At 36.2% G+C, this 288,358-nt stretch overlaps 2 protein-coding genes across 2 annotated transcripts; both read left to right on the forward strand.

Moving 5' to 3' along the window:
* The first annotated feature begins 22,713 nt into the window (after positions 1-22,713).
* On the forward strand, positions 22,714-228,600 carry LOC149562510 (xanthine dehydrogenase 1-like). The gene is made up of 15 exons (XM_089825993.1): positions 22,714-22,834; positions 22,935-23,149; positions 42,201-42,300; positions 42,555-42,663; positions 55,061-56,560; positions 86,922-87,164; positions 87,705-88,019; positions 134,904-135,143; positions 135,375-135,659; positions 136,223-136,444; positions 143,285-143,446; positions 143,706-143,840; positions 152,405-152,641; positions 190,350-190,523; positions 228,130-228,600. Exons 2-15 carry the CDS (start codon positions 23,014-23,016, stop codon positions 228,370-228,372), a joined length of 4,101 nt encoding a protein of 1,366 aa, XP_089682119.1. The 5' UTR covers positions 22,714-22,834; positions 22,935-23,013; the 3' UTR covers positions 228,373-228,600.
* On the forward strand, positions 39,917-40,881 carry LOC149562511 (uncharacterized). The gene is made up of 2 exons (XM_089825994.1): positions 39,917-39,988; positions 40,093-40,881. Exon 2 carries the CDS (start codon positions 40,134-40,136, stop codon positions 40,764-40,766), a length of 633 nt encoding a protein of 210 aa, XP_089682120.1. The 5' UTR covers positions 39,917-39,988; positions 40,093-40,133; the 3' UTR covers positions 40,767-40,881.
* Positions 228,601-288,358: the final 59,758 nt, after the last annotated feature.

The following is a 288,358-nucleotide window of genomic DNA, read 5'->3' on the forward strand; positions in this document are numbered from 1 at the left end:
AATTAATCCGAGGGATAAAATATACATCAAAGAATTTTATAAGTGTTATCAAAGAGGGGGGAAATAGATAGAGATAAAATTTTATAGAGAGATTAGACATAAGTTGGTCATATAGATAGAGGGAGACAATTCTTTTTGGCATTGTTGTTGGCATTGGTTTTCCATCAATTAGAAAGAGAGAGATTGTTAAGAGAGATTATTGAGAAAAGACACTAATAATGAGGGATATTGTTGAGATCAAAATGATGGAACCTATCATGGAACAATAATTATTTTTTCATTGATGTCAAACCTACTATTGGTTGGTGAGAGAATCGCTAATTTGGTCTAAATGCAATAATTTGAGTTGATTTGATGAAAAGGATTTGAAAAGAAAGGATAACAAGAGAACTTAGAGAAAGGTTGAGTTATTTTGTGTATAAAAGGAGTACTAAGACCAAGTAAGACAATGATGATATAGTGTATAGTTTATCTACTTAAGTCTATAATAAAACCTACTCAAGAAAAGATGAGAAGAAGATAAAGTGAAGAAAACTATTTGCCCAACCTAGCCAAGTAAATATAGTAAGCCGAGAAAATTCAATGCAAGCCAAACAAAAAATAGTAGAAGTCGAGTGAAATTAAATAGGTGTTGAGCAAAGAATAAAATCAGTGGTGATCGACTAAAAGTTAGTATGTGTTGAGTAAAGTTTAGTGGATGTCAAGCATCAGTAAACTTTAGTATGTGTTGAGAAATCTAGTATTGGCTGAGTAATAGAAGATAGTGATTCTTGAGCAACATCATGTAATTGTTGAGTGATAGTAAAATGAGTTTGATCAAAGATTCAATGAATCTGAGCTAACACAATTATTTTTTGAATTGTGTGAAGCGTGTGGAAGATAATCTTGATGAGCTGATGGCACAAAATTCAAGGCAAACCATTTTGAGGCAAATTCGAATAGAATTGGAAGAGAAGTTTCTAGAGGGATGAAATAGAAAGATGGTGAGATCCACTGAATCCTACCTAACCCTAAGATGGATGGTTGTGATGAAGTGGAAAAAGATCTAAATTATCTATTTAAGGAGATAACAAGCCAGAAGCAAGTGTGGAGTAGAGGAAAAGAGTCTGAATTTGAGAATGACAGAAAGTCTAGGATATTGCTTTATATGGTGGCTAAGTAATGGATCTGGAATTGGAAAACTAAGAAAGGAGGATTAAGTAATTGTGAGCTTGAAGGATGAACAAGATAAGGAGACAAATAAGATGAATGCCAAGTATAATGGAGGACTGAATATGAGATTCATAATCTACAAGTGAGTTGTTTTATTATCAGATCAAGGTTTTGTTGTTACTTTCTAGCAATTGTATCAGTTAGGATAAATCCTTTAGATTAAGGTTGATCTAATAGTCATTTTTAAATCCTTTAACCAAGTGACATTCTAATAAAATGTTATAAGGCCTTCTAATAAGGCTCACTCCTAACAAGGTGACTTAAATCCTCTAACCATGTCACATTTAACAATGTGCATTGTAATCGTTAATAGGTCTCACTTCAAAAGAGTGAAAATTGGTAGCATGTTATTGGTGGTTTTTCTGAAATTGGGTTTCCATAATAAATTCTTGCATCAAATGTGTATTTGAATCAGTTATGTTTCATGTTTACATTTCTGCAAAGTTATTTTGGCCTAGGATAGTAACCTACAAAGTTTTAAAGTATTGGATGATCTAATGGATGCATGCAAGTGTTGAAACTTTGATTTGTATATTTGGACCTTGGATGACGGAGTTACCCCCACTCCCCCGCCCTCCCAATTATTCTAAACGTTTCAACACTCCATTTTTGGGGCATTTCATGGGCCAAAAATATGTTTTAGGAGTAGTTTAACTAATAAAGACACATAACAGAGCCCTAATTTGCATCTAAAGAAGTACCAAAGACTCCTAGACTGTCTATAGTCTTCTTTCTTCTTAATTTATCCTTCTTTATGAGTGTTTAATTCATGTAAAGGTCAATGTACCATATAATTTTTTTTAAAAAATAGTACATGCCTACTTAGCATCTAGTTAGGAGCCTCTTTGCACATAATTTTCTGAAAATTAGTATTATTTTATCATACTTTTACAAGGAAAAATCCCTAGATCCAAAAATTACATTAAGGATGGGGTTTCCTATAGATACAAAGATGTAATATGTATTCAAGACTAATATTTTGATGTAGTTAAGTATGCTATTGGTGCTCTCATTGTACATGTAGTGCTTCTTGCTGGAATGTGCATTTACTTTGTGAATTTATGTTCATGAATTGTGATGGAGCTAATGGTTTCAATGTTTTTTAATGCTTGTACAATCTTTTAGTTTTGGTGTTTGTCGTTCGCTAACAAATTTCTCCATTTTGACAAATTGGAGAAAGGATCCCCCTCAAGTTCTTTCATAGTGATTTGTCTCATGTAAGTGCACTTTCCATGGCTATGGGATTTGATGAGAGCTAAAATATTCTATGGTTTCCATTGTTCCTACTAATGATTGCATCAGTGGAGTTGAAGATGGGTCGCTCCCAATTTTATTGGTTTCCTACTTGAATCTTTTAAATATTTAATTCGTAGAAGCATTGTTGCTTTGACTTATGTTTATTAGGAATTTGACTTATCTTTCAAATCTCTTGTTATCCTAACTCTATTATTTTCTTTATACATGTGGTTAGGGTAGGAATTCATATAGTTGCATTGATAAAATTTGCATTCATCATTAAAAAATTAGAAATAGAAAAATACAATGGTTTGTGGTTTCTTTTCTCTAGAGTTTTTGCAGATTGAAATACTAGCAAAGGCCTCCTTTTGGACATTCGCATTTATCTTCAACGAGCTACCCAATAGATTGGAAAACAACCATCTAGAATCTTGGAATTGGTTAGATTGATTAGCTTTTCAAGGGAGAAATCTGTAAGATTTTCTATCGTTGGCATCATGCAAAACAACTGCTCAATTGAAGTGGCACTAGAAGAAGTGTCGTCTACAAATTTTCTAAGTCTGGAATTTTGAAGGCTGGAATTTTGTAGGTCTGAAATTTCACAAATTGCGAATTTCCTATTTGAAATTTTACAATTCAGTAAGGTGCACAGGTGCACTAGTGCAAAGGTGTGTTGAGAAACAAGGTGTTCTAAACTCAAAAGTAATCCAACCCAAAGGTGCACAAACTAGAAAATTTTGATCCACTATCTCCTTTTAAGAGAGCACTAAGGCCTTCACCTAGCAAACATGAGTGCTTGGAACTCAACCATTTCCAAAAGCCTCACAACGAAAAAGGTATATTGAAGCTCCGCCCTTCCAAAATTTCATCATCATCACTTCCCTCACATTCCATTCCTTTCATTCACACTATTTCATAAAACCTCTCACAAAATCAAGGTCATCCACCACCGCTTCCATCCATGGCCTTCTTTGCAAATGTGTAAGATTCACCAATAAAGTTACAAGGTCTACTTCATGACCTTCCAAAGAATCCTAAAAACTTCTTTCCCAAGTTCATCTATGGTTAAATATGAATAACAAATGATCATATCAAAGTCTTTAATGAAATATGTAACAAAAAGAAAATTCAACATGAAGACATAGTTCTCTATCTTTTCCCATACACTTTGGGGGAAGTTACATTCAAATGGTACGTGAATTTGCTGCCGACATCCATTTAAAAGTGGGAATCTTTTGAGAGGTTGTTCCTAGATCAATTCAAGATATTTATTAGTCTAGCTATCCTACATCATTGATTCCTCTCAATAGAAAGGGACCCAACAGAAATTATCTCTTGATTTAATCATCAATTTTACATGACATATCGAAGATTGGAGACTCCCTACACTATACCACTAGATGTTGCAATTCAAATCTATTTAAATTATATGGACCATATCACCTCTATCTTCCTAAGAATACTTCTTGTTGCAAATATTCATACTTTGGAAAAGGTCTTCAAAGAAGCAGTCACCTTCACCAAACAAGCCAATCCTAATGGTGAAGGTATGATGGTCCTAGATAATGCAGCCATAATGGTGCCACTATATACAGTGGAGGGAGTGATGATGCCCAACTAATAACCCCTATTAAATCCTATACTAGTACATTAGGATATTGCAACCTTAGCCCCTTCCATAGCCTATCTAGGATATGAGCCTCTAAAAGCTACATTTTTTGAACAGAAGGTTACACCAGTTGTTGAAATTGAAAGTAGCGCAACGTCCGAATTCGAACAATGAAGAAAACCATATCCCAAATCACAAATGAGCTCACTCATCTCTGACTACCCTAGGAAAAAAACAACATTTCCTAGCAATCTAGTAGAAACCCAAACAATAATAGTTATGGGAAAAATCAGTCAAAAAACTTCAACTCTTATGGGAATAATATCATTGGAAATAGCTTCAACCTATCAGATCACAACAACGGATTTCCTAGACATAACTGATAATGGAATAGTCACTTTAATAATGAAAGCATATTGACTAACAATAATAATAACATTTAGTTTGTTGAAGTTAATCAAGTGGATGTAAACCAAAGTGCATCCAATGACAATATGTTCTACAACGGAAATCAAGAGATGGGCCAAAATTCACATGATACTAGCGCTATGCCCCCTCTCCAGTTCAAAGAAATTTTGTTGAAATCCTATGATATATCACTACATATAGAGATAAAATATTTTTCCAATGAAGAATTTGTGTTCCCTTTCATCCAAGAAGCAGAACCTAAACCTATTGAATTTTTTTCCTTTTGCAACAACAAAAATTATATGTATAATTTGCAAAACTACAAGGAACCACTAATTGCTATAATTTCTCCTAGATTATAGCCTACTCCTCCTAATCCGCAGTAGAGTAATAATCTTGTGCCTGTACATGCGCCTATCTAGGCACAACAATCTCTGGCACAAGGAGTTGTGCCCACCTTATCAAAGAATCATGCTTGGTCTACAAAGAAGTACAACACCATCAAAGAATTGAAACAAACCAAGGCCAACATCTCCATCTATGACATGCTACAAAGTTGTCCCACCCAAAGGGAAGCACTTTTAAAGATACTAGATCACACTAAGGCATCCATTGGTGTCAACAATCAAAAGGTGAACTCTCCCCAAGTCAATACCATCAAAGCTATGCCAACTATGTTCAAGAACAAGGTAGAGGTGTCTTTTTTTCTTATAAGTATCCAAATATTTGGGAAGAATCTCCACAAATTCCTTTTTTCTTTAGGTTCCTTGTGCAACATCATGCCAATCAATATCTCAAATACGATGACTCACTCTGTAGCCCACTAACTAAGGGGTCCTAAGGATGTACGGATTCAGCTAACTACAAATCTCTAAATCTAGGATGTCATCACCATTCATGTAGTACACATTCCCAAGACATATGGTATTCTCCTGAGCAAGGAATGGACTAGGTGCCTTAGAAGATGGTTTTGCATAGATTTTCCCCAACTATGGCTACCATAGAAGGGATTGAATAACCAAACTAAGATTGATGTTGAGCCTAGGCTAAAGAAGATGATCGCAAAGTACAATGCATCTAGCAAAGTACTATTTCTCCAATATGACTTAGGGTCTTACAAAGTGATCTCATTTAATACCCTCCAAACTAGGAAATCTAATGATAATTGTACCACAAGTTGGCAAAAGCTTCCTCCATGTGAATTTATCACTCAGTTCATTAAAAACGTGGTTACCAACTTGCAATACCTTAGAGAAGACACTGACCCAAACATATTGCTTCTCCCTAGGTTGCGTAGGTTGCATTGCATGAGTCATTTTGAGTTTGGATATTCAAGTTGTTAGAATGTTGTTTCCCAAGTGTTGATCCAACTATCTCTACCCACAAACAAAAAGGTAGCCAACCTATCATGAACATGAAGTTAGGATATAGACAAAATTTAGGAGGATGCCTTAAATTCTCCTTCAAAAGGAGCATCCCAAAAGGATAGCTACCCATTTCCTTCAATCAAAAAAGTATTGTAGATAGTGAATGGATCCAAAATAATGTCATTCTTAGATGAATACTCTGAATATAACCAAGTGATGGTAGATGAAGAGGATAGGTTGAAGATAGAATTCGCTACCAATTGGAGAACATTCATGTACATGTGAATGCCTTTCGGCCTTATCAACATGGGATCCACAATTCAACAAGCCATAGATGAAGAATTCAAGGGCTTTGTAAACAAATGCATCATGATCTACATGGACAATCTCACAGTTTTCTCAAAAGATAGAAGTAATCATACTACCAAATTAAATCAAGTACTCAAACAATGTTGTAAATATGACATTTCTCTCAATCCCAAGAAGCGTTTATTTGGGGTCACTAAGGGGAAAATCTTGGTGAACATCATCTTAGAAACTAGTAACTCCATCAATCCCAAGTGAGTTGTGATACTTAAATTGGTACCACCCAAAAGTTGTAAGGAATTGAAGTCTTTCATTAGGAAAATCAAGTCCATGTGGAAATTAATTAGTGGTTTTGTAGAAACAGTACACCCTCTAAATGATTTATTGAAAAAATGAGTAAAGATTGAGTGGACATCCGAAGTTAAATTTTTTAGCACATCAAGGTGGCTATTTCTACCACCCTAATTCTCACCAGCCCTGACTATCAACTACCATTCAAAGTCTACTATTTTTCCTCAAAATACTCATGTGTTGGCATTCTCACATGGAAGACAAATGGTGAAAATGAGAGGTCAATTGCATTTGTGATTTTTCCTCTAAAGAAGGTGGAGCTAAATTTATTGAACCTTGAGAAACATCCATTTTCCTTAGTGAAAGAAATCAAGAGGTGTTGACATTATATACTATGGAGTAAGCTATATGCTATTGTGCCCGACCTAGTGGTCAAGTCATTACCAATGTAGAATGAGCTAGGAGAAAGGAGAGGGAAACATATTGTTATTTAACATGAATTTCACTTGGAAATCCAACACATGAAATTAGTGAGAGGGAAAGGGTTAACTAAGATGAAGGCCAACAATGAGGAACAATGCATAGTATCTCGTGTGTATGCAAATGAGGGGGTCATAATGGATGTTTGGTACCAAGACATTATGTATTATATCCTACAAAATCAATCCCCTCAAGGCATGAACAACTCCCAATGCCAAGGTTTAAAGATGAAATGTGAATCATATATGCTTCAAGATATAAAACTCTACAATAGGAGCTATGAAGGAATATACTTGAGATTTTTGAATCAAGAAGAAGATATAGAGGTATTGGAATGATATCATGACAAGTACAATACATGTCATGGGTCGGATGAGGCTAGAGATCACCAGATTTTGAGGTTTGGATATTATTGGCCTACTCTTTTTAGGGACACCTATGAACACATGCACTCTTTTCACATCTACCAAACAAGTTCCAATAGAGAAATAAATTAGACCATGTCTTTACAACCAGTTTTTTAAGGTTCACCCTTTCACCAAGTAGGGGTTGGACTTCATTAGGCAAGTGAACCCACAATCTTCAACAAAGCATATATTTATATCATCAACCACTGAATATCGCACAAGGTGGACTAAGGCTAAAACATTTTGAAACTTCAATGTAGAAGTGGTAACCAACTTCCTTGAAGAGCATATCATGACCAAGTTTGGGATGCCTTTCTTTCTAGTATGCAATAGTGGATCCTCCTTTGCATTAATTTTCCTTACTCAATGGGCCTTGGAGAATCAAGTGATAACCAAGTTTTTATCCAACTACTACTCATAGGGAAACAAAGTTGTTGAATCCACCAACACGAATCTGATAATAGTCATAAGATACTTGCTCATAGAGTATCCAAGGGATTGGCATACACAATTGAAGTACACTTTTCAAACTAGTAGGGTCAAGGTAAAAAATTCTTTGGGTACATCTCCTTATTTGTTGTTTTATGGTCAAGAGACTATCTTTCCCCTCAATCTCAAGATTACACTACTAAAATTCATGAGGGGATACTTTTAAAATGTGGATAGAGTCCAAGTCAAAATGATGAATCTTTTAGAGTTGGATGAGAAGGGGATGACGACATTAGAACATGTATCAAAACATTGTCAAGTGTTGGTTTGACAAAAGAACCATAATAAAAGCTTTCTGAATCTTTGACCTAGTCCTCATGTGGGATAAGGCTAAAGAGAAGCTAGGGATCGATACCAAGTTTTAGCACCTGTGGGTTGGCCCCTACTAAATTGTATAAATTATAGGGGATAACACTTTCAGGATGTGCACATTGGAAGGGGAATGGATTTTGGCTCTAGCCAATGGCTAATTCCTCAAACACTATTTTGAGGACTAAATAATTCCAAAAAAAAATTGTTTATTCTTTTGAGTCATTGTTAGTTTTCCTTTGTGTTGTGTTTATTTTAGTAAGGGATCAATAAGTATAGAAGCATGTGAATCACCCAAGAAAATCTCAATATTTGGAAGAGGTATTTCTTCGTCAAAGTAGTCAGATGATGTTGTTTCTTGTAAAGACTAAATATTGGTATCATGTGCAAGAAATGAGGGATTCACAACTTATGACTCAAACCCTAAACTAATTGCTCTCAACTCTAATAATTCACATAAGAAAATTACTTACAATGTTATTCATAACATGGGAAGACAACATTTAAGCTCATCCTAGAACTCTCCGGCCTAAGTAGAAAAGGGTTTCTCTCAAGACCATACCAAGATCACTTGTTGGCATGCAAGTTTTCCAAAGTTCATTAAGAGAGGAATGCAAAAGATATCCAAAAAATGAGAGATCAAGAGATCAAACACCACCTCTCAATCGCATAGTTTAAGTGCGGTTGGGAGGATACAAAAGAAAGAACAAAAGATGTGTCATAAAGTTTTCTCCTAAAAAGTAGTAGGTCAAACAAGGTTGGAGTACTTAATCTCTACCTTGTTGAAATATAATTAAGCTTCAAAGGTGAATCAAGTGGAAACACATGTATCTTGCACAATTGACCAAAGACCTATGACTCTCAAATAATGCAAAAAAAAGACGTCTCATTAAGAGCCCTCTGAATAAATTCTTGCATTTGGTCAATAGTGGTCAAAGGTATGCTTACAAGAGAACTCTAAAAGCTCTTTTCAATTAGTGAAGGGTTGTTTTGAAGTTGTTCAATGCTCACAATGATAAGCACTTATGAAAAATGGTAGAATTGACACACTAAACCACACATTGAGCATAAAGGTCCAAGGTATGAGTTTCGAGTCAGGTTTCCTAAGTAACTTGGTGTAACACTAGGAATCACATTTGAGCTGGATATATGTCTAAAAATTGCTTACTAATAAAGAAATTCCTTTATCATTTCTTCCCTTTTGTTGGGGTTCTTTGTTGTGGCTTCATAACATGCCCCATTTTTTACTCAAAATGGGGACCCCTTCTTTACTTTTAGGGAAAGGGAGTCGACTCTCCAGAATGATCCATCTAGTCAAGTTCCTTAGGGGGGAGGGTCCCCTTATGGTTCTAGCAGAGTCTAGTAGGTTCATTTAGTCACCATCGTTTGAAGTGGGAGAGCTAGAAAGACAATTTTTATCAAAGGCAAAGAAAAGGTGTTCACATGTGCACCATAACAAAGTGCACTATGTGTACTTTCATCAGTCTCATTAGATGTCATAGGCAGGAACATGTGCACCCCTCAAAGGTATGCAATTTATGCATACCCAAGTGCCTATAAATATGAGACCCCCCTAGAGTACTCACTTGTTATTCTGATCCCCTCCAATGTTGCATCATCACATGTCTATAGCTTTGTAGTTGATTTTAGTTTCCTATCTATGCTAGTCATCAAGGTGATGCTCCTGCACACTAGTGCACTAGCACACCCTCCAAGGTAATCTAGGTGGGCTAGGTACACCTTTATGCTTTAGGATCAACCAACCCAAGTGCAAGAAAATCTAGACCTCTGCAGTTGTGCACCATTCCAAGGTGTGTACTTGCAAAGGTGCACTTCTCCACATTCAGAAAAATAATGACCTTGGTCCTCGCACTAGCACACCTAGCACTCCTTCACACATGTGTATGTGTACCTTAGTTTGTTTTCTCTTTCTTTTGATCATTTTTGCCAATTCCTGGCCAGTTTGACTGGGCATTTTTGTGTTATTTTGATCTAATAACAATAATGCTAATGTCAACTTTTTTTGTAGTTTAAAATGACATCATTTTCATCATGGCAGAAAAGATTTCACTGAAACCAGTGACTTTCAAATTTTAGGGTGCACCAAAGAAGTCATGATTTGTGGATAAACACTCCAAAGTCCATAATATTGAATTGGGCCACATAGATTGGAAAACATTCTTGATCCTGTGCAACAAGCCAAGGGAGAGGTCAAAGATTATCTCATCATTGATTCTGAGTAGGTTGGTGAATGCAACATCACATCTTGTGTCCATACAATCCTTAGAATTGATCATAGCACTGGCCCATCATTATGTTCCTGAGGAGAAAGTAGTTAAAAGTGTCACTAGGAAGATGGTCTTAGACATATGCCTTGAAAACATTGAGAAGGTTGTACACCTACCTCTTATAGACCAATTATACAAAATAATATATGATATAGCAAAGAGGTGGTACTAGAAGCATGAACAAGAAGTGAAAGGCTTAGTGCAAGAGAAATACCTTCTTGCTAGGCCCCCTATTAACAGAAGAGCTAGAAAGGTAGACATGACTTGGGGGTATATGATAAATTAAATTAACTACAATATAGTCCTTCTAAGCATAGTCATGGAACTCTTGACAAAAAGTCATATGGAAACTTGGATGGTTCACTTTATAGAAACCATCAAGAAGAGACGCTTACTGATTGACTGCACTACAATCATTAGCAACAACCTAGATGAGAAACTCATCTCAGTGAAGTCTGACCCTCAATTCTACATGACTTCATAAATTGCATATCTTCTGGCGATGACACCAGCATACTATCAAGAGTTGGTGAAGAGAGGGAGTATGCAAGATGTTATCACTTGGCCATACATAGTGTACCCCTAGTTGGTGCTAGAAGACACTCTAATTCAAGATCTAAATATATAGATTGGTGAATGATGGTTTTGTCTTTGCTATAATCCAATTCCTTGAAAGAGATTATGCAAAGAGGTTTCTAAGGAAATTGCCACCAAAGTAGCCCAAGTGGGTGCTTACTTCATTCAATTTAACACATTCACCTACATCCGAGTGGCTAGAACTCTCTTGTGCCCCAAGAAGCTTCCATACTATCCCTTGGATAGACTTATACTCTTAAAGATTTCTAGGAAGTTGGAATTAGCTTATGACAGAGTAAGGAAGTAGCATAAGGAAACATGGGTGTGGTTGATTACTATTGGAGCTTTTGAGGTTTAAAAGAGAAAGATATAACCACTTATGAGATAGAATAGGACCAATATCCCTTGGATGACTATCTAGTGCCTTGCCTCTATTCCAACAACATTGGGAGGGTTTAACACTTTGTGGGGAGAGAGTTCATACTTGATGTTACTAGTGAAGATCATTAGATGAAATATGTAGATGACTATGATGTTTGAGTTAGAAACTATTGTAGGATGATTCTACAACTTGCAGAAAGAAACCTTATCTGGAATATACCTTTGAAGGTATGGAACAAGGATAACCTAGATGTGTTGGATCCTCTCTATAACAGGGACATATTCTTTAAGAGCCTTATAATGAATGTCAAAATTGGTCAGGAAAAAAATAATGATATACAACATTGGGTAAGGTATGTCATTCAATTAACTAAAGATTGTGTGAAGAAGACTTTCCACTTGGGGCCAATTCCCAATGCCCCAACATTACAAGCAACTACAATGCCAAAGAAGTGTAAAGGAACCAAGGTTATGGTTTTGACATACTAGGAAAAGTCCCCTGTATGACTATAGATGATGTATAAGCACAAGCAGGACATAACATACTTCCAAAATGATAAGCTCATGGAAAAGAAGAGGAATATGGTTGTGTAAGGGGAGGATACCATATTAGAAGAGGTCTATCCCAAGGAAGCCCAATCTCAACAAGAAGAAATCCTAACTCAAGCAGAAGCTTCTCATTGGTGTTGAAGAAGGCTAGAACTAAAATGGTGGTGGTAGGAGTGAAAAGGAAGAAGTTGAAGAAGAAAACCACTTTGTCTCCTCAAATACTAGTAACCATACTCAAAGGGAAGGAAGAGAAAGGAAAAGAGATTGAATATCTACCACTTAATAAGAGGACTCAATCAATAAGGACTGTAGGAGAGGAGAGATGAAATGCATCTTAGACACCCCCATTAATTTACAAGCAATCCATTAAGCTCAAAGGTTCTATGAACCAAGAACATGAAGGACAAATTGAGTTAGTGGAGGGAGATGGCTCTGATGTCTTTCAATCTTTTAGAGTTGGATTTCATGCCCATAGGGACCAATCTAGAAGGAGTGATAAGGGATACTCTACACAAAGAATAAGTGGGAGAGGATTAGAACCAATTAACCCTACTCCCTTAAGAAAGTGGGAATACCACCTTTGCCACCCAAAGATCCACCATTGCCTCCTCTTCCTCCACCATCAAAATAGGAAGCTACCCTATTTCCACTACCAATCACAAAATCTAAAATTCAAATAGTGGGAGGGGATGAATTCGTGCGACTATACACAAAGGAAGTTTTAGTGGAGGGCCAAATTGCTGGAGAGAGAGAATAGATACCACCTATGTAGGAGTTGGGAACCTCTCCTCTAATGACCATAATAGCTACTCTAGTAGCAGAGTCTCCATGATTAGAGAAAACCCCATAGAGGGGTGATAAAGGAAAGAGGCCAGCTTCATAAATGACATCATCATCATGTCAATACATGTCTCCCATGGGTATTGCTCCAATATGGTTTGAACAAGAGGTGTTTTTTAGAAAGTACAGTCCACCAAGATAACTAAGAGGGGGTGGGGGGTTGAATTAGCTATCAGATTAATATAACTTTTATCAATGTTATTAAAATTCAAAAAAGTGATCAATATAAACAACCATAAGAAGATACACATACACAATAACACCAGATTTTTTAACTAGGGAAACCCTTAATTAGAGGGAAAACCCTAGTGGGGATGGTACCCACAAAATGATGTACTAATATATAAGTTCCTTGGAAGAGGATGGATCTTGTTAGGAGCCAATGATATACATTAAGTACATATCATACCCTATTAGAAGACTTTGAATCCCTATTAGGAGATTTCAACCCTGTCAAGAGTTGTAGAAGGAAGAAGGATCCACTGTCAAAACAACTTCAGGGGCAAGACCACCGAATGCATTGTCCAACTGGTCTCTATAATATTCCTTTAAAAATAATAGAAATACAACCAATCTTAGCTACTCAATACTTGCTCTATCCTCTTACTATGCCTTTACCACATCAAAGCACTTCTCGGATCTTAATACTAAATCTTCAAATTCGCATCACAATGATCCCTTTGATTGCTTACTCACATTTACCAAATTCACAGATTACTTACTACTTGCACACTTCTCATCTCACATCACAAGGAAAATAACTTTCCTTTATATGAAGTCCTCAAAATAATTTGTTGAGTCAACCTTAATTCTTTCCTAGTTAATTACAATAGAACCTCATTAAGATAACACACTACAATACATCTTTTTTCATAATTACAAAATATTATTGGCTCACAGTCTTCACAAGTTCTCACACATGTGAACTCTAACTTTATGTACTTGTTGACATAATCATCAAGCCCTCTTCTTCCTCTATCTAACTTTTCTTATCCATATTCTATCCTTGTTAGGAAACATAATCCAAACACCAAAAACCACTCCTCGGGTACTTTGTCTGCAAACTGTCTTTTGTAAATCATAAATTTAACTAGTACCAATCTTCAACTTTCTACATAAGAACTTGAACACTAAATCAAGAAACATTGTAGAACATATCCCCAACTATGCTTGACCTCATGTTTAGTACTTGATCCATACGACCTCATTCTCTGTCTTCTACTTTGTCAATCTTCTCAGTATGTTGACATCAATGACAAACATAGTAATGAATGAAACATACAATCATGATAACTGTCTCTCCACTAATATCTTTAGAATTCATGCTAAATAGTATTAGCTCGCTAGATGAGGAATGTGGAGTACACATAGGCAAAAGGATTGGAGGCATTAACAAAGATAGCGAGAACACCGACACCCATTTAGGGTGATCCTAAGCAACTAGCCTTTACCATGAGGAACCAAAGTAATGATCTGATAACACATATAGTTATTCCTCCCCCTCATATAGATATCAAGGACATATCTCCTAAAGACTATTAGGTAAAAGAGGTAATGCTGGAAAAGGTCACTTGAGATGCGACCAAATTTTTGACCACTACGTGCCTTAACAAACTATTCTTACACTTGGATGAAGATGAGGCAAAAATTTTGGAATTAAGAAAATAGAACAATTTGTTATGGGATTATTTGAAGGAGTTAGTTGGTCCAGTAGACATTGACCATCCTAAGATCACCTTATTGTTTTCCCTCGATAAGTGAGCTCCAACCAATGAACATAGCAACTCATTTTTGGATGCATGGAAAAGGAGGCATCATAGTTTTGAAGATAGAGGAGTACAAATAATTGAGTCAAATATGAACTCATTACTCAGTATACAGATTAATGTTGATAGATTGGTTATTGTAGTTGACTAGGATTTTGGGTTAATGGATGAAATGACCATCTGGACGAACAAGCTAGAAGCATTACATATGATCAAGGGTCAGAGATACCAAATGTTGCTAGATATATATTTGGTAGAGGAGTTAGATAAAGCTAATGATTATATAAAGAAGATATTGATTGGTAACATGGTAATGGTCGAGCTATATGAAGATATTCAGGATGCAAAGAAGAGGGCCCTCGATCAAATTTTGGAAGCCAATAGATATTATAGCGTGACCAATTTGGTGATTTTTGAAGATGACTTTAGAACTCAACTGTGCTTAAGTTAAGAATTTTTGCAACAAATTTGAGCATTGTTTGAAACTACATCCTCAGAAGATGATTTTAGACACATTTTTTGAACTGAGGAAGCACTCAAAGAGTTAGAGTACAAACTGGAGGATTTTGGAAGGATCAAACAAGAAGTTATTAAATATTGTTAAGAGGTGAGAATAAAATATGAGTCCTTTGAGTTTCCTAACACTAAAGAAGTCACTGCCATAATCCAAAAGTTCAAGACCGTGCATCCAAACATCATGTTGGTAGAAGTGTCACAAAACCCAAGTGTTGGAAATTGAAAATTTGACACTTAAACTTTTTTTCTTCCAATTTTGTTCCTATCACCTTTGAAGGTGCATAGGTGCACATGTGCATAAGCTTGACGGTGCACCATTTTACAAGGTGTGCAAGTGTATTAATAGTTTTGGACCTATTGTGATGACACTGACAATTAATTGCTAGTTCCATTTTTTGGGCATTTCTTGCATCAAAAATGCATTTTGGTAGTAGTTTAACTAATAGAGACACGCAATGGAGCCCCAATTTGTATCTAAAGAAGTACTAGAGACTCCTAAACTGTCTATGATCTCCTCTCTTCTTATCTTCTCCTTTTTTATGAGTTTTTGAGTCATGTAAAGGTTCAAGCACTATATAATTAATAAAATAAAGAGTGTAGGCCTACTTAGTACCTAGTTAGGAGTCTCTTTGTACATAAGTTTCTTCAAATTAGTGTTTTTAGTAGACTTTTTGCAAGGAAAAAAACCTAGATCCAAAAATTGCATTAAGGAAGGGGTTTCCTATTAATATATATATATTTAATATGTACTCAAGTCCAATACTTTGATGCAATAAAGTATGCTATTGGTACTCTCATTCTACGTGTAGTGCTTCTTGCTAGAATATGTGTTTACTTTGTAAATTTATATTTATGAATAACGATGGAGCCAATAGTTTTATTGTGTTTTAAAGCTTGTGTGATCTTTTGTTTTTGGTGTTTGTAATTCGCTAAAGAATTCCTCTATTGTGACGAATTGGAGAAAGGATCCCCTTCAAGTTCTTGCATTGCAATTTGTCTCATGTAAGGACACTTTCCATGGCTATGTGATCTGATGAGTTGTAAAATATTCTACGGCTTTCATTATTCCCTTTGATGATTGCATCAATGGAGTTGAGGATGTGCTGCTCCCAATTTCATTGGTTTCCTATTCGATCATTTTAAAGATTTAATTCATAGATTCATTGTTGTTTTGGCTTATGTCTATTAGAAATTTCATTTTTGGAAATTCCATTCAAATCTCTTATTACCCTAACTTTGTTATTTTCTTTGAACACGTGGTAAGGATAAGAATTCGTATAGTTGCATTGATAAAACTTGCATTCTTTATTAAAAAAAATTTAAAAAGAGAAAATACATTGGTTTGTGGTTCTGTTTCTCTAGAGTTTTTGTAGATTAAAGTACTAGCAAAGGCTTCCTTGTGAACATTCACATTTATCTTCAATTTAGCTACTTAGTAGGTTGAAAAACAACCATCAAAAACCTTGGATTTGGTTAGATTGATCAACTTTGCAAGAGAGAAATTCGTAAAAGTTTCTATCATTGACATTGTGCAAAATGATCACTCAATAATATTTTGAGAGGGCTTTTGAGGGGTTTGAGTAAGGTTTGAACTTCTTCAACTGTAATGTTCCTGAGCAAGATGTTACCCACTTTGATTACTCTACATATAGTGATTCAAGAATCTTTTTAGTTATTCCTATATCATGCAACCAATGCTTCTCTTATACACAATTATAAACTTTAAAAAGTATTGAAGTTGCTTGAGATTTAACATTAAACAATATATTTTTCTATTATATCAATCTTTTCATTCTCTTCTATTTTTCAATTATCTCTTTAGTTTCCAATTTAAGTCTAATTTTCACTCAACTTTTTAGGATCTTCTTTCTTCTAACTTCATTTCTACTAGTTTTTCTAGAACATCTTTTGTAATATCATCATGAGTACAAGAAATCTCTTATTTTTGTTGTTGTCCATAATTATATCTTTCCTTGATGAGTTATATTTCTCTTTTTTCTAATTAGATTAAGAAACCCTTATTTTCTTCTACCATTTTTTAATTTCTTTTTTGGATTTTTTCTTTTTCCAAATTCAGGCTTACAATATTTTGCAAATATTTTTCTTTTAAAAAAAATTAGGTACAAAAATTTCAACATTTGTATAAGATTTTCTACTTTTCTCTTTATTCAATTCCCATTCAATTCTTCAAGATATCCCTTTAATACCTTTATGCAATCTTCTATATTTTTATTATAATTTTGGGAATCTTTACTTCTTTTCTTTTCTTTATAGAAATTATTTAAACCATTAATTGACATTGTTCTACTTTCTATTCCTCATTTAATGGTAATCTGTCTAGCATCTTTATGCACAAAAGCTTTATGTTCATCTTGAGATAAGACAAATTATATTTTGGAATATGAAAATATCCATTTTCACCAATAAGCAATTCCTTGTCATTAACAATATTATGATCTAGCTTCAATCTTGAACTAAAATCATTCTTATTTCTATATGTTACCATGTGATCAAATTTTATTGAGAAAAGTTTTAGATCCTACTTGAAAATTTGACTCCAGGTGTACTATTGTAATTTCTTGTCTTACAAATGCCCTTAACAATACATCCTTGACTTCAACAAGCAAGTATTACTTTCGTGGGATCCATAACAACTAAAGCTTGCACTCAATCTTTTCTAGACTGTACACCTCTTAGAAAATTCAGACAAAATAATACACAACACATAACACAATTTAACTTGAGGCTTTGATACTAATTTATATTGAATCATGCAATACAAAGTCTTCCCACAATTTACAATAAAAACACAAAACAAGAAGACAAAAGATTCATATTTCATTGATGAATATGGATGATTAAACAACTTCAACTTATAGGACAAGATAATCTATAATATAACAATGAATGGGTGGGGACAAAAAATGAAGGGTATTTAGGCGCACTATATAGACTAGGGACATAGTGAAAATGAGTAGAAATATTAGATAAAACATATACTAACTTTATTGGAAGAAAGGTTGGTCCCTAAAATGTCTAGATGTGAATTCAAGCCAATGAAAATTGACATTATGCAAGTACATTTTTTTGTCCCCCCCTCACGATGTTTTGAAAAGATTGATTGTGTATGCTACGTGTGTTATGAAAGCTATAGGTCAAAAAGAGTCTACATATGCGATTGTAGTGTATTTTTCTTCAAATTAGCAATCTAACTAGTAAATATGTAGTTTATTAGGCTTTAGTGATACTAGGAATAATAAATGTACAATAAAATGAAAGATAAAACATAAAACATAATGATAAAGGAAAAAGAAAAAAATGAAACTTAAACTTTATAATATTTTACTACCAATAATATAATTTTCAATGAAAACATTACCTCAAAAAATTCAAAGTAATCATTGTATAAAAATTGATTAGTACCATAAAGTCATCTAATCATGTGAAATCTTTCTCTGTTATATTAGATAACTTTGCTTTGTAACTCTAATGATTGATTAATTATAAAAATCTAAATAGATGTTATATCTAGAAGTTACATGCAGTCAAAGCAAATATTGGAATAACCATTAAGATATTAGAAAGGACAAAAATAATATTGATTAACATGAATTTAAAAGTTGTCATCATTCCATCTCATTCTTCTTCTTCATCATCTTCTTCTTATTAGTATTTGTTGAAAGGCACATGCTATTGCAATCATTTTGGTTTAACTAGTTATTAACCAAACTCAATTTAACCAATCAGAATGAACTATTTTTATTTTTTAATATTCTTAAAATAATTTCTAAAGTAATGTGTACAATATATAAATAACAAAAAGAAAATAATATTTTTCTTCATTCTCATTTGTTAATAATTTGACATCTTATGGACAGATTTTACAAAAAGTTAATGATTTTTAAGTCAATCCATTACTCATTCAAATTTACATAATGTTATGAACAAATATTGAAATTATTTTATTTTCCACTATTATATTAATATATATTTTATAAATATTATTTTGATGTATTATTATAAAATTACTTCTAAATTCATAATATTAATATTAAGTAAATGTTATTTTTTATATTTACATTATATTTTGACATTGTCATTGTTTTCATTTATGCACATAATCAATTCTATTTGTAGACTATATTTTTATAATTAAAATTTTAATATTAAATATTATAACTATAATCAGTAAATACTAGCGACTATGTGTCACTTGTTGTTGTTCACTTTAAATTTCTCACCTTTACAAATTATATTCATGATTTTGATCTCGGGGAGAGGACCTAATACTTGAGCACCCTAACTTTGCACTTATCAAAATTCTACGTGGAAATTTCAAATCACCCATAATTTTTACTTGGAAAATTATCTTTTTATAACTAAGGTTTCAAGTCCACATCATCAATTATGATGCTACATCAACATGTTTTTATCCAAGTTGTCCAAACCAATCCAAATAAAAAGTGAGACCAATGATAGTGCATTAAACTTACCCATACTTGTTGAAGTTGATGAAAGATCAACCCCACAACTCCCAAGAATCACTTGCATGCAAACACCTATCACAAAAAGAGAGAAGCAAAAGCTATGGAAGTTGAAATTCCCAGATCCATATATGAGACCTTCTTGATGAGGAAAAAGAAAGATTGCTATTATCAAAAGTGAATTGGTTTATTACAAATAGAGATCGTCATTATAAAAGAGATTGAAACCCAAAAAAGTTCTAACCTAGGTTGCATCATAATAATTAATAAAAGAATTAATTATTAGATGCCTAAAGTTTAGCTTAAGTAGACTAGAGTTAATTACGAAACATCTAATTACTCTAACAGCCCCCTTAAGATAAACTTAGGGAGTAGCTAAAAACCTAGAAACTACTACTAAAAATAGATTTGGGTCCTGGCAAATAAGGATTGATGAGGTACCCAAGAACAACCAAATCTTTGAAAGTAGGAGAAATAGAGAAAACCACATGGGAAAACCCCTACTCCAAAAAGAGATGGAAAGAATGTTCTAGAGGATAGAAACAAAAGGATGATCATGAAGAATACCATTGAAGCATGAAGTTGCAAACACTATCAAATTGTTGATTTAAAGAACCTCCACTATATAGAATAAGATCAGGTAGAGAAGGCCAAATCTAAAGAGTTGATCAATCAAAAATGGAAGGTATCTTCATGGTCTCCAAAAATAAGACTGAAAGAATGTTTATATGGTAAATGACCAATCTCATTGAAATGCATAAGTATCAAGCCACTATAATCACCTAGTACATAGGATCAAATACTAAACAAATAGCTCACTCCATCGAACCAAGAAAGCAATATAACCAACATAACCTCCCATAATGCTGAGAGGTAAGGCATGAATAGTGAAACTGAATGCAATATCTCTTGCAAAAAAAAGAATTAGGAACATTGAGAGTGCAAAAGAAATACAGACACCTATAATGACATGTGTCATCGACACATCATGAGGTTATTGTCGTGGAAGGAACACTCACTTGACAAAGGAAGATGGCGAATATGGCTGCCATGAAACCCCCCAAGGCACTTTATAATGTAGTGCGAGTACAACAAAATACAAAGATGTGTAAGATCCCGAACTTCAATAGAGTGACACTTTATCTCAGCGCATTTGCAAAAATACTACAAAAAGGATGTCAGCAAAGATTACAAGAGACATAAGGCTAATATAATAGATAGCACAACCCATGAAAAATTATCTAAAACAACAAAATTGATCTCTAGACCTGAAACAACCAAGATATCCATCAAAATGCAGAAAAACAAAAAACTAAATGGGATGTGCCTGGTGCAGAATCTAGAAAATAAAATATCTCAAAATATGTCTCTCAGAGTGCAAAATAGAACTTCTGACTTTGACATCCAAAGTAGGCCACCAAATAACATCAAAAATTCAAATAAAATGGACATCACAATGAGCTCAGAATAAGCTTTCCAATGCTTCTTTTGGATTGAAAAATGGAGTTCAGATGAATAGGTTAAAAAACCACATGTAGGTAAAAAAAAAAAAGCATTGGAAAAGAAACACAAAAAATTACCGCTTCAAGATCGATGTCAAAATGTCCTAGAAAGCGTGCTTACAAGTATGAAAAATTGTGTCAAGAAGCGTGCCAGTTCTGTGCCAAATCTATCTCAATTTGTGTGCCAAAAAATCTTGATTTACGTGAAAAAACTCATTTTTTGTTACAAAAATCGCAAAATCACCACTTGGGGAAATGTACCAAAACCTTGACTACCGAACCAAAAATCTTGATTTGTGTGCCAAAAAGCACAAAATCGCCACTTTGAGAAATGTGCAAAATTTATCGATTTTCAAAAAATTGTGATGTGCACGCCAAAATCCAGAAAATCATCACTTTGGGAAACATGCCAAAATCACAATTTTTGAAACAAAAAATATCAATTTGTGTGCAGAAAATATAAAAATATTGCCTCAAGAAGTGTGCCTATGAATTAGAAAATCGTTGCTTGGGGAAATGTGCCCAATATGGGAGCAATTTTTTTGCCTCAGGTTCCAAATGTCCGAATTTGACAAATCTTATATGAAAATATGAGTTTTTGGACACTCTAAGCTCAATGGTGATGTTCGTTTGGGCTCAAAGTGCACTAAAAATTAGTGAGCCCATAAATTCAATACAAAAAATCTTTGAAAAATGAAACCCTTTGAACAAAAAACACAGATTTGAAAGCCAAGCCAAACCTCTCATAAACAGAATAGGGGCATGAAGATCTGAAGCTCTAATACCATGTTGAAGTTGATGAAAGATCAACCCACAACTCCCAAGAATCATTTGCATGCAAACACCTGTCACAGAGAAAGAGAGAAGCAAAAAACTATGAAGGTTGGAATTGCCATAACCATAGATGAGACATTCTTGATGAGCAAAAAAAGAATTTGCTATTATCAAAAGTGAATAAATCTCAATTAATGTTTACAAAGAGAGATGGTCATTATAAAGAGATCGAAACTCGAAAAAAGTCTTTACCTAGATTGCTCATAATAATTAATAAAAAAATTAATTATTAGATGCCTAAAGTTTAGCTTAAGTAGACTAGAGCTAATTACGAAATATCTAATTACTCTAACAATACTTGCACAACCAATGTGGCATCACATAACTAGTTTCTTTCAATTTTAGGTAGTCATCATTATACTAACAACTTCATACAATGTTGTAAGAAAAATTGGGCATTATAAGTGTAGACATAAAGTCAACCACTCTTTATCACAACAATTAAAATGTGTTCAATCCCACTCATATCATTGCATCAAATTTAAAAATCCATTAATTTAAAAGACGTTAAAAACAACACCAAAATCCAAATGGGCCCTCAATATTTTATTTTGAAAAGTCCACCCAACCATGTCAAAGCCCTCACGGAAAGGAAGAAGATGACAGAGCGAGACTCTTCGTTTATGACCATAACTTTTATTCTTCATTGTTGTGTTATTCTTCATTCTTATTTTCTACTTGCAACCTATTCCCCGATTTGGATAAACGAAATCCAACTTTTTCTTCTACACATTGTGACAGGACAAGAGATCCGCTCATGTTAATTCGCTTTCGAGTGAAATAGGAATATGGGAAAAAGATAAAAGCGTGTAGGGGGGAAAGTTGTCTATTTTTCCACGGTTGAGGTAGTGGAAACATAAATTCATTTTTTTAACTTGCAGTAATATCCGAGTCAAATTTAAAAATGACTCAACAGCTGCATGGTTGAGAATATAATAGAATTCATTATCAAAATCTGGAGATTGCCACTCCAAAACTAATAAGGCACGTTATCTAGAGATTATATTTAACCTCTGAAAATTTGAAGAATCTTATATTCTCCTTGTTTCTATGTCTTCATTTTACCTGTAACCAATTCGTGCAGAGGAGAAGTAAATTGAAAAATTCTCAGGAGCGGAAATCCTACAATATCGGAGGCTGGAGAACATTCATGCTGTTCGAGCATGGGATCTTTGAAAGGCGATTCTAATTTCTTAGAGACACAGATGAAAACAGAAGAGCCTATTTTGTACGTTAATGGGAAGCGCCGAATGCTCAGCGATGGATTGGCTCATCTTACTCTCCTCGAATATTTAAGAGGTGCTTTACTTTTATGTTGTTCAATTTAATTCTGGCGCTAAATAAAACAATTTTTTCACTTCTATACCAGTAGTATGAAAATAGAGGCGGAGTTTATGCATTTGTCGGGAAAAGCTTGCGATTAAAATTTCATAGTTTGTAGTTGGCCATGCTTTTAGTTTATATTTTTCCTTCCTGTTAATATTGGAATCAAATAAAGCTTTCATATAATAAACAGCATAGAAACTATTGAAGCTTTGGTCTTATGTTTCGGGAATTTTAGGAAATGTACGGAATGGTATTTTAGGAAATGTTTTGGGTATTTTCATGCGTTATTCGAGTCATGGTAATTGCGGATTAGGCGTCTTTAATTTAGCAAGAGACTTGTAGAATTGAGATCATTAATATCGTCGAAGCTTTTTGGAAGAAACTACAAGGAAACTATGGAAGCTTTTGTCTGGTGTTTTGATTATTTTCATAAGAGAAGTTGAATTTTAGGGATTAGTCGCTTTCACCATTCGGAGAGTTATAGAATCGATGGTCACGTGCGTAAACATTGTCGAAGCTTTTCCGAATTACTTGCATTCAAACTGTGGGCTTTTGTTTGGTTTTTGATATATTAACTGTTTTGCACGAGATTCGTAGAATCTATGGGAAAAATTGCATTTTTAATTGATTCACAGTGTTTGCAAATTAGTTGCATTCAATTTAGATCTGTAGTTGGATGGACTGACATTTATGATTATTGTTGAAGTTTTTATTAAAACTGCATAGAATCTATTGAAGTTTTCGTATGATTTTTCAAGTACTTTCAGCGGAGACATCTGGAATTTAATGCATCAAAGTAATTACAGGTTACCTATGTTCAATTTCTCAATAGACTCGTAGAATCTATGAATGAAGTGCTTTGAATAAACTGCACAGAAGCAAGTGAAGCGTTTTTATGGCGTTTTTGAGTGCTTTTGTAATGCACATGTAGATTTTTATGAAATGAAAGATGTGTTATGGATTAGGTAAATAATAAAATACTTAAACCTAAATATTATGTGCAGCCAAATTCCTAAATCATTGCTCAAATTAAATAAAATAACAATATAAGATGGACAATGCAAATATACATGGAAAACCCCAACTTGGGAAAAACGACCGAAAATGATCACAGAAAATGTATATCAAAAACCCACTTTACAATTTTCAAAGAAGCTTATTATATAGCTGTGGAAACTGACAGAGAAACTATCTAGCTAACAACTTTTGACAACTGAAACAGTTCCAAACCTAATCTCCTCATAAAAATTGATTTATTTTATTTGATCTCACTACTAGCAATCTCCCACTTGAGATCAAATAGAGGACATTATTTTATATTTCCTTGCCGCTGATCCAATTCCAGGCTATTTCATCACGTTTGTATTAAACCAACTGAGGTTCTACAAAGATACTGCTTATCCCTCAGTAAAATGTTTTGTTAACGTATCAGCCTGATTATCTTCTGTGCATTTTCTCCAATTGTAGAAGACCATCATTGAGCACTTGTCAAATCTAGTGATATCTACCATTAATGTGTTTTGTTTGAGCAGGAAAAGCCGGATTTCTGGCAAGATGAATTGCACTTTGGTTATCACAGTTCAATAGATACTTTTCTTGTTGCAAACCTAGTTCTTCCAAAAACCTTCTCATCTATAGCATTTCTTTTCTTGCTTCTGTTTCTGCAACATATTCAGCCTCTATGGTAGATAAAGCCACTACATTTTGTAACCAAGATACCCATGAGTCTCTAGTTCCTGCAATTGTATAAATATATCATGTTGTAGATCTGAAAGAATCTATCTCACCTGCCATATCAGCATTTGTAAATCCTTCCAACAAGATATCAATATCTTGAAAACACAAGCAAATGCTTAATTGATCCTTTTATGTATCTAAGCATCCATTTAACAGTAGCTCAATGTTCGTTGCTAAGATTTGCCAGAAGCCTACTTACAACTCCCACTAAATGTGCAATGTCAGAATGTGTGCATACCAAAGCATACATAAGACTTCCTATTGCAGAGGCATATGGAATTTTGGACATTTCTTCCTTTTCTTCAATACTAGTGGGACATTGGTTAGATGGTAATTTAAAATGAGAAGCAAGTGGTGTACCTACAGGCTTTGTACCAGACATATTAAATTTTTTCCAATACTTTTTCAAGATATTGTTGTTGTAAGTTGTAACAGCCATAATTTTTTATTCTCTCCATCACAGGTAATTTGCATCCCCAAAATCTCTGTTGCTTGTCCCAAATCTTTCATTAGAAAGGCCCGATTGAATTCTTCTTTTAACTTTTTAATTATCAATTTGTCTTTTCCAGCAATCAACATGTCATCAATATACAATAATAAGACAATACAATTTCCATTTTCTTCTCTTTTAATGTAAACTCAGCATTTAATCTTTTGAAACTATTATTAACCATTAAAGAGTCAAATTTCTTATACCATTGACGCAGGGCTTGTTTCAACCCATAAAAAGACTCCTTTTAATTTGCAGACCAGATTTTATCTACCTTTTTTCAATAAATCCCTCTGGCTGCTCCATAAGAATCTCTTCATCTAGATTTCCATGTAAGAAAGCTGTCTTGACATCTAATTGTTCTAATTCTAAATTTAGAGCAGCAACAAGACCAAGTAGTACTTGTATTGATGTCATTTTAATAGGGGAAAAAATTTCTGTAAAATCAATACCTGGTTCTTGTTCAAATGCTTTCACCACAAGTTGTGCTTTAAATCTTTTCTGATTTTCTTTTCCTTCATTTTTTATGCAATACACACACTTGTTCTTTTGAACTTTCCTTTCTTTTGGTCTTTCAACTAAATCCCATGTCTCATTATTATGTAGAGATTTGATCTCTCTCTTTTTTTTTTAATACATGAAGCTGTCCCCGTGACCCATGCCCAGCGATGACCAGCGGCCGATGCGAGCTTAGGGCGAGACTAGTCCCCCATGGGTGAAGAGCAATAGCGCGCAAGCCACTCTCACCAGTTAAACCCGGAGGCGGAATTGAACTCGAGACCATGGGGGTGACCCACAACTTCACGCCTATCCGTCAACCATTCGCGCTAGGGGTTGCCCCCTTGATTTTATCTCTTCTTGCGTAGCCTCTTTCCAATTTACACAATATTCACCTTCATTAGTAAATAGCACATATTCTGATTCTGGATATCTTTGTGAAGGCCTATGTGTCCTGCTTGATTTGCGAGGCTGTTCCTATACTTCTTGTTGGTGTCCTTGATTTTCATTTTGTTGCAATAACTGTTCATTATCTTCTTGTACCATGGCGGTTTGTTTTACTGTTGTTTTTGTCATGTCCCCTTTTCAAATAATTAAAAAATAATAACTTTTGCTAAGGTTGGCAGGCTCAAAAAGTGAAGCCTGGGGAAAGGGGGTTAATCTTTGGAAAAACTAGTGGATTAATAAATGAAAATTACTATTAAAATATGTATTATTGACCCCTCTTGGTCGTGATTTAGGGATATGCCCTCTTTTAAAGAGGTTTGGAGGCATTTCGGGCTCATTCTAGAACTTGATTTTTGCTCATTGCTTTGTTGTTCTTCAAAGGCTGCCAAACTTGTGGAGAGGGAGACCCAAGGACGGGAGTTTGTAGGTTTTCAGGAAGGGTAAGGATGGGAATTTGAGGGCATTCCATGTGCAAGCTCATGCAGAGTTTGCCTTTGGGCTAAATAGTGCAAATTTGTGAGTTGTCGGGTGTGTTTCTTATAAGAGCTTGGTGTTTTCGGTTGAGTATTTTGTATCAGTTTGGTTTGCTGCTGTATTGCAGACATTTAGATGTTGAAATAGAGCTAGATACATGTATTGGGTCGTGGTTATACTTCTGTGATAGATTATTAGTGTATTGTGGTGTTTCCGGGCTATTTTGTGTTGTTTTCAGGAGTCCGATGGGCATGTTTTTTTGTCCTCCGTTTGGGAGCTGTTGTGTGAACTCTATAAAGATCTGGAAATGTCATTTTTTGGGCCATTATGTTGGAAATTTTTTTGTAAAAAAGTCTACTTTCAGATTTATTAGTAATATGTGAAGCTATGAAGTTTTTGGCACTATTACGGGCATTACCCGATTTGGGTTTTATTGAGAAATTAGTTGATCTTTAAAATATTGGTTGTTTGATTTTAAAATTTGATTAGAGGCTTTAAATATCATATAAAATTAGAAAGGGGACATTTCAGTGGTATTAGAGCTATGATCTTGCTAGCCTGAGGGTTTGTAGAAGTTTGTATGCAACCAAGTGAAAGAGAAAAGAGATATTTGCAGCAAGGAAAGAATAAAGAAATTCTGATCAAACCTCCAGTTAAAAATAAAAGTACAAAATTCAAGGAACAGGTATGACTGACTCAGATGAGATGGCAAAGAAATTCTTCTAGGACATCCAGAATACTCAGAAGCAAACAGTGGATAGTTTGGTAGAAACTAGAGAGGCTTTACGGATATTGACAGAAAAACTGCAAGGAGTTGTATCTACTAATGAGAAAGGAAGCACTTCAGAGGAGCCAAGAAATGTGAAACCCACACCCTCTAAATCAACAAAAACTATTTTCCTGCCTGCAGATGAGCCACCAATACCAAATCCAGCCCTTAGTCCTGTGGAAGAGGTTACAAGTAACTTGATTGCATTAAGGGCTACTTACAATGGCTTTGATGACGACTTTCGCAATTCGGTTCCTTTTAGAGAATATGTGGATATGATGAACACTTTGATGCCCAAGCAAGAGTACAGGAGGGAGCATAACATGAGTGGAAGAGAGCTCAAAAATAAAATAAGCAAGTTTACAGCACCTACTTTTGATGGAACAAATAAAATTTCAGCTAGAGCATGGCTACAAAAATTACAGACTTTCTTCGCACTTAACCCCATGAAGGAGAGTGATGCCGTTCAATTTGCAAGTCTACACTTGGAAGATGCAGCCTATGATTGGTGGTATCATGGAATGACTACTCAAGGTCATGATCAGGTAACTACATTTGATGATTTCAGTCAAAGAGTGATAGATAGATTTGACTTGAAGGATGAGGAAGAGTATTTTAAAGAATTGTCAAAGTTGAAGCAAACCAAATCAGTTAATGAGTATATAGAAGAGTTTCAAAAAGTGGTTGCTATGGTACCCGATATGAGTGAAAAGAGGATTGTTTATCTTTTCCTTGATGGGTTGGAAGATTCTATTAAGGGTTTGGTTAAGGCTTTCTCACCCTCAACCTTACAGGAAGCTATCAAAAGAAGCTTGCAACTTGAAACTTGTGTGCCTATGAAACCAGCCACAAATCAAAAACTCCCAAATCTTTGGCAACATAAGGAGAATTTTCAGAAAAAGACTTTTCCAGCACTACCACCAAAGAATGTGATAAATGTAGCAAAAAGGAAGGTAGATGAAGAGACTAGGAGTGAATTACGAAGTAAAAAGATTTGTTTCACTTGTAGAGAACCATGGGTTCCAGGACACAGATGTTTGGGGAAAGGTCAAGTGCACTATATTGAAGTTGCTTCAAAATCTGATTTAGATGAGTATGAGGAATTTCATGACACTAAGGAGGAGGAAGAAGAAGAGAAAGAAAAAGAAATCAGCAAGGATGACACTTTAGCAGTATTATTAGGAGTCCTAAGATACCATCCCTTCCGAATTCGAGGGGTACTAGCAGGGCAAAGGTTGACAGTTCTTCTTGATAGTGGGGCAACTCACAATTTTATTGATGAGGGATTTGTCATGAAAAGAGGGCTTAAAGCAGAAGATTTTGAAGGATTCAACGTTACTGTAGCTGATGGATTCACTATGCCTTGCACATGGGTGGTGAAACAACTCAAGATGACCTTAGGAGATTATGAGTTATGTGATGACTTCTATGTTGTTGGCATTGGGGAGACAGATCTTGTATTGGGTGTTCAATGATTGCACTCTATTGGAGGCTATTACATGAACCATCAAACTATGGAGTTCAAATTTCATTCCAATGGGAAAGAAGTCTTATTGAGAGGCTTATCAAATGGAGTACCTAAGGTAGTCTCTGCAAAGAGGATGGAGAGGACTTTTCGAAGAGGACAGGTAGCATGGACAGCAGAGTCATGATCCATCCAACAAGCTCTCCAAAGAATCAAAGTAATTTCCATTTTGAAATTAATATTTTTGATAAGCATAGTATAGTTTTCAATGATTTGCCTTCGGGATTACCACCAGATAGAGGTTTTGAGCATGTTATAGATTTAGAACATAGTGCCAAACCAGTTATAACAACTCCATACTGCCATCGAAGAGGTTATAAGGAAGAAATAGAAAAAACTATTAAGGAACTCCTGGACATGGGATTCATAAGGCCTAGCTCTAGTCCATTTGCATCATCTGTGGTACTTGTCAAGAAAAATGATGGTACAATGAGAATGTGTATAGACTACAGGGCTCTAAACAAGAAGACCATAAAAAATAGGTATCCCATACCACGCATAGATGAACTCATTGATGAGTTACATGGTGCTGTATACTTCTCAAAAATTGACTTAAGATCAGGGTACCATCAAATCCACACGAGGAGGGAAGATATGGAAAATACCGCTTTTAGATGTCACTATGGGTACTTTGAATTTCTTGTTATGCCATTTAGCCATACTAATGCACTAACAACATTCCAATCTTGTATGAATAAGGTATTCAATCAGTATCTTTGAAAATTTGTTTTGGTATTTTTTGATGATATCTTGATTTACAGTAAAACATGGGAAGAGCATCTAAAGCACATAGACACTATTTTGGGAATCTTGGAGCAGCAATCCTTCTATGCTAAGCTATCTAACTGTGAGTTTGGTTTGACAAAGATCCTATATTTGGGACATATTATAAGTTCTAAAGGAGTACAGGTTGATCAACAAAAAAATCCAGACAATTTTGGATTGGCCTCCACCCACTAATCTTACACAGTTGAGAGGTTTCTTGGGGTTTTGTAGCTACTATAGGAGATTTGCAAAGGGATTTTCTCAGCTTGCTGCCCCTTTGACTGATTTGACAAAGAAAGGAGCTTTTATTTGGACAGAAGAGGCACAAAAAACATTTGATAAGCTTAAGGAGGTAATGAGTTCATGCCCTGTGCTTGCAATTCCAGATTTCTCTTTATCTTTTGTTGTTGAATGTGATGCTTCTGGAGAAGGTATAGGGGCTGTCCTAACTCAAAGGGGGCATCCAATAGCATTTGAGAGTAGAAAATTAAATCAATCAAAGAAAGGTTACTCCATCTATGATAAGGAAATGTTGGCAATCATGCATGCACTTCATAAGTTTAGACAATATTTGGTATGTGGGAGATTTATTGTAAAGACAGACCATAATAGCCTTAGGTTCTTCTTGAACCAAAGGGATTTGAATGATCGTCAACAAAAATGGCTAAGCAAATTGCAAGCTTATGATTTTGATATTGAATACATGAAAGGAAAGAATAATGTGGTTGCTGATGCTCTCTCAAGAAAGCCCACTTTGTGTTCCTTAACATCTATTTCTGCTGATTGGAAAGTCTCCATAATTTTAGAGTATGCTAAGGGTTCTTTTGCCACCAAGATTTTGGATAAGTTAGTGGATGATAACAAGTACAAGGTTGTTGATGAATTGATTTATTACAATAATAGGATCTTCTTAGTGCCAGGATCAAAAACTAAGGAGAGGATATTGAGGGCTTTTCATGACACACCTTTGGCTGGTCATCAAGGATACTTCAAGACATACAGACGACTTCAAGAGCGGTTTGCATGGAAGGGTATGAAGGTTGATGTCCTTAAACACATTAAGGAATGTATGATATGCCAACAAAGCAAGAGTGAGCAAACTTTTCCTGTAGGGTTGTTGCAACCACTTCTTATTCTTGAACAAAAATGGGAAAGTATTTCCATGGACTTCATCACCGGGTTGCCCAAGGTTCAAGGTAAGGATTGTATATATGTGGTGGTAGATAGACTCACTAAGTATGCACATTTCTTTCCCATCACATCTAATTTCAAGGCATCACAAGTGACCGAATTGTTCTTCGAGGAAATTTTTAAGTTACATGGCTTGCCTAGGAACATCATCAGTGACCGGGACAGTAGATTCCTCAGCTCTTTCTGGAAGGAGCTCTTTCATTTGGCAGGAGCTGAACTCACTCCCAGTACTAGCTATCACCCTCAAACAGATGGAAAAACAGAGATAGTTACTAAATGGATAGAGGGATATTTGAGGAACTATGTTTCAAATCAACAACATGCTTGGGTGAAATGGTTGCACCTAGGGGAGTATTGTTACAATACATCTCATCACATGTCTATTCGTATGCCTCCTTTCCGTGCTCTTTATGCTCATGATGCCCTTTTCTTTGTTGATCTAGTACTTTCAGATAGCAGAGTACCTGCAGCAAGTGATTTTGTCAAGCAAAGCCAAGACATAATAAGGTCCCTCAAGGGTAATCTACAACATGCATAGAACCAACAAAAGTTGTATGCTGATAGGAAAAGGACTGAAAGATCTTTTGAGGTGGGAGATTTGTTCTTTGTTAGGTTGCAACCATATAAGCAAAACACCTTGAAGAGGAGTGGGGCAGAGAAGCTCAAGCCAAGGTTCTGTGGGCTTTATAAGGTCATCAGGAAGGTAGGAGAGGTAGCTTATGAATTGGAGCTCCCACCAAACAACAAAATACATAATGTTTTCCATGTCTCTTGCTTGAAGAAGGTTCTAGACTAGAAAACTATAGCATTTGCAAAATTACCACCTCTTGATGATGAAGGAAAATTAGTGTTGATACCAGAAGAGGTTTTGGATACAAGAGAGAAAAGGTTGAGAAATAGGAGCATCATAGAGCATTTGGTCAAATGGAAAGAATTACCATTGGACGATGCAACCTGGGAAGGAGCACATATTTTTGAGCATCCCAACCTTCATTGCTTGAGAACAAACAATATTTGGGAGGGAGGACTTGTCATGTCCCCTTTTCAAATAATTAAAAAAAGTAACTTTTGCTAAGGTTGGTAGGCTCAAAAAGTGAAGCCTCGGGAAAGGGGGTTAATCTTTGGAAAAACCAATGGATTAATAAATGAAAATTACTATTAAAATATGTATTATTGACCCCTCTTGGTTGTGAGTTAGGGTTATGCCCTCTTTTAAAAAGGTTTGGAGGCATTTCGGGCTCATTCTAGAACTTGATTTTTGCTCATTGCTTTGTTGTTCTTTAGAGGCTGCCAAACCTGTGGAGAAGGAGACCCAAGGACGGGAGTTTGTAGGTTTCCAGGAAGGCTAATGACGGGAGTTTGAGGCCATTCCATGTGCAAGCTCATGCAGAGTTTGCTTTTGGGCTAAACAATGCAAATTTGTGAGTTGTCGGGTGTGTTTCTTATAAGAGCTTGGTGTTTTCGGTTGAGTATTTTGTATTAGTTTGGTTTGCTGCTGTATTGCAGACATTTAGATGTTAAAATAGAGCTAGATACATGTATTGGGTCGTGGTTATACTTCTGTGATAGATTATTAGTGTATTGTGGTGTTTTCGGGCTATTTTGTGTTGTTTTCGGGTGTCTGATGAGCATGTCTTTTTGTCCTCCGTTTGGGAGCTGTTGTGTGAACTCTATTCAGATTTGGAAATTTTTTTGTAAAAAAGTGTCTACTTTTAGATTTATTAGTAATATGTGAAGCTATGAAGTTTTTGACACTATTACGGGCATACCCGATTTGGGTTTTATTGAGAAATTAGTTGATCTTTGAAATATTGATTGTTTGATTTTAAAATCTGATCAGAGGCTTTAAATATCATATAAAATTAGAAAGGGGACATTTAATTTTTTCAATTGGAATTTCAATACATTGATTCTCCACACCATTTTCAAGTCTTAAACATTTTTTCTTCATTAAAAATAACATCCCTACCTCTAATAATCCTCCTTGTTAAAGGATCCCGCAACTGGTAACCTTACTCATTAGCAGCATATCCTAAGAAAATATGCTTAAGGGACTTTTCTTCCAACTTGGACCTTTGTTCATTAGGAATATGCACATATGCCTTAGTCAAATGCTTCCGAATGAGTATAGCGTAGATCTTCACCAGTCCATACCTATTCGGGAATACCACCATTTAGTGAAGTTGTGGGAGAACAATTTATGAAGTAGCAAGCTGTAATAAGAGCCTTTGCCCAAAAATATTTTGGCAAACTAGAATTTGAAAGTACACTCCTTACTTTTTCCATTATGGTTCAATTCATTTTTTTAGCTGTTCCATTTTGTTGTGGTTTGCATGGAACTGTTTTAATGTGCTTTATCCCATGTTTGTTGCAATACTCTTCAAACAATTTAGAACCTTATTCCCCAACATTATCTATTTTAATGCATCTCAACAATTTGTTAGTTTCTCGTTCAACGACCACATGAAATTTTTGAAAAATATCTAAAACCTGATCTTTGCTTTTCATAGGATAAGCCCACACTTTCTTTGATGCGTCGTCAATAAAATTTAGAAAATAAATTGCTCCTCTAAGAGATTTTACATTAATTGGGCCACATACATCAGAATGTATCAAATTTCTATATCTCTTATAAATGATACCCTTTTTTGACTACCCATAAAATAATGTTCTCAAAATTTAAATTTTGTACCTTTTATTCCAGGGAAAAGCTTTTGTTCAGCAAGAATTTTCAAACCTCTATTAGTCATGTTACCAGGTCTTTTGTGCATCCACTACAAACTCTTCCTTTGCAATAGCAATAGTGTTTGATCTTTGAAACCTTGATTTCAATCTGTAGAGAGAGCCTATTTTCTTCCCTTTAGCAACAACTAGTGAACCTTTTATAATTTTCCATCCTCCTTTTCCAAAAGTTGTATGGTAGCCTTCATCATCTAACTTTCCAGATGAAATCAAATTCATTCCAAGTTCTGGTATATGCCTACCCTGTGTAAGCAATAGACTACAACCATCTTTTGTTTTTATTAGAATGTCTCCTATCCCTTCAATATTACGAAGACTTTTATCACCCAAGCGAACTTTACCCATATAAGCATATCTATAAGAAATAATTTTTTCTTTGCTTGGTGTAACTTGATAGGAGGCTCTAGAATCTAAAATCCAATCCCTATCATAAGTTGAAGTAGAAAGACTTACATCCTCATAAGGTACAATAATTAATACCTCTCCTCTTGATAGAAAAGCAGTAGTTTCCTCATTATTGTTGGCTACCTTTTGCTCCTCCTTTAATTTCCAACAATGCTTTTTGATATGACCAGGCTTTCCATAATGGAAGTAGGTAATTCTTACATGCCTAGACTTTGACCTTCCTCTTGAAATTGATTTCTTGGACTTATTTCTATATGGCCTTCTTCCACAATCAGATAGAGTTAATGCCTCCTTATTTGGCATTTCTTCTTCCATAGATATCCTGCGCATTTCTTCATTCAACAAACTGTGAGAAACATCTTCAAAAGATAGTTTACATTTTGGTGCTGCGTTACTTATGGTGACACTAAGTTTTGCCAACTATTAGACACAAAACTTAAGAGTAGAAGAGCTCTAATTTCATCATCAAAAGAATTTTAAATGATGTCAATTGATTCAACACTATCTGCAACTCATTTAAATGTTCAAACTTCAACCACTGAACTCTCTTCCCTCATTTTGAGACTAAATAATATTTTCATCAAAAATAATTTTTTGACTGACATATCTTGTTCATATAAGTCATGAAGTTTCTTCCACAATGATGTAGTTGTCTTTTCTTGTGAAAAATGAAAGTATATTGTCTGCCAAAGATTGTTGGATAGTAGCAATTGTCTTTTGATTTAACTTGTCCCAATCTTCATCACTCATATTTTATGGCTTCTTTGATTTTCACTCAGTCGACAACTGTAGATCTTTTAGGGTGAATATATCTTCCATTTTTGATCTCCATATGTTAAAGTTTGCCCCTATAACTTTTTCAATACTTATCATTGATTCTGTTGAACCACATGCAAATAAAACTTAGACACCCCAAATCTACAACAAAGGCTAAGCAAGGCTTGATACCAATTGTTATGGATTAGGTAAATAATAAAAACCTAAGCCTAAATATTATATGTAGCCAGATACCTAAATCATTACTCAAATAAAATAAAATAACAATATAAGATGGACAGCACAAATATACATGGAAAAACTCAATTGGGGAAAGACCACGGGAAAAGGATCAACAACCTTTTATTAATCACATAAAATGTATATGAAAAACCCACTTTACAATTTTCAAAGAAGCTTATTATATAGTTGTGGGAAAGTGATAAAGAAACTAACTACTGAACAACTTTTGACAACTGAAATGGTTCCAAACCTAATCTCCATATAAAAAATGATTTTTTTTATTTGATCTCACAACGCATATTTAATGTGAGCTAGATGAGTTGCATTATCTTAGAATTATAGTGTTGGAATTTAATATATGCTTGAGTCTATTAGTGAACAACTTGTTACACAACAACTCTAGATGGTTGCAGATATTTAGTTGTATACAAGAACTCTAAATGGCTACGGTAAATCAGCCTTACACAGGAGCTCCAAATAGTTGTAGAAAATGAATCATGAAGAACTTAGTTGCAGGGTATGTGTAAAGCACTGGTTTACCTGAACTGGGTTCACTCAGGTGTGTTCAGGGTAAGCCCTGGATGCACTGATGTGTCCGACGCAAACCCGAGATACACCCGATTTAAAATGCCTCCAGCCATCAAGTAAACAAAAAACTCATGAATAGGTGTTTTATTATTGTTTTTTTGCCTAAAACTCTAATATGACCATAAAGGCATCAATTCACCCTAGACAAAGCTCATTTTTTTCTATTCACTCTCTCTTTTTCTCATTTTAGCATTTTGAAGAGCGGGCAATATTTTTAGAAGGCAATTGATTGAGAAGTGCTAAAGGAGGGAAGATTGCTTGCACAAAGGAGATTTAAGCATTTAAGGTAAGCATTAAGACCCTTTCTCTAGTCTTTTAACAATTATTTTTCAATTAAATTACTTTTTTTTCTTTTTCGTTTTGATGGTTTTTTAAATTTTAATCTTTGTGAAAAAGAAACAAGTTTCATTGTTTGTTATAATGGTTTTTGATTTTTGTTTTGAACTTTTGTGCTTGTGTTTGTTTTCTAATCTAAAATTGTGTAATTTCTTATAATAGCATAATCAGATTGCAAGAATAACTAGTTCAAGTTCAGTTAGCATGGTTGCAAACCAAAAATATAAAATTGATAATGGATATCTTTATACTACAATGCTTGAACAACTTCTAGGAGGTAGGCGTATATTTGAAACTTTAATGAGTATAAAACCAATTCTAGGAGCTTGTACCATTAAGTGAAACTTCACCTTTTTGGCCCTCTTGGGGAAGATATTAGAATGTGTGAAGGGCTAGAAAAGAAGGGGTTGTCTACCAAGCAAATAGTATGATTCCTTAGAGAACAAGAAGAAGCTGATAGTATGGTTGGAAGACTAAGATTAAGAGTTCATCCTTCTGCAAAGAAAAAATAATGACTTGCAAATTGTCAACCAGTAATGGTCTCCCAATGTCCTTTCTTGTTGATACTGTCTATGCAAGAAGTAGAGATTGTCCAATCTTTTTGGCGAAAGGTCTCTTGGACAAGGCATTTAAAATGGAAGCAAGAGATATTGCGAAGTGAAAAGTCACCAGTTGCATCTATGCCAATGGTTTTCCTTTCAACTTGGTGAGTTCACCATATGGGTACATCTTCTGATTTTATAAGTCATGGGTATGAAAAGGTGCATACGACCTTATTGGAAAGAGAGAAGGTTTTTTAGGGATGTCATTGAAAACAATTAAAGACAGTTTGGTTGAATCGAGAGTTTGATGGACAAATGACAATTTTTTTTCATTAATAAATGTTATTGCAGTGTCCCCAAAAGGGGCAATATTTGTGAGGTTAGTTGATTGTGAGGGGCAAATCAAAGATGCGGAGTTCTCTTATAAAATCTGCATTGAGTCCATTGATATGATGGGTCATGAAAATGTGTTCCAAGTCATTATGGATAATGCAAAAAATTGCAAGGCTATATGTATTTGGTTGAGCGAAGATACCACCACATATTTTGGACACCATGCATAGTTCACTACCTTGGTGATGCAAACAATTGACACTCAAACAATGTAGGCAGAAAAAATATACTAAAAAGGTGGGGAGATCCAGTTGTTTGTGGCAAACCATCACATGTAGAAGGCATTTTCCAGACTTTCTTGAGGTTGTAATTGTTGAAAGCAAATTTAATTAATTAATATTATTTCATTTATGATATGTTCAATATGTATAAATTAATTTTAAAATATTATTTAGATACTTTTATTGTGTTATTTTACAGGATACTAGGTTGTTGAAACCTGATTTGTATCACATTTAATTGTTTTGAGACGATTTTTGAGGTGAAGATGCATTGGGTGCAATGGTTATTAGCATCCAAGGGGTATTTAAAAGTAGTCAAGAGGGCCCAAAAGGTTAGAACATTGATTATGGATAATAATTGATGCTCTCTTGTGGATTTTATTGTGAATTTCGCCAAACCTATCATGGGTATGCTTAGGGTTTGCTGTTTTAGAGGCACATGTTTGGGGAAGTATGGTGACATAGACACAATGGTAGAGAAAATGAAAGTCAGTAGAAAAAGAGAACCACCCAAGAAAACTCTTATTAATAGGGTGTGATCAATGATTCTTCATTGTTGGAACAAAATGACTATGGCATTGCACCTCCTTGCATATGCACTTTCTCCTAGGTACTATTGCACTTTAGTACTTTTAGTGTTGGGAGGAACTCCTCATAGAGATTTTGCAATTGCTTCAGGGTACAAGTGGGCATGTCCTAGACTTTGTTCAATCTAGAAATGGTGGAATATATTAGGAAAGAATTTGGAATTTTCATGTCGAGAATAGATTATAGTTTTTGTGATGTTAACGACCAATCCAAAATGGTGGTACTGGTACCTCCATTGTCAAGATTAATTGTTTCTCCAACCTCTCACATTCCAACTTCTATCATAAGTTTTTTTGTTTCTCATTTTGACTTTTGATTGTAGAATTTAGTAAATTTCTTTTTTTTTTGCATGTCTTATTTTATTATTATTATTATTTTTTTTCCAATTTCAACATGTTGTAAGTTAACAAGTAGGAGATCTAACTATTTAGTTTTTTGAGTCAAACTCATTGACTCATGTTTCATGAGTAGGGATTCACACGAATCCATCTCTCATGATAATAAATGGAACACTTAGCACTCATTGGATCTAGGTGATGCTGGCAAAGGTGATAGCAATATCACAATGTTGTAAGTTCTTCCATCAAATGTGATGCAAGAGCATCCTTGGGCTGTTGGCAATCTTGCATCCCCAAAAGATATTTGCTTGTTTTCTGTTTTCCAGTTATCTGTTCAACAGTATGATTCAGCAACACTTGTTTGTTCTTTCTAGATTCTGTGAGCTTGGCTCCATATTGTGGACATATCATGGATCATTATCCTAAGTGCACATAATTTAATATTACAATTGCTGGAAGTTATGCTTCGTCTTCTCGTGTGTTGATTTCATATATTGTTCTTCATATGATGCCTGGTATTTAATTGGCGAGGTGCTGTACTTAAGAGTTAGCTTACACGCTATTGGATCTAGACAGGTTGTTAACACGTGGACCTATACCTGAAGCTGCATAAGATTTTATGATGTATTATGTATTTGGTCATTAATTCATTGAGGGTCAGTTCTATATATTGTCTAACATGTTTCCTATTATTGGAGATTGTAATTCAAAGCCGACCTATGTTCTTGATGGCTAGATATGTTTGAAGAATTCAAGGCTGAGATGAGGAATGAGATCCGAAATGTCGTGAGTGGCTTGAGAAGGAATCCTGAAACAAAAGATGAATATGCTGGAGCAGCTGAAGATCTTGAAGTAGAGATCCCTGCAGAAGAATTAAGATTGTTGCAAGGTATGACACAAGTTGGTACCAGTCATAATATGATATTTTCTTAATTGATTGACTGGCTAAGGGTTTGTGAAATTCTGAGAACCAATTCTGAGTATTGTTGCAAATTGCTGCTGTTGTATAGCAATTTGTCGAATTCCTCCTACTGTCTGATCTGTGTCTAAGGAGGTTCATGTGAAGGAAGAATTGTATGAATTCTGAAGAGTGATAGGAGAGGTGAATCTGCTATCGATTTGTTATCGCATTGAAGGGAGCCGTTTTTTATGAAGTTGAGGGCTGCCATTTGGTATCAGGAAGCAGCATTTCTTGTTTGGAGTTTAAGTCTGTGTGAATTCTGAGCTGCAACCCTTTCCCTTGGTCTGGACGGCTCCATATATCAGGTCTGCAGCTCTTAGCAAATTGTGTGAGGATTGTCCAAACAGCTGCACGCAAATTCTACCATCCTAGACATCCCACATTCATCAATAATTTGCCTAAATTGGATAGCGTTCAGTCAATGTCATTAATGTCCAACCTCATTGAAGCACTTAAGTTTGGAGAGCATTGCCAATTAAATCAAAGTTGACTGCGCAAATCAGGTTCCAATTGTTCTTTGATTAATTCAGAATTACTTGTAATTAGATGAATATAATAAACTGAAATTTCCAGTTGCAGTTGTGATTAAAGTTATCATTTATTTGAGACTCTATCTATGTTGAAAAAAATACAAAAAAAACATATATTCAAAAAATACAAAAAATCAGAAAGAGAAACACAAAATCCAAAATATTTCTCATTTTCATTCAGCTAACAAGTATAGGGCCAGAAGGGTTTTTTACAGCAGTCAACCTTGTTAGCTTTTTGGAGGAGGGAACATAGATATTGCAAAGGCCTTTTAGGTATATGCTCTCATCTGCAACCTTCGAGCTTGTGGAAGAATTAATCAAGGATAAAATTAACATGTTTCAGGATCTCATGATTGATAGTGAACTTATCTCCATAGGGTTACAGGGTAAAGGGATTCTTAAAAAGAGTGAAAAACAAATGAGGAAGGAACCAATCTGCTCTACAAGTGAGGACACTTGGACACCCAATCAGGTTTGTGAAAATTCTAATATTGAAGAGGAAGCTAAAGAGATGCAGGCCAGCGATAGGAAAGATATAGATGAGGTGGTTTTAGTCACTGATAAGGGACATACAAGTTTTTACGTTGGTGATTTGGAGGTTAGCCTTGACAAACATATTGATGAGGCAAGTCCTATGCGAGGTAAGAGCATGTTGGAATCTTCACTTGATGGGTTCTTGCATGAGAAGGATGACATAGCAGCTGTTTTGCCTCTGCATTCAAATCAAATGAACAAGGAAATTGAGGACTTTGATGATGATATTGCTTTCAGCCTGCATAATGTTGATTGGATGAAGCATAGTAATTCACTTTTTGAGATGGATGCTGATTGGATAATGGAGAATCCGCTATTTAAGTTTGATGATGGCCAGAAGTCTCAGATTGATACTTGTTGCAGCCAAGAGGTTGCTGCCCTGACGGAAGGGCCTAATGCTGATTACAAATCAGCCTTTGATAGAGATGTGGCAGACAGTATAGCCAGAGTACATAAAACAACATTATGGCAGTTGAGCAGCTTGGATATTCCACCCATAATGGGCACAAGGCAGTAGGATATTATAGATAGTTGGGAAGGTGGATGGCCTTTTTGTTTGTGGGATCCAGGAGGAACATTCCCATGGTTCGTAATGTTTTTAGTAGTCCGTTGGCACACAATTGAGTTCCCATAGTCATTTGACCACAATGGTGCATGTGATCTCAGTTGGTATGAACTTCTTAGTTGGATTGAGGATCGATCTTTTTGTATATAATATGATGGTAGCACATGGCAGGTTGTTTTGACTGAGCATGCATATGAGATGATTTGGGATCTTGGTATTAGCATGCTTGAAGCATTGTTCTTATGGGAAGCCGGTGAATGACTTTGCAGTTCTGAGTCCTTCATTCAAATCAGAGTAGCGTAATGGATTTTCAGAGCAGTTTTAATGAGGCTGATTGGGACTAGGCATCAGGATCACATGCATGCGGTTGTTTGAGGGCAAACAATCTTGAGGCGGGAGGACTGTAATGTCCCCTTTTTTTAGGACTTTTGAAAATTAATTGCTCTACCCCATTTGTATTAATACTGACTGTTGAGGGCTTAATACACAGTTATTAAAGTTAATTTATTATTAAAATGCGTAGCCAATAAGAGATGAATTGGCAAAAGGACAAGGACAAGATTGGAAAATGAAAAGTCAAGAAGAGGGACATGAAATGTAACCAGGTTTTGTTAAAAAAGGGGGAGGAGGAGCTCATTTGATCATGCTTGGATATTTGCTCTGATTTGATTTGGATATTGAGCTCTCTTGGAGAGTCAACTGGAAGTGTTAGCTTTAGCCTGTTTGGAGGATGAAAACCAACAAGTCGGAAGACAATGGACGAAAACCCATCGTAGTGGAGACGTCATTTCAGGTGTCTCACTTGTACTTATTTGTATCTCTGATTTTTAGTTCTTCGAATCTGATTGTATTTCTGTTTCTAAGATTGGATTTGGGTGATAATAATAGTTATTGTATTGCTGATGTATAATGCAGTAACAAACCTGAGATTATTGGAATCTGTTATATTGGATTAATTACTAGTTTTGGGGTGAATATTTGGTAAAATATGTTACATACATTTTCTGTTCATTATTCTGTGATTTTCATTTAAGAGTTTGAAGACAATACTCAAGCGGGGTATTATAAAACTGGTCATTGTAATTGCAATTCATTTATACAGCAATTGAAATTCAAGGTTTCAGCATTATAAGTTCATTGAAAATAGTTTGGGATTGAAACAAGGAGTTGTAAGGTTGCATAATAACTGTTTAATGAAATACATGAAGTTACTGAAGTTGTTTTAATTCTCGTAAGCTAGAAATTCTTGAGTATCAGCTTAGTTATGTTATTCTTTAATGGAAGAGCATAGTCCAAAACAGTACGTACATGACTCAAACTACATAGCTTCTTCATATTTTAGACTTATTAAGTGGGATAATTTTTGACATTTCTCTATGAGTGCAGGGTTGGGGTTGACAGGAACAAAACTTGGGTGCGGAGAAGGTGGTTGTGGGGCATGTACTGTTATGGTGTCTCACTACGATCCCCTTAAGAGAAAATCCATGTAAGTTCTTTCTCCAAAAGATATTTTAGAGAATAGTCAAAAGTTAGGATACATCGTAATTGAGGACTAAAGCTTAATAATGAATACAATTTTGAGTAAGAATGCAAATAAACATCCATGGGCTAATTATTTTCGACTTATTATAACAAAGAAATTTCATTTGTATTAATAAATTTCAGATTAAAGGTATTATGAATTATATTGCTATTTATGAAGATACTAACATCTTGAGGATGCTTATAAATTTGAGGCAGCCATCGGGCAGTTAATGCATGCTTAGCTCCCTTGTACTCTGTGGAGGGTATGCATGTTATCACAGTGGAGGGCATTGGAAATAGACAACTTGGTCTGCATCCAGTACAGGTACCAAGGAAACTTGTTCATCATGCATTTTTTACCATTAACATGTGGAACATAGTCTTTGCATAATTTTGATGTGGATTGCATGCTTTTTTGAAATATGAATAGAAATATATATTGAGTAGATAATGTGTTGCCTAGTAATCATCTCATTGTAATTTTTCTCGTGGAATCTAGGACATGTTTCAAACTATAAATGATTTAAGTAAATTTACATACAATGAAAATGATTTTGATTGATTGTAACTATCTTTTCTCTGTTATTCCATTTTATATGATTTTCACTCCAATAGAGAGTATTTCTGCATGTTGTATTGTATCCTTTAAAAAACTGACTGTAATTGTTAGGACCTAGTATCATCAAGGCCTAAACACAATTCTGATTAACATTGGCTCCCATTGACTAAATGCTTATGTCCTAAGCGAGAAAATATTGATGAAAACTTGCACCATCAATATATTTAGCTACCGTATTGGAGATTATCATAGAATTAGAACAGACATTTAAATAGTTTTAACTTTTTTCTTCGATCTAGAGTTCACAAAGCTTTTGTACAATTTTTTGTAATATGCTGCTCTCTTCTGGTCTGATTTTTTCTTTTGTGTTTTGTGTTGTAAATTGTTACTGGCAATATAAACAATGACAATATTAGTGCAAACTGAAAACAATATTGCACCACTTATACAATCTCAGAAAATGAACAATGCTCAGGAATAACATTGCTGAAAAACTCCAGAAATAATTTCTGATCTGATTTTACAAAATTTATCAAACGTAAGAGCAACCCAGATCATAAAATGTTGTTACATTTTCAAATCCAACGTACCCATATGCTGATTTGGTGAAATAAAGGTCTACTACAGTAGTGACTAGCAAATATAATATCTAGAAACCATAGGTACTTTCACCAAATGTCTCTAAAGTGGTGTGGATGAACTGATTTTGCAGCAAGTAGTAAACAACAAGTACTAAGAATGCAGATTTAAACCCTCAAGGACCAATCTTCCTCCATAAAACTCTCATTTTAAAGCTCTTGAAACAGTGCAGCTAGCATGAGGAAGCACAACAAGCATTAAGGAGATCTGACTAACAATAAACAACAGCAAAAATCTCCAGTCACCTTCCAAATTGACCTCTCCCGATCAGATATTAGATAAACTCTGCAAAATTGAAATGTAGACTTTCTTAAATGAGCACAACTGTGTTTTTATGAGAGAAATCAACAAGAAATTCGCCAGATAGTGTCTTTCAACTACGTAGAGAATATTGTTTGTGAGGGTTTTCCTGCTCACAAGCAAAAAAGATGAAGCAATTTCCTTTAAGAATATTCAACATGCTCAAATGAAATCCTGATCCTTCTTTTATTGCTTTAAAGTCACATTATTGAGAAAACACCATTTTTTTTGGTTTGCATTTTTTCCATTATCTTTTTTGAGAATGTTCTTTTGCTATTTTGTTGGGAATACCTTTTTCATGCCAAGGAAGGACCCACAAAGCCCAAGGAAGGACCCTTGCTCCTTGCTTTGGTGGTTCTGCCTCTCTTGCTTTCTTGTTTACTTTTCCTTGGACACCGTTTGGTGCTCCGTTGTTGGCTGTAGCCTTGTTTGTAATCTTTCAGTCCCTTAGACCCTTTTGTTGGTCTCTTGTTGGACATTGATAAATTTATCTTATCTTTCTATCGTATCTTTTCAATTTTTTTTTTGAGGATGTTTTTTGGCTATTTTTTTGAGAATGTTTTTTGCTATTTTTTTGGGAAGGAGTGTTTTTTTGCTTTAATTTATAACAACCACTCCCTTATTTAATATCCCAATACAACAATTGATTATAAAGGTTCATCCATAAAAATAAATCTTCTTGTATAGTCCCTTCATTAAATAAATAGAGTAACAATAAAGTTAAATCTCTAATTTAACTTTTCTAAATGATAACTTTATGTAATAATTCCAGACTATATGAAATCTCATAGTATAGGCCAAACCTAACTCAACTGACATTACTGAAAATAGAAATTGACTTTGTTGGTGTTCATCATTGATATACTAAAAATAGTAGGTATAGGAGAAAGTGTTCTAAAAGGCTCCAGAAGAAGGCGTCATTACACTCCTTTTATCTGTCTAAACAATAAACTGCTTCTGTCAACACCTCCAAGATTCTTTAAACCCACTCATTAGCCTATGAGAATCTTATAAATAGGTTAATGGCCTCTCCATGCTTAGGAAGGGGGAATTACATTTATGGGCCTAGCTTAGTGCTTGCTTTACCAAAAAATCATGTTCTATGTGGGAGCACGGGAGCACAATTAAGATGACTTGTATTTATTACTCAACCTAGCTAGATTTTTCTCATTTCTAGATTTCACCTCACCAAGCAATAACCTATTCTATGTGAAGTACAATTCAAAACTTTGCCAACTTTTAATGGCGATTTTTGACACAAGCATATGTATTTTTTTCAAGTTTTCATATGTATAAGATTAACTATTTAAAACAAAATTGAAATATAGAATATAACTAAGCTTTTATTGTTTATGGATACATATGTTAAGATATTTGGCTGGTTTCTAGTATATTGGACAACAATAATTTTCTAGAAGCGTAGCCTCCAAACCACAAACATGGGTTAGACATTCTTGTTTCATAGTACTCTTGAAAGTACACATCCTTAGGTTTCTTTTGTAGCTTCTGAACAGCAGATATCATTAGGATTATGTGTCTAATTTGGAAATTTGTTTATAAATTGGTTGTCTATACTCCTTAGAAGAATTCTTACTCCACATTGTACATTACTAAGTTGTTTTTGTGCATGTTTGGATATGTTTTTTCTTTGTTATGGCAATAATCTCTAACTGGGATTCCATGATTATGGGATTTTGGATATCTAGGTGTACACAAAAAAAATAACTTTGTGGATGAACATCTCATTTAAATTCCCAAACACTCGTACCCTCGGGAGAATTAACGACGCTATGTAAAATGCAGCACTGTGAGCATGTAACTCTATGCAAAGCATAATAACCGATCCATTGTACCCAGATTTAGATCTATTTTTTTGTTTATAGTTCTCATGCTTAGTTGTTTAATGTTCATTTATCTCTATAATCAAGCATTTGTCCATATGGGATAGGCATCCATTGTAACATACCAAATTACTAGACAGAAATTAGATACTTAATTCAGAAATTTGTAACTTGAAGAGATTATCAAATGAATGTAAAATAATACACTATAATCATATTACCAATGTAAACATCTTTTACATGTTACAATCCATTTCATGTGAAGGTAACTGATGTAACTTTCAAAATTGAAATAACTGAAAATATTTGAAGTTGTTGTTCAAGCCTCGACATTCTGGTAAGAGGAGAAGCATTGGCATAGGCTTAACCTCCTAACCATGGACCTTACAAATCCCCACACAATCTTTTAACAAGAAAGACCCTCCCTACCCCGGGGTTAGGCTTGAGGCACTATAGTCCAGCCATCTGAGCATACCGGTGTTTAGAATGTCCACTCAGTTTTAGACATGCATGCTTGATTAACTGGCACCAACGACATCTTGTGATCAAAATAGGCAAACATGCCTCTAAATGACCTTGGCCAAGGATTTAGATGAGTTTCTAATACTCGATCACCATCGCTCGACTTGACAACAAGGTACATACTGGACAAACATGAGCTTACTTGGATGTTCTTTTGGAAATCATTATAAAATTAATCATGTTTATATATAGAAGTTCTAATTTTTGTTACCATTCCCTTGTAGGGATTCCTTCCTCTTCACCCCCTTTTATTGGCTATTCTAGCCAAGGTGAGTCCTTGAAGAAAGTAATTTTCACTCTGATATAAATCATCTTGATAATCATGGATTCCTATCCATTGGTGGGTATACCGTGAGTACCAATCTTGTGCGATGTTCTATTTAGTTCTTGCAACATGCTACACTTATATTTCAGTATCACACTTATAATAGAACTCGTGACAAAAGGAAAGGTAATTAATGTAGATGTAAGACAGAGAGGGAAACAAACCACAGTAAAATTTATACACCCTTCATGTCGGCCTTCCCTTGAAATTAACAAATTCTAGAGATTCGAAACAGGTAGGCCATAGAGCATAGAATTGGATGCATGGACATAGAACATCAAATTGGATACGTAGACATAGAACTTAACTTGATTGGAAGTCGACTTGATAGAATGGTCGATGCTTCGACCGCATGGCTTAGAGCTAACTCATGCTGAGAATGAAGAAGAGATTATAAGGACTAGCGGTCTGAATTAAGAAGTATTTCGTTTTGAGAGAATGAAAGAGAGAATCATTGTCTGAAGCTAGATGTGCTATAATATATCCTTCCATTGGCTAAAGCGAGCCGTGGCCTTGATCGACCACTTTCTCAAGAAGATAGTTTTCCAAGAACATCGGTTTCAAAGTTATCGAGTTTTAAAAAAACAAGTGGCGCCAAGTGTACATGGTTGCCTTTCATGGAGAGATAAGTTTGAATTTTATAAAATGTTCCTTTCGTAAAACATTTATATATCTATATATATATTATTTTTAAACGATTCCATGATGCTATTATTATATCAAAGGTTGCACCCATTAAAATACGTATATCTATATACATGCATAGTTCGAAGAAATATGGTTTATTTCTAAGTCACAGGGTTCACCGAATTTTTTGCTAGAAATTCAAAATTCGTCGAACACTAAAAAAGTGAAAAAAAGGCAAAAAATCGCCTCAATTTCGTAAAGCACACAAAAATCTTGTCGTTTTGCAAAAATATTAATTTATTGATGGTCATTTTAGGGTTTTAGGGCCAAAAAATAATAAATAAATGGGTTCCCTTCACTTTGAATACATCAACGAACGAAGCCTAGATTTTTTGGCGTTTCTGGACGACAAAATCTTTTCAATGTTTGAAGATTGCAAACTATTTTTCCGTTGAGCATTTTGAGGATTTGAGTGCTTGACTGCAAAGGGTTTTTGGTGTGAGCGTTTTGAGCATTTGAGCTGGAACGATTGGCTGCAACTAGTGTTTCATTGTTGTGAAGGCGACACATTGGCATTTTATTGTTGTGAAGGCTATAGGCTAGGCGAACGTTTTGCAAATTGAGCAGGCGGAGGCGGCGACAACAACAACTAGCAACTTTGCTTCAAGCCTTCAATCTCCCGACTCTGCCGTTAATAGATACCAGGTAGGTGTCTCAATTTTATTTTGTTACGGTTTCAATTTTAGGTTTGTTAATTGTAGAAAATGTTAAATGTTTTACGTTTAACTTTTATAATATGTTTTTTTATGTATTTAATATTTAATATATTATATATTTTTATTATTATGTATAGATTTTATATTTTGTAATTTGAAAACGAATAAATTATTAAATCAGTAATAAATAATAATTATATTAAAGAATTTTAAACACTAAAATAAAAATAGTAATAGATTTATATTTTAATATAAATATTTATGATAAAACATAGTAATTTATAAATATTAAGATTTTATTTTATATTAAGTCATAATGTAAATATTTATATTAAAATATAATATTTATTTTTGTAAATTTTTTATATTTTACTTTTGTAATTATTTAATTTTGTATGTGTTATTTTTTTTTCCAGTAAACTACAAAACAATGAGACTTTATTTATTTATTATTAATATTAGTAATTAATTTAGCATATATATATTTTTAAAACATGCAATTTCTTCCCAAAGTTGTGATTTGCCTTGAAATGTCTGCATGTCTTTGCTCTTGCTCATTAAGACCACATTTTTGGTGATTTTGGCCAGATTCCTTCATGAAATCACTTTCTCTGGGGGTGTCTTTGCATCCTCATGTGTTCTCATGCACTTGACGTTTCAATCTATGCAATTTTTTTTTTGTTTCATGTTCATTTGAAGCCACGTTTTGCCCAAAAATGTCTAGCTTTGGTGTTTGGAGATCACGTTTTGGCTCAAGCATAGGTCATTTTTGCCTTTGGGTGCAAGATTTAATCATTGAAGGTCACATTTTTGCAAGGGTAGAATGAATCCATGTTTTTGCCAAAAACAGGTTTTCCTTGAAAATTTTGCCAATACCGATTCATGCATTGATGATTGAAGACCACGTCTTTGGGCATATCCATTAGAAATGTCTTTTCTTTTCTCATTTCGAATTCATCATTGCAAGGTTGAAGAGACCAAAGTTTGTTTTGTGAATTCTTCAAAGTGGGAGCTTCTTTCATCTTCATTTTTGGTTCATTAATCTACAAGTGGACATTTTCCATACTAATCTTGTTATTTTGATACATGTTTTAACTTGATGATGCACACTTGTTGATATAGATGCCATGGAAAGTGTATTTTTTCTTTAAAAATGATGAAAATTCTAATTCTTATTTTCATACTTTTAGTTTTTAACTTTTTTTGCAAATTGGAATATGCATTTTGAGGTAACTTGCTTGTTGACATGTTTGAGTCTAAGACCAAAGGTACATGTTTCTTTTGTGCTTGTTTTGTTGTTTGTTTGCTTGCTTTCTTGTTTTTCTTCATTTGGAAGAAATTGCAAGTTCTTTCCCAAGAACTTGAGCACGTTTCACTCTATTCCACCTTCCATCATCTTGTGCAAGTGCATCATTTCATTCCATATTTGCCATTACATGCCAAGGCACATTGCATCCATTCCTTTCATATGCAATTACACTTCTAGAGAAATTACATGTAGTTCTACTTTCCATGTCATGACACATTGCAGCTCATTCTCTACATGTAGTTACATGTAATCTCACCCTCCATCCGCATTTACACGCAATCTCATCCTTTGTTCCCAATTGCATGTCACATTTACGTGTAATTCACTTTTCATGCGATGACATTTTGAGAACCCATTTTTGACTAAAAGTCACTCTTTAAAGGTCAAGATTTTTCATTTGCATGCATTCCCATGCATTCAACTTTAATGCCTTAAGGCATATCTATATAAACTCACTTCTACCTCATGTTCCATCTTCTCAACTCACATTTCAGCCTTTACATATGCATGCTATCTGCTTTTAAGATCATTACACTAGATCTTTGAAGTATCTAATTCATACTCCAAACCTTTGTTGCTGATCAAGAGTCAACGTTTTTATGGAAGTGACATCCTTTGATGATGTGTTCACATTTTGGAATTTTCATGTTGCAACACAAGCACAAGAAATGCCCTCATCCACAAATATCAATATGATAAAGAGTTGACTTATACAACTCCATCTCAGGTCACGTCTATTCTTGATAGCGTGTCAGATACAAAGATTAGGAATGTGGATATGATAGATTTCTTGCGAAAGATTCCATGAGAGATGAAATGCATCAAAAGGAGTAATATTCATCTGCTGTCTACGTTTCCTATGGCTGCCCTGGAACCGTAATTTGTTCTAGGATGTGCAAAGTGTTTCAGTCCAAAGTCTAAAATGATCAAGGATGCAGATGGTAATGTCATTATTAGCCTTGACCCTGCAGTTATTGAACAAATTTTCAAAGTACCATAGAGTGCAAAATGTGTGGATATGACAAAGGAAGTATCTTGGGAAATATGGAATGAAAACAAGGGTAATTATGAGAAATATGTTAATTTATATTCGTTGGGTCCCAAGAGAAGCAATTTCTCAAGATGGCTTAAAACCATTCACAGATCGAGTTTTAAGCCAGATTACAAAGACTTGATTGTTCTTCTCAGTAGAATATGTGGTCTCAAGGATTCCAATGATTTTGAACCATCGATGTACAAGTTCATTTTTCAAATCATTAATAATATAGAACATATCTTTTGGGGAAAGCTTAGCAATACTGTGCTTTGTGTGAAGCTGCTCAACAAAGGGACTTTAGTACCATTTTATATGAATTCCTACCTTGTTTATATTGCTGCTGCTATGGGTCTTTTTCAGGACTTTCAACCAAAGGAGATCGTCTTCAAGTTCTAGTTTGGGAGTATTATGATCAAATTACTTTGACAAATAGTCAATATCACTATTATCACTATAGGAGAGTTTAAGACGCATTCTTTGGACATTTCCAGTGCTTGTTTGATAAGCAGTTGTCTGTCAAAAGAAGTATCAAAGTGGGAGACTTGGTCTGTCTCAGACTCCAGCCATACAGGCAATCCTCATTGAAGGCAAAAGGGAAAGAAAAATTGAAGCCACGTTTTTATGGTCCTTATCGTGTAGCTTCCGGTATCAGTGATGTTGCCTACGAACTAGAATTTCCAAAAGGAAGCCGCATCCATAACGTCTGTCATGTCTCTTCCCTGAAGAAAGCCGTGGGACAAAACATCGCAATAACCATTGATCTTTTACTGCTTAATGAAGAAGGGAAGCTCGTATTGGAACCAACCGAGATCATTGATGTACACAAGAAGACTCTATCGAACCGTACCCTGAGGGAATACTTGGTACGCTGGGAACACTTGCTGTTGGATGATGCAACTTGGGAAGGTGAATACATTCTGTAGCATTCGACATTGCATTTGCTTGAGGGCAAGCAAATTTTGGGATGGGAGGATTGTAATGTTCCCGTTATAAAATAAATAATTAATCAAACCTTGTGTATGGGTTGATTGATTTAGTCTATCGTTGACCCATTTTTTATTTAATTGTTTCCGTAGGTGCGGTCGTTGGCTATCTTTGTAAACCCTCGGAAAGTTCCTCTCAAAGGTATTTAAGAACAGCATGTAGGTAGTAGTTGGTATGCAATTTTGATTATATTTTCTTATATTGCAATTCCAGTTGGGATTCTCCGTTGTTCGCCATTTTGGAAGTGAAAGATCTTCCTTACTTGGCTAGTGCAGTTTCGGTGTGATTCAACCCTCACCCTATTCCATCCGTATGGTTTGGCTCGGATTTGGCAAATCAGAGCGTTATCATTATTTGTAACTATAATATAGTTTTTGATTCCAAATCGATGTCTTGTGTGTATTCAATCTTTATTGTGTATCTTGTTTGGTTGACTGAAGGCTATTAACATCTTTGCACCTATTTGTACGTGCTGCTTGCTGTCCTTGCCTCCTTTGTACAACCCCCCTTAGTTGCACACTGTACGGTCACCTCCTACACCGTACGACCATCCTACCCCAACCGCATGGCCTTGCAATCCAGTCGTATGACCCTACCCCATTACACCATACGGTCTTTCCTCATTAACCATACAACTTCACATCTAGCACTCGTACTAACATATAGAGTACTGTACGAATATTCAGGCTGCCATACATCTTGACCTCTTTGCATCATACGACCTTTGCAGACAATCACCCACCCATCGTACATCTACCTACTGTGTTGACGGAGAAATTAATATACACGGAAGTACACTAGGATAGGAACATTATAGTGATACGGGGGAGGGGGTGTGGGTTTGGGAGCAGGGGGAAGGAGGGATTAGCCATAGTAGGGTAATGGAAGTGGGTTGAGAGACGTAAAAGTTCTCTTTGAAAATTTAAATAAAATATAGAAAGGCGAGGTGGATGGAAAATGATGAAAAATATTAATTGTTGTCATAAAATATGGAGTCCGAAAGAAATAAACTTTGACACAACCTAGAGCTACCTGTCAACTGGAGGATTTATCAAAGAATGTAGGGAGTGTATCCTTTTTTATAAGCCAAAGAAGCCAGTCTTAGATTTACCTAACTTGCAATAAGAAGGTCAAGGGGAATAGGTCATTTTGGTGAAAGATGAAGGTTGTAAATCTGAAAATATCCAGATTAGAATTAAGACCAGTGTTTTGCTATTCCTAAAATTATAATGAAAGAAGTATAGGTTCTCCATGACCGTTGTAGTTGTTATCTTCGAGTTCTAGACATTTTTGTTGAGGTGATGGAACGATCTATCACATGAAAGCCTTTATTTATCTAGAAAATTGTGAAGCTTCCTTGAACTATATGGTGTTCAAGTGTGGTTGCCATTGCACCAAAAGATTGACTTGTCAATGCTTAATACAACCACTAGACTTATAGAATCCACAAGAGGCCGTTAGTCCCTTTTCATTAATCCCAAGGGGAGCGCTGAGCATTTTTCTAACAATCTCCCCCTCAATGTTACCCAAGGGGATTCAAACTTGTGACCAAGCTTTGATACCACTTATTACAAGTGTGGTTACCGTTGCACCAAAAGATCGACCTGTCAATGCCCAATACAATCACCAAGAGGTGGTTCCTCTCTTGTCACGAATCCCGAGGGGAGCATGGACCATTTTGTCAACATATGGCTCCCAAGTTCTAACCAGAGGAAAATCTGAAGACAATTAAAAATTATTATCAACTTCCATGCAAACGTGGAATTTATTCTGATTGGGATGCTACTGTCTCCCTATTGATAGAAAACTAATATTGATTTGAATAATGGAAGATGACAACCAATGGATCTGAGCATAAAACAAAAGTCATGCTTTCGTATCTACAGAAAAATATTTTTCACACAATCAGATACCACTCTCTAAATGAACATGATTAAGTACCTTTGTTTTTTAATTGGGGAAAAGAGAACTAGCATCAAAGCATGGCTACTTTTTTATACAACAGTATGATTGATACCAATTCTCAGAGCTCTTGTTCCAATAGTCTATATCAGCCTAGAAATAGAACATTTTGGCCTCTGCAATTTCGTGAAAGTTTCTTTTTATATTAATAACTTTTTTGATGATATGCATTTTAAGAAATTCTCTAAATACTAGGCTATGTGACTCATTCCAGCTGACAAGACTAAACCTCTTCCCTTCCTTTCATTTTATTTCTATGGAAATATTTTCATATTCTTCCTCCATTCTTCTTAATACTTTGGGAGCTAAGTATCAACAAATTTGATCTTTATAAGATTTGATTGCTTATTTAGATGCAGTTGATTATTTAAGAAAACTTCTCGACAAGAATTCACAAGCTAAAACAAATTTGGGTGCAGAGTAGTAGGAGAAATGGTTAGTGTGAGTGAACAGCCATAATGTTGAGCCTGCCCCAAAACATATACAAGTACCTTAAAAAATTAGATTTGCATTTTATGCACTGTTCTATTTCCAGAAGAACATTTTGGTCTCTGCAATTTTGCAAAAGCTTCTTCTTCTATGAACAGAATTTTTAATTGTAGGCATTTTAAGAAAGTCTCTAATACTATGCTATTGCTGAGTGTGCCCTTAAGTAATGGCTGTTTGACTTATTCCAGATGACAAGGCAAACACTCTTCCCTTCCTTTCATTTTATCTCTATGGAAATATTTTCATATTCTTCTTTCATTCTTTTTAATACTATGGGAGCTAAATATCGACAAATTTTGTCTTTATAAGAAAATGATTACTTATTTAGATCCTGTTGACTATTTAAGCAAACTTCTCAACTAGAATTTGCAAGCTAAAACAAATTCAGGTGCAGAGCAGGAGGAATGGTTAGTGTGAGTGAACATCTGTAATTTTGAGCCTGACCCAAAATATATACATACCTTGGAAAACTAACTTTGCATTTTATGCGCTGTTATCTTTCCAGAGAAATGGGTGATAGGAATTAATGCTTTTGAGTTATCTTAGAACTGTCTTCGATGTTAGCTAGCAAGATGCTTGGTACTGAAGTATGGCTGTTAGTGTTAAGTTTCAATATAGAGTAATTTTCCCGTCTCTATTTCTGGCGATATGGAAGGGGATAATATATGTTATTTAGTTCAGCTGCTTGTTTCTGGAGGCTTGTTGCATTATTCCTAGCTGTCAATTGCTTTCATATGGTGATTATTCTTACATATTTCTGTGAAATTTTAGTATATGAATATTTGATTGTGATTAATTAGAGGGAGGGATGTAACTATAGTGGCAGCAATTGATGCATAGTAAGCATGAGTGTGTTCTTAAATAGCCCTCAACTAAAATTTGACAGCTATTAACACAACCGATTAATATTTAGTAATTAAATCTAACATATATAAAAAATTTAAATAAGTTAATTTAGATCTTTTTATATTGTATTCTATTTTAATATTATTAATCAAAATAAACCATGATGTAGAAGATATAAATTAAATACCATACTTATATATATATATATATATTTATAAATAATAATGTAATAATTAATTAGTAATTAATTCATAGTTAAGTTATGTATGCACTGTATCATGTTGATATCTTGTAGCATCTTTTAAATAAATGTATTTTAAGATATCTTTGCTGGTTATTGTTATTTTCCTCCAGTGTCTTGGAATCATCTGCTGTTAGGATAGATATTGACATTGGAATGAATAGATATTTTTCTTCAATGCGAACAATTTTGAAAAAATGTGCAGTGGAAATGACATATGTCCAGAGTCACCATTTGGAGTTTAATTTGTTAGGTCTCAGATTTACACGTGGAGTTTTACTATCAGAAACCTTCTATGTTGTTTACCTCGAAGTTTGATGATGCAGGAAACTCTGTGCAACACTCATGGATCACAATGTGGATTCTGTACACCAGGCTTTGTCATGTCCATGTATGCATTGTTGAGGTCTAGTAAGGAACCTCCCACTCAAGAGCAAATTGAAGAAAGTCTTGCGGGCAATTTGTGCCGCTGCACAGGTTACAGGCCAATTCTCGACGCCTTCCGTGTCTTTGCCAAGACTGATAATTCTTTGTACATCAACTGTGGTTCTCTGAGCAAATTCAAAGATGCAAAGGGTATATGCCCTTCAACTGGAAAACCTTGTGAGTGTGGAGCAGGGGATAGAAATGATAGCAGTGCTTCTGGAACTAGGCATCCTTCCTCTAAGTCACTTTCATACAGTGAAATTGATGGGAGTTATTACAGTGAACGTGAACTCATTTTCCCTTCAGAGCTTGTATCCAGAAAACCTTACTCTTTGTATCTGAAAGGTTCACGTGACACGATATGGTTTCGTCCATTGAAGCTCCAAGATGTTTTAGACTTGAAATCAAGGTTTCCTGAAGCAAAGCTATTAGTTGGCAATACTGAAATTGGTATAGAAACTAAGTTCAAAAGCATGATTTATCAAGTTATCATTGCTGCTACACATGTGCCTGAGCTAAATATTTTGAGAGTCAAGGACTCTGGCCTGGAGATAGGTGCATCAGTAACTTTAACTGAACTTTTTGACACTTTAAAACGATGTGTTGCAGAACGTGATGAACAAGAGACTTCAGCATGCTCAGCCTTTTTGGAGCAACTTAGATGGTTTGCTGGGTGCCAAATACGAAATGTTGCTTCTGTTGGTGGAAATATCTGCACTGCCAGCCCAATATCTGATTTAAATCCTCTTTGGATGGCAGCCAGTGCACAATTTAATATAATTGACATCAAAGGAAATGTAAGGACTGTCTTTGCTAGGGATTTTTTCAAAGGCTATCGTAAGGTGGATTTGAGGAGTGGAGAAATATTGCTGTCAGTTTTTTTACCATTTACAAAACCAGGTGAATATGTCAAGGAGTTTAAGCAGGCACACCGCAGAGATGATGATATTGCACTTGTAAATGCAGCAATGAGGGTTGCCCTTGAGCAGAAAGGTCATGCTTGGTCTGTCATTGATGCATCTATTGTCTATGGTGGTGTTGCTCCAGTTCCATTATCTGCAGCAAAGACAGAGACTTTTCTCAAGGGGAAACTGTGGACATCTGAGACGTTGCAGTGTGCTTTGCAAGTATTGAAAGATGATATTATTATTGCAGAGAATGCCCCTGGAGGCATGGTTGAGTTCCGACGATCATTAACAGCAAGTTTCTTTTTCAAATTTTTCCTTTTGATATCTTATAACATTCAGCAGAAAAAACAAGTTTTGCAGGGTTTCCCAGATTCTTACAAGTCTGCTGTGGAACCATACAAAAGGCCATCCTCTTATGGAGTTCAGAGTTATGAAAGTTCTGAAAAGGGATCAGTTGGCCTTCCTGTCATGCACCTTGCATCAAAGCTTCAGGTTTGTTTTATATCTGTCATCTATCATTGGTACTTATTACGCTTTTGTTAATTAGAACCACACAATGTGCATGCTTAGATGGAAATATATGCTCACCATCTTGATATGAAATACATGTATCCCAATGTGTAGAGCTAAGAATGCATGCTTTAATCAGTTAATGGGGTTAAAAATGAAAAAAAAAAAAGAGAAAGAAACTAGCTGATACTAGTAGATTAAAAAAGTACATATAGACAGATTTAAAAATGATTTCAATTTCTTGATCCTCATTACAATTAAAACTTTGTGAGCGTACCTTGGTTTATTCAGTCTTAGGAATAATTGAGAATATTGACTCATGAGGTGCTGAGTAGTGGCAGAGAGATTACTTTATTACAGTTAAAATTTTGTGAGTGTACCTTGGGTCATTCAGTGCTAGGAATAATAGAGAATATTGACCCATGAGGCACTGAGTAGTGGCACACTTAGGATTACTTTATCAGACCTTACTGATACAAGTTTGAGGTGCCTAGGAATCGCATTTAATTTGGGTCTGCAAAAGTGTTGTGGAATCATAATGATCTGCTTTGTGTATAATAGAGATTGTCATTTTTTACCACCCCAAGTGTAGATAAGCTCATGTATATAACAAGATGAGGTTTATACTTCATTTAGAGCATCTTGATCTATTGTGATATAAGGATATTTTGATACACTGTGAGTACAGTTCATGTCTTCTGCTCTGTGCTATATTAATCTCTCACTGTTGCATGCATCTTAACTACATTGATTTGTATGGCTAATCTTACTTGTGGAATAAGGACCTTTTTATTCATGGTATTAGAGCCTGGGGTTAACTCCATAAGGTTGATCAGAGCTCCTATAGAAGCTGTAGATAGATATATTGGAGTCACTAAAATTTGTGGAATGTTGTTTTTTCATTGTGCAATTGTTTGTGTTTGGATCTAGGCTTGGGAGGGAACTGATTCCTCTTAATAATTCACGAGGCTTCTATCATATGTATATGTGGTGGTGTGAATTCTAGGTGCCAATCCTTGGGGTTTACAAATTGAAGATTTGAAGTCTGGTTAGAAAATCATTAGATCCATTTGTGTTTTTCAAATTCCCTGTGAAAATTTGAAAGTGGTGCATTTTTATGCTTTTATATGGGAGTCTCATTTTGTCCCTTCTAATTTAAGGGTACATTTTCTAGTTCATTGAATATATATGTATCCTTAATAGGAGGTCATCATGGCGGGTCAAAAAGTTTGTCACAAACAGAAGTAAGCTCCAAGAGGAGTAGGTGAATGGCACACAACTAGTTAGACTGGTGCAAGATTGATATGTGTGTAAGTGGAGGATTAGTATACTTTTTTTGCAAACATCTGCAGGTGAGTATAAATGAGTCCCATGATTGGCTGAGTTATTTATGTTTCAGGGCCAGAGGGTAGATTATTGAAGTAACACCACCCTGGAGAAGAACATGTTGAAATAATAGATCATGGATACATTTAAGTTTCTCCCTTTATGGTAAGGTTGAGTAGCGTGCTTGTCTAGGCGATGACATTAGTAAAGGGAGCTTTTGGGTTGAACCGTAGCCTCTTTGACATTCTACTATTGAAGTAGATTTGGCAGAATCATTTATTAGACTTAGATAACCAACATAGCATTCACAGGACTGACACACATTACATGATGTTTGGTCAAAACATAACAAGATATATTTAAGGTCTTGTTGGCATGTGCCAATCAGGATTTTAGAAGTAGTAGTGGCAGCAGCTATTAGTTGGAAGCAAGTGGTGGAACCAGATGTGCTCATTCTTTTGAATTTTTTGATAAAAAATCAAAAAGGAGTTTTCAAAGAATGGAGTTGTAGTGTGTAGGTACTCATTGTGGACTTGCAAATCTGAGTTTAACTTTTTGGTGAGTCTGCAACCTCAACTGGCAGATTCCTCAAACCATGAGAAGAAAGATATTGAATATAGGTGGGTTGCACAATGGTCTGAACGATAAATTACTAGAAATGCTTATCATAGAAATCTGGTTTTGTCTGAATGATCTAGGGAGCTAAAACCAACTTCTACGCACCAATGGTAAATTTCCTCTTCATTTGATCTAATGACCACCTCTTGCCTAGGAAAAAGGTGATGAAAGATACATATGGTGTACCGAAAAGGAGGCAATTAATTTTTTGTCCCTACACAAAACTAGATTATACTACTTGAGGTTAATTTTTTTGGGACCGATTTGTTATTGTTTGTGTGTCAAGCTATGTAATGGTGTTGTTTGGTGAAGTGACAAGATTTTTGTTGGTAGTCCAAGGAAATAACTTTATGCAGATTGCTTGTGATTACCTTTATTTTGAGATTACTTTTGCATGAGGTCCTATGTGATGGTGAGAATTAATTAGAGCTGAAAAAGAATTTGTTGGTGAGTAAAGAGATAGTGCTGAATATACAAAAACACAATTTTTGGCATAAAAAAATGAAGTAAATAAATGACACTCATTTTAGATAACCTAGTCAGCAAAGGAAAAGACAAGATTTTACCACTCTTGCTAGGAGACACTACATCCTTTGCTAGGAGACACCACATCCTCTGAAATCGCATCATAAAAACAGACTTGACTGGTAGATGACAACTTAGGAAAAGACAAAGGAAGTAGTTAGTTTTGTCACTACCTAGTTAGATCATAAAATGATGGTTTGTATGAGTGAATCATGCATAATAGAAATCCTCTCACTTTATAAAGAGACTTTTTACTTCTCTTTTGGATGCATTAAAAATAGTGAAGATGTTTTACATGTTAATTGAACCATGGAAAAGGATAAATCTAATATACCCTTCCCAGAGATAGATAAGATAAGATAATACTATTAATGTCCAACAAAAAACCACAAGGGTTTATGGGATTGAGCATACAAACAAAAGAGCCAACCAAAACATGAGCACCAAATAGTGTCTGAGAAGAAACAAAACAAGACAAGAAGCCAAAAAATCCAAGGTAAGGACTAGGGATCCTTCCTTGGTACAAAGAAATCAGTCACAAAAGGGTATAACCATGGGTGATCCAGAGTCTTAGATCGTTGTCAAGAACCGCCGGAGGAGTGTCATTGCTTGGAAAGACTGGCGCAATGTTTGACCGATCTGGAGTGAGTGATGCTGGATGGCCTTTTCACACCCCATAGTGGAGACAAAGGGGAGAAGAAGGTGGTGATGAGCTGGTCTGTGACATGGCCTTGAGGTATGAGTGACTGTAGGATATGCTCACAGAGTTGGGTGGCTTCCCGAAGGTAAAGTACAAGGCACCTCTGGTCAATATAGCTGAAGAAATCTGAAAGAGAAAAGCAATCTCTGAATAGGCAATAGAATCTCCCTCTGATCTCATAGTAGATAGGGCATCAAAATATAAAGTGAGTCTCAGTCTCAACCTTCGCCAAAGTACACAGTCGACAGATCTGGTCCTCTTTATCGATATGATGATCAGTCTATACTCGAAGATGGTGATAACCAACTCTGGAGGAGCCCAAAGAGAATCAGAGTGTGTGACTTCAACGCTGGTAAAGATAAGCATGTTGGACAATAATAGCATTCTGAATCTTGAGAAAATGGTGAGCATAAAAGGCCATCTTCGGATGTAATCCACTAGGAGGATTATGCCAGGTAGTGATAATGTAACGTCTATAGATATCTTGTCAGAAATGCTCATTCAACTCCTGCCGCGAGGGGAGGAGGTGAGCAAGAGCATCCAACGAGAACTGGTAAGGAGGAAGATGATCAATCTCAATCTTGATTGAGGTCAGAAGAGAGGTAGCTTGGGTATACCAACAATGAGATCTAGTGCTAGTGTTCGATCTCATAACTATAACAGAAGAATAGTACGCCAGATGGGAGTATCTATGTCAGTCAATAGTCGAATTTGTAAAGCCTCGAAGCCGCTAGAGAAACCAGATCAAGTCAAAAATAGCCTCAAGTTTGAAAGGATGAGTTCTAAACTCTACCAAGACAATGCTGTGGGGGGTGAGTTTGTGACATCTAATGATACGTCGAAGAAGCAACGTTTGAACACACTCTATAGAGGCCTAATCTGAAACAAGAAGAGAAGGTCCTGAAACCGCCAAGCCATAGAGAATGGTTGGTCGAACCAAGGAGTCCAAGAGGGGCCAGGGAACCCATACCCTTGCTAACTTTGGACTGAATAGCTGGTCTCAAGCTGAAGCGGGGTCCTGAGAACTTCACACCGAGATACATGTAAGAAGAAGTAATCTCAACTTCCTGCCTCTGAAAGAAGAAATGAAGATGAGAGATCTTTAAGCAGTTGAAGATCATAATCCAAGTCTTAGTCAGATTGACCATAAGTTGACGTTGATCACAAAAAGAAGCAAAACCATCAAGGAGTCTTTGTAAACTATCGAGAGAAGAGGCCAAGAGAACGTAATTTGCAAAAAGGAGAGTAGAGATTAGAACGTGATGCAAATAGCACCCATCACCAGGTTGTGAGGAGTTAACAACGAAATCCTCGATATACAACTCGAAGAGGGTGGGAGAAAGGGGGCAACCTTGCTTCACCCCATTGGTGCTTTGAATTTGAACAGAAAAGCCCTCCAGAGTCCTGAATCTACCAATCACCTTCTCGTATAGTCTCATAATTGCAATCAATAGCATATCTGAGATCCCAATCTCGCTAAGTCTCTACAATAAGGTCATCCTAGGAACAAAATCAAAAGGCTTACAAAAGTCTACAAAACAACAATAGACTTTCTTAGAGCGATGCCTAGCCTTCTCAATAATAGCTCGCAACGTTAAGATATGATCCATAGTCTGGTAATTTCCTTAAAAACTGAACTGACCTTTTGCTCTACATCCTCTCCTGTCAAGCTCTCTAGATAGCATATTGTTCAGAGCAGTGGCATAAAGTTTGGCAAATGTATGCCCGATCATGATGGTCCTGTAGTTACTAGGTTTGGAAGCAGACCTAGACTTATGAATAGGGTAAATCACATGCCGCGACCAGGACTCCGAAAACCCAATATAGACCACTATTAAAGAGTGTAGGATAGTAGGATCCAAGACTGAAGCACCAAGTTTGAAAAGTTCAGCTTGGAAACCTTCCTCATCCGTTGCTCTACTACATCTCATGGATCTAATGGCCTCATAAATATTGGAGGGGGTGAACAGATGACAATAAGGAGGTGGAGTGGAATGAAGAGGTGGCTGCCTTGGAATATAATAAAGTGTAATGGCATGGGAGGTCAAAGAGTGAAAGTCGAGGGTGGAGGGCAGGGGGGGATAGCGAGGAAAAGGGTACGCCAGAAGATCTGGGGGTTCTTAATAAGCATGGAACAAATTGATTTGCAGTGAGAAGAGGCAAAAGAATGTTTCTTGTGGCGAAGGAAACGGAGGTAAGAGAAACGCAGGTGGGTGAAAGTAGGAGAATGAGTCTCAAAAGAAGAGCAAATAGAATGATGGAAAGCTTTACAATCAACATCAAACAATTGGTGCCTAGGACAAGTATTTTGATGCTTAGACCTGAGAGAGGGAGGAAAGTGGTGAGGGATAGAAAGGAGAGCGGACTCCCAAATGACAGAAGCAAGTAAATCAAACATGAAGGAGGTTGCATAGGAATCACTGAAACTAGCTGGTGTTAGGAGTCTCCTAAGATGGTAGGAAAAGAGCTCGCTATCTCCCTCGGGGTAGCAGAAGCGAGTAGGGGTGTAGGTAGTGTTAGACGGGATATAGGGGGCTTGGGAGAAGGCGACAAACGAGGTTAAACGTGGATAACAATGCTAAGAAGAGCATGGTCAGCAAAGGGGAGACGAGAAATGGTGAAACTGTTAATGGAGGGAATGAAGGAAGAAGAGGTGATGATATAGTCCACGACACTTGCACCACCACAATGGGGCCAACAAGTAAAGAGGTCAGAACTAGGGAAGGAGGATATACCGTTCAGAATCAACAAACCAGACGCCTCGCAGAGCTAGAGGGGGTGGCGATTGTAATAAGAGATCGGTCCAAGGGCATTATTTGAGGTACGCTGAAGTTCCAAACTAGTTGGATCTATCTCAAAAGTGTAGATCGAATCAGAGCCACAATCATGTATAAGAGTCTGGAGATTCTTGGTTCATGCGTTGAAGTCTCCAAGAATAATGATGTCACCCAAAGCAACAAACTGTGAGATGCTCTTCTTGAGGTCACAAAAAGGATCCCCATCCTCGACCTCATGAATGCCATATGGAGAAGAGGTCGGTGGAAAATAACAAACTACAAGAAAGATGTCCCTTTGACGGTGATTCCGTCGACCAATACAGACCCACACGAATGTAGCAAAGGAGTTGGAGTAAACCACTGACGTGGAGCTGAAAATACCATCCTTAATCAAGCATGCAACACCTCTAGACCCATGGACCCCACCGAAAGTACGAACCTCCTCTCTACAAATTGAAAACCACTGATACCCAAGATACCTTGGAAGAGGGCGTATGGGATTCTCATGGGTCTCAGTGATGACCAACATATCGGTGGACTCCACTACATCGTGAAAGAGACCAAGCAATGACCACAAGGAGCCATTACCATTCCAACAGTTGACAAGAAGAGATAGGGGCTTCCTCTTGTCAGACTATTGCCAAAACCGTCATTGGCAAACACATTTTTGCATGCAAAGGTGAAACATGACTCATGCAAATGAAAATTAGGAAAAATGCCCAGATTTGGGCCTTTAAAATTCATGTTTTTGCTAAATAAGGAGTCATTTTGGAGTCTTGATCATTCTAGATGACATTGGAGGGCACATTTTTACATTCCGAGGTGAAAATCGATCCATGTAATGCCTTTCTAGAACCACGTTTTTGACAAAAACGGGTTATCTTTCTTGCATTTTGCCAAAAACGTTGTGTTTTGGTATTTATTGATCACATTTTTGGTAATGTGTATGGAAAATGCCTCTTTTTCTGCTCATTACAGATTCCTCTTTGCAAGGTTGAAAAGATCCAAGTTTGTTTGACAACTTTTCAAGATTGGAGCTTCTTTCTCCTTCATTTAGGGCATAAAATCATAATGTAAGCGAACATTTTCTCTCTTGCTAATTAATTCTTGCTCATCTTGCTGATTTTGTGCATGTTTTAGCTTGATGCTTTACACTTTTTGATGTTGATGCCATGGAAAGTGCATTTTTCCTTTAAAAATGATGAAATGGTTCATTTTCATGTTTTTGGTTTTTTTTCAAACTCCAAATTCAAATTTGCATGTTGAAGTAGCTTGCTTGTTGACATGTTTGAGTCTTTTTCCAAAAGTACGTTTTTCATCTCAAGTTTGTCTTTGTGTTTTGCATGTTTGCATTTTGGTTGTTCTTCTTTGTGAAGAACTTGGACATTTCTCATTACACTTCATCCTTCATTCCATTCTATGTAATCACACCATTTCACTCCATCTCCATTCCATTCCATTTTGTAAAATTTTGCATCTCGCTTTTCACATGTGATTACATGTATTTCCATCTGTCATCCACACGTACGTGTAATCTCATTTCCTGTTTCCATTCCCACTCATCTCACTTTCCGCATCCAATTGCATGACATATTACATGAAAAATCTTACATGTAATTGCATCTCTAAAACCTGTTTTTGACTAAAAGTCACTTTTTAAAAGGCCAAAAATGTCATGTGTATGTTTTCCCATGTAGTTGGACTTTACCTTTCCTCAAAGACATCTATAAAGCTCACTTCTTGTCAAGGCACATTGCATTTGTTCCTTTCATATGCACTTACACCTCCATGAGCAAAATACATGTCAGTCCACTTCCCTTGTCATTACGCATGTAAGGTCATTCTTCATCCGCAGTTGCATGTCATCTCACTTTCCATTCCTCATTACATGTTGCATATACATGTAATCCATTTATCGTGTAATGACATCTTGCAAGCCCAAGTCACTTTTTAAAGTCAAGTCTTCGTTCACAGGCATTCCCATGCATTCCACTTTCATGTCTCAAAGCATATCCATCTCCTTTCATTCTCACTTCATGATTTCTCTCTCCACCTACCTTTTCCATCCAAATACATATGCTTTCCAGTTCATTTCCGGCCATCACATGTGGTCCATAAGTATCTAATCCATACTTCGAATACCCACCCCTCATGGATTTGTCATTGTAACTCAAATCTCAAAGCTTTCAAAGTTTCAATCTCATTGGAAGATGTTATCATCTTGATATTGCAGCAAGTCAAGATATGCCAAAATTTCTACAAAGAATGAGGACATCCAATAAACAAGGTGTGCTTCGAATAAAAAAAGTGGTAGTTCTTCTGGGCTCCATTTGCTCAATGATTGTCTAAGAATCAGAGTTTGTGATGGAATGCGCCAAGCATTTCGTTTCAAAAAAATAAAATAAAGAAAAAAGGTTAAAGGTGTTGTCGAAAAGTTGTTTTGATTTTACATCCGGACACCGTCGAGAAGGTCTTCAAAGTGTCCAAGACTCTAGAATGTACCAATCTACAAAGGAGTATTCATGACAACTTGAGTGAGAAAAACTTGATCACGTCAAGTTTTCAAATGACAATGAACAATTCATCAAAGAGAGTCAAGAGGCTATGAAAAGACGCAATATCATGGCTATCAAGGTGAATGCAGTGACACAAAATACAAGAACCTGATCCTGTTATCATCCGAGAATGCATCGCCAAGTACAAGACTCTTCAAGACAATCCCTATGATTGTTTCAATTCTCTTCCGTCTTTCTTCTTCTTTCATTTTTGTAGTTGGAGAGGATGCATTGCATGAAAGGATGTAATTACATGTAATGCGAGTTGCATGTGCAGTCGCATGTAACCCAATAATTTCTCACCTAATTAGACTTGGTCAAAGATGGTTGAATTGCTCCCACTTTTTCCTCCATCTTTTTCTCAACTCCTTTTCCTATATAAAGGAGTGCCCCCTCATTGTAAAAATCATCTTTTGTTGTATGCAAGAAAGCTCTGCCACATTTGTGCAAACGTAATTTTGATTGTGTAGTACGATTTGGGAAAAAAATGAATAAAAGAAGCAATTGGATTCAAAGCTTTGATTGGAAGCAACTGGGATAGAGCAAACTAGAAGCTTTGACTATAATTTGTGTCTATTGTTGTTGATTCATGTTATTATTGCGTGTTCAATGATAGAGCATAGTGGTTTAATAAGCAATTGGAGCCGAAGCTTTGAGTGGGAGCGGTTGTGGCAATAAATAGACTAGGAGCTTTGATTGTTGCTTGTATTACCATCTTAAATTCTCGAAAAATAGTTAGAATTCCCTACTTTTGGAAGTCATCATGCCCCAATAGTAGAGGTTATTCTCATAGAATAGGTTAAAATAGGACTGAGAGACAAACTGGTACGCTTTCAGCTAGCCTTTGAGTTAGTGTTGGTTTATTGGTATCACCATTTACAACTTTAAGATAGAAGTGTAGTTTGAGGATTCATCTTGTCCATTACTCGCTCCACGGGTAAGTGGATTCTTTCCTGAAAGCTAAGAGGAAAGAACATTGGTAACACGCCTTACAAAATCTCTAAAATTGATCCAAGGAACGGTGAGAAGGGGGAGCTTTCCCTTTAATGTAGGAGAGACTTTGTCTCACACGTTGTGGCTGATCATCCTATTTTGTGACTTGGATGTTACCCAAAATTGTCTGTTGCAAAATATCCACCCAACACAATTCGTGTCAGCCGACTGGATGGTTCTGGCGATGTTTCTGTAGCCGACAGAATGATTGTCGTTGGTGTTTTGTATTTTGTAGCTGACGGGTAAATAGTTTGTAGCGAATATAATGTTTGTGGCCGACGGACTCCTTTGAGAAGGTTCGGCGGATAGTATTTATATCCCGTTTGGGATCATTGTAAAGGATTATCATCTTCTATCATTAATCTTATCAAGCATAAGGTAATGTCTGGCATATGCGAATATAATGTTGCTATTCTGTTCCATTGTCTGTATGCGTTGATTTAATTTACTTGTACGGTAAACATTTGGCGCCGTTGCCTTATGAATCTGGAAGGTGGGAGGAATGAAGATTAATGCCAAATCAGCTTAACAAGTTTCGAAATAAGGTGAAGGGAAAAGATGGAATCCGTACTGCACAAGAACATTTAATTTTGGCACAGCAGGTAGACCGCCCAAGGAGATTCTAGAAGCTTGCCGACGGAAACAGGAGTGCGGAGGAATTGTTGGAGGAGACACGGCAGCGGGTGGAATTGGTGGAAGAAGCACGAGAGGAGTTCTTGAATTTGTGTTCGCTGAGGGAAGAAAATTCAGATGGAAGAGCATCAACTCGCACGGCTCGTAGTGCCGAGGGAGCATGAGCGTGGAGTGACCTCTTCGTCCGGGATAGACTTCCGCGGGAAACAACTTCAGAAGATCCTTCTTCTTCACCAAGGTTCGCAGCTGTCGACACCTCCGGTGTGGGAGAGCAGTCCGCCGATGTGGGAGAGCAGTCTGCCGGTGTGGGCGTGCAGACCGTCAGTGTGGGAGTGTAGACCTCCGGTTTGGGACGGGAGTGCAGACCTCCGGTTTGGGACGGGAGTGCAGACCTCCGATGTTGGAGTAAACAGCGCCAGTGTTGCAGGACCCGGTAACACCTCTCTACCAAATTCAGTTGTGATGGCTGGACCCAAAGAAAAGCTGCCGAAGTTTGAGGGCGATGGTACAGCCGACCCCATCCGACATTGTAAGACATGTGAGACAATTTGGCGAGCAAATGGAATCACAGATGCCAACAAATGGGTCAGGCAATTTCCTGCAACCCTACGGGGTGTGGCGATTGATTGGTTTTTGGATACGGATCCACAAAAGCTAAATAGCTGGGATAACATTAAAAAGGAGTTCCTGGCGGAATTTAAACTCTTGCGGGATGATAATGAAATCGTAGTAAAGATTTTCAATACCAAACAGGGGAAGCACGAAGTTGTTCGCGTCTACGCTAGGAGATTAAAAGACTTAATAAACAAAATGGAAAGCAAGCCGGTGGACGGATTGCAGAAAAGATGGTTCATGGATGGCTTATGCTCAAAGTTGTGGAGGAAAATGAAAATTGTGCCACTGTCGTCATATGCGGACGCGTATAACAGAGCACTGGACCTTGAAAGCGAGCAGAAGACAAAGAAGAAGAAAACTAGCTCCTTTGATTCTGATGACGACGAGCCTACCGGAGATGATAGTAGCAACGACGAACGCAGCAGTAAGAAGGTTCATGCCCTACAGAAGGATATGGTTCGCATGATGGAGTTTAAAAACATGCAGAAGGAGCCAAAAGGCAGTGAACTGTGGTGCACGGAGTGTAAGACCGATGGTCATACTTCAGGATCGTGTTCGAAGAACCAATTTTGTGACATTTGTCAGATCATAGGCCATTCCACAAGAGAGTACCCCTTTAACATGAAGACAAGAGGATCTCCGCAGGTGTTTCTCACACAACAGGCTTCCCCGTCGGGCAGTAGTGGAAACGCGAATACCGCCGGTGCTACATTCGGAGGATACATGAATAATAATAGAGAGAAAAATAACAACAATGCAAACAATAACAATAATAATGGGAGCCGAAGTCGAACCTAGTATGATGCAAATGGACGACCGATCGTTCAATGCCAAGCATGTAATTTGTGGGGTCATTTTGCGCGGGATTGTACAACGGCTAGCACACCGAAATTATTATGCAGATGGTGCGGACCCGGCGATCACGAAGATTCCAAGTGTCCAAAGTCTGGAGTAAACTTGATCACTGTCGGCACAGATGTAGAGGAGGTTCTCGCAATTACACGGAGGCAAGCGGAGGAAAAAAGAAAATTGGGGGAAATGCAGGTGAAAATTGGAAAGGCATCGTCGACAGGGACATCTCAGTTGAAGGATATCATCGGCACCTTGGCAAAGAACTTCGCAGAACAAAACATTGTATGACAGATCTTACAAACAGAGATACTGGTCAAGATAAGTGACCTTCTCACAATGCCCTAGTTACAGAGGGCCATTTTGAATCATACACCATTTTCGAAAGCAACGGAGGACACAGGAAGGGACAGTAGGGAAGTGATGACAACAGACCCGATGTTGCTGGCACTCACCTCCGGATGGCATCCGACGGTTGTTGAGATGGGGATTTTGGGAAATGTTTTGACAGAGACAATTGTTGTAGGAGGGTCCAGCGTAAATGTCTTACCGGAGGATACTTGGAAGAAGTTGGGAAAGTCGACACTGTGGCCACCTACATTTCAGTTGCTCACGGCGGACCAGCACGGGATCAAACTGTTAGGAACCTTGAGGGCGCAACTAGTAACCATTGGTACGTAACCATTTTTATTGGATTTCGTAGTCATTCCATTGAAAAGAAAAGGATATGATGCTATTCTGGGACGGGATTGGTTGGTGCAAGCAAAAGTAAAACATGATTGGAAACAAAATACCCTATCAATGGAGGGCGGAGGCAAAAGATTCACAATTGACCTGCGCACACAAATGGTTGGCGAGGAGGCAACATCGTCAGATTCAGAAAGTGACAACGAAAGTGATGATGAAGGAAAGAAGAGAATGGAACCAGACGAAGAAGGAATATTGAGACTAGACGGAGGATCGAATGATGATGACCTAGACTCGGTGAATGGCGTTTACTATTGGCAAATAGAAGACTACGAACTCTTTCTGAGTTGTAATATGCTAAGGGTCGACGAAGGTGAGGAAAAGGAGGAAAATGAGTGTCTGGAGGAATACAGAGAAGCAGATGACGCAAAGGAGGTTATGGCTGAAGAAGGGAAGGACATACAATACAGACCCAAAAAAAAGAAAGTTCTCATCATTCGGTACACGGTGAACGGACCACACAGGAGGAAAAGAACGCATCGCACCATAAAATTACTTGAAGGGTACCAACAGCAAGGAAAGAAGCTAGATGCGCGACGACCGCAGGCACAATGGGTGACGGAGGTAACACAGAACAGACATAAGGCGTGGCATGACAAACTCAACAGGTTTCAGCCAAGGCAGTTGGTACTCAAGTACGATGGTCGGGATAAAATCAAACAGGAAAGGTTTAAGGCAAGATGGGTTGGACCGTATCAGACCTGGGAGGTTGGAGACAATTGGGTGATAAAATTGGAGACATTGGACGAGCAAGAGGTACCTCCGATAGTCAACGGATTTAAATTGCAAATATATGGTGCTAGGAAGACTCCGTCATAGAATGGCCAACTGACTCTGTTGTCGTTGCAGAATGGTGATGCTTGGAGGAAAAATTGAGGTGCTCTCTTTTTATTTTATTTTATTTTTGTCACAAAAAAAAAATAAAAAATTTGAAAAATTGAAGAAAGAAAGAAAGAAAGAAAAAAAAAAAAAAAAAATTGAAAAATTGAAGAAAGAAAGAAAGAAACAAAAAAAAAGAAGAAAAAAAAAGGAGGAAGCAGGCCATGGGAGAGCACGGTCCCAACTTGGGTTTTGTAGTCCAATTAGCCAACATCTTTGGTGTTACCACGACTGGCCATCCTCTAGCCTCAAAGCAAGTGCAAAAATGCTTTGGACAACCCCTCTGGATATTGGTTCAGATGAACTGCAACTCCTTTCTACGAGTCAAAGCATGCTGTACCTCTCTTTGGCACATACTCCATGGCTCTAATATATGACATGTTTCTCTCCTCATCCGACCCATAAATTTAGCCTGTCCTCAGTATGGGCATCCTGCTCGGTATCCATCTCTGTATCCATCTTTGTCTCCCTCTCTACCCCTTCTCTGACAGCCACATCCACCTCCAGTGCAACCCCCTCATCTTCGGGCACATCCTCGAATTGTGGTACTCTCAACTCCTGTAACTCTTGAATGGAAGATACTCCTGTCAATACCTCTTCTTGCCTTGAGGACTGGATGGAGGGGCCGACATCTGCAAGGGTGAGTGGGAACTGCTGTCTTAAGAGAACACTGTTTTGGTCCATCGCTTCAACACCCTCGTCCTCTGGCTATGTTGGTTGGGCCTTTCCAACACTCTCGACCTCTGGTTGTGTTGGTTGGGCTACACTCACAGGTTCGGCCAATAGGGATGAAGCTATAGTGACAACATTCTTTGTGTCAATCACGTCTAGTTGAACTTGAGGCTTGGGCTTTGGTGCATGGTGCATCTCTACGAACCCTGATGTTGGAACTGCAGCTACTATATCTAGGGCAACTGAATCCACTAGGACGTCCATGACTGGAGTTCCCTTAGGGGTGGCTAGCTAGGATGGCTCCTTGACAACCTCCATCTGATTCGATACTTCTGTGGTCTCTCCGCCATGGCTGTGGGTGGATTCATAACAACGGTGCATGCCTCTGGCCGAATGGAGGAATAAACAGAATGGGGGTGGTGCCTATCAAGTGCGCATAAGTTTGCAACTGAGGAGTGAAGCTTTTTAGGTGGGGACCTTGCATTTGCCTCATCATTCCCAACCTTTGCCGAAGTACTATTTCCCTTTGAATCAGTCCCACCACTCTCCGTGGTATCCTTCCATCCACTAAGGCCTACATCCCCCTCTTTTAGCTGACCATTGTGCCACTTGTGTCCAAATGCCTCCAGTAGAATACTAAGGGGTTCTCCAGGCACCAATCTTCCTCTTAGTGGGTCTTCAAACTCATCTGCTGGAATTGGATGGAGTGTTGCTTCAAGAAACAACCCAATAGCATGATGCGGCATATAGAATGTGCGATCCTGTAGTGTCATGAATTCCTCCATTCTATCACTGAGGATGGTCACCCAATCATATACCATACCATTCATAATGTCATTCATGAAGGTAATCTGTGGTACCGAGATATCTGAAGCCGTACTCGTCCCAGTTAACCTGCTCTTTATCATGTCAATGATACATCGCCAATGGCCTTCCCAGATAAAGACCCGCTGTAGTCCTCGATTCTTAGTACCCTTTATGACAGACTCAAATTCCTTTGGCATGAGGTCACTTTGCAGCCTGCTTGGCCAGGAATGCCAAGAACCCTAGTGAAGTCGCAGGCTTTGAACGAGATTGTGAGATGATGCTTCTTGTATGCGAATGTACTTGTTCTGTTGTATGTTTCAATCATAGCTCTTAATATTGACTCAAACAGCTGTATGGAAAACATCAAAAGTTGAATCACCCAATGTACATGCGCGTGGATCAGTATTTGTTTGATGAGTTCTGTGTTAGCCGTTTCTTGCCACCATCTACGACACTCACTACCATTCAACCCTTCAAACTATATTGTGAGATGAGAAATGTCGACCTTCTATGCGGATGGTTGCACTTTAGGACGCACCTTCTGCTTCTTGCTACTTGATGCTCCTGTGCCTGCAACCCTGACTCTTGAGGCCAATATTCTTGCATTCTTGTCCATCTTGGCACTATTCTCCTTCAATTGATCCTTCTATTGCCTCCTTTTCCCTGCAGACTGCATACTTTGACTGATTAACGGTCTCTTGTTTTGTCTTTATTGCAACAAAATGGTTAGGGTTGTTCCTTGAGGTTCTTTCGCTTTTACTTCTCTGCGGTACGTCTTGCTTCAGCCCCTTAAGTACATCTGTTCTTTCCTGCTCTCGCGACACCTTGTTATCTCTAGCTCTCACGACACCTTGTTATTTCCAGCTCCTATGACACCTTGCTTTGTAATCAATACCCGTGGAATGCTTCCTTCTTCCTCGTGGCAAAGTCCTCTTTCCCAAGGTTCTCCAATGTTCACTTTCTAACTCGATTGGCACGATTTTTGAAATGGTTTGGCAGTGGTTGCTGTTCCAAAGTGTCAGTGCGATGATATGGAAAATGATCACTTTTGAAAGGGGGCCCGCATCTAGCACTTGGGTTTTGTTTGTCTCGCTTAGATAGAGCCAATGCTTGGTAAGAAAAAGATGAAGTGCAGTCTTGGATTCTAAATTGTCAATACCATTGAATCTATGAAAGGGCCTGGAGGCATTATCAGTGTTATGTGGACGGTCGATAGAAATCTGGGAAAATCTCTTTGCGAAGGGCAATATGGTGATTGTAAGAGAAAATGAACGATCAAGCTGCCAAGGCAACTCCTAATGTCGAGTCATTCTTATACTTTGTATTTGCTATCCAACCTATATCCAATACCAGAGCACTCAGCTATCTCTCTCCAATTTATTTCTGCGGGGACACTCATGTCCGCAAGACACTCTTGTTTGTGGGCTACAATGTGTTTGTGGGACACTCGTGTCTGCGGGCCACAATGTGTTTGGAGGTTACTTTTCGCATTTTTTTTTAACAATGTAAAGTATTATTCATTCATCAAATGCTATAGTACAAAGTAATAATATTCAATACCAACATGATGCCAATTACAAAAGTGTATGCCATATTTATAACATCCGACGTGGTGCCAAAGAAACAACACAGTTATGTCCATACCCATAACCGTCTAACTACCTAGTTCGCCAGACAACATCATATGCTTTCGTACAAAGTAATAATATTCAATACCAGCATGATGCCAATTACATAAGTGTATGCCATATTTATAACATCAGACATAGTGCCAATGAAATGACACAACTGTGCTTGTACCCATAACCTTCTAACTACTCAATTCCCTAGACAACACCGCTCATGTAGTTAGCTTAGTTGGGTCGATTTTTAAAAACCAATTGATTGCTACACCGCGTAGGGTAGCTGGAAATTGTCGGATCCAGTCATCTTGGTCCGTTATGCCATTTGCAGTCCATATTGTTTCACATGTTTTACAGTGTCGAATTGGATCAACCATCCCATCGCCATTAATTTTTGGTAGTTTTTCCTTTGACCTTGCCATTGTTAACTTCTTCTGCGTTTGTTGTATTTGTTGTGTACCCGCACTGTTCTGGGCACCCGTGTTGTTCTACTCTAGACAATTGCGTTACTCTGGATAATGATGTTACTCTATAGTGTGAAGAGGTCTTCTACAAGAGAAGTTGTTCAATTCTCAACTTGTATCCGTTCGTCTAGTGTATTGGGAACGAAGAGTTTAACCCATGCTTGTGCTCCTTCAACACCTCGAGCTGTGTGGATTCCTTCTCTTCTGTCCGAATTCTCTACCTTTGGCATGTACAAGTTTACGAACTCCTTCCTTGTCTCTTCGACTAAATTCAATCTTTGTCACATCTCCTCAAGCAAGTCCTCGGCACTCCTCGGTCTGCTAGGTGAATGCACTCTGTCAGTCTGTGCTCTGTCACCACTTTGGTGCTTGTCGACAAGATGTTGAAACTTCTGCCTTCATTCTACTTGTTGTGTGAGAATTAATATTTCCCATGTTGTGCATACATTGTCCTTTTACTTTATTTTATTTCGATCTTTATTGAGCAAATTCAACATTAATCTTCATAACACATGTTTTGTACCAGGTTTGGCAGGCAATGGCGCCAAATGTTTACTGTACGAGGTAAACGGATAGTTATTGCATTAAGAGACTAGAATGTAACACATAACACAATAGTACTTTATTCATATAAGAAGAGTATACAATCATGAGTACGATGATGATTCATAATTCCATTTGAACAATGTACATATATCTCCTGAAGGGGTGACTCAACTGTCACGCAACCTTTCAGACACTAATTAATCCCGTCGGTTATAGTGTATTTTTACCGACAACATAATATATGTATTTATTAAAGTTAACAGATATGAAAAGATGCAATGAGAAGAGACATAGCCTTCTTTCTGAATATAAAGTGATATTGCTATCAATCTAGAGGGACATCTCAGAGAAACCAAAATGATCCAGCAGACAGTAGATTCAACTCAACTTCTAATATCTCACTCAGCATCCATCTATGGAGGCCAGTGATGGAAACACAGCTGCAGGAATATAGGAAGAGATCTCAGGTTAGGAATATGGATACTGTCCTGTCAATCTGTGAAATGCAAAACCTCAAATAAATGGAGTCTGGACAAACCACAACAACAAATGGTGTTTCCCAAAGATCAATGGTTACCCACACAAATCTGTATAGAGGCTGACCATATTAGTTACAGTGTAATAGATTTCCCTATTGCCAGCAGCAGATGACTGTTCAGCCATTGAGAAATATCTAGATTGACAAACGAATGGAAATATTATAATGGATGCAACTGTCTGAGTTATTGAATCAAAATACTGATTCCCAGAGCAGTGAGAATGATTTTTCTTACATTGAACTGTCACCCGACACAATAATGGAACAAGCTATACACGTATAAATAAGTGTTCCATGAGAATCACAATCAGTGGAAAACATATTGTTGATTTTGTTGACACTAATGGTGGAACTATAACAACTCTTCATTATGACAAGATGGCTCGCAATCCATGTAGACGGAAGAATTGTGGAACAAGCGTCACAACAGAGGGATATTACGGGAGTGTGATCTATTCTTCAAGTGGAGTCTTATCTGGTTCCATTGTTGAGACCAAGCATTACGATAGGGCAAATATTCAAACACATTATCTAGCGACCAATGAAATTTAAAACTTATATTTATCAGATACTACACTATCAGTTGAACTGTATATGGTCACTGTGGAATCTTGAGATAGATTAGGTGCATTGGAATAGTAGTTGTACAATTCATTAATAATTCAAGAAATGGATTGGTAGCTCAATCACAAAGAGAAGAGAGGAAGAGTCCAATAGACTGAAAATTATACCAGACCATCTCGTGGAAAAAACAGTTAATTTTCATTATGCTCATAAATTATATTTCAATGGTTTGATCTCAGAGTGCAGTATTGACTTGTTCAAAGCTCTGCAGTAATAATGATAATATAATTAGTGAACTGCAGACCAATTTCTTAGTAAGGAAGCGGACAAATTTTCACATCCTGATGGTGACATTACAATAAAGCATTTCCTACTTAGTGTACTTTTTAGATTTTTTTTTGGTTATTTCTGAATTATTGGTCTACCAATGAGAATTTCCTTTATGAAAAGGATTTTTGACAGTACCTAGGAAACAAGAAGAAGGATTTGATAGAATCTTCAAAGTATATAAGAGGTAGTTGGATGATTTCAAAGATGCATTGCCTTTTGAAGAGATGTTAAAGGTGTTATGAATAAGAAAATTCCATAACTACATTAATAGTTTAAGGAAAAGGAAAAAAACGAAGCTGCTAAGAAGGAAATCATTGAATTTGGGAAAGACACTATGTTCTTGTAGAGTGAGGAGCAATCCGAGCTAGAGCCACTACCAAGATTGACATATGAATTATTTTCAAAGACACCGTATTTAAGCAACGCAAAGGAAACCCCATATAAAACAACATTATTTATGCCCAAGGAGGATCCCACTTCTAGTTCTTCCAAATAAAGTAAATGATGATACCATAAATAAGCTCAAAAGAAAGAAACTTTGCTTTTTCTGCAAAGAACCATTGGAGTTGAGATAGAAAAGTCAAGGTAAAGGTGAAAGCATTTCAACACAGGAGAAATTTTTGTTGAGGAGCCAAAAAATATAGGAATGGAGCCTAAAATGTTGATGAATGGACTTGAGCACAATCAGCCTGAAGAGCAGAAATAAGAGAAATCAAGTTTGCAATAGTTTGAGAGTGTAAAGCTTCGACCAATCTGCAATGCACAGGGAAGGTGTTAAATTTAAAGTAAGTAGTGGATGTCCATGAAAATGAGAGAAAAATCTTCTATCCATAAAGAGGAAGCTGCTAGTGTAATATAAACATCAATGGAGGAAGTGTAGTACATTGGATGTTACTATGAGTATAGATTGGGAAATCGAGTAGCTGAGACACACGTCTCCCACTCCCTAAGATGTGTTTTGGAGACGGAAACATGTCTTCGGTGTTGGAGACGTCCCTGGAAACGTCTCTACATATAAAGTTCTCTTGGCTGCTGTCTTCCACTGTCTCCAAAGTCTCCCAACCAGAAATTGACATCTCAAACCAGAAAACTTGCTGCAGAAGGTGTTATAAAAACTACAATTCTTATCCTCAATAATCGCCCTTGCAAAATCATCATTACTTATCTATTAGTAATGATAATGATAGCCACTATAGCCTTCCGATCAATCTACTAAATTACTTTTCTAGAGAAAACTCATCAATGATGTTCAATAATTCAGTTTTATTGTAGTGTCATTATTTAGTAACCGCTGTTCTTCTATAAAGATCACACAATGTTAATAAGAGATCTTTGTGTAAGATTAATTCAACTATTAGAAATAATGGAAGCCACTGAGTATCTCCAGCCTTCTCAAATATCTTATTGGGACACATCCTTGCAAAACTTTCTCCACTCTCAGGACAGTACAAAATTTCTCATACCTAGGCATCTCATATTCTTTGGAATGTGTATCATGTAATGTCCCCATTTTGGTTGACATTGTTTTGCGTGCCGAATCAGTCTATCACGAACTCTCGTAGACTGGTGGTTGTGATTAGAGGGTCATTCTGGCATTTATTTGAAGATTGGATGGCTTATTATGCTCTTGGAGATATTATTTTATCATTACTTTTGTATACGCAGCCTACATGTTATAATTTTAAGTTGAGTTGCACTTTTTATTTTATGAAGTTATTTAATTATAAAAGTGCATTATAATGAGTTTTTATAATGGATGCTTCTAGAAGTTCTTAGTAACCTCTTAGAAAAGTGAATAAATGGAGGGCTTGACCTCTCATTTGCATGGACAGGATTTGGTAACTCAACTACATCTTCTATGAGCATTTGTGGAGCTTGATAGTTTGCAAATATTCAGCATAATTTTTGAGAATGATACCTCTCAAAAGATTGCATAACTGAGGAAGTGAAAGACCTTCTGAAGGGTTGCACATTGGAAGTGGTACTCAGCCATTTCATGTTGATCTTCATTGGTATATTCAGTTTGGACAGAGATTTGATTGAGGGTTTGATTTTTCAAAAAGCAGAACCGAAAAAATACAGGCCGAAAAAGCAGTCCGAAAAAGTAGAACCGAAAAGGTAGGCCGAAAAAGCAGTTTGAAAAAAGAAGTCCGGAAAAGCAGATCTGAAAAAGTAGTTCGAAAAAGCAAAGCAGAAGGGGCAGCATTGAAGAAAATTATTACAGCAATCTACAACCAGGTTCCTTTGTTAGTATTGCTTTTTAGGTGTATAAGTTTCAGCTGTAGGTGTGCATTATACCAACATTATCATTTTTTGTAATCCATGTAAATGCCAAAAGTCTAGGCCATATTTCATGAGCATTGTATTAGAAATTTCGTTGCAATTAAGAAGATAATAGTTGCTGCTGTTATTTAAGCAATTCAATATCATTATTTATCAGCTAGTTAGTTTGCATACCAACTGTTTGTAAAAATGCCAGTTGGCTGTAGGTGTTCATTTCTCATGCTTAGATCATATATATGCACCGGATATTGTCAAAATTAGTTGCACACTCATGTTAGGTCATTGTGGAGTCCATTTTGAGTCTTCTAGCACAAGATTCTCATTGATGCAAATTGAAGAAAGAGTCATTTAAAGCAATCTGAAATACTATATCAGTCATATGTCCCTTGCATGTGAATTGTTTGATGAAATTCCTTGAGCTTTAATCAGCATTCTTGAGAGCAGATTTGAGGAGAGGTTCATTACAGTGGTATCAGAGCTATAAGTCCTGCCATCCTGTGGAGGTCTTATAGGGAATTTGGAACAACCGGATATAGGGGAAAGTGTTTGACGAAGTGTCAAAACACTAAAATCAGAGCATTTATGTTTGAGCATGCAACAGGGGCCTTATAATTTTTGCAATACTAGAGCAAGACAAAATAAGATTTCAGACCTGCAGAGCGAACAGTCTAGTTCATCTGTGCAGGTGGACATAGAATCCAGTTATACAGACACAGAGGAGGTATTCTTTGATCAAGACAGCAATATGGGTGACCGAGATAACAGGAATACAGGATTAGGCAGAGGCGGGAATGCTGGTCCAGATCAGGGAGAGGAAAGATTCTTACAGTTATTAGACACCTTGGCACAGGGACAACGATTAGCAGAGCAGAGAGCACAGGAACAGAGGCAGAGATTGGAGCTTATGATGCAGATGATGGCTCGTCAAATGGGGTTGAATGCTAATATGGGTGGAGGAAATAATCAGAATGGTAATAATCAGGATGGGACACATAATGGAGGCGAACAAGTTGGGAACAATTTTGGTCATGCACCCCAGCAAACTAAGACAGTGAGTTCGAGGCCCATGGTTCCCACATTTCCTCCTAGAGCTCCAGAGCAGTTCGTACCAGAGCCCTAGATCACTAATATACAGGACCAACTGAGGAGAGATTGGGAAGCCGGAGGTCCAGATTTTTCTGCTGCAATTACCTTTAGGGAGTATATAGATGTGCGGATGAAGCATATGCCACGTGGACATGACAGGAACCAGAGCTATGAGCTACGGAAGAAAGTAGGGAAACTTCAGTTACCATATTATGATGGCTCGGGGAAGCCTACAGCAAGAGCTTGGGTTCAAAAGCTTGACACATACTTTCAAATGAACCCTATGCCTAAGGAATAAGCTATTAAGTATGCAACAATTCACCTGGATGGATTAGCACACGAGTGGTGGCATCATGGTATGGTCACTATGGGTCATGCACTCATTACCTCATATGTAGAGTTTACGGAGAGATTGATTGAACGTTTTGATAGGCCTAATGATCGTACCTTCCCTATGACAGGTAAAAACTTGTATGAGGAGTTTAACAGACATGCTGATTCGATACAGGGAGACATTAGCACATTTTCAAGTAATGGTTTATCTGCATCATCTTCACAGGCAGAAGGGGTTACAAATGTTGTGCAGGTTGAGCTAGTAGCATCAGAAGGTGATATCACAAGCACACCGGATTGTGTGATTGACACAGATAGTGATTCCAGTACAGTTGGGCTGGATGAAGTTACAGCAGTTGCGGATACTGTCATGTTTGAGGACATTACAGTTGATCAGAAAGTGAGCATTCAGGACTTTGCAGAAAATGAGTATCAAGCACAGTTGGATGCTTCTTCACATGAGATAGAGGCTAGTAGCTCTTTACTTGGTTTGGCAAGCCAGCTAAAGACAAGGGACAAGAATATTGTCACGGCTTTATCTCATCATGACAGGATACATGGATTGATTGAGAATCACATTTGGATGATTCAACTATAGGAGAGACTTAAAAGGAGTCACAACAGGTTCTTCTTGTGACAACTTACAACAGATCAAGGAAGGCATGGAGGCAATGAAGGTAAGTTACATACACCTACTTTCAGATCGCGATCATCTCCTTAATCTTGCAGGGATCTATTTAGATGCATTGAAGAAGGAGGAGGTTGACCGGCTTTCTCATGAGCTGGAGGATACTCGGAATTCCTTGGTGTGTATTCAGTTGGCTCTCCAAGATTCTGAGAGACATGTGGACGAGCTTTGTCTTGAGGTGAGCTCAGTTCGGGAGTTAGCGCGTATAGCAAGGACTCAGTTTTCTTTTACAGTCAAGTCACATGTTGATGATTTCTCAGAGATGACAGAGTTTATAGGAGAGTCCCAGGATCTGAGTAGTACAGATGATAGCTATTTAGAGGTTACTCCTTTGGACAGTGTACCAGGGATAGAGTATAGGAGTTCGACCAGTTGGCACAATCATGTCAGCCCAATCATGTGTCTAGTCAGTTGAGAGTTGGCGAGCAAGACATTTCTATCGCTTGCGAGCATTTCGATGCTGTTCGTCAGTTGTTAGTAGTTTATGGATGGGGTTCTCCTACTAGTGATGAGCAGGGAGGCAGTTATCTTTCCTTGACAGAGATCCACTCTTTATGGGAGGCTATCCGGATTCTGAGACAGGATTATATGCAGTTAGTAGTTGACAGAGATTATCTTATGGAGTGGGGCAGTACAGCATATGACGCGTTATTGGTCAAGGAAGATGAGGTGAGCTTACTCAGCAGCTCGAGGAGACTTCTGAATTTCTTGAGAGTACACAGTTGGCTTTCAAGGAGTCACAGTTTCATTTAGCTAAGGTGACCATGGAGTTAGAACAACTTCAATCTTTACCAGATTCTGTACAATCATGGACCGTGGTGTCTGGTGATCCGAGGATGTCCATGGTCGAGGTTGATAGAGGCAGTGGAGATGAGGATATATCTGTCCACGACACTAGTATTGGCATTTTTGGTCCGTTTCCACTAGAGGTAGGTTCAGTTGAGTTAGGCGCTGCAGCTGAGCATTGTGGTATGTTTGACTTGAAGGGCACAAAGACTAGTGATGTTGTTGATTCTGCGCCCTTGGCTATATCATCATTTGACTTAGCTGATGATCAGTCACAGTTGGTCGTATCACATCTGCAGGATGAGTCTTTGACTGGGATTGGTTCTTTTTACTAGCATTATACTGTAGGATATGTTCATCGGTTTGCTTTTGATCCATGTGTTGAGGAGTTGATGGCAGACAGGTTTGGACTGGGCTCTCGTTTTTGCTATCTACCGTGTAATGACTATTCACCATCAACAGTGCATAGGTGTTATGGTTATGAGACAGTGGTCGGTAATCTGCAGAGTTGTGTTAACTGCAGTAGATGTATAGTGTGTGGATTCTCTGTATTTGGTGCAGTTTCATGTGGGAGTGGTCACCATTGTAGCAGAGTTGGAGTATGCATTCCACATAACACGGTGGGTTGTGTGGATGGTGTTTATTATGTTGAAAGTTTGGGTGATCTACTCTACTTGGGGTCTGATATTTTGAGAGTTTGTGCCTCGTGGGTTCCTGACTGTGGCAATAGTGGATTTGGAGTTCAGTTGCACTGTGATTGATGATCCATTCATGGATTCCTCTTGGTTATATTTCAGAGGTTGTTGCAGGAGCCTACGTTGACTGATAGCAATACAGTTCATGACTACATTTGGGAAAAGCAATTTTAGGAAGGGAGGACTGTAATGTTCCCATTTTGGTTGACATCGTTTTGCGTGCCGAATCAATCTATCACGGACTCTCATAGAGTGGTGGTTGTGATGAGAGGGTCATTCTAGCGTTTATTTGAGGATTGGATGATTTATTATGCTCTTGCAGATATTATTTTATCAGTACTTTTTTATACGCGGCCTACATGTTATAATTTTAAGTTTAGTTGCACTTTTTATTTTATAAAGTTATTTAATTATAAAAGTGCATTATAATGAGTTTTTATAATGGATGCTTCTAGAAGTTCTTAGCAACCTCTTAGAAAAGTGAATAAATAGAGGGCTTGACCTCTCATTTGCATGGACAGGATTTGGTAACTCAACTACATCTTTTATGAGCATTTGTGGAGCTTGATAGTCTGCAAATATTCAGCATAATCCTTGAAAACGATACCTCTCAAGAAATTGCATAACTGAGGAAGTGAAAGACCTTTTGAAGGGTTGCACATTGGAAGTGGTACTCAGCCATTTCATGTTGATCTTCATTGGTATATTCAGTTTGGACAGAGATTTGATTGAGGGTTTGATTTTTTAAAAAGCAAAACCGAAAAAAAAGGTCGAAAAAGCAGTCCGAAAAAGCAGAACCGAAAAGACAGGGCGAAAAAGCAGTTCGAAAAAAGCAGTCCAAAAAAGCAGTTCGAAAAAGCAGATTTGAAAAAGCAGTTCGAAAAAGCAAATTGGGAAAAGCAAAGCAGAAGGGGCAGCATTGAAGAAAATTATTACAGCCATCTACAACCAGGTTCCTTTGTTAGTATTGCTTTTTAGGTGTATAAGTTTTAGCTGTAGGTGTGTATTGTACCAACATTATCATTTTTTGTATCCATGTAAATGCCAAAAGTCTTGGCCATATTTCATGAGCATTGTATTAGAAATTTCATTGCAACTAAGAAGATAATAGTTGCTGGTGTCATTTAAGCAATTCAATATCATTATTTATCAGTTAGTTAGTTTGCATACCAACTGTTTGTAAAAATGCCAGTTGGCTGTAGGTGTTCATTTCTCATGCTTAGATCATATATATGCACTGAATATTGTCAAAATTAGTTGCACACTCATGTTAGGTCATTGTGTAGTCCATTTTGAGTCTTCTAGCACAAGATTCTCATTGATGCAAATTGAAGAAAGAGTCATTTAAAGCAATCTGAAATACTATATCAGTCATATGTCCCTTGCATGTGAATTGTTTGATGAAATTCCTTGAGCTTTAATCAGCATTTTTGAGAGCAGATTTGAGGAGGGTGATTACATATCACATTATACTATCATTATTTATGAAATTCAATATGTAATGGAAATTAGTATGAATTTTGTAGTGCAAGTTTTCAACATTTCGACAATTTTTCATACCTAGGCATCTCATATTCTTTGGAATGTGTATCATCATTATAATATCATTATTTTTGAAATTCAATATGTAATGGTAATCTAATACAAATTTTGTAGTGCAAGTTTTGAACATTTTGAGTCTTTGGCACGATGTAATTTGACATTTGTGTATTTAAAGTTAAACTTTGCCTCTGTACTTGTTTTCAAAGTTCTATGTGCTGATTCTTTCTTGAAATTATTAAATTATTAAAAAAAGTGGCTTCTCCAATTACCACCATCTCCTATTTTTTAAATTTAGCTGTAGTAGTACCAGCACCACTCTCTGGAGTCTTCAATATCACCGTCTCTTGGTAATCTTGGAAATAACTCAATGATTTGATAACTCCATCTTTGTTAAGGATGCTGAGCTAAGTTGCCGATTCGGATTCGGGGACGAGTTCGGGTTCAGGGTTCGGTTTGTGGATTTGGGCAATTTTTTATTTCCCCATTTGGGTTCATGGGTGGGTTCGTGAGTATAGAAATAAAAAATTGCCCAAATCCACAAACCGAACCCTGAACCCGAACTCGTCCCCGAATCCGAGAAACATGCATAGTTGCAAAACAAAGTCATTTCACAATATGAACAATTGTTGCTTGATCATTTATCAATGCCAAATGCATATAAACACACACACACACAAGAGAAACATGCATAGTTGCAAAACAAAGTCATTTCACAATATGAACAATTGTTGCTTGATCATTTATCAATGCCAAATGCCAAAGGGTTTCGGGTCCCTTCAAAACCTGTTTTTACCTGAATCTAAAAGCATTAAATACTCGCTCATTAATCTATCTTCATGATTGTAAAGAAAATTATACATTGAATTACTGAATTGCAAAACATAGACTAGTTCATCAAATAATACATTGAATTACTAAATTGCAAAAGAAAGACTAGTTCATCAAATAATAAAGATTGAAACATGATGATAGATGACAAGTTTTTAGTAGTTTATCAATAATCATAGTATCAAATGCCCTTCAAGGGTCAAATGGATCATCACAAAATGAGGGATCAATGGCTTCATCCCCAACTGCAACTATAACTAGATCTTCATCATTGGAACCCAAACTGGTTCCACTAGTCCCATATGCTGCTATATCATCGTCCTCCTCCTTGACATAAGGGATTAGATGAGTGAAATGTTTTTTATTAAGTTCCTTTGAGAGTTGCATAAGAAAACAATTAAAATTTTAATGTTGTTTTAGCCTTGGGTTCGCTGTGGGTTCATCTGGGTTCACTTCAGCAAGGACCCGGACGAATCCACAGTTAAAACTAAGGACCTTGCCCAGACCCAAACCGAACCCAGGGACGAATCCGGACCCGAACCCGAATCCAAGCGGCAGGGGACGAATCCGGCAACTAAGATGCTGAGACATCTTCTAGTTCCAGCTCTGCAAGTGTTGACAATAATAGAGATATGCTTCTTATTATATCGTGGCCAATTTGTTATCATCATGTAGATCATTGCAAGAACGATGCAAGACTTCAAATACGGCCTCGCAGAAGAGTCTATATTCTATGTAGTGGAGCAGAACACATGAATGTTAAATTTTTGATGGATTTAATATTGCTGTTGCTTATAAATTCTCATGCCATCCTTGGACGAGTAGACAACTTTTAGCCATGGGAAAACACAAGCTATATGGTAAGTTTTATATTGAAAAATTTGATAGAGGTGTGTACAACGACTGCTTTCCATGACATATAGAATCAGCATTTCATATCTAAAGGAAAAGAATTAGTGTCTGGAGAGGTCATGGAAAGGATTACTTCTTACAAGCAAGGGAGTTAGTAGGTTAGTGATGGAAATCATTCATACTATCTCATTATATGGTAAGCAACATAGTATCTTGATAGTGTCATTATTGGAGGATTTCAACATGCCATGAATAAAAAATTGATGCTAAGTAAGACATTATTATCCCTTATTTCTCAATGATTGATTTGAGAATAGGCCACCATCAGGTTTATGTTTGCTAGAAATATCTGCATGAGATTATTGAGATGTCTCATGGGTGACATTAGTTTTGTATCATGTTGTTTAAAATGATTAACCGACTTGTTGCATTCCTCTTCAGGATGGGACAAGTATTTTAACTGGTTAATGCAAGCTGTTTTGGTAACTTTTGACCATGATTTGATGTGTGGCAAAGTATGGAACAATTATGAATCTAAATCTGATTGTCGTTATTGTAGAGTAGCAGACTATAATTTGTGAAGGAATCTAAATGTGAGCATAGGGTCACTAGGACTTTATACTAGTGCTGTGTCATTATGGCTCAAAGCATACAGGGGAATGAGAAGATTCATATCTGTAGTTTGGGCATTTCTACTACATCCAAAATCTTGAGAACTCTCCTCAGTATTGCATCAATGACAGAAAGTCTGTTGAGGGATTTACACTCACATTAGCAGCCTTAATCAGCATGTAAAAGAAAGTAATATATGCATGGATGAATGGAACACAAGGATATTTTTGTTAAGCCTATGAAAGAAATCAATTTGTTTCTCATCAAGGTAGTCAGCTCATGTCTTTTATTTTCCATTTCAATTTTTTTTGCATCCTTGTGTAGGGTATGCTACAAGTATGATCTAGAAGAAATGTAGAACGTCAAATGGAATAAGAGTTTGCTCATGACACAACTAGTGAGGCTTAGGCAGTAACATCAGGGTACTGAGATGCAAATACAAATCTGGGAGGTGCAATTGCAATTAATTAAATGAAAAAGGGTAAATTCTAGGTCTTTGGCAATTTCAGGTTAAATATCTAAACCAAAAATTCACCCTAAAATATTTTTGCTTGAGTAATTACAAGAGGTTTTTCATCCCCAAATCTTGTTTAGACACCAAGAGGTTTTTGTCCTTTGGCCAAAAGATGATGTCCAAATGCTCAATCTACAAGATAGGGAACTTTAAACAAGATGATGGATGCTTTTCTCGAAGCATGATTCCTTTTATAATCTCTTGTTGTCTATTTTTTAACCCAATAGATTAAATCTACAATTTTTTTTCTTTCAAGTTTTTATATTTTATTTTGCTCTTTGGTCTAGCAACATCAAATTAGGTCCTCTTTTAAAGTACTATAATATCACTTTTAGGAATTTGATAATTTAATAATAAAGGAATAGTTACCTTTTTAAATAAAATTAATGTGACTTTTCAGGCAACTCAAACTAACTTATTAAATTATTTCTTTCCTACAAAAAAGGGCATATTCCAGTTGTCAGATTGTAGGGTATAGGCTTTTTGATTAAAACGAATGTCTTGGAAAGCTAGCTATCTAAGATATGTTACTTCAAACAGGAGTTGATGAAAAATAATTGAAAATTGAAATATATAATTCTTGGATTGGTAAAAGAAATTTTGTGTGGCGTGAGTGTTGTCTTTATCTCTGAAGGACTTTTGGTATCAAAGTTTTTCAATTTAAACCTCATGAAAATTCTGGAGATTAGTCAAATGATGTTTTAGTTAGAGACAACATTTTTTGACAGCACATGAATACTGGAAAACAGGCTTCTGTGAAAACATGTCTAGCGAATATTTGATTAATGTTTCAGAGAACTCTCTTGATCCATAATCAGGTGAAAAAGAAAGATAGAAGTTGAATATCTTTATTTCACCCAAGTTAATGGGCAGAGCATGAACTTATATACGACATCTTACTACAGTCACAAGTTCCAAACTATGTGGTGCAGAGCATGAACTTATATACGACATCTTACTACTGTCACAAGTTCCAAACTATCTAGTTTGCACCACATCTCTACATGTCCTTTTCCAGTACAAAATGCCACCTTGCTCTCTTTTTAAAATCTCCTTGGCTTTTCCCCTGATGCAAAACTCTTTACTCAATTCCAATCTCATCTCCGTGATTTGAGATATAATATTCTGTAAAGTTAGGATAAAGCCCGTAGAGAATGGCTTGTATGGTCTTATTTCATGTCATTCTTCTTGTATTTATACTTTTGATGTCATAAATTATAATGATATTTATGCTACGAGTTTTGCAAGTACATGTTACACAAACATGTTCATGTCTATTTTGTGAGTATCTAATGATCACTTGTTTTAGAGATTGAATTATGTGAGCATTTATCATATTTAATAACTTGAACAAATGTTTCCAGGTGACTGGTGAAGCAGAATATGCTGATGATGTGCCAATGCCATATAATGGTTTACATGCTGCCCTGGTATTGAGTAAGAAGCCACATGCACGAATTTGTTCTATTGATGACTCAGCAGCCAAATTAGTTCCTGGTTTTGAAGGTTTTTTCATATCAAAGGATGTACCTGGAGGAAATGATATTGGAGCTGTCATAAATGACGAGGAGCTGTTTGCATCAAAATTCGTGACTTGTGTGGGTCAGGTGGGATGTCTTATGCTTTACTCATTTATCGGTGGTCTAAATGATTTGAAATCTTTTGCAAGATCAAAGGCACCCCTTAAATTTCATTATCTATATTTTGTCATTCATCCACCTACCTCACCTCATGTAGCCTACTCAATTGAGGATTTATGACATTAGTTGTGATGCATTCTTTTTAGTGACTTAGAGAATCTTCCTTTTATTGCCAGGGCCTTTTGCTAGTACTATTTCTGCAATTATCATGAACTAGATATTTCTATACGGCAAGCATTTGGTAATAAAATATATACCGACTTGGAGTATTTTCTGGTGTTGTATAGCCACGTTTAATAAAACAATATTATGTTTCAAGTTTGGCATAAAAAACAATATTATATTTCAAGTTTGGCATTACCTCTAAATAGAATCATATACTTCTGTTGATATAATTTCTAATTTTTGAACTTTCTCTTTTAGTGATTATGTGGATAATTATAGTAAAACAGAAAGAGTTGTTACGTATTTGGACCTTACTTGAGTACTATCTATTTTGTATTTCAGGTCATTGGTATTGTTGTTTCTGATACACATGAAAATGCAAAGACAGCATCCCAAAAAATACAGGTTGAGTATGAGGAGTTGCCAGCAGTATTATGCATAAAGGATGCCCTTGAAGCTGGTAGTTTTCATCCCAACACTGAAAAGATCCTTCAGAAGGGTGATGTTAATGAGTGCTTTAACTCTGGATTATGCCAAAAAATAATAGAGGGAGAAGTGCAAATTGGGGGTCAAGAGCACTTTTACTTGGAGCCAAACAGCACATTGATATGGACAGCTGATGGTGGCAATGAAGTTCACATGATTTCTTCTACACAAGTATGTCCACACTTTTACAAAATATAAAATATAAATTTTGATGTCTTAATACTCTTGAAATACTTTTGGAAGAATGGATTCTTTTTCTTCTGCATTTCAATAAAAATATCTTCCCTACAATAATAATTGTTGGGGGGAAAGAAATATGAACCAAATAATATTAAAATATGATATCAAGATAAATCATGTCTGTCTCGAGGACATTTTTTGTATTAATCTTTGATATTCACACAATACCTTCTACACAAGTATGGCCATTATCTTACAAAAAATTACAAATATTAACATTTGATGTTTGGCTATTCTTGAAATACTTGACAAAATATTGTATTCTTGCTGGGTGTTTACATAAAAACATCCTTTGACAATAACATTATTGTGGGGAGGAATATGAACAACATATTTATGAAATTTGCAAGCATCATCTTGGGTTAGTTCTTGTCTCTTGGGTCTTGTTTAGTTTTATTTAACAAAATCATCAGCACTCAATCTGGGCCAATGCTTAGGATTGTGCAGCAGGATTTGTAAACAATTTGACATTAAGGATTGCCAAATTTGGGTATAAAGAAATTAAAAATAGCTAATTATTTGGCAATGTATATTGCCATTTGGATTATTTATAATCTATAAAATACTGATGTGGCTAGATGAAAATGTACTTTTCAAACTAAAGATTAGTAGCAAAATAGTATGATTCGATACGTAAATACCTGCCACAAATTTTCAGTCCAATTTGTCTATTGAGAACGAGGATCAAAAGATATCCACTTACCATGAGTACAAACTTATACACTGTGAATAGCTTATTTATCTCTGTTTATGAGTGTGGATTGGAGGGAAACTGTTATCATGATGAAAACATATTTTTTAAAGTATAAAATGGGCATTCCTGCTAGTTTCCAGTCTTGATATACGATACAATCAGGTCCAAGGCAGAGATTGATTTGTAAATAGGCCATTTTAGTTTAATTCCTCTCTCTTATTTTTTCTGATTAGCTCCAATTCCTTCTAGCTGATGTTAACTCTCTCTTTAGGTTGATTCAAATGGTCAAATTTTATGATGTTGAGGGTACACTCGAGGACTCATTGGTTTGTCTAACATTGTGTATCTTACAATTTGGGTCAGAGAGGTGTTACTTACATAATGCTGTAAAATCATGAAGAAAATAAGAATTACTTTGCTAATACATGCGATTTGGCCATATGTGTTGAAAGAGGGGCCATAAGCTAGTTTCAGGGAATAGTTATGGAAATTTTTATTGAAACGAAAGATGAATGAGAGCGAAAGTGTGTAAACTCTTTGAACATAAATTATAGTGTGGTTTTGGTACTTAGCAATCTCATGCAATAGGAACGGTAGCAATGGTAGTTCTAAATTTTGACTTTAATGCAAAGAATCTGTAATGTCCCCATTTTTGGCAGGTCCACGTAGTTGATAGAGCTAGCTCATCATAGTGACCCTCATGAGCTGACAGGTTGTTTTGGTGGTCCCAGCTGTGGACTTACTATTTTTGGCAGTTGCTATTTTTTGTAGTGCAGTGGGTGGCTTCGACAGTTGGTCGTCACCTGCAGTAAACATAGTTATTAATTTCATGAGCTCTTATTTATTTATTATTAAGTTGCATTAAACATAGTGGGTGGCTTCGACAGTTGGTCGTCACCTGCAGTAAACATAGTTATTAATTTCATGAGCTCTTATTTATTTATTATTAAGTTGCATTATTATAATAATGACTTTAAGAGATATTTCTAAAAAGTGTGTTGGAAAGTTTCAAGTGTTGGGTTCTTTTGGGAAACTTCCACAATTTATGAAATAGAGTGTTTTAGGAAACTTTGGCCAACGAAAGGTTATAAATGAGAGCTCATTTCATTGGGAAAAGCAGGCTTGAAAATATAATTGCTTTTGTTGCCTTTGTGGCTTTTTCCTGAAGTCTGAATTGTGAGACCTTGCTGAAATATAAGGGTCTCTGAGTTTTCTGATGTTTGAAGTCTCTGCTGAGGTATAGTGGCTTCAATGGTTAAATCTCCTAATTGTCATTATCTGTGTCTAGGAGATTGCTGTTATAATTCTGGGTTTCATTAAGTTCTAAGAATTGCTCTAAAGATTGGTTTTGCAAATTGCTGCTGTTGTATAGCAATTTGGAAATTCCTCCTATTGTTGTTGCTGTGGCTAAGGATTCAGTTGATTATCTGCATAGATTGGATTCATCGAATTTAACTGAGGGCATAGATTGTGACCTCACTGGCTGTCTTTTCTAATTCATCATCAAACTATCCTAGAACTGGTAACACAATCTGCATATTGGAGGTCATGTGTGTTGTGAGGGAAGGCAATCATTGCGTGAGAGTTGTGGTTTGCATTGGGCCCGTAAGTTACTGCCATCAGGGAAATCGAGCATTAAAGGGTCTGCGGCTGCATTTCTGGGTAAGCCGTCAGCATCATACTGGCCTGCCATCTGATAATATATTGCGGGAGCTTCATTGTGAGGCCGAACTCCATTGGCAGGTGGGCTATAGATTCTGAAAGAGTCGTTCTACATGTTGGGAGTTATACTTGCGATTTCAGGGATGTCAATTATGCAAGCAGGTGCCACACATAGCTGCCAAGTTCTAAATCATATGTATTGATTTGGAATTTAATTAAATAAAAAACTTGTTTCAAGTTTGGTGAATGGTTATTATTACTTTTAGTAGGGAATTGGAACTTATTGTTTATGTTTGCTAGAAGTTTTAATCATCAAACATCAAAAGAGGAATATTTGTGTAGGAATATATATGTGCGCATTTTATTTCTACACACACATATCTGCCCACTATAGACAACTAGATAGATGGACAGACAGATAAGCATGCAGATATATACATAAACATCAATCTACCATTTATCCCTATAAATATCCGTGGAGACCAAATTTAATAGAGGCACTGTGCCATATTCCGGGTCTCCCCACTATTGTTTGGGAAAGATCTCCTCCTGATCTATGGAAAAAGCATAGAATGATAGCATTTACAATCTTATATGCATATTTATAATAAAGGAAAAGGGATTAATGGGAAGGGATTCCACTACCAATACTTTGAATATAAAACTAAAGCTATACAAGAAAGAAATGACATGTCAAAGGAGTAAGAATGAAGTTTCTTTTTAATGTATGCCAAAAAATCTTTCAAAATACAATAGCGAACTGAAATGGGTTCGATATTTCAAAATTGACCAGCATGATGATCTTGCAACAATCATTTATAGAATTAAAATAGAGGATCTATGAAATGGAACTATGGATAATGAGCTTTTTATGTCATAGAATCCTTACTAGGCAGTTACAACTCTTGTTCTTTTCTTGTTCTCATCAAATTTAAAATGAAACTGCTATAGGAACTTAACACTAGATCAACTAAACATTAGGCCAAATCTGCCTAGGCATATCTCTTTTCAGTATCAGAATGACAATGGTTGAAAGATTACCTCAAGCTTTGTGTTACTATTTGAAGGAGCCTACTGGGTAGCTAGTTGTTTCCTATTTGTTCAAGTTGGATAAAGTGTGCCTTTATATGTTATAGAGCCTTAACATACAACATTTTAATACTCAACTGGTATGAGAACTTTTAAATGCTCAATATGCATTCAAACTCCATAATTCATTGTCAATATGCATGTCATATTAAAAACCTAATATACAAATTGCCCAAAGGCACTGCTGCCATATAGTTTCATGTTCAATCACTATATGGAAATCAAAATACAAAAGAAAAAGTACATTGCTGCTCCTAATCTGCATCTCCCAACACTGCATCAAAACCAGTGTCCTCTTCAATTTTCATTTAAATTGAAGGCTAGTGAATTGTACCTAGGAATTAGAAGCGCATCTTAAAGTGGAAAGTTTGCATATCGACAACATTGCCAGACCTGCAGCACTGCTCTAATTCGTCTCCAGAGCTCACACCTAGGTGGGGAAAGGCACATGGACAGTTCTATCACTGCTGTAGCACAGCTACAGGCCTTCACAGCAATTTCAACCTCCATTTTTGTATGCTTTTAATACATTGGAAGCTGTTCATCATAAATACATAATTAGAGTGGATCAACATCATTGTATTTGTTGGAAACTGCACTCAGGAGTTGCACCCATTAGATCACATGTCTAGATATCTCTGCTAAGGTTTGATCCAACATAGAAGTTCTCTTATAGCCAGCAAGTGACTCCTTCTGAGACCTGTTGCGAGTTCTTCACATTGAACTACTGCAAATTTATCCTTGAGAGGAAACAAGCAATTAATGCCACTAGTCAACCATTTCAGTTCCTTTGGCCATCCCCAAGTTCTTGGATCATTTTCGGAATGAGGACAGGGCTTTTAGAGCTAGGGGTGTGCTTGCTGGTACTAGATATATATAATTAATAATTTCTATTGGTAACAATTCAAATGGAAATCTAGAAAACTTATTGCAACACAGTAAACAATTAAGTATTCAAAATGTGTAAACTAGAGTTGCTGGACTTCCCAGGACTCGTGAGTTTCGAGCTAATAACCCTGGCCGAGTGCTAGGGGCCTTGGACTCGGTTAAAGCTCACCCTAGGCAAGATTCGCTAGAAATTGGGTATTCCCAAGTCTTGCCATTTTTTTTGCTGAGTCCCAAGTCGGTTCAAGCCTTGCCAAATTCACGTTGAGTCCAAGTTTCGTTTTTGTGACATAAATGTGATGATTCTGTTTGCAATCTAGAACTTGTGTTGCACCTCCAAGATTTTTTGTCCTCACAATAATTAAGACATTTTTTCCTGAAAGATTTCATCCTCAGTAACTGATAAAACCCCATGTCCAACCCATGGAAAGAAATTGGTTTTTGCTTGCAATGATCAATGATGCCTATTCTTCCATCTCAATGCTATATATATATATTCATTGACTCAAGCCATCCTATATAAATGGAATTTTATCTACTATTGATGGTTGCTAGTTGACAATCAACTCCCCACTATTTGCTGTCAACTAATCGACCCAACACTACTACTCTTTGCTGAGAATAACTATTAGTGTGTATGTTTATAAGTACAAATGAAATATTCTTATTCTAATTAACAATGACCTAATTGGTAGACGAAACCTTGCTTCAACAAGAGATTTAGTTTCATTTTTCTAACTTAAAGATGTCTCTTTTCTATTTGTGGACAGGGACTCAATCAAGACTCACTTGTCTAACTGCTGACAAAGTTTGTTCTACAAATCAAATAAAAAAGGGGCATTACTAGTCCTCCCTTCCTAAATTGCTTTCCCTCAAACAATATAGTGTTGGATATATGATTTTTTTTGGCCCCCACTAAGTAGTATCTTTGGCCACAAGGTTCTTCCAATAAATGAAGTACTTTGTGATATCTTCTATCTAAGTTTCTTTTCCCATATAACAATGATGGTCTTTGTAACTAGTATAGGTTTTCCCTCATCTTCCGAGAGTAGCAAATGAACTAATTGTGCAATATGCATATCAACTTCAAGTGCCTTTTGATGCAATACACATATGAAGCATTATGAATTTGGTTATCTATTGGCAACTCCATCTCATAGACTGTTTCACTAACTTCTTCCATGTTTTGGCGAGGTCAATAAAAGCAAGATTTGAGTTTTTCAGCACCACTCTATGTAATGTCCCTCAATTGGGATGAACCTGAAAACATGCAATGTTTGTATTATATTGATTTGTGAAACAAGAGTGAATCTTCATCAAGAAAATTTAAATTAAACTAAGTGCTAATCATAACTTTAAGCGGCTACAAAATCATCAACCAAATCCTCAAATCGGATGATTTAAATGCCCAAATGCATCACAAAAATAAATTTTTTTTTAGACATGATTAAATGGAAATGGGAAAGACAACAATTGTGGAGACCCTAGCAGACATAGGCAAAGTAGATTTGCAAGTGACGTTGAGAGTGGGATGAAGGATGGGGAAGATGTTCTCTTCTCCTTGCAGCAACAATTTCTTCTTGTGTTGGCATGGGAGATGGCTCTTGTGAGGAGGATGTTTTTAGCTTTGAAGCTGTGAGGCTCCATTTGTTGAGGATTATTTGGATGAGGATGTTGACAAATAGTAGAGAGACAATGTCTTGGAGGATCTCTGCTCTAATGATGGAGGATCTCTGCTCTAGTGTTGGTTTAAGATCTGAAATCTGAGGAAAGGAGAAGGACGGCACTTCTACTTTTGCAGTAGAGCCTTCAATCGCATCCATCCTGGAGCCCACTACCAAAGGCAGCAAGGGCGCAGGTAAAGTTCTTAGGGTCAAAGATGCAGAGTCTTAAAGAATTCATACCACAACACAATTTGAGAAGTTCATGGATGAAGTTACATGAAACAGTCCAACACTAGTGGCTATCCTAACAAAGACTCCTATTGTGACTATAGTTGCACAATAATAGATATAAATGATTACTACACTAGTAACTATATCAATGGCGAGTTCATCCTCTTTCACCTTATCCCATGGTTTGAGTTCAATAACACAAAAGGCAAAGAAGGAAGAACTTCCAACTGAGGAATTAGACTTCAAACAAGTCAATAAATCCAAGGTCCCTAAGAATAAAAATGAAAAAAACACTTTCAAGGGTCGTAGTTGATGCCAGTGAGGTCAAGTATGTTGAGTTAGTTGAACCTTTGGTTGATAACCCTGCTAAGGAGATACAAACCATTGATTACATGCTCATCCGAGTTGAAATTGGTAAGAAAATACGCCTCAGTTATCAATTGGACGCATAAGATGCAATCACGTTGCTCACATAGAGGAATAATAAGCTATGGGAGAAGAAGAATAAGCTGAAGAACTAAATGCACTATCTTCTTGAGATGATAGAAAAAATGGATAACTCTTCTCAAAGAGTTGATCCCATCACATCTTTTCTTGAGCACCTCATGCAGATAAGTGGAAGACAAAAGTTATTGATGATTGGTGCATTCGCCTAGAATCACAAGGTGTGCAAGTGATTCAAGGTGCTTATAAGGTGCTGAAATGAGGAAGGCAGATTTCAGCTAAACTAATGAGCTCCTTCTTTAAACCAAAAGGTCAAACTTCTTGATGCAGACCTTGATGTTTGGAAAAGCATGACAAAAGTTGACTTAGATGTTCTGCCCGATTGTCGATCATCTCTTCAGCAGAGATGTATTATGATTATATGCATCTAATGGTCAATTAGGAAGAGGTTATGCAAGGTTTGGTGGTAGAAATCAAGGCAACAGTGGATCGATTTGACAACAAAGAGTTCATCGTCAATGGATATTTTCTAGAACTGACATGCAAAGTGACTACTGGAAATGGTGAACTTGCTAAAGAAGAAGATGCTTTGACAGAGTTCACGAGAGTTATTTGCCTACAGCTTGAGGTGGATAATTTTGATTTCAGCACGAATGACATATTGACAGGCTACAAAACTTCATTGAGAAATCTGGAGAATAAAGTGATAGAGTGTAACAATGTAAGCTTTGAGAGCACAAACATAGTTCGAAAGGTAATTGATATTGCACAACATACAGGTGAGCTAGATGCAACAGTGCTACGTGAGTGTCTGCAAAAGTTCAGAGATTTGTTGACACTATTTGAAAGTGCTATCCAATTGTTTTGGATACTCCTCTTGTCATGCTTCGATAGGTTAGGTCTAGATTGACAGATTGCATGTAGAGCATGAACACTTTGTAAATATAGGATTACATATACTTGTATATCATATCACAAGTTCTTTAAGCCCCGTTACATTGAATAATCAAAGTTAGTTTGTCATAGAATAAGTTAAGGTGGTTGAGGGTTTGCCCTTTTCTCTCCTCTTTTCTTATACAGAGGAGAGCGCCCATTGTTTTTGTTTAATTGTGGTTGCAATTACTGAGAGTTGAAGACTTTGAGTGTATTTTTTTAAATTTAAGGATAATAAGTAGGAGAATTTACGCCTCACTACTTATTTTGTGAAATTACCCATCTGTCTTTGATCTGATGTTTACTTCAGTTCTCTGTTCAGCTGACAGCAGTGTTCTTGCAAAAAGTTTTTTTGAGTTTTCTTTTTCTCTTGTGTTTCAATGAGCAGTGATAGTTTGGTATAAATGGTATTACCAGTGGCCTCTCTTTTTAGACAAGAAACTAAAAAAATAAATAAAAAATAACCAACATAAGAAATGATAAATTTTGAAATGAAATCACAATACTATTTTCCTTCCACATGCTCCATTTTAGCATGAAACTTGCAACAGTATATATTGGTTTTCTTTCAGAAACTAATCTGTTTTAATTACAACTTAGTGATGAATGCTGTCTGACTTTGTCTATAAAATCAGATTGTCTGCAAGAGAGACAATGAACTTACACGGGAATGTCCAACCTGTTTTCTTTGAACAAACATAGCTCCAATCCATGTTGTAGAGCATATAATCCCGACCTGTCCATAAGTATGTAGTCACAAGTCTCCTTGTCATGCATCCAGTTAGTATGTAAGCATCTCTTTAATCTTGTATTGATTTCCTCTTCACATGACAATAGACTTCCCGATGGTCGCTAGGGACATCCTAGTGATTAATTTTGATATGCAAGAAGTCACAGTACCAGCAACTCCTCCATGTACTATTGGAAACACATATACCACACTAGACGGTTTCTTGTTGATGGTTTAGTATATAACGAGTCACTCATTTTGTAATGACCACTTTTTCGAGGTCTTAAGTTCTTAACTAACAACTAAAATATCAAAGAAATATAGTTAATACTTCATATTCATAAGAAGATAGTTATAATAGTTATGTTCATGTGATAGAGATTAATGGTTACAAAACAGTTAAATGGAAAATTTCATAACTAACAATTTGAAAATGCCATCAATGATTTTAACAAGGGAAAAATCTACATACGGTAGAATTCAAAACCTGAAATCCGTCTAGGGATGCTTTTACAAAAACCCAGATTAATACATATATGTCGCTTAGGAACAAAATAGCTAAACCACTTTATCGAAACACCATTACCATCAAATACCATTATATCATTTAGGGCTTAAAATGCCATTATATCATTTAGGACATCAAATACCACTGTATCATATAGGGCATCAAATACCAATGTGTCAATTAGGGCATCAATTACCACTGTATCATTTAGGGTGTCAAATACCATTGTATCATTTAGGGCATCAAATACCACTGTATCATCCCTTCTCCTTCCATTGCTAACTATGGCAATAACAATTAGTTAGAAAATACGCTCATATTCATTATTCACATAAATGGAAGATTGAAATAACAATCCATCAGATAAACCTAACTCCTGTATATAGATATATTCCATGTTTAGTTGGAAGATCAACCGTTCTAACTAGTTACCCATTATATTGACGAGAAAAGTTGCTATCGTTAAAGGAAATAACTAAATCAATGATATAAATTAATCCATCATAAAGTGAAATACCTATTACCAAAAATGTTTTGAATGCATAACTTATCTTTATCTGGTGCATGTCCTGACATCTGGTAGAGAGGGAAAACATTGTCAGGGGCTTAACGACCCAACCACGGACCTTATTTATCCTCACGCAATCTCTATCAAGAAAGGCCCTCCCTACTCGGAAATAGATGGGGAACACCATATCCTACAATTGAGCATCTTGGTATTTAGAGTATCATCTCACCATTTGACTTGGCAATTGAGTGTACTTGGACAATCATGAGCTAATGCTTAAGTAATTTGCATTTAAAGATTCTTATCATTTATGGAATGACTGATTGTATTGTTTCTTTCTTGTAGGGAAACCACTCCTCCTCACCCATTATCTAAGGCCTTTCCGCCTTGGTGAGTCCCTAGAGTTTTACCAGATTCCTTGAGACCCTAACACATAGTCTCACTAAATATATTCACATATCGGAAATACAACGTGCACCCGCATGTACTTTGGTTGCTGCTCCTAGGAAATTCAGAGCTAATTTAAGGATAAAAACTCAAAAGAATTATAGTAACATGAGAGAGATAGCATCATGGATAGAGATTCTTATCTAGCCTAAGGTTTGGCTCTTTGATATGTAATTGAAAGACCAACCTGGCAATGACATGAAGTATTGGCCTCTCATACAGAGACATAATAAACACGATCTACTTGTATCAAAGCAAAATTGCCTGAACTCGAAAGTCAAATATATGAGAATTCTTCCAAACCCCTTCGTGTGAGCCAAGATTAGGGCCACGGAACTGAATGAGGAGGAGTGAGTAAGATGGAAAGAAGGAGATATGATGCCAGTTCTGCGGAGTTACTAAATGTTTCTGTGTTAATGTCAAAATGGTTTCTCTATAGAGCAAGAGAAAAGAGAAAATAGCTCCCCCAAACCACATCTGCTGTGGTATTAAATAAGAACTCCCACTTAGTTTCAAAACAAGAACATCAGTTGGTATGAAATCTTGATTTACGAATCTTGGGAAAACTCTGTGGTTATGAACACATGGCATCAACTTGCTTGGGTCACTATATTGATGTGAAGGAAAAAGAAAAAGAAGTTATTGGATAACATGAAAAATATAACTTTATATATATATTGAATCATCTTGTTACATGATTATCCTTATAATTATACATATATTTATGTATGTATGCGATTCAGAGAGAATATAAAATTTATTTCTAACATTATTTCCCTTCCCTATTCGCAAGACCATATATATATATACATATACATATATGTATGAGTATAGGTGTTATCCATGTATCAAGGTGATCACACACACACACACACACACATATGTATGTATATAGACTTAGCAAGATGGTACTGATAGGGATTCAAATTAACAAAGAGGTAATTGCTCTTTAACAAAATATTTAAAAGTGTACTGTTTTTAAATGTTTAACCAAGTAGCTCATGGTACTGTCCAACGTACACTCTTGTTTGCCTAGTCGCTTACCCTTAGCCATGGTGGTTCACCACTCAACCTATTTGTGTAGTGATGGTGGTGCCCCTCGTGCCTAATTCCTTTCTGGCAATGCTTTCCCCTTTCAACGTGCTTCTGCAGACAGAAATTCCCATGACAATATCATATTCCTCAACAAGTTATTATTCATAAACCATCATAACGGCTAACCACCAATTCACTTCAATGATGAATAAACAATTTTAGAAGATTTCAAGATAACAATATAATTGCATCGTAATGATTAACTAACATGTCATCTTCATATGAAATTATAGCAACTACCCATCTTACCATTTTATAAGATCATAACTAATTTTTACCTATCAACTGACTTTACGTGAAACCTCAATGACTATATGAACATTTTAAATTGGGCCAAAAATTTGGATGTAACACATTTCTAAGAAAATATGTTCCCAGCTTCACATAGGAAGAATGCAATGCAATCTTCACTAATGTTCATGCAGACCTCTTAGATTTAGTCCAATAGCAACTACGACTTATTCCTCCTACAGACTCCCAACCATAACCATGATGTACTTCACCTGGCTCACCAATTGCAAACAATAGCAAACTCTAGTTCAAGTGGTACTTCAGAAAGGTTCAAGACAACCATATGTCGTGGCATAAAAGCTGTTAGCTATAGGGGATTTCGTCTTTGTTACCCTACGGAAAAGTAAGAACCACTAAGCTCCACAAGAAAGCTTCCTTTATTCCCTTCTTTGAAAAAACCAAACAAGTTCTTTTTTCCTTCACCACATACCCCACTCTTGTGCTTGCTTGCCCACTGAAACCTTTCACTCTAGCTGTTTGTTTCTCCTTGTAATACCTGCTCTTGCTCATATTTTCTTTTAATCACTTGATTAATGTTAATCATCCGGCTTAGTGATCATTGTGAATAAATATCTATATTTGACATAACATATGGTCTTATATGCTGAGGTTAATAACATTAGTTTCTTTTCTTTTCTAAATTAACTTTAATGGCAATTAAGAGCCATAACTTGAAACATTAAAATGAGTGGGTGTCTGACCTCAGAATTTGACGTATGATAGCTCGTTGGAATCAACTCGACGAGGAGCATCACAATATGCATTAACAATGGAGACATCTCCATGATCCCCACTTAAGTCCTCTATTAGCTCTCAGGACCAAGATAAGGGCTAACAAGCTCACTTTCTCATGACGGCTCAAAAAGGGGACATTACATTTTGATTGTGTCTTGAATCAGATTAGTTGCAAGAGACTTTGGGCTCTTTTTCTTGATCTACCAAATATAATTGTAATTGTTTTCTTAGGAATTGTTTTATTGTCAACTATTGAGCCAGCAATATTATCATAGCAGTAGATACTTTTTGTTGAATTTGAAGTCATAGTTGTTTACACATCATTCTTGAAAAAAGAGGAATTGATTAAGAGAACTACACATTTTATAATTTCAATTAAGTCTTAATTGAAGCTACCTGTGGTAAGAAGGGAACCTCCCCTTTTGCTGAGAGAAGAGATTCATCCCACTATATGTTGCCTAAAATTACAATTTTGTAAGTTGTAGTCTCAGTGACTTACAAAGTTTTTAGCCTGTGACAAGTTTGCTAATGTTGATTAGTCTGTTTATTCTCTGCAAAGTTTGCTAATGTTGATTATTATCCTTTGCAATTTCTTCTGTTTTCCCTGTAACTTTTATTCCCTGCTGTCTTTTATTGTCTCTTCCATTTCATCTATTTTCTGATTGTACTATTGTTTTCTGACTGTATCTTATGTGCTGATTGCCCCTTTCACTTTCAATCTCTCACTTCTTAAATCTGTCTTTACCACCTTTGAGATCTGCACATATCCCATTTAAGATCTGCACATCTTCTTCCTATCGGTCTTCATATCTTATCTTATTTCTTTCTCCATTCTTATTTCAGATCACTCTTAATACTTCTCCTCTAAATCTTGTGTAGATCGATTCTACCTCTTTCTCCTCCCTTCCATTTGATCCTTATTCCCCTTTATGTTTTTCCATGTGAGGGAGAGGTCATACCTCTTCTTCCTGGTAGCCGTTTGTCAAGAATTACACCCTTTCATAACTCTCTCTTTTAAAGAGTCACAACCCTTGATAATTATGATCCTTTTGAAATGTCACAACCCTTTTGAAGAGCCACAACCTTCATCATTGCCATCTTTTGAAAGATTCACTTCCTTATTTTTTTCATGTTCCTTTCTTCTTCCATATTCCTTCTTTAATTCCTTGTTCTCCTCTTTTTCCTTCTTCTATATTTCTGTTCAAATGGATTCTCCCCACTTTAACATCATATTTTCAGGGAGTCACAACTCTTAATCACATATCTTTTGACCTTTCATTAAATTTGGTTAGTATATATTATTAGTTAATTAATTAATATTTTTTATTTTATTATCATTATTATTTATTATTAATTTCTCATTTCAAAAGGGGACATCTCAGTCCAACCTTCCCCAAAATTGCTTATCCTCAAGTTATGCTACATTTTAACAAATCTTTCAATGTAAGTAACTTTTGACATAGGATTTTGACTATAATCTCAACTTGCGAATTTGAATCCTGTAACTTGGATTTATGAATGACAAAGTTTAATTTTTTACAAGTTTTTTCTCTTCCCTTTGACAAAAGGACTAGGTTTGCCCAATAGTTTGTCCTCAATTATGATTGCAAATACAAATTCATATCTTTCGATTCGCTCTAGTTTTTTCTTTTATTCTATATCGACCTAAAAGTAGAACCGCACATGGAGTATATACTTGAAAATATGAAGTATGTGCATGAATATATGAAGACACGAAGGATACATATAGATGCATGAAAACAAAGAGCATACACATTAATGCATGAAGACACCAAGCATATATAGAACATTCACACAATAAATGCATTGTTAGATTCCTTAATTATTGAATACAATGATTTCTTGTTTCATCTTTTACCTTGTAAGATGGAAGGATCATGCTTTGATACCACTTGTAAGGCCCTCTTTTTGGGACTGCTTTTTTTTTACCCTATAATAAGAAAGGCCATTAAAATAAGAATTGCAAGATGGTTAGAAATCTAAGGTTATCAATAAAAATGCTTGTTACAAGATAATTCCTTCCCGCAACACCAAAATGGAAACAAGAGCACAAATATACATTCGTGGAATGAATATATTGTTAACATGATATAATCTACCTTATACATTTATAACTTGATTAAGAGAGTTCCAATCCATAGCAATATGTAATGTGTAGTATTTTTCTTTGCTAAGATGGATGGAAATACTACAAGAGGGTGCCCTAGCCCAAAACTTGACCCCATTGGTCCCATGCTTCATGGCGTTGGTGCAGCTTGTGGGCCTCACCATTCCCTCTTATTGTAAATTCCTCTGCCAATATGGATCATCCCTTGCAAGATATTGATTTTGTATGGTGTAGCTCATGCCTATTCCACCACAGGCCTTATTTAATACCTTTGTATGATGTAGCCTATGCCCATTCCACCACAGGCATTGCCTAGTGCCTTTGTATTGTGTAGCCTATGTCCATTCTACTGCAGGCCTTACCTAGTTCCTTTGTATAATGTAACATAGTTCATTGCACTGCAGGCCTTTCCTCTTCTTGTGAGGTAATGATCTTAATGTAGTTGGTTATGGATACATATAGTGCCTCATCTATGCTACCTATTCTAATGGTTAATTATGGCAAACGGATAAATACACCCTACACATACGAATATGTATTGCAACTGAGATACCTAGAGTCTGATTAAGATGATGGTATTTATGTTTATTACTATGATATATTTACTGCATGGCCTTCTACCCTAGAAATATCATGAAATCAATATTATTTGCAATTATCTATATAGACCACAAATTCCACAGATGTGTGTGTATGTGAGTTGAGGGGAAAACTGCAATAGGGATGTCCTAACTTGACTGCAGACCCAAGAGTGGGATCTCTTGTCCCTCTTGGCCTCATACCTTATGATGTGGTGTACCTAGTGAGACCTCACCGTTCTCTCATATTGCCCTTTCTCCCCATCCCGTAAGGTTGATTAATGTCATAAACAATTTTTGTTTGATAAATATACTTCATCATGTAAGTCTAGTATACAAATATATTTTCTTATTAGTATATCTCTGATTACAGTATAATCTTATTGTATATATGAACATCCTTACATGTAGTATCATTTGTCTATATCATAGTTACAAGATTTGGACTCGGGAAATAAAAAACCCAAGAAATTTAATTATTTTTAAGGATTTAAAACTTTTTTCAGGCATCATTCAGTCAGTCTACATCAAAGATACAATAATTGAGATAAATAGAAGCTACAATCCACACGTACACAAATTTACTTTGGTCACATAAGTACAAAATGCGAATTTTTGAAGGAAACAAGTTAATTGTTAAAGTAGTTACTAAATATTACAAATTTACTTTGGTCACATAAGTACAAAATGCGAATTTTTGAAGGAAACAAGTTAATTGCTAAAGTGAAAAGACCAAAAGCAAGGAGGATACTATTGTTAATGTTTGGTAGCTTCAGTCGGATAATTATATGATTGTACACGTAATTATATATGAGATATAAACTTATTATTTGAGAGAAATATATAAATATTTATATATAACAATACTTAAGTTAATATATAATAATTATTTGATTATTGAATAGACATGTCCTTTGAAGGGACATGTCTATTCATGACCTATGTTTAAATATAAAAAGAGGATGTTGCATATGGAAAAACATATACCTTATTACAGGCAATGCTTAGTACATTTGCAGCAATGATCCACGAAACTTAACATGGTATTAGAGCTAGGTTCTCTGCTAGCTTATGAAATTTTAGGATGAAATAAAATCTGGTGTGCTCTGCTTGCCATCCCAAAGAGCCAAATTTGCAAAGTCCTCTTCAAAAGATGAAAATATAGTTGGACAACACTCTGCAGTGATGTTTTATTCACTTTGGGCTAATATTCGATGGTGGTGAAAAGAAACCAAGATCACCGATGAAATGCAGGGAGAATGTGAAGTTTTAAACAGACCTGTGTGACTATTTTGAATACGTCAAAGAGAATGTTGTGGACTATTTGACAAAATGCCTGGCTAAGTCATGCAACGTGAGATTTGTGAGAAATGCAATGTATAGAGGGTGGAAATTAAAAATCTCATGGTACCTGATGACTATGTAATTGCAGAATGCTAAACGTGCGCACCAAATGTATGACAAAGTTCCCAAACCTGATTAAGCCAACGAAGTCATCAATGGTTGCGAAATAAATGTTAGAATTCCCCAATTTGTTCCGTGTCCATAAATTTGTGCCATCCTCGAGCAATATGCCCGAATCATATAATGCAGTCCCCCGCTCATTTGGTGTTTTTACAGTGTTTGGACAACATAAAGATGTTTTAAATCTTGATCCCACGTTGCCAGGGCACAACTCATAATACAAAGAGGAGATGCTTGCTCATACAGAGAAGATAGATGTTACAAGGTTGATAATTCCAATATTGCTAAGATTGAAGAGTTGGGTTGATATATATATTTTTATTGGCCCATATAAGCTAGCATCTTCAACATAACATTGGGTGGTACTCTACTATAGTTGCAGACAATTGTAATGGACACTATAGCATGATAAATTTCAGAAATTGTGTATTATGATGCCCATTGAGATGACTTGCAAAATCGAACTACCATAATCATTGGCTTGACCATGGAAGGATTATTGAGAGCAGAGTAAGTAATAAATATATTAAGAAAGTAATCATTAAAAGGGTGACACGGAGGTAAGTATTTATCTCTTCATTTCTTATGTGAAAATAGATTACTAAATATGGATGGGTTATTGATTAAATGAATAATAACTTCATAATCTTAGTTATTTATTTAAAATGAAATAATATGTTGAAATATAGATAAAAGTATATATATAGAAGTTTGAATAAATGCATATATATTCAAAATATATTTTGTCTATGTTTTATTGAAATGATCTTATTATGAAAGATTATTTATTATTCTTGAGTATAATAGTAGTCTCCTTATGAGCTATATACCTTGATCTTTTCCTTTGAGAATGTTCTTGCAGGAAAAAGAGGGAGATTAAGATTCAAAGGGAGAAGACTGAGGAGCTATTTGGTTAACCCTCAGTGAACCCGATCTTATTGATTAAGAGGGAGTAAACCATGCTGAGATGGTTTCTCTAATGATCTATAAGTTGTCACAATCAAGAGGACTATGACCATGTGACATTTATATGGGCCTATCCCCTGTGTATATCATAAGGAAGTGATGACTTGCAAATGATCATCACTTGTATTTGGGAGAAGTTGTTGTAAGGTGACGATCTTACAATCAACTTGTATTATGAGATCTAATAACTTGAGTAAATGGTGAATGTCTTGTATCTCAACATTCTAGGAGGCCATTACTCTTAGAGTACTTGGTGAATATCATTGATATTCTGGGAGGCCAATACTCTTGATGTCAAATGTGATATCTAAATGTTTTGAGTAAGTGGTGAATATCATTGATATTCTAGGAGGCCAATACTCTTGATATCAAATGTGATATCTAAAAGTTCTGAGTAAGTGGTGAATATCATTAATATTCTGGGAGGCCAATACTCTTGATATCAAATGTGGTATCTAAATGATTTTGGAGTACTTGGTGAATATCGGATGTCGATATTCTGGGAGACCAATACTCTTGATATCAAATGTGATATCAAACTTTGTCTTTGAGTACTTGATGAATATCAGATGTCAATATTTTGGGAGATCAAGACTCTTGATATCAAATGTGATATCTTACCGTAAGTTTGAGTAATTGATAAATATCATATGTTGATATTCTGGAGATCAATACTCTTCATATTGTATGCGATATTAAATTGTGGAAAACTTCTGAGATATCCTTATATTACCAATGGTGTAATATTAGTCTTGTGTTTATCTTTCCTTGCTAAGAGGGAGTGTTAATGTTTGGTAGCTTCAGTTGGATAATTATATGACTGTACACGTAATTATATATGAGATATACACTTATTATTTGAGAGAAATATATAAATATTTATATATAACAATAGTTAAGTTTATATATAATAATTATTTGATTATTGAATAGACATGTCTATTCATGACCTATGTTTAAATATAAAAAGAGGATGTTGCATATGGAAAAACATATACCTTATTACAAGCAATGCTTAGTACAATTGCAGCAACGGTCCACGAAACTTAACAACTATTGCCGATCTTAAGGTAGCTGTAGAACTACCCATTGTTGAAATAAAAACAACTCAAGAAGATGAACTCAAAGCTGAAAGGCCAAATTTGGGAAGATGGTGAAAAGTCCAAGAAGACAAGTATGGATTTGAAGATTCAAGCTGAAGAAGCCAGATGCATTGAAGATGATTTGAAAATTTAGCAAAAGGTGAAAATATTCGAAAGTGAGAAGCTTGCCTTGGAAATTTTTTCCCTAAGAAAGGAGGTAGAAAAGACTAAAGAGCAGCAGCCAGATAGTAGAAATTCACTATTTGCAAATATCAATATCCTTATTTACTAATACAGTGATAGTGAGTGATGAAAATGATCTTTGGGTTGCAATGATTTATTCCTATATCCAAATGTCTTGAATAATAAGATCATATAGAATACTAAATAAGCTTATTTAATTTATTTTTCTGATCTAGATGGCTTCGATATGGATGGCTAAAGAAATGTATAGTATCGATCAAGCATGAGTTACTATGTCTGGTATCTTCTTAGTGACTCTGATCTCAAGTAGATGATGCCTGTGGATGTTATGATTCTTGTCTAAATATCAAGATTGAACAATATAGGATGAGTGTTATCAATCAAGTGTAAAGATAGTGTTGTTTCTGATATTATTTTCAGAATGTGCAATGAGATTACTACTGTGCTGGGAGCATCTTCCGTCCCTGATATATTTTGTAAAATATATGCAAGTTTACTGCTGCTGATCGATCTGAAGTAATCACTTGTCTGATATTAAACTTGTGGTGGCAATATAACACAAAAAATTAATTAAAGACAATAAAACAATGTTAATTTTTTGTTTTTTGCATTGGCTGGCCGCAGAGTTCTGCTGACAGGACTCACCAAGTCAGCAAAGTCCTGGAAGGACTTACCAGTACCGAGCTGAGTCAGCTAGCAGAGCTCAAAAGAGTGCAAGCCTGACCCAGCTTGGGCCTCGCAGAGTCCTATAACTTTGGTTTATATATATACCTATATCTATTTGGTCAGCGTGTAGACACACATTTACTTGAATGTATACCTTTTATCAAGATTTATATCAGACTAAGTGGAGTAATTTAACATCTGATATAAATAATATGCAACAGTAACATCTCTTACCTTTCTTTTTGATCGGTGTTACCTTTTAGTGCTGACTGTACCAAGTTTGCTAACGTTGATAGGTCTGCTTATTCTTTTGCAATTTCGTCTATTTTCCCCATTAACTTTTATGCCCTCTTATCTTTTATTGTCTCTTCCATTTCCTCTGTTCACTGATTGTACTATTGTTTGCTGATTGTATATTATGTGCCGATTGTCCTTTTTACTTGCTATCTCTCACTTCTCAAATCTGTCTTTATCTGTAATGTACCCGTTTTTGGCAAGTCTATGCAGTCGATGAAGTTAGCTCATCACAGTGACCCTCGTGAGCTGATAGGGTGTTTTGGGGGTCCCAATTGTGGACTTACTACTTTTAGTAAGTCTATTTTTGGCAATTGCTATTTTTGGCAGTGCAGTGGGTTACAAGGTTAATAATTGCATGAGCTCATGATTATTCATTAATTATTAAGTTGCATTATTATAATGATATTTATATTATTATAATAATGACATTAAGAGATATTTCTAAAAAGTGTGTTGAAAAGTTTCAAGTGTTGAGTTCTTTTGGGAAACTTCCACAATTTTTGAAGTGGAGTTTTTTAGGAAACTTTGGCCAACAAAGGATTATAAATGGGAGCTCATTTCATTGTGAAATGCACGTTTGAAAATTAATTTGCTTTTGTTGCCTTTGTGACCTTTTCTTGAGTTCTGATTTCTTCGCCCTTGCTATGATATAAGGGTCTGAAGTTGAGTGGGCAATTCACCGCTGAGGTATAGTGATTTTATATCTGCCTAACTGTGTTCCCTGTGGCTGGGAGTTATTGTCTTGCTGAAAGATTGAATTCTAAAGGTGGTTTAAGAGTTGCATTTGCAAATAGATTTGCTCTTTTCTCCTACTATGACTATTGTGGCTAATGAGACCAATTTACTGAAGGAAGTTAAATGAGTTTGCACATCCAATGATGGCAATTAAAGTTGGGGTGCGATTTGGAGAATTCAGAGGCTGTTGTTGTTACCCTAAGATCATGTGTGGACTCATTGATATTTAGAAATTCATAGTAGAGAGGGAACTCCCATATTCAAGGTTGGGTAGATTGTTTGAGAGCAGCGTTTGGTGATAGGAGGATCATGTTTGTAGGCCCAACAGCCCAAATGCTTCACTTGCGTTTTGTTTGAGTGTCTGTGTTTTGATTGGGAGGCTTGACAATTATTTGAACTATCTGTGGCCAGCAATTGGGAACTGAAATACAGTTGCAAACTTGTGTGATACATTTCCTGGGATTGGAAATTGAAATTAGAGGTGGTTAGGGCAGTGGAAGGGAGCTGCATTGATATCACAGTCTGGTGACTTCATTATTCTGGTGGTTTCACTATCCCACAAGGCAGTGCAAAGGACTGGCATTATATGAGCAGGTTCTTGGCTTTAAATAAATCATTTTTGTGCATATTGTTAGAGCAAAAGAATATTAAATGAACTTAGAAATAAAATGTGAAACTTTGCCATTCCAAAGATTATTAATTTGCAAGAATTCTTAGGGCAGAATCATATATCAAAAATTGGCATTCATCTAATTTCTTGTGAGCATTGATTGCATTATCTGGCTTGAATTTGAAACTTTATAAACTATGATATACGGGAAACCTGCCAAGTGTTTGATGAAATGTCAAACCCATAAATTAGTAGGAAGAAGTTGTTGTTTAAGCTAGATATAACTAGACAAGGTTTTTACATTATCACCTTTTAGATCTGCACATATCCCATTTTAAATTTTCACATCTTTTTCTTATAGGTCTTCATATATTATATTCTTTTTTTGTTCTTCATTTTTATTTCAGATCCCTCTTAATACTTATACTTTGAATCTGGTCTAGATGTCTTTTGCTGCTTTCTTCTCCCTTCCATTTGGATTAGGCAGGTGCTTTTTATTGGAGCTTTCAACCAGTGGGGTCACATTATGTGGGGACCCCATCTCTGATGAGAATGTGGCTGCCGAGGCCTCGACGCCTCCTAGATACACCTATATTTATACTGCCTAGACTACCCAATCAACGAGCCTCTACTCCCTTATCACTCCAATTTTCTCCGCACGTGTATCAATCTCAGCTTGTGATTGTCGTCTCCTTGGTACCTCAATCTCCCCACGCGCTAATTAATCTATCCATGTGCTTGCTACCCACTTGTTGTGCACTGTCTACAACATCCAATCGGCCCCCCAATCTTGCACAAACCCCAACCTCCATCCTCCTCGTAAATTTCGCCGGTAGTCAGCGGAAATTTCTCTATACTCCATGCGGTAGCAGTGAGACTCGAACTTGTGACCCATATCCACATGGGCTTGCAACTTAACTGTTGCAGTGTGAGGTGAACCCCTTCACTTTTTTGAGTATTAAAATAAACTCAAATAATATTTTAGTTGGTGATTGGTTCCACTTAAATACTACTATTTTTATTTTCCTTGTAGATTATCCTTAATCTTGCAAGACATAGGGATGACAAGAGGCTTTAATTAATATGCTTTTAATGAACATATGCAACTGCTTATCCCTATTTTAAAGTGGAGTAATTAAGTGAACATTTGTCATTTTAACTACTAAAGAATGGTAGGAATATTCAAACACGTCGGCTTATAAAGTGAGAAGTGAATCCAATAGACCAAAATTCCACGTCATCAATATGTGGATTGCCTTTAATCATAACTAGTTAATGACATATTTGCTTACAACTAGGATTCGCCTAGGTAATTTTCGTTGATTTATTTTTAATTGCTTATGAAGTGGGTTTTGACTCAACTAACTAGTCTTGAATGTTCACATGCATTCCACTCAATCTTCAACCACATTGTACTATAAAAAAAAAGTACCCAAAAAATGTAGTCATGCCTTTAGAGGACGTTATCAAGAAGAAGACATTTTCCTAGATGAATGTACATTAATATGGACTTGCAACTCTCTAATATAGGTTACATAGCTCCAATTGTCTTTATCTTGCAAGAAATAGGGATGACAAGAGGCATTCACCATGAATCCAAGTTTGAAAAGGGAGCATGACACTCCACTTGATGGAAGTTTTGTTATACAATTTTGAACTTGTGAGATAAGATAAGATAAGATAATGATATTAATGTCCAACAAAAGACCAAAAAGAGGTCTATGGGACTGCAAGATTACAAAAGTGAGGCTAACACTAGCAGGAACACACCAAAATGTCTGAAAATACAAGACAAAACCAAAACAACAACCAAAGAAGAGAGACAAAAAGAGCACTAAGAGAGACTAGGAGTCTTTCTTAGGCAAAACGAAATTAGTCACAGAATGATACTCTTGCCGATGTGTAGAGGTGCTGTACTATCTCTGGCCACTCGCGGAGGAGTGTCGCTAGTGCAAATAACCAAAACGGGATCTGACACATCTAGAAGGCTCGGTAGATCTAGTGGAGCTAGAAGGCCTTTTCACACCACGCAAAGGAGATAATGGTGTAAAGAAGGTAGTGATAAGATGAGTAGATGAGTGCCGGTGAGGAAGCAATGGCTGGATCATGCTATCACGAAGCATAGTGGCTTCACGAAGATAAAGTGCAAGGCATCACTGATCATAGTAGCTGAAAAAGTCATATAAAGGGAAGCACTCCCGAAATAGACATAAAAATCTCCCTCTTATCTCGTAATAAATAGGGCATCGAAAAAGGAGATGAATCTCAGACTCCACCTCCCCTAATGTGCAGAGCTTATAGAGCCGCTCCTCCCTATCAATATGATGATTAGTTTGAGCCCAAAGACGATGAGAGCCAACTTTGAAAGAGCCCAAAGAGATGTGCAGGCCATGAGACCACCGCCAAGAGAGGTAGCTAGGATGGACAATAATCCCATCAGAAATCTCCAAAAAGTGCTTCGTGAAAAAGGACATCCGCGGGCGTAATCCGCTAGAAGGGTTAAACTAGGTAGTGGTAATGTATCGTCTGTAGATGTCAAGTCGAACATGCTCATTCAACTCCTAACGAGAACAAAAAGACAATGTGCCCAACCTTAAATGTTCTCTATTGTTGTTGAGGTTATAGGATCACTGCAAGTGTAATGGCATTGCCTAATGTTGTGGTTTTTATTTTCCAAGTGCAGATCCAAATGCATTTATATAGGAGTAGAAGAGACATGTTGTTATGTTTGTCAATATTGGTTATGGTAAGTTAATTTCCATTAGACATTATTAACAACTATATATATATAATTGATGATTAATCAAATGCAATAATATTCAACTAGTAATCATTTGGGGATTAACTCTAGATCAATTCAGTCGGGCTAAAGCTACAACATTAACTCTCCCTCTTAGCTAGGGAGGATTGTTATTGAATACATTATGCTCTCAAGCATATAGAGATATATCATCTCAATATGATATTCTTGGAGTGACATGTTTAAAGATATCAACACATATCCATCAAATTTGATATAAGCTGACTGATGTTATATCATCGACACTCCCTCTTAGTGATGGCAGATTTAAACAACACAACCATCTCACAAAATGGTGATCCGATTCTTCGAAATCTTATCAATCTCACATTCTTGTGATATGAGCATTAGCATCAACACCAAGATGCCTATCAACAATATCATATCCTAGAAAGATATGAGTTATCTGATTTTCGACACAATCCGGAACAATACTGAATGTAGTCTATCAGATAACAACCTTGGTCTCAAGGACAACAAAGTAGTCCCCATTATGACAAGTATCATGATCTCCGATACACTTCAGGACATAACATAATGTAGTCTATTGTGATACATAAGTTATCATGATCTCCGACACATTTTGGGACAACAAGTTAATGTAGTCTATCATGATAATAGATTAAAAAAACTAAAGAACAAAAAATGTAGTATCATTCGACACATTTAGAGATAACAACTTAAAGTAGTCTATCATGATACATTCGTTATCACGATCTTTGACACATTTTGAGACAACAATTTAACATAGTTCATCATGATAACATGTCAAACCATTGTTAAGATCGTCACCTTACAATAGCAACCTAACACAAACATCAATGAAAATTGTCACCTCTCATGATGTTTTCCAATAGAATCATGTAGATACTCACATGATATCCACCATGAACCATGTCAGAGGGTGGATCCACCATAGCTGCTCCTAGAGGGTGGAACAAGGACTTTCTCCTTAAACTTCTCTCTCACAGAGAAGAACCCATTACAAGGAATTTCACCTCAAACTTTTCTTTCGTAGAGAAGAATTCATTAACAAGAAATTGCACCTCGAATTCCCCTTTGAATAAAAATTCTGGGAATTTAGATCCTCTAGCTGCTCCCTTAGAGGCTTTCTTCATCCAAGGATGCCTGTGATAAATTGTTGGACTCTCTCTGAATCTGATATCAATCTTCTGACTTTTAGGTGTCAAGTCGTCACTTCCTCATGATGTACATAGGGATAGGTCCATCAAAATCATGCAATCATACACATGTATTTTAAGACTCCCTCTTAATATAGAAGGCTGCTCATAATCTCAATTATCAAAGATATTCGCTTCAAGAGCCTTACTTCATCCAACTTGATCATCAAATGATTAATGAATTCTAGGTCATAGCTTCTTTGAGGCTACTATCATAAGATTGAGTCTACACAATATTTGGTAGCATGTCGAAAGTACCAACCTTCTTTTCCAACAAGAATTTCCCTAGACATAAAGGAAAAGATCAAGGCAAATGGCTTTTTTAGTACATATAGAAATACAATTAAGAGAGAATATAATGAATAGATAAATGTAATACTAAAAGACAACAGATACATATCTGCACATGAATGGAACATCTTCCCTTTAAAGATGGTTCAAGTGGGAATAGAACATTGTTTGTCATTTACCCCCCACAATGTTAAGTTACCACTCTTATATTGTTGAACAATTTTGCATCATATTCAATTATGGAAAACTTATTTCTATTCTTCTTTGTAAAGAATCATCCTTGGGGATCAAGGGGAAGAACAAGAGTATAATAAAGCAAATGGCTCTTATATTACATGCATAGTTAAGAGATTGACTATGATATGAAAATACAATTAGTATTCAAGAGTGAGTCCTTAATGTAATACAATAAGTATTCAATACTCATATAATGAATCATTAACATTCCTAATATACCATTCTTCTCTTCCTGATGCTATCCTTCACGATGTGAGTCCTTCATATGTATGTGAGAGTCTTGATTTGTAGTTTCTTCTAGTATCACAATGCAAATTGAAGTTGGCATTTGATATGAAATTTACACCATTTTACCCTCTTGGGAATTCCCAAATAAATGAGTTTGCAATCTCAAAGATGCCCCTATGACTCCTCATTATCTAATGACTCTTGTCAACAATCAATTTATGTTGAATGTGTTAGACGAATGTGTTACTCCATCCTTAATAACAACACGAGCAGCTCTCCCTATCCATCAGGCACCATGATGGTTGAAATTTCATTTAGAAGTGATGCTTCCAACAATTGTTATCATAACAATGTGTTTAGCTTGGCAAGGCCAACTCCCACTTGTCTCTGTTAAGGGTCATTTGCATGCCCACATCTTCAACAGATTTAGGTAAGTGATTATAGGTTCCTATAGGAAGAATTTCAAGAGCAGATGGAACATTAAAAATAGGTTGGCAAATACTGAAGATATGTTGTATGCTTGGGAGTAACGCTTTATATCAACATATATTGATTCCTTTATGCAACTAGGTCTGTCATCTTCCACAAAATGTTGCTTTTGATTGATATTTCAGACCTTGAAATTCAGTCAGTAATAACTCATAATATCCCTCCAATTGGAATCCCCTTATCCTTTACCATTATCATATTCATGTCCATTCTTCATGTAGGAGCCATTTCCAACAACAAATTCTCCCCAGTAACACTTAAATTCAACCAACATTCTTCAACAATATGCTAAAGCAACATTCTAAATGGTATTCAATAATATGTGATTATTAGGGTATGTGCGATACGTGAAGATCTCCTCTCGCTTGATATATCTAATGATCTTTACAATGTTCTCCAAAGTAAGTCTTTCTGTATTGACTTTCTAATCATTGCGGTTTTGTAGCATTACATCCATGATGAGATCATTTCATAGATGATAGTCTAACTTTCAAATCATAGGACACATCCATTCCTTATGTCGTAGAGTATTATAGTCAAGTGATGTGCATACCAAGATGAACTAGGCATTCTTATATTGAAATTTTACCAATGGCTCACCATCTTGTAAATTATTGGTCTTGCTAATTGTCACTTCTTGCATGTAGCAATTTATAATCGATAATGTTCATACTAGTTGATGATTTCCATTCTGAATGCTTGAAACATTTTTATTGTGAGATTCTAACACGTATATGGAAGCGGAGTTTTCGTAAATAGTATGACATACCCAATCCTCATAAGTGCCCAATTGAAATGCATAGAAAAAACTATCAAAGTCCTTTGTTTATATTACTACATTTCTTGTCATTGACAATTGGCTTGATTTTATTTTAGATGGGATGTTGACTTTGCTCCCAAACATTGATTCCAATAGATGAGAATGATCATATAGATTCTCTAATCACATCTAAGAGACAATTTATGAATGATTATCACCACTTCGTAGCACCCCACACCAATACGCTAGTCTGTGTTCAAACACCTTCGTATATTATTTATTGTCTTGATAATCAATTATTTATGGAAAACTTTAAACTTCCTTTACAGTCATTTAATAATTTGCTAATATTGAAATTGCCATGTAGACTGTGTATCTGAGTAGATAGACTCCCAGTTGATATTCCCCATTGTTGAATGTAATAACCATATCTCATATCTGATCTCTCATATCTTTCTTTGCATGATATGCAGTCTTTCTTACTATGTCCGGTAACCATTTATTTAGATAGACTCCTCGTTGATGTTCCCCTCTATTCCTTCTAACTTGTTTAGACCTCTTGTGGTCAGTTTGATTGCTCTCCTCATTTACACCCGTCACATGCGCTTGTAAGGCAGAGACATGTCTAATCAATTGGAAGTAAGTATTTTGGTCTTATTGACTTCCTCTAATTCACCGTGATTACATGTAAGAGTGAGCCTTAAACCATCCACATTCGCTATTCTTGCAATGCCCGATTATATCAGCATTAATCATATTTTCTATTAAGGGGTTGAGTAGTTTAATGTGCCGCCCTATTTAATATGTTTACTGATCTCTACAAGTTATGGCTCTTGGAATTCTAGTCAAATCAATGGAAGATAACATGAGCAATGGGGAACAACTCTTTCTTGGGTAGGAAAAGTGAGAGATACAAGTCACCCGACTGATCATGTCCATCAAAGAGACTTGCTCATGGTGGGAATAAATGCGCACATCCCCTAGCCAAGTATCTCCATGGTAAAGAATAGAATTGCCCATTTTCACAGAACTTTGTGAAACTACTACTATCGTTGAGTTTTATAAGTTGATTTTATATGGTTCCAAAATCAGATGTCTACAACCTGCGATTGGGAAGTAATCAAAATCCCCAACTCTGTGAATTCGGTGACCTCTTGCTTTCCTGCTCTTTCCGACAGTTATAATCATATATAAACCTCTTGATATATGTACGGCTATTTGTAGTAATATCGTTTGTATATGCTGCAATAGATAGATACTGCAATCTGAATGTGATGACATCCTCTGAGATATAGTATGGTGCAATTTGATTATCTTCAATGATCCATTCCTACATTTGCTGTTTGGCTTTGATACCATGTTGAGCTTGTAGGATTGCTGCAAGTATAATGACACTGCCTAATGTTGTGTATGTGTTTTCCAAATGCAAATCCGAATGCATATATATAGGAGTAGAAGAGGCATGTCTCTATGTTAATCAATACTGGTTATAGTAAGTTAATTTCCATTAGACATTATTAACAACTATATATGTATGTAAATATGTATGCATGTATTTCTAATTGACGATTAATTAAATGCAATAATGTTTAACCTTAGTTACCGGTTTGAGCTTGGTTCGAAATATGGGTTTGAAGAACCGGTTTGCCGGTACAACAAAATTTTGGAAAGGTTTTGGGTTCGTTCGTACAAAAGACATGTAAAAATTTAAATGTTATATATATATATATATATATATATATATATATATATATACATATTTATGAAGCCTAGAAGCATATAGTATCATAAAATCATATGATGTAAAGTAAGTTAATCATTTGAGCAACAAAAACACCATAGGCATAAACTTTAAACACGTAAGTTGTAATCATAGCATCTTGAATAAATATCATACCATCATTTATTTCAATTTTCAAGTTCAACATCAGAGATTCAAAACATTAAAACTTAAAAGTAAATCATTATCCATGAATCATAACAAGAAGTTCAAGTGTCATTGTTTCAACTTCAAGTCAAGTAATCATAATGTATAAAATTTTAATATTTATCTTCTTCTTCTTGTAGTCCTTCCGTATTAGTTGACTCATCAATAGAGCTAAGGCCAATGGGATCAACACCAACAAATATAGTATGGGCATCAAAATCTTCAGAGTCGTCAATTGTAAGCCGAGAAGCAGAAATATCCAAGTCCACCAACTCTGTACATCCCACCTCTTTACATTCAGTTTTTAGGGCAATTGGACCTAAAAAAATTATAAAATTGGTTATAAAAAATGACTTAGAAGTCACCCATCGACGATTTTTGTCCCAAATTCGTCACGGGTTTAAATTGGGCAATCCAAATTCGCCTAGGTTCGAATTCTGGGCTGTGGGTTCGAACCAGCCCAGGCAAATTCGAACCTAGGTCGAATTGAACCTGAATTTCAAACCGGTTCGAACCCAGGCAAGGTTCCTGGGCCAAAATGGCGAACCTGGGTAACTAAGGGTTTAACCGATAACCATTTGGGGATTAACTCTAGATGAATTCAATAGGACTGGAGCTACAACATTAACAAATGTGGTATCAATTTAGATAATGATTTTGTTTAATTTGAGCTTGGTGTGGGTGATAAATTTGTACTTTTAAAATACCTTCATAATGTTGGACCTTGTTGCTTACTATTGGTACCTTGCTATAATCAAACACCAAAAATTTCCATTACACATCATTAACAACAATACACACACATATGTAACATCCACTTTTCCTGGGTCTTAACTAACATCATATCATATCAAGGAAAATACAGTTATTACTTCATATTCATAGGAAGACAGTTATATCAGTTATGTTCACGTGAATGAGATTAATGGTTACAATCAATTAAAAGGAAATTTCATAACTAACAATTAAAGACACCATCAATGAATTTACCAAGGAAATTAAAATCTACATACTAAAGAATTCATAACCAAAATCCATCTAGGGATGCTTTTGCAAAACCCAGGTTAGTCCATAAATACCGCTTAGGAACAAATTGAAATTACCATCAAATACTATTGTATCATTTAGGGCATCAAATACCACTGTATCAATTAGGGCATCAAATACCATTGTATCATCTCCTTTCCTTCCATTGCTAACTATGGAAATAACATTTTGTTAGAAAATACGTTCATATTCATTATTCAAATAAATGAAAGATTGAAATAACAATCCATGAGATAAACCTATCTCTTGCATATAGATATATTCCATATTCAGTAGGAAGATCAACCAAATTAATTGGTTGCCAATTACATTGACAAGAAGAGTTGCTTTCATTTAAGAAAATAACTGAAATGATGATATAAATAAATCCATGTTATCTTCTACTTGAATAAACATCATAAAAGTAAAATACCCGTTACCAGTAAATGTTTAAATATCAATGTACTTTGATCAGAGTTTTTCACCCTTCAAGACCATTCGACTACAGGGCTGCTTGCTAGAATTTCATAGCCAGCTCTACGGATGTGCCAAGGTTCTAAGCAAGGTTAAACATAAATCTGCACCCTTCCTTGGTTTTCAGGCATATAGCCAAGTGCTAGACTACCGAGAGTTTCTTAAGTCCTATACCTCCTCTCAGTTTTCAGGCATCTGGCTAGTTATAGGTACCTTTCGGAGAATCTTTAATTTTGTCTTCAAATCTTTATTAGATTAAAATTTTACACCTAAATGAGAAGTAACCACAAGATTTATGTCCAAGGTGTCTGTCCTTTGGAGGTATTCTTCAGCTTCCATGCTGCCTACATAATTGTGTCCACAGGATCAAGACACCAATGGAATGTGCACTCGCTAACGATATGTAGTTCTGTTTGTACTAGGTTTGATGTAACTACTGTGAAGACAACCCTTTTGGGGCTTATTTTGTTTCCAAGTAGCTCTTCGCCGTCATACACCCACTCGGGCGAATCGGTCGGTAACCCATCTCTCTTTCCTAACAACTAAGCTTTTGTTTCTGTAACACAGTTAGTTGTGTGAAGAGTTTGCCTAGGCGCATATGCCCTACTCCTCTTTGTTATAATTTCCAGAGCTTTTTCTTGACTAAAATTTACCTCGCAGTTCCACACAACTTTTAGTAAATGGTTATCTTGAAAGCTTTTGTTAAGCTGAAAGTGAACCATTATAATTTCCTTTGAACCAAATGGAAAATTTAAACTTGAGGTAAATTATAGTCTATCTATTCAATGTGATACTAGTTATATGTCCAAATAATATTAAATTATAATGTCTGAAAAGAAATTACTGTTTCATTCTTTCCTAAGAGATGCTATACAGCAGGATATTAAGGTTGTAATTTAAAATCCTAAATGGGATGTTATACCTAGGTCTTGTTTGTCGTAAACAATTTGAAGATTTTCTAGATTTTTTTCTAACTGATAAAGTGTTATCTAAATTCAGTCCTATATTTATACAGTCTATAAACAGAGTAAATGATCATAGTATTTACGAGGAACTTTATAAATAAAATAGCTGGAGTTTTCAAAGCAACTGATGTTTCCTACAGGTTGGTTACCATTTCTATGAACTTTCCATGAAAATTTATACAGAATTATTTATAGAGCCTTTCTCAGTATAAAACCAAAAAAGGAACTGTCACAAGTCCATTTTCAGCAAAAAGGTTCATAACATTAATGGTTGAGGACACATAGTCCCCTCTTAAACACTTTTCATCCCCTAAATATGGTGTAAATATGCACAGTATTTTGTTTTTGACCTCCAGCCAACAATTTTAACAGTAAGGTATATTGTTGAACAATTGACATTCATTCTATAGTATTCAGAACACTCAGATTTTATAGAAGCTGAAATAGGAATATCTAAGTTCCTCCTAGTAATAATGCATAGACTGAATTCAAAATGAGCAAACTATATCCTTCTTATTTTCAGATTTTATATAGGCTGGAAGTAAGAGAAGTAGTTTATGTCATTCTCAGAATTCTGAGAAAAAGAAAGCCTATATCAGAATTCATTACTGTTTTATTTCCTACTGGTGAGAAGTATAAATCTTAGAGTAATCTAAACAAAATGCTTAGGATAGGAAAAGTGGATAGGATTTACTTTAACTTTTCCTTGGAAAAAATAAAAGCAGTAACATCATACTTTCTCATGATATCTGAAATACAGTATTGCTAGTATGCTCATTTCAGTTATAAACTAGCATCATTGATATGGACACTTAAAGTTACATTGAGTTTCCAATACTAAGTTGCAGCAGAGAAATAAAAGAGTAATAAAAGAAGTGAAATTCTAACATACCTGGAAGCTATTCCTGCTAAGGCTAGAAGGCTAGCAGCAGAGGTACCTGATGCTGCTTATTATTTTCTTTCCTGGCAGCTCTCTACTAGCTTCAGCCTATCCCTAGATATATTTTCTTCAGCCGGCAATAACTTAGGGTTTCCGCTGTGGAATGTGCTCATTTCTTCCCAAATCTGATCACATTCGCACATATACTTAAACGTATATCAGATTGGGTTTGTTCTGGAAAACACACGTGGCTGTAGATGTCAAGGGGTTGTTCTTCTGTGGCCACATTTCTCTTTGCATCACTTATCCTCTCAAAAACAGGTGCGGATGCAGTCCAGTCCAAACCTGTGCGTGTGCATGAAGTAATGGAAGAAAATGCTCCATTCCAAATTTATGAACTTCATTATTTTTTATAGTTTATACTTCTACTTCTAATCCATATAGTTGGCTTGTGGTATGTGTTTATTTTCTTTTTAATACTTTGTAATTCATATGTTTGTGTATTATGATATTATATTGAGTGCTAAGTATAAAGTTTTAATATGCTGAGTTCTTCTAATTGGCGTAAATCTCAATTTCAATTTATCTTGATAATGCAAAATTTGATTTACAGTGTGGACTGTATATATTCCTTTATATTGACTGTAGAATGAGATAAGTATTTCGAAGGAAGAAAACAAAAATGAAACAGATAATAATCTGTGATGAGAGATATGATTGCCTTAGTTATTGATCAACTTCTCATCACAGACCATTACTTATATGTGTGCGTATAAAGGAGAGGTCACGGTGAACAGTTTCTTTGAATAGTTACGATGGCATCAGGCACGACAGTAATGATGGTTTGTATTAGTTATGGACCGTCGTTAACAAAGAACCCACTTACGATGATTGGTAAGAATAACAATTATTACCTGCCGATAATAAAGTCTTACGTGAGGTTGGTATGCTATCGGCAATTGGATTACATACAAACTGATTCCTGATATAATCTTAAGCATATATGTATATGTATAATATTATATACATATAATAATAATAATAATAATGATAAGACATATATATATATATATATATAATATTATATGTATATATATACAATTAATGAATCAGTTATGTAATATTAACTTGAGGATAGACATAAACAATATAGATTCAATTTCACACAAGCCAACTTCTTAACACTCCCTCTTTAGCAAGGGAAATTGAAACAAGTTTAGCTTACACAATAAGGTGTAATCATCATTATGTTTTTAAACTAAGAGAGAAAGAAAGAAGAAAAACAAAACATAATGGATTTTCATTGTGTTCGGCAATCGCCCAAAGACCCATGAAGGTTATCAATGTGTCTGGCAAAATCCAGCCCGAAGAACAAGGATAACCCTAGCTTCAAAACAATGGGTTTTCATGGTGTTCGGCAATCGCCCAAAGACCCATGAAGGTTATCAATGTGTCTAGTAAAATTCAGCCCAAAAAACAAAAATAACACTAAATTCAACCATTGTTTGAAGACAAATCAACTAAAATAAAGTCGTCACTTTATAATAGGATCAGAACACACGAAAGGTCGTCACCTTTCACAAGAAAAGTCGTCACTTTTCACAATACAAGCTTGCAAGCAAAAATAATTCGTATTCATGAATATTAGATAATAAATGCATTTACAATAATGTCATACCAAGTTTTCTTCGGAAGTACACAATTTTCAACTTCACAAGAGGTTTGGTGAAAAATATCATCATTCTATTCATTTGTACTGATATAACTTAATTTAATGATATCTCTGCTGACCATGTCTCTTATGTAGTGATAGGGAGTCTTGATATGCTTTGATCGATTGTAGAAAACTAGATTTTCTGACAACTTGATACAACTTTGATTATCACAATGAATCACTGTTGGTTTTAGAGGTTTTCCAAATAGCCCAAATGGTAGTTTCCTTAACCAAACTGCTTCACGTGCTCCCATGGAGGCAGCTACATGCTCAGCTTTAGTAAAACTCAATGCAACCACTGGTTGTTTTTTGCTGAACCAAGATATCATTGCTGACCCAAGACTGAAGCAACAACCTGTAGTGCTTTTGCGGTTAGAAGAGCAACCTGCTCAATCTGAGTCAGTATATCCTTCCAGATTTATCTCAATGTTTTCATACTTTAATCCAAAGCCAATAGATCCTTGTAAATATCTTAATATATGTTTTGCAGCCATAAGATGAATCTTCTTAGGTTTACACATAAAATAACTAAGAACATTTGTAGCATAGCATATGTCGGGTCTGGTATTCACAAGATACATAAGGGATCCAATTATTTGTCTGAAGAGAGTAGAATCAATGTCCTCAGATTTTGCTGCTTCTTCTTTTAGCTTGTGTAAGTTTGTTTCCATAGGAGTAGATAAGGGCTTACTATCCATCATTCCAAATCTAGGCAAAATATCTTGAGAGTACTTTCCTTGATGTAAGAAAATGTAGTCTTTCTTCTGATTTACTTCTAATCTCGAGAAGTAGTGTAGTAACCCTAAATCTTTCATTTCAAATTCAGCTATCAGATCTTGTTTACATTTTTCAATTAATTTATCATCACCTGTGATTAGCAAGTCATCAACGTAGAGAACAAGTATTACCATCTCATCATTTGAGGTTTTGAAATATATGTTTGAGTTAGCTTCATTTTTTGAGTATCTAGTTTGGATAGATAAGTGTGTGTCCTTTCATACCAAGCTCAAGGAGCCTGTTTGAGACCATAGAGTGCTTTCTTGAGTTTACATACATACAATTATTTATCTTTTATGATCAACCCTTTAGGTTGTTCTATGTAGACTTCTTCATTAATGATCCCAGACCCCATTTAGCAAAGCAGTTTTTACATCCATTTGATGAATCTTCCATCCTTTTGATGTTGCAATTGCAAAAATTGTTCTTATAGAAGTGTAATGAGCTACTGGAGCAAAAGTTTCTTCATAGTCAATGCCATCTTTTTGAGAAAATCCTCGAGCAACAAATCTAGCTTTGTGTTTTTCAATACTTCCATTAGTGGCGTATTTGATTTTGTATAACCATTTTGAAGATACAACTCTTTTGTCTTTAGGCCTAGTTACAATATCCCAAACATCATTCTGAATTATGGAATTGTATTCTTCTATCATGGCATCTTTCCACTCTTGTGATTTTAGGGCTTCTTCAGCTGTTGATGGTTAAGTTTTGTTTAGCTCAGTTATAAGAGCAGTGTAACATGATTGATTTCGAGTTTTCTTGTTTTCTTTTGAGATGTCATCTGGTTCCACATTGGTTTCTTCAAGCGTCTTCCTTGCCCATAATAGTCTTTTCTTCCCATTAGTTATATTTGATTCTCTCTCTTTAGGTGTGTGCTCCCTTTGATTTTCAGTTTGTCTAATTTCCTCATCATCTGAGATTGGTTCATCTTCTATGCTGGTTGAAAGTTTTAAAGCAGAGTCCTCTTCAAAAATTACATCTCTACTTATTTCAATTGATCATTGTCCAGGAATATAAATTCTATAACCCTTGGAATTTTCACTATATCCTATAAATATACCTCTCTTCCCAGAAGGTTCAAGTTAAGTCTTCTTTTCTTTGCGTATGTCAATATATACTAGACATCCGAATATTCTAAGATGACTTAGATCTGGTTTGGTCCCTGAGAAGACTTCTTCAGGTGTGGTATTCTTTAGAATTGAATGTGGACATCTGTTTTGAATGTATACTACAGCCTTAGAGGCTTCTGCCCAAAATGAGACATGCATATTTTGATCATGTAACATAGCTTTTGTAGCTTCAATGATGGTTCTATTTTTTCTTTCTGCGACTTCATTTTGTTGAGGATTATAAGGTACTGTATACTCCCTCTTAATCCCAACAGAATTACCAAACCTTTTGAAGATATCAGATGTATATTCTCCTCTATTGTCTGATCTTAATGTTTTAATCCTTTTACTTGTCTGATTTTCTACTAATGCTCTGAAGGTTTTGAATTTTGATAGAACTTCATTTGATTCTTTGACTTTCAAGAAATAGATCTAGGTCTTCCTAGAAAAATCATCAATGAAGGATATGTAATAAAGGAACCCTCCTAGAGATGGTGTGGGCATGGGTCCACAAAGGTTTGAGTGGACTAGTTCCAAGACTGATTTTGACTTATGTTCACTAGAGGGAAAAGGTTGTTTTATGATTTTCCCTAGAGCACACCCTTTGCAAGTTCCTATATAAGATGAGTCTAGTTTAGGAGTACCAGAATTGATCTTATCTAAATTAGGAAGTGAACTAAACCCAATGTGCCCAAGTCGTCTATGCCATACTTCATTAACATTAGATGTTTCAAGACTAAGGGCTTGAGTTTGAATATTGCTTAATCTATATAATGTTCCAAATCTGGACCCTATGATAATAGCACTTTTCATATTTGAGTTATTAGGCCAGTATAGTACTTTGTCTTTGTTGAAGGTGACATGATATCCATGATCGGTTAGACTTGAGATAGAAATTAAGTTTCTCTTTATGCCTGGTACAAACAAAACATCTTTAAGATTAAGTGTAGTTCCATCTTTTAATTTTATAGAACAGGTTCCAATACCTTTTATAGGATAGGTAGAGTTGTCTCCAATTGTAACTCCTTCAGTGATATAAGTTCCAAATATATCAAACATATCTTTGAATCCAGAGATGTGATAGGATGCACCACTGTCTACGATCCAAGCTTCTTTATTTGAGTTTACTTAACTTGAAAGTGCGGAATAGTGTAGTTGATTTTCATTTTCTTTTGTTTCAGCAATAGAGGCTAGAATTTTCTCTCTCTGGATAGTTTTTGAAGGTGTGTCCTATCTTCTCACACTTATAACACTTAACATGAGAATGATCTTTATTAAAATTCTTTTTATTATTATTGAATTTTTTCTTACGTTTATTCAAGATAGTGTGAAGAGCTTGATTCTCTCCCTCTTGATTTGAAGTGATCCCTCTGGAGATTAATCTTGATTCTTCTGCTATGCATTCATTTTTCAATTGATCAAACGTAGGAATTGAAGTTCTACTTACTACTTGTATGGAGGTATCCCAAGACATTGGAAGCCCTCTCAGAGCTATTAATGAAAGTTCTTGATCTTCTATTTTGTTTCCAATGGAAGATAATTGTTTCTTCGTTTCATAAATTTTCTCAAAGTAAGAGTGAATAGAATCTCCTTTTTCCATTTTAATATTCAATAATTGAGATTTTAAGGTGATTAGCCTACTTGAGTTATCTATCTCAAATGTATTTTTTATGGTCTTGAATACTTCATATGCACTTTTGATCTCTGATATAGAAGGAAGGATGTGATCTTTAACTGAATCAACAATGATTTTCCTTGCTTTATTATTACGTCTTTTCTAGGTGAGTTTTCCGGTTTCATCTTGAGGTATTGGGAGATCTTTTTCAATGTAGTCTTCAAGTTCCAGTTCTTCCAGAATTGTAATAATACGGGTTTTTCAAGAGAAAAAATTTGATGCACCTTCCAGTCTATCTTCCACTCTAACGTTATTTGCCATTATTTCTTCCTTTGGTCGAAATTTGAGATTTCTCTACCAATTTGGCTTTGATACCATGTAAAGTTTTAATATGCTGAGGTCTTCTAATTGGCGTAAATCTCAATTTCAATTTATCTTGATAATGCTGAATTTGATTTACAGTGTGGACTGTATATATTCCTTTATATTGACTATAGAATGAGATAAGTATTTCGAAGGAAGAAAACAAAAATGAAACTGATAATAATCTACGATGAGAGAGTATGATTGCCTTAGTTATTGATCAAGTTCTCATCACAAACCTTTACTTATATGTGTGCATATAAAGGAGAGGTCATGGTGAATAGTCTCTTTGAATAGTTGCGATGACATCAGGCACGACAGCCACGATGGTTTGTATTAGTTATGGACTGTTGTTAACAAAGAACCCACTCATGATGATTGGTAAGAATAACAATTATTACCTGCCGATAACAATTATTACTTGCCGATAATAAAGTCTTACGTGAGGATAGTATGCTATCAGCAATTGGATTACATACAAACTGATTCCTAATATAATCTTAAGTATATATAATAATAATAATGATAAGATATATATATATATATATATATATATATATATATATATATACAATTAATGAATCAGTTATGTAATATTAACTTGAGGATAGACATAAACAATATAGATTCAATTTCACACAAGCTAACTTCTTAACACTAAGTGACCATTAATTACTTTATAATCATTTTTTTGTGATTTAACTATTTTCCCTTTTCTTTTTTTTCTTTTTAAAATTTTTTTTAATTCAATAATTCTATAAGGTAAATATTATGAATTATTTGAAAACTTGATAAACATTTATCGTGGACTTGGTTGGGAAGTCTACCAAGGTAAATTTTATTTTGATTTTAAATTTTAATATTTATTATAATAATGAGTGATGGTGAAATAATGTTCTATCCATTAAATCAATTATTTAATTAAATAAAATCCAATTAAATTAAGTTGTTCCAAACGTTCTCATTGGAAATTCTTTTCAATTCCAGAACTTATCAATTATCAATATTATAAGATGCAAGAATTATTAAATATCATCTAGAAGAATCACTAATTTAAACATTGCAAAATGTTTAGGTAACCATATATTAAAGAAATCTAATTAAAATTTGCAAAGATATTTAATTCTTAAGAGACCAAATTAAATATTGCAAAATATTTAAATATTTCATTTTTCACAAAAATCAAATTAAATATTCTAGGAACTTAATTATTCGTGAAATATTTAAATAATCATTTCTAAAAAAAACTCATTAAACAGTTACACAATTTACTTAAAAGGAAGCACATTAAATATTTATGAAAATTATAAATAATTTACCTCTACATAAGCACATTTAAATATTAAAAAAAAAAAAAATCTAAATAAGTCTCTTCTAAGAAATAAAAAATTAAATAAAACTTGATAATAAGATCACATGTCATACTTAACAAATTATCTATAAGTATATGAAGATTTTTAAGGAGTAGCCTAGAGGGGCCATGACATAAGAGCTCCATCAATGTCAAGTTCAGTGGTCATTATTCAATGACTTGGAAACAAATCTCTAATCTGGTACTTCTTGCATCTATTTGTGCAACTTTAAGTAAGCTGTCAAACTGAAGGATAATGACTTCAGTATATGAAAGGTTGATTAACAGGAATACAAAAGCTGCAAAATTCGATGGGGCATTGTCTATTCAGACATTGTTATCATTTATGCATTAACTTTTCTTGGGACTATTTCCAATTTTGTTTGCCGGGATTGTTGCCCAGGAGTGCATCTCGTAGGATTTTAAGGCTTAGTTTTAAAAATTTATTACATCAATATGCTAAGGAAATTACCTCTGCAAATATGTTTCAAATCCAAGAGGCTTGAGTTGCTACAGATTAAACTTATGAAAAAGGTTGCAGATTTGGCTTTTCTCAAAAGATGTAGGGACCCTCAGTTGATCCCCTCCTTTGTCATGATTAAACACCACCTATGGGATGCGTACACCAAGAAAATTTTCCTGCGTGCAAGTCTTTCCCTTCTTAGATGTGTTATTCAGTCCACGAGAAGATCTATTAATCATCTCAATGCCAGACTGCTCCCCCTACATCTAGAGCTCGCTTGTTCCTTGCGGCAAGATCTCTAGAATTGACTTGACACTTCATCGCATACCAAGGCATTGGGACGTCAAAAGGAATGTATCAGCAGGCAAAAAAGAAAATTTGAGATGATGGCACACAAGGCACATTGTTGTCAAGGAACTTGCAGCTCTCGACAGTCTCTTTCAACCGTCTAGCGTCCATGGGCACAAGACCATGCGCTCAATGAGCCCATGCCGAACCTAGCAACTAGTCATATTCGCAGGACCTCCACTTCGCAAGGCATTCCTCTTCGGACTCACGTTTTTGTTGGCATAAACCATGGGCCGGATTCAGCTAGTTGGCGACTTTCCTGTTCTTCTCCTTAGGGGATCAAGCGCTCGCCACCCTTCTCTCCTCCCTCTAGTCTTAAGGCAGCGCCAAGGCTCAGCTCTCCATCTCTGTTGGACCATCGAGACCCCCCTATGCAGACAATAGTTTCACAATGGTCCAATTCCTTCAACGGCTCCTCTCTTGCTAGCCTAGGTATGTCTACTTCTTTTGGTATTCCTTCTACGCTTCCATTGTATGTCACGTCTTCCATTAATGGCGGCATTAATGTCTCCAAGTTAGCTGTTGAATCTCGAGCCCCTCTTGACATGGCGCCACCCAATGATGCGACCCTTGAGTCGTGTAAGCCCGCCACCCTTGACCTGCCGACACTTGCTACTTCTAGCCGCCGTAGTCAGAGTCTGCCTCTCGTTTCTAGCCTCGTCCCTTCACCTGCCTCGGGCCCCTCTCGTACTCACCGATGGAGTGGGTTTGTGGGGAAGGAGTTAACTTCTTTTCCTTTGTCCCCGTCCCCCTCCTCGGTCTCCTTAGTGGGTGTCCCGCCCTACCCTTCTTCTCGCTCGTCTAATTTGGTGCATAATTGGGACAGCAAATTCGTCGTGAACTTATCGAATGCTAACCTTGACCCCCATTCTTTTAACCTCTTGAAACGGGTTCTTAATTTTGTGGTGGCACCTCATTCCATTATGCATCTTGACTTTCTTGTGGAGACTGAGAATGCCATCCGTGCTCTCCCCTATGATGCTGCTGAAGAAATTAGACAGGACTATGTAGTGGCTTTAAGGCGTGCCAAACCTCCTAGGCGCAACATCCCCAAAGCGGAGTTCATTTCGTTCAAAAGTTTTTTGCGTCACATTGACTTAGCACCAAAGCGGACAAAGGTAATGCCACAGTCATCATGAACAAACAAGATTATGTGGCTAAGATGCTTGACCTTCTGGCTGATTCTCGTAGCTACAAAACCTTGTCCCGCTCCCCTTGTGCCAAAATTTTGAAAAAAGTTAAAGCCAGTGTCCTGGCCTCATCCTTTGATGCTAACATCAAAAAGGGGTTAGTTCCTTCTAGAGAAGTCACCCCCCACATCTATGGTGTCCCAAAAATTCACGAGGGTATTCCCTTGCAACCAATCGTTGACACCATAGGCTCCCCCATGTACCCTCTTGCTGCCCATCTGGCCAAATTAATCTCGCCCTTGGTTGGCAAATCTGATTCCTTTGTCAAAGACTCGACCCAATTTATCGAATTCATCAAGGACGCTTATCTTGATAGTAATGATGTCTTGGTGAGTTTCGATGTTGTCTCTCTCTACACTAATGTCCCAATTCCCGATGCAATTGAAATAATGAAGCATAAGACCAATTCAGAGATCGCTAGTTTGGTTGAGTTGTGCCTCAGATCCACTTTCTTCTCCTTCCAAGGTGTCATATACGAGCAAGTGGACAGGGTGGCCATGGGTTCCCCTCTCTCCCGGTCGTTGCCAACCTTTATATGGAACATTTCGAACAGTTGGCCCTTCGAACGCTCCCTGTTCGACCTAAGTGGTGGAAGCGTTATGTTGATGATACTAATGTGTGTTGGCCTCATGCGCTTGACAGATTAGAGGAGCTCTAACAACACATCAATAACTTAGCGCCTAGTATCTCCTTCACCAAGGAGCTAGAGTGTGATAATCGATTGCCTTTCCTTGATGTTCTACTCATCAAAAAATTTGACAACTCCCTTGGTCGTTGTGTGTTTAGAAAGGCGACTCACACAAAATTGCACATACACTCCTCCCACCACCATCCCGGCCAAAAATTGTGCATTCTCAAGACCCTTGCTTTGAGAGCCTACATAATTTGTGATAATGATTACTTAAGCCTTGAGCTCGACCACCTTCGCAAAGTCTTTAGGTTCAATGGATATTCCCCTAGACAAATATCTAGGGCTCCCAACCAAGCCAAGTCCTTCTACCATTCCCTCTCTGTTCCCAAACCTTCTCCTCCCCCTCTGGTGGTGAATGCCTCGCTCCCCTTTGTGGAAGGCCTTTCCCACAAAATTTCCAAGAACTTGACTAAGAAAGGTCTGCGTGTAGCCTTCAAACCCCTCTCCAAGCTTAGAGACCATGTCCCGACAATCAAGGACTCTAGAGACAGTTTTTCTAACTCAGGAGTCTACAAAGTGGTTTGCTCCTATGGCACACCTTATATTGGCGAAACAGGCCGCTCATTCCACACTCGGATCAAAGAGCACGTTGCCGACATTAGACACGACAGAGTGTGCAAATCGGCCTTAGCGGTGCACTCCTTCTCGACCAAGCATCACATTTGCTTGGAAGACACTCAGGTCCTAGCCAAGGAGGACAACTACTTTAAAACGAAGCTCTTAGAAGCTATCAAGATTTACAAACACCCCATAAACCTTAATCGTGATGATGGTTGGATCCTTAACCCCTCGTGGCAACCAATGTTGGCCTCGCAGGACAGAGACCAACATCACGTTTGTTGACCTTCCTCTTTCTTCCCCCCCTCTCCCTCCTGCTTGTTTGCTCCCCTTCCTCCAGGTGTTTTTCCGGTTCCCTTGGTGCTTCGGGTGGTTCACTCCTCACCTTCTGCCTTGTTGGGGTTTTTTGGTTCCTCTTTGGTTCTTCTTTTCTTATTAGTTCTTGCTTATGGGGTGGCTCTTCTTGTTCGTGCTGTAGGGGTTTGTTCAGGAGTCTTGGTCTAGTTGTCGTTTAGCAACCCCCTTTAGCTCCTTAGGGTGCACTTCTTACACTCCACCTTGTGGTTAGCTTGGGCTTGGGTGTTCTTCTAGTGTTTTGGTTTCTTTTGTTTGTGTGATTTCTTTCTTTTCTTCCTTTCTTTCTTTCTTTCTTTTCTTTTCCTCCTTGTTTCTTTGCCACGTCTGTGTCTCTTTATTGTGTTCACTCTTATTTTGCTTGTATATTCATTTATATAGTTGGATACGTGCGCTCATATATAAATACAAATAGGTATATATATATATGGATTCACATATATACATTATGCATATATTCGCATACATTATATATGAATATATAATATATGCAAATATATGCATGGCATATATATGCACACACATATAGTTATGTATTAACGCACATTTATTTAGATTGATATACGTTTATATATATATATATATATATATAGAGACACACACACACATGCACGCATATATACTTATGCATATACACTTTTGCATTTATTTATATATAAAGATATTGTATTCAATTTTTCTTTCTTTATCATTTTTTCTTTATATATATACATACTCCTGCATATATATGTATTTATTCGTACTTATATCAATATTCTTATAGGCCTTTTTACTCTTTTACACATGGTCACATATTTTTACATATAATGCATATAAATATATCCTTTTTCTCATTTATTCTCATGCACTCATATTGCACACACATTTATTTTATTATTTTTTGGTTAGATTATATATATATATAGCCCATACACAGTATTAACACACACACTCATACTTAGTATTAAACTAACATTTTTATTTTTATTTGTTTAGTTTATATATATATATATATATGTATGTATGTATATATATGTGTGTGTGTGTGTGTGTGTGTGTGTGTGTGTATATATGTATGTATGTATAATATATATATTATATATATATATTATAGATATATTTAAAATATATATATTTTACATATACATATATATTATATATATGTATAATATAATATATATATATATATATATATATATATATATATATAAGCAAGCTTGTTAGTCCCAGGAACTAATGTTTTTGTTAGCCCTGTCAGAATTAGTTTATATTAAAAACAAATATAGTAATCTAAAGCTTTTAAGGTTAGATTTTTAAAATCAATTATGATATGCAAATTCCTATTTTCTCATTGGTTGATAGCTAATTTGCTAGGGTTTATTTCATTTTTTTGGTCCCAAAAAATGGGGAAAAAAGAGGCAGTGCTCTGACAGACAATTAATTGTCGCTTATCCTTGCAGCTTTACTCGAACCTTCCTTCCGAACCCATTATTAATGTATCTTCTTCTTGCCCATTGTATTGTCTGCAATTTGGGCATATTGAATTGGAAATCTGATTTGAGGCATAGAATCAACAGAACAATAGAATTTTTTGGCATTTCACAATCTATTTCACAAAATTGTAAGCTTTTTAAGTTTCACAAAATTGTAAGTTTTTTAAGTATGTTTTTGAATGTTGTTAATGGCTTGAAATTTAGCCGAGCATTTTAACATGATTTACTTTATACTTTTGGGTGTTTTCCCACAATTCAGAAAAAACAACAATTTTTTTTTTAACAAATACCTCTGCAATGCACAACTGCACTTACTAGGAAAAATTGAATCTTATTCTAATACTGTCATATACTAATGACAGTAATACTTAACAGAAATGATGAAGCTATAAGCCCATGTTGATGAAGCTATAAGCTCATGTTTCTAGATTCCTCATAGGCTTTGGAAAACTCATAAATTAAAGGACACATTTCTTCCTTCCCCAACTAATAGGCATGCATAATCTGGCCCAAAATCTAGCAATAATTCTTGAAGATTCAAGGCACTGAATCTTTTATGGTCGTCATCCATGGCTGATAGAATTTTTTGTCCACCTAACTTTTGCACATCAAATTTGTGTCAAAGATGATTTTGCTTAATGTTGAGACAATGACTTGGCTCTAGTGCTTGACTATACTTCATGTATTGCAAAGGAGGGTAGGCTCTGAGACTTGACTAGAATGTGTTATAAATTCATTGGGTTACTCATAATGGTTTGGGTATTTGAGGGGCAAATCTATTGAATGAACAAAAAGAACTATATTCCTACAGTGGAAGAGGAATTATTTATAGATCAAACCCTTGATCAAGCTAGACATGTGAAGAAACAAACAAAATACAGACCTTCTTTGCAATAAATAGTCTTGCAACTTGCAACCCTTCAACAAGCAAAACAAAATCAAAATCGTAGAAAATGAGATAAGATGTCATTTCTATTTGATTTGATAGAAAAACATGCAAAGTTTGGAAGCACAAAGAAGGCACGTGTAATGTTTGATAGCTTGCCTCCAACATATGTGGCTTTTGTTTAGCGTGTCTCTTTTAGAGAGTGAATGATTTTAATTTGTAATAAGGGACTAGGCCGGCTCATTGAATCAATTAAAAAATCTAACATAGAAAACGTCTTCAAAAAAGATAATAGGAGTTGGATGCATAGTTTTTCCTTCTTATGTTGTCCAAGCTTGAATTTGGGAGGCACTCGATATCATATTTCAGCATTAGAAGCTCTACTTCTGTATTTTGAACAATAAACAAACAAAGAAAAAGCCTCTAAGGAACAAAACATTAAAAAAAACTCACTCACATTAAAGTAAGAGGAATCTAAGAATATATTTTTAAAAATGATTTAAGAGAGACAATTTGAATTATTAAGATCTTTACAAAAGGCATTCCTTTTCCACATTGTTATTTATAAAGAATGAGATTCAGAACACACACACACACACATAGTTAATGTTATTAATATAATAAATTGGACGTATACTTGCCTTGTTAAAATTTTATATGTATGTATGTATGTAAGTAAGTAAGAATTAATATAATAAATTAAGATGAAAATTTATAAATAAGAACTTTAGATATATGGATATTTTATATAATAGGTCTTTTTTTCAAAATTTTCTAATAATAATATTATAAAAAATGGTACTTGTATTTTGGCTAATAAGTAAAATTCTCTTTTCATATCTTAATTTCAAGCACTAATTTTGTTAATTGTATATAATGCTGGAATACCATATATCTACAAAGACATAGTGATAGAAGACTACAACACAAGATTACGACACAAAAGTGTCTTTGGACAAAGACATGGTGATAGAAGACTATGACACAAGATTGTCACACAAAAGTGTGTCTTTGGACAGTTTGTATTCAGGCAAATTCCAGGTTACATCATAGTATTAAAACATACATAACAATTTCGTACTATTATACAAAATATGTTTCATGTTTACAACTTACTACCTTGTACTTGATTTATTCTATATAATAAAACATTTGTTTTTTGTTCTCAAGTCTTTATTTCACCTTCAATTTCCTTTACAGATACCAACTTCTTGGCTGCTCTCACTTCTTTAGAAGGCAGGGACTCTAGCTCAGCAAGAGCTCTTGTTGGCCCTTTTCTCATCTTGTGCTTTTGTGTATTTGATTGTTTCTATTTCACTCTGATTTTATCTCGTCTATATATAATTTCTAGGGGGCTCTTATATATATATATATATATATATATATATATCGTGTATTTATATATAGCGTGTATTTATCATCTTTTTTGACCTTTTCGCATCTTTTGCTTAGGATTTTTTATTGTTCTTTTATATTCTTGTTGTATTGTATATAATTTTTGAGGCTCACTCTTTAGTTTTTTCTAATTTAAATGTTCTTTTATTTTTTATTTTTTATTTCTTCTCGTGTTAATTTGCAATTATTCACCCCTTTATTCAACTGTTGCTTTTTAGTTACTAAATATTGTTTGTTTTGTCCTTGGGTTTGTTCCTTTTTGGCCCGTTGACTTTTCTTGTTTCTTATTTTTAATTTAATTTATTTTCTTTCTACTACCTCGGGGTGTGTGCCATCTTTCTTACCTGTTCCCTTTATCTTTTGGGTCTAACATTATCTGCAACCTACTTTGTTTTGTTGCTTCTCTTGCTCTTCATCCTGATGATGGATCACGTAGTGTGATTCGAAACGTTGATGGTAAAAATCTTAACACAATCGAATCCAGAAGCATTTATACGATATAATGGATTGTGGAAATTTATTCTCTTTAATTCTGCAAATATTGTCAAATTTTAATTTTCAGAAAAGATAGTACTATAAATTTTTAATGCATTATTCTTCTCTTTTGTGTTTTTTCAATTTTCAGGCTCCACAAAAACATCAGAAGTTTGTGTCCCATGTCTTGGGACTACCAATGAATAAGGTAGTTTGCAAGGCAAAACGCTTAGGTGGTGGCTTTGGTGGAAAGGAGACACGGTCAGCATTTATAGCTGCTGCAGCTGCTGTACCATCATACCTTTTGCGACGGCCTGTGAGGATCACTCTTGACAGAGACATTGACATGATGATCACAGGACAAAGGCATGCTTTTCTTGGAAAATACAAGGTATTTAGAGAATTTTTGGTACTAACATTATTTCGATTATTTTGTGTTGAATTTTGTTGATATTGCGATTTATCCATAAGAAAGTAGTTTGTTGAATAAATTTTTTGTTTCCAGCAATAGAACAAGTACTCTGTTATTTTTCTTTTATAAATATGTTTGTATTTCTATATTTATATCTGTTCACCTTAAGTTATTAATTCGTGGAAACTGAGGATTTCTTGTTTCTACCAGGTGGGATTTTCTGAGGAGGGTAAAGTGTTGGCATTAGATTTAGAAATATACAACAATGGAGGGAACTCATTAGATTTGTCGTTAGCAGTCCTTGAGCGTGCAATGTTTCATTCTGATAATGTATATGTGATAGAAAATGTCAGAATCAGGGGTAAGGTTTGCTTTACACATCTTCCAAGTAATACTGCATTTAGAGGGTTTGGAGGACCTCAAGGAATGTTTGTCACTGAAAACTGGATTGAACACATTGCTAGGGAGCTTGGAAAAAGACCTGAAGAGATAAAGGTAATTCCTATCTATTCATTCACCCTTTTTATCCAGCTGTGTGTCTACAAGCATGTCAATACTAATTCCCTGGTGTGGGATGTCTTACAAAATTTTACTACTTTTGTAATTTAGGATTTTTAATAAAATCTTGATTATTTTTTTGTTAGGGTTTATAGAACTTATTCCCCTCAGTGTTTTGGAATCTAGCATCATAATTTTTCAAAATCTATTATGTGTCTGCTATATTGCGATTTATGAATTATGCTATAGCTATAGGTATAGCTTTGACATTGCTATATATTTAATTTCTTTTAGGTTTGATTCTTTCTTTCAGAACCTTTTAGATGGTATTTTGTGGTTTAATTTTATATATATAATTTTGGGTTGATTGTCTTTTCTTTCTTTATTCTGTTTCAGTAATAATGATGGTAGAAACATGGTATTTTGCTTCTAGAGTAGACGAAATACATGAGTCAGTGATGTAATAAGGTCCAAATTGGAATTTTATTAGATTGTGCAAATGTATTGAGGGATATTACTTATGTTTCTAAGCCATCTAATTTGGGCAAATCCAATTGTAGGAACAAAACTTCCACAAGGAGGGTCATGTGCTTCATTATGGTCAGAAGCTTGAACAATGTAGATTGCAGCAAGTTTGGAATGCATTAAAAGTATCTTGTGACTTTGATGTAGCTCTCCTAGAGGTTGATAAATTTAACTTACTGAATCGTTGGAAAAAGCGTGGAATTGCAATGGTTCCAACAAAGTTTGGTATTTCTTTCACAACCAAGTTTATGAATCAGGTATTATCTTATGCAGATTCTTTGTCTTACCTTATTCTTCTGCCTAATTTGTTGATTATAAATCTTGTAAACGTAGATAAGAAAGACAAATTGTAACTTATTAAATTTTTAATAATCATGTGATATTTTGTGGTTTTTACAATTTGTAGAATTCATTTCCCTTCATGTTGGTACTATTAGTACACCTACTAAGTGCACAAAGTAAACATGGAATATAGGTGAAGATGAATTATTAGAGCGAGAGGTTATTTGTCTTTATTTACTTGAGTAATGTTTGTATGAATTGCAATATTGTATTTAAGTCTTGCCTTAGAAATCCACAAACATCATCAAGGTCATCATTTGCGGCTACGTTCATGAGTAAAGTTATTCGAGGTAAAAATACTGACAATACAAAAGGTTTTAGTAGAGTTTACCATGTTTCCTTGGATCGTGTTGATTGATATACATAACCTTTGATAATGTTTGGAAATTTTGGTTGAATGTTCATATATAACCACTCCATTGTTGAAATTGCTTTATCAGAAAATTGATAATTTAATACAATTTTTCTGTTTGAACGAGGTTGTTAGCATGCAAATCTGTTACAAGTACGAAACTTTTCTTTTTAGCATATCAATTTTGTTTATGTGGAAATACATTTGATTTTTTCTTCCAATCAAGCTCTCAATCTTTGTAACAAGAGCACGAGGGTTGTAAGGCACAAAATCTCTACATCTTTCTTGAATATAGTTTTATCAATAGTTAACTTTTTCCAAGGTTGCGATAATAGTTTATTGCTTATTCTTTTATTTTTGAATCCAACCATTTTTGATTTTCCAATTCCATCTTTAATAACTCAATTTCAACTCTTTTATTCCCTAATATTTATTTTAGACAGTACAATTTGGTGAAATAACCAATACATATACTCCTTAGTTATAGGACTCTACGAGTCCCAAGTTGATCCAAGGCTCCAGAGTTTTATTCACTCTGGGCTTGGACTTGACCAAGTCTTGTAGAGTCCTACTTGAACTTGACTGAGTCCACGGACTCTTCTAACTTTGTGAGTCCTGCGGGCAAGACTCTTTCGTGGCTAGCAAGGCTAAAAAGTAAAATAACAACAGTTTTTTATTGTTTCAATTGACTTTTTTTTTGCTTATTAAGACCTAAAATACTATTAACAAAAGAATAATTAGTTTCCATCAACTTGACTAAAAAACAAGTGACAATTAAGTAGCATTATGTGTCAACTTTGATGCAATATACAAATATCTTGACGAGCATATAGAACAACTTTCATATGATATGTAAGACATCATTTCATTTAATTACATTGAAGAAAAGGTTAATAATGATTTGGCCTCACTATTAGAACTGACTTATAGACTTATAAAATTATAGTACAATATTGTCTATAACAAGGTATTATAACCCTGTCACTTGAACATAAAAAGCAACTACATACAATTCAATTGAAATAAAATGCCTTGCCAAGTGAAATTAGAAAAAGATTATGTCAAACATTATTTAACAACAACCGAAGCTCCTTTGTTTGGTGACTGTTGTACTGCCTAAACCCTAAAATGACCATGCACGTGCTTCATGCCAATCTACTTTTACCACATTTCCTTCTATCTATAGTGACCTTGAAGGTTATGGCTCTAAGAAGTCCTTAAAGCTTTTGCTTGGTTTCCTCCTTTGGTGCACACTTGCTTTTCTCATCTCTTAGTTTGAAGCTGTAGTGGAATGTTTGAGCAGCACCAAGGTTCTTTTTCCATTTTCGTGTAGCCCACGTTTTGTCAATTAGACTTATGAAAAAATGCCACCCATGATCATCATTTTTTCCCCTTAGCCTAGGGTTCCAAATTTGATCCCTAAATTTGATAACTCCTTTTCTTAAATTTGGTTTATTATTGTGATATTGCTATCAAGATTTAACTATGTGATTTTGAGTCAAACTCATTGACCCATGTTCCATGAGTAGTGATTCGACATGAATCCATCTCTAATGAGAATAAATGGAACACTTAGCACTCATTGGATACAGGTGATGCTCACAGGGGTGAAGCATCGAGACTTGGTCACGCATCCTAGTACTACTCCAGCTTGAGTGCGCTTAACTACGGAGTTCCCTCCATGGTTAAACCCAAAGCTTGCAACCCCATTTGCAAAACCTTCACCAAGTGTTGTGTCTTATGAACCATTCATTAGAAAGCCCCTTAAGCTCATGAATTGATAAGTAGGAGATAATTTTCATAGCAAGTCAAATTGTGATATTGCTATTAGGATTTAACTGTGTGATTTTGAGTCAAACTCATTGACCCATGTGTCGTTGGTAAATATTGTATAGCCGATGGGTTGATGTTGTTGGTAAATATTGTGTAGTTGACGGGTTGATGTCGTTGGTAATTGTTATGTAGCCGACGGGCCCCTTCGGGAAGGTTCTTCGAAATGGTATATGTACAACTTTGGATTATCATTGTAATTATTATATGTAATCTCTTCAGCACATATGCGAATAATGAAAGGAGTACTGCTGTTTTTTGTTTATTGTTTGTATGCATTAACCCGTTTACCCCATATGGTAAACATTTGGCGCCATTCAGTGAAGAGCAAACTGACATAGAACAAGCGTAGGGTGCCATAGAAGGGAAGGATGCGAACCAACAAGAAATCCATACACCAAGTACCATACGACCGTACTTGCCTCACATGGTACGACCAAAGGTTATAAGCCACAGATACCACCAAAGCACGAAATAAAGGAGCCACTGATGAAATAGCTGATAGTTGTTTATGTCTCATAGGTTCGATCTTAGCCAAGAGGAGGAGATATCATTCAGCAAGGAAATGTTGTAGCCGTACAGCAGAAAGATATTGAGGAAGGAGCAAAAAAAAAAAAACGACGACAGATTGAAACAATTCAAAATGAGTAACGCATGATGGCCAATGGAAGGGAAAGACATAAACAGGTAGTAAAAGATTAGCGGTTGTCAAAAAGAGTGTGGGATTAGAAGAAAATCACAAAAATAGTGTGTTCCATGTAGTTTTGTGTGGGTTTCGGAGGGCTAATTTGGTCTTGGCGGTAGGGGCACTGCCCCTCGACCCTACTTGGGTCATTGCCCCCTAGATCCCCAGTTGCTTTGTTTATCAGTCGTGGGAAGTATGACCTGTTGATGAGACCTGGAGCTGCTGTAGGCATGCAGTGTTTGTGTACCAGAGGTGGAGAAAACAGTAGAGCAAGCCTTTCGAGAGGGGTGATACGCTTTGAGGCACTTGGAGTAGGTGTCGGACATGAATAGAGAGCTCGGGAGGAGCTGATCATCCAATTGAAGGCAATACAATGACACTTGGCTCAAGGTACCCAGGAGTTGGAAGCAAAGGAAGCAACACGGGTGGCTATCATGGTCAGCTTGATTAAGGAGACAATATTGTGTTAGTAGAGGCTACAGATGCAACTAGAGGCTACTGATGCAACGTATTTTGGAGACCAGTTTGATGCAGGCACGAAACGAGGCACGGAATGAATGTGAGAGTGGTGTGACAGAAACATATCTATCTTGTTATAGTTAGTCAGTTAATTTATCCTGTTTGTTAATCTGTCTCGAGTATTTTGTAATTGTCATTTGGAGATGACTTTTTCTTGTGGGGTGGATGATGTCGGTAAATATTGTGTAGCCGATGGGTTGATGTTGTTGGTAAATACTGTGTAGCCGACGAGTTGATGTCGCCGGTAATTGTTATGTAGCCGACAGGCCCCTTTGGGAAGGTTCTTTGGAATGGTATATGTACAACTTTGGATTATCATTGTAATCATCATCAAGCATTATGTAATCTCTTCAACATAGATGCGAATAATAAAAGGAGTGCTACTGTTTTTGTTTCTTTTCTGTATGCATTAACCCGTTTACCCCATACGGTGAACACCATGTTTCATGAGTAGTGATTCAACATGGATCCATCTCTCATGAGAATAAATGGAACACTTAGCACTCATTGGATCTAGGTGATACTCACAGGGGTGAAGCGTCGAGAGTTCTCGGATGTCACCCATCCCAATACTACGGACTGAGCGTGCTTAACTACGGAGCTCCCTCTATGGTTAAACCCGAAACTTGCAACCCCATTTGCAAAACCTTCACCCTTGTGAGCATCACCTAGATCCAATGAGTGCTAAGTGTTCCATTTATTCTCATGAGAGATGGATTCATGTTGAATCACTACTCATGAAACATGGGTCAATGAGTTTGACTCAAAATCACACAGTTAATTCCTGATAGCAATATCACAATTTGACTTGCTATGGAAATTATCTCCTACTTATCAATTGGTTTGTTATGTTATAGAAGTTCAAAATATTACTTGCATTTTGGTATCATCTGTTAACTTCAGAAATTTCGGCCATGCTTTGTTGATCTTTACATCTGAGTTTCTACGCCTTGGAAGGTTCTTTCTTCTCAAATGTAGCCATTTATGAATTATGATCAATCTCTTAGTACAAAGACACTTTTCCGATCTTCACATGTGTGTTTCTACGACTTAAAAACCCTTTATCTTCTCATATTTAGTCATTAACAAATTATGATTTATCTCTTAGTATAGTGGTTTTACATTGTCACTTCTACAAACAAGTTATGTAAGAATTTCATTCTCAAGAGGAGTTTGGGGGCCAGAGGTGAAGATCATCTCAACCCGAGCCTTTGGGCTACAGATCTCAATCCTTCTGAAACCTTTATAATAATCCTGGTTTGGGTGAGATTCCTATATCATCCCCAATTATTGGCAACTGGAATTCCCTTGGAGGAGATTATATCTTTCACGATACTTTTTTGCATACTAATCCCACATTTGATCAATGTCTGATTACTTCTCAACTTGGTTATGGATGCGCTATGAGCATTCGTGGGCCCAACCTCCCATTTCTTTTTCTCTAAATGACTAAGACTACATATAAACATGTGCTAAATAACATGTTTTATCCTTTTTTTTCTTCTAAACCCTAAAACGACCCCAATAGAGGCAATTCAATTATTTTTCATCTCATTTTGTTTGCAACTAGACTCTTTTCATTTGATCTCGATTTTGGTATTTTGAAGGCAATGTGATTATTTTCAAAGAGAATCAGTCGTGAAGTGTTAGATAGCTTCCGCAAAGGAGCTTTAAGCATCTAAGGCAAGCATTTGTTCCCATTCTTGAGTCCTTTATTGATTTTTTTTGAGATTTTGATGATTTATTTCAAGTGGGGGAATTTTTTAAAAAGAAAGAAACAAGTATAGTTATCAATTTTAGTATTTTTATAGGTTGTCACCCACACATTTGAGAATCTCCAAGGATTTCTGTCCTTAAATTTCGTTTAAATGAAAGCCAAAACACCCAAACTTCTTAGAAAAATAAATAATAGCATATCAAATTACTTCCTCAAGTCTTCTTTTATAATCTTCTACTGAAGTTTCAGAAAACATTATTTAAATTCCCACACTTAATATTTTAATATTTAACTTGCATATGGGAAATAATAATAAGTTGACGGCCTCATATAATTTCTTCATTAATATAAAGTCACTTTAATATCCTTATACCTCCATATGTTGGCATCTCATTTGGCATAATAATTAAATACTTTATGCTGTAATATATTAATTGAAAACTTAACCCCTTATATCCCCTTTAAACATAAAGATATTTAATTTTACTTAACTATATTAAAGTCAATGCTAGATTAGATTTGAATTAATTAAATTAAATCATTAAACTCCATTAAATGCCCTGCAAACTTTCTGGATATAATAGTGGACCGTGGTGTCCTCTTACCATCTAGATGACTTACCGTACATAGTTAGCATGGATTGAAACATCCGAGTGACTTACTAAAAATATTGTGTTCAAATGGATCTTGAGAGACCTTTGTAAGGCATGCCACACTAGATGGAGAGTATTGAAATAGACACCCAAAGGGTCAGTGGAATAACCCTTGAATGACCTCAAAGTCTCCCGTAATCACCAGATCAGCTTACAGGGACCACTGATAATAGACTAACCTCTGACAATAACTAATGCTTAGGAAGGCACAAAAATGGAGACTTAGCGTGGTTGTTCTACCATGCATATCGTTATGTTTTGTTTTGTTAAATTTACTTGGATCGGGGTAACTAGGCAAATACAAATTAGGACTTGTAGTTGTAGTTGTCTCTATCATATTTGCTATCCTCTTTTTATGATAGTTCTCCCTTCCAACTATTGGTATTATTTGTAGTGCAATGTTTATCATTTATCTTCATAACCTTTTGGGGTTTACTTGCTTTAATTACAATTGCCTAGATGGCTAGGCTCAATCATTAATGCATTTTCAGTTTTTGTTGTAGCTCCTTTCGCTTCTTGGTGATGTATATACTATTTTTATTGTTGAGCTCCATTGACCAATTTTGTTCTTCTGTGGAAGCATAATTGTATAACTGCTTTTTGTCATCTATGAACATTAATTCAATCTCTCTTCCTGTTCCATGCTTTCCCATCTTCCTCTTAATATCCTACAGAAAGCACTTTTGCTTATGAGAATTTCAAGAACATGAGGATGAAATCCTCACAACTTTGACTGCAAAAGGACACTAACTCGACTACTGAACAAAGATTTCTGGAGCAAAAACTGTACACTTGAATGTGCAATTGCATATTTTGCAAGTAAACTGAGTATCTCATTATAGGATTTTACTTTGTTATCTTTATTAAACCGGAAAACAGTGTTTTAGTTGAGAATATTTCACATTTGATATGTCGCCTATCATACCATGAGAACACTTTTTAATTTAGAAGAATTAAGGTTGAAATTACAAATATGTGTGATTCTGTGTTTTGGTATAGGCAGGAGCTTTGGTGCAAGTATACACAGATGGAACAGTTCTTGTGACCCATGGAGGCGTTGAGATGGGACAAGGACTTCATACCAAGGTTGCACAAATTGCTGCTTCAGCTTTTAACATTCCTGTGAGCTGTGTCTTCATTTCAGAAACAAGCACAGACAAGGTGGAGTAAGGATTATTGTTTATGGTTGATAAATGTGTTGGATACAAAAATGAAGCCTTGCCACTTAGAAGTGGGGAATTTATGGCTTGCTAACTAGACATGCCACTTTTTGCTATTCTTTGTGAACTTGAGGAACCAGAAAACAAAATCCTGTAAAAGAAAGGCATTGCATATTTTAGGATCATTTCTTAATAAGAAGGAAAAAAAATGACTCAGGAAAATCCTTTGGTGATCACTTTTATATTTGACGTGTTTTCAGGTGCCAAATTCATCACCTACGGCAGCTTCAGCTAGCTCTGACATGTATGGAGCAGCAGTACTAGAAGCCTGTGAGCAAATCAAATCACGAATGGAACCAGTTGCTTCAAAAAATAATCATGCTTCATTTGCTGAGGTAGGTTGAAAGTGCTTGAGCTCTTGATATCTTATGCTACATTAATTTTACTTAGTTCATTTACCATTAAATTTGTTGAGAATAATTATATCTATTGTTTAAAATCATTAATGTTGACTAGGTTTCAAATGTATTGTAACTTAGATATCGTTGAGAAATGAGATGCAAATTTATGTGCTGCTATCTGTGTTATCAAATGAAATCATTTTTCTTGCATAATAATGAGGCATCAAGCTATTAAACTCATAATGCTGTACCTTTTCATTTAATGTCTTTCTCAAAGACAAAGCTATTAGGTATTTTTTGGTGGGGCATGTGTTCCTAGAAGTCCTCAGATATGTAGTTTAACACCAACACTCAGGTATGTAGGATGAGTTGTTGGGACAGGGGGACAAAGGCCCTCGATTTCGGGATGACATGAGGTTTTGTATACTATACATGTAGAACTTGAAATGCTAGTTATGAAATGATGTTTTAGTATGACATATCAAATTGAAATACTTGAACATATCAAAATCACAACACTAACTGGAAGCATTGAACATTTAACATAGTAACATAGTACATAGTAATATTCAAAAATCAAAATTCATATAGAAATTCAAATACCCCTCCCAGTGGTAGCGTGGTTGCGGAATGGCGGAGGTGGTGTTACTCGGGTACTCAAAGTACCCAATGCAGGAATGTCTCAGGGACGGGGACGTTGAGGTTTTAATTGGGGAGGGGATGTCACTGAGTTTTGTTGCAAATATGCTACAACTAATATTGCTATAAGATATTTAGACCATTTGCAACAAGATTCGTGGTATCTAAATATTTAGTGAAACATATTTTCTACACATTTAGGCCAAGTTACTAGATTCTCTCCAGCAACCCTCAAACTTTGGTGCAATTCTGTACAAAGTCTAGTCCTTGTCAAATTCTCCCCAAATTTGTCTACAGAGCCATAGATTCTCTGCAAATTTTATTAGAGGAACTTGGGCAGAATTTGGAGCAAATTTTGAACAATTTGCTGCCTAGCCATTGAACCCAGGCCGAATTTGGTCTCAAAACAACTTTTTTTTACTATTTAAAAGTGTTTTCTTTGCCTAATTTGGTCTATTTGATCCTCCCAACTCTAAAAGTGACCACTAAAAAGGCTAAAAAGATAGGTTATATGTCATTTATGTATTTGTGAATGAAAATGAGAACTTGCTTATAGAGGAAATCCAGATTGATGATTGGTGAAGTCCAAATTAACGATTATAGAGGAATTTCTTTGAAAAAGCAGTGATATATTGTTTGAATCCAGGGCTTAAAATCTGAATCTCAACTTTTGATCTAGCTTGGTTAGAAATCCTCTAACCAAAAAAAATAAAATCAAATAATTGCACTTATCTTTTGATGATTCCTTTCATTCTCAAACTGTCCCTTGATATGGAAATATGCCCCATGCATGTGAGCAAGCAAGTGTATCATGTTGTATGTATGGCTGCACGATGCAATTAATATCCCCTTGAAATGCAATATGGATATGGTGATGTATCTTGCTATGTTGCTTTACTATTAGCAGAGTGATGTATGGATTTATTTGTTGTGTATACACACATACATTTAAAAAAAAGAAGAAGTTATTATACAGACAAATCCAAAACAAGCCCAAACCTAACCCAAAAAATATTTGGATGAATTTTGAACCTGCATTCGTTTCGGAATCCGAATTGGCTACTTAGCATGTATTCATCGACCCTTCCTTCTTCTGGGGCATGTACTCTTGGGTAACTCAATGAACTGTGGTGGGTCATTAATGCCATTCATGATGTGATCATGTTACCATGGCACTTCATGGTTAACCAAATGAGTCTAGCATCAGAATCTATGGATATGTTATACTATAGAGAAGATAAAACACGAAAGTGAATAGCAAGGGTTGCATACTGTCACCTTCTTCAATACAAGACGTAACAGGATTAGAGTTAGGCCAAACTCCAGGAGCTACACAAGTAGCTTAGTTCCATTACCTTCTGAAAGCATATAGAAAAAAGAGAAAATGGTGGAGTTATCCTTGTTGCTACCCATGTCATCAATAACAATATTTTTATATCATTGATCTAGGATAATCTTATCAATAATGTTTTATGAAAATGGAGCTACAAAACATCTAAGACTTATTTGGGATCCTTGAATGACATTGAGATTATTTTAGGGATTGTTAAGTTTATAGGAAGACATATCTTCAAGACAAGCAATCTTTGGGGAGGGTGGATTTTAATGCCCTCATTTCTATGCCATAGTCTTTGTGAGTGTTGGCCAGTTTCTAGGGGTTTTTGAATGTTTACAAGTGAGTTGGGAGAATACCGTTGTTCTTGGAGAGCATAGTTTAGAGTTTTCTTTACATCTAGTGGTGGTTTGGAGTTTAGTTGGCTTTTAGTTTTGTAGGGATGCTCCTTGTAATGTTTTGGGCATTTTGGTTTCTCCAAAGTCAGTTTCTTATTGACATGTTCAACTTCAATATTTGATGCTTGAGTGGTGCTTTTCGTAAAGTGGTTTAGATAATTTTAATATTTTTACTATGTAATGTTTTAACTTTTAATTTTTTCTTTATGTTATTAATGCTATAAAGTTATGTCTTAGTTGGATGCCTAGGGAAATGGGAAAAAAGGGTTGACATACATTGTTTGAAAATACTAGAGGGCCTTTTTGAGGGAAAAATAATTTGAATTTAAATTGCCATATTGACCTCCATAAAGGGATTTTGACTCTCATTTTCATTGTGGAAGTTTACCCATCGTAATAGGATGCTGCTGGAATGAATAGAGGAGTTCTTCAGAGGTTGATTGAGGACAAAAATCCTTGTCAAGATATTAGTTTTGGTGGTATTGAACTTCCCCAGCTGATTTGAGTGTGTGCCTTCCTCAGGAAACACCATTGCTTCATAGTTGCATATTAGGGTTTCATAGAAAATGAAGCTCCTTAAGGTATTTTGTAATGTCCCCTTCTCTGCGCTAGCCATAATGGCGCCTAGTTGGTTTATCTTTCCATCCTGTTAGGCTAACGATATATGATATAGGATGCCAGCCAGTCACAGGAGTTTTGGTTTTAGTTGAGGAGATTTTAAATGGGAAATTCTAAGGTTAAAGTCACTTTGTTTTATTAAGTTAAAATATAAAGTACTTTATTATTTAAAGTCTATGACAAAATGACTTAAGTGACTAAAAGATGAAATAGTCTTTTATCCCACATTGCTAAGTTGTTCGTAACTCTCCTCATTTCGAAGCTATAAAGGAATGCATTTGCATTGGGGTTGTTACCATGAATATATGATATTTCTATAAAATCCTAAAGGTTGCTTAAATGTGAGTAGATATTTCCTAAGGACGAAACCCTTTAAGGAAAAAAGGTGAGGCTGGACGTAAACCTAGCACTCACATTGCACTTTCAGAACTAAGGACTTGAATGATATGTTGATCTCAGGAGATTATAGCTCTAGGGCAGAAAGGTGATTGAAGTTCGTAGAGCCTAATACTACACATAGGTCATTGTTTGGATAGTTGGAGTTTGGACGGTAAGGAGAGAGGTCAGTCATCCCGTGGAAGAAGAGTAGTCCCCTACGTAAGTACCATTCTCATTTCCAGCTAGGTTCTAATAGCATTGCCTTATCATACTACAGAACTAAATGCATAGCAGAATGCAGGGGCTGGACAACCATCTGGTTTTCTCATAGTAATTGCCACATGTGATTATCTCACCTAGAAGTAGTAGGTCAAGGTTCATAACAGTAATACTTTATATAGATTGGAGGATCTGCAAGGACGTTAGTATACTTGGCAGTAATTCAGATGCAACAACTCGACATTGAGAGACACCATCACCATTCTGCTTGGTTATATACCAGTATACTCAAGCCGTAGTGAATCTTGGAGAGAGAGCAGAGGTGAATAAGTGCCGTCGGGTTTAGTATGTTACACATGGTAGACGAAATTTAAAACCTGATATAAAGATGTTGGCGCTGGGAGGACATTCAGAGCACAATCGGACCTCCATTTTGGTACTCACTTTGATAACGGGTCTATATGTTAATTACCCAATCCGCATTCTAATCATTGTATGTTCTTTTATATGAAGTTGGAAATCTATCATCAGTACATGATGCAACAGCTATTGGTTTGTTAGCATGATTATAATTCATTATTGCAATATTGTGTTTTCGAAACACCATCTTGGGACTTGTTTACATAACAATTGTTTAATAGTTTAATATAACTATTTAATAGCATTTCTGTTAGCAATCAGTGTAGTGGCATGTTAGTAAATAATTTTTCTTAAGGACTTGTTTACCTAACAATTGTTTGACAGAATTCTCATTAGTCCAAGTCCAATGTCTCTGATCCAATTCAGCAGAGATTATTATAGTGGCATCACGGCCATAAATCTTGCCATCTTGTGGGAAAATTTATTACATAATAGGTTGGAATAAACATGAAAATTGACAGCCAGGTATGAGGAAGAAACATTATAAATTTAGTCACCTCCAACCTGAACAGGCAAAGTCTTTAGAACAGATCGACATAGAGGATAGTTATTCAGTGGATGAGTAGTTAAATTTTGGAACAGGTGAACAGGCTAAACTAGTTGATCAGATCGAACAGGCAGAATAGGCAAACAACATTCAAATGATAATGAAACTAAAGTAGATCGAGAAGTAAGGGAAACATTACGGGCCATCAGAGATGGACAGAACAACATTGCTAATGTGCTTCAGCTTGTAGGTGCTATGCCGCAGTTAGCTATGCCTTACAGGGCAACCTTGAGTCATCACAGTGGATGTGGTAGTGTGGAAGGATCACCCCGAGCTGTTAGGGCCCCCACACGAAACACTTTGAGGCCTTTAATTCCCATTTTTAATGCAGAGGAAGAGGATGCACCACCAACGGCACCAAACCTATAACCAGAAGACTTTATAGCTATGTACGATGAGTGGGATTTGTTCCCTGACTCAGTTAAACAGAATATGTCCTTTATGCAATACTTAAATTAGAAAAGGGAGAGAAAAAGGCAGTAATAGGACAGGAAACCTAGAGCACCCAACAGGGACTTGAAGGATGTTATGAACAAACTCTCTCTCCCTACTTTTGATGGCGGCAGTAAGACATACGCGAGAGTTTGGATTCACAAGCTAGACACTTACCTAACACTTAAACCCATGCCAGTGACAAAAACCATTAGGTTTGGTACGATGCATTTAGAGGGGGTGACATGTGATTGGTGGCATCATGGGTTGGTCACCCAGGATCATGGTCTCATTACGTCTTATGAGACTTTTAGGTTTAAGCTGATTACTCGCTTTGACTGGAAGGATATAGTGGTTTGTTACAGGGATTTGGCACAGTTACGATAGGGTGGATCTCTAGATGATTTTATTGATGATTTTCAGCGAATCGTGGTGATGCTTCTAGATATATTAGAACAACGTAAGGTAATGTTGTTCACTAAGGGTTTATAGGATAGATGTAGAGGTTGTTAAGGTACTTAAACCAAACACTCTTGATGATGCTATTAAGATCACACACGATCTAGAGTCACCCTCTTCGATATTACAGCCTCTTAAGAAAACGTATAAGGGGTCCTCCTCATTCCAAAAGAACAAGAACCATCATAAGGCTACACCTCCCAATATGGACTTTGAGACACAAAATGAACTTAGGAGGAAGAAGCTATGCTTCACTTGTGGAGAGCCAAGGAGACCGGACCATAGATGCCTTGGCAAAGCAAAGATACATTATGTTGAGGTACTTTCAGAGGAGGAGGATGAGCAATAGGAGGGCATAAGTACGAATTATGGTGTTACATACATTCCATAATAGACGTGTGGCATTTTTATACATCTCGAATTTAAATTAAATATGATTACTAATTTATATCTAATTTGGCAAATTTTTTTTTTGAAAAAGTAAACAAAAGGGTTTATTTCGACCAAATTCTCTCAAAGTTATTTTAAACTCTATCTGGGTTCCTCTGCTAAAAACCAAAGTCATTGAAAAGTAGTCTAAATTTTGCTAGGGTTCCTTTCAAAAAATTTCTGGTGACATTTGGTCTTTGCAACAGACTTTTGACAAATTCTGACAAGGACCAGACTTTTGAGAGAATTGAACCATGAATTCCTAGGTCCAGGAAAGAATTTGGTAACTTAGCCTTACACAAATCAACTCTTCAATTATAGTAGCTATAGTTGAGAAGCTTATAATTTCTTCCAAAGCAACAAACAAATAGAAATGGAAGACTCAATACTCAGAGTTTAATCCACAATACTTCATCTATGGAATCAATGCACAACTAAGTACCAAAACAAAACCCTTTAACCTCAACAAGGGCACAAAAATCGAGAAGCTCAAAAATGTCACAAAGTCAACAAAAGAAAACAATATTCAATAGGATGTTTTTCTCATCAAATGGGCTCGTATTTATAATCTCCCAATGGAAAACGTTTCCCAAATACAACTTCAATTAAGAAGCTTCACCAACACAACATCATTTTATAACATTATTTTAAATAAGTGATATTATAATAATGAAATTTCAATGATTTAATAATACATAGAAGCTTGTGCCTTTAAAAGCCTATCTACTGTAGGCGACGACCAATAGCCATCGCCACCATATGCACTGCCAAACATGGAAGCTGCCTAAAATAGGCTTACTCGCCACCATATGCACTGCCAAACATGGAAGCTGCCTAAAATAGGCTTACTTAGAATAGTAAGTCCACCACTAAGACCCCCAAATCACCCTGTCAGCTCACGAGGGTGGCTATAATGAAGTGACTTAGTCATCTACAAAAGCTTGCCAAGAATGGGGACATTACAACCTTTCCTCCTGAGATAGCTTGTCCTCAGGCAATTTGGCATCTCACTAAAACCTCCACCAGGATACCATAAGAAGCAAGTGATGTCCCTGTCATCACTGAACCAACTGCATACTAATAAAATCATTAGAGCAAATAACATGACCTATAATATAGCACCCACCACCTATGCCGATGATGTAGAAGTCGGAATAACACTAGCAGAAAAATCTATTGGAGATCTCAACATTCTCCTTCATTGTACCTACCCAATCATCCTGTAAATAATCTAGCTTAGGCACAAACCAACTCTACATCCGATGCAAATCCTGAACATGTGAGTTTGAATACAAGACTGTATACTCTCATCATAGTATAAACTCTACTGCCACTACATGTTGTGATGACTCATCCTCAACCACATCAATATAGACCCATATACCACAGTTCCCTTCGCCGTTCGGCGTCAACATGCAAGTATGACCATTAGAGAAAGTCCCCTTGCACCAATAGAAGAGTTATCGCCTCCTCAAATCCTCTCTAGAAGTATCATTAGACTTATGCACTAAATTGCCCTTGTCTGCAACAACTCGTAGGGACTCCTCATTAGTAGGTAGAGGAACAGAAGATTTCGAAGCAATCTTTCCCTGAGAAGACGCTTGTAAGTGCCACACCTTCCTCATTGCCACCTGTAAAGAAGATGGGTCCAATGACTTCACCCATCCATGGAGTGGCTCAGCCAACCGATCCATCCATAAATAACATCACTCGTCTACAATCCGAAATATCATAAACCATAACTGGGAACCTCTAGAACTCACCGATGTAACTCTTGAGCCTCATATACCAACTATCCTACATGAATGATGAGGCGCATTGATGGAGGGCTTTCCTCATCTTTGAGGAAGAGCATAAGACTAATCAAGCTTTAGAAGGTTCTAGTGCTGAAAGAATGGGTTCCAAAGTTTCAAGACAGGAAATATAGGCAGGAGAAAACTCCTGTGAAGAATTTTCTTGGGAATTCAATGTACTTATTATGACATTTCATTATGTTTTTTATGTGAGCATGATTTGAACTATAAAATTCTAATACAGCTTGAGGCATATTAAAAGTTATCTTTAATGTTTAACAATCATTTTAAATTGATTTCTTGATGCTTTAAAATCCAATGGACTTGTCATGCCAGAAAGTATTGAAACTAGAAGCATTTTGATATGCATTTTACAGCAATGGTAGATTCTGTTATAAATCTGAACATCAGGTCTAGTTTGCTACTTTTGGCTAGATCAGGAAAAAAAGAGCATCACGCTAACATAGATTAATTTAAACTACTACTTCCTAAGAAATACCTAATTTGTAAACTAGAGAAAGTGGTCAAGTTCTTATAGGTCTCTAGCAGTCTCCAGTTGTTGTTTATCATTACAAAGCTCTAGATCTGCTGGGGAAAATAATGCTCTGGAAAGCTTTTATCATTTGCTTCTGGTTACAGTCTAGCATATTTATTTCCTTATGCTTGTCTCTTAAATATTAGACAGTTTTTCGTATTTATTGTAAATTTGCATGTCTTTGTTTACTTATAATGCTTAGTTTTAGCTTCTGTGTTATTTAGTTATAACCTATCAGCAAAGTAAATGCGTTTTTTGTAAAATCTGGAATGCATGCGCTGCTTAATTAACATTGAGACAGCCACCTCTGTAGAAACTTCGTTAATTTCATTTGCTAGTTTCTGTCATATATCTTCAGATTGCAAATGCATGTCATTTGGAGCGGATTGATTTGTCAGCGCATGGATTTTATGCAACACCTGATATTGGCTTTGACTGGAAAAGTGGAAAGGGAAAACCCTTCAGCTACTACACCTTTGGTGCTGCATATGCAGAGGTTGAAGTTGACACATTGACTGGAGATTTTTATTTGAGGGAAGCTGACATAGTGATGGATTTGGGAAATTCTTTGAATCCTGCAATAGATGTTGGCCAGGTCTGTATCTTGTTTCCTCTGTTTTTGCTTTCATTGAAGATCATTCTTTAGTTCATGTTGATAAGTTTTCAGATCATAGTCACAGTAGAATTATGTAATAGCAAGCCAAAATTGACGCATTTGATAATACATTATAGATAAGGCAAAAGAATAAGGAAACAAGAAAATATAAATTTTCAGTAAGTTCAGAACTTGATAAATAGAAGGGATTGATTGAGGTATAATCTTTTGAGAAAAGTTTGATTCTCTTCATTGTAAAAGAACCTTTTATCATATATATCTACAGTGAGGTTGACCTGAGGTCAGCATTGTTAGATGTCTAAATGCAGTAATTACAAAAGGGTTCTTAAATGCTGAGATAATCAACTTAAATTTCTTTTTGTTTTTCTTAAATTTTAATCTTCTCTATTTTTATGCACATTACATTTGTGATGATGCAGACTAGCCTGTCTCAAGCATAAAATTGGATGATGGTTAACCACTAAAAGACTGAGGAACCTAATCTAATTTTTAGACCCTTGCCACTTGTCTCTTGGAAAACAAAGTCATTCTACCATCTGTCTATGTTGTAAGGATAGCAAAACAATAGCTGTAGAGTACATCAGACTTCCTACTGGTCGTATGTGTTTTAGCCAAAATCAGCAGTAAATCAGTCAAATCTGTGTTAGAATCTAACATTATTGCATCTCTAAGGAGTAGTTCCATTGAGTTTTGAATTTTCATATGTTGCTAATTGTTGTTGGCAACACATTGAATACAACAAGTGAAGTTTGTTGGAGGGATCAAAACCCCTATTGATTCCCTGGGGCCCACATTTATTGCCCTTGTCATCTGCACCTGAGTTTTTGGAACCTAGTACTTGTCTTTTTCCTAGTGGGACCCACAAGTTCTCCTTTAGATGCGGGGATAAAGAAGCTAAACATATATCCACTTCTTGGTTGGAACCCATTTATTCAGTCAATTTTTACACTTCCTATGTTTTTCCTTTTCTTGTAGGATGTGGCACTGAGGTGGAGCCATCTCACTTTCTCTCCTATTGAAAGCTTTATGCTGGTACTTCCCTATTGAGATCCATTAAAGTCCTTGCATTATCACCATATTTGCAAAACTATTTTATTTCCTTTCTAAGCCATACAAAACACATGATTTTAGTTCTTCTTCGAAGCTAAATAATTAAAATCAAATGTTGGGTGTTAACAGCCTACCTATTAGTACTTACCATCTTAATGATGACAGTACTTGGCAGCCACATCTTGTGGGGCCATTATATATTTACGAATTTGGGTGTGACAGTGTAATAACTCCCTGCTAGTCAGTAGATGAGGTTGGCCTATTGGTTGGTTCCCACAAGTCAACAAATTTGTGTACGGGATCCTTTCAAAGGCTTATGGTGTAATATCCGCAGCAGGTTATAACTTCAATTTTGGATGTTTGACATTTTGTCAAATACTTTGCATGCAAGCTCTGATACCGTTATAAGAACCCATACCAATAGGACTCTAACCAAACAAAGTTTGCCTGAAATGTTCTGTATATTCTGAAGAAATTTCGTCAAACAAATGCCTTGCCTAAAATCAAATATAAACTCCTTGCATAGGAATTCCGTAAAACAATTGTATGGTTATTGAAATCTGAAGTTATTAAGAAATCATGGACTAAATAGGTAGTATTCAAGCTTAAGTTTATCAACCATGGCAAGGCTTAACACATCAATATTTAATCAAACAGTTATAGCGATAAAAGTTTCTGATTTGTGATCGTCATCGGTATTGGGAAGGTTCTTATTTTGTAGCAGACAGGGTGTGTGTTAGGATGTATGTCATCAGTATCGGGAAGGTTCTTATTGTGTAGCCGATAGGGTGTGTGTCAGGATGTATGTCGTCGGTATCGGGAAGGTTCTTATTATGTAGCCGACGGACACCTTCGGGAAGGTTCCTCGGGATGTATATATAACCCCCTCCGGGATCATTGTAATGATAATCATCTAATCAGAAGCATAATGTAATATCTTTGGCATATGCGAATAATATAAGAAGTTCTGTTGTTCTCATCTATTGTCTGTACACATTGATTCATTTACCGGTAAACATTTGGCACCATTGCCCGATGGACCTAGTACAAAGGCAGACGGATGAAGACTAAATGCCAAATCAGCTGAACAAGAATAAAAATAAGCTGAAGGAAAAGGATGAAATATGCACCGCACAGGAAAATTTAATTCTGGCACAATAGGTTGAATGCAGACGGAGATTTCAGCAAATTACCGACAGACACACAAGCACTGAAAAATTGTTGGAAGAGACTCGACAGCAGCTCGATTTGGTGGAAGAAGCAAGAGAGGAGTTTTTGAACCTGCATACGTCGAGGGAAGAGAATTCAAACGGAAGGTGATTGACTTACATGGCTCGGAGTGCTGAGGGAGCATGAGCGTGGAGTGAATTCTTCGTCCGAGATACATTTCTGGAACGGACAACTTTGGTTGACGAAAACCCTTCACCAAATAGCGCGACTGTCAAAAACAACACGGATGTGTAGAATAGTGTGGGTGTACAGAACAACGCGGTAGTGCAAAGTAGTGCAGGTACACACCAAAACCCTCAACATCCAGTAATAATGGCAGGATCAAAAGAAAAATTGCCAAAAATTTGATGGTGATGGAGCAGCTGATCCGATTCAACATTGTAAAACATGTGAAACGATTTGGAGGGAAAATGGCATAACAGATACAAACAAATGGGTCCGACAGTTTCCGGCCACCCTACGGGGTGTTGCGATTGATTGGTTCGCCGATACAGATCCCCAGAAGTTACACAATTGGGACAACATCAAAAAGGAGTTCATTACGGAATTTCAGCTGTTGTGTGATGACAACAAAATTGTAGCGGAGATATACAATACAAAACAAGGGAAGAATGAAACAGTCCGAGTCTATGCCAGGAAGTTGAAGGACTTGATCAATAAAATGGAGAATAAGCCGGCTGATGGGCTGTAGAAAAGATGGTTCATTGAAGGCCTACATCCAAAATTGCGAAAGAAGATGAAAATCGTGCCACCATCGTTATACACTTAAGCATACAATCGGGCAATGAACTTGGAAAGTGAGCAGAAGATGGAAAAGAAAAAGAAGAGTAGCTCGTTTGATTCAGATGACGACGCATCTTCAGAAGAGGAGAGTAGCAATGATGAAAAAGGCAACAAGAAGGTTCACGCCCTTGAAAAGGATATGATTCGGATGATGAAAGAATTCAAGAACATGCAGAAGAAGACTAAGGGAAAGGAGTTGTGGTGCATCGATTGCAAGAAAGAAGGCCATATGAACAGATCCTGTTTAAAAGACCAGTTTTGCAAGATTTGCCAGATCATGGGACATTCGACAAAGGAATGCCCTTTCAATCTGAAAACACGAGGTCCTCAGCAAGTGTTCCTAACATAGGAGGCTTCTGCATCAGGAGGGAGCAGGAACACCAGTGCAGAAGGTGCCACGTCGAGCGGATATAGAAATAATTGGCAAGGTCAAAACAACAAAACTGGCAACAACAATAATGGTAGGAGTCGAATTCAGTACGATGCAAACGGCTGGCCCATAGTTCAATGCAGGGTATGTAATTTGTGGGGCCATTTTGCTCGTGACTGTATATCAGTGAACACACTGAAGTTGTTATGTAGATGGTTCGGACCTGACGATCATGAAGATGCAAAGTGCCTGAAGTCGGGAGTAAATTTGATCACTGTCGGGACAGACGAAGAGGAGGTTTTGGCCATCACACGGAAGAGAGTATACCTCGACTCGACAGAGGAAAAGAAGAGACTGGAGGAAGCGCCTGCAGAAATCCAAAAAGCAACGCAGGCAGAGAAGGCACACCTGAAGGACACTACTAGTACCTTCGCATGGAACTGCGCAAAATAGAACATCGTATGACAAATATTACAAACCGAGGTATTTGTCAAAATCAATGATTTGTTGCTCACTATGCCTCAACTCCGTACGACACTCACGAACATAGCTCCAACTGCTAAGTTACCAGCAGAGCAAGGAAGGGAGAAAGAAGGTGGCGCAAGTGCAGAAGATTCGATGCTGTTAGCCCTCTCATCTGAATGCCATCCAGCAGTCGCCAAAATGAGAATTCTCGAGACTGTGTTGACGGACACGATTGTGAACAGAGGGTCCGGTGTCAATGTGTTACCAGAGGATACCTGGAAAAGGTTGGGACAGCCGACATTATGGCCACCTACATTCCAGCTACTAACGGCCAACCAACATGAAATCAAACTGTTGGGAGTCTTGATGGCACAACTAGTGATGATTGGAACACAACCATTCCTGCTTGACTTTGTCGTGATCCCGCTGAAGAGGAAAGGATAAGATGCCATTTTGGGCCGGGGGTGGCTGATACAAGCCAACATGAAACACGACTGCAAGAAGAATAATATATCAATGGAGCGCGGAGGTAGAAGTTTCATAATTGACCTGCACACAGAAATGGTAGGCGAGGAGGCAGCGTCGTCGGATTCCGCAGGCAAAGGTGGAGGGGATGATGAGGGGAAGAAGAGAATGGAACTTGATAAAGAGGGAGTATTGAGACTGGAAGGAGGGTCGAGTGAGGACGATTTGGACTCGTTGAACGGTCTTTTTCATTGGCAAATGGAGGATTACGATTTCTTTCCGAGCTGTAATATGTTCAGGGTTGACGAAGGTAAGAAAGAAGGAAATGAATGTTCGAAGGAATACAGAGAAGCGGAAGAAGGAAAGGCGGTTACGGCTGAAGTTGAAGGGAAGAACATATAGTATGAACCCAGAAGAAGGAAAGATTCCACCGTACGACCGCGTAGAAAGAAAATGTTACCTTGAACCAGGGATATAGTAGAAAGGTGCCCACAGCAAGGAAAACACATCATACAGTCCGCACAGGAAACAAGGAGGAAGGGTTTAATAAAAGCTTCAGCAGTGTGGAGTGAAGGTTCTAAAATCAAGAATGCAGTTATTGACAAGGAGTGGCAGCCGACGGAATTCATGGTACCAAGTGTCGGGAACAAACTGGGCGATATGGAAAACCTGAGGGAGAGATCGTGTAACTTTAATAAACTTCGGCGATTGCAGACACAATGGGCCACGAAGGTGACACAGTATAGGCGCTAAGCGTGGCATGATAAGCACCTGAAACGGAACAAGTTCCAATTGGGATAGTTGGTGTTGAAGTATAGCGAACGGAATGAAATGAAACCTGGAAAGTTCAGAGTCAAATGGGTAGGACCATACAAGATATGGGAAGGAAGTACCGGACATGGTGAATGGGTTAGAGTTAAAAATCTCTCATGAGGGAATAGTCCCCCATCGACGAACAATTGAAGTAAGAAATTAAAATTAAAAAAAAAATTTGAAAAAAGAAAAAATTTGAAAAAATGAGATTGAAAAAGTCACCATATGGCTTTCAAAGTTACTTTCAAGACATCGTACGGCTTTTATTTTGCAAAGCACCGTATGGGAAATTTCAAGGACAGATGCAACGCACGGATTTCAAGGTAAGCTTCCAGTAAGTGATGTTCTCTCATAGCGTACGGATTTGGGAATCAACTGCTCTGGGTTGTACGGCTTTTTCTTCTGATGGTACTGTACGGAATTTTTGCATGAACGGGATTCAGTGTACGGATTTTGGATATTATTTGTTCCCACTGTATGGATTCTGAGATTAACCTTCATCGTACAAACTTCAAGAATAGCATTTGTTGTACGGGGTTCACAAATTTGGTGTACGAATTTTGCATAACATGGCGTACGGATTTTACATGTCATGGCGTACGGATTTCACAGTTTGCTGTACGGATTTCCAGAATGCATTGTTGCATATGGATTTCAACAATAATGCTTGGCGTACGGATTTGAGAATGCAACTTGCCGTACAGATTTCAAGGATAAGAGTTGGCGTATGGATTTTGGAATTGGCTCCCTTGTTTGTTATAGTACGAATTGGGAGGTTCAACTTCCTGATGCCACTGTACGGATTTTGGATTTGGGTTGCTTCAGTACGCATTTGGTTTGTTTCAGTACAGAATTGGGTTTTAGTCTTCTGTTCACTTTGTGCAAATTGAGGAGAGCTTTCATAAGGGATCACCGTACGGCTATTGGTACAGCATCCGATTCAAGTGCGACATTTTTACCCTTGTTACCGTACAAACTTTAACACAGCATTGAACAATTTCCCTTTCATGCGTCCATATGGCAATTTCCTGAAGGAATAGCTGATGTGTTTGTATGGCAATTTTGTGCAAGGATAATTGATGCATTTGTATGGCTATCCATGGTGTAGCTGTACATTGGCAGCAGGTTTTCTTAAAAAAAAAAAAAAGTTGACAAATCAAGAATGCTTAGAATGAGTAACAGATGATGCTGAAGGGAAGAGAAAACATCAGCGGTTGCTAGAAAGAGTGTGGGATCAGAAGAAATTGCAAAAATAGTGTGTTTCATGCATTTTTGTGTAGGTTTCGGAGTGCTAATTTGGTCTTGGCGGCGACCCCACTGGGGGCATTGCCCCTAGACCCCCAATCGTTGCGATTATCAGTCGTGGGAAGTTTGACCAGTTGATGAGAGCTGGAGTTGCTGCAGGCATGGAGTGTTTGAACAACAAAGCAAGCCTTTCGAGAGGGGTGATATGTTTGAGGCACTTGGAGTAAGTGTTGGATGTGAAGCTGTCTTGGTGGATGCATGGAGAGCTCGGGAGGAGTTGATCATCCAATTGAAGGCAATACAACGACACTTGGCTCAATGCACCTAGAGTTGGAAGGAGAGAAAGCGGCACAGGTGGGTATCAAGGTCAGCTTGACTAAGGAGATAGTATTGTGTTAGCAGAGGCTACAGATGCAACATGGTTTGGAGATCAGTTTGGTGTAGGCACGGAACGAATGTGAGAGTTAGATGACAAAAGTAGATCTATCTTGTTATTCAGTTGATGTATTCTGTTTTGTTAATTTGTCTTGGATATTTTGTAATTGTCGCTTAGAGACAACTTTTTCTTTTGGAAGGGATGATCTCGTCGGTATCGGGAAGGTTCTTATTGTGTAGCCGATAAGGTGTGTGTCAGGATGTATGTTGTCGGTATCGGGAAGGTTCTTATTGTGTACCCGACAGGGTCTGTGTTAGGATGTATGTTGTCGGTATCAGGAAGGCTCTTATTATGTAGTCGACATGTTGTATGTAGCCGACAGACACCTTCGAGAAGGTTCCTCGGGATGTATATATACCCCCCGCTGGGATCATTGTAATCATCTGATTAGAAGCATAATGTAATATCTTTGGCATATACGAATAATATAAGAAGTTCTGTTGTTCTCATCTATTGTCTGTACGCATTGATTCATTTACCTAGTATGGTAAACAGTGATCATAAATTTTATCATACAAATGACTGATAACTATGCAGATTACTAGTGCACAATCGCCGTAGTATAGAAAAAGTTGACATGGAAAAAAACTTCTTTTACCCTATCTATTTTGTGATGACGTTTCATCAAACACATAGCAGATGTCTTCCAAGCTCATGGTGAAACATTCGACCGCTACAGACGTTCATGAAATGACAGATTTATAACTATTACATCTGAAAAAAAGTAGACTCCAGGAGTTTCCAGATTCTACAATACCTCAACACTGCAAACTTAAGATATCTAACCAATCAATAATATGCTCCAGGTGAAAGCTTGGGACTGTAAAAGACTTGGATAGTTGGGTATGATTTGGTTTGCAGAAACTGTTTATAATCTTTGTTCTCTAGCCACGTTCTCCAGCTTCAATGTGAACAGCTGCCTCTAATACTTGTCCCAAACAATCCGCCATCTAATAAACCTTATCAAATGCCAATGAGAAAGTGTCAACTTCCTGTACTTGCACATCCCAACTTGCTTCTATTCCATGTCTAATTGCAGCTATAAGAAATTCTCATTTATTTCCAAAATCTGCGGTTAAATCCCGATGTGAATTTTGATTGAATCCACCAAGCTGAAGGGATGGGTTTTCATCCACTCTTAGCTCATTTCAAGGGTCTTTATCACTAGAAAAACCAATCACTGATTTTCAGCAACAATGGCGAAAAAAGTTTCAACATCCAATTCTCATTACATAACTCAAATGAAAGGATGGACTTGCTTATATAGCCTTTTAGTTGCTGAATGCTTGTACCTTCAGCAATTTAGGATAAAACATTCTTTTCTTTTAATTCCTCCTTATAAATTAGCTCCTTGAACAAGATGGAATAACTTAAATTGACTTCATATTATAAGTTTATTATAGTCACTTCATAATTCAATTAATGGAATGCACTTAATAATTAATTATTATTAAAGCATAACTATAATATAACTACATTAATAATCATTGCAAATCAATTCTGACATCAGCGGGAGGTAGCCTACTACATTCATTATTAAGCGGGCTACCTTATGTTTTCCCTACTAGGTAATAGAACTAATGCGTATAGAAGGAAAAGTACTTAACACAGAATGGAAATAGAGAACAAACATATTATATTCATTGCTTAGTCACTGTATACAATAGTATTCAAAGCCAACATGTCTCTATGAAAGGGAATAAAGGTTACATATAGTTTGCGTAACTCCCTTGAATATGCCAACCGTCTAACTACCTATTATCCCGGCAACATCATCCCCCTCAAAAGAAAAGTCATCTCTTGACGACGTACAATTTTACAAAATAGGAGATAATGAACTAAATACATCAAAACAAAGACTAAGGGGGAGGTTGTGTTCTTGGAGTGTTCGGTAACCAACGCAACTCATAGATTTGGTTCATCTAAATGCGCAAGTCCTTCTATGTCCATGTGTTGACCTCTATAGCTTCCTTCAGTAGAATTGCTGCCTCCATACCCTGACCCTAAGCCACCTACAATCCCTATTCAACATTTTATTTTATTTTGCAAGAGCGTTGCTCACTCTGTTGACTAGCCAATTCAACAGCTAGCTCCTCTCGAGCCTTTGCCTCTACTACCTTGGACCTCGCAGCTGCAACCATTTCTGCCCCTTTATCTACCTCTGCACGGCATTGAGCATAATAGGCGTCTTTATATGACCCTACTATCTCATGTGCAAGCTTGTCCATGGCTGTGTTGCACGGTCTCAATTCGGGTTTTGTAGTCCAATCAGCTAGCATCTCTAGCGTTTCCACGGCTGGCCATCTTCTTGCCTTAAAGAAAGAAAAAAAAACACTCGGGACAACCCCTCTGCATATAGGATCGGATCAACTTGGTCAAAGAATGTTGTCCAATGATTCAACCTCTCTCCAACACATCCTCCAGGGTCCTAATGCATGCCATGGTTCTCTCCTCATCCGACCCATAGTCTAGCCTACCCTCAGCATCGACATCCTACTTCATATCCATCTTTGTATTTATCTTTGCCCCTTCTGTGATAGCCACGTCCACCTCTAGTGTGGCCTCCTCATCTTTGGGTGCATCCTCGAATTGTGGTACCCTGAACTCCTGTGGTGCTAGAATGGCAGATACTCTTGTCAAGACCTCTCCCTGTCTCAGGGATTGGATGGAGGGACCGACATTTGTAGGGGTGAGTTGGAACTGCTGTCTTAAGAACACATTGGCTTGATCCATCACTTCAACATCCTCGACCTCTGGCTGTACTAGGTAGGCCACACTCATGGGTTTGGCCAACAAAGATGAAGCTATAGTAACGATGACCTCTGTGTGCCAATCACCTCAAGTCAAACTTGAGGCTCTGGTAATCTACTCTCATTTGGCTCTGGCCCCTGGTGCATCTCCATTAGTCCTTCGGTCGGAACTGCAACTACTGAATCTGGTGCGATTGAATTGATCGAAATGCCCACAACTTGAGTACTCTCCGGGGTGGCTAGTTGGGATGGTTCCATCTGGGCAGATACTACTGGTCTTTGTCATGGTTGTGGATGGTGTCATAATAATCGACGCATGCCTCTGGTTGAATGGTGGAATAGGAGGCATGGAAGTAGTGGTTGTCAAGTACGTCGAGGTAGGCAATTGAGGAGAAGCAAAAAGTGACCTAGGTGGGGGTAATGCCTCAGTCGCTTCGACCCCAACCTCAGCTGAATCACTATCTCCCTTAGAAACAGTCCCACAACTCCCTGTAGTATCCTCCTGACCACTATTAGTGTCACCATAGGCATCTAATTCCTACATCACCCTCTTCTAGCCAACCATAGTGCTACCCATGTCCAAATATCGCCAGTAAAATATGGGAGGCTCACCCTTAGCCAGCTTGCCTTTCGGCAGAACCTCTAACACATCTGTTGGAATCTAATGTAGTCAGGCCTCCAAAAATAATCCAATCGATGTCGTGTCTCTGCCAAAAGTTCTTTACTACTTCTCGCTCGTCGACATTTCGGTGAACTGAACCATTCTTCTTCAGTTACTACTCCTGCGGTGCCCTCCTAGTCACCCTCCGTGACCCCTTTGTGGTTCCCTTTGGCTAGTTGCTTTAACCTTTGTCATCACTCGGTTTGCTATGCAAGAATTAAGGCTTGATGTTTGGCTTGTACGACATCGATTTGTTCCTTCTTATTTCTATCCTTATTTAATGTGTTTGGCATATATATTTTTCATGAGTGAATTTGAAAACAAAACATATATAAAAGAACACTTTCATTTACAGTCTTTGTACATCATTATGGTCATCTATGCGACCATTACAGAGGTTAGTGCTCTTTTCTCTCACACTTTACTCATATTCCCATGGCCTCGGGCTCATTGGTGGGGGCGTCGATGGCTTTCATTACGTTCTTCCACTTCTCGCTGGATGCATTCGTGAAAGTTCTGAAGGGTTTGTTGCCTTCGTTGTTCCTATTCAATCTCTTCTCGCTGACTTTGCTATGCTAGGAAGGCTTGTGCAAACAATTTGGAAAACTGATGCAGTAGTTGGTTTGCAGTGGGGCTCACGTTGAGGGAGTCCCACACTATTTCCTTTGGAACTTCTTCTCGTACGAATTCTCCATGTACAAAAGTTTCAATACTTGAGCGGAATAAAATATGGAAGTTCTCCATCAGTTTGTGTTCTCCCTCGAACAACTCAAGGATTCCATTTTCATTCACTCTCATGCTCTGTTCTGGAGGTATTCCTATTGACTCTATGTGTCATATGTCATCGGTGCGTCGCTTTCCCATATTCGAAACGGTAATGACACCAAATGTTTTCCCTACTAGGCAACAAAACTCATGCATACAAAAGGAAAAGTACTTAACACAGAATGGAAATAGAGAACAAACATATTACATTCATTACTTAGTCATCGTATACAATAATAGTATTCAATGCCAACATGTCTATATGAAGGGGAATAAGGGTTACATATAGTATTTGAGGTGTTGTGAGGCGAGCCGTTGTGACCATGTAACTCCCTTGGTTATGCCAATCGCTTAACTACCCATTATCTCGGCAACACCTTACTCAAAATAGTAAGGGTCCATCTCTATTAACCCTCCACTTACTATAATTAGTAAATCCCTAAATACTTGATAAAAACAAAAGGGCCAAAGGTCATCGCTGCTAGTGAAGCCAATTCTGATGCCTTGCCATAAATAGAAATGTTGGATAAATGACTTACTATAAGTAGTAAGTGTACCAAAATGAGCCAAACAAAGAGCAATCCTAGACGCTTTTGTACTCTAGAAGGAAAAGAGCCTCTTGTTCTATTGACTGGGAACCCTCTAACATTCGAGTTAGCCTACGAGGGTGAATGATAGGCTAATCATAACCCCCAACCAAGGTGAGCTAAAAAGGGGACATTACAGTCTGCCTTTCCTAAAACTGCTGTCTTTAAGCAATCATAGAAAGAAATAACATTTCAATCCACCTGAATAGCAAGGGTAGAACTATGTATTGTCCTTCTAATTATCAACTATCTCTTATAACATTATCACCAGTGCAACTTACAAAAACTGCTAAACTAAATTGAATCCGTTAATAGATGTTGCAAGAGTGAACATCTTATGGGGAAGCAACTCAGAAGGATGACAAAGCTTTCTTCCCAAAACTATGCAAAATGAATCGACAAACATACTATTCAACATAAGCGCAACTAAATTGTGCATCAGAAAGAGGTAATGCTTAGGAGGTTCAAGAGGAAAGGAGTAAGCACTTCTCATTGTGTAAGCTCAAGTAAATTGCTGAGTAAGCTTTTTCTAAAATCTCGATGCACTATAAGGATCCCAAACTTTGAACAAAATCCTGCCAACAAGAACATCTCAGACTTTTGTTGCTCAACACTAAATTCAACTTCATTGTGCCAAAAGCGGTGAAGCCAATTAATGATATCCGTCTAAATTGTAGTGCTAACCCTAAAATAACTCTTCTCCCAAAGCACAATGAACTCACGTCCATTCTTAGCATGGAGATGAGAACATTCAAAGGTGTCTAAAACACTACCACTGTCTCCATCCTTTGATAGGCTTCTATGGATGCACTAATTCCACAAGTAATCCAACTTGTAGTTGCTAATCCCATCTACTGTAGATGGAAAATACACATCCCACAAAGGATGATCCAACCTTGTATCCAATCCACATAGATGCATCATCAAATCATTTGTGTGTGGATTAGAAAAGTAGTGATGAGTACTCATCCCTATGTAGTCATGACAAAAGGCTCCCACCTAGGTCAAGTGTTGACTGTCATAGCTCTAAATACAACCTCTATCATTTGACTCATCACGAACAACACCTTGTAACTTATGGCTTCCCACTTCTCTCTATAGATGCACTCATTTCAACTATATCATTTGCACCTATAATGTAATAGCCCCAACTGGTTATAACTTCAACAAACACCAAATCCTTTAATTCAGTTGTTTTACATTTCATCAAACACTTTGCAAACAAGCTTTGGTACCACTATAATGAGCCTTGCTGGCTCTCAAACAAATTGTGATGAAGAATTGATTCCTTTTTTCGTTGTTGATGTTTTGCAATTTTTGATACAACAATATAGCTGAAAAATAGAAGATATTGCAATAATAATTTGAACTCAAAGTTTTGAAAATTACATAGGGAATATATAGCTGAAAATTGCAGATTTTAATACCAATTTAGATACTGAGTATTTTCACAAAATATCAACAACTAAGTTGATAAAATATCCCCTATTATCTAAATCAACAATACACAAAAAATTAAGAAGTTACAATCCATGAACTTACATGTAAACATACTTTGAAAACCCTCCTAAATGAAGACTAGCAACAACAATGAAATTCTCCAACAAACAAATGCAACTGTAGATATGTTGTTCCCAAAGTGCAGATTGAAAATAATGCTCGACAATAGATATAAACGGTGCCCAACCAACTCCAAATTAACCAGCATACAATTTGATATATAATTCTAGTGGATGGCTTCCCAAATTCCAAAACAATCTCCAACAAGAAGAAAAATTAAACTTCTCCTTAGCAATAGTTAATACAATAGGAGAAAAGACAATTGTATACCTCAGCACAATTGCAAATGCAATCCTCAGAATGAAAACTCAGACTTATATCTACAATACTTCAGCTGTATATCCCAAAACCCTTATACTTTAGCAAGAGCACAAAATTTTAGAACTTCAGAAGTGTCACAAAGACAACAAGAGGAAAACAAATTCAATCGGATGCCTTACTCATCGAATGGGCTCATATTTATAATCTCCAAATGGCACGAAGTTCCCAAATGAACTTCACTTAAGAAGCTTCCCATACAAAACATTAAAATATAATAAAGTGCCATTATAATCTAATTTATTAATTGCTTTTGGCTCCGAAAATGATTTTTTCCACCATAACTTAATATTCTGACACATAAGACCACTGTTTCTTGTTTCCACAATTTAAAACTTTACGTCCCGGTTCCAATGAGCTTTGATATTGAGGTGACCAACCAACAATAGCAACAAAAATAGCAACCTCAACATATTTAGATGAATAATAATAATAATTCACCTGTCTTGTGAAAACAATTGAAGAAGCATCAGCATCAAAATCTGACAACACCAAAGTGATCTTGATGATGAAAGATGATGAATGAACTTGACAGGGTGACTTACTATAAATAGATGCTCCCTCCAAGATTCTTGGAACTCAAATGAGAACCCCGGAATAAAAATTGAGAGCATCCTCCAACTCCTCTAACTCAACTAAGCTCATCGGAGCCAACAGATTGACTTACTATAAATAGTAAGTCCTTCAAACAAAGCCAAACACACGATAGACTGCTGGAAAGCCTATAACCACACAACTAAGACCCTCAAATCCCATTGTCAGCTCACAAGGGTCGTGATGGCGAACTAACCTGGCCAACTGCAAGAACCTGCTAAAAATGGGGACATTACATATAACTGTGATACGTGTGGCCACATCCTCAACATGCTTAGAACTATAGCCCGTGGATATAAAACCATCACTAAATGTCACTATAGGAAACTATACTATAACTATAGTTGGTTGTGATGCCCATGTCAAAATAAAATCCATATAATTAAATAATAAATAAATAAGATAAGAATGAAATATTAATAATTTTAAATTTACTATATTCATTGCATAATTTATTAATATGAAATACGAGAATTAAATATTATATAATACCTTGATAGAAAGTAAATACATTATTAGTAATATTTATACTAATATATTTGATATAATCTATATTACTAATAAAATGTATGTTATTAATATAATTATATTATCAAATATAATATAATTGTTATAATTTATTTATGTAAAGTCATGACTCTTAGAATGAAACAAGTACATATATGATAAAGAAAGTTTGAGAAGTCATCAATTACTTTGGTAGAAATATAAATCTTTGTAAAAGCTTGAAAGACAATTCTTATAACAAATAATTTAATTTCCTAGCAGGGGACATTACAAATGGTATTAGAGCTGGTTTTCTTGCTTGCTTGTGAAGTTTATTTAGAGACAAAGTCAGCAAAGGATTTATCAGAGTTTTTCCCAAAAAACATAATTTTTTATTAGAGCAAAAAGAAATTTTCAAAACTGTCCCCAATTTATAGGATTTTGACTCAATATTTTAGAATATTTAATATTCGTCCGGCTGAAGTTCAAGTGTTATATTCAATAATGAGGAGGCTAGCAATTATTCTGTTAGTGCCCAGCCTTGAAAGGAAATGTCTGACAAACAAATTTTATTTACAGGGTATCAAATTTCTGCGATCAAAAAAAAATAATAAAAAAATTAAGCCAAAATAATTAGAGTTGGGCTTGACACATTTTGGGAAATACATTTCATAGGTGATTTAAGTATGCCGCAGGACTACCTTAAATGATAGTATACATATCATTTGACAAAATGTGCATTTGAATATTCACTGCAAAAGTTTGAATGCTAGTCAAAGATGAGACCATCATTCAGCATGTCTTAATCCTGCCCGAGCAAAAGTGATGGGCACAGCGTGGCTCTAATAATAAACAAGGAGACAATAAAATATGCAAAGGAAAATAATAGAGGGTACTCAAATTCTTTGGTTGAATGGCTCATAAACAAACATTGTAGATTCTACATATGAATCGCTTGATCAAATGTCAATATAGATGCTATCAATTGAAGCTAGGATGCCAATTTTGTGTGAACATGCATGATATAAAAACAACCCAACTCACAGCCTATAGTGCTTGCCTTTTCTCGTGATTTGTTTGACTGAATCCTAAACCGGAGGCTGTGAGTGCATAACCACACATCCAATTTGCAAAGATATTATAAATAATCATGTGTTATGCTCCGTATGCATGTGTTTCGTCAGATATTATGTTCATGTGTGGTGGATGGTTGACTCAACGTCCATGAGTGGAGTTTTTAATAAAAAAAGAAACACTATTTGGACCACTGCCCATTTTAAGAATTTGGTATAGCTATGATACCATGAAGAATTTGCCTTAGGGAAAAATAAAGCCAGGATCAAGAAGCACAAGACAAAGCACAATATGGACCAAATGATGTATGATCATAATAATATGAGAATGAATAACTGATTCTTTGGATATCAGATTATTCAATGATAGATGATTTCCTCATGTATCTCATGTACATACACACTAGAAGTGCCTGTATATAAAGCAGTGTAACGGGACTCGCTGAGTCAGCCTCGAACTCGGCGAGTCAGAGGCAGAGTCCACCTTTCCGAGGTAGACTGCCTCTTGACTCGGACTCTACCGAGTCTTGTCCGAGTCCAGTTTGACTTGGCGAGTCCATGGACTCGCCTGACTCGGCGAGTCCCGATGCCAGGACTCTCGCTGGCGGGTAACAAGTAAAAAGGAAAAAAAAACATAAAATGCTTTGTTTAATTGGATTTTTTTGGTTTGTATAACATGTTATTGACCTAAGAAGGTCATTCCACCATTTGCTTGTGCTCACAAGAGAGAGAAAAGAGTTAGAGAAGAATATTGGGGTTTTGAGAGAGAAATCAACAAACCGGTTTGCTCTCCCATATTGATTGCTAATGGTTTGTGCATCTTTCTAGCTTGCATTAAACCATTGAGAGGAACTTGAGGGAGCATTTGGAGGAGGTTTCTACAAACTTGCATTTCCATTGTTTGTGCAAATTTGAAGAGGTAAGCTACAAGTTGTTGTTGCATTTCTTTGTGTTGTTTTATACTATGTTTTAAACTTTTACATTCATATTTTTTAAGTATTTTCACTTCTCATTTTGTTTAAATTTGTTTGGTCTCTACTCTCTACTACTAGTCTACTATTTTTTTACTTCTCATTTTGTTTACATTCATATTGCAGCAGGCTGACAGCGAACAGTAACTTATTGAAATTTGATATAATGTCTCAACAACAAGGTGAGGGAAGTGGAAATAGGCCTCCATTTAACCCTAATGCAGACCCAAGTGCAATAGCAAGGGATAGGGCTTGAAAACATGCCATCCCGGGGCACAAAAAGGGAGTTGTTACATGTTGGTATTGTGGTGTGGTATATAATGGAGGAGGAATAAATAGATTGAAGTATCACCTAGCACATATACCTAGACGTGATGCTAAAAAATGCAAAGATGTACCCCAAGATGTTATGCGAGACATCCAAACTCTTCTAGAGGAAAAAATGGAGCGAAAAGAATTGAAAAAGAAGCAACATGAATAAATGGCACAACTAGCCGGAGCCCAACAGGGGTCTTCTAGTTTTCGCTCTCCATTATCCACTACTCCACCTACGGATACCACTGCTTCTACAAGTGTGAGCATTGGGCCTCGCATTCGTAAGCAAAAATCGACACTTGATTCTATGTTTGCTCCACACACGGCTCCAGGTTCACAGCCATCGCTTGAGGGCATGGGTTGGAACAAGGATAAACATGATTATGCAAAATTGGCACTTGGGGACTTCTTCATCTACAACAACATTTCATTCAATGCAGCAAGGTAATTATTTATGTAAATTTAGATTTAAGTCTTCTCTTGCTTTCAAAGTTACAAGTTTCAGCTTTCAACTTTCAGCTTTCAATAATATGTTTATTTTAATTTGTATTTTTTTTTCAAATTTATTTATAATATACTAATTTGTTTAACTTTAAATTTTATTCTATTTGTTTTAGGTCCCCTTATTGGCAAATTAGAATCGATGCTGTTGCTATTTGTGGTCCGGGGTTCAAAGCCCCTAGTGCTGAAGAGCTAGGAGGCCCTATTTTGAACCAAAGGGTGGCTGATGTACAAGTTGAAATCACGGAGCAGCGTGAGGTGTGGAAGAAAAAAGGTTGCACCATCATGACTGATGGTTGGACTGATAGAAGGAGTAGAACACTCCTCAACTTTCTTGTTTCTTCATCAGGTAAACTGTAATTGTACTTAGAGTCTTAGACATTAAAAATTTAGAAGTAGAACTTGTATTTAAGTGATTAAGTTTATAAATTTTGAATTTATAAATTATGATTCATCATTAATCATTATACTAATTTGTTTCTTTTTCTTTAGGTGCCACAGTTTTTTTGAAATCCATTGATGCCTCGGGAAAAACAAAGAATGCTGAATATCTTTGTGGGATAATGGATGAAGTGATAAAGGATGTAGGTGAGGAGAATGTGGTGCAAATAGTTACTGATAATGCAACAAATTATGTTGCTGCAGGAAAGCTTCTTATGGAGAGACACCCTCACCTTTTTTGGACCCCTTGTGCCGCTCATTGCATTGACCTCATGTTAGGGGATCTTGGTAAACTTCCTTGGATCAAAACAGTTATAGAGCGAGGAAGGAGTGTATGCAAATTCATATATAATCATACATGGGTCCTCAACCTCATGAGGAAACGCAATGAGCAAAGGGAGTTGTCTCGTCCAGGGGTCACTAGATTTGCAACCAACTTCCTCACATTGAAATCCTTGCTTGATTCAAAGGGAGGTTTGAGACATATGTTTGTTAGTGAGGAGTGGCTTGCATCCTCATATGCAAACACCACTGTAGGAATTGCTGCAGGTGATCATATTTTTGACGAGCCCTCTTTTTGGACACCTATTGCTAATATTGTGACAGTAATTTTCCTTTTTGTCCTCATTTCAACTTTATTTTGTTTATGAAATTATGTTATAAATTATTGTTCATTTTTTAAAGAAAAAACTTAAAGCTGATTATTTCTTTTCCAACTTTCATAATGATTGCAGTTTGTAAAGCCGCTTATTGTTCTCCTACGAATAGCTGATGGAGAGAAGTCCTCAATGGGCTACATTTATGAGAGCATGGATAGGGTGAAGGATGCTATTCACACTTTTTTTGTAGGGAATCGAGATAGGTATGGGCCTATATGGAATGTCATTGATAGACGATGGCACAATCTACTTCACAGGCCTATACATGCAGCGGCCTATTTCCTTAATCTAGCATACCAATTCAGCCCACATTTCAAGGCTGATGATGAGGTGTGGAGCGGCCTCTACGATGTTATAGAGAGAATGTTACCTAATTCAGCAGTTAGCACAGATATAGTCCATGAGATTGAGCTATTTAAGAAAGCTCAAGGGGACTTATTTGCACGAGAGTTGTGCAAAAGAAATAGGACAGCATTGATGCCTAGTAAACACTAAAAATCTTTGATTCTATATCCTAATTTCTAATAGTAATTCTATTACCATCTTAATTTGATAAATTCAAAGTTATTGATATGATTCAAAAATTTCTTGTTTCAGATGCATGGTGGGAGATGTTTGGCACAAAGGTGCCAAATTTACAGAGGATTGCGATTCGCATCTTGAGCCAGCCATCTAGTGCATCAGGATGCGAACGTAATTGGAGTCTTTTTGAGCACATACACTCAAAGAAACGCAATAGGTTGGCAGTGCAAAAATTAAATGATCTTGTCTTTGTTCACTACAACCTTCGCCTTCGCCATAGACAGATCCTTGGCACCGATACAACTCCGATTGTATTAGAGAATGTTGATCCTCATGCAGAGTGGAACACAGAGGTGGATGATCCTATCTTCAGTGATGAAGATGTGGAGTGGGTAGATTAGGTGGATCGAGAGGCTGAGGCAGTAGCGATGGCAGTTGAGGAGGCTAGAGCACGAGGAGACAGAGTGGACCTTGAGGCTAGGAGTGATGGATCCCAGGCTGATGACGAGGATTATGTGCGTGAGGAGGATGATGATGATGAGGATGAGGAGGAGGTTCAGGGTCAGCCTTAGACACAGGCAGAGAGGATGGCTCTAGAGTCTTCCATGACTTATCTTAGGCGCACTCATAGGAGGACATAGAGGATGGCTCTAGTTGTTATTTTGATATATGTTTTGAACCTTTGAATTTGATACCATGGATTTTGTAATCCATGAATGTTGTAGACATTTGAGTCTTTGATATTGGAGTGACACTATGTTTATTACTTTATAGTTTATAACTTTATTACTTTATAGTTTATAACTTTATATTGTGGTTATTCAATTTTTTTCTTTCAAAAATTCGCTTTTATACTTATGTGATCTATGCAAAATTGTGTATGTGTATTAAGTAGGTTCTATTTATATCAATTATTGTGTATTTGATGTTAATTGACTAAAAGATGCAAGAAACAATCTTAAAATCCTTAAAAATCTTTGGATTTCATGAGTTTTTCAATTTTTCGAGTCCTTGCTAAGTCCTTGCCGAGTCCGGTCGCCGAGTCCGAGTCCGAGTCGGATTTTGACCTTTCCGAGACAGAGGCGAGTCCGAGTCCCATAAAACTGATATAAAGACCATTAGAATGCTTCTAGAATGTCTAGGAGTTAGTGAAGAGATAACTCAACAACTAAGCACACGTCCACCAGAAGTGGATTATCCTCCATTGTGCATGAATGTACATGCAACAATGAGAGCATAAGCATGACAAGGTGTATCTCATATAGAGATGTTGTAGACACCATGTGCTTAAATTAGTTGCTAACTCCTGTGTTGTAGACACCATGTGCATAAAAGAGTTGCTAACTCTTGTGTTGTCAACAAGACAAATCATATGAGTACGCATACTTCTAGGTGTCTGTGTGACAAATAATAAAATAATGCATTAACCTAAGTAAACTTAACTAGGTGTCTATGTGACAAATAATAAAATAATGCATTAGCCTAAGTAAACTTAAATAAATTGTAAGTAGTAATTAATTATTTACACTAACACCCATTGATTGGAGATCACTAAAGAAGAACATGGAATATAGAGCAGTTGAACCATTAGATATGTTGCATACTCATTCTTGGAGTTCCATATTGCAAAAATGATGGATTTCTAATATGTGTTTTGGTTCAAATCCCTTATTATTGAAACCTTGATGTAATTCTACCCTTGTGGTTAGTTTATAATAGTTCTCACAGATGTTGCTCATGTTTGTGGTGAATGAAGAATCACATATGTTACTTTGATATGAAACAAAAAGAATGTCAAGTGTTGATTTCTTTTGGGAATTTTGTAAGCAGTTTAGTAGACAATTGAGCACCGCATATTGATTAGAACCAAATCTTGGGTCAGGGAAGTGTAACATAAATACATTTGGCATGAGACTTCAAATAAATTTCATTTTCTAAATAAAAGAATTGATGTATTTAATACGAATACAGTGGTGGTATTGTAACAACCAACAATATATAAACATTCAAACTAGTATAACTTTGTATCGAATCCATAAAAAATGCTTCCGAATCAAATGTGACAATCTCTATTGCATTCAGATTTATCCCCGTTATATGAAAACTATATTTTGCATAAAGTCAATATTAGAAAATAAAAGGCATAAAATGGAAGTTAGGTATGCTGAAATATTTTGGCTGCCAAAATGAATTTCACATAATGTCATTGCAGCTACTACATTGGGGTGTATTATTAGGTGGTATCTGTAGTGCGAGAATAAGATTATATATATGTGTGTGTGTATACATATATGTATATCTATCTATCTATCTATATAAACAATTGGATGTTTGGGTTACTCCAAGTCGTCGTGTAGTTTGTAACTATGTGGGACGACAATCTAGTGTGATTGGATGCATGCTTGGTTTTGTACAATATACATATCGTTGTGATTGATATGTGTCACAATGCTCTCGAGATCGACTTGTTATGGCTTTCTTTGAATTGAAGAGTATGATGGAGTTGGTAGTATATGCGATTGACTATAGAATACAAAGATATGTCATTATACGTCATGAAGGCCTTGGTACTATTACGAAGTAATTGGAAAATATTTTCTTGTTATTAACAATGATCAGGAGATCAATTTATACAAGAGACTGAACGATGTTTCCTTAAGAAACAATCATAAAGAATAGAAACATTCTATTCTAGAAATAGAAAACTAAATACTAGAAACATTATGATATTTATAGAAGATTACAATAGATAACCATTAGGTACTAAATAGAGATAATAGAAACTATCTATTATCGTAATACCCTCCCTTAATGGTTAATCTATCCAGAGCACGAAGCTGTCAAAAAGTGTAAAAGATAGTTTCTGTCTGCTCAAGGTGCTTCGCATTGTTCACTGTGAGCTGCGAACCAGATTGCTTAGATAGGTCAGCTAAGTGCTTCCGACATTCAACCTTCTTGTGCCCAAACTTGTGGCAATAGTTGCATTGAATGTTTTTCTTCCAAGAGTCTTCTGAATCTAGAGCAGAGGATGTCTGCTGAGAAGACTGTTGATGGTACTTTGGATAATGCTTCAAAACTTTGCAAATGAGCATAATTTTCTAAAACAAACTGCAAAAAACCATGATTTTTGAGGTGAAAAATCAATCAAAACCCACATGATTTTTGTGGTGGAAAATCAATCAAGACCCAACATGATTTCTAAGGTGAAAAAACAATCAAAATGAAAAATCAATCAAAACCCAACATTACAAAGCTTCATTTTTTTAAGGAAAAATGGTAAAACCCAACAGATAATCTTTGAGGAAAAAATACAAACCCACTAAGGAATCCTACACAACTTGCGAATTACAAGATCAAAAATTTTCAAGGGAAAATTTATAGAAACCCATAAGAAATTTTTTAGGAAAAAATAAAATGTAAACCCATTAGAAATTTTATTTTTTGAGGAAACAAATAATGAAAACCCACCAGAATTTTAAGGGAGGCAAAACATGAGACTTTCCATGGTAAAGAAGCACATGCAAGTACATACAACCCTAAAAAACTAGAAACCTAGAAAATTTGAAAGGTGACCCAGAAGAGAGCTCGAAAAACCCAGAAAGAATATGTTGGTTTTTGGATTGGCTGGCATGAAAATTGAGACACAAAAATTGAAGCATCTAGAAAAATCTAATGACAACCCAGTGGAGCTCTTGAAAAACCCATCACGAATCAGAAATCAAAAAATTTTCCCAACCCCAAAATTAGGGTTTTGAACAAAGCTGGCCCTACTACAAAAAACACAAAAAATGATAGAAATGTCCAAACAAATTAGACGGATTTGGACAAAAATGGGTTGCAGAAGTTGACGGATTCAGATCTCCCAGAACGAAAACCCTAGACGGATTATAGAGAGAGTTGGGAGCAAATATGCATGTAAATGATTTCGAAAATAAAAAGTAGATAATTTCAACCAAGAAATTTTAATTATTTTCAAACAATTTAGAGTGTTGGCTTTAATACCATATTACAAAGTAATTGGAAAATATTTTCTTGTTATTAATAGTGATCAAGAGATCAATTTATACAAGAGACTGAATGATGTATCCTTAAGAAATAATCGTAAAGAATAGAAACATTTTATTCTAGAAATAGAAAACTAAATATTAGAAACATTCTAATATTTACAAAAGATTACATTAGATAACCCTTAGATACTAAATAGTGATAATAAAAACCATCTATTGTCGTAATTGGTACAAATCGAGTAGTGATTTACATCAAAGAAAGAAAAAGTAATCATACTTAAGGTATTGACTACTAGTATAAAAAAAGAGGTTTATAAATACAGTGGTACAAATGGCTTATACAACCGATAACTGGCTTCAAAGACAAAATTGAAAACTTCTCGAAATGCACTACAGAAAAAGTAACCATAGGAAATAACTCCACCCAACCAATCAAGGGAATTAGAACCTGCTCAATTCAACTAAATTCCGGGATCACTCTTCAGCTTGATAATGTATTGTATGTACCTAGAATTAAAAGAAACCTTGTCTTTGTATCCGGTCTTTCTGATCAAGGATACCGAATTGCTTTCCAAGAAGACAAAGTTTTGTCTTGGCCTAAAAAGGCTAATATTAGGAAAGTTGTCCCCATTGGAATTAGAGATGGGAGTCTAGATAGACTTTGTAACCTTCAAAACTTTGCCCTATGTCATGAAACCTCTAAGACAACAGAGATTTGGCATAGAAGACTAGACCATCTCCATTTCCGAGCCTTACCATCTATAAGTAAAATTGTAAAAGGCTTACCCACTCTTAAATCTGACCATGCAGGAGTTTGTAAAGGGTGTGCTCTAGGCAAAAATTCCAAACGATCCTATTCTAAAAGTGTTCACAATCAAAATCTATTCTCGAACTTGTTCACACTGTCCTGTGTGGTCCTATGTCCACACCTATAAATGGGTGTCTTTATAATCTTTGTTGATGACTACTCTAGGAGAACTTGGATTTACTTTCTAAAACAAAAAGAGTCTAGTGAAGTTCTTTCTAAATTCAAAGAATTCAAAGCCCTGGTAGAAAATTAGTCTGGAAAGAAAATCAAAATTCTTTGATCTGACAAAGGGAGTTTTCTATACCTTATAATCCTCAACAGAATGGAATTGCAGAACGTTAAAATAGGTCAATCATAGAGTCAGCCAAAGCCATGATTCATGATCAAAACCTTCATACTTCATTTTGGACAGGAGCATCTAACATTGCTATTTATATTCAAAACTGTTGCCCTCACTCATTATTGGATAACATTACTCCAAAAGAAGTTTACAGGAATCAAACCAGACCTTAGCCATCTTAGGATATTTGGATGTCCAATCTATGTTCACATTCCTAAAGAGAAAAGAACAAAGCTAGAACCATCCGGGAAGAAAGGAGTTCCCATTAGTTACAGTGAAAATTCCAAAGGTTATAGTATCTATATTCCAGGACAAAAAACAATTGAGATCAGTAGAGATGTTAAATTTGAAGAAGACACCGCCTTCAATTTGTCTAAATACAATGATGAGTCAATCTCAGAACATATCTCAGATCCAAGTGAAGGTCACCCTGCAGAGAATGAGAGGGAGTATAATTTTGAACCTTCTACATCAAATCCTGAAGAAGTTAAAAATAACAACAATAAGAAGAGACTACTTTGGGCTAGAAAGTTTATAGAGGAAAATAATATTGAACTTGATGAAGTGTTAAAAGAAAGCAAGAAGACAAGAACTCAGTCTTGTTATGTTGCCCTAATAACAGAACTTAACAAAATAGAACCTTCTAACTCTACAAATGCATTAGCAAGCCAACCTTGGAAAAAGGCCATGATTGAAGAATGCAATTCTATATTGCAGAATGATGTATGGGATGTCATACCTCGACCTAAAGACAAATCAGTAGTCTCTTCTAAATGGCTTTTCAAAGTCAAGTATGCACTTGATGGTAGTATTGAGAAATACAAGGCAAGGTTTGTAGCACGCGGATTTTCTCAAAAGTAAGTTATAGATTATGAGGAAACTTTCGCTCCAGTTGCAAGATACACATCTGTCAGAACCATCCTAGCTATTGCTGCATCAAAATGGTGGAAAGTTCATCAAATGGATGTTAAAACGACATTTCTAAATGGTGAAATTGAAGAAGTGTATATTGAGCAACTAGATGGGTTCACCACTCACAACAAAGGTACTCATGTGTGTAAGTTAAAGAAAGCACTATATGGGCTCAAGCAAGCTCCCCGAGCTTGGTACGAAAGAATTGACAACTACTTTATGAAGTTAGGGTATTCTAAAACTGAAGTTGATCCCAATTTATAGTTCAAAATAGATAAAGATGATATGCTTATGCTAGTATTATATGTTGATGATTTGTTAATTATAGGTGAAGATCATCTAATAAGAAAATGCAAACAAGAGTTAACAGCTAAGTTCGATATGAAAGACTTGGGTATTCTTCACTATTTCCTAGGATTGGAAGTCTGGCAGAAGGAAAACTACATCTTCCTAAATCAAGGGAAATATACTATTCATCTTCTTACAAAGTTTGGCATGATGGATTGCATGCCTGTTTCTACTCCTATGGAACTAAATCTACATAAATTAAAAGATGATATGATCGAATCTAAACCTGTTGATCCCACTCTCTATAGACAGATAATTGGCTCATAAATGTATTTGGTGAATACTCATCCAGATATTTGTTATGCTACTAACACCTTGAGTTAATTCATGTGTGCTCCAAAGAAGATTCATCTGGTGGCAGCCAAACATATTTTTAAGGTATCTAAGGGGAACTATGGGTTTGGGTATCAGATATGATCAAGAGGAAATCAGTCTTCATGGTTTTAAAGATTCTGATTGGGTAGGCAGCTCTACTAATTGTAAGAGTACTTCTAGATGTTGCTTCAGTCTTGGTTCCGGAATGATCTCCTGCTTAAGTAGAAAACAATCCTCAGTTGCACTAAGTTCTACTGAAGCAGAGTACATTGCTGCTTCTTTAGGAGGCAGAGAAGCTGTGTGGTTACGAAAGCTGATATTTGATTTATTCAAGAAGCCTTTGAAGTCTACTATTATCTATAGTGATAATCAGAGTTGTATTAAGCTTTCTATTAATCCAGTTTTTCATAACAGGTCCAAGCACATTGAAGTTCCCTGTCACTACATCAGGAACATGGTGGATCAAAATATTATTAGATTAGAGTACATCAGTACTACTGAACAATCTGCTGATATATTTACCAAGCCTCTGGTAAAGATAAAGTTGGAATACTTTAGAGGAAAACTATTTATGATAAATTTGTAATATTGAATATTGTTATAATTTCAATAAATATATATATGTGTGTGTGTGTGTGTGTGTGTTTTGTACTTGTACAATTTGGTTTCAGATGTGTAATGAAAGGTGACGATATTTCATTGACATATGCATTCAGAACGTAATCTTTGTAAGGTGACGATCTTACAAATGATAGGCCTGTTATTATGACAGTGCTCTGATTTTGTCAGAAGTATAACAAAACAAGTTATGATTACTCTAGATATTGTTTTGGACAACTAGAGATCATATCTTAGGCTTGATAGTGTTCATTGCATGAAAACTTAAATTATTTGACGAGTCTCTATTCTTAGAGTGGTAGTGTCAAATAATATGTTAAGATTAGATATACTAATATCTGGATTATTACTTCTTCCTTGCCAAAGAGGGAGTGTTGAAGTTTAGCATCTGTCAAAGTAATCATCAGATTATACGTACCTGTGCATATATATGAGCTTATGCATATACATACATACATACATACATACATACATACATATAAGTATTTGAGTTTTATGATTGCCTCCGATTCATATCGGGTTGGCTGATGACACTCTCTGTTACACCGATCAGGGATCGGGTTCTTATCATTGATCTTGCTATGTCTTAACTTCATGCAAGCATCCAATAATGAATCGGGCTGTATATGATCTTAGACAAAGTCTGATTATAACTGCTGTGCATTTTGGATATATACAATGTTTGTATCACACCTGATAAGTATCGGGCTTCTTGTATTGCTGTGTATAACACCCGATAAGTACCAGGCTTGTTGTCCTTAACTAATCAAAGCTTACGGTATGAATCATGACCATGTAGGGTCATGTCTCTTCTATATGATATATATGCTCACTGAACTTGGAGACAATGCAATATCAAGTACTAACATATTTGCAGTCCCAAGATCGTTCTTTAACCTGCAGTTTCAAAGTACACATTGTCAGCACTGGCCATTGCAGATTGAATCTGAGGATTTATACATCAGCATTAAGAAAGGTAAGACTGTAATTATCTTTATCAGTATTTCTATTAGAGATCCTATATGTGATAACATTCTGTCCCATGGCTGCAATGTTAATCAGCATAAGTCTCCCTTACCTCATTAGTTGTGCACTGATGGTTAGGCTCCCCAAAACCTTTGCAAGAGAAACATAAACCTTGCCTTGTCATTTCATTCTTGCTCATCATGGGAGTTCCTATAACCCGAGCATGGAGTTTAGATGTAGAACCATCCACATAAACTGATTTAGTAGTTCGACCATACGTGCTCACACTATGCCCATGACTGACCTGTGTGCCTTTATATGAAATTTTCTCCTTATACACCCTCCAAACATACTTTACCAACCCAATCTTTCCCGGCCTCCAAGTGAAACAAGTTCAGATAATCATGAAGAGTGTATTATCCTTCAAATTTATTTGGCAATCTCTGATATACCCCAAAGAGTTGAAGAGCTCCCTATTCACATCTTTTCCTTACCTTGACAGCATCCTAGTCAATCTCTTCTCAGGATTTTCCTATGATACTGTAGTAACTCATAACTGAAATTATGAGCACTGATCATTCAAATAATGCAATGTGAGCTCTCCAAATATTTAATTCAAACCCCAACAGGATGACAGGAAACTACTCTAATACCAATGTAAGAACTCCAATGGGTTATAACTTCAAGTTTGGATGTTTGACATTTTGCTAAAGACTTTGCATTCAAGTTTTGATACCACTATAAGAACCCAGACTGGTTGGACTCTAACCAAACAAGTTTCTGCCTTAAATGTTCAATATATTCTCAAGAAATTTTGTCAAACAGTTGGCTTGCCTAAAATCAAATACAAACTCCATGCATAGGAATTTCGTCAAACAACTGTATGGTTATTGAAATCTGAAATTATTAAGAAATCATGAACCAAATAAGTAGTATTCAACCTTAACTTTGCCAAACATAGCAAAGCTGAATACATCGGCATTTAATCAAATACTTATACCAATACAAATTTCTGATGTGTGATCATTAATTTTGTCATACAAATGACTGATAACCATGCAGGTTACTAGTGCACAATCACAGTAGTATAGCAAAAGTTGTCATGGAAAAATTACGTCAAACCTTATCTATTTTGTGATTACATTTCATCAAACATAGAGCAGACATCTTCCAAACTCATAGCGGAACATCAGACTGCTCAAGACATTCATGAAATGGCAGATTCATAACTATTACATCTCAGAAAACATACTCTAGGAGTTTCCTGATTTTACAATACCTCAATGCTGCAAACTTAAGATATCTAAGCAGTCAATAATATGCTCCAGGTGAACTGTAAAAGAATTGGATGGCTGGGGTATGGTTGGGTCTGCACAAATTGTTTATAACCTTTGTTCTCTCCCCACGTTCTTGAACAGATGCCTCTAACATCTGTCAAATATCATCCAGCAGCTAATAAACCTTATCAAATGCCAATGAGAAAGTTTCAGCTTCCTGTACTTGCATGTTTAGACCTGCTTGTATTCCTTGTCTGATTCCAGCTATAAGAAATTCTTATTTATCTCCAATATCTGCGATTTAATCCCAATTTGAATTCTGATTGAATCCACCAGACTGAAGGGATGGGTTTTCATCCCACCTTCACTCATTCCAAAGATCTTTATCTTTAGGAAAACTAGTCACTGATTTTCAGCAACAATGGAGAAAAAGGTTTGACATCAATTCTCGTAACATAACTCAAACAAAAAGATGGACTTGCTTATATAGCATTTTAGTTGGTGACTTGTAAAGTGGCCTATCGAACAGGCTTGAATAACTCAAAGTGACTTGTAATGTCCCCATTTATAGCAGGACTTTGCAATCGGCTTAGTCAGTTCATCATTGCAGACCTTGTGAGCTGGCAGTGGGATTTGAGGGTCTCAGTTGTGGACTTGCTATTTTTTAGTAAGTCTATTTTGGGCAAGAGCCATATTTGGCAGTGTAGTTGGTGTCACTAGCAGTTGGTCATCACCTGCATTGGATGGACTTATTTATTGATGGGGTTCATATTAATTAATTAATTAATGACACTTTATTATTATTAAAGCACTTTATGTTATTTGATGTTATAAAATGAAATTGTAAAGATGAAGCTTCTTAAGTGAAAAGAGTGAAGAAGAAGCTAAGTGCCATTTGGTGTTATAAATATGAGCCCTTTGTGAGAGAAAGGGATTCAATTGTCTATTTACTTTTTATTGTCTTTTGAGAGAGTTTTTGATTTTGGTGATTTCAATTCCCTTACTGAGGTATAAGGGTGTGATCTGAGTGTTTGATTCTGGTGCTTCATCTTTCTTTTTCTACTATGGCTAAGGAGCAATTGTCCATTGGAGAATTCTGTGTCTTCTCATACTGTGATCCTATAGCTGAGGGGACAGGTCTTTGCTGAAGAGAGTTTGTGGTTTATTATTTTGATTATTGTTTGCATTTCAGATTATTGAGCAATTTGTATTTGAGTATTTGGCGTGGTTTGATATAGTATTTTGGGTGCTTAATTGTTAAAGCTAAATGCCATTATACCCTGTCATTGGCATTGACTGATTTGACATTGAAGATGCCAGCAATTCTCTGCTTGGGTTTGGATTTATTGAGGCATTTGGAGAGCACTTTATAGCTGCTCGAACTGGGGTTTTCCAACACTCAGGCTGGGTGATTTTGATGTGTGATTTGGTTGTTGTTAGACACTGTCATTGAGCGCAGCAAATTCTGCCCTGCTATATGCCCGAATTTCTCAGTTTGGTTGTAGAAACTCATGTATTTTGAACTCTGTAAGGTGACGTGGGAATTAATAGTCAAATTCTCCGCCGTTGATTGCCTACGGTATCAGTCTTGTGGTGTTATTAGTTATGCATTCAAGTGTTGTTTTGACCTGCAAATTGGTTGTTTTCTATTTCTTCCATTTGGAGCGGTTCCCATCACCATTTACCAACATCACAGTGACTGTCTTTGCGTAGTTTATTTCAACTGGTTATTTGCGCCTAAGCATCTGAGATCTAACTGCCATTCCTACTGCCTGTGGCGTGTATTGTGCAAGGGTTACAATCCAGGTCTGCTGCAAATCAATTGGACCCAAGAATTGCCAGGTTCCTTTTGGATTTATAATGAAATAAGATTGTTGCAGCAATTGATTTTAATTTCATTGTAAAACTCAAGTTGATCATTATTTCAGAATTAGGAGTATTGAACGATTGAGTTGCAGCATAGGTTTGTGAATCAATTAATAGTCCTTGCATAGATATTCTGTATGACATTTCAATACTATCTTTGGCATTGTATATCTATTAGTAAATACAAAAACTATATATATTTCAATAGAAAATTTGAAAGCACGAAATTTCTACAAAAATATCATCAATGTTTAGCACATTTAGTTAAGAGTCAGCAAGGGTTCCTTATAGTGGTATCATAGCGGTTTCCTGCCATCCTGTGGGATAGGTAGAAATTATTAATTTTAATTTGCTGTTGTAATTGGAGTGATCAACACTCTTGCTTTTATTCCAGCTATGGACAGATATGGGTGAACTAGAAGATATGGTAACCACTTATATAGTGATGAAAATAGCAAGAAGAGAAATGTCTTGAAGTAGTGTATGGAAAGACTTAAACTACACTAGAAAAGGTTGGAGGCAAGATTGTCGGATCCAGTGACTGTAATTAGGGCAGCGAGATATATAGATACAGGCACCTATGGTTGTTACCATCTTCACAGTGTAGCTGGATGTGAGTGTCAGTTGTATGCGAACTTTGGTGTTGCATAATTGGTGTTTCAGTTGGACCAAGTTCCGATGAGTTGTTTACCCCATCAACACCTACAGGTAGTTACCAGATGATTTTGTTATCGCTATTAGTTATTTGGGTGTTGGTGCTATAGAAGTTGGTTGTGTGCATCAGAGATGTTACATAGATTTACCCTTAGGATCCAAGTGGACTGTGATGTTTATTTTACTCTGAGATTGCTTGGGGACAAGCAATCTTAGGGAGGCAAGACTATAATGTCCCCATTTTTAGGACTTTGTAGTTGGCTTGGTCAGTTCATCATTGCGACCCTCATGAGTTGATAGTGGGATTTGAGGGTCTTAGTTGTTGACTTGCTATTTTTAGTAAGTTTGTTTTGGGTAGTTGCCATATTTGGTAGTGCAATTGATGGCACTAGTAGTTGGTCATCACCTGCATTTCATGGAGTTATTTATTGATGGGGTTCATGTTTATTAATCAATTAATGATGCTTTATTATTATTAAGGCACTTTATGTTACTTGATGTTATAAAATGAAATTGTGAAGACGAAGCTTCTTAAGTGAAAAAGAGTGAAGAAGAAGCAAAGTGCCATTTTTTGTTAAAAATATGATCCCTTTGTTGGAGAAAGGGATCCAATTGTCTATTTTCTTTTAATTATCTTTTGAGAGGGTTTCTGAGTTTGGTGATTTCAATTCCCTCGCTGAGGTATAAGGGTTTGATCTGAGTGTTGTATCCTGGTGCTTCCTCTTTCTGTTCCTATTGTAGCTGAGGATAAATTGTCCATTGGAGAATTCTGTGTCATCTCATACTGTGATTCTTGTAGTTGAGACAACAAGTCTTTGCTGAAGAGATTTGGTGATTAATTATTTTGATTATTGTTAACATTTCAGATTACTGAGCAATTTGTATCTGAGTATTGGGCATGGTTTGATATACTATATTGGGCGCTTAATTGTTAAAACTAAATGCCATTATACCCTGTCATTGGCATTGACTGATTTGGCATTCAGGACACCAACAATTCTCTACTTAGGTGTGGATTTGTTGAGGTATTTGGAGAGCACTTTATAGCTGCCCCAACTGGGGTTTTCCAACACTCAAGCTGGGTGATTTTTAGATGTGATTTGGTTGCCGTTAGAAGCTGTCATTGAGCACGGTAAATTCTCCTCTGGTATACGCCTGAATATCTCAGTTTGGGTGTACAAACTCCTGCATTTTGAATGCTGTATGGTGACCTTTGAATTCTGCTGCTGAATGCCTAGGGTATCGGTTGTGTGCTCTTATTAATTCTGCATTCGAGTGTTGTTTCAATTGGCAAATTGGGCATCTTCTATCTCTTCCATTTGGAGCAGTTACCATCTGGATTTACCTACATCACAATAACTGTCTTTGGGCGGTTTACTTCAACTGGTTATTGGTACCTAATCTTCTGAGATCTAACCGCCATTCCTACTGCCTGTAGCGTGTATTCTGCAAGGGTTACAATCCAGGTCTACTGCAAATTGATTTGATCCAAGAATTACCAGGTTCCTTCTGGATCTGTAAAGAATTTAAGCTTGTTGCAGCAATTGATGTTAATTTAATTATAAGACTCAAGTTGATCATTATTTCAGAATCAAGAGTATTGAATGATTGAGTTGCAGCATCGGATTGCGAATCAATTAATAGTCCTTGCATAGATAAATTGTATGACATTTTAATACTATCTTTGGTGTTGTATATCTATTGTTAACTACAAAAACTATATATATTCCAATAGAAAACCTGAAAGCACGAAATTTCTAAAAGAGTATTATCAGTATTTATCATACTAAGTTAAGAGCCAGCTCAGGTTCCTTACACAACTTTAACTTTATTGTAGTCAATTCATAATTCAATTAATAATATGCCCTTAATAATTATAATAATATAACTCAATCATTAGCCATTGCAAATCAAGTCTGGCTTCAGCAGTAGGTAGCGCACTGCATCTACTGCTAATAAGGGTGCCTTACTAAAAATAGAAAGGGTTCATCTCTATCAACCCTCAGTTTACTATAATTTGTAAATGCCTGAATACGTGATAAAAATAAAGGGGCCAATGGTCATTGTAGGTGAATGTCCCCTTTAAAGGAAAATAAACTATATCCACATTGCAATATATTTAAGAATTGAGCATTCAAAATGAATTACAACTTAGAAAATAAAGTATGGATGATTGTAACTTGCTTGAATTTCTGATATAAACTCTGACTGCATGCATAAGAAGATGGCGTTGATATATCTTAAGACCTGATTCTTGTGCCCAAGTAATGTCCTTGGATATATTCCTACCTATATTTGACAGATACAAAAAACTTTCTTCTCACTACTATTCTCGTTTGTCTCCCCACAGCTATGTATCCCCAATGTAACTCTTCCTTGATGATTAGTTTCTTTTGTGTCCGATATCTGTTAGGTCTCTGCTTACAATGTTAAGTATTACCTCGAGATGAGTAAACCTCTTGACCTAGTTGTATTGAACTAAGTTGATATGATCTGAGATATTTGTATTGGTTCTTAGTCCCCAATCAGAAATAGGGATCGAATCCCTTCTAATCCTCTACAACTTATCTTAAAGAATTGAAATTCATGTTACTTAATTCCGGGTGGCCGTCCTCTTTATTGATTTTAAGAGATTTCATTTGATAGTTTACTATTCTCTCTACACTATGGAAGTTGTCTTTGTGTTTGAATGGACAAACTTATACTGCAGATGTTCTTTTTGATTGATGCTAGAATTGATAATTTATATCCTGTTATGTGTCAAGTGCTGAGCATTTATATTTCTTTTCCTTGTCAATCCTCCAACGCAAACTTTTTTTTTTCCATTTTTCACAAATCATTGTTTTCTATTTGCTATTATTAGTTCCAATTGTGTGTTGTACTCTCCTTCAAATTCTATCTACTTGGAGGTCAATCTGATTATCTGAGAATCATTCTTATTGATATGGGAGAATAAAATATAAGAGTTGTCCTCTCCATTTTTTTGTCAAATTTATAAGTAGTCTTGTGCAGGTTGCGACTTTCTTTTTCATATTGCTGACGTTTCAAGACAAGGTTGATTATCATTAATATCGACAGCTAGTTAATACCATATATTGTTTATGTATGGATAACAATCATTGTTATCGGTTGGTAATTAGTATCCTTTTGTCCGCAGTATAGTATTTATTATTATTATTAAGTCAATTGATATAGATTGTTGTATAAGTTTGAATGTTTTAATTCTAGTCTTTTAACATATTATTTATTAATTATTAGGTATTGTTTCTTTGATCACCATCATTTATTTAAAAAGATATTATTATTATTGTATTATTATAATTCTATATTACTAATATATTATATTTATTAGTTATTCTAATATTTTATTTGCTAGTTTGGGGACATTACATGTGGTCGGTCGAGGTGCCCTGCCAAATATAAATGCTAGAAAAATGACTTACTGTAAATAGTGAGTGTCCCAAACTGAACCAAACGAAAAGCAATCCTGAACACTTTTGTACTCCAGAAGGGGAAAAACCTCTTGTTCTCCCAATTGGGAGCCATCTAACCATCTAACTTAGCCTATGAGGCCAATGCTAGGTTAATCAAAATCACCAATCAAGGTGAGCTGAAAAGGGGATATTACATATGGAATAATTGCAGGGCTTGGTGACCCAGTTTGACCAGTTTTGTATGTGGAAGCTCTTTTTTTTTAGGGGTAGATTAGGGGTTGGTTGGGACACACTAGGGGACCTCTGGGATCAGCCTGGAGACTTCTAGCATAATTCCTATTTTTTAGGAGAGTTCTTGAATTTAAGGAGACTATCAGTTAGCTCACAATGGTCAAACAACATCAGTGGACAGGGGCCTTTAGATGTAATTCAAATTAGGGACCAGATGAGTGAGCTATCAATAATTCAGAAATAATTTAATTATTTTCTAAGTTTTGAAAGATAATTATAATAAGTGATTATTGTAATCACTTTATCATATAACAATAAATTATAATAAGCAGATGGTGTGACCCCACTCCCTAGGCTCATGATTTCATGTTATGGCTTAGAAGGGGGACTTAATGGCAATGGAGAATAACCCCTTATGAGGTTCAAACCTCCTAGAGAGAAAATAAATTAAATTAAACTTTTTTAAGTTTGCAAAATTAAAAATGAAAAGAGAACCTAAAAGGGCTTTGAATGAGAAATGGTGTTTAAAGTCAATTGGGGGGAATTGAGAATTCATTTATTAACAGCCTATTTTGGAAATGTGGTTTGGACATGGAGCTCTGCGCAAAGGTTTCATCTATTTGGATCATCTGAGAACGAAAACTCTCAGAAGACCGGAGATCTGCCAGTGAGAGATCATCTAAGGGTTTGGGTTTTGCCTGGAAACATCAATATACTTCATTGGCATCAGGAATTGAGTAGTAATTATCAAATCAGACCTGAAGAGGGGAAATTAATTGTTTGCAGATCAGTGATTTGTAGTTCTTCTAACTCACCACTGACCACATCTTATATGGATGGAGATGATGAAAATTTTGAAGGCCCATATGATTTTTGATCAGTGATTGCTGACTGTTGACACTTGACCTTTTTATTTTTGTAATTATAATACATCATGACATTTAAGTTTGACTAATATTTGCCTATGGATATGGTGGTTTAGTTTGTTATATAATATACGATGCCATGTGTGGCATATTATGAACTTGATTTGCATAGATTGCAATTGTATATATTTCTGATTTTATATATGTTTTTGTATGGATGAACCCAAAACAAAACCAACCACCAAAATTATTTTGATCCAAGCAGTGAACCAAACCCATGAACCCAAACCAGAACCAGTACAAAGGGATGGATAGGAAGGAAAACATGAGGTTGCCATTCCTTGTCTGGATATAGAAGAGCTGACCAAGAGAAAATCATAGAAGAGTTTAAGTTCTTGTCGCTGGACTATGTGCTTGTGAGGCAAATGTGTAATTTTGATTTGATTAATGAAGCAAATGATTATTGTTGTTTGTTTCGTAATATGTATTTGACCTGTGTAATAATTTCTTACGTCTCTAACTTGGCTAAATGGCTGTAATTGAGTATATGAGTGACTTCATGGAATAGCTGCTCTTCACTGGGTGCCTGATTGTTGGACTGCGTCATTACTTAATTCAAAGAACATAAGGTTTCACCCATGACATATAATGCGGGATTGTTTGTTTGGTTAAAAGTACAAGCAGAATTGATTACTTTTAGTTGCAATGTTACAAGACTTGGATCTGAATTAGGGCATAGTTATGGTCTGTTGAAATTGGGGATTGTTTATTCAGTTAAAAGTACAAGTAGAATTCATAATTTTTAGTTGCAAACATACGTGACTTGGATCTGAATTAGAGCATAGTTACGGTCTGTTAGATTATTCACACAAAATCAGCTAACATTTTGGTAAATAGCAGGCTGCATTTTTTTTACAATAAATTCACATTTGCAATCATCTGCTTGCCACATTAGTCTGATGCATGATCTGATGAGATAAGGACTATCCATCCCTTACTTTAAATTCCTTAGCTATAGAAACTCATTCTTTTAATGGGGATTTGTAGAAAAGAATGGCTGCTTGGTGATGGCGTAACTATAGGGATACTAGCTTTGCTTAGTGCACCCATGGTTTTGTGCTTCACAACAGAATACCAGTTTGACTAGATATGGATATATTATGTACATTGTCATTTTATTAGGCTGTAGAAACAGCATGCCTGTGGAAGCCTTCAATATTCAACATAGTTACCAGGCTCAAAAATTTAATTCATTTGAGAAATTTTTTTCTTTCAGAAATATGGAATTTAAAACACAAGGGTAAATTTTCTGTGGAAATTGAGAATTCTTCTCTGAATTGAACAAATCTGATTGAACCTGGAATCTGGATCTGGGTGAATTGAGTAACTATGCTTAACAAAAATCCTGCATTGGTGAGAATTGTAAACAATGATGATTTATAACGACTATACATTCTGTAAAAGCTTTGCCAATGGGAAAAGAAGCTATAATGTGAGAAGCTCAAAGTTGTGAATTACTGCTACAGTCCCTCTCTTAAAGAAATGCTGAGAGCCTAAACTTATTTTTACTCTAACTAGGTGTCTTGTAAATATTACAAAGAGAAGAAAGGAAAGATGTCTGCACTGTAATGATTATTCACTGAGGCTATCTAGAGACACTTGAAAGTTAAAACACATGGGTCAAATCACACACAACATAGTGACTATTAATTGAAGCCATCTTTAAACACTTAAAACACACGGTTCATGTGTCAAAGAAGAAATAACTATTCACGGAAGTCGTCTGGAAACATTTATAAACACATTGGTCAAGATACACAAAAAAAATGTAACAGTAAAGATCTTGAGTTGTATGTGATATGTCTGTTTTGTGATTATTGCAATCATAGTGTGAGATTGTTTGTTTATTTATTTATTTTCTGCTTCAGTTTATTATATATATCAAACTAAATTATTCCTTTAAACTCTTTTGCCAACTTGTTCAGATAGAAGGAGCATTTGTGCAGGGCATAGGCTTGTTTGCACTTGAAGAGGTAAAATGGGGTGATCCAGCCCATCAATGGGTTAGGCCAGGATATCTTTTTACACAAGGTCCAGGCACATACAAGCTGCCAACCGTGAATGATATTCCTTTGAAATTCAAGGTGTCACTTTTGAAGGTATGCATGCATAAAAAATACAATTTGTTTAATGTTAAATTATACAGTATTAAATATTGCTTGTTTCTTTAGAGATGCAGCTTGGGTTTCTCGGTTAAGCAGTTAATAGTAGTTATCCATCAAATATAAGTTTAGTCTATACAACTTTGAATAGGAAGATTGAAGTATTGACAAGGCCTTTTTAGCACACAAATATCTGAAAATATTTTTGAAGTAACCAACGTAGAAAACTTTAATGTCCCCTCCTTGAAATAAGATTTAATAATAAACATAATATGAATGACGTCAATGACACAAACATTGAAGAGAGTTGTATAAACAATGACTATCCTGAATCAAAGACGAATAATAGCTATGTTCAAACATTCCACATGGACAATCATGATTATTCAGAAGAGACTTCTGCATGGCTGAATTGATAAAATCATCTAACTACAAGGACTGAAATATACGGCAATATCAGAAGTTATGTTGTTGTTGATGACCCGGTATATGCTCACATGTAATACTATCAACAGCGGCTTTGAACATTATGGACTAAATGATATAATTGGTCATCCTATGTACCACAAGAGTCTATACTCCATAGTCAGTATTTCCAATTGTTACCAACTGATATATAGATAAGATAAGAGAAGATAAGATAAATTATTAATGTCCAACAAGAGACCACCAAAAATGTCTAAAGGACTGAAAGTTAACAAAGAAACAACCAGCAATAGCACCAAACAGTGCCCAAGGAAAGAACGAGCAATCAGGAGACAAAAAAAAGAATGAGGGACACCACCAGAGGGCAAGAAGTAGAGGAGAGCAAGGACAGCCAACTAAGAGCTCCCAACCATTGAGAAGTACCCCTGAACTAAAGGGTAACCACTGGGGTGAAAGGGTGTTCCAGACTGTCTCCCAGAACCACTTGGAGTGGAGGGCTGCCACCAAGGCGTGATCTCTGCAGGGTCTCACATACTTAGTGTGAACCGAAGTACATGGGCCTAGCAAACGATTGGTGCCTCTGGCAGAAGTGACCGGCATGAAGGAGGTGATGAGCTTATCAAAACCAGGTCTCGAGGGAGACTCGAGCTGTAAGGTGTGGTCGCGAGAATGTGTAGTCTCAGAGAGGTAGAGCATCCAGCACGGCTGGTTGGTGTATCTGAAAAAGGAAGCTAAGGACCAACAATCTCAGAGAAGACAATGAAACCTCCCATGAATCTCATAATAGATGGGTTAGTAGAACAAAAAGTGTAACTTTGTCTCTGCCACACCCATGTCACAAAGTTGGCGAATCTGATCCTCTCTCATAGATAAACATATGAAATTAGTATGTTACTTATATAGAGACCAATATGAGTATGATCATAGGTATCTTGAAGAATATAATCCAAAACAAAGATGTTGATTAGAAATCTTCTAAAAATAATCATTTTGATCAGGTATTATTAAAGTTTCTAAACAGCAATATAAAGGGTACGATTAAAAGGTTTAAGGATATGATTAGGAAGTGGTGCAAATAAGAATGTTTGTGAAAGGAGATGATCACTAAGAGACATGTTATGTCCGTCCAAAATATCCAACCAATCCAAATAATAAGATATAAAGAAATCATTACACTTCATTCATTGGAGGGCATCGAATAATAAAAGGTAGAGTAATATTGTATTATTGAGTCTTATAAAGGAAATCTTTAATATTGCTGCTAAGCAGCTATAATCTAAAAGAGATTGCAGAAGATTAAATCTGAGACTTTGTTATGGATAGGGAACTATTATATATATAAGAATGAAATAAATCAAGTGTGTGTATTTGTTAATGAGAATAAAATTATAATTATATCAGTCACATTATATATATATATATATATATATATATATATATATATATATATAGATAGATAGATAGATAGATAGATAGATAGATAGATAGATAGATAGATAGATAGATAGATAGATGGTAAGTAAATTATTTCGATTTTTTTTTCTTAAATTATAAATGTGTATACATGTCTCACCTTGTAAGAAATCAAGACAAATGGAGGAAGTAAGCTAGCAAATTGTAGTTTACTAGTTCACCAAGCTAAGTAGGCCACCCCAAGAAATAGTGGGATATTCTTTCCTCTTCAAGGCCAAGTGAGTTGTCATAGTGGGGCGCTGCACGTTCTTGGAGTTAGTTTTGTTTAACAATTCAGAGGCACCCTCTCAAGAATTTCCTTCCAAACTAAACTATGATAGGTTATGGTTATCAATAGAAAGCCACTTTTATCTATGTATCTACTTGTCTATCCATAAAGTTATTATTATGATGTCCCTTATTTGGAGTAGGAATGGACGATAATATATAATCAACTAATAAATGACCCAATAAACTTAATACAATAATATATATATATATATATATAGATCACTAATATAATGATAGTAATGTGTTATTAATACAATAATATATAATAATAAAATAGGAAACCGAACAAGTGCTCTGCAAGAGGGAATCTGCACTGGAGACAAGTGGGGTCCTAGTGTTGTGGACCCATCCTTGTAGAGCCTTCGTGGTTTGCACTCTGTACTTTCTTTTTATTTTGGTCCTCTTTCTTGCCTTGGTTGCCTGCATCATCCTAGAGTTTATTCAGTCTTCTTTCTTTTCTTTTTTCATTTTGCCTGCTTCCCGCATGTGCCTTGTCAATCTTCTTTATTGTGCCTTCAGTTTTTGTGCCTGTAAGACCCTAAGGTGTTTGTTGAATGGCCGAAGGAAACATTGGTAAGGACATGTTTGGAAATGTTGCTATTAATTCTATCCCTAATGTATGTGAAGTTGTTGAGGGCACTGTAAAAAAGGGTTATCTAGTAGAAAAGCCTTCATACAAGGCTATGGTGGAAGATAAAATTGGTGTGGAGTGCTCTCCTTCCGCGATTTTCAATGGAGATTTCTATAGAAGACTAGATTTGGGACTGAGTTGATCGCTAGAATTCGGAATTGATGGATGTGGAATGGAAGGCAAAGGTGTCGTCCAAATTGTGGATCCCAGAGGAGGAGGAGAGGACAGGAACCCCCCTATAGGCTTGAAAACTCTTCCTCTTTCTCCTTGTGAAGATATGGTGAGGGTTGTTAAACCAGAACAAACCCATTTTAAAAATGTTGTTATAGTTTTTGTTTGTATGGATATTAAATTTCTTTGTGCTAGGAAATTCTTGATGAGTGGTTCAATTATGTATGGGGTAAGAAATTGGGAATTGTTGTGAATTTTTGTAGATTGATATAGAGAAGACTCTTTGTTTTTTATTTTATTTTTAGAATCACAATACATAGGATAGTGTGTTGAAAAAATGCTTCTGGAATGTGGGTCAATCCTTGTTTAGAGCTTTTCTGTAGAGTGGAAATATCACTCAAGTTCACAGAGATATGCTAATCATACATAATTACACATTTGAGATACACAGAAAGTAAAACATAGAATGAACCTTTAATACCACAATACTAGTAGGCGAGGAAATGGTTTCTTTATTAATACCAAAAACATCATGCGTACATTGACAATATTCCATGTACTTATAGAAGGGTCAGTTGGTTGGAAACCAACCAACGCATTCCCTCACCTCCTAACTACCCATCCCAACTAAATTTAACTAGTACTAAACACAATAGTTGCTTTATTCCAACTACATCTATCCCTCCAAAAAACAAGTCGTCTTTCAGACAATTGTTGAACATGAAAACAACAAAAAGAACTTTGACTTCAAGAAGAGGGTTGGGAGAACATCCTTGTGCTTGGAGCTCCCCATAGCCATTGTAGGTTCCGTTCAACTGTCCTTTGTTTTGTACAAACACCTTGTAGTACCCTTAAAGTGTCCATCTTCTTGGCTTCTGCTTTGGCGATCTTGCTCTCCAGTTCAACTTTCTCTATCTTCTAGGCTTCCTGCATGGCAACTTTTTTTGCTTCCCATTGATGTTGAAGACTTTTCCTTTCAAGCCCCCATGCCTTAGCCAAGCTTTTTTCGAGTTAAAGTTCCAAGAATGTTCCCCGAAGGGAAACTCTTCCATAGTTGCAAGGGCCTCCATGAGAGTCAGCGATTGTTCCTGTCCATTGGAAATGATAGAACTGCTTGTCCACATGGTGGCCATGTCTTGCTTTGAATATCCATCCTACTCTAATAGTCCCCAATCTGTATGGCAACCAGTCTGCATAAACGCAGCCAAAGTTTCTACTACTATTATGACAGCTTCCTGCTTCCGAGACCTAGCCTGCTGCATGAGCTTCCTGGTAGAATGCTCCATGGCATGCAACTCGGTGAGAAACAACTCTGCCTTGGTTGCAAAAGAAGCCATGTTCGGAGGTTCCCCACGCTCGCTTTTTATCTCTACCTTTTTCTCAGCAATTGCCTGTAGAGAGGACGACACAATGCCTTCTTCCTTGAGTAACCTGTCAGCCTCCTCCAAGACCATATTTGCCATAGCCACAATTGCCATACTTTCCTGAGTGTGGATTTCCCCTTGTTTATCCATTGCTCCTACTAGCTATACCACAAGAGCAACTGGATGCACTTCTTCTGGGCCTAGAGGTGTTTGCAATCTCACTTTATGCGCACACTTTGTCAAGCATCTCAAATCTATTACTTTAGTATGAGAGTGTTGTTCCGGATAAATTAGTGGTGCCATCCTCATAAGTGATATTCTGGAAGCCCCCCATGTCGGAATTTGTTGCCTGCCACTTGCTCCTTCCTCGACTCTTTCTTGATTTGGGTCGAAAATATCTGTTGTAGCAGTTCTTTTGGGATCACTAGTCATGTTATGGTAAATCTCTAGAGATTCTGATAGTCTAGTTGGAAGTGGCCCCTTTGCGGGTGGCAAGAAAATAACTTCCTGTGGAGTCCCCTGTAGGTGATTTAGGTGGATTTCTGCCTCTTGTGAGTCTGAGGAAGATGAATCCATATTGCTGCCCTCCTCTTCTGAACTCTCTTTGTCCTGTTCATCCTCTTCGAGTGTCTTGGCCACAACTGCTTATTTCGGTTTCTTTTTCTTTGGTTCACCCCCATTATGAGATCCTACACTCATGGTATCCGAATGGTGTGTGTCATAGCAGGGTTGTAGGGTTTCACCCTATTAGCCAATATCAATGTCCCTCGGTGCTCACTGCTCACCTGAGTCTGTACTGCTTCTAAGAATAAGGCCATGGCATGATGGGGCATATAAAAGGCCATGTTTCAACTCCAAGAATTCCAGAAGTCTATCAGAAAGAAATTGAGCCCAGTAATACGCCTGTTCTTTATACAGTCCATCCACTACAGGCAACATCCAAAGGGCAATGTCTGAAGTGTGGCTGCTGGCCGTGAGCTTACTTTTCACCAAACCTACAATACATTGACATTCATCATTTACAATGAAATTTTTTTTGAGACCCCTACTATTCTTCAAAATTTCTTCCCATTCTAGACTTGTAAGATCTTTTCAGTACATCAGTTTTAACCACTTCTTGTCTTCTACTGTCATAAGGGTTTTTTCCAATTCCTACTCTCTATTGGGAATTCCAAAAATTAGACTCATTTCTTCTGCTGAATTAGAAACTTTCACCTGCTGCTAGAAATACTGCACTATAGATTTATGACATGATCTCTCATAACCTGTGATTAAATTCCATAGTATAGGTTCGAACTCTTTTAATTCAAAAATTGGCATGAAAATTATTTTGTCTACCTCTGCTATGCACAACACCTTCTTTAGAGGATGATCCGCTTTTGCATTCTCCCACTAGGTCCTGCACTCACTTCTCATCACACTTTCAAACGTGATATTCTCAGCCGTGATTTTTTGTGCCATTTTCCCTTTTCTTTTTGTCATCTTCCTTATCTCCTTTGCTTTCAGTGCTGCATGTTTCTTCTTTTTGGAGTCAATAATGCTCCCTTTTGCTCAGGTTTCCTATGCTTAATTTCACCAGTGTGTTGATGCGTCAATTTTAAAAATTTCCTTAACTGTTTGTATATGCCACCTATACCAACCATTCGTATGATATGACTGCTTGTAACAAACTTCCACATGTGGCAATGTGGTACGGACTAGGTGTCTATATGGATTGGCATTGTACGACCCTGAGCTTCCTCCTATCTTGGAAATGATAAGCACAATTGTTTTTCTTTTTAATGCCTCTTGTTGTATGGACAATTTTTTTTGTACGGACACTTCCTCACATATGGATGACCATACGAAATTCTGTATGGATGCTTCTCCCTTTTGTACAGACTTTTCTTCTTTTGCCTCTCGTATGGATGCCTTACATACTGATGCCTGCCATACGGATACCCCCTTCGCCTGTACTCTATTCTTCCACCGTACTTATCTATTCTTCCATATGGTTCTCACCTTTGTACCCTCTATCTGAGAATGTCCCCATACGGCCATGCTTTCCTCCTTTTGTTATATGGATGTCCGTATGGCCTTTCCCTCCTCTTCCGGTGTAGGATGTATGGCTGTTGTTTCCTCTATTGCTATGTTAAGTACAGTAATAGTTTGTGGATCAATCTCTTTATATGGACTAGGTTTAACGTTTTCTCCTTTGTCACTTTTTTGTTTTCTTACTTGTTCCTTTTCTCCTTCCGTGCTTATAAATTCGCTGTTTGCCCATTTATACCTTTCTTCATATGCTTTTAACTTGGACCCATTTACTAGGTTTCTGATAGGTTTATTATCTAGAGTTGTAATGTCCCATTATTTTCTTATCATAAAGTCAAGGGACAAATCGACTTGAATAATTAATGTTTACAATATTTGATGCTACTATAATGATACCTTCAAGAAAATAATATATATGGGTTGTATTGATGTATAGCATATTTGTTCATAGTGGCGCCACTGCTATCTTTGAGTACAATATATCTTTAGCACTGTTCATTCCACTTTGGACTACTCCAATCGATCTCTACCTCGAGTTTTAAACACTCTGCAGGAAGTTGATTGGTAATTTATTATTTCCTTTCCAATCTGAACATTATATTATAAATGGTGCATTCAATTATCCAAAGATCTCTATTCAAGAATATGCAATAGAATTGACTGATTCCTTAATGTGTTTGTAAATCCTTGCCCCTTGGTAAACATTGATTTTCTTGATATTGTATTTGATGAATTCGTTTTTGTACAATGCTTCTTTGACTTTAACGATTATGGCATCTTGTTCTTGCATTTAGACTTATGCAGTTGTTTAATAGAGAAAACCCAATAGTTGTCCATCTTATAGAGCTAGGTATGGCAAGAAGAGACAAGTACTTATCATTCAGTCCACTTGGCGGACCCAATATGTAAGTTTCAATAAATTTCTTAAAAATTCCCTTTTGCAATGTTCGCTATGATGATCTGGATGCCCTGACATGTATGTTCTCCTTGGCTCTTACAATTGGTGAATAGTAAAATGTATTTGTTCTTCATTCAATAATCTCCACATGATGTATGGTTCATTCTACAATCTCTGCATTTGATATTAAAACCATTTCTACCAAACCGTCTCTATCCTCTTTCGCTCCTTGTCCTGAGGGTATCTCTTGGCTTGATTGCATTCTCCGTAGATGTTATATGTCTGGATGAAGTAGTTTGAATCCGGGGGTCTCTCATTTATGCTTGTCTCCGACTGAGACACTTATTGTGATCGTTCCCTTTCTTTCTCCACGTCAGTGGTGCCCTATTGGTGTTGACGTCTGAAGAATTTGTTTATTTCTACACTTCTTAAACATGATGTATTTGGTTCCTTCCTATCCTATGTGATTTTCCTGATTCGCTAAACTTCTAATTATCCACGATAATGAATAGGCTATGATGGCGATTATGGACTGCTCTCCATATAATCGAATGGAAATTGTAATATTCCAAAATGTTAATGAATAATCCTACTACAGTGCGCTGGATTTCTTTGTCTATTTGGGTTTGCAACTGTAGTAATATTTTCCTCCATATGGTATGTATCCTTCCTCCTCGGTAACTATTCTTCTCCCTTGTGCCATTGTCTGTCCACATTATGAGGTCTGGGTGTTTATTTTCTGTATTATTGTCCTTGGATGATAATTGATATCTTTGGTATTATCCTTAATGATAATTTATGCCTAAATGATAGTCAATGTCTTTGGTATTATCTTTAATTTGTTTGGGGCAGGTTGCATTTCCACTGTAACGCTGACTCCCTAGTTCCATTGTCTTTTCTTCCCAAATATCCTATGTGAGATACTTCAGTTACGATAATCCCTTCTTTGCAATATGCTTGTCTAATGTTTTTCTTGCCATGCCCTAACTAGGACTCATGACTCTCGTGCCCCTCTTCCGTTCTTCCGTATTATCTACTTATATGTTCAATAATGGTAGAGACCTTCCTTAAATTGTGATTGTTCATTGGGAACTCGTGAATTATAAATTATAGTATCGTTTCTATAATACAATCTTTACAAAATGAATACTAATTTTATATAATGATATCATTATATCATTTAATTTGTTAATTAATTTAGTAATTACATTATATCATTTTATTTATTAGTTCCTACCATGGGCAGGAATACTTATGCATTCATGTTAGTGCTAATATGATATTAACTTGACCAATCAAATCAAAGAATTTAAAAGTTTATATGCAACTTACAATGTGTATATCTATTTTCATTTTTCCCTATTTTATAAATGACATTTTGTGCTCATTCAATTGGTCCATACCATTTTTGGTAGGGAGAAAAATCAATTTTCCTTTAAAAAAATATTCACATATTTTTTCCAACAACAATGATGTCATGCATTAATGATAGCTTTATCTTTTTCACAATTGTGACAAATTGATTAGAGTTTCCAAAAAGTAATTATTTTATCTTCCACCTCACTACCTAAGACATAAATGCATGTCTATTCAACAATAATAACTAAATCATTTTTCTTACCGAAGATTGTAAATATATCAATCTATTATTTTTAACATCTTGTGAGTTTAAGTTTATTTAAAATCTTACTTAAAAACTAATTATCAAATCATTTTAAAATACATTTATTTAATTTTTTCTTCACAATAATTTAAAATTATTTTATTCTAATTTTAAAATTAATTTTTATTCTAAATTATAATTAAATAAATAAATAACAACAATATATTTGTTAAAATATAATTATTTGATAAATTTTTACTAAAAATATTTATAAATTTTGTTACAAAAGAAAAAAAATCAAATTGAGTTTTAAATGCTTTATATTTTCTATTTTAAATATATTTATTAGTTTTACATTGTCCATTACTTTTGTCAATCGTAAAATGCTAACTTTTTTCACACTTTATTTAACTATCTATTTTTTCCAATCTTGTTTTAGTTCTTTTTTGCATTATAAGATTTGTAAAACTAATATTGTTCTTCAAACTTACTGACTGTTTTGTTGGTTTGGATCAAGTAGTCAACAATTTATTTTTTAAAATTTAATATTTGAATTTATATTGAAAAAAGTAGAAACAAATACTTCATTGATTTAACTCAATTTTATAATTGTTATTTAAATATTTCTTAAAATAACATAAACCTTAATCTTTTTGCTTTTTAAATTCTCTTCCAACTATCTCTATTTAGTGTTCCCTTAATAACATGTCATTCTCTCTCTTTTAAATCTCTTCATATCCTTTGTATCCTTCATTTCTATCTATAAATCTCTATTATCATTATCTCTCTTTTCAATCTGTCTTCATATATATAAATCTCCATTTTCCTTCTTTTCTAACTATTACGACGAATATATCTCTTTTAACTCTCTCTTCATATATTTTACTCTCTAATTTCCTTCTTTCCTAACTATTGGTAGGAACTTTGATGCAATGCATCTCTTGTTAATTTTTCATAGTATTGTATTCATTATAATAATTACATTATAACTATATATAATGTATGATATGATTATATTGATAATATATATGATATTAGTTTAGTTATTATATTTATGATATATATAATAACAAATTATATTATTATTTATTCTATTGTTATTTTATTATTAAATCTCATAAATATGGGGACATGACAAGAGTAGATAACTTTATTGCCCCATTCTCTGTTATTTCTAATATTTTAAATGGTCCTAACCATTGGACTTTAAATTTTCTTGGCTTTATTTCATTTTTTCCATTATATCTTAGTACCAATTGCCCTTTTTTAAAATTCATTTTCTTCAAATGTTTGTCATGCTAAAATTTTCTCCTTTGTCGGACCACCTATGTACTCCATTGAGCAAGTGTCCTTGTTTCGTCCAGTTTGAGTAAAGTGTTGTCTTTCCTCGAGGCTGTTGTCATCATCCAATCTGTTTTGACAAGCCACCCGTAGGCTTGGTCCTATATGTTCCATTGGCATCACCGCCTCCTGTCCGTACGTAAGATGAAAGGGTGTGTCCAGTAGTGGCCTTATACGTAGTCTTGTACGCCCAGACCACTGCCAGAATTTGTTCTTCAAGGTCTCGCCCTTCTACTCCACTAGTTTTATATAGGATTGCCACTATTATTTTGTTAGTGGCCTCTACTTGGCCATTTTCCCTTGGATAATAAAGACTCAAGAAGGAATGGAATTTTTAATACTCACCTGTCATCATCTTGATGGTGTGATTCACAAAATGTACCCCTCTGTCACTTGTTAGCAGGAGTGGAATCTTGAATCTCGTGACTATTTGCTCATATAGAAATCTGGTCATGCTGAGAGTCATGTTGTCCAAAAGGGCCCATACTCCAGCCCATTTCATTAGGTACTCTATTGCCACCACTGTGTATTTACACTGATGACTTTTGCCTACCAGTAAGGGACCCACAAAGTCCAGTCCCCACCGTTCAAATAATTCTAATGGTTCAGACAAAAATAGTGGCATGAAGTTCCTTTTTAGCAGTTTGCTTGCTCTCTTACAAGTGTCGCAGTTCAATACCCATTCCCTCGCATTTGCATACAATGTCGGCCACCAGAGTCCTACCAAGAGTACCTTCCTTTCTTAAAGTATCCGGTCCCATGTGACCTCCAGCTAGTCCTTCAAGGGATTCTTTTAGAACTCCTGGAATTTCTTCCTCCATCACACACCTCCTCAGTATTCCATCCGATCCTATTTTGTAGAATAACCCTTCAATTAGCTGAAATGTGCTTCATTTTAAGGCAATTTTCCTCTTCTCCGCTACAGGCATTTCTCTTGGGAAGGTTGTTGTTGATAAGTACTTTCTGATTTTTACATACTATTGAGGTAACGCTACAATCTAGAATATGTGTGCATCTGGAAAGTCCTTGCATACCCCACTGCTAGAGGCTTCTCCTAACTTGATTCTTGACAATTGATCAACAATTACATGAGTTTTTCCTAGTCGGACTATGATTTTGAATGTAAACTCTTGTAGTAGAATTAGCCATCTACTTACTCTCCCTTGGATCACTGGCTTGTTTACTAAGTACATTAGTGTTTGGTGGTCAACAAAAAATGTAAAGGGTGTAGCTAATAATTAATGTCTGAATTTCTGCACTGCACACACCATACCTAATACTTCCTTCTTCGTGGTACTGTAGTTACGCTTTGCTTTAGATAGAAGCCTGCTTGCAAAATATACAGGATGATCAAGCCCTTCCTTCCCTGTTTGTGCCATGGTGGCACCTATTGCAAAATTGGATGTGTCCACATGGACACGAAATTCTTTGTCCCAGGGTGTATGAGAATAGGGGCCCTGACTAATCTTTTCTTCAATTCTTCGAAGGCATCTCCTTGCTCTTCCTTCCACCCAAACCACTCTCCTTTCCTGGTTAATTTCTCCAGTGGCATTGACACTTCGGAAAATCCTTTTATAAACCTTCTATAGTATCCTGCATGGCCCAGAATGATTTGATACCTGTTACATTCGACGGAGCTTCCATTTCCAAAATCACCTTGATCTTATCAAGATCTGTCTTCAATCCTTCTTTGCACACAATATGCCGAAGAAGTTTGCCGTGAGAAACCATGAACCTACATTTTTTTGGATTGAGGGATAGTCTTGCTCTTTGACATTTCTCTATGCATTCTCCAAGAATTTTGAGGTGTTGCTCCTGCCCACTGTAAACCGACCAGTCATCTAAGGCTTTGAAATTCCCACTGACATGTCATCAAAGATATGTAGTATGATCTTCTGGAACGTGGCTGGTGCATTGCATAGTTCGAAGGGCATCCTATTATAGGCATATATCCTATCTTCAACCATGAATGTAGTTTTTAGTTTATCTTCCTCTGCAATGCTAATCTGATTGTACCTTGAAAATCCGTCCATGAAGAAATATATCTCATGGCCAGCTACCTCCTTCAAAATACTAGCAGTAAGCGGAATGGGGAATTGGTCTTTTATTGTCAACGCATTCAAACATTTGAAATCTACATATATCCGAATTTGAGCACCATCGTTCTTGAGTGATATGACTATAGGAGATACCCATTCACTTGTTTGTACTTTGAATATTATCCCTGCTTCTAATATCTTTGTGATTTCTTCCCCAACCCTTTCTACATAGTTTTTATTCATTCTATAAGGTCTTTTTCACACTAGTCTTGCTCCGGGTACCAATGGAATCCGATGGACACCCAATTCCAGGGGTACTCCATTCAAGCCTTTGTACGTCCAAATAAAGACCTCCTTATACTCCAGGAAGATTCTAAGGGCTTTCGCCTTCAACACTGGGTCCCAATCATCTCCTATCCAGATTTCTTTCGATTGATCCACTTCTCCCAAGTTTAAAGTTTGGAGTTTGGCCTCCTTGTATTCCACCTTTTTTTCAAAAATGTGTAGGTGTCTTGTTGAGAGTTGCAACACCTTCTTTGTACTCTGTGTACCCTTCCGGGTATCGTTCTTCCGACTCAAAATCTTGTATTTCCAGCATATTACGTTCCACATGGAAAATTTCATAGTCTCCCATTTGCCTGTGAAATAATCCATTAAGGGAACTTGTGTCATCTTCACCTTCTGAGCATTGCCCTAATCTAAGTACTCCATCTAGTTCCATCCCTCCGTAGTCTTCTGCTGTAGAATTTGATGCCAAGTCCTGACTTACTCACTAGTCTTGAGATCTATGATGTACTTTCTACCTTCGGATTCAATAGATAGAGTGTTCCGTTTCCAATTATGGGTAGCTTTTGTTGCAGCCAACCATCCTCTTCCTAATAAAGCATTGTACCCTTCTCTAAAGTGATAACCACAAAATCCAGAAATAAAGTGTTGCATACCAACTATGACTTTTTGTCCTATCAGCATTCCTATACTCTTGTTTCCAGGTTGGTCGATTCCCATTAGTTGAAATGTTGGTGGCCAAAGTGTAGGTTTCCCTATTTCCTTCCATGTTTCTTCTGATAAGACATTTACGTTGGAACCTCCATCAACAATAGTATTTGAAACCTTGCACCCTAGTATCTCCATCTCTACTACCACTGGTGTTCTGCCCATTCTTATAGTGAACAAGGTATTGTCTTCTGTGCGCACTTCTCCTTCTCTTCTTTGAGGTTCCCCCTTTCAGTTTTGCCCCCTGTGTTAGTGCTACCTGCAATTAGGGTAATGTTTCTAATAAATCACCTATTTTCACTCGGATAGTAGTTTCCATGTCTCATTATATTTAGTACACCCCTATTTGAAGTAGGCTTTCCCGACCTTGTCTTTCCTTCCTCTCCCATGCTATCTTGAATGTCTCTCTTTGCTTCCTAAAATCTTTCCGTCTCCAGAGTAGCATTTGGGTAGGTTAATTTTTTGGCTTGCATCCTGGTTATCTCAAGAATTTTGCCTTCTGGATCTTCAATGTCTACCACACCATTTACAGGGCATCCCTCCATTTTGTCCTCCTCCACTTTGACAATTTCGTGCAAAATGTCCCCATTCACTGCATCTCGTACATTGGATCATCGGTCTCCCCTTGGAATCATACTAGAGTGGACATCGTGGTGTGTTGTTATTGTTGTTGTTGTTGCTATTATTATTACTTTCTCTCCTGTTATTTCTGTATCCTCCTGGCGAGGCTTCCGTATTGGTCTTTGGAGGAGTGGAGGGTGGTGTAGATATCTCCCCTTGGGTCAGGAGTACTTGAGCACTCCTTGTTTCAAAATTGTAGGGGCTTTCTTTAATAGTGTGGCCCAGTACTTGACAAATCTCACAAAATGCTTTCTTTGGGCATGCTCCTTTTGTATGGCCTTCTTTTTCACAGTCAGTGCACCAAAGTTCTCTCCTTTCTTTCTTTCCTTCTTTACTCCCTGCCACTTCCTTCATTAATCGCCTCATGTCTTTTCTCAAGGCTTGATTGTTTTACATTCATCTTCACTTTCTTCAGAACTTTCACTCGCGCTTCCATGCCTTCTTGCCTTGGAAGTTTTACTCTCGCTTTTCTATGTCCATGCCACAAGTACATGCATCCCCAAAGGTTGATGGTGGGACTATCTTCATCTTTTTTCTAAGGGACCATGTTAATCTTTCAAAGAACCATCGCTTCTTTAGTCCATCTGCTAGCTTGTCTAGTTTCCCTAGTTTTGCTAGCTTGTCTTGTTTAGTCTTCTTCTGTAGGCTTTGACAGATTCACTCTTCCCTTGTCTAGTGTTATAAATCTCCGTTACTATTTCATCATCATCCCTTAGGAGTTTGAATTCTTCCTCAAAGGCTGTGCAGATATTATTATATGTGTTTTTCTTTGCTGCCTCCAAATCAGCATACCAATCAATGGTGATACCCCTTAGTGTGGCCGGGAAAGCTTTTAGCCATTTTGCTGCATCATTTTCTCCGTTCGCTTGCCATATTGTTATGCATGTTTTACAGTGGCAAGCGGGGTCCTCTAAGCCGTACCCTGTGAACCTTGGCAATTTTTGTTTGTCTATTGCCATTATGTGGGGCTTTCTCCCTCCTATCTAAACACTTCTTCCAGATGGAACACCTCCTCCCAATGGAACTCCTCCTGATGGCACACTCCCTCCCGAAGGAACACTTCCTCTCGACTGGAAGTTCGTTCTCGACGAGGAACCTAATTCTTGATTACTGGAAGTATCTTCTTCTTTCGGACTTTTCTCCTGTCAAAGATCTCTCCATGCAAGTGTCTCTGGATTTCTGTATCCTAACTTCCTTGCTGGTGTCTCCAAGATGACCAAATTTACAATACCTTCAATTGTATGCTCGATCAACCCTTCTTGAATTTTGCTGGAATCCCCTTGTCCTCCCCTCAAATTACGCCTCTCCTCCTGTTGCTGGAGGCATAGTGTCCTCAAGGCGACAACTTCTTCAATTTTTCCTCCTTGTACCCGCCTCGGATATATGTTTGGAATCAGGGGCATGAATTAGTTTTATTAGCTGTTTTCCTTTTCGGAATTGTCACGTTCCTTGCGTTTTCTGGTCTTCCTTTCCACAAACTGCTAGAGTACTTGTTGTCTCCTTTGTTCCCTTTGTGTCTCAACTCTTTCCTCTTCTACTCATAACAAATCACACGCTAACAATCGAGGAATCTCTCCTAGCAAATCATACACTATTGGTGGCACGAAAGCTCGTCACATACAGTAACTTCAGGGACCATTCTTTCACGGGCTTCCCTTCGTATGTACTGATTGACCGCAACTTTCCAAGTCATCACCAGATCACGTGTCAATTGATCTTCCCTAGTTATTTCCTCTTCTCTCTTACTATTTGTTACTTGTATGAGCAATTCAAAGGGCCTTCCCGTTACTCCTTTCTGTCGACCTCCAGGTTCAAACTTAGGTGACGCCAAAAATGTAGAGTGGAAATATCACTCAAGTTCACAGAGATATGCTAATCATACAGAATAACACATTTGAGATACACAGAAGGTAAAACATAGAATGTACCTTTAATACCATAATACCAGTAGGCGAGGAAATGGTTTCTTTATTAATACCAAAAACATCATGCGTACATTAACAATATTCCAAGTACTTATATCCAACCAATCGACGCATTCCCTCACCTCCTAACTACCCAGACCAACTAGCTTTAAGAAGTACTAAATACAATAGTTACTTTATTCCGACTACACTTTCCTTGGTCTCCTAATGGCAATGTTGACCAAGTGGTAGCCCACTCTTCTCCTAATTGGTTGAGGTGCAGAATCTTTAACCTGATTTTTGGTCATTCATTCCTCAAATGTTGAAGCCCTTGGGCTCAGTTGTGCAAGTTGGAGAATGTAAAGTCACCCTTCCTGATTTGAATGCTAGAGTTCTGATTTCTATTGAGCCATAGGTTAATATTCCTAATGTTATTTCTCTTAATATTGATGGGAACGAATACTCCTGGAGTTCTAATTTTCTTGGGATTCTTGGAGCTTGTTTTCATTGCAAGATAAACAAGTACAACCGTAGAGATTGTCCAGCTTTAAAATATATTCAAAGACATTTTTTTGTTAACCCTAGTGCAAAGATTGATAATAACAAAACTAATAATTCAGGTCCTAATTCGGTTAATTCTTCTCTGTTAGAACCAAGTTGTTCCAAAATGTAATTTAGAGAATTCTTCGAAAAATAACAAGTTTGTTACATTGGCAAATCCTCTATTTGAAGAATAGTATGATGTGATGGTTGCGAATCATAATCAAGTGATTGAGTCTCCCCCTGTTGTTTGTCCACCAAAGTGTCAACCCAGTCCTATCACTAACAATAAAAATACTGGCCCCACTAAAAAAAATGGACAACAAATAGCACTTGAATCTATCAAGGAGAAAGTGGATAGGATTAGGAGCCATAAACAACCCTATGTGGAATAGAATGCTTTGTCCTCCAATCCCCTACATCCCAGTAGAGACTCTGGTGTTGTTGACTAGGTTGAGTTGCAAATGAAGCCCATGAATGTTATGACTATTGATTCTTAGGGTTTCACTGAAGTCCATAGCAAGTCAGTTATAAAGAGAAGGAAAAGGTTGGAAAGATAAGACAACCCTAAAATAGTTAGGGAAATTGAAGAGGAAAAGAATTCAGATTTGCACGAATGTTTTAACAGGCTTTATAAGAATCCTAAACCCTCCCAATTGTAATGATGATGAGTAACTTTCATAGTCGGAATGTAAGAGGGCATTAAATGGCTGATAGAAAATATAGTGTCAGAAAATGGTGTAATAGTCTCGATGATAAAGATTTTGTGTCTTTAGGAAATTAATGTGTTTGGTTTTAATGCCTTTAACACTCTGAAATTTATTTGGGATAAGGCTAAATGTTTTTCTACTAATCATGAAAAGGGGAAACATGGAGATGCTACTCTTATCGGTCCTAAATGGGCTGAGAAGTTGGTGTGTGATGGACCCTCTCCTTGCCAGAGAGCTCATTGGATAATTTTTAAGGAGCAGGACAAGCTTTTTGGTATTTGTAACATTTATGCTCCTGATGATTATAGGGAAAGAGCTATTTTTTGGGATTGGCTTGCTCCAATCTCCGAGATGCTCATTGGACCATTGTGGATGACTTTAACATGGTTTAGCATAGATCTGATAAATGTGGTGGCAATATATTATGCTAGAAAGGGAATGAACTATACTTAAGGTCTAAATTTAAATAAAAGATTAAATGTGTCTGATCCTACTCTAGTTTTAAAAAAGAGTTTCATGATATCTAGTTTACTTGGTGCAATAATCAGTCAGGTAAGAATAGGGTCTACTGTAGATTAGACCAAATCTATGCAGATAGCTCCCATATTTGTACAACAGTAATTCGAAGTGGAGGCAGTTTGCATGCCAAGTGTTTGACAAAATGTCAAATTACTGAAATTGTGAAGGAATTCAGTATTTGTCAAGAGGAAGCCAGTTGGGTTACTTCATATCAAAATACAAATATAAGTATAATTAGAAGGATGTGATGGGATGTGATACATCTGTTTAAGTCTTCTGTCGATCAAAAGAGAAAAGAGGAGAAGACAAGTATATTGGGGGCATTTTTAACTGTATGCACTAGGGGATATGCATGGCATCTACAACATTCAACTGGCAGAAGTCTAGATTTATATTATGGAAATATTCCTGGAGATCTTAGTCGATGCCTTGCTGGTGATAATAAATGTTTGAAGATTGGCAGTTTATCAATCCATTCACTGCAAACTATTCGAAGCGTGTGATTACTTTGAATCTGGATATTAGTCTTGTCTGAACTATAAATTGACAATTGCGCATTAGGAGAAATACTTGGCACTTCATACTTAAGTGAATGCATGGATGAAGAGTAGTAAAAATAGCAGTGTACAATCTTGTACTCAGTAAGAAATCCTCATGATTGGTCAAACCCATATCATTTTGGTGTCTTTATATCTGGCACATTGGAGCCAGGACAGTTACCAAGAATGGGTAATATAAATCTTGGTGAGAAAAAATTGTATATGCATTGGGCTTGCATTATAATTCACACGTATGGGAGTAAATTTCTGTAAATATTATTGGGTTCTCTAGCAACATTATCGCAATCTTTGTGGAACAGTTTGCACGCAATATATATATATATATATATATAAAAGAGTACAATTCATTTGTTATGGCAATCTTACCGGGCATTTAGATAACATGTAATTCTGAGATGTCAGCCAAATAAGATATATGTTTGAGATAGAATGACATAAAGAAAAGTATCAATATATAAGTTTATAACATATAATGAACAGGCTTTAATGATAGTTCGATAAGGATTAAGAGGCACATCAAGTATAAATCGATTATGATTAAACAGACAGTTGCTACACACAACGACATCATTGGAAGTATGTGAATGAAAAGGAATGAAATTTAATTTTCTTGTATCGATCTATATTTGGAAGTATGTATAGCAGTTCAAGGAGAGAACACCATTAAAACGCTCAGCAGATTATAACAAGAAAATGCATGATGAAGAGACTTCCATTAAGTACTATAGTGTAAACAATAAATAAGAGACCGCAATAGGACAAATTTCAGACTTGGACATTCTATACAACCATCATTTGAATCTAAAGAATTTAAAAGTGATCATTATCAAAAATTCAAAATAGTCAAATAACTCTTCCAAACTTAAGAAATCAGTCCAAAATTCTGTAGACCAAATGAGTGACATTAGATTTACTCATGTATTAAAAACAATGGACTATACATATATAATTACTAATTTAGGACGAAATACAGGTATTCACAAAAGACTGCACAAAATACATGTCTTTATTGTCATGTCCTACAATTTCTGGAGGTGAACCTGTGACTAGGGCCTTGTGGAAACAACTTCATATCTAAATAACGCTCTAGTATGACCATACAGAGGCCTGCAAAAACACCCTAAAATTAGATTTGCCTCTATTGCATAGTTGGCTAACAGATAAACGAAATTCAAACTTGATTCAAGAGGACTCCTGGCTTGTGTAAACCAAAATATAATTGGCATCATTACTCATGATTTTTTAAAAATTGTTATCCCCTTCAACTTGTTTTATTAAGACTACAAATCCAATTTCGGCCTCACAGTATGCATTGTGAGCTAAGTTGCCAGTCCTGGTTTGAATTTAGATTTAAGTTTGAAATTCATTCAAAAAAAGTTGGGGAGTGGTTTTCAATTGATCTTGGGTTCATCCATGGAAAGATATATATATATTTTAGTGTATATGCAAGAGGAAATAAGTTCATGCACCACTATGCTAATAGTAAATCAATATAACAATATTCACCATCACATATATTGATGTTTTAGTCCAAATGGCATAGAAAATTGCCAAAACACAGCACCATATAAATGTTTCAGTTCATAAATGATAATGTCAACATTAACAATCAGCCATCAATGATCAGATATCATCAGAAGTCATCAAACATATCATCATCCTCTGGCTGTGGCGAATTATAGGCACAAGCAGTGCCACTAACATCTGTCCTAGCAAAGTCAGCCGCAGGAGATGTAATGTCCCCTCTAAGATCCCTTGGCTTTTGGGACTGATTTCTTTAATTTATTTGCAAGAGACTTCTACTGAGCATTATACTTAAAAGATTTTGAATGATAATAATATTCTATGTGAAAATATCAGCTTCCTCATTATTAATACAAGTGTAACAATCTTTGGATTCCAATTGTAACAATCCATTACAATGTTTGTTGTGTTTTCTGGGCAGATTGTCTTCCTTGTTTTGCACCAACGTTTCGGATCACATTCTGTGATCCATCATCAAGATGATAGAGCTAAAGGAGATTTATTTTTTCAAATTTAGCTCTATCATCCTGATGATGGATCACAGAGTGTGATCCGAAATGTTGAGGCAAAAAATGGAACACAAATAGACACGAGTTGCTATATTTGACATCCTCTTAATAATTCTGATATCAAGTATATGATGCAATGATATTACTATTATTCTTTAAGCACTCATGATTGATCTGAAGTAATCACTTGTCTGGTATTAAAGTTGCAATCATGAGGCTTCTTATCAATTTGGAGATTGATGTGCCTCTTTCTGTCTCAGATTTATGTACAGCTTTGCTTCCGTGATGATCTTTCTAGGATGCCATCTTTGATAAATGACTTCTTTGAATACGTCCCTTCATGAGCTCTAATTCTGTGACTCAACTGAGAGCACAATTTGTTCTAGTTATCAGAATAAATTCTTCACATAATAGAACTCTAATCTACTTAGCCGCTACTTATTATTATTATGGAAGGAATCTCAATTCTTGTTACTTCACAGCAACCCACAACAAATACCGACTCTTGTAGTCTTGAGTGATTCTTCAGATCTTATATAGCTGGTATGTAATGGACACCCTAGAAATGCCCAAAAACTGAACCAACTGCTGATAGGAATTTAGTCAAATAATTTGCATCCAACTCTTAATTTCTCCGTTAAATGTTTAGACCCCTTTATGGCTCCGGAAATAAATTGTTTGTTTGTTTTTCTGTCTTTCATAGATTTGACATGACATAACATGAACAAGAAGGAATTTATAATAATATGCAAACTAGAGATTGAACTACTGCCAAAGCAATATTAATTTTCAAGCTAATAAAACCAAATACATAGCAGACGTTTCAACTCACTAATTACTCCAGCATTATAACATAATATTTCAGTAATGACTTCCCATCTTGATGCTGCAGTAATATGGATAGAGCCATGCTACAGTGCTGATACAGTAAAATTTGCCTTCAATCAGTCCAAGACCCTCATAAAATCAGCCCTTCACAATGGCATAAGCATCAGACAAGAAGTGAGAATGATATGAGCAAACTCCCAATCTGCCTGTTAATGAAGCTGATAGCAATGAATTCCAAAGGCCAAACCCTAAGGGAATGACGTCTACAATGTCACAAGAGAGGATAGATGTCCTCTAATGCCAAGAATGGATCTACAACTCACACATCAATTTTCTTCTCATATTCAACTTGCCAAATGAAGCCACTGACACTCCCTTTTATTCTTTTTCCAAGAGTCAATTCAACTCACATGAGTAATGTGGGATAAAAGATGTGCAATATAATACATATTAAAATAATCACTTATGTCTCTGTTAGGCACCCCTTTTGATTTGCACACATTCCCATAAGATTTAATATTAAAGTAACACTTTAATATTTTACAACTAAATTAAATGTTACTTTAATAATACTTCAGGCATTAAAATATATTAGCTATCGGACTCCAAATAGCATGAGTGATAGCTCGTTCGAAAGCTCTCACCGAGTAGTATCAAATTCAAAAACCAAAACTAGTCTCCCCTGTGTCCTGTTGACTTACTAAAAATAGTAAGTATGCTTGAGACTAAGTAAATCAACTCCGTTTTGGCCCAAACTAGAGATGACTAGGCCAAAACACTCATAAGATCCCTTTAAACCCTTCATCAGCCCTCAGGACCATGTAGAACTAGGCTAACACACACACACTTGGTTGACTGCTAAAGTGGAGACATTACAATCCGCTCCCTTGAAATTGCTTGTCCTAAAGCAATCTCAATCCAGCCTACTGAATAACTTGCTCACTCTCCCATGTAGCATCCTCCTCCGGAAGGTCTTTCCATCTGACCAAATACTCCTTCCCTATCTTGGTTCTAAGTTTCCTCTCTCAGGTGTCTAGAATAGCCTCAAGTATTAACACGAGCTTCCCCTCCTCATCTAAATGGGGTAAATCTGTAGAAGGAACTACACTCTGACCAATGGCTTTCTTAAGCCTCGACACATGAATTACATTATGCACCTAACTGCCCTCTAGAAGCTCAAGCTCATACACAACTTCTCCCACTCTGCGAATCACCCTGTAGAGACCATAAAATCTAGGCTTCGGCTTCTCTGCTCTACTCCTCTTGAGCGATGACTACCTATATGACTGTAGCCTCAAATACACCATATCCCCTACCTCGAAACTGCGCTCTACCCTATGTTGATCAGTATTCAACTTCTACTGATTTTGAGCCTGTTGTATGTTCTCCTTGAGTGCTCTCAAGATATCCTGACTATCCTACAACAGGTCTTTGACTTTGGGCACTTGGTTGTTCCCCTAAACTAAATCCATGAAGTTGGGTTCTTCATACCCATACAATGCAATAAATGGAGTCATCCTGATGGTCATGTGAAATGTGGTATTGTAACAATACTCCCCCATGTATAACCACTTGACCCACGCTCTCTATTGCGCAGTCACATAGTTCGACAAATAGCCTTCCACCCATTTATTTACTATTTCCATCTGCCCATCTATCTGAGGGTGGTAACTCGTACTAGGTGTAAGATCTGTACCACACAGCATGAACAACTCCTGCCAAAGGTGCTCATGAACTTGCTATCCCTGTCACTAACAATAAATCTTGGTATCCCATGCAACCTAAAGACCTCTCTCAAGAATAAATTTGCAACCTGTGTTGCTGTATAATTAGAAGGAATAGCAAAGAAGTGAACAAACTTTGTTAATCTGTCTATCACCACATAAATACAATCTCTTCCCTGCACTCGTGGTAAACCAGTGATGAAGTCCATAGAAATAATTTCCCATTTCTTGTCCGGAATGGGCAAGGGTTGTAGTAAACTTGCAAGAAACGTGTGCTCTCCCTTATTCTACTGACAAGCTACACACTGCCTAACATACCTCTAAACATCATCCTTGAGCTCTCTCCATGAGAACCACTCTCAGATCTGCCTATAGGTCTTGAAGACCCCTAGATGCCCAGCTGTAGGTGCATCATGAAATGTCCTCAAAATCTCCTTTCTAAATTGTGATGCAAGGATAAATAAACTTTGTGCTGAAATCTGATCAACCCATCCAACACCACATACCTATCATCCTGAATGGTGCCCGTAACTATCCCAGAAGCCCAATCATCTCTTGCATACTCCGCTACAATTCGATCTCTCCAATCTCCTGAAACCTCTGCTAGAGCACATAAGTGAGGTCTCCGAGATAAAGCATCAGCTGCCACATTTTTCTTACCTTTGACAAACTCTATATCAAAGTCATAAGCCTACAATTTAGTAACCCATTTTTGCTAGCGATCGTTAAGATCATGCTGGCTCATGAAGTATTTAATACTATTGTGATCAGTTTTGATCACAAAACACCCACCTACCAAATATGATCAAAATTTGGCCAATGCATGCATTATGGCCAACATTTCCCTGTCGTAGATAGAATAACTCCTCTCAATTCCTCGGAGCTTCCTACTCTTGAATGCAATGGGGTGTCTCTCCTGTATCAATATTGCTCCTATTCTGTCTCCTGAAGCATCACATTGAAGCTCAAATGGCTTCGTGAAATCAGTCAGAGCTAGAACTGGACAAGATGACATCACCTATTTGAAGTGGTCAAAACATCTCCACGTTGCCTCTGTCCATGTGAAGGCTCCTTTCTTGGTAAGATTTGTCAAAGGTGCGGCAATCTATGAGAATCCCCTACCGAACCTCCTATAAAAACCACATAAACCAAAGAACCTCTTAAGTTGTGTGAGGTTTGTGGGAGTAGGCCAATCCACAATAGCTCTAATCTTTTCAAGATCAACCTGAACACCATAGGCACTAATGATATGCCCAAGGTAAAGGAGCTCAGTCATGCCAAACTCGCATTTTGATTCCTTAGCATATAATGACTCTCTATTCAAAATAGATAACACCTCCTCCAAATGTTGCAAGAGCTCCTCCCAGGTCTTACTAAAGACCAAGATGTCATCAAAGAAGACCAAGACGAACCACCTCAATTGCCCCCTGAACACTTGGTTCATACAACTTTGAAATGTGGCAGGTGCATTGGTTAGCCCAAATGGCAAAACCATAAACTCGAAGTGACCATAGTGACATTAGAAGGTTGTCTTCTCGATGTCCTTTGCTCTCATCTTTATCTGGTGGTATCTGGATTGTAAATTGATTTTGGTGAAGAAACGTGCACCATGCAACTCATTAATCCCAAGAATGGGATACTTGTTTTTAATTGTTTTTTTATTTAGTGCCCTGTAATTGATGTACATATGCATCGTCCCATCCTTCTTCTTCACTAGAACGATTGCTGAAGCAAAAGGGCTTTTGTTAGACCTAATGTGGCCCATCTCCAATAGCTCCTTAATTGCCTTCTCTATCTCATCCCTGTGTTTCTTAGGATGATGATAGGGGGTAATCATGACTAGTTTGGCTCCCTCCTCGAGCTCAATAACGTGTTCTATTCCCTTGTTAGGAGGAACCCCGTGTAGAATATCGCCTACTTTGGCATACCTATCAAGTAGCTCCTGGATATCCAGTGGATGACTCTTTACCTGTGGCTCCTGTGGGGCTAGCACGATGAAACACTCTACTACCCACTATATGTCACTATGCTGAAAAAGTCTCTACATTCTCCTTAGGGAGACTAATCTGCAACTCCCATCCGAAAGTCCTCTAAGTACAACAGTTCTTCCCTCATACTGGAATCTCGTCTCTATTTTGCTAGGTTGAGTGTGGACTCAACTAGCGAGGCCATCCATGTCATGCCAAGGATGACATCATAGTCTCCCATGTCTACTACATAGAACTCATCCTCCAACTCAACCATCTCCAAACCTAATGTGAAAATTAGATGTCTTTTGAGTGCATAATAATTTGTCATCATTAGCTACCATGACTCTAAACCTAGCATGCTTCTCATTCTGTAAACCTCTTGTGGCTACTAACCGTGCATCTATGAAGTTATATGTAGCCCCAGTGTCAATAAGAGATCACTTTCTGCCCTTGGATAGTACCCTTGACCTTAAATGTGATCGCCTTTTGAGCCCCTGTCAATCGTGCCAATGACCTATCATCCTTAGGAATGATGTTCTCCACTGGAGTGCTACTTTCATCCGAATCAGAGTGCTGATCCTCCCCCTCTGACTGTGACTTCTCTGCTGAAAAATACTCCATTTGATTTGCCTTAGCCTTGAGAGGGCACTTATGAGATAAGTCCCAAGGCTCTCTACAATGAAAATGCAACTTCTTCCGCCTCAACTCATTCAGGGTGTCATTATCCAACTTCTCGTTATCCCCTTTTGGGTAGTAAAAAAGTTTTTTGTCCTTATCCTTTTTCATATGTGAATCCCTAGGCTGAAATCTGTTCTTAAAATAAGGTGCTAAGTTACGAGCCTTCTTAGTGGCCTCTTGTAATGTAGCCAGGTCATGCCCTTTGACCCAACCCCTTAAGGGTTCGGAGAGTCCATCCATAAATGGCACTATTAATTTCCTCTCTGAAATATCTGTAACCAACACAACTAACCTTTGAAATTCACTGATGTATGTCTCAACTGATCCCCATTGCTTGAGATGTGCCAACTCTTTAAATTGTAACTCGGGATCTTTGGTATCAAATCTCTCTATGAGTCTCTCAGTGAACTCCTTGTAAGATGTGATCTGATTATGCCCCAAGCTTACAATGCCATGGTGCCACCACACATGTGCTGAACTATCCAAATGAATAGCCGCATACTTGATACCCTCCTTAGGCATAGGATTCAGCTGGAAGCATGTATCTACCTTTTGCACCCAAGCTCATGCAGTCATCTTCCATGAAGCATCATAATAAGGTAAAGAGAGTTTTCCAACTTTCTTTCTCAACTCAAAGTTTTGATTCCTCCCTCCTGCTCTAGGCATGTGTCTCATCCTCATGTCCATATAATCTCAGAGGGAAATATTTGCCTGAAACTCCGGTCCACTAGCGTCCTAGTCCCTCTGAACTGATCCTGTAACTCGATAATCTACCGTTCGTTTACTGGTTGAACCAGATCTCTAGGTGGAAAGGTGGGTAGAAGAGGTCTCAAGCAAGCTGTCCGAGTTGGGCATGCAACCTATCTAAAGTTATCAACCTCATTCCCATTGTTGCCATGTCCATTATTATTACCATTAATGTTATTCTCAGGACCATTTTTGTTGCCTTGGCCTCCATTATTATCATTGCTCCCATTTCCATTGTTTGCATCACTTGGATTAATATTGACGCCCATCTGTCTAGTTATAAGCTGCAACATCATATCCATTCTTCTATTCTGCTCCTGTTGCATACACTGCCCCTCCTCAAACGTACCCAGTAACCATCTGAACATTACCTCCTGATCTGGACCGGTATTCTTGCCCCTGCCTAGTCCTGTATTCTTGTCATCTCGGTCACCCATACTGTTGTCTTGTTCAAAGAATATCTCCTCTATGTCTGTATGACTGGATTTTATGTCCACCTGCATTGATGAACTAGATTGCTTGCTCTGTGAGTTTGAATCTTTGTTGTCTTGAAATGGTATGGCGAAAGCTAATTGCCTCTGTTGCATGCTCAAACTCACATTCTAAACCTGTTTTATTTCTGAATTTAGTGTTTTGACATTTTGTCAAACACTTTTCCCTTTATCCGGCTGTTCCAAATTCTTTGTAAGGCTTACACAGGATGGCAGGACTTAAAGCTCTGACACCACTGTAATGGACACCCTAGAAATGCCCAAAAACTGCCAACTGCTGATAGGAATTCAGTCAAAAAATTTGCATTCAACTCTTAATTTCTCCGTTAAATGTTTAAACCCCTTTATGGCTTTGGAAATAAATTGTTTGTTTGTTTTTATGTCTTTCATAGATTTGAAACCACATAACATAAACAAGAAGGAATTTATAATAATACGCAAACTGAAAATTGAACTACTACTGAAACAATATTAATTTCAAACTAGTAAAACCAATTACATAGTAGACGTTTCAACTCACTAATTACCCCAGCACTATAATATAACATTTCAGTCATGACTTCCCATCTTGTTGCTGTAGTAATATGAATAGAGCTGTGCTATAGTAAAATTTTCCTTGAATTAGTCCAGGACCCTTATAAAATCATCCCTTCACAATGGCATAAGCATCGGACAAGAAGTGAGAATGATATGAGCAAACTCCCAATCCGCCTGTAGTTGGAAATGTGCCCAATCTGCCTGTTAATGAAGCTGCTAGCAGTGAATTCCAAAGGCCAAACCTCAAGGGAATGATGTCTAGAATGTCACAAGAGAGGATAGACATCCTCTAATGCCAAGAACGGATCTGCAACTCACAAATCAATTTTCTTCTCATATTCAACCTACCGAATGAAGCCACTAATGCTCCTTTTTATTCGTTCTCCAAGAGTCAATTCAACTCACACGAGTAATGTGGGATAAAAGATGTGCAATATAAAACATATTAAAAGAATCACTTATGTCTCCCTTAGGTGCCCCTTTTTTATTTGCACACCTTCCCATAAAATTTAGTATTAAAGTAATACTTTAATATTTTACAACTAAATTAAATGTTACTTTAATAATACTTCAAGCATTAAAATATATTAGCAATCAGACTCCGAAAAGCATGAGTGATAGCTCGTCAGAAAGCTCTTGCTGAGTAGTATCAAATTCAAACACCAAAACTAGTCTCCTTTGTGTCCTACTAACTTACTAAAAATAGGAAGTATGCTTGAGACTAAGTAAATCAACTCCGTTTTGGCCCAAACTGGAGATGACTAGGCCAAAACACTCATAAGATCCCTTTAAACCCTTAATTAGCCCTCGGGACCATGTAGAACTAGACTAACACACACACACACTTGGTCGACTACTAAACTGGGGACATTATATGGTAGTAGATACATTATATACTCAATTGTAATAACAATGAACCTAATGTATCCGGTTTGGTATTGAGGATAACCATTCGCAACATGTATGCAAGATAGATAATGGACGGTTCGTTATCCTCACAATTCTCTCGAATAATTACCAAATGGTGGGTGTGTGCCATTAGGATATGTATTATATCCAACAATGATTCGAGTCGGGTGCTCAATGTTCTTTTCTGGAATAATGGTGTAATCTATGTCGATTCTGACTTTGGTTTCCTGATAGCTTAAATTAATTCTTTCCAGTGTTTTTATGTCTCTCTGAATGATGTCCACCTAGTTTGTATGACACCCAAAGCTTGCTCCCTCCGCATTAAAATCTTACTTGGTCATTGTGTTTTTTGGGTTTGAAGATGTGTCTATTCAAGGCAGATTCGTTCCTAAATCTAGCGCATTGTTTATAGGAATATTCATATGCTTCTTATTAGATTTGTTAGTTGCTGTTCTTGGTAGATATCATACATATATATATATATATATATGTATATATATATATATGTATATATGTATATATATATAAAGTAAATGTACATCAATGTATAATGTATATTAATATTGAGTATTGACTAATAAGAATTATGTTCTTATATGTACCATCCTTAGTATTATATGACAATAAATAGGTTGATACAAAAGTGATTATTTTATTCATTTGATTATATCATATTATTTATTTTATATTAAAAATATAGTTCTCTAATTAATATTTAATAGTGGATTATATTATTATATTTATATTATACTATATCAATTATATTTTATCATGATTATATGTAATTAATATATTAATAAATTATGTTATAAATTACTATTATTTATTTGTTTGTTATTTATTACTGTATTCCATTCTAGAAAGGGAAACACCAAATTTGCATTTTAAACAAAAAACATGACACTCTGCCCTCACCTAAAATTGCTTGTCAATTTCATACAAAGTTTTCAATGTCAATTTCAGCAAAGATTTCAATGTGAGGAGCTTTTCTATGTATTGAATCATTTGTAATCTTGAATTTGTTTTTTCTCTTTGTTATTAGATTGAATAGCTTATCTCTATGTATCACCTTCGTTTCATGTCTCTGATTCACTTTAATCTATTATTATATTTCAGATTAACCAAAGTAGAACCCCATATAGGATATACTCTTCAAAGTATGAAATATATATGTTAACATACATTAATGCATGTGGGCTTGAAGCATATTGTTGGTGTAAATAAGTATTTACTATTTACACTTACTTAAGTTTACTTAGGTTAATGCATATTTTATTATTTATTTACTAGTCACCCAGGAGTATGTGTACTCTTGTGAGTTGTCATGTTGACAACACATGAGTTAGCACTCTAATTATGCACATGGTGTCTACAACATCTCGACACTTCATCATGCTTATCCTCTCATTGTGGAGGATATGTGCTCAGTTGTCATGCTTATCTCCTTGTTATTTCTAGACACATTCTAGATGCATCTTAGAGGCCTTTATATACAGACTCTCCTAGTGTATATGGACATGCTATATGCTTGAGATAATATATTCTCATATTGATCATACTCTCTTGGTCTACAATTGTGCTTGTGCTTGAGTTCCTTGATCTTGGATGAATTTTTCCCTAAGGCAAATTCTTACACATGCATTAAGTAGACATATGAATGCATGAAGAAATAGAGCATAAATGAAGAAAACACATGAATGTATGAAGACACAAAATTTACATAATGTATAAACATAATGCAAGCATTGTTACATTGATTGATTAAACATTTAGGAAGTCTTAATTCATCACTATACTCTTGATTAAAAGATTGTGTTTCTTCCTCGCCTTTAAATATATTATTGTACATAAATTCACAGCTTATGGTGATAGAGAACATTATCATTATACATTAGGACGTCTTAGGGCTGGCCAAGGAGACCTCACTAAGCTCAATGGCAGGACTCTAGCCCTTTGTCCAAAAACTCCCCCCGAGGTGTCTTGCTTTAGTAGGTGCTTGACTTCTCTAACCTTGCTTCCCTCTTAGGTATTTTACTCATCACAAAGGAATGTCAGCAAGCTTGTAGTGGGCTCCTCAGCTTGATAAATCTAAGTCTAAGAGTAGAAATTGTTCCCTCTCCAACCTTGATTCACTTAGAGATCAGCCTTTCACCTTCTTAGCTACTCTCTTTCCCTCTCATCACAAAGGGATGTGAGGGAGCTTGTAGTGGGGTCCTTAGCTTGATAAAACTAAATCCAAGAGTGGAAATTATCCCACCCTTGGCTTCACTTAGAGATCAGCCTTTCACCCTCTTACCTACTCTCCCTCCCTCCAACTATGATGGAGTGAATTTATTATTAGATTTTTCTCATCACAAAGGGATGTCAGGGAGCTCGTAGTGGTGTACCCAGCTCAATAAATCTAAGTCCAAGTTTGGAAATCATCCTCCGCTTGGCTTCACTTAGTGATCAGCCTTTCACCCTCTTACCTACTTTCTCTCCCTCCAACTATGATGAGGTGAATTGATAATTCATTACGTAATTAAGATAATACTTATAAAATCTGTCAACCTTATTAACATTAATCATTCGCATATCTACTTTGTAATGATTGATTAGTTTATTCATATAGTGGATGGATGAGAAATTATCTTAATCATCATATTTAATATTGTGTACATGTCCCTTGATTCTTTACTTGTCTTGGTAAGCAGTATTTGCTCATATAAGTGGATCCCTGTTTTATCTTTCCCTGCAAGATGGCAGGATCATGCTTGAGACCACTGTAATGTCCGCTCTAAGATCCCTTGGCTTTTGGGACCAATTTCTTTAATTCATTTGGAAGAGACTTCTAGTAAGCATCGCACTTAAAAGAGTTTTGATGATAAGAATATGCTGTTTGAAAATATCAGCTTCCTCATTCTTAATACAAGTGTAATGAATGATGGTAATGATCTTTGGATTCCAATTATTATCACTATATCTAAATGCCTTGGACCATAAGATCAATATGAATATCTGCTGAGCAATGTCATTCAACTGTATACTGATCTAGATGACATCAATATGTGCCTAAGTAGATGTATTATATTCATCAAACATGAGTTGCGATATTTGACATCCTCTTAGTAATTCTGATATCAAGTATATGATGCAATGATGTTAATACTATTTTGTAAGCATCTACCATGATCAATCTGTACTAATCACTTGTTTAATACTAAAGTTGTAATCATGATGCTTCTTATAAATTTGGAGATTGATATGGCTCTTGCTGTCTCAGATTTATGTATAGCTTTGCTCCAGTGATTATCTTTCTAGGATGCCATCTCTGGTAAATTACTTCTTTAAATATGTCCCTTCATGACCTCTAATTCTATGACTCAACTGAGAGCACAATCTATTCTGGTTATCAGAATAAATTCTTCACATTATAGAACCCTAATCTACTTACCCACGACTTACTACTATTATGGCAAGAATCTCTAACTCTTGTTACTTCACAGAAACACACAACAACTCCCCACTCCTTTCATGTTGAGTGATCCTTAATATATTAGATAGCGGCAGTACTGGCAGTAGATACACCATGTACTGGATTGTAATAACAGTGAACCTAATTGTATAACAATGAAAAGATACACGAGGGCGACAACTATATCATCTTGCTATGTTCTTTATTACATCAAAGGGATAACTTGGTTATAGTAATAAGTAGTAGTAGTACCTCTCAAAAGTTGAAGTTTGAAGAGGTTGTAACAGGCTTGGAGCTCTATTGTCAGAAGAAATGAGAAGAAGACCTACGAATAGTTGTACCATCCATACTTGGATCCTTGCACCACTGTTTATTGATTTCTGAAATCTCACAAACCTATAATCAATCATAATCATGAATTGTTCAAAATCCACACAATCTATCACCAGTAAAAAGCTAAAAAGTGTAGCCATCTATGAAGTTTTAGCTCAGGTCTGCAATCCCCACTCCACTGCCTATACCTCAAAACAATCCAATCAAGATTGATAAGTACAGCCATAATAGTGTAGTATTATATATCCATGCAACATCCTCAAGCCTTCAGCTATGGCATTTGGAAGATACTTTTGCCAACACCAGATACTAATATTCTACTTTATCAAACGTCATTTATGCTCCACATACAAGAATCAATCTTCCTCTAATGTCATTCAGGCCATATGTGCAAGTACAAACCCTCAGTAAAAAAGGGCCGATGATCAGAATTCCTCCACCTTCCTAAAAAATTGCAGGTGTTTCCAGGTCCTTTAAGGCTACCATTTAAGTGGCTTTTCAAGGCTGGGATTTGATCAAGATGCTATTGTCCTGGAAACCTATGCCCATCAACTGAATATAGGCCTTCCTACATTTGATCTGCACAACATAAAAGCCAATAAGGTCTTCGGGTAAACTTGTAAGAAATTAATCTATTTCATGATCAATAGAACAAAGGATTTAATGCTCTTGAACTTGGCATTGAAACATTCATCATTGTAATTGGAGAACACCTGCCTTGGCATTTTTTTTAATCGAATTTACCTTCAGCACTTGGTCATGAGAAATTAGTAAAATAGATTTTGGATTGATTGCCTTGAAGAATTGGCAACCGGAATAGGGAAGGAAGAATCCACTTGTCAACATTGGTGAACCCTATAGAATGATGAGAACTCATTTAAGTTTTCCCTGCTGATAGCTTTGGCACAATGACTTCCAAACCTAATAACCAGATTTGAATTTTCTTAGACTGGCCAAATTCATCCTACTAGTTTCCTAAATAATATATATATTGATTTTTGGTGAGAATACTAGATTATTTAATTTTTTTGACCTCTTGAACGAATTGATTTTTTCAAACTATTATATATGCCACCAGCATTGACTTGAGGACTTACATACCATACAAGTTGGTGATGCACCAGCCACCTTGCATAATCTAGAGTTAATGTGAGGAAACACCCGATTTGGGAGCCAGTCACATTCAAAACCATACAGGGCTCCTTCCCAAGGCCTTGTAAGAAAATTACTGATAGTTTCGATGTCATCCAATGTTTCTCTTGGCTAGTCAACATACTAATTCTAGAAGAAACTGTTGAAATACCCTATAATACTTTATTAGCTATACTGTAGTAGGATAGTTCTCTTTCTTGCCAATGTCCTCCATTCCAAAGAATATTCTCTTTGAGGGATACTCAATTGTCATAGATATGATGGTTCTATATTAGACTTTTCAAGGTTCTTTCAGCTTCGTCTCTGTCTTGGAGCTCATGGTGGGACATAACACACATGCACAACCCCCACCCACATATACATATCCACAATGCACACATGAGAACACACACAGATATAGGCACACACACACCCACACCTGCATGTGTTGAAATTTCTTCAAGAAAGAGCATTGATGAGGATGTCTTATGCTAATGAAAGTCCTATACCCATACTGAAGCTTGTTAATAGATAATTATTACAATAGATTGAAATGGGTTACCATCAAGATTAGGAGCGTTGATTATTCATCATATGAAACCAATCATACAGATGTAATGAATATACACCATCAATCAGGAATTGGCTGACATGCATGTCAAGGCTGTTAATTAATCCAATATAAAACTGGTATGATTAGTAGTGAGGATCAACAAGGCCCACTATAGAGGAAACACATCCATACATTTTCATTAAGAGGGAACACAAGGAACTTTATGCTCTACCATCAATCTTCCAAATAAATCCTTGTCAATACATGCCCAATTTAATTCATGCCATCTTTGCCTTTTAGTATGTCAACAAGAGTGTTGGAATTTGTGTTGAGGTTTCGAAGAACCTGTGTCTCTTGTATGAGGCCTAGAATGCTTATATTGTGTGGATGATGATTTGGCTGTTAATGAGCCATGCTCTAAGTGCTTGTTGTTTTGTCTCATAGATTCATTTTCTCTAGCCACTTCTCATCAAACATTTGGCGTGCGAATCATAATTCTTCAGATAATTAAATATCAATCTATTAAATCAAAAAATGGGCTCAATATGATCAGTAATCTGGTGCCAATGCTTTTGAAGTTCATCCCATGTACAGACCATCTATTTATGAAACTTTAAACCAGTAACTTACATATGGTCTTCAAAAGTGGAAAAATTACAAGTAGCAATCACATCATGAGAATGAAAAATTTGTAATGACATCTAGGGCATTAGAATGTCTAATAGCATCAACAAGAGTAGAAAATCATTGAATAATGTCCAATTCATTTAAATCATCAATAAAGGCACCGTCTATAATATTGTAGTAAGCTTCCTTGTCAATTTTCAATTTTTTTTGAAGTTTTATTATCAGTCTTGTTATGCAAAGAAGAATGTGGTAACTAATTCACCATATCCATTAAAATTTAGACAGTATTCAGATTTATTTTGCTGTTTCAAGTTTGGGTTTGGCAATTTCTAATTTTCTTTCCCTGGTTCAGCAGTATATATATGCATAATTTGTATGAAATGTACAAAATTAAGATATTGAACAATTGATAACTGATAATTCAGTGTTAATGTAAGAACCCCTGCTAATTTGATATGCTATTATTTCAATTTTGGATGTTTGACATTTTGTCAAACACTTAAGAGTACACTTGAATGTGAATGTTTCTGAATATCATCATCTATATGACTTGTTTAATGTTTACATAATATTTTCCCTTTAATATAATAGATAATTCATCTTGACTTTGATACGATCAAAAAGACATTGTGACAAAAAATTTGCAGTCATACCATACGACTGAATATCTAAAGTTCAAACATTATGAATTGCTGTATACAAATCAGAAAATCAGAATGATGCATATATAATGCTGATCTTAGTGAACAGAAGATATCAAAAATTGTAACAGCTGAAACAATGAATTTAAGTATAAATACCTTCTTGATATACTGATTTGACCATTCAGATTACAATAACAAATAGACTTAATTAATAGTTCTTCATTAACAATACAACTCCAAATTACAATTACACACCAGGTCCCCATATTTGCCTGGAAATTGCAAAAAAAATTCAAGCAGCATTTTGAAACCTGCATTTCAGATATCAATCTCTATTGCCCAACTAAAGGAATTAATATGCAAAGATACCCAGAAAATTATAGCCGAAGCCCTAGGAGATATCAGCAAACCCAAGGATTTTGTCTTGCCTGCAGAATTTCATAAATTTACCTGTCAAACCCTCTAGAGAGATTCTCAGTTAAAATCTCCAACATTTCGATAATGAAGCTCAATGGTGTGTTCCAGATACCACACCTAAGATGAATTTGAATTTTCTTCCAAACCACTGTTTATCGTACAGGTAAAATAAATGAACACATACAGACAATGGAATAGAATAGCAGAATTATATTCGCATATGCCAGACATACATTATGCTTGATAAGATCAATGATAGAAGATAGCAGATGCTTTACAATAATCCCAGACGGGATATAAATACTATCTGCCGAACCTTCCCGAAGGAGTCCATCGGCCACAAACATTATGTCCGCTACAAACTATTACCCGTCGGCTACAAAATACAAAACACCGACGACAATCATTCCGTCGGCTACAAAAACACCACCGGGACCATCTAGTCGGCTGACAACCACCAAGAAACTCCTAAGGTTTCCTGTAAATGAAAGTCAAAGCTCTCCATGAGAAGTTTTATAAAATTCAAATATCAAGAATGATTATATTTTCCCCTTTCACTCCTTTTATAACCTTTTTTTCCAACCTCGAGAGAAACTTTATTTTATTTCTTCTATTTCATTTTTCTTCCAAAAGCAATTCTATGCTATTTTATTCATTTAAATTTCTCTATTGCTTAGAAAGGGATATTTTTATTAATATAATGATATTTTGATACGCAAGGTCCTTGTTTTACGTGCCCATAATTTTAAACTTTTTATCCTGATTCCAACAAGCTATAAGACTAAGATGCTCATTAAACAATTTTAATAAAATAGCAACCTTAGTAAAGGTAATTAAATTATAATGAATAGTGCACCTGATTTGGGGAAATGGCTTTAACATAACCGGAATTTAAAGCTGATAGGATGACTGATCTTGATGATGAATGATCCTGATTGGATTACTTACTAAAAATAGACATGAAAGTGTCATACAACTCTTCTAAATCATTCAAGCTCATTGGAATCATCAAATAAATATTATGATATGGTTGATACTTATTCAAAAGGTTGGTGCCAACTGCAATGTAAAAGGACCCAAAATGAGGACATTACAGTTGATTGTCAAATATCAAAGATATAGATACTTTCAAATCATTTTTTCAGCTAGATTCTAAAGCATAGAAGAGACATTGACAACTCTTTTGACTTAAGGATTGGGATAAGGGAACTATAGACATCTTAAAATGTTCCATTCTTATAAATCAATGATTCACCAAGGCAATAGGTTCAGCATAATTACAAAGTGAGATACATGGGTTAAGGACAACAAATCTTGGCCAGTTATTTTCCAGAATTCAATTTGCTGATAACACACTCATATTAGTCCCTGCTAATTTAATGCATATCAAAATAAAAATACTAAATCTACGCTTGATAAATATGAAAGAGCATTTGTATGAACAACTAGCCTGAAAAATATGTTTGTTCAATTCCTAAGGTAAAATGCCTAAGGCTTATCTGTGCTAAAATACTTGGAATCTTTGGGATACCAGAACTAAAAAAATACAAGAAATATTGTTTAGATGACCAATGGAGGTTTCATCATGACAAGAACGATCTAACTAATTTAGGCAGTTCTACAGGCAATCCCAATCTACCAGACCTACCAGCTGACCTTACTTGCACTAGCACACAAATTAGAATTCCAGATGGTTAAGATGTGAAATCCCTATGGCAAGGAGTAGGAATGACGAGCGTTCCCACCATTCTTGTATAAAAGTTGTCTTCTAAAGAAGGAAGGATGATCAAAGTTATCGAACACAAAAACCTTTGATTTTTCAGTGAAGCTCTCGCTATTAAAACAGCACGGTCAATGTGTCATCACCAAATAGTGCCATGCTGTTAAATGATTGAGAACCAATAAATTTGGACTAAATGTGACTGGCTTGATCAACTCTTTATCTTGTCAGCTACCTTTTTCTCTTGCCCTCTGGCTGGAAGCTTTTCTTCTCCACTGGTCATGAGCCAAAAAAGAATCAGGATTTCCTCCACGATATATTATCATTATACTTTATGTTGCAATATTTGTTTCTATTTAAGAGTGGGAACTTATTCCTAAAAATAGAGTTTGTGCCACAATGGCTTATTGGATTGTAATTCGTGTACATTTTCATGCTTCCTACTTAAAGCGGCATAACCATTGTGCATCTTGATTTACCTGGCATATAAGAGCTTCCTTGGTAAATGTCAAGTGATGTTTCACAAATCTCACTCTCTCTCTCTCTGGGTTCTAATTTTAATGCCCGTTGAGTAAGTTACTTATGTTTTTGCCGATTACAATTAAATTAAGTCACCAGCATTATTGGTACATAATAAGAGTCAGCTAGCTTTACAGGTGCATGATTCATTTCTCAATTTAAACAAATTTTTGCATGTTTTTGTAATTCGACAGGATGCGCCAAATTCAAAAGCAATCCATTCATCAAAGGCAGTGGGAGAACCTCCATTATTCTTAGCTTCTGCTGCATTTTTTGCTATCAAGGATGCTGTCTCAGCAGCACGAGCGGAGGCAGGGCATGAGGGATGGTTTGTTCTTGATAGTCCAGCAACTCCAGAGAGAATCCGAATGGCTTGCTTAGATGATTTTACAAAGCCTTTTGCCGATTCAAGATTCCGTGCCAAATTAAGTGTATGAAACCAGCATATAGTTCTGTATAAGGATATCAAACCAGCAGACAATTCTGTAAAGGATATTATGTGTAAATTAACCTTCTTATTTAATGGTCATCATTGGATTTGTGTCAACAGTAAATGCTTTCAGACAGTACAATATCTCCAAACAGTATTGAAGAATTTCGCATTCCTTTAATTTTAGAAGGAAAATCTAAAAATTGTAAATATTCATATTGCACTTTCACTCTAAGTCTTGGCGCCGCGTTGCATTTTTAAAATTTGCTCTTAATAGACCCTGGTAGTGGTGAGTTTCTCCTGGTAGCAATAGATTTAATCAATTGCGTACAACATAGAATTCTGTTGGTATGCAATATGTTAATGACTCGTCTAGTGCTGCCAATTGTGTATTAGAGTTAGATCTTACAATATACAAAAACTAGATCATATTAGTTGCAAATCATATGATACATAATTGGAGATGATATTCGTAATGTCCAGATTTAATATAAACAAACAATGCAACATTTTCATTTAAGTAAAGGCGTTACATAATTTTGACACGCATGTGCATGTGGCTAAACTTATATTGACAAAGAATGGATAGAATAATATGCATAAGTGAGTAGCATGTCCCCATATGCACACTGAATGCCATGAAAGCATCCTAGGATGCAAACGATGTCCACATTCGTGATTTTTAAAAGACTCGATATTCACCCCTAAAAAGAATAATAGAAAGAACAAAATGGAATTAACTACTCAGCATACCCAATTAATGAAAGTATATTTAAGTTGTCTCAATATACTTGTGTAATGCCCCCACGAGGGAACCGAGTAGATAGCATAAAATAATTAATATATTTTTTTTCCTTTTTGGAAAATGTAATATTAAAGATAGTATATTACAATAATAGAATATCCTCATTAGGTTCCTCGAATAAACAATAACACAACTTCATAATCATCATAATATAGAAAACATAAGATCAATAGTTTGATACACATCGTAAGATCTATTAAGAATCTAATGCAGTACATAATGATAATATTACGGACATGATCCATCCATTGATACATTTCAATGATATGTAGTATATAATCATAACATGATTTTTTTTTTGATGAATAGACATTTTTCATTAATTATAATTTAAAAATGCATATTCACAAAAAAGGGGCCAGGGGATACAAGATCACCCCACGAGTTCAAACAACCCAAGGTCGGAGATCAACTATTCATAAAAAAACATATATAAACAAAAAACACAAAGCCTTCAAGTTGCAAGAGCAATGTCAGTCGAAGGAGGGTCTTTATCATCAGAACCCTAGAAATCCTTGGGGTTAGTGGTTGGCTTAGGCGGAGCCCAATCGCCAGCATCATCATCTTTATTAGCATCATTTTCTTTATCTTTCTCAACTTTGGGAGGAGAAATGGCTAAATCCAGCTGAGGGAAAGTCCACTTAGGGTCACGGTGAGTAGATGACCAAGCTGTACCAATGACAAGGAGAAGAACCACCAAGGACCAACTTGAGCCTAGCCTTCGAGGAGGCGAGGCCGAGTGGTGACGACCACGAAAACCATCACTGGGAGAGTGGCAATAAGGCTGTGACTTGGGGGTCTATGAGCGGCAAGCAGATCTGCTCCGGCCTCGCTAGCGACCGCAAGGAGTGTGTTCACCGGACAAAACTTCCAAAGGCATGTGGGCAATCGTACAAGGGGCATTTCCCTAGTGAGCAAGTAGCTTCTATAGGTGAGCCACCTCTAGCACAACTTTGTCTATTTGTACTTGTATCTGCAACATGACATTATTACATATACGCACTTTAGAGTACATAGCAACATGAATATCAAGAAAGTTGTGAGAGAAGAAAACAACATTGCAATATTTCTAAATTGTAAACAAAATCTCCATTTTGAAGAATGCCAAATCTGGGCATATCTAAATGGAGTCTAATAGCATCACCTAGAACCACCATATGCCAAGTGAAAGCCTCTGGATGAAAAGTCCTAAAAAAATCATAAATCCAGAGCCAATAATTCTGAGCTCGTCTGCAAAATCAAAAAATATGCAGGAAGCTTTCAATCTGACCACAAAAAGGGCATGTAGGATCTGGAACTTCCAGATATTGAAGTCGAGGACCCAAGGCAAGCCCTGGAAATGGAAACACCTGGCGAAGTGAGCAATCTTTGGCTCTGTGATGGTATGCTAAATAGTGGCAAATCTAAGACTCCAAGTCTTATTAAGAGAATGCAAATGCCAATGCTGGTTGAGAGTATCAACCATCAGAAGATGGGGCACTAGCCACCGAAATCCCAGCCTAGGCTTATAACTAGTCATTGGAGTGGTAGGATACCACTTCCAATCTTTCCACCAAGGGCGGGATGAGTGAATTCCAAGCTTGTCTAACAAATTGGGAGGGGTCGCAGAAACTAGAAGATCAATTGTCTGCCGATCTGAACGGATAAGCTTATACTGCACCTGCAGGTTCTCCCATGAGCGACGACTCAGACTAACCTTGGAGAATAAATCTTTGGGCATTTTAATACCCCTGCGAAATAAACACAAAGCACTGGCTCCTTGAATGTTGGCCAAAGACACACCTTGAGTGGCAAAGAAGGGTGACCACCAAAGGTTTTGTTGGTTCATTGAGAGCCCATCTCTGAACCCATTACCAGCCCAACAAAGCCATGGCTTGATGGCTTCCTAAGATTTCCAAATGCTCTTAGCAACAAAAGAGCCCTAAATCTAAATAGGTTTAGAAGTCACAAGAAGGGTTTGAAAGCCAATCCCCTTTCAGGCCAGTTGGTTAACCGGAAAGCATGAAGAAATGCAATGCCGTAACAAAATTTTCCAGGCCTCATCTCCAGTGAGAGCCCATATGACCCACTTGGCACAGAGGGCAATCCATTGTTTGCAAGTGGAAATCAATCCCAGGCCACCATAATCTTTGGGAAAACAACAAAAATCCCAAGCGACTCTGTGAAAGTTGTGATGCCCAGCATTAGAGGCCTAGAGAAAGTCCTGGAGGAGATGTTCAAGCATAAGGTACGAGGCTTTAGAGGGAGCCCAACATGAAGAATAGTACACATGCGTAGTAGTAAGCACTTTGGAACAAATTTAGAACTTCCTTGCAAGTGAAAGGGGCTTAGTGATCCAATATTCCAGCTTCTCAATCTGAGCAAGCACAACATTCTACAACTCCATACGAGAGGCTTGAAAAGTAAAGGGAATGCCCAAGAATTAAAAATTTTCACTATGTTGGACCCATTTCCACCCATACTGTTGCAACCACTGAGGGTCTGGCAAGAAGGATTTTCAGTAGCAAAGGGTTTTATGCCATTGAATAGCAGACCCTAAAGCAAGGAAAAAGGTATCCAAGCATTGCAAGGCATTGGCAATGTTCTCATCCTCAATCAGAGTGAGGAAAGAGTCATCTGCAAAATGACCATTAACTAGCTGAGTGGTCAACCCTGGTAGAGAAATGCCATGGACCAAACTCCGTGATATGGCATTGGCAAGAAGATAGCCAAAGCCCTTGTTCGCCAAAACATAGAGAGAAGGTGCAAGAGGACAACCTTGTCGGATAGACCTAAAGAGGCCAAAAGCTTCAGATTGTCGCCCATTGATGAAGATGCAAGCAAAGGCATCCCAAAAAGCATCTGCACTAACTATCGGAAGATTGGGCCAAAACCCAGAGCTTGAACCATAGCTAAAATAAAAGGCCATTCAATTCAGTCATATGCTTTAGCAAAATCAATCTTGAGGAATAAGGCTCGTTGTTTGGATTGTCTAGCCCATTCCATACCTTCCTAGATAGCAATAATGGTGTCCAAGATATAGCAAGACTTGATAAAACCAGTTTGTTCAAGCCAAACAATCTAAGGGAGAAAATGCTGAATTTTAAGAGAGAGCTTTGGCAATGATCTTGTACGAGACATTCAACAAAGTGATGGGACTCTAATTGCAAATTTCTTCAGGATCTCCAGCTTTAGATATGAATTTAATATTCCCTTTATTAATGATGTTGCCCAATGAATTAGAGTTGTATGCTTCATGATAAACATGAAGCAAATCAGGGCCAATGTCATCCCAAAGCATCTTGTAAAATTCACAAGGGAAGCCATCACATCTAGGGGCTTTGTCTTCAAACATGGAAAGGATAGCTTCCTTCAGGTTTGCAAGCATTCGCTTTTTCTCACAAAAGGCATATTGCTCAAGAGCAAGCCTATTGGGAGTAACAGCAAAGCAGGCTTGTAACACTTGATCACGCGCAATAGAGGGCCTCTGCACCATAAAAACCTGCTCATAATGATGCACAAAATTTTGGAGAATGTTCAGCAGGTCGGTGAGAACCTGTTGATCTTCTCGGATGCGCTTAATACCCATCGCAAAGTGATGAGCCTTCATAGCATTAAAAAATTCCTTGGAAGCCTGATCACTGACCACCAACCAATGGAGGCAAGCCTTGATCTAAGCTCCTCGAGTAGCATAGTTGTCTGCAACTTGCTTCTGGTGCCAAAGGTTGGTAAGCCGAACCTAGAGATCTATATCAAACGGATTCATGGCAAGAGCCTCTGTGGCTGTATGCAGATCTTGAGTTCTGGCCTCATAAGATCTTCTATGATACATAGCCAGCTTTCTAGTGTAAATGCGAAGAAATCTTGTAGTACGAATGATAGTGTCATTCCACCATTGAATCCATCCTAAATGAGTGTGGGGTTAAGGCTTAAGATTCCAGATGCGTAGGATGTGTGCAATAGTTGGCGGATGGGACAACAAGGAAGTGTTGACGTAAAATGGGTTTTACACGGATGAGGTTGAGTTGTCTGCCAGGTGACAGAAAAGAGAATGGAGGAGTGATCTAACAGTGTCACATCTGGCAAGGGAGTGACATGTAGGGCATGCTTTTGAGAGAAGGAAAAAAATTGACAATGTAGAAATCATAGCCTTGTCAAGTCTCTTGAAGACTCTGTCAGACCCAGCTCGGGCATTGGACCAAGTATGCCAAATCCCATCTGGGTGGTGGTGGCTAGCATTAGGATTAAAAAGGTCTAGCTTGTTCAGCATGTAAAACCAGGCCTCTCGTTCACCAAATGCCCATCTAAAAGGCAGAAGACCTTCCTTGTCAGAGGCTAGCTCAACCATGTTAAAATTCCTACAAAAAACTCAGGTTGCAAGTGGCAAATGATCCACCAACCAACATCACAGGTGTGAGCGATCAACAACATCACTAGAGGCATAAATGTTAACAATACCAAAAGAATGATTTTGAAAAGACAACAAAGTCCAAACCACCCTATGCAGAGGGTCAAAACCATGTGGAATAATAGAAAAAATTAAAGGAGGGGAGAGAAGAGTAACAACACCACCTTGATCAACTTCATGTTGAGAAGCAAACATGACACTATCCGACCAAATAACACGACAAGCTGAGGTGAGAACAAAACCCAACAATTTTAACTTCCTGAAGACAAAGTACATCAAAATCAAGTCGACATTTGGTATCACAAACAAAATATTTTCTAGGGAGGTTTGTCAACCCCCGCACATTCCATGAAAGACAATTCATGATAAACCAACTTGCATGTCATCCTCGTCCCCAAGAGAGGAGAAGCTATTGTGCAAAAATGAGGAGTCATCAAGAGCAATGACCCTCTGAATCTTCTCCCCATTATCAAAAAACTCATCATGACCATCTGGGCTGCGAGATCACTGTAGTGTTTGCTAGGCAATCATCGACACTGCTTGCAGCACTTGAGTCCAAAGAGGGCACAGATCCGAGGTATGAATGCCCACTGTCCCTTGTCCTCTGAGGTTTGAAACAGGAGGTAGAGGAAGCAATGGAATTGAGGATTCTATTGGTATATGGCTTGAGCTAGATCTACCATTATTCACAGGCAAAGAGTTGCCTTAGCTGTAGCTGAACCCTTCCATTTTTTCACCATCGTAGTCCATTCATCTTTCTTGGCGGCCGTAGCGGGCTTAGCTTTCGAAATAGGGGGACAATTACGATCCAACAAGGGACAATCCCTAATCTTATGCTCAGCTGACTAGTAGCAATAGCAGGTATTTGGAAGGTTAAGGTAAAGCACCTTCTAAGTAAAGGTGGTACCACCTATCTGGATTTCCATTGTATCTTTGAGGTCCCTAGACAAGTTGACCTCAACACAAACCCTATGCTAGGGTTGACCATTTAAAAACTTATCTGGTTCAAGGCAAACAACCTTGCTGACAGTTTTCGCAATAGTGGTTAAAAAAGACCAGCAAGGAATGGGAAGCGTAGGGAACTCTACCCAAATGGGCACCTTAAGCTTTCGATCATCAAAAACAACAAAATCTTGTGACCAACATTGAAAAACCAAGAGGGAGGATCTAATAGTCTAGGGACCTCGCATAAAAACATGTTCAACTTGGCCTGCATTGGCAAAGCGAAAAAGGCAAAAGCCTTTGCTAAGGCGTTGGACGCCTTCAAGGCGAACACCCTGAGGTGTCCAAACATTGGAAACCCATTCCTGCAGCATGCTTTCAGAAGGAGTACAACCCACAAAATACCCAATAAGGATTTTTTGTTCTAGCCATGTGCATGCACTATCAAACTCATTGACATACAAAATAATATCAGGAGAGGAATTACCTCGTGAAACACCTTGGGTACGAACTTGCATGGGCGCTTGGTTGGTGGAGCCATTCTCTCCAGAAGCAATATCGACTGTAGCACTAGCATCAACTGTTGGTTTGGAGAAGGCTAAGCTCATTATAAATGAAAACTTATCCTGCAGTAATGTGGTTTGACAGACGACAGAAATCAACGAGGATTCATATGGAAGCCATACAAACCCAAGCAGAGCTCATTTTGTTAAGAAAAAACGGAATCCGCCAATCCAATTTTCATAACATGATTTTCAAATGTTTACATATCAATCAATTTGTTTTATGTTTGGTTTGGTATAGTATTAATTTATTTAATCAGATTAAATTTTAAATTTATGTAATTTGACATTATTATTGTTTTCAAGCTTTCTTTTACAGAAGATATTTAACAATAAGTTATTTTAGTTAATTTTTTTAAATTAATGTTATTGTGTTTTTATTTGTAATAATCATTTAATGATAGTTACTGTTATGGTTACTAATAGTCAAATTTGTCCATGAGATGCAAACAACTATAGGAAACACACACAATGTCATTTAGTTATTTTATGTTATTTTCTGGGGTTTGTGATGGGTTTGTTACATCGTGATAAGAAGTAATCTCACGTACATTTAATTTACTATAAAAACAACAAAAAGATACTAAGCAACATGACTTAAACCACATTTTTCTTTCAATATAATATAAGGCTATAGATTTTAGAATGAGATGTGTATTTATAAATCTATCGTGTATACATCTATAACTAATAGCCTCAAGAGTGAGAATATTTATGTTCTTATGAGGGGAAGGCCTCTATTGTGTGTGAGAGAAAGAGAGCCATTAATGACCTTTAATTATAATATTCATATAAATTGTTTAGCTTTAAAAAATAATAATAAATAAGCATAACATTCATGCAAATACTTAAATTAGAAATCACTATGGAAAATAAATAGTTTGAATTAGAATTCTTCTCTAGAGAATAAATAGATCTATATATATAAACATATTAGAACAAAGTATAGAAGGTGCACATTTTAATCAAATGCTTACATGGGTGTGACAAGGTTTTATATTTTTTTGTTATAAAAAGTTCATTTAATTTCCACCACACAATATGAGAAAAGACACATTAAATCAAATGTACTTCATAATCTAAGCTAACCAAGTGCAATATAATAATTAATAAAAAAAACTTATATATAGTTCTTTGTGCATAGCTCTAGTTGTATTTTTCTTTTTGTTGTGCTTGAAAAAACCAAAGATTACACAATGATAATTCAAGGAAAAGTTGACAAACAATGTTGAAGCCAAGGGTGTAGTGAGGTAGTTGAGCCACCCTTGTTTGGTTTAAATCCAATCCATTAGACTTGATGTATATCCCTATGCATAGTGGAACCCTTAAGCTCACAGATAGTGACTTGTGTTTGTAAACCACTTTAGGCATGTCTCGTATGATTGGATCGAGCCATGTCTTCGTAAATATGCATTTTATTCTTATAAATGTAGTCCTTACCTACAAAGCTCTCCCTCGTGCCCTATAACATGATTGAGCAATATCCTCTTAAAACATTTGTTTTGTTTGAATTTGACCCTTGGTTTGAAAACTCTCTCCTCTCTAGTTAATAAATATTTAAAATTATATTTTCTAATAAATACACATATTTCATTTTCCAAATTATCATTGTACACCAATCAATGATGATTTGTCCACCCCTTTATACGTTGTCAACATATTGAGTATAAGTTCAAGGGGGGACTATTTCACCTAAATCAATAAATTCAACGTGATACGTTAAATATCATGCATTTTAAATTTTGTAAAATACATTTAAAAGATGCCTTCTTCAACAAGGTCAAGGACATTGGCCATATATAAGAATATCCAATTCTTCAACTTCCACCATGAATAAGCTAATGAGAAGTTCTCACCTCACATCCAAGCATCTTCAATTACACACATGGTTGTAGCCAACTTTTGAGTGCAAAGGTCAAAATATAAACCATAAAGCATAATATAGTAATTTTTTAAGGCCAACATAACAATATAGTACGAGGAAAAAACACAACAAAATTATTGCCAAAAGCTAGAAGATTGTTTTCTTATAATTGTATAAGATACCATATAACTGCAAGCATTTGTACATACAACATGCTAGACATTGGCAAAGATGTGGGAAAAGATTAGGAATTTTGTGATAGATGAATGCCTTGCAAGTTCCTCCATGTCTTTGTTTTATTGTGATACTGAAGGAAGTTGAAAAAAAATCTTCTTTGTAATATGTTGCATAAACAAATGTGGCATATGTGTTACAGTTAGGTGATATTAAAGCAAGTTAGAAAAGTTTTCGTTTTGTAATATGTTGCATAAAAAATATTACATCTTCAATAGGTTGGTGAGATATTTCACCATACATTTATGGTTCATGTAAGGTCTACTACTCTCTCTAGAAGAGCATTGGATTGAGTCATTAGAAAAGCGAGAGTCCAAAATGAGTATAATATATTATTTCTTTAAGGCCAACATAGCAATGTAAGACTAAATAAGTCATTGACTACACTGGGGTGTTTTATTTTTCCATCCCCACACCCCCCCCACCGAAGTGTTTGCACTTAAACAAGATGTAAAATACCAATTTTAATATTAATAAAATAATTTAAGGGTACGACCATTTACTGATTAAAAAAGGAATATAGTACAAGGTTGTAGGCAATGAAATTCCTACCAAATGCTACCACAATTCATTTTTAAAATTATATTAAAGCAACCTAACAAGTGGGCTAAGATTTACACCAAGGTCAAGGAAGACAATTAACCACAGACAAGCATCACAACTTCTATTTGCATCAAGAATGCATAGACAACTCACCCACTACCTAGGGAGGAGAGTGCTCGAGTCTGCAAAGTGATTTTTTTGTTTTCTTATGGATGATTGTCTAGACAATAGTTTTAGCAAGGTCCTTCCCACAAGAGGAAGATGGCACAACCCTCTTTGAAAAAGAATCAACAATAGGAACAAAGTGTTGACAATGTTGTATCTCATCGAGCAAGTTTTGGTATAAACTAGGAGAAACAACTATCCGAGAATTGTCTACACAACTAGATGGGAACTCATAAATATAAATAGGTGGGGTCAGATTCATGAGGCAAGAGAAAGCCAACTTAGTAGAAGTGTCACCCCCCAATGGGGAATCATCACGAACATGTGAAGAGTCATCAAAGGAAAAGTCTAATGCATGAACAATTAAATGATCATCATTTGCATCACTCCACCAAGTGGTAGCACCTCTTTGGCACATAAGAGACTAATTTGTACCCAAATGACCAGTGGAGAAGCATCACTAGCACTAAGAGAGGAGACCCCCATAGTCTACTAGTTGAGCCCATGAACTATACCTAACTAGGTGAACCACCTTCCGAAGGAGGGGTACGAAGATGTCAATGTCAACCAGAATGCAAGGAAAGGAGAGAGGCCCATCACAATCATAGCCTCATCCACCTTTTAAAATAACCAATAGAATTGCCAATGGCCTCAAAGAAAGAGTTTCTCTAAAAATGCAAGGGGAGACGGACTCACACTGGATGCACATTGAGTGGTTTAGTAAGAGGGCTAAGAGTTTTGATAGAGGTAGAGTGAATCCCCCACACCCATAGCTTTCTCAACACCAAATTAGATTCATCAAAATAAGTAAAAGAAATAACCAAAAACCCCTTAGCATAGGGGAAAATATTGAAGTTACCTCAGAATGAAGCTCTCCATGAATTAGGCACCTAATGGTACAAATTAGGAAGAGAGGACTAGAAGACAATGGATCTATAAACTAACCCTTATTGGTAAAAATCATCATTATCCACCACAGGGGATGTCTTGGTTCATGTCATTGGTCGACATTTCTCCTTTGAAGGGATAACAACAACAAACTTTGCAACATGAACACAACTATGCCAATCAACAAGAGGTTTTGGGGTCATAACCACAGTAATAGGTCTCTGCAAAGCATACCTAGAATGCATAGCTCCACTAGAGACCATACTACCATATGGAGCAATAACACCCAAATTAGTACTCACCTGCTAAATTCACTAGTTCCATATGGAGCAATAACACCCAAATTAGTACTCACCTACTAAATTCACTAGTTGGAATATAGGGTGGAAAAGAGCCTATTGCATCTAATACATGACAAGAATAAACAAGGGTAGAAAGGACTACAAAAGAACTGCTATCCAACAATGAAGATCCTACAACAAATGAATCTTGAGACGAAGTAGAGCTAGAAGCACCTCCAAGATAGAGTTGACCATTAGAGAGGGAGAAAGTATAGAGACATGAGTAGATATTTTGAGATTTTCTTTTAAAAAGTAGGATTATTTTGTTATAATAGTATAGGACACGATATAATTGCAAGTCTATGCATATATAACATACTAGATATCAACAAAGATGTGGGAAAAGTTTAACTTTTTTTGTTATAGATTGAATCCATTATCAATGCCTCCATGTCTTAGTTTTTTAAATGCAAGAACCAATTATGTAATGCTTATTTTTACATTTGAGGGACTTGAAATATTTTTTCTTTGAAATATGTTGCATAAGCAAAAGTGGCATGTGTTATGGTTATGGCGATATTAAATAGGGATATAAATTGATTTTTTGTAATATGTTGCATAAATAAATATTACATATTTGCAACAAGTTGGTGAGATATTTCATCAAATTTTCATGGTTCATGTATGGGTTTCTACTCTCTTTAGAAGGGTATTGAATTGAGCCTCTACAAAATTAAGAGTTCAAAGGTTTTTTGCTAAGGATTGTTGTACAAAAAACTGCATACATTGAATATCAAAGCGTTAAGGTTAGTGGTAGATTTTTTCTTTGTTTTGGGGGAAAACAAAAAGCAATAGAGTTGACTTTTGCAAACACATTTTGTTTTTATTAGCCCTTAATGGTCTATATTTTAAGGTGTTAGGTTTACCTTTACACACCTTCATTTACTTTTCATTCCACATTGGGGTAGGAATTAGGAAGTGAAGTTGTGGATGTGAGTACACATATGTCCATTGTGTGTGCTAATAGATTTTTTTCCCATTGGATTTTTATGCCAGGAGTTAAGGTAATTTGATTTTCCTCATTTATGATTATAAACAATTTTAAATATCAAATTTTACTATTAATAAGAAATTTCAATTCCATATTGTTTGTTTCATTCAAAATCAACATGTAGTATTTAATTTGTGTAAATATCATACACATTTCAAAAAGGGTTATAATGCCCACTTTTTCTAACAATTTCAAGAATGTGAATTCTCTATTAAAAGTGGGTGTTGGACATTCTCTTATCAAAAGCGTATTCTTATAATTTTGAATTCATAAGTTTCAACTCTAGGAAAATTTTGAAGCTAGTTTAATGGAGTTCTATGGACTTTTTTGGTAAACTTTGGAAAATGAGAAATTGTGTTGGTTTTAAGAAAATTATAATGTGGGAATGAAGGTATACTTTGTATGTTATGAAAAAAACTTGTTGGGACCATGTGGGGAGAAATGTTATGAAAATATAAAATCAAGCATTGTATTGATTTTGTGAAAATCACACATTTTGTTGGTTTATTCCATGTTTATTGGAAGATGTCATGAGCTTAAGATTTAGGTAGTAGAAAAGGGTATGGACTAGGTCTCAACATGTCCTTAACCCAAAATGGAAAGAAAATAATTACAAGTGGGTAGTTTTGTAATCAAGTGAAACTTAATGAAATATGGGTGATTAAGTAATCAAGATAATGGATGCCCCTCTCATGCCTTGAGTTCTTGTAAAGGCTAAGGATGACATGGGTATACATGTTTTTTCATGCAATCAAGCATAATTTTTTTATGATTTAGCATCCCAGTTGATATGAAAGGGTACTATGTTCTATGGGATTTCATTTCTTCATGCATACAAGATGATACTCCATAGCTAATTCTATAGCATCTAATCCTAGATTACTTACTGAAAAAATGAATTACACATGTTTTTATGTTGATATTGTTTGTATTTTGTGTATGAATATCATGTATTCTTTGTGTATGATGTAAGTGCATGCCTCTCTCCCCATGTGTTTCTTGTATGATTTTTTGGGCTAAATAAACGTCTTTCAGAATAGTGGGGTGAAACTTTAGGTTCACATGGTCAGGCGATGTTGAACCACTCTTACAAAAAAAGGGATTGGAGGTAACACAAAACTTCTTCATGTTTTACATTTATTATGCATTAGAAATAGCTGAAAAGGTATATTTAAGGACATTAGAGTAGTCATGATGTAATTGTAATATTAGTAATTTTAAATCTCTTTATAAGGCATGTCACTAGAAACCAATAAAAATAGATTTTTAGTAGTTAACCCAACTTCGTATATCAAGAAAGATGACATTGTAAATTATTTTTGACAAGGGCACAACCTTAGACAAAATGAACACAATAGGAAAGGGATAATCTTATTATCAAAAATGATATGCTATTACATTCAATACAAAGAAAATAGCCTCAACTATATGCCCTATGGGCTTACAATGTTATTGGATTCTGAAGAAAAACCCTTCTCACAATACCTTCTCCCAAACTCCACAAAAAACTACCTTTACAATGCAAGAAATGGCCTTAAGTAAATAGAATTAGGTTTAGAGTTAGGAAAACATTTTAGAATATGCCATTTGGCATCCACCGCCAAAGTAAAAGGTTCTAGAAGACATTAGAAGTCAGTGCAAAATTAGAAGAATCTAGAAATGGTAGTCTAAGTTCCGGGAGGCATAACTTTTGATTCAGGACTACAATTGACAAACTGTTTACATTTTTGGAAAGCACTCCAAGCTCTCCATAGCCTTAATAAATAGCAATTCTTGTCCCCCATTTTTTGGGCCCGTATGAGGTTGTTGTTTAGGGCCTCAAATCTGACTTTGAAGCATTCTTAAGGGGTCTCTAGGCTATTTAAAATTGTAATAACTTTCAAAGAATAAAGCGTTTTGACCTTATTCTTTTTCTAGATTATTTAAAATTAAAATTAAAATCATCCCTCCAACTTACACCCTCTAGCTCATCATAATTATGGATCAATTACAAAATAGTCTATTTTCTATACTGTGACATATCATGAGGTGCTAAAAAACACTAACCTAGAAAACCAATAGTGGAACTATGAAAGTTGAAATCTCTACTCATCCCAAATGGGTATCTAGAAATATAAACACATTAAACAAAAACTAACACTAAGAATATTTTTTGGGTGATATAGGATTGCTCTTAAACCACTGGTTGCTTTTGCATCAGACACCCATGGTAAATCGAAAAGTGAACCTATCACTTTATATCTAGTAGAGGAAAACCCAAACGAGTAACATTAGTCTTTGATAACTAGGTCAAATCTTCCAATGGTCATCCCTTCCACTTCACTAGGTACTCCTCATACTACATATTTTTGGTGCTCTGACCTACATGACTGTCCAAAATTTCTTCAATCTTCTCCTTCTCAGAGTAGGAACGAGACATGGATCCAGCATCAACTCCTCCTTTGCACCATCATCATGATATTCTGTTAAGTCTACAATACTGAAAGCAACAAAAATATGGATCACATTTGACAACTCCACTTCATATGCATTTCGTGAATCATGTTTCTTCAAAATCTTGCAGGGATCAAAATTCTTCATATTAATGATGTTGTAGGTGCTCACTGGAAATTGTTCCTTCCTCAAGTACTCCACAACTAGATCCCCAACTTGAAACTCCTTATGTATCCTCTTTTGATCTGCTCCACCCTTATACTACAGGTTCATCTTGGTAATATGGGCACATACCACCTCATGCAAGTTCTTGACATGTTAACAAAGTCTCTAGCCTCAACACTAGTCCTCTCTCCTTGCTCCATCTTCCTCAACTCTGGTGTAGTCCTCAGACTACTCCCATACACAATTTGGAATGGTGATCTACCAATACTGTTATTCGCATAATTATTATAAGAAAATTGTGCTTGTGGTAGAATCAAATCCCATCCCTTGGGCTTATCTCCTACTAAATATCTCAACAAATTGCCCAGACTTCTACTCAACACTTATGTTTGTCCATCTGTTTGTGGATGATGTGCAGAACTAAACTTCAATTGTGTCTTCAACTTATTCTACAAAGTCCTCCATAAATACCCAACAAATCTATTATCTCTTTCAGAAACAATACTTTTTGGGAGACCATGTAGCCTCACCACCTCTTTGAAAAATAATTCTGCAATATGCACTACATCATGTGTCTTGTGACATGGAATGAAATGTACCATCTTAGAGAACCTATCAACCACCACAAATTCTGATTCATTACCCCTTTGTGTGCTTGGAAACCCAAGAATAAAATCCATACTTATGTCCTCCCAGGGCTTTGATGGAACATGCAATGTCTGATAAAGTCCAATTTTCTTAATGACTCCTTTAGTTGTCCAACATACTCAACAACTATAAACAAACTTCTTCATATCCTGTGATAATTGAGGCAAAAAATAATGCTCATTAACAATGGAAATGGTCTTATCTTGACAAAAGTGTCCTAGTATCCCTCCAATATATTCTCTTTGATCAAGTTCTCCCTCATGGAACTCCTTGGAATATAGTTGACTGCCTTTGAACAACATACCATCTAGGATCATGTAATCCAAGCACTTGGTCCTGTCTAGAGTAACAAGTTCTTTGCAAGCCTTCCAAGTCTATGCAAATTCAAGATCCTCAGGGTACAGATTCTTGAGTTCATCAAACCCAACCACTTCAACTTGTATTTATGCCAGCAACAATTATCTCCTACTTAATGCATCTACAACCTTATTAGATATTACACTTCTGTGTTTCAATGCAAATGTATAACTTTGTAAGAACTCTACCCATTTCAAATGTCTCTAGTTCAATTTACGTTGGCTATTTAGGTATTGCAATGCTCAATGATTAGTATGCAAGACAAATTATTTTGGCAACAAATAATGCCTCAATTTATTTAAGGATTGAACTATTGCATAGAACTATTGATCATAAAAATAATACTTCTTCTTTGCATCATTCATTTTTTCACTAAAATAGGAAATAGGATTACCTTCTTGTCTCAACACACCCCCAATAGCACTACCACTAGCATCACAATCCACTTGAAACACTTTGTTAAAACTAGGAAATGCCAACACATGTTGCTTTGTTACCTTCTTCAGCAACTCAAACCTCCTTGTAGCTCTTATAGTCCACTTGAACTCTTTTCTATCCCCTCACATTGTTTCAATTAGGGGCGTACATATACTACTGGAATTCCTAACGAACTTCCTATAAAAAATAGCCAAACCATAGAATGACCTCACTTCAATGAAAAACCTTGGAGTAGGCCATTCTAGGATGACCTTCACCTTCTCTAGGTCCATTTTAAGGCCTTCCACTGATACAAAAAACCCCAAATAGACTAACTCATTTTTGACAAAGCTACACTAATTCAAATTTATCAACAATTTCTCTTCCCTCAACCTTTCAAGGACACTACGAATGTGCAATAAATGTTCATCCAAAGACTTAATGAAAATCAAAATATCATCCAACTAGACAATAACAAATTTTTCCAAAATTTTCTGTAGTACCTCATTCATAAGTCACATGAAGGTGCTTGGCACATTGGTTAGATGTTCGAAGAGAATGACTAACCACTCACATAAACCCTTCTTGGTCTTGAATGCAATCTTCCACTAATATCCCTCTCTTATCTGTATCTAGTGATAACCACTATTGAGATCTATCTTTGTGAAGTATTGAACTCCACTCAAGAAGACCATAAGATCATCTATCCTTGGAAAAGGAAATTGGTACTTGATGGTTATCTTGTTTATAGCCCAAGAGTCTATACATATCCTCCACTCTCCATCCTTCTTTGGTTCCAGTACTACAGGTATTGCATGTGGACTCAAGCTCTCTCGAATCAGAACTTTCCTCAACAACTCTTGAACTTGTCTTTTCAACTCCTCAATCTTAGTAGGAGTCATCATATGAGCAGTCTTGTTAGGAAAACTAGCTCCACAAACCAAATATATTTGATGAATGATTTTCCTTACTAGCGGAAACCCTTTCAAGACATTATTAGATATGATATATCCATACTCAATAGACCTAAAACTTCAACTAAACTTCACTACTACCTTCCTTTTTCTTTCTAGTAATTAAATTATAACACATATGCTAATGTTTCATGCTAGCCAAAAATTGGAAGGGAAACCACACACATTGGAAATTTTGGAGGAAAATCTTAGAGAAAACTTTTAGAGGGTTTTAGAGGGAAATTTATTTTCGGGAAGTGTGGGCATTAATATTATTATTACATATGATTATGATTATTATAATTAACTATTATTATTATATATGATTATAATTATTATTATTATATATAGTAATATGTATGATTATTAGGATTATTATTATTAAATATAATGTAGTTATATATAATAATTATTATAACTAAATATAATATAGTAATATATATGATAAATATTATTATTATTAAATATATAATCTAGTAATATATATGATTATTATTGTTAAATAATCTAATAATATATTATTATTATATTATAATATATAGTATTATATTATTATTAAATATAATATTGTCATGAAATACATCGAGAAGGACATCGAGAGGGGTCATAGTTTAACCTATTACCCATCTCGACGCATTGGAATCAACCAAATGTGTCCCTAGGGGCCTTAGGGACATATGTTGTCATGAAATGTGTCAAGAGGGATCATAGGTTGATGCATTGGAAACAACCAAATGTGTCCCTAGGGGTCCTAGGGACCCTAGGGACATATGTTGTCATGAAAAGAGTCGGTAGACCTATGACCCCTCTCAACACATTGGAACCAACCAAATGCATCCCTAGGGGCACTAGGGACATGCGTTGTCATGAAATATATCAAATTAAAACCAACCAAATGCATCCCTAGGGGTCCTAGGGCCCCTAGGGACATATGTTGTCATGAAATGCATTGAGGTAACTTATGACCCCTCTCGATGCATTCAAACCAACCAAATGCGTCCCTAGGGGTCCTAGGGCCCCTAGGGACATATGTTGTCATGAAATGCGTCAAGAGGGGTCATAGATTAAACTATGACCCCTCTCTATGTATTTCATGATAGTATATGTCCCTAGGGGCTCTAAGACCCCTAGGGACCCATTTGGTTGGTTCAAATGCATTAGAAACAACCAAATGGGTCCCTAGGGGTCTTAGAGCCCCTAGGGACATATATTATCATGAAATGCATAGAGAGGGGTCATAGGTTAACCTATGACCCCTCTCGACACATTTGAACCAAACAAATGCATCCCTAGGGGCCTTTGGGATATACGTTGTCATGAAATGCATCGAGAGGAGTCATAGGTTAACCTATGACCCCTCTCAACACATTAGAACCAACCAAATGGGTCCCTAGGGGTCCTAGGGACCCTAAGGACATATGTTGTCATGAAATGTGTTGAGAGGGGTCATAGGTTAACCTATGACCCCTTTTGACGCATTCAAACCAACCAAATGGGTCCCTAGGGGCCCTAAGGCCCCTAGGGACAAGCGTTGTCATGAAATGCGTCGAGAACCTATGACCCCTCTCGATGCATTAGAACCAACCAAATGGGTCCCTAGGGCCCTAGGGACATATGTTGTCATGAAATGCATTGAGGTAACCTAAGACCCCTCTCGACACATTCAAACCAACCAAATGTGTCCCTAGGGGTCGTAGGGCCCCTAGGGACATATGTTGTCATGAAATGTGTCGAGAGGGGTCATAGATTAACCTATGACCCCTCTCGACGCATTAAAACCAACAAAATGTGTCCCTAGAGGTCTTAGGGCTCTTAGGGACATATGTTGTTATGAAATGCATAGAGAGGGGTCATAGGTTAACCTATGATCCCTCTCAATGCATTCAAACCAACCAAATGGGTCCCTGAGGGCACTAGGGCCCTTAGGCACATATGTTGTCGTGAAATGCATTGAGAGGGGTCATAGGTTAACCTATGACACCTCTCGATAAATTGGAACCAACCAAACAAATCCTTAGGGTCCCTAGGGCCCCTAGGGACATATTTTGTCATGAAATGCATTGAGAGGGGTCATAGGTTCTCGATGGATTGGAACCAACCAAACGGGTCCTTAGGGGCCCTAGGGGCATATGTTGTCATGAAATGCATTGAGAGGCATCATAGGTTAACCTATGACCCCTCACGACGCATTAGAACTAGCCAAATGAGTCCTTAGGGGCCCTAGGGCCCCTAGGGACATACATTGTCATGAAATATGTCGAGAGGGGTCATAAGTTAACCTATAAACCCTCTTGACGCATTAGAACCAACCAAATGGGTCTTTATGGGCCTTAGGGCCCCTAGGGACATATTTTGTCATGAAATGTATTGATAGGGGTCATAGGTTAACTCATGACCCCTCTCGACACATTAGAACCAACGAAATGCATCCCTAGGGGTCCTAGGGCCCCTAGGGACATATGTTGTCATGAAATGCATCGAAAGGGGTCATAGGTCCTCTCAATGCATTGGAACCAACCAAATGCATCCTTAGGGGCCCTAGGGCCCCTAAAGACATATTTTGTCATGAAATATGTCGAGAGGGGTCATAGGTTAACCTATGACCCCTCGCGATGCATTAGAACCAACCAAATGGGTCCCTAGGGGTCCTAGGGCCCTTAGGGACATATGTTGTTATGAAATGCATTGAGAGGGGTCATAGGCTCAATGCACTAGGACAAACCAAATGTGTCCCTAGGGGCCTTAGGGCCCTTAGGAACATATGTTGTCATGAAATGTGCCAATAGGGGTCATAGGTTAACCTATGACCCCTCTCGACACATTAGAACCAATGAAATGTATCTCTAGGGGTCTTAGGGCCCCTAAGGACATATGTTGTCATGAAATGCATTCATAGGGGTCATAGGTTAGCCTATGACCCCTCTCGACACATTGGAACCAACCAAATGTGTCCCTAGGGGCCCTAGGGCCCCTAGGGACATATGTGTTCTAAAGTGTGTCGAGAGGGGTCATAGGTTAACCTATAACCCATCTCGATGCATTATAACAAACCTTATGGGTCCTTAGGAGTCCTAGGGCCCCTAGGGACATATGTTGTCATAAAATGCATAGAGAGGGGTCATAGATTAACGTATGACCCCTCTTGATGCATACAAACTAAAAAAATGGGTCCTTAGGGGCCTTAGGGCCCCTAGGGACATACGTTGTCATGAAATGTGTTGAGAGGGGTATAGGTTAACCTATGACCCCTCTTGATGCATTAGAACCAACCCAATGGGTCCCTAGAGGCCCCCCCCAAGGTACATATGTTGTCTTGAGATGTGTCGATAGGGGTCATAGGTTAACCTATGACCCCTCTCAACCCATTAGAATGAACCAAACACATTTGGTTGGTTCTAATATGTTGAGAGGGGTCATAAGTTAACCTATGACCCTTATCGACACATTTCAAGACAACATATGTCCCTAGGGGCCCTAAGGCCCTTAGGGACGCATTTGGTTCATTCTAATGGGTCAAGAGGGGTCATAAGTTAACCTATGACCCCTCTCAACATATTAGAACTAACCAAATGTGTCCCTAGTGGTCCTAGGGCCTCTAGGGACATATGTTGTTATGAAATGCATCGAGAGGGTTCATAGGTTAACCTATGACCCCTCTTGACACATTAGAACCAACCAAATGGGTCCCTAGGGGTCCTAGGGCTCCTAGGGACATATGTTGTCATGAAATGTGTCGAGAGGCATCATAGGTTAACCTATGACCCCTCTCGACACATTCAAACCAACAAAATGGGTCCCTAGGGGCCCTAGGGCCCCTAAGAATATATGTTGTCATAAAATGCATCGAAAGGGGCCATAGGTTAATCTATGACCCCTATCGATGCATTCAAACCAACCAAATGGGTCCTTAGGGGCCCTAGGTCCCGTAGGGACATATGTTGTCATGAAATCCATCGAGAGGGGTCATAACCTATGACCCCTCTCAACGCATTTGAACCAACCAAATGGGTCCCTAGGGGCCCGAGGACCCTAAGGACATACGGTGTCTTAAAATGCATCGAGAGGGATCATAGTTTAACTTATGACCCCTCTCAACATATTAGAACCAACCAAATGTGTCCCTAGGGGTACTAGGGCCCCTAGGGACATATGCTATCATGAAATGTGTCGAGAGGGGTCATAAGTTAACCTATGACCCCTCTTGACGCATTCGAACCAACCAAATGAGTCCCTAGGGGCTCTAGGAACCCTAGGTACATACATTATCATGAAATGCATCGAGAGGGGTCATATGTTAATTTATGTAACCTATGACCCCTCTCAATGCCTTAGAACCAACCAAATGAGTTCTGAGGGGTCCTAGGGCCCCTGGGGACATATGTTATAATAAAATACATCTATAGGGGTCATAGGTTAACCTATGACCCCTCTCAATGCATTAGAACCAACCAAATTCTTTTTTAGGGGCCCTAGAACCCCTAGGGACATATGTTGTTTTGAAATGCGTAGAGAGGGGTCATAGGTTAACCTATGACCCCTCTCAACGCATTAAAACCAACCAAATGGATCATAGGTCATAATAATAATAATAACAATAATAACATATATTACGTTATTATATTTAACAATAATAGTAAAAATCATAATAATATAATATAATAATCATATATAATAATAATCATAAATAAATCATATATATATATATATATATATATATATATATATATATATATATATATATATATATATATATATATATATATATATATATATATATATATATATATATATATATATCATACATAAGTTAATGAAATTTGTTTACATTGCCAATAATTCCCTCAAAAATTTGGGAATCAATATTAGATATTCGATCTGAAATCAGATATCTAATTTAATATTGGGTATCCAATCTTAGATTGGATATCCGATTAAACTGGCATGATTTTTCCAACATATTCCCTATCACTGCAGACCTGACAATATCACTTTTTTGGGTTATTTTCACAAGTTTTGAGAAGACTGACTTTTTGGGGCCCAAATGATCGAAAAAGGTTTGATAATATATCATTAGGTGTCCAATATTGTCATCTGAATGGGGAGCAATAGTTGTCAAAAGGCTAAACACAAAAGGAAGGTATTCAATGAAGACGTTGTGGCATATAGGGAAAGAGACAAGGTAAATCACCGAAGGAAAAGATAAGGTATGTTAAATGTGAGTCAAGTTGACGATGTATTGGTCGGAGGTGAAATTATAGAGTCAGATAATAAATATGTGTAGGTTGGGAATGAAAATGTACCAATTAATAACGATAATGTCGGGATTGAAAATTTAGAGAATGAAAATTTGGAGAATGAAATGCTACTAGGTCATAATTTAAATTGCATGATTGACCATGCTGAACATGACAATGCACAGGAACCTTGCATACCTCCTAATTATAATCGACATGAAGGTTCTAGAACACCAAAATGAATAATTGAAATTGATGAAAAGATTATTACCAATTTGAAAGGGACAAAATCAGAAAGAACCATTCGATTATGGGCTTTAAGACTATATAAGATGTTTTTCGGCAACAAGACAGTGGTGGAGCAATGTTAGCTTTTTATGCACTTATTAAAGATGCAAAAGATGAGACCTATGCTTTCCAAATTGAAGATTCATGTCAATAAAAAATTGGAAAGAAATGCCATTATTATGAAGAATCTTTCCAGTACTCTCAATAACATTGGAAAAAATAGTAAGGAGAAGGATAAGAGAGTTGCTCAAAGGGTTATTACAACTTCTTTGGTAAGTCATCATTTGAGAAAGGGTAGATATATGAGATAAACTTGTATTGACTTGAACCTAAATCATACTACTTTGAGAAGAGCTCTTAGTAGACAAGAGAGAATTGATGATCCTCTTCAAAATGAAACATGGGCTTTTGGTGGGAGACTTCCACATTTTGATGAGAAGCTATTCGATGATGTGAAGAAAGAAATTACACAATTTTGGTGTATATGAGAAGTATGTTAGCAAGTACTACTAATCTATTAAAAAACAAAATCATTAACTAGCATATAAACCATAACATAAATGAGAGACTAAAGAGGAAACCCCAATTGAAAATGTGAGCCAAATGAATGGACTCTCCCAATGGGATTTAGCTCCTTGCTTGGTAGATGGGTCTAAAGATTGGGATGTATGCTCAAGGTTCCCAAAAACTAGCTTCGATGGAGATGAAAAATGGCAAATTGGTAGCTTTGTGAGCTCTCAATTTGGCATCATAAGGGTATGGTTGATAGCTTTTCGGCTCTCAAAAGGGCATTATAACTTTAGCTCCAAGATTGTGATGGAATGGCTTGGGAGGGGATTCAATTTATAGGCTAAGGGCTTGAGAGATGGAGGGCTAAGATGGAAGGAAAGATGAAAGCTTAAGGAGGGCTAGGATGCACTCAAAAGGGAGCACATGGATTGTGCTTGTTTAGCACCAATCAGAGAGTGACACATGTCACAAGGTGAGTGGATGGAGGAAAGGGGAAGGATGAGTCAACAAAGGAGGCTCAAAGGATAATATCTTCATAAAGACCCTTCATTATGGCTTGTAAGAGCTTGTAAGAGTCTTTATGGCTTTTGTAAGAGCATTCATTGTTGGGTGGTTGGGATATTTTGAGGGGAGTTGAGATTGTTGACTTTCTTTGGCTTAAGAAAGTCTTAAGCTTGTTTAGGGAATGTGACAACATTAGGGGGTGGATTAGGCTTGGGTTTAGGATTAGATTAGGGATGTTAGAGATTTGCAAGTGGATGGCATTCATGAGGGTGGGTGAGTTAGTGACTAAGCTTAGTTAGTATGGGTGGATGGGGTGGATTAGGCTAAAAAGAGGGTTTAGGAATAAGTTAAGGGTTATTAGATTTGAGGGTTTTATTTATCAAATAGGTTTATTTAATAAATGGGGATTTTGGATTTAGATAGAAGAATAGGATTTAATTGATAAATAATAGGTTATTTGATTTATCAATTAGGACTATAGATGATTAATTTAATTAATCAGCTAGGGGATGGCAAAGGATTAATTAAATAGGAATTTAATTAATGATGCCTTTTGAGATGGCTAAATAGGATTATCAAAGTGGTGTAATCAAATTTAGGTGTCTACATTTGGCACTCTAGCTCAAGAGTATCACCCAATGCTAAAGACGTGTTAAAGTTAAGAATTGGCATCAGAGACCGCATGCCACATCCTAAACATTATTTGGAGATAAGTCAAGCTATGTTGTTCAAAAAATTTAGAGAGAGTCATCCAAGTCTTCATATATCACAAAGGGCCTTTGAATCTTTGAAGCCATTTTATTATGTGCCACTTAAAATTTGAAATACATGTTGCAAATATTATGTTGAGTTTTCTATGCACCATGAACTATTACGCTTCATCCATTCTACTTTGCATAGTAAATTAATGTTGGAGAATTGTGGTGTTAGTTGTCTTCCAAAATCATCAAGAGGCTTGCTAGATCAATTTTCATGTCATAGAGTTGATGGTTGTTTCTTTTATAAAAATGCTTGCTTAAATGAGAAGTGTTTAGAATGTGGTGGCTTATCCAAGTTTGACACATGTTTCCATGAGGGGTGTGAACAAGATCTTAGGAAGACAATAGTAAAAAAAGGTATATGAAACGATGAAATACACATTGAAGAGTGGAGGTGAGGGCTCTAGATGTGAATTGGTGGCAAAAGAAATCAGTGTGGCTAGTTTTATTTCAAATTTTAAGACAAATATTTTCTACAAGTATGCAAGACACAGTCACAGGTCTCAATAGTTGGATCAAAAATTTATAATATGTAAGGAGATTTTTTCCATTGACGCTATTATATTAGTTGTTGACTTTGTTGAGAACTGCACATTGCAGCCTCAAAATAAGACACAATCTTAGTGTTACAACTCCATTCAGATTGCTATTAACATATGGACATGCCCCTAATAGTGTGGAAGATAATCAGAAGATTATTAGAGAGTATCATTTTTATATGAGTGATGATATATCTCACTCTCACGAGTTTGTGCAACATTGTTTGGAGAATTATTTTGATTTCTTACAGGAGCATGCAATTGCTATGGATAGACATATCATTGGGTCAGATAATTGTATAGGTCAATTCAAGAATGTTGGCATGTTTTATTGGTTGTGTAGGATGCATGTAGAGAGGGGGTGCCTCATATTTGGAGTTTTTTTGAGTCTGGCCATTGGAAAGGGGAATATGATGGAGCAGGGCCATGTGTGAAGAGAGCTATAGTTAAGGAGCAATTGAAGATTTCAAGAGTGGAGCTTCTTGATGCTCGTAGCATTGTTGATTGGTGTAGTTTAGCATTATCATAGGGGGGCTCTTGATTCAGTATTACATAGGTTCTTTTGGTTGGTTGAGGAAGGGTCCATAGGTGATAGATCAGATTGTGCTATAGTGAGAGACTCATCAAAAATGCATTCATTTCGGAGTTCTGATTCTAATACATGGACCTTTTGGACACAATAGCTAGCTTGCTTTTGTCCTAGTCATTTTTAGTGTAATTGGGATCACTGTGAGTGGAGTGAGTGGGCAGACACATGGGTTCCACATTATCTTACTCCATTTTCTATCATACCCTCTATCATAAATGATGACATGGAAAGTTCACTTGAGCATAACCATCTATCAAATCTTCTTCAGCCAGGACATGTCTTTGCATTGGTTGCACCATAGGGGAATGATGAGAAATCAAATTATTAGTTAGCATGTTATATAAGAGGTAAAAAAAAGCTTATACAACCAATCACAAATGATGATGGATTTACATATCCTACTGGTTCAGTGGTTGTCACTGGAATATTGTTGCAGACATACATGCTTAGAAGGAATGGAATTCCTTCATTCAAAGACTATTGACAAAATGTTGAATGCTACAGGAGTCTTCAAGGTGCTCTAAGTGCGTATTGAGGTCGATCTTCCAAGGGTCATAACTCAGAGCTCGTGAGGGATATTGATGAAACATCGAATGCTACAAGACAGACATGTTGAGGCCTAAAATAACCTATCTCATTTTTGAGAGATTACATTTCGTTTGGATTCAGCATAATGATCTTGCTCGATGCCAAAACTCAGAGCGTGCCTCAGTTCATAGGTGCACCATAGCGTAACTTTCAAATCGCTAATCTTGCAGTATGCCTCAGTTCATAGGTGCACCATAGCATAACTTTCAAACCGTTGATCTTGGCATCGAATCGTCAGTGCCATTAGCTTTGGATAGGCGGGTGAACATTGGTGACACCCTTGTTCCGGCTGCGGAGAGCCTCCATCGTCCACACCCACCCCATATTGAACGGTCTCCAAGGTACTCTAAGTGTGTATTGAGGTCAATCTTCTGAGGGATGTAACACGAAGCTCATGAGGGCTATCGATAATCCCTTGCCAAGTTTGGTGAACTTGTCTAATTAAGAATTTAAAGTTATAGCAAAAATTGCTCAAAATTGCAAAAGTCTTAAAATTGCAATTTTGCAACTTTTTCTTGCAAAGTGAAAATGAGTGAAAAGAGTTAGTTAGGGGTTTGAGCACAACCATACAAGGTTGGAAATACCTATATAAGCTGTGAAATGATAGAATGCATTAATGAAGCTAGTTTACATAAAAGTTGCATTATATGCAAAATATGGCCTAGAAGGCTAATCATGGGAATGTAAGGAATTATAGGGTTTGTAGTACAATATAGGGTGGAAAATGTCTTATCAAGGCCTTTAGATGTTGATTAGATCAATAATGGGAAAACAATGTAATGATAATTTAAATGATTATGTTTGGGTCTACACAAAGGACAACAAGAAGGTATGTTTTGGATGATTTGGTTCCTAAGTTTTGTTAAGTGGATCAGTATGGGTAATCTGATCAATGTGAGAAATGTACAGATGTTATTCATATGGATATGGTATTGGGGAATCAAGTTAAAAAGGTTTGATCCAATCAAGTCTCTTAAGTTGGGATATTTTGAGGTTATGTTAAAATTGAAAAGTTGTAGTATGAGGATAATAACAAAGTGAAGGGCTAGTTATCAAAGATTATGAGTTTAGGAATGAGTTCATAGTTGGGAATATAATCCATGGTTGAGGAGTGGAGTCCTTAAGTGTGTTGAGATTAGATTTGAAGCCAATAGTGTAACGTCCCACCAAGGGATCCTAAAAGAAATCTAATTCAAGGGTTCAAGGATAGGTCGACATCTATACCCAGAGGCACACAAGACACGTAGGAAACCTACTATATAAGCAGGCAAGTGTCATGGCACAAATCATGCTAGAGTTACCCTGGCAGTCTCTTAAGACCCCAGCTCCCTAGTGATCCCTATGCAGCCACTAGTATCCTCTCATACTGGCAAGGCATACTATAGATGCAACGTTGCAACCAAACATTCTCTCTACTCCCATCCTAGTCTATACTAGCACTCAAGGCATGGGCAAATACATACAAAGACTCTTATTAGGTTCATTTTATTCCCATTTAGTGTAATATTTTCTCTTATTAAACAACTTACAATGGGTTACCCTGGGAACCACTTAGGGCCCCGACCTCCATTGCAAGCCACTTCCTGACATTACATGCAGATAACCTACCCTAGGCTCATAAAAGTATAAATCAAAGAATCATATAAAATCACCTCGGCCCTATATAAGTGACTGGAAAACATCAAAAGATAATAACACATCAGTTCTCCATGAGAAACTGGAAAGCATCCCAAAATTACTGATCAAAGACTCATAATGGTTAAGTCAAACATGTCACAACATGACATCATCAAGAACAAAGCAAACACTTCAGTCCTATCAAAGCAACTGGAAAACAATAACAATCAATAGATCAACACACATCATAGAACATACCAGTCACATTACCATGGTTGGGCTAAAAAGAATCGACATCAAAACATCATAACATCACAATCACATAACTCCCAAGCCTCTAGTAACATCCTAAGACTAGTCAACACTCTAGTCAACTGAAACCCCAAAAGCACAAACAATATACAAACAATAGTGTTGGTTGTATTTTGGTTTAGCCTTGAATACACAGTGTTAGTTCACAGTAAGGTTCCAATTTTCATTTCAGTGTGAGTTTTCAAATTTAAAGGGTTACATCTTAATCCATATAGTTTAACCCATTTCCCATATTTGAATAAAAGTCCAATTACCAAATTTGATTTAAATCAATTTTCTAAAATGATTTAAAGGCAAATTATTTATTTAACTTATTAGAAAAAAAAGTAATTCCAACCTAAACAATATTATTAAAAATAATATTAAAATAAATCTACAATCTTCATTTAACCATATTCATCGTAAATTAAATTAAAGTAAACTATTTTTTAATTAAATTAATTAATGATTATCAAACTAAATACTTATATTAATATTAATTAACAAAATTATTATTAATTAATAATTTAAAATTAACTTTATTAATATTTTATTAAATAGTATTAACAAATTTATTAATAAATTCCTTAATTAATAATTTATCATACTTAACATATGTATTTAAGAATTTATTAATATTAAAAATTAACTATTAATAAACTTTTTAAATAAATAATAAATTAACATTTATCCAAAAAACTTTTAAAAAAATAAATATATAACATTTATATCAAAGGGGAAGCACATTAAAAGCCATGTGATTGGAAATTGTAGGCGGGCCACATGTGCACGGCTATTGTCGCAGTCATACTGTGACCGTAGTAGCAGTTACGACTGCGAACAATAATCGCCTACATAAATGTAGGGGGTGGGTAAACCCCCTCCCCATATATATATATATATATATATATATATATATAAACAAAATAAATTTTATTTAATAATTTTTAATAAAAAATTAAGTTAAATAATTCCCCTCTAATAAAATGACCATATATATATATATATATGATTTTTTTATGAACATTTGCAATCCTAGTCCGATAGGAAAAACTTCGATTAACCATTCGAATCTCTAAATTAAAATTTTCTTTAAAAAATAAAATTCAAACCCTCCCTTTTTTTTAAAATAAACATCTCGGAATAGATTCGGTATAAAAATCTAGATCAATCGGTTAAATTCTACAAAAAAAAATTGTTTCCTTATCAAACCCAAATTCTCGATTTTCAACATTCAATTATGAAAAAGGTTCTCAAATTTGTTCGATTTCATATTCAACCCTATTCATAATAAAATATAATTCTCTAAAATATGCTCAGCGAGATTTTCTAATTGATCATTAAATCCCTATATATAGATGGAATTGAATAGTAAAAGATTCATAATGAAGAGTTGAAAGATTCGTACAACTAAATTTGAGAAGACAAATTCTTACAATCACAAAGTAGACAGGAATATCGAATTACATAGTTCATTCAGTGATCAAAACACAAGACCCTACCTAAGCCTAATGCTAATACACAACCACCCGAAAATTGTGAGAGAATTTGTTTCTATCTAAAAATTCCTCTTTGAAAATTTTTCCAACAATTCTTCTTCCAAAATTTTCGGTTCCTCAAAAATGAACCCTCAAATTGTGATATAGAGTTCTCTCCTAAAATTGAGGCACTAATTGTGCGTTCACCCGAAAGAACTCCTTTCCTCCAGGCTCAACTCTAAATTAACTTTTCTTTATCTTTTCCATGCATGTTTATGAATTATTAAATAACTTTATTTAATTTTTACTTGACTTCTTTTTAAATTAAATTTTAATCTCATACATGCATTATGCAATTAAAATATCTTTATTAAATTCACTTGTTTCATCTTTTTAATTAATTTCTTATATTTTAATCTCATGCATACATCATGCAATCTTGAAACTTTTAATAACTTAATATCTTTTTACTTCTTAATTTATTTTCGAACGTTTAATTTAATAAACTATTTATTAACTTAAATAATATTATTATTTAGCATTTATTTAAAAATGAACTCTAAATATAGTATTATTAAATTAAATAAATATTATCACGTTCTAAATTTATTCTTATAATTTTTATCTTCAAATTTAATTCTTTTTATTTAATTAATTTTTCAATTTATTAAATATAATTAAATATTAAAATATCATAATATTTTTTCATTAAATTAAATCATTAATTTAATCTTTTAATTAGGCTTAATTAATAGAAAATTCACCAAAGGCTCATAAAATAAAATACGAAAACTCATCATAGAAAAACACATACAAAATCAGACTAAAGGTTATAATCATGAATTAACGTCATTCGATGCATTTAGAAGGTAGCCAACTCAGATACTTGTTCTAATTATCTAAGACAAATGGCTTATGGGTTTGGGATTTAGACTTAAGAATTTATCTCCCTTCTCTTACCATTGAGATAATGTGATAGTGTACGCTCATCCTGGTAATTCAGGAAAGTCGATACCTAGTACCTACAACCTGCATAAAATCTAGGCATGTACAAACACAATATTCTAAACTAAACAGACAATGGCAGGAAGTGGTGTATCATGTAGATACCAACTAGTAGGTGACTACGACTCCCTTCCTTAACCACATTAGAACCGCTATACATAAAGAAAACAAACATGCACACCATACATATGCAGTATGGGGTAAGTATCCATAAGAAAAAACACATATGATAATCCATCTAACTAATCATCATCAATAACTAAAAACACTGTAATAATCATCATGCATACATGAAGTATAGAGTACCAAGTAATCTCATTATAAAATTAACTAAATATGAAACAATATCTGATAATCTCAAAATAATGCTACTAATCATCAAACATAAAACTGGCCTAAAAGAGTTTGGCAATAAAAGAAAAAATGCAAACTAGGGGCAGGCACTACAAAGAGTTAGTTTCAAGGTTGAAGGTGGAGTTTAAAATCAGATTTGGGGTTATGTAAACCTTTGTAATGACCCTTGCTCATAGGCCACTAAAAAAAAACCCTAAATTTAATACAATGCTAAAAGTATATTTCTGAATAAAGGAAATTGTTGTGCCATAGATCTACTTAAATAATTGATGTAAACTAGTGCCAATGTATTCATTCAATGATAACCAAATGTTTTACATATGATATGCAATTTTCAGCATCAAAACATTACAACATGGCACATTAAAAACAAACCCTAACTGGCTGAATATAACTGAGAATTTCTTGCAACTACAAACTGAGATGAAAGAACCTGGATTGAGCAAATGTTGGAGACTGAATGCTGAAGATGAAATGATGAAAATGCAACTCCAATCTGTCCTCAGACTTGTTGATCGTACGGCTTGTAGGTATAGTCATATATGTATAGACTGGTATGACACCCTACTAGAAAATACCAAATAAGCCCAACTTGAAGTAGCTAAATACCACTTCCAAAGTGCAACCCTTTAAAGGATATTTCACCTCCTCAGTTATGCCAATCCTTAGGAGACTCCATTCCTAATGATCAAATGATGATTTGTAGACCAAAATGGCGCCACAAATGCTCAAGAGAAAAAGTAGTGTAAAATTCAACCATCGAATGTCCAAATGAGAGGCCAAGCACCCTATTTATTCACTTTCCTGAGAAGCCACTAGGAACTTCTAGAAGTATCCATAAAACATTCTTATGAAATCCTTTTATAATGCACTTTTATAATAAGTAACTTTATAAAATAAAAAGTGCAACTCAACTTTAAATTATAATATTTTGGCCCCACATAACACATTAAATATAATAAACACCATCTCTCTCCAAGAGCAAATAAGACCATTCAATTCCCAAATAATCACCAGAATGACTCTCTCACCAAAGTCATCTGCCTACGAGAGTCCATGATAGTCGAATTCACTGAAAAATAACATGTCACTAAAAATGGGACATGAAAACCTTGTGTAAGAGGTTAAAAAGTGTGTTGATATTATTGTCTAAAATGCCACGGATCTTTGTTGAAGCATTTGAGTTCATCCCAATTCCTTGATAGACTACCATCCTTTTTTGAATCCCCTTACTTAAATTAATATTTATTAAAGGTGTACCGAAGGGCTCTGCATCATTCTACCAAGATAAGGAATAAATCCAATTTAGAACTAAAACAACAAGAAAAATAATGGTTTTCCGTATGTCACTCGTTTCTATGGTTTCTCTCTATAAATAAGGTTTCCCTATTTTGCTTACTCTGAATCACATGATAGAAAGTGAACTCTCATATATTCACTATAGAACTTTTGATTAAAAAAAAAGATATAACTCATGATAGCATTTCAAATTAAACATTGCATCCAAATTTGATAATAAAGGTTGTTAAAATGTTATTCACAAATTATTACATTTGAATCGAATATAACAAACATGATCAAAATTAATGATATTCCATAAACATGAATAATACATATGATCCACGATAAATTGAACAATACTAGATACTAAATTAATATGTATATCATTGTGCACATAAATGATAAAAAATATATCAAAATACATGTATCCATAGACAAATTACACAAATATATATCAAAGTTCATGTATCCATAGACAAATTACACAAATATATATCAAAACACATAGATCTGTATACAAAATGTGGCTGATCATGCCATCAGAATGTGTATAATATCAATGTTTCTGTAAACAATGTGGCATATGCCATCTAAAAATGTCTCATGACGCATCCTATGAAAACTATACTATCCTAGATTGCTGGTGGATGATCAAAATGTAGCCTCTTCGCTACACTAGGTGAATTAGATGCCTCCTACATAAACAAAAAAGGAAAACCCAAAGTTAGACTACTAAATTTATATGATTCTTTGTATCTAACATTGAATTACTCAAATGCATAATGATCTTTTTTAAATGAAGATTTATACTATTAAACTTTCATCATAAATACCTCTCTCGTTGACCTCTTGCGCCAGTCAGGAGTCTTCTCATATGTCCTAGGCAATGCTTGTACCTTGCTGATTATGGCATGTGTATGTTCAAATATGTTTGTCAGATGAATCTACAACTTAAACTATAACATTATAATTCATAGTATGCTAAATTTATAACATATAATCAAGAATTCAAACTACAACTTAGCTGTGTCAGCACCTCTTTAGGATATAGTGGCCGAGTCAGCAAAGATACAAAACTCTGCTATCCAACCTCGTGTGCACTAGAAGTTTCCTATGAGATACAAAATACTAGTTGTTAATATCACATAAATAAGTTTTGAATTTATTTATAAGAATAAGGAAAATAAAAAATAAATGATACTTATACATACAATGGGGCTCTCAATGTGAATGGAAATGCTAGAGCATCTATGACACAGAATCTGCATGGGCTCATCGCTAGTAGCCACGCCCTATAGAATAAAGAATGTAATTAAATTTCATTACCACAAACATTTTACAAGAATGCATTAGTATTTAATTAAATAAAAAGTACCTAATTACCTTTCCCTTGTCAATGGGTCCTGGCTCATCCCTCGCACTTTGTCCCCCAGGGACAAGTGATACCTGCAAGAAAAAAGAAAGATTAGAAACCATATATGCTACAATATCAAATGGAAAAAACAATGAGAACACAACGTACTGTACCATAGATGTCTCAAGGCCAAATGAAATAGCTGAGAGCATGGCATCATCAACCTATCTCAGCTCCTCCTCAGTCATTAAATAAACATGAATGAAGATCACATACATGTATAAGTCAATATGACTTAAAAATTAAAATTACTCTATTATAAAGATTAACTTTAAATCACATATGTCATAACAAAAAAATGTATACACATACCGACACAGAAGGAGTCCATGCCTCCGCATGCCCCTCCTCTCTCGCATCAAGGTCTATAGCCTCTGCATGTGCATCTGGTGTATCCTTGTCAAATACAAACTGATACTCAGGAAAATCACCTATGGGACCCAGAAAAATATTCTTACATGTTATGCAAGTATGGGGCACACAAACATGTGATGAGCTCAACGATGATGAACTCGTGCCAACGTCATCAACAAAAGGAGGTAGCACTGACCTAGCCTAGGATATCAATAGGCTACTCAATCTATGGATGTCCGAGAGCTAGCCTTTGCAATGATATCAGGATGCTACACTTGAGGAGGGGGGAGACATCAGTAGGGGGGACAAAAGTGTCAGCTTTCTTCTGCTAGGCAAAGGGTCTATATTGAGGAGCTCCTCCTCCTACACCCATGTTGGGTTTCATGCTCCAATAGTTCACCTTGAGGCCCAACACAAATTCTGCATACAATTTTCTAAGGAAATAAAATGGCACCTTTAAATTGCTATGTGAAGGGATGTCAAAAACCATCCACCAATGATCCCAAATGTTCACACATATGGTGTCATTTGTGCACCATTTAATTAATAGTTTGAGCTTTTTGCGGTCGACTTGTAAACCGGTTTTTGGGTTCGCAAAAAGGGCAACCAAATCATCTTTAATTATATTGAGAGCCACAACCTCATCATAGTCCAACCCATCATCAAACATCTCATGCATTTCGTCACGTAAACGAAGAGAGGCATTTTGTTCGTTGGTAAGTGTTTCAATGTTATCCACTATGGTGTTTAATGTGGATAACGTAGGAGCCAATGCGGGTATAGTATTATATGTTGTTTGTAAAGCCCTCAATTCGGTGAGATTTTCAAGTATCAAATCCTTGATTCGAGGAGGGTTTTGAGGGGGTAGGGGATCATTTAATGGATGATTTTGAGGGGGCACTAGATCGTTTGGTGGGGGGTTATGAGAAACAATATTTCTTTCCTCAGTATTATCATTTTGGTTAGCCATACCTATTAATTTGCAAAACATAATTCTATTAAAAAAAACTTAAATTTCAACAATTTCTTTTAGAAAAAACCTAAATTTTAACAAATTCAATTAAAACTAACAAATTTATAATAAAGTTGATTGAAAACATTAACAAAAAAAAACAAAGAATACCAACTTATATTGTGTATCTGTTCCAAAATCAGATATCGGAGCTCAAAACGAAAACACAGAGTGAAAATAGCAGCCCTCGAATTTTGCTTTTTTTAAAAAAATGACAACACAGGTATCGGGTATCCGATTTCATATCAGATACGTGATATTATCGAATATCCGATATGAAATCGAATGCTCGATAAGGCTTGGGGTCTACTTTTTAGCTTTGGTATTAGGATGGGTGGGAAAAATTCAGAGTAGATTTTGAAACGCTTTTAGACATTTTCAAAACTCTATTTTTTTCACATCGCCACTTTTTGGCACACCATGATCTTACACATACTGTATAGTGCAAACTTAAAGAAATAACATTTTACAAATTACACAAATAAAAATCAATGTAAAACTAGTAATAAATATATTTAAAATAAGAAATATAAAACATTTAACTCTATATTTGAACTTGGTAAGAAAAATAGAGAGTGATAATTAATATTAAACATTCATTTGTGAGGTGGAGGATAAGAACGATTTTTTTAAAAAAGGTTAATTCAATAAAGTTGTAATTAATGCATTCATCAATACATGATAGAGTTGTTAGAAAATTATGTATTTTTTGTTGGAGAAAATTGAATTTTTTCATTGCCAAAAATAGAATGGTTCAATACAATGAATGAAAATTTTGATTCATAAAATAATGAAAAATTAGAAAAAGGATATTAAGTTTCTTTTAAATCCTATGAATTGATTGGTCAATTAAATTGAATGAAAACAATAGTATCCTGCCTTAAGCACCAACTATCGCAGAATTAGATAGAGATTAGGTATCTTAAAATAAACTTTGCATTTGATAATATTGACCTTTCTAATTACAGGATTAACATCGCATTGATTTTTGACAGAGACCTGAATGATTTCGTTACTCGTTTGTATGCAGGCAATAACAGGATTTTATTTTTTATATTTTTTCTTTTCTCCCCCATAACCCGCTATTATTAATATAAACATAACATTTCGCCAAAAAAACCAAAAAAGAAATTGAATTGTTTTCCTTTTGGAAGTAATAGAAACCTGAGGAGCAATTCCATTTGGTTGTATCCGTATCATTTTCCTCTTTGGACCAGTTCATGATTATCGAGGAGCTTGATTGAATAAACTCGATGCCTCTATGATTATTCTTAGATATGAAGCATTAAACAGTAAAGGGGACATTACAGGATCGTCTAAAGGAAAGTATTCGTGCCTAACAGTTGAGATAATAATGGCAATAACGACAAGCTAAAGCAAGCAACAATATGCTATGCAGCCATATATATTTAGTGAATTATAGCAAAGGAACACACAACTTTTTAGGAAGAAAAACTAAGTGTCCCCTTGGTATGATTTACTAAATTTATGGCTGCATAGCCGTTGCCCTCAACATCGCATTGTTTCCTTATGACAACCAATTATTATCATTGGTTTATCCCTATGAGCACTACGAGATGACAGTTATGTAGAAGAAGAGGGCAATATGAATAGACAGCTCATGTAATTTTGATAGATAAAATGACGTCATATGGAGTTTCTTAGCATAAATATTCTTGCCATTGTCTAAAGTAAATCCCTACAAGATTTCTTGAAAATCTAACAGTTTACATGCATTGATCTTGACAAATATAGTGAACAGAAAATGTGATAGCCGACCAGCAATATTTGTGCCAAGGATGGTAAAAGAAAGTGACAGGACTATGGAAGTTTTGAGGACATGTGCAGAGGAAAAAAGATCAAATGACTCATTGGAGCTGATCATTAAAAGAAGCTTCATGTGACTGATTATTTCTGTCAAGAGATAAATCATAGTGAGCGCACTAGAGAAGTGAAATTGAAACAACTATCTATTGCTTTGGGAGAAGACTGCCTTGAAGGGAATGTAAGATATGAGTTTGGATCTCAGATCTCAGTCAACAGTTAAGGTTATGCGAGAAGGGCTAGTAATAAATGGAACGAGTGAACGGTCAAGAGGTATGTTATCATGAAATGGCAATGATCAATGACAATCAGCAAGTACCACACATATTTCAACAGACCAGCAGTCACTTTGAGATTGCAAGGCCCAAGAAAACTATTAGGTGAGGGATAGTCACTTAGAGAAATAACTTAGATTTCTAAAGCAAATATACTTTCTCCAGTACGTCTCAAGGAGTTATTTATTTTCTCTAAAAAGCTTGGGGAAAACATGCCCTACTTTCATAATGAGGTAGTTTCAAGGAATGTAATGGCTAAGTACGTGTGGTAGGAGAGTTGATTGAGAAGTTGCACCTTCTTTCAAGACTTATGGAGACAAAGAAAGCATATAGGGGTCAATAACTAGGTGGACAACTAAAGGAGAAGATCTAGAAAGTGGGTTGGCCAAGTCATCTTAGTTACCTAACACTATGGAGTATCAACAGAGTCTTCATAAAGGGAAGTCAAAATTCCATCCTAAGGCATCAACATGGAGCTTTCAACAAGTAGAAAAACAGGGAGCAATTAGTTGAGTGATGGAAAGAGGTTTGGGCAAGTCACTTCAAAAAAACTACATGCACTTTTGACTTTTTCGGAACTTACATGTTGGTAGGAAATGAATTCCAGGCCCATACCGATAAAACTATTTCTTGCTTTCATTTTGCAATTATTGTGACTTTTGAAGCTCCTTGAAGCAAAGTACTGCCCTATAACTCAAAAAATAGTTGTTTTGTGACTGAAACAGCACATGTAAATGTAATTTTTCAAGCAAATAACAAGCACCTACATGGTTGTACGAGCATCTTTCTATTAATAAAATTCAGATTAGTGTCTTCAAAAGTTCTTTTCCTTAGTGTGCAAACTCATGTCTGATATGTTCTACTTGTGATTTTGTCAAATCCTCAAGTGGATGTCTTGCTTGCAGAACATTAGGATAGGGAAATACATTCATTCATGCAGTTTACCTGTTGTTTAGAGAGGTGAGATCAACTTCAATTGTGAAAATAATAGTTTTTCTTCTCAAGTTTGACAAGATTCAGGATATTAAAGTAAAATGTTGATGTGTGAATCTATGTAAAACTCATGTTGTGCAAAAACCTTTTGAATGGTTAAGAAATTGTATGTCACAAGATTAATGCATGCCTGAAACATAAATTTGGTGCATCGCCTAGATAACTGTAGTTTCCATTTTCAAAGAAGCTTTAAAAGTATTTTCAGTTTTCTTTCTTACCCTTTTCCATAAAAAGGTCAGTCATTTAGTTGCTTATCGACTCAAATTTCCTGTGAAACATGGGATCATCTTCAGGTTGTGGGTGACCTATGACAAGAGGGAACCTCCAGAGAGGGCTAGTTCGCTTGAAGACCTTATGTAAACTACTGAACTTGATGGAAAAAAGGGATAGAGAGATGGCTTGAAACTAAAATTTACTGATACTAGAAGATGATACAACAAAATTTAAAAGTGAAATTGCTAATTTAACTCACAATATGATTCAACAAAGCTTAGACATTTCACATGTCAATCAAGAGCATGGAGTGCATAAACATTTCATATAAAGGTGCTGTTTTCAATTGAATGTATTGAGGAAAATTATTTCATAACTCCAAGCTATTGATAAATATTAAATAGCTAAACACAACATACAACCTGCATTAAGTATACAATCATTGCTCCAAATTGCTTATTATGAAGAATTTGAATTTGAATGCATATCACAATAAATTACCCACAAATCATACAAACACAATAAGGAATATGAGGATTGAGACGGACCACTTGTTGTTTTAATTAATCAGAAGGGAATTCTAATTACAATGTAGATCACGAGTGATCAAAGATCAGCACAATAAAGTTACAAGACAGTCTTCATTGGTATGTGCACAAGAAAGGAGCAAGAAGTAACTGAAAACAAGACCTCGAGCTATCGTTTATTCAGGAAAAGCTTCTGATTTGAATCTTCAGTCAACTGGAACTGATGTCTTAGTTATCTCTCTTGATTGAAGATAACTATATGAGTGTGACTGAATATGTCGATTTTCTTGGTCCTGGTTAACCACAATCTTCACCATCAAATCAGTAAAGTCAACTTATGTCTCCCCTTTGAGATCAGACACTAGGCATTTGAATGCATGCTTCATTTTAAAAAATCAAAACTACACTGCTGATGCATCATTAAAATTTGGAAAACAACCTTGTGTACTACTTTCTTGTCCTGAAATTCAGGTTTCATTGATGACCCTCCATTTTGAAATATAAAGTTAGCTTCCATAGGTCGATGGTGGTTCTCAATTGCAGAGTAAAATCTTGACTCATTCCCTTGAAATCAGGGTCCTACTGCCTTCTTATTTCAGAGATCTCCCACTTGCATGACTATCATGACACTTGTATAAACTTCATACTACTGGTTTTTGGGTGTTCGAACTGCTACTACTGTACTGCATTTTGAATCTGCTCTCTTAGTGAACTTATCGTGACTGTTCCTTTGCCTCCAAGTCTCAATAACGGCCATTTGATGGGACGGGTTTGTGTTTAGTTATTCTTCACAACACTCTACCCCTATCCTCTGTCGTGATGATATGTTGAGGCTTTGATACCTTTGACCCTTTTAGAGTTTGAACACCTAGTTCACCAATTTTGTCTTATGAGTGATTGTCAACAGTCATCTTGAAACTTGATGCCAAGACTTTACATTCAATGCCCTTGAGATAAAATTGATGCTTTCTGATCTACTCCTAGATGCTCTGCCACTAGTCGTAATTCTTATCAGCCTTTGGATTGTGTTCTTGATACGGACTGCTCTAGGACAACATTATACTCTGTTGTATTACTGCTCACTGCACTTTGCATTCATCATTACCGTGACCTTTTTGAAGCATATCCATTGTGCATTAACATTGTTACCCTCTTACTCATCCTGGTGATTTGGTTAGTGAACAAAAATAACTGATATCTTTGTGCCTTTCGACAGTGACAAATACCAATGGTTTTTCTTGAAACATTCATGGATAACTGTCCTACTAGATAGAGAGGGTATGATCACTTATTCCTTATATGTACGAAATGTTGACTACTCTTCCATGGTCTCAATTCAACTCAAAACTGACATGTGTCTATCTTTGAGGATCTCACTGTCTATTGTATGCTTTGAACTTTTTATGACTGCATTCTTGAAGATCCTTTAATTATTACTGATCCTAGTCCACAATATCTCATAAAGAAGTCATGTATTTGACAAGACATTCACTAGATCCTCAAGAACAGCATTGTCTCTGTTGACTCTGAAAATAATCACAACATCCTCTGAAACAGTGAACAAATCCTTGAGAAACAGTGAATATTCTCTGAGGAGCAGTTGGGAATTTCATGCAACAGTCATAGGTTTGAAGAGCAGTCATTGCACCTGTGAAAACAGTGATCTAAATCTGGTAAAACAAACATTAGTCTGATAAAAGTTGATCCTCTAGAAGGCAGTGAAATAACCCTTAAGAGCAGTGCATGCATGTTGTCAATAACAGTGACTGTGCTTTGAGGAACAGTCACATTACAATACATTGTTAAAGAGCAGTCACATTCTTTAAGGACAACATTACATCTCTAGGCTCTATAAAACGGTCGCCAACAAAAATATCACCAAACTCTGAAGAACAATCATGCCCTTTTCAGAATATCATTTAAACTCTAAAGAATAGCCATTATACTTTTTAGAACAGTCACTATATCTTGATATCAGCCACTATATCTTGAATAACAGTCACATTTCTTCAAGAATGGTGACTATACTTCTCTGAAACCAGTCATGGAAAAGCCTATGAAAGTCAATGCATCCTTGTAGAATAGTCTTGAACTCAGAAGTGCAGTTAAAAACCACTTCAAACTATTGAAGAACAGTCAGATCCTTTGGAGAACAATAAGATCTCATAAGTACGGTCATAAATTCTTTCAAAATGGCATCAAACTTTGAGGAACAGCAACAGATCTCTGAAGAACAGTGCCCATTCTTTGAAGAAGGACAGTACTTTGAAGAACAGCCACAACGCTCTTAAAGAACATTGAATATTTCTCTTGCAAACAGTCATAAACCTTGAAGAACGATGAACATCCTCTTCAAAAACAATGATAAAACCTTTGAAACAGTTAAAATCCTCTTGCAAATAGCCAAGGAACCTTTGGAAAAACAGTCAAAACTTTGAAGATCAATCATGGAACTTCAAAAACAGTCATGGAACTTTCAAAAAACTTTGGAGAACAGCACTATTACTACTGTGAAGAAAACCATCAATATCTCTCTTCTGGTGGTGAATGCACCCATCAAGAATGGTGAATACAAGATTGAAGCTCACTCACGTTTCTTGAAAACCCTACCTCTTCTTGCCCATTATCACACTTCATCTGCTTTTGATTGAATGAAACCTTGAGTACCTTTCGAAACAACTGCTGCTCTAGCTTGCTAAACTTGAAGTTCATCAACAGATCAGCTCACATTCAAAGCACTTGTTGATACTTCCTTGAAAAACTGCTATCCTTGGCAGCCATTGATGAACTAGTGTAATGTCCCCATTTTAGCAGTTGACCAAGTGTGTGTGCATTGTTCTACATGGTCCCGAGGGCTAACGAAGGGTTTAATGGGATCTTGGAGTGTTTTAGCCTAGTCATTTCCAGTTTGGGCCAAAACGAAGTTGATTTACTCAGTTTCAGGCATACTTACTATTTTTAGTAAGTCGGCAGGACACAGTGCAGGTCAATTTTGGTGATTGGATTCGATACTCCTCGGTGAGAGCTTTCCGATGAGCTATCACTCGCATTATTCGGAGTCCAATTGCTAATACATTTTAATGCCTGAAGTTTTATTAAAGTAACGTCTAATTTAATTGTAAAATATTAAAGTGTTACTTTAATATTTATTTTATAGTGATGTGTACCCAAGGGAGACATAAGGGGTATTTTAATATATCTTTTATATTACACATCTTTTATCCCACATTGCTCATATGAGTTGAGCGGACCCGTGGGAATAGAATAAAAGGAAGCATTTGTGGCTTCATTAGACAGGTTGAATATGAGAAGAAATTGGTGTGTGAGTTGCAGCTTTGTTCTTGGCATTTGAGGATGTCTATCCTCTCTTGTAACATTCTAGACGTCATTCCCTTGGGGTTTGGCCTTTGGAATTCTTTCTTATTGGCTTCATTATTAGGCAGTTTAGTTGCATTTCCGGCTACAGGCATATTTGATATTTTGCTCATATCTTCTTCACTACTTGTCCGACGCTTATGCCGCTTGGAGGGAATGGTATTATGAAGGTAGTGGACTGATTGGAGGACAAAGTATTGTAGCAGCAAGTTCGTAAGCATGGGCTGGAGTATTATGACAATATTGCTGAAGTAATTAGTGAGTTGATAAATCTGCCATGTATTTGGTTTTATGAATTCTGAAAATAACATTTAATTAGCAGCAGTTCATTTCCACTTTGCATATTATTGTAGTTTCTTTCTTGTTTATGTTGTGTGATACCAATTCCATGCATGAAACACAACAAACAAATAAACATTTGATTTCCGGAGTTATAAGGGGTTTTAAGAAGTTGAATGCAAATTGTTTGACATAATTCCTTTCAGCAATTTGGTTTAGTTTTTTGGGACATCCAGGGGTGCCCATTATAGTGGTATCAGAGCTATAAGTCCTGCCATCCTCTGGAGGTCTTATAGGGAATTTGGAACAGCCGGATAGAGGGAAAAAGTGTTTGACGAAATGTCAAAACACTAAAATTAGAAATAAATAAAAAACACAGGCTAAGCATTTATGTTTGAGCATGCGACAGGGGTCTTATAATTTCCGCGATACCAGAGCAAGACAAAATAGGATTTTAGACTTGCAAAACAAACAGTCTAGTACATCCGTGTAGGGGGACATTGAATCCAACCATACAGACATAGAGGAGATATTTTGTGATCAGGACAATAATATGGGTGATCGAGATGATAGGAATACAGGATTAGGCGGAGGCAGAAATGCTGGTCCAGATCAGGGGGAGGTACTGTTCCGACAGTTACTGGATACATTAGAGCAGGGGCAGCGTATGCAGCAGGAGCAGAATAGGCGAATGGACATGATGTTGCAGCTCATGGCTAGACAAATGGGTGTCAATATTAATCGAGGTGATGCCAACAACAGAAACAATAACAACGAGGGAAACAATAACAACGGGGGAAACAATAACCATGAAGGCCAAGGCAACAACAATGGTCTTGAGAATAACATTAATGGTAATAATGGACACGGCAACAATGGGAATGAGGCTGATAACTTTAGACATGTTGCACGCCCAGCACGGACTGTGGGCTCGAGACCTCTTCTACCCACTTTCCCACCCAAAGATCCGGTTCAACCAGTAAACGAACCGCAGATTACCGAGTTACAGGATCAGTTCAGGAGGGACTGGGAGGCTAGTGGACCAGAGTTTCAGGCGGATATTTCTCTTAGAGATTATATGGACTTGAGGATGAGACACATGCCTAAAGCAGGAGGGAGGAATCAAAACTTTGAGCTGAGGAAGAAAGTTGGAAAACTTTCTTTACCTTATTATGATGCTTCAGGGAAGATGACTGCATGAGCTTGGGTGCAGAAGGTAGATACATACTTGCAGCTAAATCCTATGCCTGAGGAGGAGGCTATCAAGTATGTGGCTATGCACTTGGATGGCGTTGCACATGAATGGTGGCATCATGGCATGGTGACTTTGGGGCATAATCAGATTACATCCTATGAGGAATTCACCGAAACATTGATTGGGAGATTTGACACTAAGGATCCCGAGTTACATTTCAAGGAGCTAGCACAGTTAAAACAGTCAGGTTCTGTGGATGCTTACATTGCCGAGTTTCAGCGCTTGTCTGTACTTGTTACTGATATCTCTCCTAGGAGATTGGTGGTGTTATTTTGTGGTCTTGCTGATCCATTACGAGGTTGGGTGAAGGGACATGATCCACTCACGTTAGTTGAAGCAACTAAAAAGGCACGAGATTTAGCCCTTTCGGTATACAAAGGAAAAAACCATTCAACAGATTCTTCCTACCGCAAGGACAAAGACAAAAAATCGTTTCAGAAAGAGTATAGCAAACCCAAAGAAGGATCTAAAGGACTAGACAATGAAACCTTGAATGAACTTCGAAAGAAGAAGCTGTGCTTCCATTGTAGAGAGCCTTGGGACTTATCTCATAAATGTTCTCTCAAGGCTAAGACAAATCAAATGGAGTATTTTTCAACAGAAGAGTCAGAGTCAGAAGGGAAGGATCAGCACTCTGATTCAGATGAGGGTAACACTATAGAGGAGAGCAACATTCCTAAGGATGATAGATCGTTGGCACGCTTGACAGGGGCCCAAAAGGAAATCACATTTAAGGTCAGGGGTACTATGCAGGGGCAGAAAGTGATATCTCTTATTGACACTGGGGCTACACATAACTTCATAGATGCACAGTTGGTAGCCAGGAGAGGGTTACAGATAGAGGAGCATGATGGGTTTAGAGTCATGGTGGCTAGCAGTGATAAGTTATTATGCACTCGGAAGATATCTAATCTTCGCATCAGGTTTGGAGATGGCTACGAGTTGGAGGATGAGTTCTATGTTGTGGACATGGGAGATTATGATGTCATCCTCGGCATGACATGGATGGCTTCACTAGTTGAGTTCACACTCAATCTAGCGAAATTGGAGATGAGATTCCAGCATGAGGGTAGAACTGTGGTACTTAGAGGGCTTTCAAATGGAGGTTGTAGAGTAGTGTCCTTGAGGAGAATGCAGAGACTTTTTCGTCATGATGACATAGAGTGGGCGGCAGAGTGCCACATTATGCCAACTTCACCAGAGCCACAAGAAAAGAGTCATCCACTAGATGTCCAGAAGATACTTGATAGACACGCTAAAGTATTTAGCGATACTCCTCATGGGGTTCCTCCTGACAGAGGGATGGAACATGTTATTGAGCTCGAGGAGGGAGCCAAACCAGTTATGATTACTCCCTATCGTCATCCTAAGAAACACAAGGATGAGATAGAGAAGGCGATTAAGGATTTGTTGGAGATGGGGCATATCAGGCCCAGTAAGAGCCCCTTTGCTTCAGCAGTAGTATTGGTAAAGAAGAAGTATGGGACGATGCGCATGTGCATCGATTACAGGGCACTGAATAAGAAAACAATTAAAAACAGGTATCCCATTCCTAGGATTGATGAGCTGATTGATGAGTTGCATGGGGCATGCTTCTTCACCAAAATTGATTTGCGATCTGGATACCATCAGATCAGGATGAGAGCAAAGGACATTGAGAAAACAACCTTCCGATGTCACTATGGCCACTTTGAGTTCATGGTTATGTCGTTTGGTCTAACCAATGCACCTGCTACATTTCAAAGTTGTATGAACCAGGTATTCAGGAAGCAGCTGAGGAGATTTGTCTTGATCTTCTTTGATGACATCTTGGTCTTCAGTAAGACCTGGGAGGAGCACTTACATCATCTGGAGGAGGTGTTATCTATCCTGGAGAGAGAGTCAATGTATGTCAAGGAATCTAAATGTGAGTTTGGCATGACTGAGCTCCTTTCCCTAGGGCATATCATTAGTGCAGATGGCGTTCGGGTTGATCCCGAAAAGATTAGAGCTATTGTAGAGTGGCCTACTCCCACAAACCTTACACAGCTTAAGGGATTCTTTGGTTTATGTGGTTTTTATAGGAGGTTTGTTAAGGGATTCTCACAGATTGCTACACCCTTGACAGATCTTACCAGGAAAGGAGCCTTCGTGTGGACAGGGGCAGCACAGAGGTGTTTTGAGCATTTCAAGCAGGTAATGTCTTCATGTCCAGTTCTAGCTCTACCGGATTTCACGAAGCCTTTTGAGCTTCATTGTGATGCATCAGGTGATGGGATTGGAGCAGTATTGATGCAGGAGAAGCATCCCATTGCATTCGAGAGTAGGAAGCTCCGAGGAGTTGAGAAAAGTTATTCTGTCTATGACTGGGACATGTTGGCCATAATGCATGCATTGGCCAAATTTCGATCATATTTAGTAGGTGGACGTTTTGTGATCAAGACTGATCACAACAGTATTAAATACTTCATGAGCCAGCGTGATCTTAATGACCGGCAACAAAAATGGGTGACTAAATTGCAGGCTTATGACTTTGACAGAGTTTGTCAAAGGTAAGAAAAATGTGGTGGCTGATGCCTTATCTCGGAGACCTCACTTATGTGCTCTGGCAGAGATTTCAGGAGATTGGAGAGATCGGATTATAGTAGAGTATGTCGGAGATGCTTGGGCTTCTGGATTGATTGCAGGTACCATACAGGATGATCGCTATGAGGTGATAGATGGATTGATCAGAGTTCAGGACAGGGTTTATTTGATTCCGTCATCACATTTGAGAGAGGCGATATTGAAGGCATTTCATGATGCACCCACAGCTAGACATCCGAGGGTCTTCAAGACCTACAGGCAGATCCGAGAGCGGTTTTCATGGAAAGGGCTCAAGGATGATGTTCAGAGGTATGTCAGGGAGTGTGTGGTTTGTCAACAGAATAAGGGAGAGCACATTTCTTGCAGGTTTATTACAGCCCTTGCCCATTCCTGATAGGAAATGGGAAAGTATTTCGATGGACTTCATCACTGGTTTACCACGAGTGCAGGGAAGGGATTGCATCTATGTGGTGGTGGACCGCTTGACGAAGTTTGCTCACTTCTTTGCTATTCCGTCCACTTACACAGCAGCACAGGTGGCAGATCTTTTCTTTAAAGAGATATTCAGGTTACATGGGCTGCCCAGATTCATTGTCAGCGACCGGGATAGTAAGTTTATGAGTGTTTTTTGGCAAGAGTTGTTTAGGTTGTGTGGTACAGATCTTACACCTAGCACTAGTTATCATCCGCAAACAGATGGGCAAACAGAGATTGTGAATAAATGGGCGGAAGGATATTTGAGGAACTATGTAACTACACAACAAAAGGCTTGGATTAGATGGTTGCATATGGGAGAGTATTGTTATAACACCACTTATCATATGTCCACCAAGATGACTCCTTTCATGGCACTCTATAGTTATGAAGCACCTAGCTTCATGGATTTAGTTTTGGGGGCAGTAGAGTGCCCAAAGCCAAAAACTTATTGCAAGATAGTCAGGACATCCTGAAAGTGCTCAAAGAGAATATACAACAGGCCCAGAATCAACAGAAATTGTATGCTGATCAGCACAGAATAGAGCGTAGCTTCGAGGTAGGGGATATGGTTTACTTGAGGCTACAACCATATAGACAGTCATCGCTCAAGAAGACCGGAGCTGAAAAGTTGAAACCTAGATTTTATGGTCCCTACAGGGTGATTCGCAAAGTGGGCAAAGTCGCCTATGAGCTTGAGCTTCCAGAGGGCAATCGAGTGCACAATGTGTTTCATGTGTCTAGGCTTAAGAAAGCCATTGGTCAGAGTGTAGTGCCTTCTGCAGATTTACTCCCTTTGGATGAGGAGGGGAAGCTTGTGTTAGTACCTGAGGCTATTCTGGATACCAGAGAGAGGAAGCTTAGAAATAGGATAGTGAAGGAGTATTTGGTCAGATGGAAAGACCTGCCGGAGGAAGATTCTACATGGGAGAGTGAGCAAAGTATTCAGCAGGCTGGACTGAGATTGCTTGAGGACAAGCAATTTCAAGGGGGGCGGACTGTAATGTCCCCATTTTAGCAGTTGACCAAGTGTGTGTGCGTTAGCCTTGTTCTACATGGTCCCGAGGGCTAACGAAGGGTTTAATGGGATCTTGGAGTGTTTTGGCCTAGTCATTTCCAGTTTGGGCCAAAACGAAGTTGATTTACTTAGTTTCAGGCATACTTACTATTTTTAGTAAGTCGGTAGGACACAGTGCAGGTCAATTTTGGTGATTGGATTCGATACTCCTTGGTGAGAGCTTTCCGATGAGCTATCACTCGCATTATTCGGAGTCCGATTGCCAATACATTTTAATGCCTGAAGTTTTATTAAAGTAACGTCTAATTTAATTGTAAAATATTAAAGTGTTACTTTAATATTTATTTTATGGTGATGTGTACCCAAGGGAGACATAAGGGGTATTTTAATATATCTTTTATATTACACATCTTTTATCCCACATTGCCCATATGAGTTGAGCGGACCCGTGGGAATAGAATAAAAGGAAGCATTTGTGGCTTCATTATCAGGCAGTTTAGTTGCATTTCCGGCTACAGGCAGATTTGATATTTTGCTCATATCTTCTTCACTACTTGTCCGACGCTTATGCCGCTTGGAGGGAATGGTATTATGAAGGTAGTGGACTGATTGGAGGACAAAGTATTGTAGCAGCAAGTTCGTAAGCATGGGCTGGAGTATTATGACAATATTGCTGAAGTAATTAGTGAGTTGATAAATCTGCCATGTATTTGGTTTTATGAATTCTGAAAATAACATTTAATTAGCAGCAGTTCATTTCCACTTTGCATATTATTGTAGTTTCTTTCTTGTTTATGTCGTATGATACCAATTCCATGCACGAAACACAACAAACAAATAAATGTTTGATTTCCGGAGTTATAAGGGGTTTTAAGAAGTTGAATGCAAACTGTTTGACATAATTCCTTTCAGCAATTTGGTTTAGTTTTTTGGGACATCCAGGGGTGCCCATTACAACTAGAGTGTGAATCTAGGATTTCATTGTTTTGTTCTCTTTTGACCACAGGTTAGGGCTGCAATTTTGGAAGTTTTGAAAAGCACAAAAACTTTCCACAAAGCTCGAGTTGACAAAATAACACGTGGTTTTTCACAAAAGACTTACTTTCAAATGACCCTTACAACATATGAATGCGTAACAAAAGGTCTCTTTTGACATTTGAACTAGTAACAAAAGTCCTTTGGAAAAATTCAAATGCAACCTTCAAGGCTTACTAAAACATAAAAAGCTTTGCTATACCTAGGTTCGTTAAAACAAACGACTATAACTCATGAGACACCTGCACATTCAAATTCCGAGACCAAGATGCAATCCAAGGAGAAAAAAATGAAAACTCTATATGCAATTAAGTCTAAAAGCCTGAATTGGATAACGATTAGATGAGCCAAGTCTATTTTCAACAAAATGACGCATCTCACTAAATTGGCAGGTAGCATCCCTGATAGTTGGTTGTAGTCAAGAAAAAGCTTCTATTTTTTTTGTCAAATATTAGCAATGCTTCCTGGAATTTTCCTTGAAATAACATTTTCACCGAGTGATAACAACCCGATTTTTTTTGCATCACCCAAACTTCAGAGGATTCTTCCATCTAAATTATTGTTATTCAAATGCAATCTTTCGAGATTGATAAGATGACTGACTGATGATGGAATGGAACCATTGAGACGATTGTTAGATAAGTCTAGCGATACCAAATTTGTGAGGTTACCAATACCATTTGGTATGTTCCCCTCACTTGTATTGTTGGACAAGTGTAGGAAGTAGAGTTGGCTTGATAGCTGGCTCACGGAAGAGGGCAAAATGCCAGTGAGATGATTCGAAGACAATTCTAACTTTCGTAAAGAAGAGCAATTGGTCAAGGCTGTTACAATAGATAAATCGTTGCTTACACTAATGAGTCGATTATCCCATAGACTAAGTATTTGAAGCTGGAGCCATTTGCTAAATTCCAAGGGTATTGTGCCGCCAAGTTGGTTATTGTCTAATTCAATCACTTGAAGTTGAGTGCAAGTGGAAAGGAAAGTAGGGATTTCTCCGGTGAGTCGATTCATCCATAAAAATATTTCTTTTAACTGTGATAATTTGCCAAATTGCATAGGAATGTGGCCACTTAACTGATTATCATGTAACATCAAAGTTTGGAGATAAGTACAGTTGGAAATGGTAGTAGGAGTTGTTCCTAAGAAGTTGTTGGTATCAAGAGCAAGTACTCTAAGATTAGTAAGCACGCCCAATTCAATAGGAATACTACCATACAGTCTATTATCACTCAACTCTGGATCAGTTAAAGAGGACAAGTTTCCTAAAGAAGATGGGATTGTGCCTGTCAACTGGTTGTGCCCTAAATAAATGATTCCCAATTGTGAAAGAAGGCCAAGCTCAGGAGGAATACTGCCACTCAAATTGTTACTACAGAATGCTAGAAGTTGAAGAGAGCGACAGTTCGCCACAGTGGGTGGAATTGATCCTTCCAAATGGTTGATAGCTAGACCCATCATTCCTAAATAAGGGCAATCAAATAGAGTGGATGGAATGGAGCCTTCTAAATTATTTGCAGTCAGTCTAAGTATTCTAAGGCGAAAAAGCCTACCCAACTGAGATGGAATTACACCTCCCAAGTGGTTATTCCAAAGAGAAAGTGTTCTAAGAAAAGAGAGATTGCCAAGAAAAGGAGAGATGGGACCAACTAAAGACTTACCTGAGAGATCCAAAGAAACCACACGTTGGTGACGAGAAGAGCAAACAATGCCAGTCCAATTGCAAAAGGAGTGATTTGGAGACAAATCAACCAGAGAATTTTTAGGGTCTAAAGAGAGGGAACTTTTGAAAGCCAAGAGAGCTTCTTGATCGGAAGAAGAATTATGAGGAGAAGAATGTGAGACAACAGTAGTGATAGGAAAAAGAACAGGAGAGAAGCCATTTTCATATTCGTTAGTCTTCTGCTACTGAATCGAACTGAAATAAATGAGGGAGAAATAAATAGAGCTTGAGCTCAACATCTTTGTCACTTTCCCGGCCACGTAGAAGATCCGTTTTGTCTTATCTTCCAAAATTCAAAGGGTATGTATATATATATATAATGTATTAGGTAGTCTTCTTAGAAGACATGATATTAAAGTAAGCTAGGTTATAAATTCTTAATAAGTTTGACGCTGTGGATGAGTTCATGTGAGATATGAAGATGAAACTTATCTATTTTGATTATAATAATGTATTAGGTAGTCTTTTTGAAGACTTATAATCAACGTACAATTAGAAAATGTGAGATATGAAGATGAAATTTATCTATTTTGATTATAATAATGTATTAGGTAGTCTTTTTGAAGACTTATAATTAACGTATAATTAGAAAGTCGTTGGTTAGTGACTAAAATACAACTAATTTTTTAAGCTCATTCAAATAATAATATTAAAGTATGTGTAGGTTGGTTGGATCTTTTCATTGTATGTTTTTAAAAATTTGTTATAAGTTTGATATTTTGGATAAGTTGATGTGAGATGTGAGGATGAAATTATTATGTCTTGATTTTCACTTCATTTTACATTTTATAGATATGATGTCATTATAATTAAAATAAATGTGAAATACAATTGCTTCTCATAATGATTAGTGTTAAAACATAGGCATTTTAAAGAGATGTATTCAAGAACATAAGTTTGGATTGATATCAAATTGAGTTTTATAATACATAGTAATTTTATAAAATTAGACAGAGATCTAAATCTTAGAATTACAATTAAAATAAAATTCCTTGTGATATGTTGACGTGTGTCAGAATAAGTACATAATTCTAATAAGTAGTGTGAAAACTATCCTATATCCAAATTTGTTTTCAATGAGGACTTTGGAGGCCCAAAAATGCTTCAAAACATCATAATTTCTAAATCATATCAAAGTTTAAATGTTCGCTAGAAAGAGATTGCTTCTAGCTTCTCACAATTGAAAATTAACTCTCTACTTAAAAGTTATGTTTAAAGGGTAAAAGTCCCCACCATTTAACACTTGCATAAAATAAATCTAATTGTTAGGCCAAACTACTAATAATCAACATAATGAAAATGCGATCATGCTTATACCATAAATAGATAATTAAGTAAATTATAGCGTTTTAATTGTTATTCTAAGGTTTATTGTAATTAGAGAACCATTGGAACTTAGTCAAAAGAAAAATAGGTTGACCTAAAACTATTGACAACTCTTGGAAAGGATTGTGGTAGGAAAATTATGTATATGTGCGTCATGTTGGTATTGTTGCTCAAGCTAGATTAAACAAGTAGGAAAGAAATTTACGAGTCTTAGGTGTGGTGGGCGAGTGCAGAGGACCACTATTGAGTATTGATGAACCACCAAAAAGTTTGTCATGAATGAATGAGGTTTAAGAAGCCTACTCCTATTCATATTGAGTGTGAAAGAGTAAAGGTCCAATGAACCTCAAGAAGTATATCCTCGAGAATATCCAAAATGGCCAAATGAGTTCCTTCCATCAAGACCAAACAATAAGTATAATAAAATATAAGATTGTTAAAAAGAGAATAATTATTTTCAATAGCATCTAGTAATAAAGCCTCAAGTGACAAATTCACTTGTGAGTAGAGTCATGGAAATATAGAGATATTCATAAAGAAGAGAGAAAGGAATTTAATGCATCACTAGTTCCTTTGTATGTGGTGTGGGAGCACCTCAACACAACAAACTCAACATTCACAACAACTATAGAGGGATAGGAAGTCATATTTAATCATTATTTATGATTAACTATAACTATGTAATAGGAACAAAATGAAAATGTGTGATTGGGAAAATATTCAAAATGAAAAGAAATGAGAAATACATTCCCAAAAAGAATGGAAAGAGATAGTTGGTTTTTAGGTTCAGTAGTTTGGATAACTACCAAAACTGATTTTATATTCTCAATTAATTAGATTTTGGAGTGATAGTTTTCCGGGTGTGTGGAGGAGAAATCGATCTCTCCATTATGAGAATCAATATGTACTTAAAAGACATGGAATAATAAAAGTATTAGCATTCTATTTGCTATATTTGGAATGTTGAAGAAAACTCCAAAGCTGATTTTAATTTGATCATAACGCAATGTAGATTGAGAAAGTGTTTATTTGGTTTTCAAATCTAAACTCATAGTTGGAATTTCCAATTTTGAAAGTGGTTTATAGCAGCACATAATGGGCTGCATATTATCGACATGAGTAGACATTTATTTGCCAAATAAAGACTCTATTTTAGTGCTAAAATCAGTTTTGGAAAATTTGGAAAAAGTCCCATGATTTTTTATTTTTCTAGGCCTCATAATTTATGCCATTTGTGAGTAACGGGCTGCCTATTCTTGGACATGTATTGATAGCCTAATTCATTATTTGGGCTGCATATTATCGAATGGTATTAGATTTTTTTGGCAATAGTAAAAACTAAAGTTCTTGTTGTAAGAATAAGTTTAAAATATAATGGAATTTTATGCATTATATTAGTTATGGAATAAGGCTTAGATTGCAAGTTTTGATTTGGGGACAAAATTCCATTAAAGAAATAAGTTTTGATTTTTAAGTGGAAGTCGAGTGTCTTTACTTATTTTGATATTTTGATTCAAGGATCTTGTGAGAGCAACATAGAGTAGAAGGCACTGAATGTGTTGTAGGAATTTGGTTATATATGCAAACCATTTAACAAAATGCCATAGAGAGAAATGTGCATTATAGAGAGAAGAAAGGCCTCTTATGAGTAGAAATTATGCTAAAAAATTAGTAGCATACCAAAAGTATTGCTATTTTTTGATTTCCTCCAAATCAAATTGTCATCAGAGCCCAGCGAAAGGTATGTGCAAAGGTGGTTGTGTGTGTTTGTGTGGTTGTAACAGGTTAAGAGAAGAACCTGAGAAGAAGTCCAAGAGACTAGGAAAAAAGAAAAGATCCTAGGTGAGGCACAATGGAGCAAGTAGATGTCACTTTAATGGCAAGGTTATACCTTTCTAGAGGGTACCAACAAAGCAAGGATTCATAGTTGAAGAAGATAGAGAAAAAGAATAAAAGAGAAGAAGACAATAGAAAACAAAGAGAAGAGGGAAGCATGATACAAGAGGAGATAAAAATTTTGAGAAGAAAACTTGAGGAGAATGAAGTTAAGTTGAAAGAACTTGCAGCAAGCATATAGAAGAATAAGGAGGATGTTGTGGAACAAGATGAGTTAGTGGAAGAAGCAAAGAAAGAAAGCAACATTGATCAAGATTGTGCAAAGAAAGAGATTGAAGCATCTAAAAGTGAGATTGGTTTGAAAAATAAAAATAGTCAAGGATGTTTAGTGAAGGAAGAAGTGATAAATGAGTCTTTTGAGATTCATAAAGTGCAACCAGTTGATAGACAAGAGGAAGATAAAGTTGTTTCTTATACACAATTGATTTCCCAAGTTGTTGTGGCTGAAAATCAATGTAAAACACACAAGAAAGATCTTGAGGAAGTTCATATTCAAAAAGGGGTCTTAAACAATATTAATGTTGAAGACATATTTTCTTCTAACATTTTTGTACAAGGTTGCAGGTCATATATTTGATTACTCAAAACTATATGGAGCAACTGGAGGGTGTTTTTGTTCTTCTTGCCCATGTGTTCATTATTGTGCCAAGAATTTAGAAAGTTCAAAAGAAGAAAGATATTCAAGGGGACCTTGAATTCTTCTGGTCCCCAAGAGTTTGGTATAGGAGCACCTTAGAAAATATTAGAATATTAATGAACAAAATAAACTCAACATTCACAAAAAATTTGGTATAGCTCTAAAGGGATAGGAAATCACATTCAATCATTATTTATGATTAACTATAACTATGTAATAGGAAAAAAATGAAAATGTGTAAATGGGAAAGTATTCAAAATGAAAACAAATGAGAAATACATTCCCAAAAAGAATGGAAAGAGATGGTTTTTAGGTTTAGTAGTTTGGATAACTAACAAAACTGATTTTTGTTCTTGATTAAAAAGATTTTGGAGTTGTTTTCCAGGTGTGTAGAGGAGAAATTGATCTCTCCATTGTGAGAATCGATATGTAGTTAAAAGACTTATAATAATAATAGTATTAGCATTCTATTTGCTATATCTAGAATGTTGAAGAAAACTCCAAAGCTGATTTTAATTTGATCATAATGAAATATAGATTGAGAAAGTGTTTATTTGGTTTTCAAATTTGAACTCGTTATAATGATTTCCACTGAACCAATGTTTAGTTGGAAAAATATGATTTTAATATGAGAAATGGAATCGATGGTCATACAATAGATTTGAGTTTAGAAAATCTAAAAATGTTCCTTGGAATTTGGCTGTACTTAGTTGGAATTTCCAATTTTGAAAGTGGTTTATAGCAGCACATAATGGGCTGCATATTATCAACATGAGTAGACATTTATTTGCCAAATAAAGACTCTATTTTAGTGCTAAAATCAGTTTTGGAAAATCTGGAAAAAGTCCCATGATTTTTGGGTTTTCTGGGCTTCATAATTTATGCCATTTGTGAGTAACAAGCTACCTATTCTTGGACATGTATTGATAGCCTAAGTCATTATTTGGGCTGCATATTATTGAATGGTATTAGATTTTTTTTGGCATGTTAAAAACTAAAGTTCTTGCTGCAAGAATAAGTTTAAAATGTAATGGAATTTTCTGCATTATATTAGTTATGGAATAAGGCTTAGATTGCAAGTTTTGATTTGGGGACAAAATTTCATTAAAGAAGTAAGTTTTGATTTTAAAGTGGAAGTGAAGTGTCTTTTCTTTTTTTGATATTTTGATTCAAGGATCTTGTGAGAGCAACATAGAGTAGAAGGCTTTGAATGTGTTGTAGGAATTTGGTTATATGCAAACCATTTGACAAAATGCCACAGAGAAAAATGTGCATTATAGAGAGAAGAAAGGCCTCTTATGAGTAGAAATTATGCTAAAAAATAGTAGCATACCAAAAGTATTGCCACTTTGTGCTTTCCTCCACATCAAACTGTTATCAGAGCCTAACAAAGGTCTAGGTAAAGGTGGTTGTGTGTGTTTGTGTGGTTGTAACAAGTTAAGAGAAGAACTTGAGAAGAAGTCCAAGGGACTAGGCAAAAAAAAGAGATCCTAGGTGAGGCACAATGGACCAAGTGGATGTCGCTTTAATGACAAGGTTATACCTTTTTAGAAGGTACCAACAAAGAAAGGATTCATAGCTAAAGAAGATAGAGAAAAATAATAAAAGAGAAGAAGAAAATAGAAAACAAAGAGAAGAGGGAAGCATGATACAAGAGGAGATAAAAATTTTGAGAAGAAAACTTGAGGAGAATGAAGTTAAGTTGAAAGAACTTGCAGGAAGCATACAGAAGAATAAGGAGGATGTTGTGGAACAAGACGAGTTAGTGGAAGAAGCAAAGAAAGAAAACAACATTGATCAAGATTGTGCAAAGAAAGAGATTGAGGCATCTGAAAGTGAGATTGGTTTGAAAAATAAAAATAGTCAAGGATGTTTAGTGAAGGAAGAAGTGATAAATGAGTCTTTTGAGATTCATAAAGTGCAACCAGTTGATAGACAAGAGGAAGATAAAGTTGTTTCTTGTACAGAATTGATTTCCCAAGTTGTTGTGGTTGAAAATCAATGTAAAACACACAAGAAAAATCTTGAAGAAGTTCAGATTCAAAAAGGGGTCTCAAACAATATTAATGTTGAAGACATATTTTCTTCTAACATTTTTATACAGGGTGGCAGGTCATATATTTGATTGCTCAAAACTATATGGAGCAACTGGTGGGTGTTTTTGTTCTTCTTGCCGATGTGTTCATCATTGTGCCAAGAAATTGGAAAGTTCAAAAGAAGAAAGACATTCAAAGGGACCTTGAATTCTTCTAGTCCCCAGGAGTTTGCTGTGGGAGCACCTCAGAAAATATTAGAATATTAATGAACACAACAAACTCAACATTTACAAAAAATTTGGTATAGCTCTAAAGGGATAGGAAATCATATTCAATCATTATTTATGTACTATAACTATGTAATAACTATTCTAGTGGAAAAAAGTGAGGAGGTGATAACAAAGAATAGGAGGAGGATGTAGAGGAAGTTTAACATGAACACCGCGAATATGGGGATTGTCAGGGAGCTGCTAAATATCCAAGTGATGGAAGACATTGATGTCAATGCCCACGATGATGAACTCATTGATCTAGCTCTGGTTGTTATCTCAGATAGTGAGTAGGAAACTAGGTTTAACCTTCTAAACAATGCTAAGAATAGCATGATAGAAAATTTTTGGTCTATCAAATGGTTGTTTCATGAAATTGAAGACCTTAAGGGAAAAAGAAGCCAGGAAGGACACCAAAAAAATAGTAACGACCAGGGGCACAATGAAGAGAAGAGAAACTAGGATGGAAGCCAACAACATAGCAGCATCCAGGGACACAATGCTGACTAGGAGGACAAAATCACCAAGGTTGAAAAAAAAGTCCAAAGGTTGGAATCCACCCACCATAACCTGGAAAATCAGATGATTGCCACATTGAATACCTTGAACGAGAATATTGTTAGTCTAGGGGATTCTCTGATGAGTGTTGGATTTGGTGGGGATACGATGGAGAAGGCTAGCTTAGACATTAGGTAGGTTGAGGATGATTAGAAAGAGACCAAGGATCAGGTGGACATCCAGAACTAGGACCACGAGGGCATGGACAACCGAAAGGCCAATGAAGTTGCAGAGACCCTGCAGGTTCTTGATAAGGAGAATTAATTTTTAGTGTTCCCTTTTTGTTTCGTCTCTTTATAAGGTTGTTGGCTTTTTGTCTCCTGGCCACGGGCCTGTTGTTAGTTTTTGACCTTTCATAAGCAATTGCATGGTAGTTGGGCTTTATTTTATATCTATATTTCAAATCTATTGTAAAAACTTTTGGGTTTCAGAATCCCTGTAAAACCTATTTTACTTAATAAAAAACTATAACTATGTAATAGGAAAGAAATGAAAATGTGTAAATGGGAAAGTATTCAAAATGAAAAGAAATGAGGAATACATTCTCGAAAAGAATGGAAAGAAATAGTTGGTTTTTAGATTTAGTACTTTGGATAACTACCAAAACTAATTTTATATTCTTGATTTTTTTTTTTTGAGTGATAGTTTTCTGGGTGTGTGGAGGAGAAATCGATCTCTCCATTGTGAGAATTGATATGTACATAAAAGACTTTAAATAATAAAAAGTATTAGCGTTCTATATGTTATATTTGGAATGTTGAAGAAAACTCCAAAACTGATTTTAATTTGATGATAACACAATATTTGGTTTTCAAATTTGAACTCATTATAATGATTTCCACTAAACCAATGTTTAGTTGGAAAAATATGATTTTAATATGAGAAATGGAATCAATGGTCTTAAAATAGATTTGATATTACAAAATCTAAAAATGTTTCTTGGAATTCAATTGTACTTAGTTGGAATTTCCAATTTTGAAAGTGGTTTATAGCAGCACATAGTGGACTGCATATTATCAACATGGGTAGACATTTATAGGCCAAATAAAGACTCTATTTTAGTGCTAAAATCAGTTTTGGAAAATCTAGAAAAAAGTCCCATGATTTTTGGTTTTTCTAGGCTTCATAATTTATGCCATTTGTGAGTAATGGGTTGCCTATTCTTGGACATGTATTGATAGCCTAAGTCATTATTTGGGCTGCATATTATTGAATAGTATTAGATTTTTTTTGGCATATTAAAAACTAAAGTTCTTGCTGCAAGAATAAGTTTAAAATATAATAGAATTTTCTACATTATATCAATTATGGAATAAGGCTTAGATTGCAAGTTTTGATTTGGGGACAAAATTCCATTAAAGAAATAAGTTTTGATTTTTAAGTGGAAGTCGAGTGTCTTTTCTTTTTTTGATATTTTGATTCAAGGATCTTGTGAGAGCAACATAAAGTAGAAGGCACTGAATGTGTTGTAGGAATTTGGTTATATGCAAACCATTTGACAAAATGCCACATAGAGAAATGTGCATTGTAGATAGAAGAAAGGCCTCTTATGAGTAAAAACTATGCTAAAAAAATAGTAGCATACCAAAATTATTGTTATTTTGTGATTTCCTCCGCATCAGTATGCTTTCCACCAAAACCCAAAAAAGATCTCCCTTTTGACTATATTTTAGATAAATCACTAGTTTATTTATTTAAGTACACAAAGATTATGACTATTTTGTTATGATCACTAGTTTATTTACTACCCCAGTAAATAACTATTTTTCCCAAATCATGAATCATAATACCATAGAGAGTCAGATGCAAATGAAAACCAATAAAATGTTTTTTAATTGGAAAACTAGAATGGTACTTGATTTTGGCCAAGCTAGGCCAAACAATTATCCAAACCTGCAAAATAATGACAAACAATTACCACAAATCTTGTGAGTGGGATGATGGGCTACAAAATGCCTACAAAAATATTTTGATAAAAAAAATGAAAAATAACAAGCAGTTAGGCAATCATTTAGAAAGTTTTTCCATTTAAACAAATAATTCAACCCAAAAGAGTGATGGGTAGATGGTTAGAGGGTGATTTTGTGATGAAGGGTGCTCCTCTTAACACCACAAACACATAATAGAAAGCAAATAAACAACAATAATTTGTAAGAACAAAAATATGGGCTTTCTACTATTGCAGCAAATGCAAAATTATAGAATTTAGGATTACAATATGCCAACCCACATGGGCACCTTCATTACAATAGTTTGCAAGATAGAATTGTGAATTGATGCCCAGAGCTATCCAGAACTATTCTCAACGAACGTACGAGCCTTTCTTAAATAGGCAATTTTATGCCACCTAGGAAGGTTCTAGAAATTAACCATTAAGGCCAACAAAACCCCAAATTACATAAATTACATTTATTACATTAGAGTCAGCTCAAAGAATTACAAACTTAATTTCTATGACCATAAGTAAGGTAACCAAACTTCTAGAGACCATAACTCACAAACCGTAGCTCTGATTGACTATTACAACCACTTTTCGAAAAGGGCAAATCTTAAACGATAGCATCAACGATGTGAAGCACCACTCAGCAGACATTTCATCCCATTCCAAAGCCTCTACAGCTTTCAAAATTGAGTTTAAAGATATTTCTACAAAATCTTCCAACAGAAAATCTGCAATAACTTCTTCGATATGGAAGCTGGGCCATGAGCTTTTTATGGTAGGCTTATAATTCTGAAATGAACCTTCCTAACAAAAATTACAAAATTTAGAGCTCGTATGACAGACTTACTGCAAATATAAATTTCCCAAAAATAGTAACCCCCTGTCTACTAGTCCTTATTAAAATAGAAAAGCCTTAAGGTAAAAAGATACAAGCTAAAAGTAAAAAATATTTTTGGGTGATGTAAGATTGCCCTCACACCTAGGATGCTCCTACATCATTTTGGCCCTCCCTAGGTTTTTTTTATTTGTCTAACGACAAAAAATAAAAATGAATTACCACATAATTAATTAAAGGTTGGTATTTGTTTCATTTATATAGCTCTCCAATTTTATTGGTAGAGTTTATTTAGTTGTATACATATAAGTATAAACATATGGACATCTATATGTATATGCCTATGCATTTGCTAAATGTATATATGTTTATGTGTGCATTAACACGTTCACACATCTTTAAGCAGTGTTGCATATTTGGATGGGG

This window comes from Cupressus sempervirens, chromosome 4 (genome assembly GCF_028749045.1).
Source record: "Cupressus sempervirens isolate cs-2001-9-10 chromosome 4, ASM2874904v1, whole genome shotgun sequence".
Taxonomy (NCBI): Eukaryota; Viridiplantae; Streptophyta; class Pinopsida; order Cupressales; family Cupressaceae; genus Cupressus; species Cupressus sempervirens.

Coding starts and splice junctions, on each gene's coding strand:
- LOC149562511 (XM_089825994.1), top strand. CDS start 40,134: ATGAGGAAGGAACCAATCTGCTCTACAAGTGAGGACACTTGGACACCC.
- LOC149562510 (XM_089825993.1), top strand. CDS start 23,014: ATGGGATCTTTGAAAGGCGATTCTAATTTCTTAGAGACACAGATGAAA. Junction 42,301..42,554: donor CCCCTTAAGAGAAAATCCAT/GTAAGTTCTTTC, acceptor AATTTGAGGCAG/CCATCGGGCAGTTAATGCAT. Junction 143,447..143,705: donor CAGAAACAAGCACAGACAAG/GTGGAGTAAGGA, acceptor ACGTGTTTTCAG/GTGCCAAATTCATCACCTAC.